This window comes from Pleurodeles waltl, chromosome 10 (genome assembly GCF_031143425.1).
Source record: "Pleurodeles waltl isolate 20211129_DDA chromosome 10, aPleWal1.hap1.20221129, whole genome shotgun sequence".
Classification (NCBI taxonomy): Eukaryota; Metazoa; Chordata; class Amphibia; order Caudata; family Salamandridae; genus Pleurodeles; species Pleurodeles waltl.
In genome coordinates, this window is record NC_090449.1 from 265,384,474 (window position 1) to 265,672,831 (window position 288,358).

Genomic DNA, 288,358 nt, shown 5'->3' on the forward strand with positions numbered 1-288,358 from the left:
CACAGGTTTGGTAGGTTTCCCTAGGTGGCGGCTGAGCTAGAGGCCAAAATCTACAGGTAGGCACTTTGCTAAAAACAGGTCTGTTTTCTGTGATGTGTCCACGTTGCGCTTTGGGGCGTTTCCTGTCGCGGGCGCTAGGCCTACCCACACAAGTGAGGTATCATTTTTATCGGGAGACGTGGGGGAACGCTGGGTGGAAGGACATTTGTGGCTCCTCTCAGATTCCAGCACTTTCTGCCACAGAAATGTGAGGAACATGTGTTTTTTTAGCCAATTTTTGAGCTTTGCAAAGGATTCTGGGTAACAGAACCTGGTCCGAGCCCCGCCAGTCACCCCTCCTTGGATTCCCCTAGGTCTCTAGTTTTCAGAAATGTACAGGTTTGGTAGGTTTCCCTAGGTGCCAGCTGAGCTAGAGGCCAAAATCTACAGGTAGTCACTTCGCAAAAAACACCTCTGTTTTCTTCCCAAATTTTGGTGGTGTCCACGTTGCGCTTTGGGGCGTTTCCTGTCGCGGGCGCTAGGCCTACCCACGCAAGTGAGGTATCATTTTTATCGGGAGACTTGGGGGAACACTGGGTGGAAGGAAATTTGTGGCTCCTCCCAGATTCCAGAACTTTCTGCCACAGAAATGTGAGGAACATGTGTTTTTTTAGCCAATTTTTGAGCTTTGCAAAGGATTCTGGGTAACAGAACCTGGTCCGAGCCCCGCCAGTCACCCCTCCTTGGATTCCCCTAGGTCTCTAGTTTTCAGAAATGTACAGGTTTGGTAGGTTTCCCTAGGTGCCGGCTGAGCTAGAGGCCAAAATCTACAGGTAGTCACTTCGCAAAAAACACCTCTGTTTTCTTCCAAAATTTTGGTGGTGTCCACGTTGCGCTTTGGGGCGTTTCCTGTCGCGGGCGCTAGGCCTACCCACGCAAGTGAGGTATCATTTTTATCGGGAGACTTGGGGGAACGCTGGGTGGAAGGAAATTTGTGGCTCCTCCCAGATTCCAGAACTTTCTGCCACAGAAATGTGAGGAACATGTGTTTTTTTAGCCAATTTTTGAGCTTTGCAAAGGATTCTGGGTAACAGAACCTGGTCCGAGCCCCGCCAGTCACCCCTCCTTGGATTCCCCTAGGTCTCTAGTTTTCAGAAATGCACAGGTTTGGTAGGTTTCCCTAGGTGGCGGCTGAGCTAGAGGCCAAAATCTACAGGTAGGCACTTTGCTAAAAACAGGTCTGTTTTCTGTGATGTGTCCACGTTGCGCTTTGGGGCGTTTCCTGTCGCGGGCGCTAGGCCTACCCACACAAGTGAGGTATCATTTTTATCGGGAGACGTGGGGGAACGCTGGGTGGAAGGACATTTGTGGCTCCTCTCAGATTCCAGCACTTTCTGCCACAGAAATGTGAGGAACATGTGTTTTTTTAGCCAATTTTTGAGCTTTGCAAAGGATTCTGGGTAACAGAACCTGGTCCGAGCCCCGCCAGTCACCCCTCCTTGGATTCCCCTAGGTCTCTAGTTTTCAGAAATGTACAGGTTTGGTAGGTTTCCCTAGGTGCCAGCTGAGCTAGAGGCCAAAATCTACAGGTAGTCACTTCGCAAAAAACACCTCTGTTTTCTTCCCAAATTTTGGTGGTGTCCACGTTGCGCTTTGGGGCGTTTCCTGTCGCGGGCGCTAGGCCTACCCACGCAAGTGAGGTATCATTTTTATCGGGAGACTTGGGGGAACACTGGGTGGAAGGAAATTTGTGGCTCCTCCCAGATTCCAGAACTTTCTGCCACAGAAATGTGAGGAACATGTGTTTTTTTAGCCAATTTTTGAGCTTTGCAAAGGATTCTGGGTAACAGAACCTGGTCCGAGCCCCGCCAGTCACCCCTCCTTGGATTCCCCTAGGTCTCTAGTTTTCAGAAATGCACAGGTTTGGTAGGTTTCCCTAGGTGGCGGCTGAGCTAGAGGCGAAAATCTACAGGTAGGCACTTTGCTAAAAACAGGTCTGTTTTCTGTGATGTGTCCACGTTGCGCTTTAGGGCGTTTCCTGTCGCGGGCGCTAGGCCTACCCACACAAGTGAGGTATCATTTTTATCGGGAGACGTGGGGGAACGCTGGGTGGAAGGACATTTGTGGCTCCTCTCAGATTCCAGCACTTTCTGCCACAGAAATGTGAGGAACATGTGTTTTTTTAGCCAATTTTTGAGCTTTGCAAAGGATTCTGGGTAACAGAACCTGGTCCGAGCCACACAAATCACCCCATCTTGGATTCCCCTAGGTCTCTAGTTTTCAGAAATGCACAGGTTTGGTAGGTTTCCCTAGGTGGCGGCTGAGCTAGAGGCCAAAATCTACAGGTAGGCACTTTGCTAAAAACAGGTCTGTTTTCTGTGATGTGTCCACATTGCGCTTTGGGGTGTTTCCTGTCGCGGGCGCTAGGCCTACCCACACAAGTGAGGTATCATTTTTATCGGGAGACGTGGGGGAACGCTGGGTGGAAGGAAATTTGTGGCTCCTCTCAGATTCCAGAACTTTCTGCCACAGAAATGTGAGGAACATGTGTTTTTTTAGCCAAATTTTGAGGTTTGCAAAGGATTCTGGGTAACAGAACCTGGTCCGAGCCACACAAATCACCCCATCTTGGATTCCCCTAGGTCTCTAGTTTTCAGAAATGCACAGGTTTGGTAGGTTTCCCTAGGTGGCGCCTGAGCTAGAGGCCAAAATCTACAGGTAGGCACTTTGCTAAAAACAGGTCTGTTTTCTGTGATGTGTCCACGTTGCGCTTTGGGGCGTTTCCTGTCGCGGGCGCTAGGCCTACCCACACAAGTGAGGTATCATTTTTATCGGGAGACTTGGGGGAACATAGAATAGCAAAACAAGTGTTATTGCCCCTTGTCTTTCTCTACATTTTTCCCTTCCAAATGTAAGACAGTGTGTAAAAAAGACGTCTATTTGAGAAATGCCCTGTAATTCACATGCTAGTATGGGCACCCCGGAATTCAGAGATGTGCAAATAACCACTGCTTCTCCACACCTTATCTTGTGCCCATTTTGGAAATACAAAGGTTTTCTTGATAGCTATTTTTTACTCTTTATATTTCAGCAAATGAATTGCTGTATACCCGGCATAGAATGAAAACCCACTGCAGGGTGCAGGTCATTTATTGGCTCTGGGTACCTAGAGTTCTTGATGAACCTACAAGCCCTATATATCCCCGCAACCAGAAGAGTCCAGCAGACGTAACGGTATATTGCTTTCGAAAATCTGACATTGCAGGAAAAAGTTACAGAGTAAAACTTAGAGAAAAATTGATGTTTTTTTCACCTCAATTTCAATATTTTTCTTTTTCAGTTGCTATTTTCTGTAGGAAACCCTTGTAGGATCTACACAAATTACCCCTTGCTGAATTCAGAATTTTGTCTACTTTTCAGAAATGTTGCGGTTTATGGGATCCAGCGTTGGTTTCATGCCCATTTCTGTCACTGACTGGAAGGAGGCTGAAAGCACAAAAAATCGTAAAAATGGGGTATGTCCCAGTAAAATGCCAAAATTGGGTTGAAAAATTGGATTTTCTGATTCAAGTCTGCCTGTTCCTGAAAGCTGGGAAGCTGGTGATTTTATCACCGCAAACCCTTTGTTGATGCCCTTTTCAGGGAAAAAACCACAAGCCTTCTTCTGCAGCTCATTTTTCCAAATTTTTTAAAAAAAATGAAATTTTCACTGTTTTTTGGCTAATTTCTTGGCCTCCTTCTGGGGAACCCACAAAGTCTGGGTACCTCTAGAATCCCTAGGATGTTGGAAAAAAAGGACGCAAATTTGGCATGGGTAGCTTATGTGAACAAAAAGTTATGAGGGCCTAAGCGCGAACTGCTCCAAATAGCCAAAAAAAGGCTCGGCACAGGAGGGGGAAAAGGCCTGGCAGCGAAAATACAGATGGGGCGATGTAGTGTCTTGCATGATTTACAGTGGAACCTTTCTGGCTCCCCAATGATTCTGTATCAGTGTGACATAATAGCTAGAATAGAATGCATGAGAGCTTGTTTTAGAATGTTGGAGTTCACAGGTACACCAGCGGAATAAATATGTGTCAATTACAGCTCTGTATAGCCTAGTTAATCAGTGGGTACCAGGTTGGGGAAGACGCTACAGTTCAGGGTTTAAATCAGCTTGCTCACAACAACATAGTACTCGGAAAGTGGTCAAATCCAGCCCGCTCACAACATAGTACTGTCTTCCTAAAGAAGCAGAACTACACTAGTAGTTAGAAGCATAAGTATACCAAATGTATTGACTGCGGAGACAAGCATGGATGGTACAGATCGAGGTGCCGTCAAAGCTCCAATACTAGGTCATCTTACACATTACAAGCCCACCCCCAAACAATTTGAAAAAAGTGTCCAGAAATTGGATTGGTTGTCACACAACCCGGAAGTATTGAAATAACAGATAACTCGAGTCCTTAAAAAAAGATCGATCGCGGATATTTGGCTGAATTTATAGATGCTCCTTTTTCCTTTAGTGGGTATCCGCTTCACTCCCTACGCGCGCCGGGGCTGGTTAAGGTAAACGAAGATTGCGCTTGGCCCCTTTAAAGAGTACAAGTGCTGGTACTGTGACCCTACTTGCTGACGATAGCCATCCGGTCCATACTTCAATCACGAATACGTCAGTTCTTGCGGTCCACCCACATCTGTCCTCCGCACACGAGTCTCATGAGCACCACGGTTATTACACTACATAGTTCTGCCTGAGGTTCGCTACCTGGCTGCAACACCGACCGTGCTTTGTATACTCAGGGCTCCTGTCAACCTCCGTGGAGCCTCCGCCATTGCTTGTCTCTTATTCGCGCATTGTTCATCGAGGACTGAAGCTGTTACCCGGGAAGGACGGTGCACACCTGTCAATTTTTTAAAAAAGAGAGAGAATACTTTTACTCCTGCAACATTGGTGGCCAGTGAGGTGTGTGTTTGGGTGGCCTTTGGAACTCACGGAAAATGTCACAGCTGAGGCGCATGAGCTAGCGAGGTGCGTTTCACTGGGTTTATGTCTTTTGTGAGAGGGAAATATTTGATTATTTTATTATGTTGTTGGCCGTTGACTTGGGGGACTCCTGCTGAGGCAGTATCTGTCCTGATTTGCGTGCTTTACATTGTGTTGTCTAGCAGTGCCCTTTTAAATACCTAAATACGAGTGCTTTGATTGAGAAGATAGTGAATTGGGGGAGTTAGTGTATTGGGAATGTTGTGCCAAATGGTACTTTTTGAAGCACTATGGACTGGTAACTTTAGGTAGCTCTTGGTGTAGCTTAAAAAGCTTATTGGTGGTTGCCGGGAGGTAGTTCAATATATGTCCCCCCACCCCCCTCTATGCACACACACACACACACACACTTTACGAAAGTGTCCTGCTGATGTGTGGTGGCGCCATTCTTCTTGCAAAGACTTCTGATATCCTTGGATCAATTTTTGAGGGGCATCTAAGATGAATTGCCAACCGAGGTCCAAGCTCAGTGACACTTGGCTTCAGCTAACGCGATGTTATATCTTCTACTGGTAATAAACACCTTGAAAAGATATTGTTACCTTTTGATCACGTTCTTTGCGCCCTCTCCCTGGACAAAGCAAATGCAGAATGTTTGTTTTGAACTCCATCAGGCTGCTTTAGTAGTTTTGCGTTTCAGCTGGTGATCTGTTTGAGAGGTCGGACTTAGTGGCTGCTCTCTCGTTTCAAGCAGTTTCTATGAGTACCACAGAATCGGCTATTAAAGCACAAATTCACATTTTATCTCTGAAGAACATTTGGGTGTGAAACAACTTAGTATCGGGTTAAGTAGTGGAGTAAAGTACATCAAGGTTTTACGTAGCCGTACCGTTTAACTCTTGATATACAGAGTTTATTGTACTGCGCACATTATTATATCTCATAATAACCATGCAAGCTACAATTTTTAGCTTCCTGTGAGCAGGTCCTCTTGAGTTCATGTGAGAGACAGGGCAGGTAAAGTGATCTTTCAGAAAACACGAGTTAATTGCTTTTGTGGAGCCAGTAGCCATTATTTACGCAGCATAATTCGCCCCAGGGTTTGCATATTACTGTCTTGATCAGCATGGTTTAAGTGTTTGGAACAGTTAGGGAAGCAGCACTTTCCCTTCGTTGTATGAGCAACCCAATTCACAGTGTTTGGCTGGGGCTTTACAATCTGTTGATTTGCTGTTGTACTTTGTTCTGTACATCACAAGATATTTCTGTTGTATATTCTCATTGATTTTAAAGTCAGATTTCCAATACTGCTGTCAGCGCAAGGACCCATTACTTCTGTTTTCTTTGACTGTTGCTATCTAGATCTAATGCTAGCTTTTATTGCTCTATGTACTTTGATGCACCAGGTTGTTTCTATTCTCTTGGAAGCAATCACCTTTTCGCTTGATAAAGACAAAATAAGGGCAGATCTCTTGGTTGACAGAGGTTGATTGTTATTTCTTCGAAGGCAAATTCAAATGTAAATTCAAAGGATGTCAATAAAAGCAACCTGAAGTAAACTTCAGTATCTCAGAAGAAAAAGGGTATACCAGAAAAAATCTTCTGAGTTGTCAGCCAGACTTAGCAGCAGTTATCAACCAGGGACACAGGCAGCAACCGAAAAAACAAGAGAAGACAACCAACTTTAGAGGAGTTAGCAACAAGCTGGAAATCGAGCAACATTGCAACTTGTCTTGCTTACTCAGTTAGCTCCTTGTATGGTGTAGGAAGTCATATCTCACCTTCATTTTTTAAGAGCTTATAAGAAGTAATACTCTTCCATTATTCTTAAGTAACTCTGAACCAACAACACTGAATTTTGCATTCAACACAAAAGAAAAAACATGCTTTTTATTCAGGGCTTACAAAGCAAAAGGATCTGCAGTCATTGAACAAAGTTTGCCAGAAGAATTCAAAAATGGCGTCTCCAAACACTGAGGTGCTCATTACGAGTCTGGGACCGACAGACTTGCGGTGGTGGCCAGACCACCGCCAAAGCAGCGGTCCGGCCTCCACATTATGACCCTGGCAGAGCCACCACAGTCTGACCACCAGCAACGCCAGGCAGTGCTGCCCTGGGGATTATGACTCCCCTTTCCGCCGGCCTTTGCAGAGATGGGATGCCCCATGGTGGCCCCTGCACTGCCCATGTACACGGCATGGGCAGTGCAGGGACCCCCATGGATAGCCCCGTCACGCTTTTCACTGCCCGAATTACGAGCAGTGAAAAGCACGACGGGTACTGTTGCACCTGACGCACCGCAATATTGCCGCCGGCTCGATTACGATCTGATGTCAATGTTGTGGTGAGGTTCCCGCTTGGCCAGCGGGTGGAAACACTGTTTCCACCCTCTGGGTCAGCGGGAAACTCACAATAGGGCCAGCTGTTGGAAAACCGGAGTGGCGGTTTTCCAACCCAAAGAGGTTGGCGGGCAGCCTCTGCCGCCCACCAAACTCTTAATAAGGGTCTGAGCCTTCCAGGTAACGCTAACTTGATCTTCAGCAACGTCCTAGCACCACAAACTGACTACCAAAACTGAGGATCCAGAAAATGCTGGCTCAAGCTACCTTGAGTGCAAAGCAGCTGCCAGACATTCCGGACCTAGACAACTCTGGTGGGGCCCGTAATCCTTCTTGGGCTTGCTCCGCTTTCATCTTTGGAAGTGATTTTGTGCTGTGTTTTTTTTTTTGCATTAGGTGCCCTGATTCCAGTACAGTCGGCTCAATCTGCCCCCCACCACCTTGACATGGGCATAGTGGATGGCAACGTAGTAAACTAGCTTTCTTTGTGGCTGGTGTCCTTAGTCTGTCTCTGTTTCCTCCACCGCCCGGGAAGATGATGGGGGGGGGGACCCAGGGGCAAAAATTAAGCATGGGGAGACAGCCCCTCTCTCCAAAAAGGGTAATTTAGCTAATCTGTGCCGATCTTGGTGCTCTGCTCCTGCTGTTGTGGGTGTCTTTCATAGTCCCTTAGCAACCAACCTGCAGAGCAACCTTTGGCCCAGACTCTCCAAGCCTCTTAGTCTCCTGCCTGTCTGGAAGAGAACGTTGGGGGGCATTGGAGTCCATATATTCTCCCAACTGGACCTCATGGGGGCCAATACCACTAGCCCTGGAGAAACTCATTGTATGGTATGGCATGGCCCGTCATTGTATGGTATGGCATGGCCTGTCGTTGTGTAGAATAGTATGGTTTGGCTAGTCTTTGTATGGTAGGGTATAAGCCTTTATTTGTATGGTATGGTATGGTATGGCATGGCCTGTATTTGTATGGTATGGTGTGTGTATATATAGCCTGGCTTTGAATACTGTGGTACTAAGGTATGGCCTGTCTGTCTGGTATGGTATGGCCTGTCTTTGTCTGGTATGGTATGGCCCTTCTTTGTATTGTACAGTGTGGCCTGTATTTGTATGGTATGGTGTGGCATGGCCTGTCATTTGTATTGTATGGCCTGTCATTGTATGGTATGGTGTGGCCTGTCATTATATAGTGTAGGATTGTATTGCCTTTCATCGTGTAGTTGGGTATAGCTTTTCTTTTCATAGTATGGTATGGCCTGTTGTACACTATAGTTTTGTATGGCCAGTCATTGTATAGGATGGTCTGTCTTTGTATAGTATGGATTGTTATGTCTTTGTACGGTTTTGTATTGGCCCATCTCTGTATGATATGGTTTGGGCTGTCTTTGTATTGTATGAGAATGACCTGCCTTAGTATAGTATGGTATGGCTTGTCTTTTTATAGTATGATGTGGTATGGCCTGCCTTTGTGTAGTATGTTATGGTACGGCCTTGTATTGTATAGCCTGTCACTGTGCAGTATAGTATGTTATGTGAATTGTATAATATGGCCTTTCATTGTATGGTATGACATATTATAGAATAATATGGTATGGCCTGTGTAGGAAAGTACCATCTTGCCTGGCATGTTACCCCCATTTTTTTACTGTATGTATGTTTGTTTTTGCCTGTGTCACTGGGATCCTGCTAGCCAGGACCCCAGTGCTCATAAAGTATGCCCTGTATGTGTTCCCTGTGTGGTGCCTAACTGTATCACTGAGGCTCTGCTAATCGGAACCTCAGTGTTTATGCTCTCCCTGTTTTTAAAATTGTCACTGCAGGTTAGTGACTAATTTTACCAATTCTTATTGGTACACTGGGACACCTGTATAATTCCCTAGTATATGGTACCTAGGTACCCAGGGTATTGGGGTTCCGGTAGATCCCTATGGGCTGCAGCATTTCTTTTGCCACCTATAGGGAGCTCAGACAATTCTTACATAGGACTGCCACTGCAGCCTGAGTGAAATAACGTCCACGTAATTTCACAGCCATTTTACACTGCACTTAAGTAACTTATAAGTCACCTATATGTCTAACCCTCACTTAGTGAAGGTTATGTGCAAAGTTACTTAGTGTGTGGGCACCCTGGCACTAGCCAAGGTGCCCCCACATTGTTCAGGCAAATTCCCCGGACTGTGTGAGTGCGGGGACACCATTACACGTGTGCACTACATATAGGTCAATACCTATATGTAGCGTCACAATGGTAACTCCGAACATGACCATGTAACATGTCTAGGATCATGGAATTGTCCCCCCAGTACCATTCTGGTATTGGAGGGACAATTCCATGCATCCCCGGGTCTCCAGCATAGAGCCCAGGTACTGCCAAACTAACTTTACGGGGTTCTCTCTGCAGCTACTGCTGCTGCCAACCCTCAGACAGGTTTCTGCCCCCCTGGGGCCTGGGCAGCCCAGTCCCAGGAAGGCAGAACAAAGGATTTCCTCTGAGAGAGGGTGTTACATCCTCTCCCTTTTGGAAATGGGTGTGAAGGGCCTGGGAGGAGTAGCCTTTCCTGGCCTCTGGAAATGCTTTGAAGGGCACAGATGGTGCCCTCTTTGCATTAGCCAGTCTACACCGGTTCAGGGATCCCCCCAGCCCTGCTCTGGCGCGAAACTGGACAAAGGAAAGGGGAGCGACCACTCCCCTGACCAGCACCTCCCAGGGGAGGTGCCCAGAGCTCCTCCAGTGTGTCCCAGACCTCTGCCATCTTGGATGCAGAGGTGTGAGGGCACAATGGACAGCTCTGAGTGGCCAGTGCCAGCAGGTGACATCAGAGACCCCTCCTGATAGGTGCTTACCTTTCTCTGTAGCCAGTCCTCCTCTGAGGGCTATTAGGGTCTCTCCTGTGGGTATCTCACCAGATAACGAATGCAAGAGCTCACCAGAGTTCCTCTGCACTTCCCTCTTCGACTTCTGCCAAGGATCGACCGCTGACTGCTCCAAGACGCCTGCAAAACCGCAACAAAGTAGCAACATTGTAGCGCCTCATCCTGCTGGCTTTCTCGACTGTTTCCTGGTGGTGCATGCTCTGAGGTCTGTCTGCCTTCACCCTGCACTGGAAGCCACGAAAAAAATCTCCCGTGGGTTGACGGAATCTTCCCCCTGCTAACGCAGGCACCAAACTTCTGCATCACCGGCCCTCTGGGTCCCCTCTCATCCTGACGAGCGTGGTCCCTAGAACACAGGAGCTGGGTCCAAGTGTCCCCGACAGTCCAGTGGCCCTTCTGTCCAAATCTGGTGCAGGTAAGTCCTTGCCTCCCCACGCCAGACAGTAATCATGTGTACTGCGTGAACTGCAGCTGCTCGGGCTTCTGTGCACTTCTGCAAGACTTCCTGCATGCACAACCTTCCCCAGGTCCCCAGCACTCTGTTCTGCATTGCCCAACTCGCTGAGTTGGACTCCGACTTCGTGGGACCCTCTTTTGTTGTGCTGAGTCGACCGTCGTGCTCAGATTTTCTGAACACCTGTTCAGGTACTTCTGCAGGTGCTGACTGCTTCCTTCAACCGCGAATCTTGCAGCTAGCAAGGCTTGTTTGCATTCTTTCTGCGTGGAAACAACTCTGAATCCTCCAGCACGCCGTGGGACATCTTCAGACCAAAGGAGAAGTTCCTGGCACCTTCCGTTGTTGCAGAATCTTTGGCTTCTTCCACCCGGAGGCAGTCTTTTTGCATCTTCATCCGGGGTTTAGTGGGCTCCTGCCCCCCCTGGACACGTGCATGACTCTTGGACTTGGTCCCCTTCCTTTACAGGTCCTCAGGTCCAGGAATCCGTCTTCAGTGCTTTGCAGTCAGTTGTTGTCCTTGCAGAATCCCCTCTCTCGACTTTACTGTCTTTCTGGGGTAGTAGGATAACTTTACTCCTACTTTTCAGGGTCTTGGGATGGGGTACCTTGGGCACCCTTAGTGTTTTCTTACACTCCCAGCGACCCTCTACACACTACACTAGGCCTGGGGTCCATTTGTGGTTTGCATTCCACTTTTGGAGTATATGGTTTGTGTTGCCCCTAGGCCTATTTTTCCCTATTGCATTCTATTGTGTTCTACAGTGTTTGCACTACTTTTCTAACTGTTTACTTACCTGATTTGGTTTGTGTGTGAATATTTTGTGTATATTACTTACCTCCTAAGGGAATATATCCTCTGAGATACTTTTGGCATATTGTCACTAAAATAAAGTACCTTTATTTTTAGTAACACTGAGTATTGTGTTTTCTTTTGATATAGGCCCGTCTTTGTAAAGTATGTTATGGTATGGCCTGTCATAGTATGTATGGTATGGCCTGTCACAGTACAGTATGGAATCGTCTGTCATAATATGGTATGTTATGGTCTGTTATGTGTAGAATGATATGGTATGGCTCATTATTGTATGGTATTGTCATCTTTGTTACAGTGTACATACTAAGCTACTGGAAGAAGGAATAAGAGTGGCCAAACAAGCAAAAAAAAAAAACACTTTACAATTTAATGTTATTTTCACGCTATTAAGTTCCGTCCACCCCGTAATCGTGCAAAAATTTTAAACATACCCAAGACATCCTATAAATCATGGCACATGTACCAAAAAAATTACTTGTTACAAACTAAACGAGAAATTACTTAATAGCAATAGTGAAAAACCATTAATGTATTTTGAAATATTGTTAAATGCCACACCAATGACCTGTGGGCTGCTGGCGGTGTTATGCTGCACCAAAGGGTAGATTGGGTGGAGGATGAAATGCAAAAGGGAGCAAACATGGAAATGGAGTGGGTGGAAGCAACAGCACGAAGCAAAATCAGGAGCGAAGCTACCTAAAAACACACTCTTACAACGTGCTGCTGCAAGATGAAGGAAAAAATAGGCCAACCCAGGAAGCAAAAGAAGCCGAGGGACAGCCCCCACCCCCCCCCAAAAAAAGGGGAACTGTACTTAGTCCATCTCTAGGGATGTGGTAAACACACAAGCAAAAAGTTAACCTAGCACCCGCTAACCAACCAGTAGCCAGTAAATACAATGAGTAGTAAATAACAGACATGCTCCAAGCCCCCTTTATGCTAACAAAATGTCTTGCAAGCAACAGCATATGCGCTGTCTCAGACGAGACCTAATAAGCAAAGTTATAGCACTTGGGACTGCAAAAGCAACATCCATCTCTATTTGATCTTAACCACAGTTCTGCCGAACTTCGCTGATGGTAGGTGGGCAATACCAGGTCAGCATTTAGGTGAATTGAGTGGAAATCTGCATAACGTATGAGAAGTAAATTTCAAGTCTATGCTTCATACAAGAATTTAAAAGTAAGTTAGCCGTTTTTCTATTAAAGAAGCTACTATGGTTAGCATCAAATGATTTTTGTTTTATCACCTTTTTGAGTATCTGTTTGAATAAGCCATAGGACAACTCTATATCCCTTTGCTGCAATGTGTATGTGCATATGTAGTTCTTTTGATGCTCTAATCAAACATATGATCCCTATATTGCCTTGTTATTGATGGCTGCAAAGGTCTTTCCAGAGAATAGCTTTTTAGGTGCTGCAGCAAGCGATTTGGTTCCTGTGCCAGCAACTAATTATTGAAGGCTTAGCTGCCCAATGCTGGTTGATAAACTTCACTTTCCGTATTTGAGCTGAAGATAACGCATGAGGGTGATCAAACAGTCTGCTAAACCCACTTAATCGTGCTAAGTCAACTAGTAGCTGGATTTCCCTACTACCTTCCTTCCATTATTAAGAGCTGGTAGAAATTTTGCTTGTATGACCACTATTAATTGTTCAATTGAGGGCCAACGATGTCCCTGGCCAAATGGAACAGTGGAAATGATAAAAAGCCCTAGATTTCAAGTCGGCTAAATTAACCCGGTGGTCTCCTCGTTCGTGTATCCAAGATCCTAAATATTTTTATGCCAACACCCTACTGATGAACTCTTCTTTAATAGCCACAACCACATTTATTTAATTAATTAATTTACCAAATATTAGCACATTTGACTTTGCAATACCTGTGTTACAATTGGTGTACAGGTCTGTCAACATGCATTATAAAACGGTACATGCTATGTTTAGTAAGATGACTTCATCTGTTTAGTAAAGGATTGGGATTAGGTGGAAAATCTTTCAATAGCCAGGCTTTTGGACATGTCTTCTGCCTGTCAGAGGGGCAGGCACATACCATGCTTGAGGCCTCTGAAAGAAAGAAATTATCTTAAAGATAGACATGGTCCCAAGATTTATCCAAACCTAAATATATTGATGCAGCAGTTGTATGACTCAGAAAGTATGGGCAAAATACCCACTGTTTTAGATGTAGTCAAAAGCTTCAGGCGACTCTTCTAATAACAGGGCAGCATCATACACGGCTTCTACTTTAACTTGGGCTACCATTATATAACTCTTGGAATATTCCGGACCCCCTTTCTTTTTTTCTTTTTTTTTATTACTTTTTAATGTCCATGGGATAGAATTTTGCCAGGTCATGAGTATTACAGCTGACCTAAATTAGCTGTTGTATAGTGAGCTCAATCACGGTACCCTGGGAGCAGTATCCTATTTGAAAAGTGCAGATGGGAGACCGTTTGGCTCTGGAGCTCCCGGAGTTTTTTTTTCTTAAATATATTTTTTCTATGCCCTCTTACTTCCGCTTATCCATTTTAGTGGAAAATCATTATATATATATATCGACATTTTAGAGTGGTCAAAAGAGGAATTATCAATAACTGTGATTAATATTTCAGCCAAGCAGCAGGCAAGGTCAGCTGAGACTTTTTTTTTTTTTTTTTTTTTTTTCTTTCTTTCTTTTTTTTAAAATCCTTGTGTGGACTATGGATTTAGCACCGGTTTACACTGAATTATAGTTGTGCTGCGTACACAAATGTGCCACTTAACGTGCTTTGGATTAAGGCAATATACAGAACACTTTTAATTATCTTAAAATAAAGCACCACCCCCTCATGACATTGAAAATAAATGAGGCCCAATAACAAGAGTTACTTGGAACAAGAGTGCTAATAAATTCAGCTTCACATATTTATTATTGTGGTGCAAATGTTATATCCCATGTTATTCCCACAACACAACCTAGCAGACATAAAAGAAAATATGCTTATTGTCTCGAAGATTGCATTCTCGACTCGGTGTACACAGTCAACTTGTATTACCTAGTTATCTTGTTTATGACGATATTGTAGAAAAATAAACCGGAGAGATTTTCGAAAACAACAGCTGCAGCATGTTTCCAATTGATCTAGACTCTTCACAGGTACGAACGCCTGTCTTCTTTACCAGCAAAGCAGCTCGGCTATTGTTTTGCAAAAACTTGCTTCAGTTAAGATTTAAAATATAACTTTTCAACTATACTTTTAAATGTTCACTGAAAAAATATTTCGCCTTTATAATTGAGATAAATTTTATACATTTGATTATTGACCAGTCCTGTGAAAACGCAATGAGAATGTCTAGAGTTGTGAAATGCGTGTTGGCAAATTCCAAATAATAATTTTTGGCTTTTGTGTGAATTAAATTTCATTTTTCTAAAGCAGACTAAAAAGTATTATGACTATAGTAGGAGAAATAATTATTAACCTTCTTCACTCTTCATGTTTCAAATATATTTGCTGCAGGGTTTGGGTTGGGACCATGCAAATTTTTATTTTGAAGGGGGTGGCTAGAAACTAGAGCTACTCCTCTTTTTACTATGGGCGTCTATGTGCCCTCCTGTCCTTAAAATCGGCTAGGAACCCCTGGTGCCACACCAGCGCAGGGAACGTAACAAGCAGTGCTCAGTGAATTGTTTTTATCACTTTCCATTTGTTCAGTGGTGTTTTCAAGCTTTCCTAGGGATCTTACAGCTATCCGAACCCACATCAGCCTGTCAACCTCCTGACAGGCTACTGACATGATGCAACTATGGTACATGGCAGGGTGGGAGAGCACCAGGCTTTCTGGTTTTACCTGCTCAAAATAGTCAGCGGGAAGTGGACAGCACCACAGGTCTTCCGCTTGTTGGTGTGGCACTGAGCCTTGCAGAAGTCTCTTGGCAGGTGAATCAGCTGCTCGTTGCCCAGCCCGAGCATAGCTGACCGAGTCAGGGATGTCTCCTGAATGCTAGATTGCACTGGAATTTGTTGGCCTCTACAATGGAAGCAGGCACTTTAGACCAGCAAATTAAGTACAGATGCTGTTCTTTAGTAATTTGTGTGTCATGTATGTAGGTAGTGGTGTGTATTTAAAGTGATTGCAAGAAAAACCGAGTTCAGTTTCTGACCCAGCAGTGCATATTTGCCAAGATAACTCTAACAGTTTTTGAAGAGTAAAAGACAGTTGGTTCAAAGAATATATAAAATAACTGACATGCTTTCTATTTTATCTTTACAAGAAACTATCTGAATCTCGTGGGTTTAATATTAATAAGGGAAATCGGGCAGTAGAATCCACACAGTTCCGGGGTATGCCATGTTTATGTATAGGTCATTTTTGCAAACTATAAGTGAATCCGTCAATTTCTGATGGTTAATAATTCCTTTAGCATGGTTTTCAACCAGGTCAGAGCTTTTTGTGAGATAGGTTGAAAGAAATCTACCAGGAGTCCATTTGGTCCCGGCATCTTTCCTCTCTGGAGATGGCTTAGAGCTGCTAAGATCTCCTTGCGATTAATGTCTTCCTCCAAGGATTCCCACAAGAGGTGTTGCATCTGTAGGTCCCAATAAAGCCACGCAACACTCCTTGGTTTGGGAGGTCCTCCTGATGTGTACAATGACTGATAGTAGTTCTCAACAACTTTGGCAGTGGCTTCACAAGGCTGCACCACCCGGCTGCCGAAGTAGAGTACAAGACCAATTTGCCTATTTGTTTCATCCTGTCTGTGCTTTACCTTCCTTTTTCTCCCTCTGATAAACTCTGATGTACTCAGGGTTGTGATGCAAGCAGGTCACTGCCCCATCCCCCAAACAAGGTTTGTTTCAGTGCTGTTTTGTTGTGTTTGAGGATCCAAAGTATTTCTGGTTAGCGGGAAATTAGATACCTGGTCTCCAGCTCCAAAAGGACAAATCCAGTCGCCACACATTCTCCTGGTGGTATCTGTTATGCCCAGCTGCATAATTCATGACTACCTTTGCTGAAGGCCTTAAGGGCCAACCATAGCGTAGTCTGAAATGTCACTGAATCCTGACTCTGCATGAAATCTATATCAGCTGTTGTCGGAATGTACTTTTCAAAAAGCTGCTTCAGTTAGGTGCAAGGTGACTCGGTAGAACTAGTCACAACATCACTTCACATCCCTGTTTATCTACTAACCTGCACTTCGAAAAAATGAAGTAACTGGCAGTTAGAAGCCTATACTTGGTCAGAACAATCTGTAATACCATGGCGTCCTTAGTAACATACCGTCAAAGAAAAACCCTGAACATTTTGCAACACAGGCATGCGTCATAATCAAGTGAGAGAGAAAGATTTATGCGGGATTGATGAGATGTAAAGACTGAAGAAAGGGTGAGGCATATGGTTTCAAGAGAGTCCCTACCCCAGCGTCTGAAGGCCCTTAGCAGAATGTGGTCATGCTTGTGTTTGAGCACGTGGCTGTCTTGTGTATCTAGGTCATACAATAACTGACTTGGGAGAATGTCAGTTTACCCTAGGACACCTAACTAATGAGTGAAGATTCATGTTCAGTGTTACTCCCTTGCTCCTTGGTTGGCAAATCAGCCCTGGAAAGTTTGAGTCTTGCTTGTGGATGTAGCAGTTAGACATGGCACTGGGATTATGGGTTCTTCTTTTAAGTACAACCAGGAAGAGTCCGCGCTATCTGTGGTACACAAACTGCCAGGTTCAGGCAAGGAAGAGTACTTTTCTAGGGTAGAATTATTGTGGACTGAGCCTAGCTTTGAGTTGCAGTGTGGCCGTTCAATCTTTTTGCCTTCCCTGGACCTTTGTCGCCCTTGATGTCTAGGGCTTCTTCTCTTCTGGCTTGACTTCTGTTGCGTCAGTTCGACCTGCAAGATTATGCCCTGGTCTGTGGCCTTTCTTCAACACTTTTCATTCTGCCACTCAATCACAGATCGCCTCCTATATGTTGAAGAAGTACTTCTTGTGATGTAGAAGAACTTCTAGTTTTGCAGAGTAGGGGACTCTGTATTCAAGCTGCATGACCCCTTCCCCACACACACACACACACACACACACTTTTATTAACGTCTTTAAATGTTTCTCTGCTGCACAGGGGAAGTGTAATCTAGGAAGATGATTATCCTGGATGAATCATAGTGGACAGTATTTATCTTGCACACAGCCTAAAGGATAGAGTCACAGTCTTTATAGTTGGTGTCAATGATTTGTCAGAGAGCGGCTCTTAGTTTGAGGTGATGAACTCTTTATTGTGAAGCAAGAGGTACCCAGGGTCTGAATCGTATCCCGAAAGCCCACCACCTGAAGGTTATGATGTGATTTCCCCTCACCATCTTCTACTCACTCCGAGAGGAAAGTAGTTAAGGCTGACCGCTTGACCCCATCAGTCTTTAGACTCTGGACTATATCTTCCAGTCCTGGGATTTGTGTCTATGCTTCCATGACCCTGTGTACAGCATTTCTTTGGGCTTGCCTAAGGAGAAATCATCTGATCCAACCTGTCAGATTCTAGTTACTAAAGTCTGGCAGGTGATCTCGATGGCCATCAATATTACTGCAGAAAGAGCAGCGCCAACAGGCAGCGATACAGAGCTGCCTGAGTAACAACAGCATGAAGCAGAATTGGTGTGAAGAAGAAACGAGCAGCTATGCAGGATGCAGTTGTTCCTTCCTGCCCCCATCCTTGTGAAAGCAAGTGGATGAAACAGCAAGCCTTAGACGTACAGAGATTAACTGAGGGTCTTCTGGAGCTCATGAAGCTATCCAAACCTTCACGGCAGGGGTCTGAGATGCCTTTCCAGGTCAGCAGGGTAGCTAACAGATCATTGCCTTGATGGAGGAAATGATTTGAAAAACTTCTGCCCTGCAGCCTATCTACCCCCTCACTCCTGAGGAGCTGCCTTCCGCAAAAGAAGACGACTGTCTGCATGCAGAGAAGATGTGGTACTTTATTATTTTTTGTATTTCTTTATTAGGTTTTTACAATTTTATGATAACAGTGCCAGTATATTCTACCCTTGACCCACCCCCATTGACCGATCAGTGCCTCCTCTTGCTGACTCCCAAACATTGAGGCTGGCACATAACGTCAGGAAGTGGAGGAGTCACTGGGGCCTATGCATCTCTTGGAGACTGACGAACACAGGACAGAAGGAATAAATCTTTTACTCCCTGGTTTACAATCTCACGTCTGCTTGGACAAGCTGGTGTGCTACCTAGAGGTCAGTGCACAGGCCGCACATATAGAACACCTGGGACGCACAATACTGGATCACAACCCATTACTCATGGGTAATTGGTGGGGCTGACATGCATCCCCCATTCACATCTGGTGACTTCCAATAAATCACATACACAAACTTACACTCAGAGAATCTTTAGCAGATATGATTGCGGAATACATCCATACTAATCAACATACAACATCAAATACCAATATTGAGTGGGATGCTGTTAAAGTAGTGATATGAGGCTACTGCGTCAATCATGGGGAGTTCGGAAACCACTTAGCATCAACATATCCATACTGGAAAATAACATCAGTAGACTGGAGAAGGATATCCTGGGTAACCATGACTGCAGGAGGACAAGGGAAATGGGCAGCTACCCTGGAGCGACTACACATCATGAACAGGTGTGAATACTTGACCTCTGCACACACGGAAAGGGTCTGAGTGAGAAGATTATTCTCTTGGCTGGTACCGCCTGATGATAGAGGGCGCCCAGTTACTTAGATCGCTAACCCTACTGGGGCGATGGTTTACACCCAACAAGAGATCCATGAGGTATTTTCTCACCGTTATAGGGATTTATTTGAGGAACACGGCCCAATCCCTGAAGAGTTCGTAAACAAAGTGATGCTACTGTGGTCCTAATGAGGACAAAGATACATTGGGTGCACCTTTTTCCAAGCCCAAAATTAGAAAGGCCCCTTGGGAACTCGTGAAGGGTAAAACACTCGGCAGAGATAGCTTACCAATAGAATTTTATCAGACCAATGTGTTGGAAGCCTTAATAGTCTCAATCCTCAAACTCTCTGGCGATGTAGCAGACGTAGCTACCTACCAACCTCTTTCCATGTTAAATTTGGCCTATGAAATCCTCAGTAAGATAGTAGCCAAGAGGCTGCAGCCCCTCTTACATACCCTAACATGTGAGTACCAAAATGATATTCCTCACAGAAATAATCCCTATAACATTCATCACCAATACCATGTCCTGTATGAGACCCTCCGTGTCTCGCTACCCAGATGCAGTGGTCTTGTCGATTGATATACAAAAGGCATTTGTCCCCTTGTAGTGGGAATAGGATGTTGTTGGGCGAAGGATGGAAACAATGGGTCACTGCTATGAGCACATGCGAAGGCACGAGTCTGCACAAGTCAGTGCATATTAGACCCATTTGTGATCTATCGAAGGACTAGGCAGGGCTGCCCGCTGTCGCTGATACTGTTCACAATGACGATTGAACCATTTGCAAGTATCCTCAGAACTGAGGGGGGCATGATAGGAGGATATAGCTGCATCACAGAGAGCATAAGGTAGAGTGACCAGATTTTGAGGAGCAAAAACCGGGACAGGTCAGACATAAGAGGGACTAACGACTTTACACTCATTTTTATATCTGGCCTGTCCCGTTTTTTTGCGTAGCTTTGTGAATGTGTGTCTATACATGTGTGTGTTTATATATACACACACACACACACATTTACAAGACTACACATATAAAATTAGCTATGGCTTGACCTCCCACCCTGCACCCCCCCAACCCGCCCCCACCCACCTCTCTCTGCTCCCCACTCCATCTCTCTGCTGGGAGCAGACAGGGAACTGTGTTGCCTGACAGTAACAGATAAATTAATTATTGCATACTTTGTTAAGGAGAGCATAGCTTTAATTAAGGCGTCCCTAGGTAATCTGACCTTTGTTCCAAAAACCGGGACATTTGTTTAAAATTTAAGAGAAGCGTCGGGACACTGGGACTGTCCGGGGAAATCCGGGACGTCTGGTCACCCTAGCATACGGTCTGTCGAGCATGCTGACTCACAACTCCGAACTGCGTGTACAGAAAGGGCGTGGCCGGAGTCCTCGTCAGCGACTGAGGCGGCACCTGCTGTGTGTAAGGGAAGTGATGTCCTCCAGGCAGCTGCTTGCTGTTCTAGTCTTTTCGGTTGCAGCTGCCACTTCCTTGTTGCGCTCGGGCACTTACCAGTACTCCCTCTGGCATTTTGGCGTTACTGTCAGTGATTTGTTTTGTTCCGGAGGCACGTTTATCTTCTATTGGGCCTATCGTATTCCTCAGTGGCAACTTGCTATCTGAGCAGACACTTTATTCATACCCTGGCACTCTGTGTTCGCGTCAGAATCTCCAGTGTTAATTGCTTAAAGAGTCATTCCTCTTCGGCATTAGAACTGTCTCTCCAGGAATCTACTACCAACTAAGGATCAAACACAAGTATCAAGGCTTGCTTAAAAATTACTGGTAACGCGCTTGCCCTAAAGACTCAATTATCTGATCAGAGCAATATTTGTCTGCCTCCCTGAACTCTGGGGATTACTCCAAGCACTGCAAACGTATTCTGTGATTTGTAACCTGTAAAAAGACAAAAGGTTAAATAAGGGATGTTATGAAAGAGCATTTATAAATGTGTAGAAGAGTAGGACAGTAACATGAGCATGGATAATAACTTCAATTAATATTTCGTTCCTAGCACATCTCGCTGTGCCATTTCCTACTAACTCCACAGTCAGGAAAAGGGGAACCTTACGGTACCTCTTATACTTGTGCTTATCGGAAAGGGGGGAATATAAAGGGAAACGTTTACATGGTTGAATAGGTAACACTATCTTAGATTTACTGCAGGGAGAACAGCACGTAGACTTACCCCAGGCTGAAGTACAGTACTCTGCTCCATGGACGTGAGGGTTCTCGGGTTTCCTTCCCCTTTTCCCTGTTAGTCGAATTGTGGCTTTGACATTGTTGGGCCCTTTCGACTGATAGGGAGGTAGGGCTCACTCTTCGTGCCTCTTCTCTTCACTCCTGTGAAATATTCTCTAGGTGAGAACCTGACATAGTCTCACTATAATCAGATGACATTACTCGATCACAGAAAACTGGCTTTTCTTGTTGTGCGCCCTCCAATAGGATCTTGGAAATGTGCCTGGGCTGTGTACCAGTTGGAGGAAGGCTTGTGCTTTCGCTGCGTCTTTGGATCTGTGGGACATTCCGAAGCCAATACAACATTTGGGAATCCAATTAGAACCTATTGTGTTTTAGTACCAGGGAGTCAAAAGTTTACCATTCTCATATGGGTAGAAGCGAGGGTATTTTTGGATGCACCCTGCGAAACTTAAAGGACAATGTAACTTTTGGGGGGAAGCTGAGATCCCCCCCCCCCCCCCACCCCACCCCCCCTTCCTGGCTAGAATGGCTGTGGAAAAAAACATTATACTGCCCCATGTCCTTCATTATTTTGCGAACTTTGAGTTTGCTTTCCATGTGGCTGTCTCCGACTCTTGAATATGCTGCTCTGGCAATTGGTGTGGGATGGGAAATACAATTGTGTCTCTTTTGGCACACTTTGGCGGCCTGCGTGCAGCAGATGCCTTGAAATCCCCAACTATGAATTGTTGTACTTTGTGGTTCAGCTTCAGTGGCCTACTCAGAGGATGACTGGGGCTGACCTTGCAGGACGGGTGCAATTTAGAGAACCCCCATAGGGAAGGAGCCCTGCTTGCACTTTTCTTAGGGGCAGAATTGGACCATGCTCGGAACCAAATCTCCCCACTATACCCCTCCAGTTTTCGGAGGGAGCACTCAAACAAATGGGGCTCAACACCTAATATGCCAACATGGTACCCCTGGCGGTGCTACCCACCCCAAAGGGGGTATTCTTCGTACCCTTAGGATGAGAGAATGTATGTCTGCGGAGATGGTAACCTTAGGGACCTGTTGCTCATCGGGCTCCTTTAGGAGCCTAGTGATTCTCATTGAAAGGGACAGCCTCATAGACACCCAGTTCTTAGCATATGGGGCGTTGGAGGTGTGTCAGCTCATGGGGAATAAAGAACCAGAATCTCAAACACATGACCTTTTGCAGGTTCTGGTGACCTCTGGCCAAGGCCCTCTCTTGATCTCTGGACTTTACAAGTCAATGATTGCCATGTTCTCTGACAGTTTGTCAGCCTTGCACACCAGATCGAGGAACATCATAGGCAGAGAATTCCATTGTAAGGAGTGGGAGCAGACCCTAGAATCCACATACACCATCTCTCAAAATGCATGCTTCTGTTTCACGCAGTTCAGCTAGCTTCATACCACCTATTTTACGCTTCACAGATTGAACACCATACAATACTGCCAACTTGAGCTGCCCCAGATGAGCTCTTTGTTGATAAAGCATTCACCCATATGGTATGGAATTGCCTAGTGATAAACCTCTTTTGCATCAAAGTCACATCAGATCTGGAGAGAACTGAGAATAAGCAAATGCTCTACAATGTGGAGATTTGCTTGTTCATCCATACGTAACAGACAATCCACGAGGAAAGCTGGCAATAGGTTCTTAGATTTGGCCCTGGACATAGCTAATAGGGACCTTGTACTACATTGGAAATCTCTGGTTGGCCCACCACCTATGAGGTGAAAGGCAGATGTTGGGAGCTGGGGGATTGGAAGAAGGAGCTGCACTGCGCTTGGAGGAAAATAGAGGCATTCACAATGTAGTGAATCCTAGTTTGTTTTTAATGGGATAACAGGAGTTAGCTTAGCCTTTGGCTTGCAGACTCATGCCCCAGTCACGTGGTGACTTTTAACCTACTTACCTTGCTCTGTCTTAGCCCATTTAATTATTGAATTCTTCTAAGATGGCTGCCTTGTTTATAGTTAGGCCACTTGTTATGAGTTACATTATTAGCGTCACCTCGCTAAGGCGTCAAGATCAAGCAGCAAAGACAAACAAACAGTAGGTGTTCACACTGAGGGATTTTCCCTCTCTATACTTTCGAGGGATTGTTTATATTAATTGCCATCCCAAGCATGTCTGTTATCTATTGTTTGGGAACACACCTACATCAGGGGTCCTTGTAGATCTGCATAAATGCATTGCACTTTAGACAGATAATCAGAGGGATTCCGACCAGAGGGCATCGCCACCATCGCTGATATTGATGCTGCAGTCGTCTTGACGCTGACCCAGTCTTCGTGTCCTTGCAGAGTCTGAGATAGAGACCTCATTCCAAGGTAACAAGGGTTGGGGGCTCCTCTCATGGACATGGCATTGGCAGATTAGGTTTAGCAAACCCAGCTCTCCTTTAGGTAGGAGGTTAGGCCTTTCACATTAAGGTATTAGGGCATATTACATCTCGTATGTCTTTTCTATGCATTGAAGGTGGTGGGGGTCTTTGTAATAATGACTCTTGTCTCCGCAATTCTGTTCCTTGCATTATTCATTATCCTAATCATTGCAGCCCATGCAACTTATCGCAAATTGCAGTTATGTTAAATAAAAACTATTGAAACTTTACTGCATCTTTGTCATTGCCTGTGTTTGTATGAGACATGATATATCTGTGAGAAAGGGGTAATCTCCGTTTAACCACGACACTCACTGAGATGTCTTATTCTCGAGTCCATGCGTAAAGGCTGCCACAAATCACCTTTTACTATTGTGTTTCTGGTGAGGTGCTGCTAATGAGCCGGTAAGGTTGGGACAACAGTTGCGACTTGTAGGAAAGGCGTAGTCGCCTACAAGCAAAAGTACTGTCATCCTTTAACCAGCAGTCTTGCCCAGAGCAAGAGTCCAAACTACGACAACAAGAAACGCTTGGCTGAGCAGTGGATGAAAGTAGTAGGTAGCTTTACTGAAGAAGAGACGCAATAGCCCGGCGGGCGGTCCACAGTAGCAATATTGACAGTCTTCCCCATTTACCAAGGGTGCGCTGGAGATAAGCATACGCTCGATAGATACTGCACAATACGGCAGTACTCAATGGCACACAATTGGGTAGTGGATTTTTAATTTCTTTTCCCCACATGTAAGGAGAAAAAGCCACTGCTTCTTAGATATCCCCCATCTTTAATCATGATTAACTAGTGTCAGCTTTGTGTTCTTAAATCTTTTCCAAGTTTTCATATTATTTATTTTAACTAAATCAATGCCTCTCGCTTCAGTGAAACAGAGAGGGAGAGAGAGACTGACTGACTGACTGACTGACTGACTGACTGACCGACCGACACTGAATGTGCATATGCCTGCGGGTGACTGCTGAAGCACAGCTACCGGAAGTGAACGCACACATGGTGTGCTGGTATGCCTACCAGAAGTGGACGGCCACCCAGCAAGCCTTATGCACTGAAGATAATGGAGCAGGTTGGTTGTAAAATTATGACTGTTGAAGCACAGCTACCGGAATTGAAGGATTACTGGGTGTGCCTCACTGAACGAAGCAGAGCTACTAGAAGTGGACAGCCCCCAGGCATGCTTGAGAAACTGAAGGTGTATGAATTTGTTGGTGTGTAGCCTATGACCACAGTCTCGTTTGTCATGAATGATTAAGCATGACTATCGTATGGTCACATCTCCACGGTCACCTGGTATGCCTAATTGAATGGAGCATTGGGTTACACTGGTCAGCTGGTAGAGAAGGGAGTGCCCGGCAAGGAACTTTCATGGGATGTAAATATTGCAAAGCTATCTTCTACTTAAATGCAAAAAAAATGAATTGAAAAGATGGCTTGTAGGTGAAAGCAGCCATTAAACTGCAGCATTTACTCTTCCAAGCAAGCAAATGTGGTGTACTTTTATATTGGGATGTGCATATGCCTCTGCCTTAAGGGGACCACTGCTAAGCGATGGTGTTCTTAAAGCCTGCACCCTCCAGTTAAGCCTAAGCTCTGTTACCTGACTAATGACTTTATCTGCTGGTGCTCACTTTTTCTCAGTTTATTTTCTGTATCTTTGTCCTTCCAGAGTACCTCTTCCACTGGACTTCTCTGCTGTAGTTGACAGCTAAGAAATCTGATGGTGTTGGCAAATTTCCCGTTGTAATCTATGTTTCCCCAGAGGGTGGAGATACAGTGTAATACAGAAGTTGTAAAGCTGCATGCTGTACATAGGCAAAAAGAGGCCTTATTCAAATGTGATCTAGCAGTGTGCTGTGGCAGGAACCCACTCAGTTATTTCTTTGTGAATAATCCTATTCCTGGGAAGCTAGAAGCGGCATGTCTTATTAACCAAGCATTTTTGCAGTTTATTGAACCCACTGTTGCCTTTTGAGCTAATGTGTTAACGTTGATGTCCAGGTTTTCATAATCTGGCCTCCCTGCCAGCGCCCTACCTTACTTGACTTTTAGGCTGACCTCAGTATACACCTCTAGCCAAACCTCAGCTGAGCAACACCTTTGGCAGAAGACCACCTCCCACCATTGCTTGCAGTTAACTGCAACGCAGTGGGAAAGGCTGGTCCTGCATCTTCCTGACTTTGTGGAGGTAGAAGTGGCTGGTGCCTCACATCTTCAATTGCCGCTCTTGTTGAAAAAGCTACATTTTCTGGCGCTCACTTGCATAGGCAAATGACACTTGCAAATTGTAGGTGACTTTACATATCTTTGGTGGGATCACCACTTGATGCTTTCCAGTTCGCTGCTGTCCCCCATGACCACCTGAATAAATCATGCAGAGCTCGATGGAGGTGGTCCTGGGCTCTCACCTGGCACCACAATTCTTGGCTGCTCCTCCTCGTCTTCCACATTTACCACAGCTCAGAGGTGGGCTTGTATGCCTACACAGTAGGGCAAACGTACTCTGTTTTGAACCTCCATGTTCCTATAATAGCCAATCCAAATGTATTGGAAAATATTTGCACCTTGATTCATTAATAAAATGTACCCTTTTAATTCGCCCTACGGAACTATTAGCCTAGGAGGAAACGTTCCACTGGATATTTTTCACTTTTACATAATGGAATGTGTTTCGTGCCTCTAGAAATGTTTGTTTCCCATAAATTGTCCATCTAAAATACCAATGTCCGTTATTTTAGTCCCCGTTGTTTCCTCATGTGATGCCGTACTGTGTGGTATGTTAGAGTTTTGAATAAATGTTAAAATTTAATAATATAATTTCAGATGATCTTTTCTGTGATTCAGTAAGTGCATGTTTTCTGTTTACTGGTATCTGAGTTGTTGAGGTGCAGATGACTAGAGGGAGGCCCTTTGCACAGTTTCTTGTTCCGTTTCCGGCGCCCTTCCCTCAATCCTCAATAGGAAGTTTTTAGTAGTGCTAGGGATTGTTCCTAAATGAAACTGTGCACAGCGAGGCGCATTGTCCCACACAGAACTATTTGTATTGTTGTCCTTCTACCCTCCGTGTGACATTTTGAAAGTAACAGGATTATTTGCAGTACCAGGCAGGCATTTTCCAAAGCAACAACCCCTTGCCACGCTCCCCTCAGATTTTGTAGGTGTGAAAATAGTAAACTTCTCCGAGTTGCTTCAACTAATTAAAATTACACATCCCTAATTTTAATCCAGTTCACGAACCACAAATGGAATTGTCAGATTGGACCTGCATTTCATTGCTAAACTAGTGGGTGTACACAGTTGTGAAGCCAAAATGGTAGCACTGTCCAGCTTGTGAGCATGTTGTCTGAGAATGTGTTACAAGGGAGCTTATAGAAGTGACGGTAAATACCCCGATCCAGACACTAGACTGATTACTCCTTACTGCTTCAAACTTTTGAACTGCTGTATTGTATCCCAACAGGTACATGTTATCCCACCCACGCAGGCGACCACGCGCACACCAGCACTCTTATCTTTCTGAAAGACTACCCAAGAGACGAACACCACCTTCGTCAGCTGAGAGCAGCAACAAATTGTAGTGCCCTTTTGACTGCCTATAAGTGATCAAATGCCGCTCCACAAATTCCCTCCTGCCACATGGGAAGCTCTAAAGCTGAAAGATGGCATTCATTCCCGCCTGCCGCCCCATTATTTGAAATCACTAACGGAGTCCAGGAAACCCACCCCAGTTCATTGGGTACCGCATGGAGCCAAGTACAAAATGAATCCGAAGACTGGGCAGCGGGAGCGAGTCCAGGACGTTCCTATCCTGCCCTATTTCCCTCCGGAAGCTGACAAAGGACTTTGGGGAGGCGAGGGCTGGATTTCAGGATTCAGATACGCAAACAATGATAAGGTAAGAAAAATACAGTGTTTTCTCCATAAAACTACAAGTAGCAGATTCATTGATACAGAAGCAGTCCTTCCAAAAACATGAAACGTTATTCAACTGTTTTTGGTTTTAGCTTGGTAACGTTGGTGAACACTTTAAAATAGGAACAGAATCCATACCAAAGTCATGGTAACGGCCACGTTGAAAAAATAATTAAAATATATTGTCATCTTTTCTCCTTGTGTTTTTTGGTCACTAGCTTTATTTATTTATGTTTTTTTTTTTTTTTTTTTTTTTTATGACCAATTTTATACTGTTTATTACTGTTAGGCAGAAAACAGAATGATCAGCTAAATATAGATTAACAAAAACAAAAGTACCTTGTTTCTCCCCTGGATCTCCCCCAACAACACCTCCCATTGTGGACACATTTCTGTAACACAGTAAGTAAAGCATGCACAGACCGAGCCATCCTTATATGTACCTAAAGATTCTGTCACAGGAATTGCATGATCTGTAGCTGTCCCTGGGTATTGGCACCAGTGTGAACAAATCTTAAAATGTGATTATAGGCAACTGTTGGGCTTCTCCTTACTCACATTTTATTCAGATCCCTGCTTCCATTCCTGCATTGCGGCATGGTGCTATACTTCCATCGATTAGCTATATACCTTTTTGTTACCATCAAATTGAGCCACAGCAATGCCATTTTCTATCTCTTAGCATTGAAGATTACCCTTATGTGCAGGATGGATAATTTAGGGTGCCTAAGCAATGACTATCACAAAACAGAGCCTAGGATGGAAAAGACTCCCTCACAGAATGTGGCAAGCACCCCACACTCGAATACTGTGTGTGTGTGTGTGTGTCAAATCCCCTGCCTGAAGAACACCTGATGTTTCTTAGAGAAGCCACTAGTCCCATCCTTCACAGTCTAGAATGGGTGAAATATACCCTATGCAGGTATTTGAGTTGGACAATTCGGAATTATATCCTTGCTTCTCGTGGAGATATTCTAATCACTTTAATTCTTCGCCTCAGAGTGTGCCTAGCTCTCAGGTCCATGCCTGGTGTGTCACCCAAAAGGAATTGACAACATTTGTCACTAAAGATCGGTAGGTCTGTGATATTTAATGATGTCCCAGTTCCGCCAACAGTAGTTTAGCCTCCAAGGGGTTCAAATCGGTTAATTCTTCCACGTCTGAGATGTATGTGCTTAGCGCCTGTCTCATTTGTACGTAACAAAAGACTTTGCTATGGTGGAGGGTGTATTCCATCTGTAAGACTTTAGAGGATTTCAAGACATTTCGTGTCATCTCATCCCCCGAATTGAAGATCGCATTTAAGATCCATTGTTTGAAGCCTTTCAGCGTTGTGTCCTTGCCCACAGTTGCATCAACTAGCTTTATATTTAATACACCAGTAAACATAATGATCCTCCGTGAGCATAAACTGTGAATATCCAAGAACTTTCCACTGTATATTACCTCATACTCGAAACACCATAAAAGAAGATACCCATCAAAACAAAAAGGATGGCATAACAAAGAGATGCTAGGCTTCACCTTTGATTAAATCACCAAATATCACAGTAGGTATATATAAATTATTTTTAGAGACATGTTAATATTAGCCAGCATCCACATAGATCCATCCCAGAGCAAGAATTGGAACACAAAGGTTGTAAGCTTAATTTTTGTTGTATGATTTGCAAAGGAAAATAGAACAAAATCAATAATTTACCATCCCTTTAGAATGGGCTCTTGTTTTAGTAAAGTTCACCACTCTGTGCTTGTTGACACAAAAAATAGTTTTTGAGGAAGGTGGCTTGTTAGAAAACCTCAGAACAGGAACATGTTTAACTTTCCATTGTCAGACTTTTCCATTTTATATTAACTAATTTAAAACCTCCGATTAAAATTGCCAGCCATTTGTGTCTGTCATGTTACAGTTTACCTCCCTAAGCACACAACTTTGGCTTATTCTTTCCCTATTCTGGTAGTTTCCTTCAGCTTTTCTAGACATGCCATCCCCATGCAATAAACTCCTCTTAGCTTAATAGCTTCTCTTCTCTTTCAGGGTCAACCAACAAATACCCCTTTGCATTGAGGATCTTTGGGAGCTGAGCCCGCATCACTTTCATAATCACATACCCTTGTGCACTGAAGCTTGGTCAGCTGATGCTCTCCCACCTTCATCTTCATGACTAGAAAATGCTTCTTAAAAGCATCCAACCTCATCGTCTTCACCGTTTCTGGTGCCATCATTGGCAAACCTAGGCTTTTTGTACTGCTTCTTCTTGGCAGCACCAAGAATGCTATGTGCCTCAAGGCCAGTAACCCGACTATCCTTGTTTTACACCTTTGTATCCCTTGATCACTGGTCCTATGTTGGTCTTATTTTTATATTTTTAATAATCTCTTGTTTCATTTAATAACCTACAGACTGTGCTGATAGAAGTCTTTGTTGAGGTGATGTTTAGTGTTTGAAGTTGCAGCATGTGGAAATTTTATGATCTCCTCAAAAACACGTAGTAAATACAAACTTGGCCACAAGGGGGAAGTGTATGCCTTGACTTCCACAGCAAATCTAAGTTCTAGAAAAGAAAACGTTTTTATCTTTAAGTAGTGTATACTTAAATTAGTTCATATTTTTGATTTCTTTGAAACCATTTAATCTTTTTCATTCAGAACAGATTCATCTATTAATAAAAACCGAAACATTTTTTAATTTATAGGTGCACCTAAAGTGACGGCGCAGTGAAAGAGAATAATGTGATAATTAAAGTGCCAAAGTGTTATAAATAGTATGTACATAATGTAGTTAAAACACAGAAAAACAGTGATCTTTAAAAGGACCCCTTTATTCCAGGTGTCTTGAAGTCACCTTATATTTTTACATTAATCCACATCTAATTTTGTCGACGCTTCGACCCTATATAAAGAAACAAATCAGTAACGGGTCATCTTCAGGACTGAAAAGTTCTTTAAGCCGGTAGCCTATTGATTCCAAGATTTTAAACATTGATCTCCACAAGTTTTTGTAAGTAGTTATCAAATACACTTCTGGTCGTTTTTATGAATCTCAAATTGTTAGACAAATGAACCATCTATTTAGTTTCAAACTTCGGCTTTCGCAAAGATAAAAAACACCATGACTCCGTTTCATATAACTTTGTTTGAATTACTCTGTTCAGACGCTTAGGAGGACGCCAGATTGCATCTCAAAAACACAACATTAAACCACCATCCACTATCCTCTGCTTGAATACAAGGTTTCTTGTAGCTTTCATTTTTGTTTACCTAGGTAGTTCCATGTTGACTCCACAACCCCTACTTAACCTCCCATTTTTGGACAAAAACAAATTGCATGGCTTTGAAAACCTCTGCTACTCTTAATTTGTTATGAACTTGCTTTGTTTCCCTCAGTACACCGGTTAATCTGTATGAGCATTAGGGGTGCTCCTCCTATTATCAAGAGATGTTCAGTGGCAGAATACAGACAACCTGAAAGAAGAAACGTCCAAAGTGTAACCTCAGTGGTAGTGATACAGCCTCTTCCCCCCCCCAACCCAGGCTGTGAGGCGACTTACAGTGGTAAAATCTATTCAAACTGACAGAAAAATGTATGCGCTCCCCTAGGGGAGGCTGCCTGTTAACTATTCTATGAAATGTTCCAGTCAGTCAATCATAACTTGATTATTGCCCTTACACATGTAAGATTACACTAAATGGTGGTTTTCATGCAAGCTTGTCTCTGCCATGTTGGGCTAAGCACCCTGAAAGTCCCTTTGTCTGGGACCACCTCCCTGAAAGTAAAACTGTTTTTATTGGCTGGGGAAACTCATCACCTCCCTTGTAAAACAGGCTTACCCTCTTTGATTAAACCTACCTTTACCCCATTTCCTGTTTTGCTGGATGTTTCCTTAAAGAAACCCATGGCTGGTTCTGAGATCTCACCACCGGTCTTTGGAATACCCTTAAATAGGACACAGCCCAAGATGCCACTCCGTTCAATTGGAGGAAGAATTCAAATGTTGATGAAGTGAACTCTTTAGTTGGCCCTGTCTCTTGCCAGTGGCCCCCACAAAGTAGGATAGCTACTACCTACCCTTGATCCAGTAACCTGCGGTTCACCTTTGGGCAGGGAATAAGGTAGGGTTGGTGCACTTCCGTGCTGAGCAAATGCTTGGCACAATAAACTCTGCTTTTGCTGCTTTCCTTGAGGCCTGTGAACAGTCAATGGATTCTGAAGCGCCTTGCTAGACTGACCTGACAAGGAAAGGGGGAGCTGTGCTTCCAGCAAAGGGAATGCCTGACTTCCTGGAAGCCCCAACTGATGGAAGGTAATTTTGATGGGCGGAACCATGCAGCAGCCACAAAATTGCTACAGTGCAACTGGCCACAGAACTCACAAAAGAAAGTCAGGCATAGCCATGGATAGAGGACCTGGAGATCTGTTCTCCATAGCAATATCTCTTGTGACTTTCTTGGTATTCTGGGGTGATTGTGTTTACCTCACCCGAGAGCATGAATTCCCTGCTGCCCATCTGGCCCAGAAGCAAGTCTGTGGCTGAGTCCTCATTATTGTCTATTTCATGAAGCAACAGAAATGTTTCCGCATTGTCACTTGTTCCCTTGCACTGCCCCAAACCCAGTCCTCACATTTAGAGTTCCTTTACCTGCGGTCCCAGTAAGACCTAGAGGTTTTGTACCTTAGACCTATGGCAAGGTGTCTGGTAATGAAGCAGGAATCATCAGTTTTATTTCCAGAACTGTTTCTACCATCTGTCTTGAGGAGATACTGTCATTTTAAATGTTGGTTGGACTCTCATCCTTACGCGAATTTCACGGTTTTATCTGCTGAAGCCTCCTGGTTGGTGCCCCTAGATCCATGGGAGCCTATACAACAAAATTTGAACTGCAGCCGGCTATTTTCAAGATGCCTCCTCTTAAGATTGAACACCAGTGGGGGTGTAATGGTATTGTATTGTAAAAGTATTTATATAGCGCTTACTACCCCTGACAAGGCCTCGAAGCCCTTTTCGGCGAGTAGCACGCTACTCCGGAACCCAACAAGAATTAGTGATGGATTGTAGATGCTGACTAGTAAATACATCAGCGTCATTTAGGAACATTTAGACTGTTCAGTAACAAGATACTGGTTTTAAAGAACATGATATTTGTCATGTTTGAGCATCGGTTATCAGAGTTTGATTGGTATTTACTCTTTGCTGTATCTGCGTTCTTCACCCCGTCGCTTTCTAGTGTAAGCCATTGCTACTTAACTTCACTATGGAAAGTACATTTTACAACATTGGAGGGAACAGCATTGCGGTAAATTACTACAGGAACCATAAGAAAAGGCCTCAGCTGTATCATGTAAACATAGGGCAAACTGTGTGCATTACTGGGACACTTAAAACAGGGAAGTGTTTTTACATATAGCATGGTGCTAACTAAACATACGCATCAGGTTGTGCTTGTGTATTGCTTTCACTTAAACTAAAGGGCACAATGCCAAAAGAATGCAGCACTCTTAGTCTGAATAATGAATTTATTAAGACACTTCCCAAATATCAAAGAAAGGTCATACAAATATATGAGAATCAGCATACTACTCAAGTGCAGCAGAACATGTGTATATACAAAGCTAAATCTATATATCAAGTAGTCAAGACCTAAAGAAATTTGCAAGGCATCAACAGAGCATGTATACATGAGCTAAATAATCAAGATTTAAAATACTTCACCAATTGAGTTGAAGTCATCATCCTCACTAGCGTGACTGAGGGAACCCTCAGATCAGTCAGACAGGACACCCGTTCGGGAGCACAAATCAGATCCTGAGCAATGTGTCTGTTCCACAGGTGAGCTCCTGTATGAGTGCCAAATCTCCCCATCTTCTATACCTTAAAGCACCTCAAGAAGAAGGTTCTAGAACCCTCCCTTCCCTCTGTTATGAAATTAAACACTGGCTGTACTTTGAAAACACCAATAGAATGCCGGCCAGGCTCCCAATGTTTGTTCTGAGACAGATTTTTACATTCCTCTGAGGAAAAAAAAGTCTCAGCCTTGTGAACTCTTATCAAGTCCGCATCCCACATATGTTCCAGCATTGGCCGACCCTGTTCTTGTGGAGAGAAAAATAACTTCTCAGAGGGTAAAACACCTGCCCGGCTCTGCCCTGCCACTGCAGCAGGGTACAAAATTGAGTCATTCACACAAAATGGAGTCAATGGTTAATTCCACATAGCATCACAGCATGGTATTCAGAAATCTGCATTTCTACAGAACTATGGAAACTGTGAAATATTTGTACCTGGTGTGCTCTAGAACTTGGCCAAATAAGTAATTTACTGCAGTGTTTTGAGAATCGGTACAGTGTACCTTGATGCAGTTTTAAGAAAATTCCAAAATGCATATATAACTTTCATAGTGTTAGTGTGGAAACTGACCCTTTGTGCCCCCCACTAACTGTCAAGGATCCCCCTACCTGCGGTCAGAGTGTCTGTGAGCCGGGGTCCTCCTGCTGGGACACGAAGTACTGTTGTAGGGTGGCGGCGGAGACCACTAAACCCAGCCTGCACCCATCCCAGCCTTAGGTCCCCATGGAGGAGTGGTGCCTCCCTTGGCATTGCGGCCCCATCCTGCCTAATGAGACAACCGGAGCTGAAGGCTGGGGTGTGATCTGAAGAGCGAAGAGCTGGGTTGCCAGAACAAAGATCTGCAAAGTCAGGGGAGGCTCTGCCGCTGGGCTGTAGTGAAGGGTGCAGACAGCTCTGTCCAAGAGGGCTGGCAGCCCTCCTTCTGTCTTCGGCTTTTGTTCAGCCACTGAAGGCGGTGAAAGTGCTTTGGGGCGAGACCCCTGAGGAACACTCCGCTCCTGCCCTAGAGGCTGCTGTCCCCTTGGAGTGGAGGGGGCCCTACGGCGAGTGACCTGCCACGTGGCCTTGTCTGGGGTGAAGATTGCAGAGGTGAGAGTGGCCCCATTAGGGCCTAGATAGCTGCTTTTTGCTCCTCGTGCTGTTGGCCAATGCTCTGGGGCCATTGTGGGGAGACCTGCGCAAGAACCCGTGCGAGGGTCCCTAGGATTCGGCAAGCTTTAGTGAGTGCGGTGAGCTGCATAACGGGGTACACATTTGTCTCTCTACCACCCACTTGCATACCACCTTTTGTTTTTCCTGTGGGTGATGCTTGGGGAAGGGAGGATGGCTTTGGACTTCCATGGTTACTGCAGTGCTCCAGCATACCTTGTACTGGCTGGTTCATTCTGCGATGGCACTTGCGTAACATACTCATGTAGGTGTCCTCATCTTCGGACCCTATGTGCCACCACAGCTTTGGGCACCTAGCCCCTTGCCTGTGACACTGGTGGGGGGTGTAGGGCACTGATGGTGCCGAAAGTGTCCGAAGGACCGCCTTACTGCCCAGGAATCCAGGGACATCTTGAAATGGGGCAGCATGAGGGAAGCTGCTGGCCTGTAGGGATTAAGCAACCCGACTATGTGATGTCGCCCTGATGGTGAGTGGGAGGAGACGCTGCGGTGGGTGCTGTGGTCAGTGGGAGGGGACTTGGCAGTCTTCATTGGTTCCTGTATGGGAGGTGTGGGACTCTCAGTGGGTGAACTCCGATTTTGAGCCCCGGGAACAGATGGTGTGTGCCTGTACTTCTTCCTTTTCACTCTGTCACTCTTGGCTCATCCCACTAGAGGCTTCAGAAAGGACTTTGGCTCTAGAGACACAAACTGCTTGCTTATTGGCTTGTTTGGGATATTATGGTACAATGCCTGTTAGCATCCAATCCAGGGAAGTGGGGGTTGTTGATCTGCTACTGTTTTTTCTTTGTGTTCAGATGAGCCTGGGTGGTGCTATTGAGGGGGATGGTGAGATTTTGGGGAGGGTTGTGCGGAGGCTTCTCGGCTTATGCTATCAGGTTGTCCTTGCTTTCCCATGGCTACCACATTTAATATACTGACTTGGAACATCCTGTGAGTGGCGACTCCTGTGAGGCGACAGAATATTTGCATACCTCAGGGATAGAAACATTCATATTGCATACCTCCAAGAAATGCATCTTACCTCTGCAGAACTCGAAAAGGTCTCAGGGCACTGACTGGGTACTCTACATATGCTCGGGTGGGGGGCTGTGTTTGATCTGGGTTGCCCCAGGGGTACTCTTTGCAGAGTAGAGTATGGATAGATACTGATGACTGTTACGTGATGTTAGAAGGTGACCTGGATGGTTGTCCCCTTTTGATTGTAACCCTCTATGTATCAAATACACACTAGACCGAGTTCCTCAGTACTCTGTCTCCGACTAAGCTTGCGGACCCTCAGGCTCCTGGGATCTGTGATGAAGAATTTAGTTGTATTCCCCATCCAGCCCTCTCCCCCGGGCACTCAGGGTATCCACTCCATTCATTAGGCAGTGGACAGAGACAACACACTTAGATATATATAATACCTATATTTGGAGGTTGGGTTACCCAAGAGAGGCAGAATATTCCTATTATACCATTGGACGGACACCAGGTACACACCAGACTGGACTACATTGTCTGTAATGCAGCGTTCTAGCCTAAAGTACACAACTCTGAATATTTAGACCGGATCTCTTGGACCACAGTCCACTTAAGGATATGTTCAACTTAGTGGTGGTGGGGTGGGGGGTACTTGTGGAGGGAGGCCCTGCTTGACACAGCATACAAGGACACCATTAGTGCATACTTGCTTCATTATTTTGCCGAGAACAAAGGCTCAGTGGGTTTCAGTAGTTTAGAAAGGGATGCTATGAAGGTGGCTATGGGGGGCAATTGTATTAAAACGCCTTGAGGAGTGAGGTCTTCCCTGCTCTGCAGTGTTACAGTACTAGAGGTGTGCTTGAGGAGCACTGAAATTGAAGCAGCAACAGTGGTTGAGGCCAAGGGGCGTCTGACTAAGTTTCTCCACCAATATTGGGACAAGAGGTGACGACTGAACAACATGTTCTATAAAGCTGCACTGTTTCGCCAGCATGTGGATGGTGAAAAGCCAGGGTTCACCTTAGCGTGGCTTCTGCGGTCGGCAGTCCCTCGAAGTCTCATAGGAGCGATCCGTTTTCTGGCTGGCAATAGTGTTAATTACCCAAGCAGCAATTAAATGAGGACTTTGTCCAGTAGTATGAGAAGTTGTACTCTCCCCCTCCAGGATCTCGTCTGGAGTACATCAGAGACTATATCCGTGCAGCCACCCTACCTCGCCTGACACCTCACCAATTACTGGAATTGGAGCAACCACTGCAAGTAGAGGAGATACAGGCAGCGATTCATCAACTGGCCCAGAACAAGGCACCAGGAATGGATGGGTTCCCCGTGGAATATTATGTTGTGTTCAGGGAATCTCTTGCCTCAGAATCACTTGAGGTCTACTGGGAGGCACATCATCGGGGTTTATTGCCTGATTCTCCATGAGAGGCCGTCATATTCGGGTTACCTAAGCCTGGCAGGGATCCCCTCAAAGTGAGCTCCTATCGCCAGTTGTCATTGTTAAACATTGATTATAAAACTTTAAGCAAGGTACTCTCCAGTAGGTTGCTACCTTTGCTTGTTGACCCCGACCAATGTGGGTTTATTCCCCAACGAGCGCCTTTTGACAATACAAGTCGGTTGTGTCACATTATGGGCACTCTAGAGGAGAACGCGGATGTCCTAGTTGTGGTCTCCTTAGATTTTGAGAAGGTGTTTGAAACCCTTTGGTGTTCCTTTTTGATGCTGGTATTGGAGGCCCTGGGGATGGGTCCTGAGTTTCTTGGGTCGAATAAACTGCTTTACACGGCGCCGCGAGCTAGTGTGCCGACGGGACACCAAATATTGTGCCAGTTTGCAGTAGGGAGAGGTACCTGTCAGGGATGCTCCCTGTTGCCCATAATTTTTGTGTTTGCTTTGAAACCCATTGTTGCAAGCCAGGTGCCCTGAATGGAGCATACTAGTGGGCACAGACTGGCATACTTTCTTTCTCTACGCAGATGATGTCCATAGGTCGAGCCTCTATAGCTAAGATGACTATCTCCTATACTTTTTTGAAGCAATACCCGTGATGGCGACGAGAAGAAGTTACTGTCTGACTTAATATGTGGAGGCGTCTGCAAAATGGTGGCTATTCACATGCTTCAGGGTCTCCTGCTGGAGGGTGGATTGGGGGTACCTGACCTAGAGCTTTATTTCTCAGCGACATAGCTGCTGTGGCCCATGTAGTGTCTGGCTGGTGACATTATAGGGGAGAGTAGGACAATCTGGGAGAAGCTAAGCACCGGTGGTGGTTGGATTGGTTGCTGACACCTGGGGTACCGTCTAGGGGTGCTGACGGTTAAGCAGTGGGGAATGGTGCTGAAACAAGTGAAGCGTTTATCTCCAAATGTCTGCCTGAAGTTTACCCAGTTCTATTATCTGCACCAAACCTTTCTCACGCCGCACCAGCTCCCCAGGATGTTTTTGGATGTGGCCCAGTGCACCTGCGTGGCAGCCACGACAATGCTACCTTTTTACATACGGTGTGGCACAGTGCACAAGTGTGGATACAGGTCATGGAGCACATCTCCGCAGTTGTTGATGTGCACCTGGCCCCTGGTCCTCTACTGTGCTTACTGGAAGTTGCCAAATGGACAAAACGCTCTACACACTCATGATACTGGTGGACCTGGCCATGACCCTATTTAAGCACCTAATTACAATGTCTTCGAAGGAAGCGCAACCTCCCTTTCTTGTTAGTTGGCTCCCTGCGGTCCATAACTGGGCGGTGGCCAATCTGTGGCTGTGTCTCAAGACGGACGACTGCGGGGAAGTGCAGGAGCTGCCACTCTTTGGGGCATATATGCCCTTAAACTTACAAGTTAGATCTCCCAGCCCAATAATTTGTTCTGATTGCTGACTTTGGGCTGTTGCCGGACTCCGTTGTAGCCCCATGGTGTGTCGGTACTGAGCTGGCATCCGAACTCTTCCACCCTGTAGATGCTAAATTGAGATCATGATTCTCGTTCCCAGCAATTGGCTGCAGTGTGCTTACTTTCTGGGGACTTTGGATTGGACGTGTGTAATCAGGATGATTATATTGTCTTTACCTTGGAGGAAACACTCGCCGCAATTAATTCCCTTAAACCTTCTAAAGCCCCAGGCCCAGTTAAGATACCGGGTGATTTATATAAGTCTGAGCCAATGATCTGGCCCAGTTATATAAACATGATATCTAATGCAATAGCAGCTGGAGGCCCAATACCCGGCACCTGGAAAGAGGCTGAAGTAATCCCTATATACAAAAAGGGAGTGATGAGTTCCCCTGCTAATTACAGACCTATTAGCCTCATTGCCAACCTCCAAAAATCTTTTGCCAAACAACTTTTGACTAGGCTCCTAGATTGGGTTGATACCCACCCTGTGATTTCCTCACTTCAGGTGGGTTTTTGCCCTAAAACTAGTACCATGGACCAGGTTTTTAGGCTGGCATTGTTCTATTGGAAATATGTAACACTTGCGAAACAAAATTTGTATGTTGCCTTTGTGGACATTATGGGATGTCTTATATAAAATTGGTACCCCACAGAATATAATCCATCTCCTACAGCGGTTACACTAGGGCACCTATGCTCAGGTGAGGTGGGGTAACCAGGAAGAATTGACAGACGATATCGCCATCCATCGGGGGGTTCATCAGGGATGTGTTCTGGCACCAACCTTATTTACTTTATATATTAATGAGGTGGTACAAGCTGTATCTTCTTGTCAAAATGATGCCCCCTCCCTAAATGCACACAAGATTCCCATTCTGCTTTTTGGGGATGATTCTTTCCTCATTTCCAAGACCCCAATGGGCCTTCAGGCTCTTGTGGATACGTTTTATAACTTTTTGTTCTGATTATGGCCTGGAATTGAATGCCAGTAAAACTAAATTGATGGTGTTCAGCCCAAGACCAATTTAGCCGGGGCTCCTTTGGGGAAAGTTAGTTCAATAGATTATTTGGGGGTGAGAATTTCCAACAAACTGCACTGGGAAGAACAGATTAACAGATTGTCTCTTCTTCGGCATAGATCTGGGGCTATTTTGCGTTTCTATAAAAGTATCGTTACGAAGGCCGTTTCTCCGACAATAAAAAAATTAGCTAAAGCACAAAATGCTGCTACCTACGGTGCGGAGGTATGTGGCTTTTGTAAAACCACTAAATTGTCTGTGGGCGAGAACAACTTTGCCAGAGCGATACTTGCGTGCCCAGGTGGTACCCCCCTGATCCCCATTTTTCTGGACCTTGGTTTTAACCATATCTCTGATACGATAGCTTTAAGACCGCTACTTTTCTGGGTAAGAATTTGGACGACTCCCCAGCTTGTAATTTATAGGGACTCTCTTCTTGATCTTTTGAAAAGATCCATTCCATGGTTTAAGCATGTGTCAAGTTGGTTTTGCATTCCGGGACTTGGGAATTACTGGGAGAATCCACAGGATTTAGGGAAGGCTCATAAACTGTCTTTGAAAATAACTTATTGGTCTTGTGTTAGGAACAACAATCTTCAGGGTACAATACATGGACGATTGACCAATGCATTTCTTGATTTCAAATGGTATCCTCAGTATGAGCCCTATTTAGATCTTATCCCTGATTCTTTGGGAAAGAGCTTGTATCCGTTATGGGTGTCTACTGCTATTGTCTTTTACTGGTAGTTTGGGGACACCGTCTGTGTCCAACTTATGTCCATGTTGCAATTCTGCTCTGTAAATAATTGAACATTTTATGTTCTTCTGTCCAGTGTATGTCGCCCCCGACGTAAGTTGATCGGTCCAGCATGTCAGATGTTGGGTTTTAAACAATTTGCTATTTTAAAGAGTGACACTTCTGTTATTTTGATCCATGCAGTTAGCAAGTCCCTTGTGGCTGCATGGTATATACGGACTTGTCATTTAAAAGCATTGTAATTTGACTGTCACAGGGTATGCACTGAGAGATCTCTTATTGCTTTTATTTTTTAATAATGGAAAGTATTCTTCTTTTATATTTTATTATACCTTGTTTATTTTTAAACTTTCTATTTTGTAATTTGTATTTATAAGGAGTATTCTTCTGCTTTGATGTTTTTCATGACCGAATAAAGCTTATTGTATTGAGATCATTTTCATGCGCCTCAGCTGCCAGCTGTGAAGCTCTAGTCAAATGTAAGTAGGTGTTTGTAAAGAAATGGCTCCCTGTTGCAGTTACCCCCCACTTTTTGCCTGATACTGATGCTGACTTGACTGAGAAGTGTGCTGGGACCCTGCTAACCAGGCCCCAGCACCAGTGTTCCTTCACCTAAAATGTACCATTGTATCCACAATTGGCACACCCTGGCATTCAGATAAGTCCCTTGTAACTGGTACCTCTGGTACCAAGGGCCCTGATGCCAGGGAAGGTCTCTAAGGGCTGCAGCATGCATTATGCCACCCTAGAGACCCCTCACTCAGCACAGCCACACTGCTTACAAGCCTGTGTGTGCTAGTGAGAACAAAATGAGTAAGTCGACATGGCACTCCCCTCAGGGTGCCATGCCAGCCTCTCACTGCCTATGCAGTATTGATAAGACACCCCTCTAGCAGGCCTTACAGCCCTAAGGCAGGGTGCACTATACCATAGGTGAGGGTACCAGTGCATGAGCACTGTGCCCCTACAGTGTCTAAGCAAAACCTTAGACATTGTAAGTGCAGGGTAGCCATAAGAGTATATGGTCTGGGAGTCTGTTTTACACGAACTACACAGCACCATAATGGCTACACTGAAAACTGGGAAGTTTGGTATCAAACTTCTCAGCACAATAAATGCACACTGATGCCAGTGTACATTTTATTGTAAAATACACCACAGAGGGCACCTTAGAGGTGCCCCCTGAAACTTAACCAACTATCTGTGTAGGCTGACTGGTTCCAGCAGCCTGCCACACTAGAGACATGTTGCTGGCCCCATGGGGAGAGTGCCTTTGTCACTCTGAGGCCAGTAACAAAGCCTGCACTGGGTGGAGATGCTAACACCTCCCCCAGGCAGGAGCTGTAACACCTGGCGGTGAGCCTCAAAGGCTCACCCCTTTGTCACAGCCCAGCAGGGCACTCCAGCTTAGTGGAGTTGCCCGCCCCCTCCGGCCACGGCCCCCACTTTTGGCGGCAAGGCTGGAGGGAACAAAGAAAGCAACAAGGAGGAGTCACTGGCCAGTCAGGACAGCCCCTAAGGTGTCCTGAGCTGAGGTGACTCTAACTTTTAGAAATCCTCCATCTTGCAGATGGAGGATTCCCCCAATAGGGTTAGGATTGTGACCCCCTCCCCTTGGGAGGGGGCACAAAGAGGGTGTACCCACCCTCAGGGCTAGTAGCCATTGGCTACTAACCCCCCAGACCTAAACACGCCCTTAAATTTAGTATTTAAGGGCTACCCTGAACCCTAGAACATTAGATTCCTGTAACTACAAGAAGAAGGACTGCCCAGCTGAAAACCCCTGCAGCGGAAGACCAGAAGACGACAACTGCCTTGGCTCCAGAAACTCACCGGCCTGTCTCCTGCCTTCCAAAGATCCTGCTCCAGCGACGCCTTCCAAAGGGACCAGCGACCTCGACATCCTCTGAGGACTGCCCCTGCTTCGAAAAGACAAGAAACTCCCGAGGACAGCGGACCTGCTCCAAGAAAAGCTGCAACTTTGTTTCCAGCAACTTTAAAGAACCCTGCAAGCTCCCCGCAAGAAGCGTGAGACTTGCAACACTGCACCCGGCGACCCCGACTCGGCTGGTGGCGATCCAACACCTCAGGAGGGACCCCAGGACTACTCTGATACTGTGAGTACCAAAACCTGTCCCCCCTGAGCCCCCACAGCGCCGCCTGCAGAGGGAATCCCGAGGCTTCCCCTGACCGCGACTCTTTGAACCTAAAGTCCCGACGCCTGGGAGAGACCCTGCACCCGCAGCCCCCAGGACCTGAAGGACCGGACTTTCACTGGAGAAGTGACCCCCAGGAGTCCCTCTCCCTTGCCCAAGTGGAGGTTTCCCCGAGGAATCCCCCCCTTGCCTGCCTGCAGCGCTGAAGAGATCCCGAGATCTCTCATAGACTAACATTGCGAACCCGACGCTTGTTTCTACACTGCACCCGGCCGCCCCCGCGCTGCTGAGGGTGAAATTTCTGTGTGGACTTGTGTCCCCCCCGGTGCCCTACAAAACCCCCCTGGTCTGCCCTCCGAAGACGCGGGTACTTACCTGCAAGCAGACCGGAACCGGGGCACCCCCTTCTCTCCATTCTAGCCTATGCGTTTTGGGCACCACTTTGAACTCTGCACCTGACCGGCCCTGAGCTGCTGGTGTGGTGACTTTGGGGTTGCTCTGAACCCCCAACGGTGGGCTACCTTGGACCAAGAACTAAGCCCTGTAAGTGTCTTACTTACCTGGTTAACTTAACAAATACTTACCTCCCCTAGGAACTGTGAAAATTGCACTAAGTGTCCACTTTTAAAACAGCTATTTGTGAATAACTTGAAAAGTATACATGCAATTTTGATGCTTGGAAGTTCCTAAAGTACCTACCTGCAATACCTTTCGAATGAGATATTACATGTAGAATTTGAACCTGTGGTTCTTAAAATAAACTAAGAAAAGATATTTTTCTATATAAAAACCTATTGGCTGGATTTGTCTCTGAGTGTGTGTACCTCATTTATTGTCTATGTGTATGTACAACAAATGCTTAACACTACTCCTTGGATAAGCCTACTGCTCGACCACACTACCACAAAATAGAGCATTAGTATTATCTCTTTTTACCACTATTTTACCTCTAAGGGGAACCCTTGGACTCTGTGCATGCTATTCCTTACTTTGAAATAGCACATACAGAGCCAACTTCCTACATTGGTGGATCAGCGGTGGGGTACAAGACTTTGCATTTGCTGGACTACTCAGCCAATACCTGATCACACGACAAATTCCAAAATTGTCATTAGAAATTGATTTTTGCAATTTGAAAAGTTTTCTAAATTCTTAAAAGACCTGCTAGGGCCTTGTGTTAGATCCTGTTTAGCATTTCTTTTAGAGTTTAAAAGTTGTTAAAAGTTTGAATTAGATTCTAGAACCAGTTTTAGTTTCTTAAAAAGTATTCCAACTTTTAGAAGCATAATGTCTAGCACAGATGTGAATGTGGTGGAACTCGACACCACACCTTACCTCCATCTTAAGATGAGGGAGCTAAGGTCACTCTGTAAAATAAAGAAAATAACAATGGGCCCCAAACCTACCAAAATACAGCTCCAGGAGCTTTTGGCAGAGTTTGAAAAGGCCAACCCCTCTGAGGGTGGCAACTCAGAGGAAGAGGATAGTGACTTGGAGGAAAATTCCCCCCTACCAGTCCTATCTAGGGAGAACAGGGTCCCTCAAACCCTGACTCCAAAAATAATAGTCAGAGATGCTGGTTCCCTCACAGGAGAGACCAACACCTCTGAAATCACTGAGGATAACTCCAGTGAAGATGACCCCCTGTTAGCCAGGATGGTCAAAAGATTGGCTTTGGAAAAGCAGCTCCTAGCCATAGAAAGGGAAAGAAAAGAGATGGGCCTAGGTCCCATCAATGGTGGCAGCAACTTAAATAGGGTCAGAGATTCTCCTGACATCCTAAAAATCCCCAAAGGGATTGTAACAAAATATGAAGATGGTGATGACATCACCAAATGGTTCACAGCTTTTGAGAGGGCTTGTGTAACCAGAAAAGTGAACAGATCTCACTGGGGTGCTCTCCTTTGGGAAATGTTCACTGGAAAGTGTAGGGATAGACTCCTCACACTCTCTGGAAAAGATGCAGAATCTTATGACCTCATGAAGGGTACCCTGATTGAGGGCTTTGGATTCTCCACTGAGGAGTATAGAATTAGATTCAGGGGGGCTCAAAAATCCTCGAGCCAGACCTGGGTTGATTTTGTAGACTACTCAGTAAAAACACTGGATGGATGGTTAACTGGAAATGAAGTGTGTGACTATGTTGGGCTTTATAATTTGTTTATGAAAGAACACATTTTAAGTAACTGCTTCAATGAAAAGTTGCATCAGTATCTGGTAGACCTAGGTCCAATTTCTCCCCAAGAATTGGGAAAGAAGGCAGACCACTGGGTCAAGACTAGGGTAACCAAAACTTCCACTGGGGGTGACCAAAAGAAAGGGGTTACAAAAACTCCCCAGGAGAAAGTGGGTGACCCTAGAAACAAAGAAAAAGAGTCCTCTGTAGGCCCCCAAAAACCAGAACAGGTGGGTGGGCCCCACGACACAACCCAAAACAAAGGTGGGTACCAGGGTAAGAACTGGGATGCCACTAAGGCCTGGTGCCACAACTGTAAACAGTCTGGGCACCACACCAAGGACACTTCTTGTCCCAAAAACAAACCCCAGAATAAAATTCCAGGGGTAACCAGTGTAGCCATGGGAGATGACTCCTCAGATGAGGAGGTCTTCCTAGCCTTCAACTGGAAACAGGGCCCAACAGGTGAGTTGGAGATTCCAGAGGGAAGTAGACACTTCCACCACCTACTGGTGAATGGAATCCCAACCACTGCCCTGAGAGACACTTGTGCCAGTCACACTATTGTGCATGACAGGCTGGTGCTCTCAAACCAGTACATCCCAGGTGAGACTGCCAGGGTAAGAGTTAGCCTAGACAGGGTCACTAAGAGGCCTGTGGCTTTAGTACCCATAGAAGTGGGTGGCACTCTTAGCTGGAGAAGGGTAGTAGTCAGTACAGACCTCCCCCTTGATTGTCTCCTTGGAAATGACTACCCAGAGGTTAGTCAGAGCCCAAGAGAGGAACTGGTCCAGTGCCAGTCCTCTCCCAAGGATTCTGGAAGTCCTGCCTCTGCAGTAAATGCAAGCAGGCCCCAGAAGAAGAAGAAAAGAAAACAGAGTAGGAAGGGTGGACAACCTTTAGCCAAGGTTACAGCAAGCCAAGGAGATTCTGCTCCAGTAGGGGAGAACTCCAAAAATGGCCCTGATAAAGTCCAACCTGACCCACAAGAAGTCCTGGCTAGTCAGGCAACTGTTAAACCTGAGTGGGTGGCTCCTCAGCTAACAGAAGAAAGAGTGGAAGAAGGGTGTTTACTACAAGATGTGGTAACCCCCCACTCCAATACAGCAGACAGGCAACCTGAACCCAAAGAAGCCTGTAACTTAGCCCCTTCCCTTTTAGGTGAAGAGCTAAAGGTGTGGTTCTGGGCACTGACAGCTGTCAGTGGCCTCTGCTGGGTGTTAGCCTTTATGGCTGCACTATCCTTAGCATGGTGGTCTGACCCCATGCCAAATAGCAAGTTAGGCCCCCTGACCCTATTGGTCATGGTGGGGTTACTCCAGCTCTGGGTAACCTCTCTGGGTAAGCTAGGGGTAACCCTGGCCAAGATAAGGTTAGCAGAGGTGGATACCTCTAAGACCAAAATAGAAAGAATGGGTGGAGACATTGAAGAGGCAGACAAGAGGCAATTCAGACTAGGTCCTATCACTGTGGAAGTAGGTCAGTTCCCCAAAGGGAATGACCTGAACAGAAGGATGTAAGGCAGAGTAGGCCCTGCAACAAACCAGCCATTTCCTCTACTCTTCCTCGCCTGACAGACTAGGAAGACTCTTCCAGCGTTGGCTGAGTCTCCTGGCCTGTGGGCTGGGGGGGGCTTGTGTAAAGAAATGGCTCCCTGTTGCAGTTACCCCCCACTTTTTGCCTGATACTGATGCTGACTTGACTGAGAAGTGTGCTGGGACCCTGCTAACCAGGCCCCAGCACCAGTGTTCCTTCACCTAAAATGTACCATTGTATCCACAATTGGCACACCCTGGCATTCAGATAAGTCCCTTGTAACTGGTACCTCTGGTACCAAGGGCCCTGATGCCAGGGAAGGTCTCTAAGGGCTGCAGCATGCATTATGCCACCCTAGAGACCCCTCACTCAGCACAGCCACACTGCTTACAAGCCTGTGTGTGCTAGTGAGAACAAAATGAGTAAGTCGACATGGCACTCCCCTCAGGGTGCCATGCCAGCCTCTCACTGCCTATGCAGTATTGATAAGACACCCCTCTAGCAGGCCTTACAGCCCTAAGGCAGGGTGCACTATACCATAGGTGAGGGTACCAGTGCATGAGCACTGTGCCCCTACAGTGTCTAAGCAAAACCTTAGACATTGTAAGTGCAGGGTAGCCATAAGAGTATATGGTCTGGGAGTCTGTTTTACACGAACTACACAGCATCATAATGGCTACACTGAAAACTGGGAAGTTTGGTATCAAACTTCTCAGCACAATAAATGCACACTGATGCCAGTGTACATTTTATTGTAAAATACACCACAGAGGGCACCTTAGAGGTGCCCCCTGAAACTTAACCAACTATCTGTGTAGGCTGACTGGTTCCAGCAGCCTGCCACACTAGAGACATGTTGCTGGCCCCATGGGGAGAGTGCCTTTGTCACTCTGAGGCCAGTAACAAAGCCTGCACTGGGTGGAGATGCTAACACCTCCCCCAGGCAGGAGCTGTAACACCTGGCGGTGAGCCTCAAAGGCTCACCCCTTTGTCACAGCCCAGCAGGGCACTCCAGCTTAGTGGAGTTGCCCGCCCCCTCCGGCCACGGCCCCCACTTTTGGCGGCAAGGCTGGAGGGAACAAAGAAAGCAACAAGGAGGAGTCACTGGCCAGTCAGGACAGCCCCTAAGGTGTCCTGAGCTGAGGTGACTCTAACTTTTAGAAATCCTCCATCTTGCAGATGGAGGATTCCCCCAATAGGGTTAGGATTGTGACCCCCTCCCCTTGGGAGGGGGCACAAAGAGGGTGTACCCACCCTCAGGGCTAGTAGCCATTGGCTACTAACCCCCCAGACCTAAACACGCCCTTAAATTTAGTATTTAAGGGCTACCCTGAACCCTAGAACATTAGATTCCTGTAACTACAAGAAGAAGGACTGCCCAGCTGAAAACCCCTGCAGCGGAAGACCAGAAGACGACAACTGCCTTGGCTCCAGAAACTCACCGGCCTGTCTCCTGCCTTCCAAAGATCCTGCTCCAGCGACGCCTTCCAAAGGGACCAGCGACCTCGACATCCTCTGAGGACTGCCCCTGCTTCGAAAAGACAAGAAACTCCCGAGGACAGCGGACCTGCTCCAAGAAAAGCTGCAACTTTGTTTCCAGCAACTTTAAAGAACCCTGCAAGCTCCCCGCAAGAAGCGTGAGACTTGCAACACTGCACCCGGCGACCCCGACTCGGCTGGTGGCGATCCAACACCTCAGGAGGGACCCCAGGACTACTCTGATACTGTGAGTACCAAAACCTGTCCCCCCTGAGCCCCCACAGCGCCGCCTGCAGAGGGAATCCCGAGGCTTCCCCTGACCGCGACTCTTTGAACCTAAAGTCCCGACGCCTGGGAGAGACCCTGCACCCGCAGCCCCCAGGACCTGAAGGACCGGACTTTCACTGGAGAAGTGACCCCCAGGAGTCCCTCTCCCTTGCCCAAGTGGAGGTTTCCCCGAGGAATCCCCCCCTTGCCTGCCTGCAGCGCTGAAGAGATCCCGAGATCTCTCATAGACTAACATTGCGAACCCGACGCTTGTTTCTACACTGCACCCGGCCGCCCCCGCGCTGCTGAGGGTGAAATTTCTGTGTGGACTTGTGTCCCCCCCGGTGCCCTACAAAACCCCCCTGGTCTGCCCTCCGAAGACGCGGGTACTTACCTGCAAGCAGACCGGAACCGGGGCACCCCCTTCTCTCCATTCTAGCCTATGCGTTTTGGGCACCACTTTGAACTCTGCACCTGACCGGCCCTGAGCTGCTGGTGTGGTGACTTTGGGGTTGCTCTGAACCCCCAACGGTGGGCTACCTTGGACCAAGAACTAAGCCCTGTAAGTGTCTTACTTACCTGGTTAACTTAACAAATACTTACCTCCCCTAGGAACTGTGAAAATTGCACTAAGTGTCCACTTTTAAAACAGCTATTTGTGAATAACTTGAAAAGTATACATGCAATTTTGATGCTTGGAAGTTCCTAAAGTACCTACCTGCAATACCTTTCGAATGAGATATTACATGTAGAATTTGAACCTGTGGTTCTTAAAATAAACTAAGAAAAGATATTTTTCTATATAAAAACCTATTGGCTGGATTTGTCTCTGAGTGTGTGTACCTCATTTATTGTCTATGTGTATGTACAACAAATGCTTAACACTACTCCTTGGATAAGCCTACTGCTCGACCACACTACCACAAAATAGAGCATTAGTATTATCTCTTTTTACCACTATTTTACCTCTAAGGGGAACCCTTGGACTCTGTGCATGCTATTCCTTACTTTGAAATAGCACATACAGAGCCAACTTCCTACAGTGTTCTTTTTTGTTGTTATTCTTTTAGCATCTGTATACTCGTGTCACCATATATAATGAATGCATTGACATGGTATCCACAGTTTCTTGTTTCATTGGAACAACACACAGTCGAGAACGCTGCCATAGTTTTTCGGTCAGACAGCTGTTGTCATGGTTCTGGTATAGTCATCACCGTAAATTTCAGTGCTAACAACATACTATAACTGTCTTGTATGAGACCTGATGTTATCTGTAAAATTGTCAATAATTAAATATTTACAAAACAAAAATCGGGTTTTGTCCTAGGTCACGCCACTTCACATAATTAGAAACACTTGGTGCATGCGAGGTTGCATCCAAATTGGAGTTAGGCACCTGACAGGGTTACTCATTGTCACTGTTACTGTTTGCTGTTGTAGCAAAGCCATTTGGCATGCATGTTCTATGCTGAATGGAGCACTGGGGAATACAAATAGGTACCCCTGTATATGTAGTGTCCTAGTATGTAGACAATACCTTGGTGTATGTATGGGGTCTGATCAGTCTGTTCTAGAACTTCTGAATATAGTAGACTACTGAACAGTATCTGCAATACGCACACACTAAACCAAGCCTAAAATCTTTTCACCTTGGGGCATAAACACAAAATGGGGGGAGTATATTGTGCAACGTGAGTCTGTAATAGCAGATTATAGCATTGAAATACCTAGATATAAACGTAACACAGGATAGAGAAACTTACATGAGACTGAATTTTGGACATGTTTCAGATACGGTGCAAGCTCGAAAGAATTCTGATCTCAATTGCCCCTAAACATGACAAGTGATAATAGCATTAATTAAAATGGTAGTACTACAGAGATGTCTGTATTTGTTCCATAGCATGTTCTGCATGACACCTCAGAGAATAATTTGGGAACAGAGATAGCCTACTGACCACACTTATATGGACCATAGCACTCCTTAAGGTAAAGCTGGAAACCATGATATGTCCATACGAGAAATGAGAGTTGGGCGTACCTGACAAGGAATGTTGCTACTCAGCAGCCTAGTTCCAGTTTCTCCCAGATTGGCTGGCAGAGACCGACTTTTGAAGGTTCAAGGTAGCATGAAACTCGAATACCCATTCCAGGACAGACTGAATGAAAACAAAGGGTTTCATTTTTTTATATAAGTACTTCTTGATAGGGCATATAAAGATTTCTGGACATATACTGGGTAGCTCGAAGGATCAACCGCATAAGAGAATGAGGTGAGATACATATGATAGGGAGGAATTATTTACATTTCTCATCACAAGGGAACAAATGGAACCCAAGAACAGAGAGTTGTTGCTATATTCAAGACTATCTGAGGCAACCCATAACATTCGGGAGGAATTTCTGGGTGGATCTACAGAGTCAGGCACACAGGTTCAACTCCTGACCCTGTCGTGGGGAAGGAGACCAGCATTTGCCTTTTTATAAGGCATTATCTGATGATGAACCGAGTAGAGAATCAGTAGTCCGCGACAAATGAGAAAAGGATAAGGAAATTCAGCTGTCGTTTGGCAATTCAGCTGTCAGATGGCACAGGGAGGAAGATGATGAAATATACAAAACAAGTGCGGCACTACCAGGTTTTAGATGTGTACAGTTCAAATACTTAAGTCAAGCTTATCTTACACATACAATGCTATACAGTGGTTCCCAACCTTATGATTTCTAAGGACCCCCACTTTAACATTAATGGAACCTAGGGACCCCCACTGAATCATAATGGGAATCCGGGGACCCCACCTGAGTCATTACTGGAAGCTGGGGACCAAATTTGTCAATATTTGTTCATATTTTTAAATTTTCTAGGCTCTCGCGGACCCCCTGAGAAGGCTTCGTGGACCCCCAGGGGTCCCCGGACCACAGGTTGGGAACCACTGCTATATAAGATATACCACACGACACCAAGTGAATGTCCCAGATATTGGGTTGGAACAGCAGAGGGATATATATGATAGGGATTACAAGGGTGGTAAAAATATACGGGAACACCTTATGAAAAGCAGGAGGGAACCTGGTCCAAGTGAATGCTAAACCTTGCATTATGGGATTACACCCAAGCCAGAATGAAATATGGTTGCAATATTGTTTGGTAGGCTTAGGTCTGATTCTAGCCAAACTGTGAATAGCCATAAACTGGAGCCAGGCAAGAGGGACCGCTCGTGTTCGTAATATAAATGTAAGAAACCATATGGAAAGGTTTTAGAGCTACCCTTCAGGTTAATGATTCTGAAGCTTTCCACAGCTCAAACAAAAATATATATATGTAGTTACTGGGAACCCTTATTTCTTTGTTTTTTTGTTTTCTACATCTTTTAAAGATTTTTATGCGTGTGTGTGTCTGTGTATAGATACATAATGAAAGTTTCAACTAGTTTCTTAAAGTCCGATTTTACCTCCTTGATCTTCTGAGATCACCATAAGATCCTTGGGGCAAAAGGAAGTAGAACAGCCACTTGTCTAAAACCACATTCAGCAGTACAATATTACACTAGAATAACATGCTTCTTCAAGTGTATTATAAGGTATACTTGTTACCATATTTTTACTTAGCTGTTTAAAATGTGTTCTTGGTAGTTGTTTGCTGACTGCGTTTGTTGTTTTCAAGCTTTCAGCAAGAGTGAAGAAGACTTGGAAGCCACAACTCTTTGACCGCGAGTTGTACAGCGAGATTCTAGATAAAAAATTCAACATCACCGTTACAATAAGAACTTTGGATCTTATTGATGCAGCTTATGGATTTGATTTCTACATACTAAAGGCAAGTATTCATTTTCATGTATTTATTGTATTAACATTTTTCCTTTTAGGAAATATGCTCCACATACAACAGGACATTATATAAAGAGTACCTGTATTGGAGTTCTGAATGTTGGAGTGGATTAAGTGCTGAAATAAAATAGAGGTTTATGCAGGGGAAAAAGGTGATGCTTAAGTTTGACAAAGAGGAGGCCTGTCTGTGAAACACTGATATTATGAGGCCATTCATTACACTGGAAAGAGGCAAGAAGAAAGAATGATCGGAATCAAGAAATAGTCTGAGAAGATGTGAAGTGACTGCGGTGTTGGGAAGAGCAAGAATGAGGTCTAGGGGAAAGAAGTCATTTGAACAGAATCTATTGTTCTTTATGAAGTTGTTAAAGTAGAGACAAAGAAACAAGCCTTGCCTTAGTAACATATGATGTGGAGTTGATGGCAATCTGTAATGGATCATACTAAGGACAATGGGAGCACTTGCTTGGAGACACCTGTTGACCTCGGTGGATCTGTTCTAGTCACTAGCACTAGGCCCAGCCACAGAAGTGAGGCAGAGTTTTTATCGGAATAGGTGGGGCAATGCTGGGTGGTAGAAATTTTCTGGATTCCTGTGGATTCCGGAAGTTTACATCACATAAATGTATGGAAAATGTGTGACTTCAGGCAAAGTTGGAGGTTTGCAGGGCATTGTGGGTAAGAAAACATCATAGGATTTACACAAAGCACACCTCCCTGGAATGCCCTGGTTGTCTACTTATCAAAAATGTCTGTGGTTGGTAGGTTGCCAAGGGTGGCAGCCAAGCATGGCCCCAAATCCCAGAGCTGCCCCTGTTGCTCTCTCCATGTAGCACTTTAGAGCCTTTTGTGTCTAGGTTTCTTGGCCCACCCACACAAGTGAGGTACCATTTTTATCAGAAGACTTGAGGAATGATGTGTGGTAGGACATTTGTGGCTCCTCACTGATTCTAGACGTTTTTGTCCTAGACACTCAAGGCAAAAATGTATTTTATCCATCTTTTGAAGTTAGCGCATTGTGGGTAAGAAAATGGTGTGGAGTGCATGTGAAGCACACCACCCTAGACTCCCCCAGATGTCTAGTTTTCAAAAGTGTCTGGGAGATTTTTCCAGGTGGCAGCCTACCCAAGCCCATAAAGTGCAGCCGTTCACTTTTGCAAGTGGGATATTGGGAGTAATCCAAGCTCTCCTGGCCCATATGTAAAATCAACACCCAAAAGAATCAAATGTCCTCTTGCTTCCCATTGGGATGATATGCTATAGTCTGCAGGGGAGCAAAAAGACTGTTGTCCCCTTAAGTTGGGGTGAGGCATAACCATGCCCATGGTTGTGGGAAGCCCTCACCCCTTTATCTAAAAAAAAAAATAAAAAAAAAAAAATAAATACTCCCTGCCATCTAGTGGGATTTCTGCTACCTGGGTGGAGGGGGGGTTTTGGGGCGCCGGGGAGGAACAGAAAGACTGTGCCCATTTATGGGGAGGTGGGGGTATTGCCATTCCCATTATGGGCACATCCTCCCAGACCTTTCTGAAAAAAAAAAAAAACCTTGTGCCTAGTAAGCTTTCTGCTCTGGGGCTAATGCCTCATCTGCCCCTGGGGGTGGAGCAGTGGGTGGGGGTGGGGGAGGGGGCAGAAAGTATTTGGTCCCCATTTATTTGGGGTGGGGACATGGCCATGGCCATAGTGGGCTGCCCCATCCCTCTTTGAAAAAAAAATACAAATCTTCTCTGGTGTCTAGTGGGCTTTCTGCCCCTCCCCCTTTTTTAAGGGACAGAAAGACAGTGCCTATTTTTATGGGGTGAGCACATTCCCATGCCATTTGTGGGCAGTCCCCACCCCTACACTAACAACAAAAGTAGTCACTGGTGACTGGTGGGCTATCAGCCCCTCCGGGGGGGGGACTAATCAGGTGCTGTTGCCCTATCTGCCTTCTGGGGAGGGCAGAAAGAATGAATGTAACAAAAGAACGAACCCAGAGGCAGCAAAAGCCCTTGCCAAGGGCCTGTTGCACCCCTCCCTGGTGGCTAGTGGTGGATTCCTGCTAGGGGATTGCCCTTCTGCGCGGATCACCAAGCAGTGATCCACTAAGGAAAGGTACCATTGGAAAAGGAAGATTCTCCACTTTCCAGTGATACCTCTCTCTTGTGCATCGGACCTCTGGGCGCTGAGATAGCCCAGCGAGCACTGATAAAGTGAAAAGAGCCAATTGGCTCATTTCACTTTCATTTTCATTTAAATGACACCAGTGTGCCATGTTTGTCGATCATAGTGTGAGGAGGGGCATCATGCCTTGCATGAGGCTTTGCCCTTTGTGAATCATGGCCCTTCCATACACTCAACAATGTTAATAAGTGACACATTCTACTCAGCATACTTGATATAGATATATTTGCATATTTTATATTGTCCAGTGACAGTCTCTCCGACTAGTAATAGTTAGGACCACCTTTTCGTAGGAAAATCATTTCTTTGGTTTAATAACTTCCCCATTCATTTTGTCAATAGGAAAGTTGTATAGCGATACTGCAAAAACTGCTGAACTAAATTACACCAAATTTGGCAGATAGATTTTGGTCTAGAAAGTGTACATTTCGTGACTTGGTGTAAATCTGTTGACTATTTTTTGAGAAATAAAGGCTAAAACAAGAGAGATAAATAACGCTGAAAAGGATCTGCGGATCCAACAGATCTTGAGATGAGATCTGATTGGCTCCCACCACTTCAATAAAGATGTGATGGCAGGCATTGTAGAACCCTGGAATTCAGTCCCCTGTTCTAAAAAATAAGTGTAAAAAAAAAAAAAGGGGCCATGTAAATACCCTGTCCTCCTAGGCGTGGTGTGTAGCCTCCATGGGACAAAAAATATTTTTCAGCTTCGCCTCTGAGTCAGCATCTGAGCACGTGTTTCTCATTGATCATGTCAAATGCCTACTGAGTGTGAGTCTGCATCTTTGAGTGCATGAGTGTGTTTCTGAATCAGTGGGAGAGTGTGCAAATACGTATCTGGTCTGTGCCTGTGCGCAAGACTTAGATCGTGAGTGTCTGAAGCAGTGGTGGTTTATGAATGCATTTCTTCTGGAATGTGTTGGAGCCAGTTGTGTACAAATGTCTGTGTATGTGTGTGAACGTGCAATGACCATGTGCATATGTGTCCCTCTGTGAATCTGTACCTGAGCACGACTGCGTCTGAGTCAGTGGTGGTTTGCAGATATGTGAGCCTCAGTGTGTGATTCTGAGTACATGAGTGTGTCTCACTTAGTGGCTGTACACAAATCTGTATCGCTCTGTTAGCCTTCGTCAAGGAGTGCAGGATATATGTGTGTGTGTGTGTGTGTGTGTTTTTTGAAGCAGAGAATTGTAACTGAGTTGCGATTTTTCAAGATAGCGAATAACAATTCTAAAGAGCCCTCCTCCCCTGCTTGGTGTGTCATTTTGCATTACTATTACATTTGACAGGAGTTGTGAAACCCTGAATAAATTACTTTAAACAATAGAGCTATACAAAAATGTTAACCTTCCAAGCCCGTCCAGCACATTCTTTCTATGCTTATATCTCAAAAACTACTGAATGGATTTACACCAAACCAATACAAGCACACTTTCATAGTAAAGTTCTACAGTCATGTCAAGTTCGGCATGAATCTGCTCAGCAGGGCTTTTTTTATTGCTGTGCTGTAGAAAAGTTTCTTTTGAATGATAAAATGGGACAACACAACATATGTGACCCTCAACCCTTCCGTTATTTTCCTCTGCATGAAAGTGCACACAATTGGGCATGCCAGCCTGTAGCTGACTAAATTTTTTTGATTGTTTTCCAGCTTTCTTACAGATCCAGCACAGTTAAAAGCAAATAGAAAAATACATTCTCAGTGGAAAGTGCAGCTGAACTATAGCTAGTCATTTTTTAGAAGATTATAGAGTAGTCAGTGAAGAAGAGCGGTATGTTTCTGAGATCAATCTATAATGTTCAATTGGTAAAAAATAATCAAGTTGTGTAATTTGGTAGTAGTGTTAGTTTTGCCAACTGATGCGTAAACACCTGTTGGCTTTCCCTTTTTTTGTCTTTAACAAACATAGAATCTGAAAAGTATGTAACCTCTTCACTGACTATCCTACATCATTCTCAAAAATTATTTGGTCTTTGTGGGATTAGGGGTCTAACCAACATATAGGGGAAAGTCAGTCACAAATAAAATTGTAGCCTGTCAGAGGCATAGGACCCTGGTTGTCAACCCTCTTGCTCACCTACCCATAACTACACAGTTGTGAGTCCCACTTTGTGTACCCCTATCAAAGGTTATAGAGACTTTGTAAGTGACCAAGGTTTTCTGTTCCATGAGCATGTATAGGAACAAGGCTAAAAACCAAATTACTTGATAAAGGCACAAAACTCCAAAGTGATGCTAGTAGATAATTTATTCCTTATAGTACACGGTTGTTCTGTTCACCTTCCCCCAAACAGTTGTTGGTCTGGCTTAGCGCCCCAGCTGTCTGTGTGACCTATTGTCGCCAGTTCTTCAAAATATTTATAAAGTGGGCTTTGGCTCCACCAAGAGAAGTATTTCATACCTAGTGCTGTTGCCAGTTTGGTGTATCATTCCACTTCCTATGGAGTGCATGCTTTGCAGTGCGTGAAGGACTTTGTTACATCTACAGATTACACTAAATCATCATACACTAAATTCCCCGTTTCAGAGATACATTCTGTACAGAAAACAGTCTTTGCCAATGCTTTCTCTTTAGTTCTTCCTTATTGAAGAGATTCTATTGTTTCAGATAAATAAAAGTAAAATATATGTGTTCAAAATGCATACAGCGGGAGCGTGGCCAAGATGGCGAATATGTTGGAGCATTCCCTCACAGCTCCGCTGCCAGTTTCCTTCAAACTGTGCACCTGGGCCCTGATCCTCATCTGAACCCTGGAGGCTGGTGGAGGAGAGTATCTCAATCACATCACAGCGTGCAGCACCGCCTGATCCCCTTGAACCATCAGGAGAGGTCCAGGCTGGGAGCGTGACCTGCGGCTGGTCTCAAAATGGCATCTGCCTCGGAGGCAATGCACTGAGGTGGCCCTCCACCCAGGCACATCACAGTGCCTCCCACATACAGGGACTTATGGGAGGCCGAATTACCAGCCATGGTCACCAGCAGGTGTCGCTTGAACACAGACGGTGCTGGAGCCCAACCACAACACAGCAGCAGCCCACCACAAGCTCACAGTGGCGGCCTCTGCTGCAGGACCAGCGCAGAGAAGCACTGGCCCAGCGATGCCTCGCGCACCCCTCCATGCGCCACTGCTGGAAGCAGATAGGCCCGTACAAAGCCTTGAGCCCATCGCACGCCGGGGGCTACAATGCAGATGATGCCCCTCAGAAACCAGCATGAGAGGGTCGGCCTTCTGCCAGCACTGAGAACACAGTGCGCCCAGCTACCAGTCCATACCTATCCAGCCACCCACCGCTTCCCCTTCACTGAAGCTTCCTCACAGCATTACTTCCTTAGGCATAATGGCGACACAAAGAGCTAGGAAGGAATCTACACTTTAGGACGTACTGAATATTTTTTGCATGTTTCCTGTAAGAAAATGTATTTAAGCCATTCATGGCATGAAAACAGCCATTCTGTAGATGTATGATGCCCAGGGTACTGAAATAGGGTGTGGACTTTATGTGAACATGTGTGCAGGACTGTTACCTTCTACTGTCACCTTGGCTTCTGTGTGAATATATATCTGGGCAAGGTGTTTGGCAAATAGAATAGAGCTTGTACAAACAGTCTTTGCATAGATGAATTACTGTGTGGGTGCAAAGGCTGCAGTGGGGGACTTGGGGACAAGGCTAGAAGAACCCAAAGGGGGCTTGAGTTGTGGGAACCCCCTAGGCCAAGGGTATGCAGTCAGAAGTCGTGGACCTGGCCTGGGGGACTTAAGTGCAGAGGGTCTTGGCTGGCTAGCCACTTAACTTTTGAGGTTGTGGTTGTCACGGTCCGTCGGTCAATCTGCAGGGGGGGGGGGGATCAAAACAGCAGGGCTACTCTTGTTGTGGGTCTCGGTTGTCCTGATGTTGCTTGATGTGCAGGAAGTCTTCTAAAGCGATCGGGTCCGGGCTGGAGGGGAAACAAGCCTTGGTTGATGCAAGTACCCTGGTATTCAGGGTATTGGTTCAGGGGGGCTTCTGGAGGATCTAATGTTTCAAAACTAGGCAGAAAGATGGGGTTGAACTCCTGAAGCCAAGAAATAATCCTCTTGAAGTGGTGCTCCCTTGGTGGGCCTGATGGCCAGCAACACTGTGAACTGGGCAAATGTGGTTGGGTGCCTCCAGATGCAGGGGGATGGTGCCTCCATCCCATTGGAGATGATAGCTGGTTGTCGAAGTGCTGGACAGTCCTCCGAGTGTTGAGGGGGATGCACAGCTGCAGGATGAGTCCGGTCTTTGCCATTTTTAGAGCACAAGCAGCAAAGCAGGGCTTGGTGCCAGTTTCTGTGCAGGTCTCGTGTTTTCGAGGTGTTGTTTCTTCTTTGTCCTTCAGTTCCCAGAAAGTCAAATATGTGGGCCTGGTGTGAGGGGGGACACCTGAATAGACAATTTAGGGGAGTGTGGAGTATTAGCCAATAGGCTACCTACCACTCTGGAGACTACACCCCCTAAGTGACTACTCCCTGGGGTGTGTGGGCATAACCCTGACAAAACAACAAAAGTGCCTTTTTTTTCTTCACATCCTCCCGATGAACTGTCACAACTTAAATGACCCATTTAACAGATGAGGTGGAGCTGGAGTGCACCTGGAAAACATGGGGCTCCGGGCAGTTTGTAAGAGCCCGAGTGGACTAAGAGGGCCTGAAGAACAAACTGGAGAATCGGTCAAAAGCATGGGACCAGTCAGCCAGGGGACATCTGTGCGCACTGCCTCCAGACTGGGGATAAGCCAGTACCGCACATGGGGTGTCGTCACCTAGATGCATTGGAAACCCAGTCGTGGAAGGGGCCTGCAGATTCCAGTATTCAAGGGGCACGATATAGGAAACTTGACAGGCCACAGGGAGGTATCTCCTCTTAGAACGCTTCTTGACTGGCAGCGGTGAGTACCTCTGCTTGCCATTCCACAACGATGTAAACACTACTCTGCAAGTAAGATGACTGGAGGCTGAGGTGACCGAGCTTACCTCCAAACTTTGAAGATTTGCATACCCCAAGATGGGGTAATTGGGTCGACGATGGAATATGCGCTAGGAGGTCTATGACACAGCCCTAGCTCGATAAAGGGACCCTTACGCTCAATGACATTATGGTGGCAATACAGGGAGTCCAGGGATTTCTAGGGACAAAAATTGACACAATTTCCACAGAGGTCGCACTGGTCCAGGTGGACCTATGTATCCTGCGTACCTGCCTGAAGGAAGCAGAAGGCTCCCTTACGACCCTCAAGACTGAAACTGCAATCTTGCAGAAACAAGGTGAGGAACTGCACATTACCACTGAGGCCTTGAAGCAAAACTTGAAGATTTTGCAGGGATGCTTGAGGAGGAACAACATTTGTGTAGTAGGGGTCTGTAGGATACTGATACTTGTTGCAGTGACCCCCCCCTCCCACACACACGTTTTGCCTGATAATTATGCTGACTTGACTGAGAGTGTGCTGGGATCTGCTAACCATGCCCCAGCACCAGTGTTCTTTCCCTAAATATTTACCATTGTTTCCACAATTGGCACACCTCTGGCACACAGATAAGTCCCTTGTAAAAGGTACCAGTGGTACCAAGGGGCCTGTGATCAGGGAGGGTCCCTAAGGGCTGCAGCATGTGCTGTGCCACCCTAAGGGACCTCTCACCTAACAAATGCACACTGCCATTGCAGATTGTGTGTGTTGGTGGGGAGAAAAAGGCAAAGTCGACATGGCATCCCCCTCAGGGTGCCATGCCCAAAAACACTACCTGTGGCATAGATAAGTCACCCCTCTAGCAAGCCTTGCAACCCTAAGACAGGGTGAACTATACCACAGGTGAGGGCATAACTGCATTAGCAATATGCCCCTTCAGTGTCTAAGGGCCAGATGTAGCAAAGGTTTTTACCCATTCTGTGTCTATGGGGAAAAAGTGTTTGTACATATGGCCCTAAGTCCATTCTTAGATCTTGTGAGTGCAGTGTGGCCATATTAAGTATATGGTCTGTGATTTTTTCATTACGAACTCCACAGTTCCATAATGGCTTCACTGAATACTGGGAAATTATGGTATCAAAAGTCTCAGCACAATAAACCCCCACTGATGCTAGTGTGGTGGGATTTATTAAAAAAATGCACACAGAGGGCATTTAAGAGATGCCCCCTGTATTTTTCCCAATCCTCTAGTGTACGACTGACTGGTCTGTGCCAGCCTGCCACTAGCAGATGAGTTTCTGATCCCATGGGGTGAGGGCCTTTGTGCTCTCTGAGGCCAGAAACAAAGCCTGCTCTGGGTGGAGGTGCTTCACACCTCCCCTCTGCAGGATCTGTAACACCTGGCGGTGAGCCTCCAAGCCTCGGGCCTCATGTTACAGTGCCCCAGGGCACTCCAGCTAGTGGAGATGTCCGCACCCCGGACAAAGCCCACACTTTTGGCAGCCAGTTCGGTGGGAAACTTAAGAAAAACAAGGAGGAGTGACCACTTCAGCTGGGACAACCCCTAAGGTGTCCAGAGCTGAAGTGACCCCCTCCCTACAGAATCCTCCATCTTTGTTTGGAGGACAGGGACCATTAGGGATAGGAATGTGCCACCCTCCCCAAAGGGAGTGGACACAAGGAGGGTGTAGCCACCCTCATGGACAGTAGCCATTGACTACTGCCCTCTGACCCCTAAAACCCCCCGAAATCTAGGATTTAAGGGCCTCCCTGAACCCAGATCATCAGATTCCTGGCGACCTACAAGAAGGACTGCTAAGCTGAAACCCCTGAGAACAAGGAAGACAACAACTGCTTTGGCCCCAGCCCTACCGACCTGTCTCCTACTTCAAAGAACCAGCAAAAAGAACCGTGACGCCTTCAGCAGGACCAGCGACCTCCGCCCAACTCCAGAGGACTGCCCTGCACCCAAAAGGACCAGGAACTCCAGAGGACAGCGGCTCTGTCTAAAGAAACCTACAACCAAGGACTCCCACCTCACTCTGGATGCGTAAGTCTAGACCCCTGTGCACCAGGTGGTCCACCCAGCAGGAGAGGGTCCCCAAGCGATTGCAAGCCAGTGCCCACCCTGGGCTGAAATCTCCACCCCTCCACGACGACACCTGCAGAGGGAATCCCAAGGACCACCCTCCTGACCTCGAAGCTCCAGACAAAGAAATCAGACACCTAAGGACACTGTGCATCCGCAGCCCCCAGGTCTTGGAGAAACCGTCCCCCAGAGCCTCAACGTTCAACAGGCGTCCCTCCTCCCTGTCCGACTGGTGGTGTGCCGAGACACCCCCCTGGACCTCGCCTGCAGCCTCTGAGTGACCCCTTGGGTCTCCTTATAGACCAGCATTGAAAACCTGACATCCTGTTTGCACCCTGACGTCCCTTTGCGACTGCGGGTGTGTGTTTGGCGCCTACTTGTGGCCCCTTCAGTGCTCTTCTAATGCCCCTAGTCTGCCCTCCGAGCCACTGGTACTTACCTGCAGGCAGGCCTGATTCCGAGTACCCCCTGTCTCCATATGAGCCCATGTTAAATTTCCTCAACTTTAACCTCTGCACACGGCCGGCCCCGTGTTGCTGGTGGTGGGTATTTGGGGTTAACTTGAATCCCAACCGGTGTTGATACCTGGGTGAAATACGAAACATTTAAGGTACTTACCTGCAACTAGGATCTTGTGGTTCTTAAAATAAATTAACAAAATAAATTTTTGCAATATAAAAACCATTGGCTTGGAGTTAAGTCATTGAGTGGTGCTTCTTCTTTTGTTTGTGTGTGTGTACAACAAATGCTTTGCACTACCCTCTGATAAGCCTAACTGCTCGACCACACTACCACAGAGGAGAGCATTAGTATTATCTACTTTAGCCTCTGTTAAGCCTCTGGGGAACCCCTCGACTCAGTGCACACTATATCTAATTTTGATATAGTATACAGAGCCAGCTTCCTACAGGGTCCCAGAGAAGAGTGAGGCCCCAGCTGTACACATCTTTGTGGAAGACCTCTTCATTAAACTTCTTCAGCCTCAAGGACTCTCAAAGTACTTTTCGGTTGAGATGGCAAACAGAATCCCGGGTGCTATGCCCAAACCACGTGCACCACCCCTCACCAGATTCACCTGACTTGTTAATTTTATAGACCGCGATGTCATTCTTCAAACAGCTCGAAATACCCTGCCAGTCAAATATGAAAATGTAGTTATCAGCTTTTTCCCGGACTTCACGCTGCGTGTGCAGAGACTGTGCCTTTGCTTCGTGGAAGTGAAACAAGCCCTGAGGGACGATGGCTTGACATATTCCATGATGTTCCCAGCACAACTGCAGGTAGTGGTGGAGGAGAAGACCTGGCATTTCACAACCCCAGAGGCAGCATGGGAATGGCTTGACAGATGGAGACCGGCCAGAGGATCAAGGTCAGGAAATCGGCCCTACTAGCAATAACAAATCTCTGGTACCACAGAACACTGAGAGGACACTGGAGATGAGCGAGATGGCCGGCATTCGCCTCAACAACTAAATGAGAGACAGTCGACACAATGGGGCATGTGCAGCGACTGGTTCGACAGAGTGTGATGAGTACAGTGGCCGAACATACCCTGTCCTGATGCAGACTCCTAAAGGGAAGAGCCAGACGATTAATGCTGCGATGGACATTTCATTTATTGGTGAAAACAGATGACTCTTGGTACCACATGAGCAATGCAAAAAGGGAGGTGGGTGGGGGGACAGTTCTTGCCATTGTTAGTGGTTGTCACTGTCACCTCCTGTTTCAGTATTAGTTTGGGGTGACAGGCACTCTGCAATGTTTGGGGGGTATTTTTTTCAGTCCGCAGTGCAGGGAGGGGGTGTGGTTCTGTGGTTTAATTACTTTTTGTTGTGCATTTTGGACAGTTATTTTATACATAGTACTGACACTACAAATAAGTTACCCATTCTTGTACTCTTCCACGAGCCCTAAAGTGGGGCTGGAGAGGTCTCTGGCTTTAACCCACAAATATGTGACTCCACAAACTAATCAAAGATATAAATTCTATCCTGGAATGTAAACGGCCTAGGGGATAAAATCAGAAGAGTGGTTGTGATACAATATATCTACGTCAGGTCCCTGATATTGTTCTCCTCGAGGAGACACATGTAAGGCACCACATATCGAGCACTTAATAGATGGGGGGATACACTATGGCAGTACACGTGGTTACACTACACAATCTAGAGGAGTTGTTATTCTCATAAAGCAAATTGCTCCCATTTACCCTTCAAGATACTTGGTCAGACACACATTGGAGATATGCGGCCCTTAACGGAAGCTGGGAGGGAGTAACAGTAAATATTTGCTCAGTCTATGCCCTACCACGCCTCCATGACCCTGCACTGCCTGACCTGAGTGCCCTCTTGCTACAGTTACCAGAAGGCAGATTGTTACTGTGGGGGGAGTTCAATTTGGTGCTGTGTGAGGAGCCTGATAGCTGGCCTCTTTAATCAGCGGGATCATCCAGTTGCCATTTATGTGACTTCCTTTCAGCCCTGGGTCTAGCTGATATCTGGCGCTCCCATAATCCCGGGCTCCAACATTATACTTTCCACTCTGGGACACTGGGCAGTCTCTCTAGCATTGATCACTTTTTCACTCTCACACATCAGCTTCACTATTACTCAGATGTCTAACACCTAGTCAGAGGAATTACAGGCATTCCCTCCTCTGGGTGGCCTTTGGTCTCCATGAGGAACCTGAACACCCTGAGATATCGATCAGTCCCTGATACTGCAAAGTGCCACGTATTAGAGAGGACATCAAAGAGGCCACAAATTATTTCACTGAGAACGAGGCCTCTGTTACCTCCTCTCAGATCCTATGGGAGGCGCACAAAACCGTAATCAAAGGGCATGCCCGCTCCCCCACTGCTGGCCATAGAAGGGATAAGAGGGCCAAACTAGAAACTCTTGAAAGTGAGATATTGGAATTAGAGCAGCATCATGTCACATGACATACCACTGATGCACACCATACTGTGAAACGAAAGCATAAGAAATACAAAGATGAGGCCACAGATGCTGCCAGTGTAAGTTAAAGGTCCACGCCACACTCCCTTTATGAAGTAGGCAACAAGGAGGGCGAACTCTTGCACAGGCTAGATAGGCGGGAACAGGCTAGCCATTTGGTGATGGAGGTACAGACAGAGTAAGGAACACTGGTGAGGGATAAACAAAGCATAGCTGATGCCTTTGCGACCTACTAGTTGCACCTACACACCCCGGTTGTTACAGCTATGGCAGAGGACTCCAGGTAACTCTTGTCTGACATTTGTCTTCCAACACTTGAGGAATCTGATCGTGACCTCCTAGAGGAACAGCTCTCGGAAGCTGAAATAGTACAAGCAATACGCGATCTCAATGCAGGTAAAGCCACCGGATCAAATGGAGTGCCGATTGAACGGTACAAGCTTATGACCCCAAAGCTAGCTGCATACTTGCTGTGTATGGTTAAGGAGAGTCTGAAGCAAGGGTTGCTGCTGAAGGACCAGCGCCTGGCCACCTTTGTAGTTATTCATAAGAAAGGTAAACTACTTGATGATTGTGCCTCATACTGGCCAATTTCACTCCTTAATGCTGAAGTCAAAATGCTTACGAAGGTGTTGGCCTCTCGCCTGCTCAAGGCTATCACAACCTTAATTCACCCAAACCAGTCGGGTTTTATGCCTGGCTGCAGCACCAGTCTGAATCTCAGTTGTCTTCATGGTGTGTTGTCAAGTAAACAATCTTCAAGAAGATACCCTTAGACGCCAGATTCGCATTTGACACAGTAGAATGGGCCTATATGTTCGGAGACCTAGCCAAGCTGAGCTTCGCCCTATGTTTCATCAACTGGGTGAGACTACTCTCCTCAGACCCGTTTGCACACGTGAAAGTCAACAGGGAACACTCCTGTGTGTCTGAACTTCGGCGAGACACACACCAGGGTTGTCCCTTATCACTGCTCATTTCTGCCCTGGTACTTGAGTCCCTGGCGTGCTGGGTCTGACAGGACCCTTTGCTATGACGCTGTAGTGGAATGACCATTGGGTAGGACATAATCTCACTATGTGCCGACAATATTCTGCTCTATGTAATGGACCCAGTTATTACACTAGATAGGTTTATGCAGATCATTACTAACTTTGGCCACTATTCTGGTAAACTTTTAACTGGAAAAAATTCTCTAATCTATCTCCTGAAGGGCTGGGAACCACGACTGCCCCGTGAGTGCGAGGCTACCAAAGCAATAGATGGGTTTCAGTGCCTGGGTATATTCATTACTACCAATCCAGACTTGTTCTTCTGTAACAATCTCTCACCTCCATTAGACAGGCTGAGACGGGAGGTTTGACACTGGAGGTCTTTGCCCCTGTCGATCCTTAGATGATGTCTCTGCCCCTTTCTTATACTCCTTACAAAACACACCTTACCCATTGCAGGCTTGCTGCTTCAAAGCCACTGAGTGGAAAATTAGAACACTGCTCTGGGACGGGGGCTCAGTGAGGACTGCGCTACAAAAACTCACTAGGGGGGTGGTACGATGAGGGATAGCCCTTTCTGATATTTAGAAATACTACTGGGCTGCACAACTCACCACCATCAATAACTGGGTCTTTTTACCCTCAGACCAACCCTCGATTCGAATGGATAGGTTGATAATGCATCTGTGAGGATACCTCTGGGCGCTCAGTGGCACAGCTAGCAACACAGCTCTCTACGGGCCAACCGCAACCGTGATTGCTCTCTGGCACACAGGCACGTGGGCCCTAGGCTGGATAGATAAACTTTCGCAAGCTACACCCTTATGGGACACAGCTCGGTTAGGTACCCTGGGAGAGCAGCCTGGGTTTGACAAATGGGACTTAATTGGCCTTTCCCGAGTGGAGGACCTCTGGCGGATGTTCACCCATGGGTAGATTTACAGCATGAATATGAACTAACCCCCCACCAAGATTTAATGCTGTCTTTAAGTGTGACACGCACTCAGGATGTTATTGCCGAAAGGAACAGAGCTCCCTGAGTCGTCGCCCCTAGAAGACGGGCTGTTGGATTAATACATGCCATGGAAAGCCACGTCCCTGACATGCAAAAAGTTAATTAATAATTTGCCTGATAACTTGCAATATCTGAGATATGAATGGGCTCAAGCTGTAGAAGAGCTGAAAGATGATGAATGGGCGGAAGCTTTGGCGTCCCGAAGGAAGTGGCCATACAGGCGGATTTCTGCCTAATCTAACTAAAAATCCTGCATCGGTCCTATTATGCCCAGACAACCCTGGTTAAAATGGGTAGTGCACCGACCGAGTTGTCGGCATAGATGTGAGTGAGTCGGTACATATTATCACATTCTCTGGGACTGCCCAGCACTACAAGGTTTCTGGGCAGCAGTAGTGGCCTGTATGAATGAGGTGCATGAGTGTGCTATGACCACTTATGCAAAATGGTGTCTCCTCAACACCTGGAGTGCAACAGACCTGTACCGCATGGAACAGATTTGGTGGACCCCGAAACTGTCGGTAGCGAAACTTAATATATCAAGATTATTGGGGGGGGGGCACCACAGTTCGGAGGCAGGAAGCAAGATACGGCTGAGCGGGTGGTGTATTAAGGTCAGGACTGCCCAAAGAAATGGGTAAGGTGTGGGAGAAACTGAATATATACAGAGGAAACATCTGTAATGATTTTGCCTCCACTGGCCAGGTGGAATAGCGACCGGGTCCAACAGTATCCCTCATCACTGTCGGTTCATTTAAGTAGTAGGGAGTAAGCATTGCCTGGAAAGCTGGGTATTGCAATGTTCATGTACTCACAACAATGACAGTGCGCAATTATGTTTTGTATTTGGTTATGTTTATTGTACTGTCAAAAAGACATCAAAAATAATTATCATTGAAATGAATACAATTTGGTTAGATTAGTTTTTGACTGAATGTGTTAAAGGCCTCTCAGTTGCCCTCGTTGTTTTGCCACATGTTAAGCAAAACTTGGAAACTTCACAGAACACTGTGATTGCACAGATGTGATCAGAATGAGACACTACTTCTAGTAAAGGTCTCCTCACAAGAACACTTGGGGTAGAAAGGTTAGTGTTACAGTTACAATTGAGAAAGACGGCAGCACTGTTCTATTTGTTCAAGCTTTATTTAATATTTTGCTGTATTAAGGTGTCTGTGTACAGTAGCAGCACTTGAGTATTACATTTGTCCATTGCTACTAGTACTTCGAAATGCGAACCAAATGAACCATTGGATCCCTGAAAAACTAAGTTTTTTTTCAGACAATCTGCATTTGTTTTTGAAGAGGCTAGACCATTTTCGAGTTCTGGGCAAGAGTAAAAAGATTATTGGGTGAGTCTTTGCACTGGGAAAACTGGCAACTTTTGCTGAACTGTTATCATTAAGGGAAATAAAACACTGATGGGCGAATTGTTTGAATTAATCTCAGCCAGTGGTTTAGTATTCTCAGCCCCATTCTAGTGGTTTTTTTTTTGCCCACGATGCCACCTCAGAAAAGGAACCAGCCATGGTCCATCCCAAGATTCAGTCTTTCTCTCTGATCAGAAACACGAGCAACCCTAAACCAGCGTCAGTCTGATTTGGCCTTGTCACAAAGGGGTGACTTGTGTCCTATGGTATATGGAGCACAGGACCTATGTCTGGGCATACCTGTAACATTAAGAAAAACAAAAACGTGGACACTAGATTACCTGAATAATCGCAACTGCAATCCAGTCCATAGTTTTTCCCCCACCATGCCACCTCTAGGATGAACCAGCCGAATGTCAAATCATCCTTGGTCCTGATCTAATAAGAGCAGTCCATCCCGAATGGTCAGGCTTTTTTGTTTTCCTATGATTTCATTGTGGCGAGTGTTATAGATGATGGTAACATTTTAAATCTGATGTCTCCTTAGAAAGTAGCTGGCTCACGTATTCCTGGTGCATTTTCTTGTACGCCGAAAAGTTCTAGCGATAATTGGAGTGACTTCTTGTGATTTTAATTGAATTATTTTAAAGGGCAGTGTGGAAAAAGTAACCAAATGTTTAGCATTTACCTATAAGCAGCCTAGAACAGTGGTTCCCAACCTGTGGTCCGGGGACCCCTGGGGGTCCGCGAAGCCTCCTCAGGGGGTCCGCGACTGCTTAAAAAACTAAATAATATTAACAGATTAGGTCCCAGGCTTCCAGTAATGACTGTATGGGGGTCCCCGGATTCCAATAAAAACTCAGTAGGGGTCCCCGGGCTCCAGTAATGATAAAGTGGGGGTCCACAGAAGTCAAAAGGTTGGGAACCACTGGCCTAGAAGAAGTTAATTGGGGATTATGCTTGTAAAAGTCATGACCAGAAAAGTGAATTTTAAAGTTTTTGTTGACATTGTCAGTGCTGGAATGTAGGGGAATCCTGTCGGATCCCAGTAGTAGAAGCCATTTCTGGCCTGGGTCTGGCCAAGGAAAAAGTGCTGAATTAGTCCTGATGTCATTTTCTGACACCAGGATGTAATTTTGTTGCGCTTTTGCACATTGTCTGCATTCTGTTTGGAGCAGCAACCTGCAGGCAGTGAGGTGGCTTTCTTATTTTCACTTCCAGCTTGACCCAAAACAAAGGCCTGATTTAAAGGGAAGTTAGGTGTCAGCTAGGAGCCATCTGGAGCCTAACATCTTGATGCCAATGCGCTGGAAGGAAACAAAGGCACAGAGCCTACCACTTCACAAGTACTTTAGAGAAACTATGACTCATTGGCAGGTTTTTGACTTTGTTCAAATCCCTGTGTGAGAGACATGCATACACTATAAGAATAATGAGCTAAATACACTTAGTGATTTTGTGTTTTTTTTTATTTATTTTTTTATTTTGTTTTTATAGCGCTACTCATCTCGCTGTGGGTGTCAGAGTGGGTTACATCAGACAGAGACAGTAAATCATATAAGTGTGTAACTCAATGTACAGAAAATGTTACCTAAGACAATGAGAGCTATGAGAGGGTTATAAGGTGTAGGAATCGCATATCATCCATACTTGTAGACTTTATATGTTAAGAATGTACGGTCAGGAGAAACAGAAAGTCAGGCTATAAAATGTAACACAGTGATTGTGCTTGTCTATACCAAGAAGGTTATATTGGTTCCCAAAGTAATCCTTCCTTTCAAATTTAGAATAACAACTGATTGAGTTAGAAAACAATAAGGATCTGAACCCATGACTTACAATTTGTGTGCCGCTCCTTGATGCCGGCAAATAATTCACTGTGCCATGTTAAAAGGATTGCAACTTATGAACTGGAAGTAACAAAGTAATCTCAGTGTCATAGCCGTTAGCCATTTACCTACCCACATAAAACACAAATCTGTGATCTGCATGAGCTGTGCAGCAGGCGCACTTTAACCCTCTATGCTACTATGAGGCAAAACTGGGACTGAACAAAACACAGAACTCTCTCAGAATGGTGTTAACCACTAGAATTATCTCACCACTATTATAATTATCTCAATATAGCTATTGCTGGGCACACATATCTGTGCAACAGGTGTCTTAACACTACAAGATGTTTTAAATTGCAGCCCTTTAGTGACCAATTAGGACAGAACAGCTTTACTCTCACACTTGTCCTCATTGATAGTTTCTTTGCAGCAGATGTTCTTTAAATAAATGTATAGGTTCTGCTTTTCAAGCTCCGTTAATTGTGATTCCACCCACTTTCCTTTACCATACCTTGACTCCCAATCACAGAGTCATTTTTTTCCCAATTACAGCACTGTGCATTGAAGCCAGTTGCTGTTGTTGTGATTCTGGTTAGTTTTGTGGTGCACAGGGGAATGTAAAATCACAGGCACAGCAGCTGAGGTATGGAAATCTAGAAATATTCAATGGAAATTTAGAAATATTCAAATCAACTTTTTGGAAGTTGCGTGTGAAGAACTGTTTTGCCAGATTAAGTATCTGATGAACTTGATAGGAAGGTGGATAATTTGGTTGGATGTTGAATAGTCGTTAGTGACTTGTCTGATTATTTTTAACATTTTTTACTGGTTTGCAGCTACACCCTCAGCTATGGTTCTTTTTCTTTTTTTAGCATTTCAAAAGATGTGCTGACTTCATCTTTAATAAGTAGTCTCTTTCCATTTCTCTGTTTGAATACGAGGTTAATGTTTTTAATATTTTTGGCTTGCTACAGCCCAATGAGAGGCTAAGTGAGCTCATTCGATTAATTGTTTTATAGTAATGTGGTTAGGAGTAGAAGAGTTTTACCCTTAGTAGGACATAGATGAAATGGATGACGTTGGAGTTGGATTGGTATTCAGGGTTAGTCTAACATGGTTGAAATCAACCAGAAGTGAATATTGGAGAGTGATTATAAAATTTGCGCAGTCATGACATCTATGTATTTATTCAAGCTTTTGAAGAAAGGTTGTAGAACGGCAATCAGAAGCTGAAATTTGCCGTCAGTAGAAAGAAAGCTAGAATCATTTCATGACATCTAAAGCTGTTCAATGATTGCAAAAGTTGAGGTTTTCTTCAACTCAAATTTAAGGTTTGTAAATGGTGGAACTGGTGGCTTGAGATTCATGGACTAATTAAATGTGTATTACAATATTGTTTAAAAAATCCTTTTTCACATTTTAGACTCCAAAAGAAGATTTAAATTCAAAGCTTGGGATGGATTTGAAAAGGGCAATGCTTCTACGACTAGCAAAAAGAGACTCTAATCTGCACCCAGATGACCCAGCAAAAAGAGAACAAATTTACGACCGATACAAGGTGAATGCATTTTCTTCTTCTTAAATGTATATTCTTTGCAAAATAATTTACCCTAGGCGTTTATGCTCAAGAAATTGTTCGATCGTTTGCGCAAACCAGTGATTAGACATTGGCTTCAGCAGTATGCCTGTAGTTGTTGTTTTATTTGCCTCTGTTAGGTATCCCAAGAACCCATTTTCTTCAGCCCACCTCAGTTAGTCAACAGGATAACGTATAGAGAAAATAGGTCATGATCCTCCACTGCTGAGAATACTAGTGATCGGCCCCTTCAAATTCTATTTTTAAATTATGAATTTTCTATTGTTTCTTCATATTTCACAAACATTATACACCAATTACATTGTTTGCAAGATCATAATACTTGCACTGCATCTAGACAGAAGCCCAGGTCAGACAGAGACCAGGTCAGATGAAGAAACAGCATCCCAGAAAATGCACCAAGGGCAGGCACTGAACACCTGCAGATATATCTTGCTAAGTTTCACTGGTGTTAAGTAAGTATGTTTGAGGCATGTAATGAAAATGTATTATTTTAAAACGGGCATTATTAGACCCATCTTGTACCTGGGGTTCATGTTACCTTCCGTTCCCCCTCCATCATTGGGTGTCTAGGTCTGCGCCCTGATACCTTTCACAAGTGTTGTCCCAATTCCAGCAATGCTGTCAGGGTAGCCAACATGTCACCCCATCCCTAACCAAATTTCCCTAGCAGTTCTTACCAATTCTGCATATTGTAAGAACTGGACAGCCCTGACTCAAAATGTCTTCTGTGCCTCCTCAAACGTATGGTTTTCTTGCCAGGGGGGCAGGTCTCCCAAAGTGTGGCATCCTCCTTCCTCCCACTTGCCATTCACAAATCCGTGGAAATATCAGTAAATGGGTGCAGCCACCGTATCTATAAGTCTCTTGCAAAGGGGACAGGTTACTGGACTCTTTGTGTACCACTGTTTCCAATATACTTGCCATTTGGAGTATTACATGCAGCACTCGTCTTGTACTCTACTCACCTCTCATATGGAGTGTCAGTATGACCCCATCCCCTAGCGTTCCTCTGAGGAATCTTTTCTCCCTATTTGTCTCTTCTCTCCATTTTGAAGAGTGTTGCAACTCAGTTGCCAGGTAGTACAGTTCTAGGTCTGGTAAGATCAGGCACCCCCTCTTTTCTCCCTTTTGAGCGATTCCATTCACTCTCTGGTTCTTATCCAAGCCCAGACCAACGAGATCAGGAACCTGCCTAATTGTTTTAATACAGAGTGAGGTATAGCACAAAGTGTACAAGCATCTGGGTAGCATGGCCATTTTGCCTCTGGAATTCTGCCCATAGTGGATACCTGAAGGATTTTTCCAAAACTGTACGGAGCCTTTGAGCCCTTCCACAACTCTACACATATTATAATGATACTGTTTTTTGGGGTTATGTGCCATTTAGACTACCAAATACTAAAATGTTTCAGTCCCCCTTTCTAGTCTAAGCTGGTGGAACTCCCCTGATGTTTTCCCCGAAAGGGAGGACAAGGGAAACAGCACTGTTTTATTCTTCTTGAACTTCAATCTACATCTGTCTGCAAATCTATATAACACCATGACTGAATTATTGTTGGCTTATAATGAAACCGTGTTTATAACCTCACCAGTCACTATACCCCTGTCATACTACACTTCAGACAATCTGGTTGCCAAAGGTTCAACCGCCAGGCCGAACAGCATTGAAGAGAGGGGACAAGCCTGTCTAGTGCCCTTCTCAATGTTCCGCTGTGCAGATAAAATACCACGGACCTCACCCACTGGATCACTGTACAGCAGCCTAATCCACTTCCTGAAAATCTGCCCTATTCCCATATGCTGTAGGGCAGTCTCACAACTGTAAGCTTCCGCTTGAGACAGCCCTGTATGACCCCATCAAATTATTTGGAAAGAAGGATATATTATAGGCTTTTCACCAGACAGTAGTACGATTTCAAGTTTAAAATATGCTTTTCAGTGTATTACCCTAACAGTTTACTTTTGTGATAACATGTTTATTTTGATCTTCAATACTCCAGAAAAGTAATATACTTTACTGTTACCTGAGAGCTTAATAGACGTCACCCCACCATTATTGAGGCTTCTATACAGCCCGGGTTCACCTCTGTCATTTGTTTCTTTTGACAACTAGGAAGAAAGCACAGAAAAGGTCAGCAGCGCTATGGTTCCGATCCTTCTTCCCGGAGTGATTCAATGTGTCAACCTTTCTTTGTACTTTTTATGTTGTTTTCATATAAGATCTAACCTATTGCTGCTGCAGACATGTCTTCCATGCTCTCGACATAGCTACTATTTCTTCTTGAACTCAACCTCTGGAATTCTCTTTGTGTTTGGAGCCAAGGTGAGCACTGTGTGCTGGAGACCATGGGCTTACTCAGTATGTATGGGTCCAAATAATACTTGGCTAAAAATGTGACTGTGTGTTGAGAATTATTACACCGTTATGCTGAAAAACCCTGGGAAACAACATTGTTTATTATGCTGGATTGGCCATAGACTTGCAGTGTTCCACCTTTTCTTCAATTTATTTTAAAGGTCTCTGGGTGACTTTTGCCGGCAAGTCACCTATTCGGAGTTATAGATCCATTGATAGATGGAACCAAAGAAAGCATCAAATTGTTGATCCATATGTAGGACATATCAAAGGGAGCATTATTTAACTGCATTATGAACCAATTTACTTGCAGCCAGAACCTTAATTTAGCAAACATGTTTCGCTTTGTACTGTGAGAATATATGATCCCTTCTACTCAGACTAGATTCATGAACTTTATATATCCTGCCTGCCTTCAGAGTGATCAAGATTGCACCTATACTGGACGCAAATGTAAAGCTCTCTGGGAACTAGTCTGTGGGTGCGTAAAGATTTGCAAGATCTGTAATGGCGAGAAATGATAGGGCTGTCCAGGTTGGTGAATTGCTTGGGTAAATCCAGTTTTAAACTTTTGGGGGAACTTAAGAAGGCTAGGTTATGTTCCTTATAAAATTGTTTAAATACCCACATCTCTGTCATCAACTTTGGCAATATGTTGACATTAGTAAGGGATTTCTAGGTTCACCTATCCAGAAGAAACTGCAGTCTGATCCATTGTTCACAAATGTTGTATCTCTTACTACAGAGTGCTGATAAATCCCTCAACACACTGGAGAGCATTAGGCCACAGTGAGAGCAGATGTCAGGCCCACCTAAGGAATCCTAATGGAAGAGAATTTTAAATCACCCAAGACGAATAAGAGCAGGTATATCTAGTTGAATAATACTAGAGTATACATGCTGTGGTTGGGAGTACCAGCACAAAGGCGTGCATGAGAGGGTGTACACATGAATGTGATTTTATTGTATCATTTGGGCGTGTCCAAACATCAAGCCTTTTAAGGGAAAAATCAAGTGTTTTTCAATTTGGTAGTTGAATTTGAATATATCGATCTGCAGAGCAAGTTGTTCCTGGTTGGAATATTGAAGTGGGAGGGTCTGGGAATGCTGCATCTGTGTATAATTAATTATTGGCTTATCTGCCCCTAGTGGTGGAACTTATAGATGTTAAAAACTTAAACTTGGCACTTGTATAGTGCACTACTCACCCGTTAGGGTATCAAGGCGCTGTACGCATACCGCTGCGGAACCCCTCCTGGCTTTTCCCTGTGAGACACCCACTCCTGGGCAACCCACAGGTTGAAGCCAGGCATCCAAGCGCTGTCAGGGCCGTTGTGGAGATTAAGCAAGGTATTTCCCAGAGTTAGAGTGGGACCCATTAATTAGATTAAGCACTGAGGCGAGAATTATCTGGTCCAAGGGAATTAAGCCCAAGACCCACCGAGGCGGGAATCGAACCCTGGTAACGGGCCAGATCTCTGCATCAGGGTCTGCTGCTCTAACCATTGTGCCACACTTCACCTCTGAAATGTTGCATTTCACTGAGCAGGCTGCAACATCCGTGAATCAAAGCTGATGTAGAAACTTGACTGGTAAATGGCGATGGAAAGGTACTCTATAGTGACATGGTCTGCCCCAACTGTGAAAATATCTGAGGGCTTTAGAGTCATCTTTTGTCCTTGACTGCTGCTCATTTGTTTTATGAGTAAGGAAATGGGAATCCGAGAGGCATTCGGAATGTGTCTGTGTTTTTCATGTGGAAAGTTGGGAGTTAGTTGGTTGAATCGGAAGTGCCCAATTAGAAGCGTGTGTTATGGAGAAATGGGAGGATACCATGGTTTCAGAGACCGGTTAGGGATGCAGCGCTTGTTAATTCTATAGTGAATATTAACAAGTGACAGTTGTTTAAAACATAGTGCCCCCAAACAATATCTCCTTGCAGATTTGTTATCCCACTAGTCTATAATTAGACGATAAGCAGCTAAACACATTTTGATGTCTGTTTGAAATAGCAAACTAGTGCTTCGGTGATTAAACAAAATAGCACCCAATTTCTGAGATAGCGTTTAATTAATAAAAAAAAACAAGTCTAGTAGTGCTTGTAGTTTATATTTCTGACAACCACACCTTGCTGTGTGATCTACATTTTACAAACGTTTGTTAAATAGCTTTTAGAAACTGGTAAGCTGTAATTCTTGACCTAAACGTTTTATACATCTGGCTTCATTTTGGAGCAGTAACTAACATTTCCATCTGTTACTTGGCAATTTTTGGAAACACAATTGCAAAGTAGCTGGGCTATATCTTTGCAGTTGTGGTAAAGCTCCAGTTGAAGTTCAGTTAGCTTTTTTGAATGAGTTAAGAAATAATGTTTGTGCTGCAGAAAAGTGTGAACATTAGTCATAAGATTGTTCAGGAAATTATTATGCCCACTTTCATTTCAGGATTTCAACCCTACTATTTCTTCTAAGGACGAGGCTTTGGGGACGCTGAAATCCCCTTTGGTGGAAAATGATCTACCAGACAGCCCCGCCGGTCTGGTGCATACAGACAAGACACACAAGGTTTGTCCTCAAATGCCCATCCCTTCCCAAAAATACATTCTTTTTCTTCTGTCTTGCAACTGCGTTTGTGATTATGCTGACAGAAGATTTTGATTATCCTGGTATGATCATCATCTGTTCTTAAATAATGCTGAACCTTTGCCTGGCAAAGGCTGTTGCCATTTTGTTTTGGCTCTTAAGTGAGTACTGTAATTCATGTGAAATTAGTTTTTATTCCAGTTTTTTTTTTTTCCTTTTTCGGAACAAAACTCAGACTGAGATTGCACTTACAATTCGATACTTCTGTTGTTAACAATGATTTATAACCTTAGCACCTCTAAGATTAACAAGACGATTCAAACATTGTACATATTGCTTCTTAAATTACATCATAAAAGGAGGAGGGATGTGAATAGTATTGTGATTGACATCCATACAGTTGCACTTCCCAGTTGTAGCTAGTCCTTCTGTTGATATACTTAGTCACAGAAACTTATCTGACTAGGTGCAATTTCAGAAGCAGTAACAGTACATAGAGCTTCCTCTAAAGTTGCTGTAAAAGAAGGCACATGTAGAATTAAGGTGCATTTGGGCTTATTCAACTCTACTAATTCCAGCTGTCCCCACCATAACCCCAGAGACCTTTCACTATCTTAGGTCTCTACGTTCGCCCTTTTAGAACATGATGCATCAACAATTCAAACAATACACATCTACCTCTTTTACAACAAACAAAACTTTACATATGAATAATAATAATAGACCGTGAAAAGACCAGCAAAATTCTGTTCACATCATTCAATATAATCTTTCAAGTAAGAGGTTGCTTATCTAAAGCTTTTATTCTACTCCTTCTGATAGAGACTTTTAGCTGCAGATTCCTTACCTTTGAATTTCCCAGGCGTTAGGTTGGATCCGAAAACTTGCTTAAGCAGTACCCTTGCGTGCGCCTTCAGGTGGCTCCGTTCGGTTCTGTGTGGTGCCTTTGGCACCGATGTGACATTGCTGTCACCTATATAGGCACCGCCCAGGCGAGTGGACATCAGTTCTTTTCTTTCCATGTCAGCGCAGATCCGGAGAAAGCTACCCCTGTGTCATTATTTTGACAGGCTTTTTTTGACATTTTGTTGAGTATTTTTTGTAAAGTGTGTCAAGATGACATTTAGGATGGTAGGATCCAAGCCGTGTGGGACCTGTGAATGCAACATGTCGGTTACGGACTCTGGCCTTTTCTGCCTATGGTGTCCTTAGCACAACCACTACTGAAAGTCATGCTCAGACTGCCATGGCGCCGAAGGCTTTGAGGGAGTGGTTCTTAAAGCTACTCGTGGCCCTTCAGTCAAACCCATCCGGCGCAACTCCTAGGAGGTCCCGGTCACGGAGAAGGTTGCTGGACCGCTCTGGAAGCTCCAAGTCCTCTTCTTCTCACTCAAGGTCCTCGGGGCATTCTGAAAAGAGGCATAAGAAGAAGAAGTCTAAGCGACAAGTTTGGAACATTAGAGTTAAAGACTCGGTTTCACAGAATCAATGCCAGGTCCGACGCCATGCCTCCCTCCATTTCCAAGAGACGGAGTGACCCCCGCTGAGGTGAAAGACTTTTATGAGGCCATGCGTCATGTATTTAAGCAGGGCGACCCCTTTGGAGCGCCTTGGAACCCTGCAGGGTCGGCGGAGGCCCCCATCAGGTTCCGCTCCGGCACCTTCGACCTCGGCTCCAGTGGCGTCTCACGGATCTGAATCGGAACCGGTGCTGGTCATACACACGCAACCTTCTCCGGCACCCGTCACAACGCCAGTCCGATTCTGATTCCAGACGATCCAGAGCCGGACTGGCGTCGCACGATGCAGATTCCAGCGTCAAAACAGCACCCAAAGGTGCCAGATAGTTGCGTGAGACTTATTTTCAGCAGCCAAGCATGGAAGATTTGGAGGGGTCACTGGACCCTTTGGAATTCCAGTTAGAGATCTATGGACTGTTAAGAGAACCTAGGAGAGGCCAGTGGTCTGGACACCTCTCCAGGTATTGGCTTGCTCTCTCCCCCCACTGTGGCTACGGAGGAGGGAGCTTCCTATGAAATGGTGGTGCATAGGGCAGCGGAGATCATTGACCTCGAGCTGGCCTCAGTGGCTGTCGAGACAAACGTTTTGACTGAAATGCTTCAACCTGGGGCATCCACTTCCAAACCTCTTCTGCCCTTTAATGAAGCACTTACTGACGTCCTACTTTGAACTTGGTCCAAGCCCAGTACTGGGGCTCCTGTAAATTGGACGATTGTCAGCCGCCTTCGCCCTGCACCAGGTGACCCTAGTTTCCTCAGCCAACGCCCCACCCCTAAGAGCTTGGTAGTCCAAGCCTTACCTTCCCAGGATGCATTCCCTTTGGCCCCCCTGGACAGAAAATCCAAAAAGTTGGACCAGCTTGAGAAGATTGTTTTCTTCCACTAGTCTGGCATAGAGGTCGGTGAACACCTCATGCTTTCTCGCACACCTTATAGGGTACGCTTGCACAAGTGCTGCATCAGGTCCTGGAGGAGCCCCGGGCCATCCTCTCCCAAGCAGTGGAATTTGGGAGGGACACAGCGAAGTTTACCATTCGGTGTGGCCTGGATACGACTGACTCACTGGGCCTTAAGGCGCCATGCCTGGCTGAGAACATTTGGCTTTTTGGAGGATGTCCTTTTGGACATCCTTCGACGGGTTCGATTGTTTGTGAAAAGGAAGACTTGGCGCTGGAGGGCTTTAAAGACTCTCAGGCTACGGCCAAGTCTTTGGGCCTGTCAGTGACCCCTCGTCCACAGTCTGCCCTTCACCCCTTTTGTGGGCACAGAAGGGGTGTACCACCCCACCAGCCCTATGCTAGCCACCATGTTGCACAAGCTACCCAAGGACATGGGCGTGATGTCTTCAGACCTAGAGGGTCTGGAAGCCAGATGTCATCTGCCAGCCAGCTCCTGGCAGCCTCAAAGCCCTCTTAGTTTGGTTCTGCAGGGCCATGCTTACCCAGTTGGAGGGAGAATTGAACATCATCTCCTCCAGTGGAAGTCCATTACATCGGACGCATGGGTGCTGCTGATCATTCGGAAGGGCTATGCCATGCCTTTCCAATCTTTTCCTCCCCCGATACTGCCAACATTACAGTGGCTTGCAGAGGATCATTTGTCCCACTCCAAAAGGAAGATATGGATCTCTTCACCAAGGGAGTCATAGAAAGGCTCTTGATATCAGAAGTAGGCAATGGTTGTTATTCAAGCTACTTTCTGATACCCAAAAGGTCTTCATCCTATTCTAGACCTAAGGACCATCAATCTCTTCCTCAAGAAGGAGAAGTGCAAGATGCTCACTTTGGCTCAGGTCTTGCCTGCCCTAGACCAAGAAGACTGACTAGTAGCGCTGGACTTACAGAATGCGTATTTTCACATTCCCAACCTGCCTGCTCACAGGCGTTCGCTGTGGTTCAGGGTAGTCCACGAGCACTTGCAGTTCACCATGCTACCATTTGCCTTATTAGCATGTTTGGCGGTTTAAGGCAGACTCAACCAGGCTGTTGTTTCCCACCTGCAGACTACGGCGAACCTTCTGCATTCGCTGGGGTTCACTATAAAAGTGCCAAAGTCTCATCTGACTTTTTCTCAGACTCCCTCTTTCATAGGTGGTGTTCTGGACACAGTGCAGTTTCAGGATTATCCTCCTGAGCATTGAGTCCTGGATATTTAGGTTATGATAACGATGTTTCGGCCTCTATCCTTGGTTTTGGTGAGGCTGACTCTGAGGCTGCTGGGCCCCATGGTCTCATGCATCCTGCTGGTAAATCATGCCATATGGCATTTGCAGGCTCTGCAGTGGGACCTGAATTACATCTAACAGTGAACCTCCTTCTCATAGAAAATATCTGACTTTCTAAATTCACCATCTTACAGCCAGCCTCTTCTTCTCTATAACAGAGTAATTGTCCTCTGCACCTTTTAACATCCTTGAAGCACATGTGGTGATTCTCTTTTTACCACCCATCTTTCTGCAATTAAATATGCTTTGAACCCAAGAACTTTGTTACAAAGTAAGCAGTTTTTAAATTACAAAATACCTTAGTGTTTCAAAAATCGTCACTTAGTGCAATTTTCAGAGTCTTCAGTGTTAACCTGTGGAAGGAAAACAAGAATGCAGTTTTTCAGGTAAGCCCAGTCTTCCGGGTTTAAGCTAACAGCGGGCAAGGTTCAGGTGGATGCCAAGAGTGCACCCAGAGCAGCACGGGGGCGGCTGTGTGCTAAGGTCGAAGCGGGAGTTGGTGCCCAGTGGTAGTCAATGGAGATTGAGGACATGCTGCTCCCAGGTAAGTACAGCTGGTGTCAGAGATTGGTCAGTGGTGGTAGAAGCAAGCACCGGAGGGGTGGGGTGGGGGTGGCGGTTGTGTAGCACACAGCAGCATCAAACTTAACACCTTCAGTGGCACAGGAGCGGCTGGGTGCAGTGTGCCAACACAGTACCGGGTGCCAAATGCTTTCCAGTGAAGACAGAGGGCATCCCCTGCAGCACTTCTTACAGGTGAGTAGAGTAGGGTCAGGGGTGGATGTTCTGTGGTTGAGACAAAGACAAGGGAGGACACAAGGCAGCACCAAACTTACACCCTCAGCGGCCCCCGGGCGTCTGGGTGCAGAGTGGCAACAAAGCGTTGGGCTCCCAATGTTAGTCAATGCAGGACATCACCTTGAGCAGTGGGCTGAAGGCTCTGGCCGGGAGAGGTTAACCCCCAGCTGCCCAGGTAAGTTATGATGCCAGGGGTTGAAGGAACACCAACTGTCTGGATCCCCAAGGCCCAGGGGTTCGGGGTGCAGGGGTGTCTTTTGGCATCAGAAACCGCTTACCGGGCAGGTCGTGGTCAGGAGGAGCCCTCAAATTTAGTCTGCAGGCGTTGCTGTGGAGTCCGGCAGGAGTCAGCCCACAATGGACTGTTGGTCAAAAGCACTGGGGAACCTTCTCTGGACTGGTGGGCATTTGCAAGCAGGCCGTGGGCATCGGGTGCAGAGGAGGTTCCAGGCGGTGGTTTCAAGGTTCCACAGGCAGACTTCTTCAATCTTTGGGGATGTTTCTTTTGGACAGGTCCACTGTCCATGGGAGTTCTTGTTCTTTATTGATGGCAGGCAGTTCTCCCAAGGCTTTGAAGACAGTTCTCTTCTGAGCGCAGGTTAGGTAGTGTGGGCGAGCAGCTCGGCTTATCAGGGAATCATGTTAAGCTTTTGTTGTACTCTGAGGCTATAAATGAGACATACTTTTCTAAATTGGTCTCTGATTTATTATTTGAGTGTAACAGTTGCTTTTTTGTATTGTTTGAACCCAAGAACATTGTTACAAGGTAAGCAATTTTTAAATTAAAAAATACTTTTTTGTTTAAAAAATCAACACTTACTCCAATTTTCAGAGACTTCAAGCTTAACAGATGGAGGGAAAACAAGAATGCAGTTTCTCAGGTAAGTACACAACTTACAATCCCAGTCTTCAGGGTTTCAGGCTAATATTGTGCAAGGTTCAAGTTGGGGCAGAGAGTGCACCCACAGCGACATGGGGCTGGCTGGGTGCCAAGGTCGGAGTCTGTGCCCAATGTTAGTCAGTGGAGACTGGGGAGACAGAGGATTTGCTTCTCCCAGTTAAGTACATGCAGTGTCAGAGGTTGGTCTCCGGGGGTTGGGGCAAGCAACGGGGTGGGGGTCACAAGGCATCACCAAACATACACCCTCAGCGGCACAGGGGCGGTCAGGTGCAGTGTGCCAACACAGCATTGGGAGCCCAATGCTATCCAATGGAGACAGGGGGTATCTGCTGCATCACTGCTTACAGGTGAGTAGAGTGTGGTCAGGGGTGGATCTCCTGGGGTTGAGCCAAGGACAAGGCAGCACCAACGTTACACCCTCAATGGCACAGGGTTGGCCGGGTGCAGAGTGCCAGCAAAGTGTTGGGCTCCCATTGTTAGTCAATGCAGGAGATCACTTTGAGCAGCGGGCTGCAGGCTTTGGCCAGGGGGCTTGGAGAGGTCAACCCACAGCTGACCAGGTAAGTTAAGATGGCAGGGGTCGTAGGGACAGCAACGTTCCAGATCCCCAAGGCACAGTTGCTCCAGATGCAGATGTGTCTTTTGGTTCCAGAAACCACTCACCAGGCAGATCACAGCAAGATTTAGCCTGCGGGCGTGCTGTGGTGTCTGGCAGGAGTCAGCCCACGATAGACTCTGGGTCAGAAGTGCTGGGGAACCTTCAATGGACTGGTGGGCCACTTGGACTCGGGCCATGGGCGTCAGGTGCAGATGTGTTTCTGGACAGCATTTTTGCAGTTCCTCAGGCAGACTTCTTTCTTCTTTGGGGATGTTTCTTTTGGACAAGTCCGCTGTCCACAGGAGTTCTTGTTCTTTATTGAAGGCAAGCAGTCCTCCCAAGGCTTTGGGTGTTGCTGGGCTGCAAGACAGTTATCTTCTGGGCACAGGTTTCTTTGAAGGTTGCAGACAGGCCTGTAGGGCTGGGGCCAAGTCTGTTGGTGTCTTCAAGTCTTCTCTGCTGGGCGACTTCTGTTTTGTCCGGCTCTTCTTAGGTCGACAGGAATCTGATACTAGGATTCAGGGGTGCCACCTAAATACTGAATTTAGGGGTGTTACAGGGAATGCCAGGTGGTAGCCAATGGGCTACTCACTTTTAGGTTGACTACACCCTTGCCATGACCACTTCCTTTGGGAGATGGCCATAGCCCCAAACCTATTGGCCTAATTCCTCCCACACAAGATGGTGAAATTTCAAAGGTAGTGTCCACTTCACCTCGTCCACCCTTGGGTTGGGACTGGCATGGAGTGGGCAATCCTCCTAATTTACCTAATTTTCCTGCTAGTCACCCGCCAAAACTGGGGTCAGGAACTTGGGGTCGGCCTCTTCCACCATTTGGGGAGGCCTGGGTTGCATTTCAAAGGCAGCAAGGCCTTTGACGCTCCCCACCCTGGAATGTCCATCCTACCTGGGAAAGGAGGTCAGACCTCTGCCCAGAGCAGGCCTTTGTTCTGAGCCCTCGAAAGCATTGCCTCTCACCTCATGGGGCCAGAACTCTGTCTAAAGTGGGTGTACTGGACCTGACCAGTCAGTGCCCACTCTAGGAGTTGGTAAGTTTTAAGGATGCACCGTTAAGGTGCCCTCTGAGTGTGTGTATTAATAAATCCATCGCTGGATTCAATGAGGGTTTATCAATACGAGATGTTTGATAACAAGCACCCCTATTGTCAATGAAACCATGATGTAGCTGGGGAACTTGCAATGACCCGTGTCCAGCACAGGTACTTAAAATGGCTGCACTGTTCACTTAGTATGTCTGAGAATGGACAGAGACATAGCAGGGGCATATTTGCACATGCAGGTATGCCCCCACATGTAATAAAACGCACCCTTCCTCTAGGGCCCGAAGGCCTGCCAGAGAGGTGACTTAAATATATTGCCTCCAACGTACAGGGGACAGAGCACACAGGTTGTGTGCCATGTCGTGTTTACATTTTAGGTCTGCACCAAGACACACAGCCTGCAAAGGTAGCACTGTGTGCAATTAATGAGAGGGTCCCTGAGGGTGGCACAATCTGTGCTGCAGTCCTCAGGGACCTTTCTTTAGTACCCCATGCCCTAGGCACCAGGGGTACCATTTACCAGGGACTTACAGGGGCAACTAAAGGTTTGTTAATTGGAAAAAACAACTGTGCAGTTTTGGGGGAAAGAGATGTGGCACTTAGGACCTGTTTAGCAGGGACCCAGTGCGCTTTCAGCCAAAATTGCAACACAAACCAGGCAAAAAGTGGGGGGGTTACAGCGTCAAAAGAGGCGTTTTCCTACAAGTATCAAAAGTGCAAGTTTCCATTCTGCACTTAGATTTGTTCCGCATATGTCTATGTAAGTCAAAACAAGTTGTTTTCACTTGTCTAACTTAATCCATGTTCACCAGGATAGGGCACGAGGAAAGATGGGGATGAAATATTCTGCATATGTACTGAGAGTACACAATCGCACAGATGTGAAATATATCAAATTCTGTTATTCCAGGTGTGCGTCACATTTACATTACTTTTGTGAAACCCACAAATAAGATGAATCACCAGTTCAGGGGGCTGAATACTTAACTGTAAAGAAATTTAATAAAGTGAAACGTTTTTCATAGACACTTTTGGAGTATGTTTTATAAATATACTGATCCCAGTGTACCTTGTATTAGGATGCAAAGCATAGGAATAATAGGTCTTGGCAATAGTAATCACCCACTGTATTCTTTTGGAGAGTGTTTCATAAAGGCCTCCTACTTCTTTAGGCTACACCCGTTCAAACAGTCAGTATGCACACGTGTACCACACAATCTGTAATTGAACAATGTCATAGTCCCCTTGTCTCTGCTGCACTCCATGTGTGATGCCTGACCTTTGTCGTGCTGGAGTCTGTTTGTGGAACGCACGCCATCATTCCCTGCTGTCAGTATTTTTGTGACACTGCAGCGGTGTGTCATCTTCCCTTGAAACACATCAGAGGTTGCATTCAAACTTCCCCACCACTCACTTAGATCACTTGGCTGGGACTTTAACTCGTGCATCGTTGCCTTCCCTTTTAAGTTAAATGCACAAGGTGTAGCGTTACACTGCCAATCAGTCAGCCAAACAAACACCACTCTTCTTGTTATAGCAGATTGCGGCATACGGTGTACACTGGTCTACACCACACTGCAATGTATTACTTTTTTTTTTTACTGTATATTATAGATTTTATTTTAATCCTATAACAAAACATTCAGTGCGGGCTGACAGAAGCACAATATTTCTTCTTTGGTATGTGTATATATATCAGTGACGGCTCCATACATAAATACCTACATAATGACATTTGATTGATTAGAACATGAATCAGAAGGAGTGGGTCTGTAAGGGAACCAAGACATTGAGCGGCATACCAATGAACGTATATCACAGTATCATGCCTGGTTGTCACATAGTTACTTATAACATCCACGCTGCATACAATCACTCTGCCGCATCTGAATTGTTCACAGCAGTCATATTTCCATCCCATTTAAAATATGCTAACAATTGTGCCCAGAGCTCTATCTCCTCAGCCACTCTGTCATTATATCGGGTCAGTCTCAGATGCTGTTCCTCTGACCCCCTCTCTAGCAAGTCCTCTAACCATCTATGGACTTGTGGGGTTCCCATTCCCATCCAGTGGATGGCCACCCAATGCTTGCCTAGAACAAGAGTTAGCTTAGCAGGCTTATATGGGAATTTCCTACTTCTGGGCTTGGACAGGGCTCCCAATAAACAAACAAAAGGTGTCAAAGGAATTGGTAGTCCCCTCAATATGCGGCACCACCTGGGACCAAAACCCCTGGATACTGACATATTCCTGTGCAAGGTGTAAGAAGGTAGTATCCTGTACCCCACATCATCTGCATTTAGCTCCCTTGGTGGCATCACTTCTGTTTAACCTGTAAGGTGTAATCTAAGTGTGATGTAGGAAGTGGAAATGGAGCAATTTAAACCTGTGGTTCCATGATACTGTGCGTACTAAGGCAGACGCACACATCCAGTAAGTGTCAGCTATGGGTTCCACCAATTCCCGTTTCCAGCAATATAATTTGTCACATATCTTCCCTTGGGGCCTTGTACAACAACATAATTAGGTGACACCTTTCCCCACATTGTATGATTACTTCCAGCACCTCCAAGGAAAGTGGAGTCGCAGGTAGTTCAGTCCATAGCTCTCTAGCCACACACTCTAATTTAGCATACTGGAGGAACTGACCGGAGCCCAACCCCAAAGAAGTACTGGGCGTCCTGAAAAGTGATAAAGGTCTAATGATACAGGTCCCCTACCACTTGACAGCCCCCTACCCTCCAACGGTCCATGGTTATAACCAAGTCTAAAACTTGAAAGGGTGCAGTGTTCCATATGTGCAAGTCCCTGCTGTAGGGAGGTCTGCAGAAAACCTTGTGGACCAAACGTTCCCAGATAGTGCCAGTGGTTGCCGCTAGGTATGGCACAGGATGTACCCACCTCGCATTAGTATCCATGCTAGGGTGTCACCCTCTGCCAGTGTTCCCAGCAACCGTTTATCGCCGTTGTCTAGCTCTGCCCACCAACAGACAGCGTGTTGTAGATGAACTGCATAGTATTGAAGCTGTATGTCAGGAATAGCTAACCCCTCCCCATCCACCATATCTATTTTAAGTACTGCTAGTGCCACTCTGCTGCGCCTGCCTGCCCACACTAAGGAAATCAACAGGCTATCCAGCTTTTTAAAGAACCTCGTCTCTAGGGGGAAGAGTGAGTTTTGGACGAGGTAGAGGCAATGCAGCAGGAAGACTGTTTTTGCAGTGGCTGTTCGACCCATCACTGAGAAAGGAAGACTATTCCAAAATGCAGTTGAGTTCTCCAGCCCATGTACTACCCTATCCACATTTCAAAGCTTGTGTCCTGCTTCGGCGTGTGTTACCCATATGCCCAAGTACTTGAAACTTCCAGACCCACAGCAGGCAGCATATCCAGGGGTTCCCAACAAGCTCCCCCAGGGAGAAAAAGAGTGCCTTACAAGTGTTTACTTTTAGTCCAGAGACATCTCCAAAGTCCTTCAGCAATTGCATTAGAAGCAGAACTGATTCGACTGGGGACCAGACATATACTAATGCAACGTCCGCATACAGAGACACTGTGTGTGATATTGCCCCTTGTGATTCCCCAGTGCTCCATTTCTCTGCGCAACAATAGTGCAAGAGGCCCGATTGTGATGGCAAAGAGGAGGAGTGCTAGGAGCAGCCCTGCTTGGTACCCCTACCAACCTGCATTGGCTCTGAGAGATCACATCCCACCCTGACACAAATAGAGGGCTTAGTGTATAATAGCCTCACCCAAGCACAGTATTGAGGCCCAAATCCCATGCCTTGTAAGACGGCCAGCAAGTAATTCCTCTCTTCCATATGTAATGCCTTTTCATTGGTCTTTATGTATTAAGTTTGGGATTGCCCCCTGCACCCGAGACGCCAGTAGTTTGCCTAATATCTTAAGGTCTGAGTTGAGCATAGTCGGGGGTCTATAGGAAGATGGGCCCACCCGATCATTGCCAGGCTTTAACATGAGGCAAACAGTGCCCTTTCATGGGGACCCTCGGAATAGTCACGTTTCTTTCGCCTCTGAAAAGCCCTCCAGTAGCGCTTCTCTCAAAAGAGTGCTATAGGTTTGATAAAATTCTACGGGGAAACTGTCCCCTCCTGTGCTTTGGATCTATTAAGGGCCTTAATAGCGGTACTTAGCTTCTCAATGGTAATGTTCACATCCAATTCTTGTACTTGACCTTGTCAGAGTCCTAAAGAGTCCTGCCAGGAACCTATCTATCGCCCCCTCAAGGCTTATCGGGCCCGCCTTATACACCACCTTGAAGTGGTCAAGGAAAGTGGCCCGGACAGCCTGCCTATTGGTCTGTAGCTCCCCATGTACATTGCGTATGCCCAGAATGGGAGGAATTTCCTCCTCACGCTGGAGAATCAGGACCAGTAACCTGCCAGATTTGTCACCTTTTCTGTGTAGAAGATGATGATCGGACTTAAGGGTGGTCTTATCCAGAGAGTCCTATAATTTGTGTATACCCCTTTGAACCTCCAGCAGGGCTGCACAAGCCTTAGCAGAGGTGACCTCATGTCTTCGGAGGTCTGCTAGTCTTTTCCCTTTTCACCAAAGACAAACAAACAGTAGGTGTTCACACTTAGGGATTTTCCCTCTCTATACTTTCGAGGGATTGTTGATATTAATTGCCGTCCCAAGCATGCCTGTTATCTATTGTTTTGGAATACACCTATGTCAGGGGACCTTGTAGATCTGTATAAATACATCACACTTTAGACAGATAATCAGAGGGATTCCGACCAGAGGGCATCGCCACCATCGCTGATACCGATGCTGCAGTCGTCAAGATGCTGACCCAGTCTTCGTGTCCCTACGGAGTCTGAGATAGAGACCTCATTCCAAGGTAACGAGGGTTGGGGGCTCCTCTCGTGGACACGACTTTGGCAGATTAGGTTTAGCAAACCCAGCTCTCCTTTAGGTAGGAGGTTAGGCCATTCACATTAGGGTAATAGGGCATATTCCATCTTAAATATCTCTTTCATGTATTGCAAAATGGTGGGGGTCTTCATAACAATGACTCTCTTCTTCACAATACTGTTACTTGCTATATTCATTATCCTAATCATTGCAGTCCATGCAACTTACCGCAAATTGCAGTTATGTTAAATAAAAAGCTATTATAACTATACTGCATCTGTGTCATTGCCTGTGTTTGTATGAGACATAATATATCTGTGAGAAAAGGGTAATTTCCGTTTAACCACGACAATCCCTGAGATATCTTATTTGTAAGTCCATGCGTAAACGGCTGCCATAAATCACCTTTTACTATTGGGTTTTTGGTGAGGTGCTGCTAGTGAGCCGGTAAGGTTGGGATGACAGTTGCGACTTGTTGTAGGAAAGACGCAGTCGCCTACAAACAAAAGTACTGCCATCCTTAAACCAGCAGTCTTGCTCAGAGCAAGAGTCCAAACTTCGACAGGCTACATGGACCCTGTGACGCCTATAGAGCTGAGTATAATTGCGAAGCCCCCCGGACATTCCAGGTAATGACATTTATCTGATCAACCATATGTACAGGACTTCTTCAGCTCCCTAGGTCCCTCCCACTTTGATTGCCACAGCTATAGCCGTACAAAATACTTTCCCATGTGTGTCCCGCCCACCAGCACTGAAGTAATAAACAATGGACTCCAAATCTCAGAGCCATAGCCCCCAACCAAAATACTTCAACTCTCCACCCCTGATGAGCAGTACCACAACATCAGTATAGTTCCATACCGCAGATCCATCATATCGCCTGTTATCAGGACCCACAGCGTAAATCCAGTTTCCCCAACCATGTCGTACCACATAACGTGGGGAGTAGTCCCGACCCCCACATAACATGTCACCATAACATACAAAATAACACTGTGAATAATGGACCACCTTCGAACGATGCTCCCCAGGGATCCCCTTCAACAGGAGGTGAAGCAGAAGGATCCGTCCAATATAGGAGAGAACGATGGTTAGACATTAAATATAGAAACAAATGACTAGAATGTGAATCAGCACTATGATAGTCATGTTTCATCCTCAGGGTCAGACCCACCGTCATCAGACAGTACTGACGGACCGGTAGAGATAGGCAGTGGGACCATCCTCCTGAAAAACTACTCTATAGGGTTTGTCACCTCAATGGAACGATCACTCCCATATGCTAGTATGTGCCTGACACTCCAGGAAGGGCCTTCTGCCTCTGAACATCTCTTAGAACCGGGAGTCTGGGGACCCAATCTGTCCCTGGGTACTTGGTCCCAGACCTAAAACCACCTCCACCCATTCTCAGGATTATCATAAAAATTAGATTTTCCTCTGTACGACATTCTCAACCTGGCAGAGTACAGCAACATATGATCGAGACCCAGAGAGGTTTTGCGTGCCCCTTGCACTTTGGTGGTGTTATCAGGATAAATAGAAACCCTCTGGTTCTTGAACCTTTCAGTTTCCGTATCCTGGCAGGGCGGAGGATACAATCTTTATCCTTATAATTCAAAATGTGGGCAGTTATGGCCTGTGGCAGTGGCACCGGGCACTATGCGCCCTCTCCACTCTGAACATGGGGGACAGATGGCAGGGCTGTAGGATCCCTCAAATCCATTGTCCACAAAGTGTTCGACAGCTCCCTACCCCACCCTTTCCCCTCAAACCACCCCCTCACGTTCTGGGAAACCCAGGAGGCGAATATTGTTGCAGCTTGATCTTCCCTCGGAGTCCTCCAGCCGTGCTTCCAGGGTCTTGTATTTAGATGTGGCAGAGGCCACTTGCTCCATCTGCCACTTCATGGTAGCCATCTCAGTCTGGAGCTTTGCTATTGAACCCTCTTCTACCTGGACCTTATTAGACACTTTGCGCAGATCCGCATGCAGCAGGTTGACCTCCAGGGCCACAGTATCAGTTTTTTGCACTAGTGCAACCCTGGAACCCCATATAGCCACGAGGAGTTCAACTCTAGAAGGTTCCACCATGGAGAGATCCCCTTCTTGGTCCGTCTCCCCAGAGGTCCGGCATATGCGCCTCTTTGTTGTAGTGGAGGGTGTGGTATACTGTTCTGTAGTGTTCCCTGAGGGGGACCCATCTGCTTATTCCTTTCCATAGTTCAGTCACAGCTGACCGTATTTGCCAGGACCTCCTGTGGGTGCAACCAGGTCCTCCAAGCACCTGTGCCCCCGCTTAGTAGCCTCTGACTAGCGGTGTAAGTTAACAGGAAGAAAGGGCACCGTGGTGGCTCCCAGCATAAGTTAATAGCCCCTTATCCACCAGGGGCGAGCAGTGATCTGTCACTACTTCACCAAGGCCAGGGAACAGGCCACCCCAGGCAAGGGAGGGTCTCGGTGGGACAGAGGTTACAGCAAAGGCAGTTTGTCAAGTGTCAGAAGGGTTCACAACATTGGGCACAGGAAGGATCTCCTACCGCAGCGAGGGTGGCCCACAGTCCGCCACAAAGCCTAGGGGGGCCCCCAACAAGACCCACAGCATCCTATTCCCAGATACAGGAATCATTAAGCGACCCAGGAGCCAACGGGTAGTGCCCACAAGGCCGACCCGTCAGATGATTGGCCGCCCCTTCTCACCTGTAGTAAACAGCAGCCGCCGGACTCAACAGAGTGGCTGTGACAGTGACCCTCCCAGGAGATGGCCACCGCACTCTATCAAGCAGTTCAAGGCCGAAGGCAAATCCCACTGCTAGGCTCAAGGAACGGGCCCTTCCCAAACACTGCAAGTCCGTTTGATGCTCGTCCTCAGGGTGGGGATGCCAGGAAGTAGAGACAGGGCTAGGGAGGGAGCGAGCGTATGGATCGCAACTGTGACCAACAGCTCCTCGCGGCAGCCCCGGAATCAGGACAAGCCCTCTCATAGTCCATGTCCGCAGCCTCCCAGTGGGCAGCGCCAGATGCCACAGGCTGGCCGACTACACTCTGCTGCGCCAAATCACTCAGGTCAGGCAACCCCTGATGCCCAAATGCGAGCAGAACCGGCAGCACCAAGCAATCCTCCATGGACAAAGAGCATGTGTCGGTTAGGCAGCTGCCCGCTTTGCCCCTGCTGGCTCCACTTCTCCGTGGGCCTCCGGGCCTGCCACAAGAGGCCTGCAAGGGTGTGAGCCAAGGAGCGTGTCCATCCCAACCAGACAATTCCTATGGGAGGAGAAACCAAACTGTAGCAATGCTCAGCTAAAAACTGGGGTCAACAGCAGGATTTAGGGCCAGGATACCGAAGGATTGTGCTGGAATGACCAGAGTTCTCAGGCACCCGTGCTTGCTGAGTTGTGTAGCGTGGGAATAACAGACAAGCTGCGCGTACATACACTGACACTTAGGTTGCGTATTCTAGTATGCGAAACAAACCGCCTCGCCCTTCGCTCTTTGTATTAACCAAAACCGCCACGTCATGGACATTACCATCTGTCTAGACGTGTGGGCCACCCCATCAATGTTCCCCTATCCCGATACGATACATGCAATGTTCCACCATTACATCACCCAACATAACATTCCTCCTTTACCCTGACAAAAAAACAAAATACTGAAATCAACATTACAAACATAGACCACTGGGGAGAACAAAATATCTGCATAGTCAACACCGGGACATGTGAACGTACTGAAAAACAAACTGAGCTGTTGAGTGATTAGCCCAGCACAAATCCTCGTAGTCATGTAGAAACCTCCGGTCTGGGTCTCAGATGGTATCGCTCTAAGCCTTGCCTCAGAGGCGGAGGAGTGCTCTGCACTGACTCGCTTCCTTCCTGAGATAGCTGGCCAGGGCGATCACTTATGGTCTCCTGTCTCTCCCCTTGATGGAGGTTGACCCTTCATGTCTCTGGTAGACAGACTAGGTGACTCCACAACCTCCACAGGTTGTTGAGCAGCTAGATCCTCGTAGGTTGCACCTAGGTCACTAGTGAGGGGGCTGCAAGCACACCTGATTTCCGAATCAGGCGCCTGGAACAGTTTACAAAAAGAAATGTTTCTTGTGATGCAATCATGGCCTTTCTGAGCTGTAATTGTGGTACCCTTGATAGCAGTCACACCACAGGGTTCCTTTTCAAAAGGCAGCAAGACTTTGCTACTATGTCTTTGATTTTTCACCAGAAGTAGATCACCAACATGGATTTGCCTTTGTCTGGCCCGCCTCTTCCTTGAAATGCAATCATGTAGGTTTTTTCTTCTGGATAAAGCCTCAGCTGCCTGATCAACAACCCTGCAAGATTCCCTCACATGAGGGATGGTATCCCACACCTTCTGGTTCATGCACAAAGTGATAGGAGGTATTCGGTGGTTGCATGAGGAATGAGACGGTACTCGCGGAGAAACGCATAGACCGTACAGTCTCTGCTCTTGTCATCGGCGACAGCAATACGTGACATTTTGTTCAGCGTTCTCATAAATATTTTGGCTTCGCCATTGGCCTGAGGCCATCTAGGAGTGATTTTTCTGCAAGCAACTCCTTGAGAAGCCAAGTATTCTGCGAACTCCTGACTGGAGAAGGGAGGCCCATCGTCAGTTTGTAGCTCACTAAGTAGTCTGTGAGTGGCCATCACTTTCTTCAGCCGAGGAATAGTCTGTGAGGCTGTAATGGAATCCAGAATTTCCACTTCCGGATATTTTGAGAAATCTTTGATCACAACAAGCATGTGGCGACTGTTGGGCAGACTTCCAAAATCAACACTGGCCCTGAACCAGGGTATGGAAGCGATTGTTTCATTGAGTATTGGTGGTGGAGGCTCAGCCGGACTAACTAATTGACACATTGAACAGTGGCACACTGCGCCGTTCAACCGGGTCATCCAAACCTGGGAACCACACCTTGCTCCGGAGCCGGGATTTTGTCTTAACCACCCCTTGATGTGATGAATGGCCCAGTTCTACTACTCACTGTTGTAAGGAGCTAGGAATCACCAACCATGGACCTCTCAAAAGACATCCCTCCAGAGATACAGCAAAATCATGTCTGACCTTCTGTAACGAAGTTGGCGTCCGACGAGCAACTGCAGTCTTTCTTGACACATTGTGGAGAAATTTATGCCAACTTTCAGAAGTCAGGGCAGATATTGTTAACTTAAGACACTCATCTTTTGCAGTTGCAGTTGCAGTTGCAGTCTTGATTTCCTCCAGAGAGATAAGAAGAGGTCGTGATCTCTCGACCACTGAGCGCACACAGTCCTCTGTATCATCGGCATCAAAAACCTCGCACAGGGTGGCTGGCCTAGCGTGTCTAGACAAATAGTCTGCTGGACTCTGGGATCCAGGCTGATTAATTACAGAGAAGCAGTAGTCTTGCAGTTGTAGGATCCACTCCTCGATCCTGGGAGATTGTTTCGAAGAGGAGCTGTTAAAAAGGGGTATTAGCGGCTTGTGGTCAGTGTGAATGATGAATGGCTGACCATAAAGATACAAATGGAAGTGGCGACAGCCCTAGTGAACAGCTATGACTTCCTTCTCGATGTGAGAATAACGTTCTTCAGTATCGGTGAGGGCCCATCTGGCGTAGGCCATGGCAGCCCACTCACCATCACTTTGTTTCTGAGACAGGACAGCCCCCAGTCCAGTGGGACTCACATCAACCAACAGTTCTGACTCGTCATTGGGGTCAAAATAGGCCAGCGTGGTGTGTTCAGACAGAGCTGCTTTGGTGGCTTGGAATGACGCTTCCTGATCAGGCCCCCACTCCCAAACACTATTGATTTCGCTAGTTCTCTCAGTGGGGCAGTCAATGCAGTGAGGTTCTTGATGAACCGGCCACAATAGGCGACCATTCCCAAATAGCTAAGGACACCAGTGACATTGATAGGGGATGACGCAGACTGAATATCCTGCACCTTAGCTGGATCAGGCATGACTCCCTCTCTTGAGAATTTATAGCCAAAGAATGCAATCTCCCTCTGCAGGAAGGCACGTTTTTCTTGATGTAGAGTGAGATCACTCTCTTGGAGTCGCTTAAGTGTGGCTCTCAGACAGTCAATGTGTAATTCAATGGTTGGTGCGTGCACCAGTATGTCATCACTGACATTGATGACTCCTGGCAGTCCAGCAAGCACTCCCCTGATGGTGTCCTGTAAAAACCTCTGCCACACTCGATATCGCAAAGCTGAGGAGCTTATACCGCCATAGGCCTACATGAGTCAGGAAAGTTGTGATAGCCCGGGACTCTGGAATTAACAGCAGTTGATGGTACCCAGCTTGTAGATCCATTTTGGAGAACCATTTTGATCCACTTACCTCTGTGACCGTGTCATCTACTGTGGGTGTTAAATGCTGCTCTCTCTTGATGGCCAAATTGGCCAGGCGCATATCTACACAGATCCTGACTTCCCCTAGTTGTTATGGTTTACGAGCGATGACAATCAGGTACCCCCAGGGTGTGAGGCCCTCCACTTGTTCAATAATGTCTGCCTGCTCCAACTTCCTCAGCTCGGCCTCAACTTTCAGGCACAGATGGAATGCTACTCAATGATGCTTCAGTGCCACTGGCTGGACAGAGTTGTCAATGTGTAACTGTTTCGGGCGATCCCTCAAACAGCTGATCCCTTCAAACAGCTGTGCAAACTCGGCCAGGATGTCATTGACGTCCCCAAGATGCATACTGAAGGCAAACGAGAGAAGGTTGGGTTGTTCTGCCGTCCTACAGCTCCACAGCATCCCGGACCCTGTTCTAGTCACGTATACTTTGGTGCGTGTAGACCGCCCCTCATGTGAGGTGTTCTGTCGTGAAAACCCCAGCCAGGGGTAAAGGTGTAGAGGACCCAAAGGCATACACTTGTGTGGTGGTGGATCGTAAGATTGGCTGGATGGGAACGGTGTCCAATGCAGATTGCACCAGTATGTCAATGGAGGCTCCTGTGTCAATTAGGGCGAAAACTTGGTGACCTGAGAGAAGTACGGTACACTACGGGATGCATCTGTGGGGATACCCTCCTGGTTTCATGGTTTGCACAAAATGGACTGTCCCTTCATCCTCATCATCATTCATGTCCTCCTCCACTTCCCTTGCCACAAGGGATTGCACTAGATTGACAGGTTTGGGTCATGGTTGCTTTTGATATGCAGATGACTGACACACCTTGGCAAAATGCTTCATTTGACCACAGTTAGAGCAATTCTTGCCTTGGGCTGGACACGGCCCTCGATGAGGGTACAGCCCCCACACAGATAGCACGTTTCGGGCTTGTGACTGGTTTTTGACAAGTCTTTTTCTTGTCCGTTGCTGTAGAGGTTACTGCATTGACAGGTTCTGCCTCGACTGGGTGCTGTAGCAATGCCTCCATGTGTACGGCGTGCACCTTTGACAACTCTTTCGATCGGCCTATTGTGAGTATGTTGGCCATGGACATCCCATTCACCTGCAGTATGTTCTCCCGTAGCTTAACTGAAGCACAGCCCTGTATGAACTGTGCACAGATTTCATCATTCACATCCGGGAGTGTACAGGTACTTGCGAGTTTCCTAAGCCTTGCATAGAATGTGTTGACAGATTCATCCGGGAGTTGCCTGGCCTGGCGCAGTAGGAATCGCTCGTAATCTGGGTTCGCCAGGGGTTTGAAATGTTCAATGAGGGCCCTTTTTAGGGATTGATAAGTGTAGGGTGGGCCTTCTTCGACCGCCCAGTTTGTGAATTGGGGCACCATCTAAATGTAGGAGCAGGGGACGATGTCTGTCATTATCCACCGATACCGCTGCAAAGTAGTTCTCAAGTCTTTCGACCCAGTCTTTCCAGCGGGCTGAAGGAGGGCCCTCGACAATGAAAGGCTCAAGAGCTGGTATGGACACCATTTTGTGGGCAGGACGGTGACATCTTGGCTGGGGAAGTGTGTCAGCTTGGAGCTGTGACCTTCAAAGTGATGGGGTGGGCTATCTCTTCTCACCTGCTTGTGCCAGTGTGTTAGGCTACACTCTGTGAGTCACTGTGCACAAGTCTTTGTTTGTCTTTTATTATTTCCTTTTTCCCTTCCATTTTTTTTTTTTTTAATTAACACTGGTGTGGCCCCAGTGTCTGCTCACACTACTCTTTCCTGGCTGAGAGAATAGATATCCTGAAGCAGAGGCTCAGTAGTGTACAGTTGCTGGGCTTCAGGAGCTCCCTGTTCAGACGTGGAAAATGTCTTTAATGTGCCTGGTTAGGCTGAGCGCATAGTGGTTACTCCGTGAGGGGGAAAGGGGTGCGGGTTAGGACAGCCCTTATCCATGTGCCGAGGAGGAGGGCGGGGCCCTAGTTTCCATCCAACTCACACATACCGGCACAGAAGTACACGGAGCTGGGAGTCCTCCGCGATGTTGCTGCTCACGTGCTGGCGCTGCATGGTGCATCGCCTCACCACAGGGACAGCCGTAGCAGGCAGTCTGCCCGACACCAAGAGCAGTGTGTATTATGATGTGCCCCCTAGAGAAAGGCATATCGTTAAGAGCAAGCAGCGTTGTGCCTTAAGCGCGTGGGGATGCACTTCCACTACGCTCGTCGCCAATTTGAGTTGCGCAGTGTAGGAATAATTCGCAAGCTGCATGTATATACACTCTCTGACACTTAGGTTGCATATTCTGGTACGCGAGGCAAACTGTCTCGCCCTTATTATTAACCAAAACCCCCATGTCACGGACATTACCATCATGTCCAGACGCGCAGGGCACACCATCAATATTCCCCTATCGCAAAACAATAGGTGGAATGTTCAACCATTACGTCACCCAAAATAACAGTCCAGCCGGCCATCTTGCGTGGCCACGCCCCGCCCTATAGTACTGTTGAGGTGTACCAATTTCCCACAGCTCTTCACTAGAATAAAAGTACTGAAAACCAAGGTTCATGCAGGATTAAGGTGAATATGGGAATATTTACCCCAGCCACCAACTCCAACTGTTCCAACCCTCCCCTCAAAGAACTCACTGCTTAAGTGAATGACGTTTCTCTTTTCTAAAACATAACACAGCAGCAATACAAATACTACAAACCCATTAACACAGATGCATTAAAAAAGTACAACATCAAACTACACAATGAAATTAATACTTTTGTTGCTGTGTTATTTAAGTGGGACAGAATCTCTCAATTTTCAATGCATTTGCAAAGCGTGTCGCTGACGTTAAATTGTACAGGTGAATACAATTTCTCTCTCTGACTTTCTCTGATAAATGTATATTTTGCTCTCTTTGTTTCAGGACTGACGAAGAATAAGATCATTCCACATTCACTCTTTCTCAGAGCTCTCCATTAACTATATCTTTCTGGGACGTCTTAATTTCTTACTTGGTTAGGACAGTTCTGAGATTATCTTCTCTAAGACTTTGTCCTTTTTTGTCCGTCTTGGCTTTTCTAACGTGTAGCTTTTACATGCACAGGTTTTTGCATGGGCTGCAAGCCTCATGTTTTTAAGCTTGTATACCATACCCTCACCAGTGGCTGAGTAATTGACCCCAAATTTGCAGTGTTGGTATTCTGAATAATTCTTCCATGCCCCTTCTAGTTGTCATGTTGCCCTTCTTGGTCTTGTATTGAGTCCTTTCAGTGCCTCGCATTTTCACCTCTTTGTAATCATCCTTGATTTTCAGAGACTTCAACTTGTTTTCTTAAGTGTTGTTCCCATAACTGTACGTTTTTGTGAATTGCCCTTCCGGGATTCAGCTTATTTTCTTTATTTTTAAGCCTCTCCTTGCTTGCAGGGAGGGTTCTACTCTTTCAAACATTTTTATTTTGTATTAAAAAATCGCTTTAGTTTTCAACGAGTTGTTTGATGTTAATTTAAGTTTATCAGTATTAAGGTGTGAAAGTAGGGAAATTTGGGAACATTCAGACTTCTTTTTGGATTTGAATGCTGAGTTTGCCACTGTCCCTGCCCTCCACCTCAAGTAAGAGTAACGTTTGGGTTCATCCTGTCCAGTGAAATTTTGCCAGTGCACAAATCATTCATTGTACCTACCTCACACCAGTTCAGCTGAGAGCACCCCTTCATTTAACCTGGGCTTCTTCCGTTCCTTCAATTTTTAGCAGCCTTTCCAGAAACTGCTCAATAAATTGAATTAAGAGCCATCTGGAAAGGGCTCACTTCTGACATCAAAGAATATACTTCATTTTCACATATTCATAGAACCTCCTCACAGACAGACTACTTTAGTAGTAGGCTAGTACCTTTATTTGAATCAGCTAGCCTTCATCCCATTGCAGACCACACACCAATATTTTATTTCTTTATACATCGATCAACATTGAGGTCAACTTCCTGGGGGTGGGCACATCTCCACACTTGAGCTTTAAAGGACCTATTAGTGAAAAGGAGATAGATGACCAGATTTCAGATTACTTGGAATGCAGTGATGATACGGTGTCTCCCCTGTTGGCGTGAGATGCTTTCATGGTAGTACTTAAAGGCAAACTGTTAGCTGCCATGGTGGAACTCCATCGACTTATGACAATAGAAACAAAATGTTTAAAAAAGGACTTCGGTGAAGCCAAACACAGATATGCTGAAACACCGTTTATTATCCACATTAGATAACAGGCTTACATAAGACAAGGCATTCACAAAGAGTGGAGCTTACACTTCCTCACCTGAAGACGCTCCTGCCTATGTAGCAGTCAGGTGGGGATGAGACTAGTGCAACAGCTCTATAAGAAAGTTGGGCATTCTAGTTTTAGAAAATAAAAAGTTGCGAGAGCTCTTACTGGTCTATAAGATGGTTTGCACATCAGACAATAGTAACAGGAAGTTATTGAGAGTTAATTTCTAGAGCAGTTACGTAAAAGCTGTGAAAGGACAACAAATGCTTCATGCCGGAGCTCTAAGGAAGCGGTCAGTCAGTCTGTATCTTCACTCTGTCTGCTTAGAGCCCCAGGATCAGATGGTTACTTGGGTGGGACCTGTAAACTGTTTGCTCCTCAAATAGTGCCTAAGTTGACAAAAGATTTTAGTCATATAGATGGCTTAGGAATTACATTTTCCTCCATAAATAGGGTACTAATCTTGATCATCCTAAGGCTGGGTAGAGTACATAAATACTGAACCTCTTGTAGACCAATAGCTCTTTTTAATACTGATGCTATAATTGACTAAACAAATACTGGACTCCAGAGAGCTTGGTCCTTGAAATAAGAACTCTGCATCATAGGATCTTTATTGAGAGTTATGAATGTAGGATATTCGTTTCTGTGTGTGAGAATCTCGGAACACTTCAGATCTATACAAAGAATGTATAAGTAATAGAAGCAAGATCTGCCGTTATTTTCAAATGTAGTAACAATCGCAATGCCTATGTAGTCAAAATTTTATTGTAGAAAAATTAAACAGACAAAACTGAATTGCAGCACAGCGCCTTGGGACCCTACCGGTGATAAGCCACGCTTTAAAAATCACTGATTGATTGATTGATCTTGAAGTCCTTACACAAACAAGTCCTAAGGTCAAAGGTGTAACATTAAAACAAGGGGGGAAAAGTAGCCCAAAAGGCAAAATAAAAGAAACTGTAAAGAACATGCACTGCCTACTAAAGAGTCAGCACCCTCCATCTCCCAGCTTGCCTTGCGCTGGTAGTTGCTTGAGAGCCTCAGTTCTTTTTTTTTTTTTTTTCTTTTTTTTTCTGGTTTATGATGCAAGGATTTGGGAAGACTTGAGGATTTTTCAGAATTCAGATAATGTTTGCTTCACTTAGCCTTTAAAGCATCTGAAGCATTTCATCCCTTGTTTAACATCTTTTGAAGGGGAATTTTACCCCAGTGCCCTTGTTTTATGACATGCCCCTCATGTGGGACTACGAAGAAGGTATATTTGTGTTTTTTTTTGTTTTTGTTTTTTAATGTTTTTGTTGATTTTAACCACAGATTCCACTAAGAGTGGTACAAGATGAGAAGATATAGAAAAAACATGACAGTATACATCATTGAAAGAATTCCAGGTCATGACATATGCTACCCGAACACTCAGAGCAACTCCGTAGCTCTGCCCCAGAGGCTCATCCCTCCTCATTGCAGTCTTATTCCACCCCGTACGATGGCACATACCCATCCAAGAACCAGGGTGTAGCTGGGCAAGGTTCTAGCGTTATCCCCCCGTGACTGGCCCACTCCTTCCTTATCTTATGATTTTTCTGGGGGCAACCTCTCACCAAATAGATCGGGCGCTCCAAACCCATGTAATATTCCATACCCTTGGCCCATCTACTGGCAGATGGGACCTCCGAGTTCTTCCAAGCCTTTACTATGTCACGGTTGGCAGCAATCAGGCCCAGCCAGAACAACACCTTCTGGTACCTATTCCCCTCTGTAGTACGTAAAAAAAAATCATTTTGGGTCTCTAAATGTATCCCACCCCAGTATTGCCTCCAGGGTACCCAGCACCCTCCTCCAGAAAGGCGAAAGAACAGGGCAGTGCCAAAATGTGTGTGCTAAATTACTTTGAGGGTTGTCACACCATAGGCAACTTCTCGCAGTAATCATTCCCATTTTGTGCAGGCGTGCCCTAGTGTATTATGTATGATGCAGCAATATTAGTTGAATTATTTGGAACCGGAAGGCTATCTCCCCCTCCCTGGACGTGCCCACTGCCTTGATCAGGACCTCGTTTTCTAGTGATCCTAGGTCCCTCTCCACAAGTTCCTCAATCCTGCCAGCGAGTCAGACTGATGATGCAATAGCATCTGAAAGCTGGCAAATAGTTTTCTGCAAAGATTTTTATCTTCCAGAGGGGACAGTTTAGAAATGGTTTCAATGGACTGTAAATGGAATGTAACAGCATGTCAGAGCTGGAGAACCGAAAAAAGTGAATATGGTGCATTTGGTATTCCATTTGTAAGTCTTGAAAGGACTTCATGGACCCGTGGTGAAGCACATCGCCCAACACTAAGAGGCCTATGTTACCTCAGGCCGAGAAACCCTGGAGGGCAGAGACCTGCGGGAACCTGTTCCTCCTTCATAGCAGAGTCCCCAAGGTAAGCCTGCCCGCCCAGCCCATGGACTTCGTTGTCGACCCCCCCGTATCGTCAGCACCAATCTTGTGGCGATTGGTATGGAGGGCAGAATGTCTCCCCCCATAGAGCAGGTGGGGGAGGTTGCTGCGTCTCATGGTCCACCCTTCAGTCGCATAAGCCAGGTTGTCAAACCCCTCAAACTACCACTCATTCAGTATGAGAAGGTGTGCAGTGCTATAGTAGGTGTATGTTGGGTAGCTATGCTATCATCAAAGGCAGGACTACAGCATTTGTTGAGGAATATCCGAGAAACCCCTCCACCCCCATAGCAAGTTACAAGTCAGGGCATTAACTTTGACAAAGAAGGTGTGTCTCCCTGGGAATGGGTAATTCTAGAGCTGATAAAGAAGTCGTAGGCGGGAAACCATCTTGAAGAAGGGCGATCGACCCAGGAAGGTGGACCAAAACTTGAAATCTGTGGTGAGACGATCGAGTTGGGGGCTGGAGGTTGGATTCGTATACTCGAAGCCTATCTTCCATGAAGAAGACTCCCAGATACTTAAAGCCCAACAGGATCACGTGTAACTCAGGTGCCCATGGCATGATTGAAGAGCACTGGGCAATGGATTATATAGAGGATTTTGTCTTATTCAGGACATTGTCAGCATAGAGGGACATCCTACTGCTCACTTCCGATAACCATTGGAGACAACAAAACAGGGTGTCCACGAGCACCCATGCTGCCAGTGGCTCAATGGCCAAAGCGAATACCAAGGGTGACGAGGGCATCCCTGGCTGGTGCTCCTTTCAGTTGGGAACCAGTCTGACATAATTCCTCTGGCTCAAAGTCACGCTGTAAGATTAGTATAAAGAAGTCGCACAGAGTTGATGAATTTGGGTCCAGATCCAAAGAGAACCAGGAGGGTGTAATGATATTTGTGTTTTGACCACTAACTCCACGTTGCACTTAGCCTAGCAGTACACCGTCACATTAGTGACCACTAGCTTCATTTTGTCTATTGACTTTGTTTTGGCATTAGCCACCGCCACGTTAAAAGCTACAAGTATTTTTCCATGCCCCCGTTATACAATGTGCTTTTTGCTCATGGTTTTATTCTGCGTGTCTGTGTGTTCTTTCTCACCAAGAGCTTAGGCAGATAAGAGTGTGCTAGGAGGATGTTAATGGTACGGCAGGGAACGATTTTGTTTTGAGAGAGGGCACCTTGGGATTTTGGCCTATTCCAACATGTTCCTTTCAAAACTGACCTGAAGTAGCTAACATTTATGAATAACAAGGAGCTAGGGGGAGTTTCTAGAAATCTCCTCTCTGGCTTGTTTAAGGTATATAAGAGACCCAGGATTGATGGTGGGGAGTTTGAGACTTCCGTCAGGATTGAGGTGCCTGACATCCGGTGAGGGTAGATCTCTCTTTTCCTTCTAACAGCCGATCTTAGAGTCTGCAGCTTGAAGCTACTGAGAGAAAGATGAAGGAGCAACGGTGCCCCATGGTGATGAATTTTTACTGATTATTTGCTTTGCATTGTGTATGAAAATATATATATATATATATATATATATATATATATAAATATATGTTTGGTGGCATGTGTAGCTGCAGATACACATGCTGTGCATATCCCGCCATCTAGTGTTGGGCTCGGAGTGTTACAAGTTGTTTTTCTTCGAAGAAGTCTTTTCGAGTCACAAGATCGAGGGACTCCTCCCATTTCGGCTCCATTGCGCATGGGCGTCGACTCCATCTTAGATTGTTTTCTTTCCGCCATCGGGTTCGGACGTGTTACTCTTCGCTCTGTGTTTCGGTTCGGAAAGTTAGTTAAATCTCGGAAAAATTAGACGGTATTGTATGCGTTCGGTATCGGGTTAGTTAACGCAGATCGACACCGAATCAAGAAGAGCTCCGGTAGCCCTTCGGGGCTTCTATCCTCCGGCGGGGCCTGGTCGGCCCGAACGCGTGCGTCTTCAAGGCTAATGGAACGGACCCCATTCCGCTTCTGCCCGAATGCCATAACAAGTATCATTACACGGATCAACATCTGGTCTGTAATTTGTGTTTGTCCCCCTAACACAAAGAGGATAACTGCGAGGCCTGTCGGGCGTTTCGATGGAAGAAAACTCTACGGGACCGAAGAGCACGAAGGCTTCAAATGGCATCTACGCCGTCAGGACACCACGAGGTCGAGGAAGAGGAGACTTTCTCCATCGCTGACTCTGACTCGGACGAGCCCGAAACGGAGCAGACGCCGAAAACCGTGAGTAAACCAGCCCCGGCCAAAACTCACGCCAAAATCATGAAGGCCCAGGGGATGCCACCGCCGGCAGGCCATGGCTTAACCCGTAAAATCGGTGACCATCCATCGGCACCGAAAAAGGGCACACACGTGTCGAAGTCATCCGACTCCGGTCGAGATCCCGGCACAGAGCATACTCGACGCAGAGAACCTGGCTCCGACCAGACTCGACACAGAGATATCAGCACCGAGATAAGTCGGCACCGAGAGATCGGCACACCGAAACCGAAAAAAGTGTCTTCGGAGCCGAAAAAGACTGCAGAAAAAGTTTCGGTACCGAAACACCCATCTTCGGAGCCAAAAACAAGCTCCTACTCCGAAGAACAAGGCCTTTCACAACAACTACAAGGCCATAAATTTGGGCAAGAGCTAGAAGCAGCAGAGCCAGATTACACACAAAGAAGGCTCCATATTCAAAAGGAAACCGGGAAAATAAGAACTCTCCCTCCTATAACAATGAAAAGGAAACTTGCTTTCCAAGACAAAGAAAAACAACCACAAGCAAAAGTGGCAAAAGCAGTAACTCCAGCTCACTCTTCGCCACAACCATCACCACACCACTCACCGCAACTGTCACCAATTGCAACCCCCCCTATGATGCAATCACCAACACACACAGGGATCAGCCAGGATGACCCAGATGCATGGGATCTATATGATGCGCCGGTATCAGATAATAGTCCAGACTGCTACCCAGCAAGACCATCACCACCTGAAGACACTACTGCCTACACACAAGTGGTGTCCAGGGCAGCGGCTTTTCACAATGTGGCACTGCACGCAGAACCCATTGAGGATGACTTTTTATTTAATACTTTGTCGTCGACACACAGTCAGTACCAAAGTCTCCCAATGTTACCAGGGATGCTGAAACACGCAAAACAAGTATTTCAAGAACCCGTCAAAGGCAGAGCCATCACACCTAGGGTGGGGAAAAAGTACAAGCCTCCCCCTACAGACCCTGTGTACATCACACAACAACTGACACCTCACTCAGTTGTAGTAGGCGCAGCACGTAAAAGGGCAAATTCACACACCTCTGGAGATGCACCACCACCCGACAAAGAAAGTCGAAAGTTTGATGCAGCGGGGAAAAGAGTTGCAGCACAGGCGGCCAATCAAGGGCGCATTGCGAATTCCCAGGCTTTATTGTCAAGATATGACAGGGCTCGTTGGGATGAAATGCAGCACTTTATAGAACATCTGCCCAAGGAGTTCCAAAAGCGTGCACAAGTGGTGGAAGAGGGCCAAAGTATCTCTAACAACCAGATACGATCGGCAATGGATGCAGTGGACACAACCGCAAGAACTGTGAATACAGCGGTCACTATTCGGAGACACGCATGGCTACGCACCTCCGGTTTTAAACCCGAGATCCAACAGGCTGTGCTTAATATGCCTTTTAATGGACAGCAGTTGTTTGGGCCGGAAGTGGACACAGCTATAGAGAAGCTCAAAAAGGACACTGATACAGCCAAGGCCATGGGCGCGCTCTACTCCCCACAGAGCAGAGGCACATTTAGGAAGACACAATTTAGAGGGGGGTTTCGGGCCCACAGAACCCTCAACCTCACAAACCAAACCCACATACCAGGGCCAGTATCAAAGAGGAGGCTTTCGGGGACAATACAGAGGTAGACAGTTCCCTAAAACTGGGCTTTGGAACTTTCCTCTAAAGACCCCTCAAACTAAACAGTGACTTCAGTGTCACAAATCCCCAACACATAACACCAGTGGGGGGAAGACTCACAGATTTTTACCTAAACTGGGAGGAAATAACAACAGACTCCTGGGTACTAGCCATTATCCAACTTGGTTATTGCATAGAATTCCTGCAATTACCACCAAATGTGCCTCCAAGAACACACAACATGTCCAAACAGCACTTGGATCTATTACAACTAGAAGTCCAAGCGTTGTTACAAAAAGACGCAATAGAACTGGTACCCAACCATCAGAAAGGAACAGGTGTTTATTCCCTGTATTTTCTAATACCCGAAAAGGACAAAACTCTGAGACCCATCTTAGATCTCAGCACACTAAATCTTTACATCAAATCAGATCACTTTCACATGGTAACACTTCAAGACGTAATCCCATTGCTCAAACAACAAGACTACATGTCAACATTAGACCTCAAGGATGCTTACTTCCATATACCTATACATCCTTCCCACAGGAAATACTTAAGGTTTGTAATCCAAGGGGTACATTACCAATTCAAAGTGTTACCATTCGGGATAACAACAGCACCAAGGGTATTTACAAAATGCCTTGCAGTAGTAGCTGCACATATCAGAAGACAGCACATACACGTATTCCCGTATCTAGACGATTGGTTAATCAAAACCAGCACTCAGAAACAGTGTCTTCAACACACAAAATACGTCATAGAAACCCTTCACAAACTAGGGTTCTCACTAAACTACCAAAAATCACACTTACAGCCGTGTCAAATACAACAATACTTAGGAGCAACAATCAACACAAAAAAAGGGATTGCCACTCCAAGTCCACAAAGGGTACAAGCATTCCAAAACGTAATACAAAGCATGCACCCAAACCAAAAGTATCAGGTAAAATTAGTGATGAAACTACTAGGCATGATGTCCTCATGCGTAGCCATTGTCCCAAACGCAAGATTACACATGCGGCCCTTACAACAGTGCCTAGCAACACAATTGACACAAGAACAGGGTCAACTTCAAGATCTAGTGTTGATAGACCGCCAAACACACACCTCGCTTCAATGGTGGAAACCTGTAAATTTAAACCAAGGGCGGCCTTTCCAAGACCCAGTGCCTCAATACGTAATCACAACAGATGCTTCCATGGTAGGGTGGGGAGCACACCTCAACCAACACAGCATCCAGGGACAATGGGACACTCAGCAGAAACAACTTCATATAAATCAGCTAGAATTACTAGCAGTGTTTCTAGCGTTGAAAGCATTTCAACCACTAATAGCTCACAAACACATTCTTGTCAAAACAGACAACATGACAACAATGTATTACTTAAACAAACAGGGAGGGACACACTCATCACAACTGTGTCTCTTAGCACAGAAGATTTGGCATTGGGCGATTCACAATCACATTCGCCTAATAGCGCAATACATCCCAGGAATTCAAAACCAGTTGGCAGACAATCTGTCGAGATCACCAACAAACCCACGAATGGGAAATTCATCCTCAGATACTACAGACCTACTTCCAAAAATGGGGAACACCGCAAATAGACCTATTCGCAACAAAAGAAAACGCAAAATGCCAAAACTTCGCATCCAGGTACCCACAGCCTCACTCCAAGGGCAATGCGTTATGGATGAGTTGGTCAGGGATATTTGCCTACGCTTTTCCCCCTCTCCCACTCCTTCCATATCTAGTAAACAAATTGAGTCAAAACAAACTCAAACTAATACTAATAGCACCAACTTGGGCACGACAACCTTGGTACACAACACTACTAGACCTGTCAGTAGTGCCTCATATCAAACTACCAAACAGACCAGATCTGTTAACTCAACACAAACAACAGATCAGACACCCGAATCCAGCATCGCTCAATCTAGCAATCTGGCTCCTGAAGTCTTAGAATTCAGACATCTAGACCTTACACAAGAATGTATGGAGGTCATCAAACAGGCTAGAAAACCTACTACAATACATTGCTACGCAAATAAATGGAAACGATTTGTTTATTACTGTCATAATAATCAAATTCAACCATTACACGCGTCCGCCAAAAACATTGTAAGCTACTTACTACACTTACAAAAGTCTAAGTTAGCTTTTTCATCCATTAAAATAAATCTCACAGCAATTTCAGCCTATCTGCAAATTACACATTCAACTTCACTATTTAGAATCCCAGTCATAAAAGCATTTATGGAAGGGCTAAAAAGGATCATTCCACCAAGAACACTGCCAGTTCCTTCGTGGAACCTCAATATTGTATTAACACGACTCATGGGTCCACCATTCGAACCCATGCACTCTTGTGAAATGCAATACTTAACCTGGAAAGTAGCCGTCCTAATAGCTATCACATCTCTCAGAAGAGTAAGTGAAATACAAGCTTTTACCATACTGGAACCCTTTATACAAATACACAAGCATAAAGTGGTTTTACGCACAAATCCACATTTTTTGCCAAAAGTTATATCACCGTTCCACTTAAATCAAACAGTGGAACTCCCAGTGTTTTTTCCAGAACCAGACTCTGTAGCTGAAAGAGCATTACATACATTAGACATAAAAAGAGCACTAATGTATTACATTGATAGAACCAAACAATTTCGCAAGACAAAACAATTGTTTGTAGCTTTCCAAAAACCTCATACAGGAAACCCAATATCCAAACAAGGCATTGCTAGATGGATAGTTAAATGTATTCAAACTTGTTATGTTAAAGCAAAAAAGAGAACTGCCTATTACACCAAAGGCACACTCCACTAGAAAGAAAGGCGCTACAATGGCCTTTCTAGGAAATATACCAATGACAGAAATCTGTAAGGCAGCCACATGGTCTACGCCTCATACATTCACTAAACATTACTATGTGGATGTGTTAACAACACAACAAGCCACAGTAGGACAGGCAGTACTACGAACTTTATTTCAAACAACTTCAACTCCTACAGGCTAAACCACCGCTTTTGGGGAGATAACTGCTTACTAGGCTTTGCACAGCATGTGTATCTGCAGCTACACATGCCACCGAACGGAAAATGTCACTTACCCAGTGTACATCTGTTTGTGGCATGAGACGCTGCAGATTCCCCGGGAGCCTGTAGCTGTTATAAGTTGATAAAAATAAACTTGTACATTTAGAAATTTGTAAATATATCATTTTTTAATCACACTATGTACATATATACTTACTCCATTGCATGGGCACTATTACTATATACACAACTGCTACCTCACCCTCTGCGGGGAAAACAATCTAAGATGGAGTCGACGCCCATGCGCAATGGAGCCGAAATGGGAGGAGTCCCTCGATCTCTTGACTTGAAAAGACTTCTTCGAAGAAAAACAACTTGTAACATTCCGAGCCCAACCCTAGATGGCGGGATATGCACAGCATGTGAATCTGCAGCGTCTCATGCCACGAACAGATGTACACTGGGTAAGTGACATTTTCCATATATATATATATATATATATAGGTATCTGTATATATAGGTATCTGTATCGTTGTATGTATATTTTTGCTGTTTATAGATTGAAGATTATTAAATGTATTTCCTAGACTAAGAGTTGCATTCCAGAGATTATTTTCAATGTGTGTGTATTTCAGCTCGGTCGTTAGAGAGCAAAACAGAGGGTGAACAGATAATTCCAATCCACAGAGTCAAACGCCTTTCTGAAATCTTGTATTTTGTGTCACGTGGCTTACCATGACATAAAGCCAGCCTGGTTCGGGTGAAAAAGTTGGGTGATCACCCCGAGAATGTGGTAGCCAGCATCTTAGCCCATATTTTGACCCCTGAATTTAGTAAGGAAATTGTAGGAAGTCCTCGTAACGTGTGCCATCTAGGCCCAGTTTGTGATCTGTGATTGCGAGGTAGTTTGCCTTTCGTTAAGGCCTGGTTACGTTTTTAATAACAATGAAACCCACCTGGGGCCAGATCACGTGACGAAATTCCACCGGCTAGCCACAGGGTCCTAGCGCTTTGCCTGCATGAAGTTGCAGAAGGGCTGCTCATTTGCATGTGACTTCCACCTGTAAGGAGTCGAGATACATCAGAGAGAGGTACATCCGCTAGGAATTGATGAGGGTCCACCCGAGGGCCTTATCTGCAAAGGTCTTCATAGTAGTTTGCAGAAGTGTTCCCTTCGGCGTCCTCGCCTGTTATTCAAGTCCCAGAGACAGTCACTAGGAACGCGATGGGGGTGCTAGCGACCCTCGGAGTGCAGAGCCAGTGCAGTGTTTTACTGGCCTTATCTCCCCATCGGTAAATACAGCTGTGGATGGCTAGCCAAGCCTCGTGAGCGCCTGCCAAACCACGGTTTGTGTATAAAATGAGTCCTCAATTGTAGTGACATCATCACTTAAGGTCCAGCACTAACGCCTCGATCTTCTGCTGAGCGTGCACCCTCTGTCGCTTGCAAAAACTAATAATGTCCCCTCTAAGGGTGACCTTAAGGGTCTGCCAAAGGACTCCTGGGGATGAACCTGATTCCTGGTTCTCATGCAGTAAACGTTGGCACATGCCGTGGCAGGCCTCCCGGAACTCATCGCCCTGAAGGCACCAACTGTTCAGCCTCCATACCGCTCCAGATTCACCAGGCCCCTGGCAAGGTCCAACGCCACCAGACTGTCATCCGAAAGACACCTCACCAGGATGCAGACATCAATTACCCAGTGCCCATCCAGTTGCGGTGTGATAAAATGATCAAGAAGGGAAAAGGATCTATGGGCCTGGAGTAGAAGGTATTGTCAAGCAGTCAGGTAATGTACTCGCCACACATCTACCAGAGCCATATTGTGTATAACAGTAGAGAGTAGTGTTGGGCTATGGCCCATAGTTCTGGAGGCGAGAGAGCGGTCTAGACTAGGATTACTCACCCCATAATTCATGGTGCATTGGGAATCTCCCAAAGGAGTCGCCCAGCTTCCTCAGGAACTCTGAGGTAAGGGGTGAAGCGACGTAAACGCAGATCAAGGAGTGCAGGGACCCCGCAGGTTGCCCATTGACCGCCACATATCGGCCCAGAGCATCATGTCACGCCATGGACAACCACCATGGGGACATGCCGTTGGATCAGAAAGGCAAGACCTTGTGAGCCACAGTGGAAACCAGAGTAATATACCTGCAAGTACCCCCTGTGGGCCAAGAAGGGGCAATTATTGCCCGTTTGATGTGTTTCCTGTGCCATACGACGTCCACATTTGACCTATGTGCTGCTCTTAGGACTGCCCTGTGCTTGATTTTTGCCGAGCATGCCATTTAGCATTCCAGGAAAGGATTGTTAGTATGTCAGGGTAAAAATTTTGCGGAGCCTTATTTAAGTGTTCTGATGTGTCGTGCATGGAATGGAGTGTTATGTGATCTCAGTATGGATTTTGTGTATAACTGTCGGTGAACCAGTGTCTGATGTACCATCATTGGGATCAACCAATGTAAATCCCCACCCAGCAACTCCCTCCCTCAATACCGTCCCCATTCTCCGCAAATTGGAAGTACCTGTTGTGATGCAACTAGCGAAAGTAGCCAACTGGGCTAGTCCGAAATGTGAATCTCCCTTGCTGTGCAAACCATCACCCCAACTACCCCGAAAGAAGGCCCCACTACAAAACTAACCTCAACCCACTAAAGAAAGAAAAAGTAGTAGTAGGCTTGGTGTTGCTGCGCAGAAGCCTATTGTGTCCTCCCTACAGTAGAATAGATGCCTGTCCTGCTAGGGTTCCAAGTCATTCCACATGGCCCAGCACAGTTGGCGGTTTCTCCAGGGCACCTTCCTCTTTGCAACCGGAACGTCTTCTTTCCTGGGAGAGCTTTCCAGACCTAGGGAACAAGCTCTGTGGTCCTCATGACGCAGCTTCTTCTGCAAGGCAGTACACCACTCACCTGGAGGTCCCCTGCCCCTACTGTTATTCCCCCCTCCCTTTTGCTTGGAGGTCCCCCCGTTGTGCAAAGCGGGGCACTCCTCAATCCCATCCCAAGCCGCCTCAGGCAAATCAAAGAAAAAGGTCTTGTCCTGGAAGATGACCTTTAGGCGAGCTTGGAAGAGAAGCATCTACCTGATATCCATGGCTCTGAGTTTTTGCTTTACCTCTTGGAAGGAACGGTGTTGCTGCTGGACTTTTAAGAGTGTAGTCTAGGAAGATCATCATGGCGGAGGGTAAAAATGTCAGTGATCCCACTTTGTGTCGTGCAGACGATGGCATCTCCATCTGCATAGTTATGCACCTGTCAATGAAAGGGTGAGGCAAGACACCCAACGGGGGCCTCACGATCAATGCCTGGTATGCCCGCTCGACTATGAAGCAAGTGGAGACCTCCATCGAGAGTACCCAGCTCCTCAACCTGGCGGAGATGAAGGAGGATGACTTAGCCCCCTCCGCCTCCTCGGGGATGCCCACTATGTGTAGATTGTTGTACCCCTATTTGCCCTCAGCATCCTCAAATCAGGCTTCCAATTATCTCACCAGGTGTTGCGGGTTGTAAGGTGAGACTTGTGTGACTTAAACACATCTTCAGTCTCAGACCCTGCTCTCCACCTCCACCATTGTAACGTTAGGATCTTGGATCTCCTGTAGAATGGATGAAGTTTGGAGGTCCTTTGTTGGGGGGACGGGTCCTCCCGCCACACCGGCGTCATCTATTGGGGCTAACTGTTTAGTAAATTTGTCAATATTTTTTTTCTTTTTTTTCTGATGCATATCAAGAGGGTTTGTCTCATGCTATGTTGAACGAAAAGTGGGGTGCCACTGAAGGCCCCCCCCCCCCCCCCTGCCAGTCATAGGTCATGCACAATCAAATGCCTGCTCCCGTAGTGTCAGAAGGAGGTGTTTTTCCTTTCACGGAAGCAGCTCTACATCAGACCCAGTTGCCACTTTTAAGCAGTCCTGCATGCAGATATCAATGATATGTCCTCGTTGACAAGTTTGAAGATAGGGTTCCAGAGACACACACCTCCAGTTGGACCATCCAGCAAGGCCAAGCACCAAGCTGTCCAATCACACCGCCTAGTGTGGACTATCCTCTTATGGCTCTGCGGATGTCACAGCCCTAGCAAGGGGCTCCGTGGGCCTGGTTGTGCCTCTCTCAGTCAGTCCTGGCCCCAGCAGGAGAAGTGGGAATCCCAGGCAACAAGGCGGGAACAGGCCAGTCCAAGTGACAAGTAACCAGCAAGGGAGGCAAAGATGCCGAGGCTTCCCCGCAAGCCACTAGATTAATATGTCCCCAGAAAGCACACATGATGAAGGGTGTGAGGTACCAAAGAGCCACCAAGCCAGCAACTCAGCCTCCTCGCAGGCCATCGACCAGTCAGCTATAAGGCCCCTAAGTCGGCCCATTGTGGTGCCTTCTCCAGCTGCCCCAACATCTCACCTCAGGGCTAGGAAGGACAACAAGATGGTCCTGAGACCAGTTGCGAACAGAGAGGTACTCATTCACTGGGAGGCAGCCAAGGCCAGGCCGTGTCTTTAGTTCTCCTGCTGCTCAATCACCTTGGGCCGCCGATGCTGCCCAGCCGCAGGGTAATCGGCCACAGTGCTGGTCACCCAGCCTAGGCAGCAGTTGAGGAATCGTCCAGATGCGCACATAGACCCTCAGGTACGCAGCACTGTCTCATCGAGTTGGGCAGGCTCTGGGCCCAGGGCATGTCTGCCAGCCCAAGCATCTCCCCAAGCAATTCTCGGCCCCAGTGCAGCAGTCCAGGAAGGTTTTCAGGGGCCTCCCCTTCCAGCTCAATTTGCAGGGCCCCAGGGTGCCTCGTGCTCACCCCCTCAAGTCCACCTCTAGGCACAGCCGTGCCTCCTCCTCCTCCATGCAGCTCCAAATACCCTCAGTGGCAGTATCCTCTATGCCCGTCCTGGTCAGTTTACAGTGACCGGAGGGCACAGTGGCCCCCACTCAGGGTCGGTACATGTGCCATGAAGTCACCACCAGAATGTGCTTGACCCAACCGTAAGTGTTCTGGGGAGCAGGCGGTTGTGGACAGATGACTGGCGTGATGGGGTGAATCTCGCTAAAGAGCGACCGCTGTGTTTGGCTCCAAAATCACGCCCCAAGAAGGTAGATTTTGACTCACATAATCTGGGCAAGCTACAAGACCTTGGGCTGAAAAGGAATGGAAACACTTTAGAATGGCCAGGAAAGCTTCCCCTTCCATTGCAACAGTGTACTCTCTTCATAACGGCTCTCACAGAGTGACATCTAGAGAGGAAGAAAAGCCCACTAACACCATTTCCACTGTTAGTGCCACTCCTACTACTCTTGATTGACGGTGAAGGCCCTGCCATCGAAGCACAGTCCCATCCCAGTGTGTTTGCACTCAAGGACAGTCTCCAGTGTGAAGTCAGTGGCAAGTCCTAGGCACTTTGCATCAGTGACGACTCACTCCTCAGAGATGTTAAAAGAATACTGAGGCCTGCAGTAGAGACTTTCAAAGGTGAAACAGCACTCCAAGTTGAGGCACTTATTGTCAAAACACATGCTGTTGAAGCCCTCCTACAGAAAATCCTATGGAAGTAATTCCCCTCATTTCTTTCAAATAATATGTCATGGTCTGACACTATTATTTCTAATATTTCCATGTCGTAGACACCAGTGTTTCCAACCTATTGCCCACCAAGGTCACCACCAATAGATGAAATGACCATATTTCAGGCTGTTGTGGTTAGGGCAGCAAATAAACTTAACTTCCCTTTTGCAGTCAGGATCATCTGCTTCAGTGATTATGGAGACTGTCCAGCTGCGGGCTCATTTTGACCTTTATTACATTTCGTTCCTAGTATTTGCTGAGCTTGTAGAGGAAGTGTTTCTCCCCTCAGCAACTACAAAAGCTGCTACTCTGAATCTTCTTAAAAAGTATGTTACTGGAACATCTACCTTTGTTAGGAGTTGAAGCCAGATTTGCGAGTTGTTTCTGGAATTATAAGAAATCGCGCACCTGAAACATCAGTTCCTCATGATGGAGACTATAAGCGGATAAATGCGTCTGGCAGGAAGGTTTGTAGCACTTTGTAGCATTGTAGTCTACAGCCTTTAAAGCCACTAACAAAACAGCTCCACTTGGAAAATATGTAAGGGATATATGGGAATCTTTGTAAAACGTATCAGACAGTCTTCTCAAGGGAAGAATACCACAGTTTACAGTGCTACTTTCCAGTCAAATCATAAGTGTCTCAGTGGATTTAACAGACTTGGTTATCTCCAAATTCTGCCATGAAATCTCAGGAAGAAAGTCTTCCTGGTTATGCCTAACGTCTTTGATTCTTTGAAGCGAGAGGTTCAGCTTAGAAGTATACCTTTCTTTCACTTACCTAGTTTTGTTTGGTCACCATGCAGACAATGTACTCCTCTGTGTAAGGATGTCAGGAAATGACTCTGCAACTTATCTGTTACAATTACGCTGCTGAAAAAGTGAAACATGAGGAAGAATTGGTGAAATGTGTTGTCCTAGAGACAAAAAAATACATTTTTGATTGAAGTCCCAACGCTTCCTACAAAATGGCTGATACCACTCAAGGCAGAGCGTTCCTTTACCCCAGTGGTTATTTCAAACCCTGTCACGAGGTCAGGAGCAATAATCAACTTACCAAAGTAACTAACAGCGACTCCTCCTTTGACAAAACATCATTCCATGCTAGGCAATGACTGCCTCATCTACTCTCCTGTGTGGGAGAGAACTTTTCAAAATATTGCAAGGCCATCAACCATGTCAAATCTGTTTTTAACATCATCCAACAAGGCTACATGATTTATTAAAAATGAACACCACCATCCATCCCTCGAAAACCTGCACCTAAACCCAACTGTGCTTTTAAAGGACTTGGTCACGAAAGCAAACAATGTAGCTCATTCCGTCCTCTCAAAAAAGGCTTCTATTCAATATATTTTTGGTACGCAGGTGGTACCAAACAGGAATTCATATTGATTTTAGATCTGAGCTAGTCAACTGAAACCTTAAGAAGGAAGAGCTTTGGATGCTACTTCTTAAACATTTTTAAGGAGCTCAAAGGGGCTAGATGTGTTAATTTGATGGTTATTTCTAGACCATACTGTCAAGAAAACACAGAAAATTCATTAGGTTCGTAGTAGAATAGGCGCCTTATCAGTACACAGTTCTCCTCTTCAGTTTGACTAAGTTGGCAGCATTTCTCTGCAGGCATAGAATTTTTATATCTACCCCTACCTCAACGACTGGTTAAAGGCTTACTCTGCACAAAAAGCTATTTAAGATTTCAGCACAACAACATTTTATCTTCACTGCCTGGGCCTTCAGCCAAATGTTCAGAAATTTACATCAACGCTAGCCCAGAAGCTTACTTATCTAAGGCCAATCTTAGTCACAAACCAGGTAGAAGTGTCCCTTTCGGGGGAGAGAGTATCTTTCATCTTGCAGCATTGCTATTTTACTCATTTAGCCACATCTCTGACAGCCCATAAAATTGGGCAGACCACTGCTACTACATTTACATTGTATCAAATGCACGTCTGCATATGATAGAACTGTAAGAATGTCTAGAAGACCAATGGTCTCAATGAAAGAACAGTTGGGAAGGCAACCCATCCTAGTCTTCCTGCAAGACCATCTTTTCCATGGTGGTGCAAGAGGTCTAATCTATTGAAATGAGTTCCATTTAATAAGGACTTTCTAGCTCAGATGGTCGTGGTGGGTGCTGTATTGATGGGACCCAGAGCCAATATAGAATTTAACCGTCCAAGAAATATGGTGTAAGAGGGAACACATACCATTTCAGTGCCCCTAAATTCAGAGCAGCCTATCTAGCTGAAGGCATTCTTACCATCTGATGACAGACAGGATTCTCGCACAGGTGCCAACCTGACCAAATGCACTACCACAACAAACAAGGAGGCTCCAGATCCACAATTATCTCCCTAGAAGCCCAGGCAATCAAAAAGGGGCTTTCATCAAGGAATCTGTCAATTCGTGTTAAGCATACTTGGTCTGCAAAATGCGCAAGCACACTCGGCAATTGTTCGTAGAAAATCATTAGTGGGTCCTGAATGACAACATGTTCTTAAGCATCTTTCCAGACTAGGAATTTATGCAAATAGGCCTCTTTTCAACATCTAATAGCCTAAAATGCCCAGACTTAGCATCCAGAAGTGTATGAACAGAGTGGTTTAGATAATGCCTTTTTTTAATAACTTGTCTAGAAATGTATTTATGTCTTTCCGCCAGTTCCCTCTATTCCAGTAGCTCAAATAATTTTGTAACAGTTCAGAGCCAAGGTCTTAATAGCTCCAGTATAGACAAGACTGTGATTTCAGACCACCTTCATCCTTTAGTACGTCCACAAAGATGGCTTCTTTACAAACTGAACCACAGGATGGCATCTTAGAATTTTGCAGCATCATTTTTGAGGTCGTACAATTCAGACACATACCAGAAGCATGCATGGATGGAGTTTATAAGAAATGCCAAACATTTTTTACAAGAACTTTATACGCATTTTAAATGGAAAAGATTTGTTCTGTGTGACTAGTAGAACAAGAGAAACAATGATCCACACTCCAGTCAAGAAGCTGTGATTATTTCTGCCTCCTCCAACAGTGTATTTGTCAACTATTATAGCTTATGGGAAGGAATCATTGCAAAAATTATTCTTCACAGTCCATTTTATCAAAGGCTTTTTTTTAGAAATTTTTAAGAAAATGTATCCTCCTCGACTACTGCCTTCTCCTCCTTGGGAGCTAAATCTGGTTTCATCCAATTTGATGGTTCCTCTGTTTTAATGTGTACATAAAGCTTTGTCGAAGCATCTTTAAAATGTATTCTTAGTGGGGGTACCTAAGTCAGTGATCTTCAAGCTCTGTTGAGCAATAGACCCTTATACTGTATCCCATTCCAATAGAGAGGTAACTGGGACACATTTTTCTTTCCCAACAATAGTGATCTCTGATTTTCACTTGAATCAGTCTATATCCTTATAGGTTTTCTTTAATAACCATTCAAATCCCACAGAGACCGCTACACATTCAGATGTAAAGAGATTCTTGAAATTATACCTTGACCAAATGAAAGATTTGAGAAAGTTCAATCACCTTTTCATTAACTGCTGTCCTTTTCAAACAGGCTCTGCCACATCTAAACAATTAATTTCATAATGGGTGAACTTTTACATTTCCTTGTGTTACCAATCAGTCTACAGAAATGTATCTGGCAAACTTCACATACGCAACAAGTGGTAAAGCAGGGAAAGCTCCTTTGCTGAGAAATGTCTCTGTCAGACATTTGTAAGACACCAACTTGCAAATGTTTCCACACTTTATCCAAACACTGTTGTCTAGTCTCAGATCATTTGTTCCCCTACCCTTGTCACCGACATGCAACTACTCCAGGCAACAAAAGATAAAAGAAAATGAACACCAAATCATGTTCTAGGGTAATTTTACCTTGTTCTGTGTGTCTCTTGAGCACAGATCAACTTGCATAGGACTTAAAAGAACATGGTAAACCAGCATTGTCGGAGGCCTGTAAGTCTTGCATTTTTAATCTGTGGGCTTTGCCAGTGCTTCTTGCCAATGCTGTGCAGCATCGACAAGGTGAAATGCCTTTTGCTGATGCTGTACAATATCAGCAGATGAAAAAAAGAAAAGAAAATAGCTTGCCTAATGTAGGACGCATACTTGCGTTGCTTTGCTACGCATGTGCACACATATGCTTGATACAACCACCATTTTGTTTATTTATACTTGTAGTTTCAAGATGGAGGACGCCTCTTGTTTGGCAAATCCCAAAAATGAAAGGTGCGCAGAAGTGCTTGTGAAAAACATAGCGGTCAGGCAAAAATTGGAAAGCTGTCCTAGCCTCCAAAAGATGGCAGTGGATAAGCGAGCGGATATTAGATGTTGAGATGTTATTACAATGGGGAGGCAACAAAGAGTAGGCAAAGAATGCAGTGAACGATCTTCAGGCCGGGAGGGAGACTCAAATTTAAAAAATAAATAACACGCCGGTTTGACGAAGCAATGGATGACCTTTGGAGGAGGGAGCAACACAACATTAATGAGGTTGGGGTGGCAATTGTGAAGGAGAAAAAGGGCTGCAGCCACTGCAATCACTTGTGAGAGTACCTGCAAGGCCTAGGTAAGGCTGAAAGGGAACATGGGGAAGTAACACAAATAGCACCTTTCCCCACTCTCCAAGGCCAGCACCTGCTTGATGACACCTCTGAACACCCAGAGAATCAATTTCAGCATTGGGGTGCTGTCCTGAAAGTCGCTCTGGCATAGGATGAAAACTGAGTGAGGGAGCAGCCTCTTTTACCAATTTGTAAAAACCACCTATCTAACATTTTTTATCTCCAGCCCAGTAGGAAATGCTGTGTTCTTCCACCTATTCGCCTAGCATGGGACTGTGAAGACAGACTAAACTGGCTCGCCTCTGCCTGCAGCAAACAAGGAAGATGTGGAGGATTGCTGCCTCTGCTGATGCCATGCCCTTTGCTTCTAAGGGGCTGTGTCAGTTGCAGTAGTACAAGTTAGGGAGGCTGGCATTGTTTTTAAACTATAGCCTGGTCGTGTACCTAAAGTTCCTGTATTGGTGTGAAATTGCTTAACTAGTTATAGCTGCCTCAATTCGCCCTAAGGGCATCATTGAAAGGCAGTAATTGCTCAGATGAAGCTGTCCCTGTTTGAGCAAACCGTCTACACATTTGCCTTTGTCTCAGCACTGGGCAATTGCAGGTCTAAACCTTTGGCTGCTCTCTAGACTACCAGTGCAAATAAGACACTTTTTCCATCGGTGGTCCAAATGGTGGACCTAGCTCTGTTGCAATAGATACTGTCCCACTGGCGTTTCTAGTTCTAAATATAACATTATTAACATTATGAAGAGTTGTCAGAGATCGGCATCAGGGCCAAGCTTGAGTTGGTGCTGGCAAAGTCTGTGTTGTCACTGGTACAGAAGGACCCCGGTGTCAGGTCAGTGGCCAGGACTGGAATCTGTGCAAGCTGATTAGTGGTCCTAAGGGGGCAGATTGTATCAATGGCAGACCCGTCGGCAAAAGTCTGATTGGAAACTCTGGCAGCCACTTGGGACGCAGAGGAACACCAGAGGGAACTAGAATTGAACTGAAGATCTGCAGTATTGCCTCTGTGAAGTCTGATATCTGCTGTTGAGACGAAGTTGGCCTGGGAAATTCTGGGCACACCAAGACCAGTTGCAGGGAAAGGTCTGACTTACAGCTCACACACATCCAGTGTCACCTTCCTTGATGTCCTTGTCTCTTCTGTCTAGACTTCGAGTGGCGGTATAGGGTTGAGTTACTGTTTGGCCTTCTTGCGCCTATGTCTAGACTTAGACTTACTGGAAAACTTAAGCCAGGAAGTGGATTTTTCACAAGAGCAGTCTTGAGACCGGTGCTGCAACACTGCCTACGACTTGGAGCAGGATCTGCGCTTCGAATAGCGACCTCTTATGTTCAGCCTTATAGAGCTTTGCCTTCCAAATTGCTTTTAGGTGCATAAGTGCACAGGATTTAGAGTTGTGATGGAGCTCAGGCACCACAAACTTTGTGCGGATCCTTTACTGACATCTGCTTCCTGCGTTCTCCTTTGCATGACCTGAATCCTGTCATTTCAGTGGGGGCATTGTTCCCTAGCACACTGTTGTAAAAATGTGGACGTCGTCAGGATGCTGGCATAGTTGGGAACGTAGCTCTGGATCTGTGTCAAAAGATAAGGAAAGAAAGGGACTAACATCAGCATGCATGGGTGGTGCTCAGATGCAGCTCTACTCTGATACTTCCATGGCAGAACAGAGCTGCAGAACACCCTGGCGTCTAGGAGCACTGCTACAAAAATCTAAAACTCCTGTCTGTCACATGGGGATATTACTTAGGTGAGGAATCTGCGGTTAGAAGAATCCATCAGAAACTATGATTATATGTTTTAAATGGAGTGCTAATTTTAATATCAATTCCTGTGTGTTGCTAGTTTACTTCCCTGACTCCACTGTTTTCTATAAGAGTGTGTTTCAGTACCAATGGTTGGCCATGGGTGATGATTGGCTTACGTCACACCTGAACTGGAGTACTTATACTCCTGTTTTACACCACTACGGCTGAAGGAACTTTAGAATTGTATTTTCTGAGTTATAATGGTCTTGATCTTTTGTGAACGTTTATTTGTATTAGCTTGCACCTCTTACAGCCCTTCTTAGTTTTCCCTTAAACCCATTTTCCCACTGCTCCCTGGACACTTCCACATTCACTACAAAATAGTCTCCTTATGTGTGCAGAGCTCTCGGCTGCCGGAGTAGAGATCTCTGCATATAAAAGATGAGGCAGAGGTGGAGCTCCCCTCCTGTAGGTTTATGGATTGCATTTTGTAGTAAGAAGTAACACTGGAGTACTACTTTACGTACTACAAAATGCAGTTTGTGAGTCAGGCCCGCGAGGAGCAACGAAAGTCACTGAGTGTGAACCAAGCAAATAAGAGTGATAAGAAAGCCAATCACCGAGGGGGGAAATATGGGCTGGTTGTAAGCTCACTAAGTTTTTGTATGGTCTACATGAGGCCTTTTTACAAAACAGCAAAAGTCTGTTGGTGAGACACTGAAGAAGTGCAGCAATAACATTTACAAAACTAGCACTGATCAAAATCAGGTGTACTGGTTTCACCGCATACTGCCTGCATACTGAAATGTTGTTTCTTTTTATTAGCACACAGACCTATTAGCTTTGCCAGTACTGGCTTACCTTGAAGAAGTATTCTTACTGTTGATTCTCAGCGAGCGATACTGCCTTGGAGAAAAGGGAGAGATTGGCACCCGGATTCCTCTGCTGTTTTTGATACATGGAATAGAGCAGCAGTTCTTAACGTGTGGTCCGGAGGCACGAGGGGTCTGGGGGTCCGTGACTGCTTTGAAAATTATTAATCTCTTAATATTATTTGAAGTGTAGGTAAATAAAGAAGCAAAATCGAAAATTGAAAAATTTAAAATGTTAGATAAATGTGAAGAGATTTGAAAATGGAAGCAATTTAATATTTGTGAATTAAATAAAATCCTTCATAATTTGTGTATTCGATAAATGCCTGTTTCTGTATTTTTGTGTATTGTTTTGCAATTTAAATAATCGAAATTGCTTAGGCCATGGTCCCCGTTTCCAATAATGACTCTGTTGGGGGTCCCCAACGATTGCATTAATTATTCAGTGAGAGTCCCCGGATTCCAGTAATGATTAAGTGGGTGTCTACTGAGGTCATAAGTTTAAGAACCATTGAGACAGAGCATTCACTTCCACACTTTGACATTTTGATCCCTCAGTTTGGTTTCCCCAAAGGCTTGAGAGCGCACATAATTCAACAGACAGCCAGTGAGTGCTCGAGCAATACAGTACAGTATGGGATGTGCAAAATGTAAATGTTCCACAAAACGGATTTTGCTTTTTGTGTTTCATTGGCGGGACTGTCACACAGTGAAAAAAACAATAATGTACCGACTTGTAGGCTATGTGGTCTGGAATAGGTTCTTGTCAGTTTGTGCACTTAAATCCCCATGGAGTACAGTAGTATTGAATTGTGCATTCCAAACACCATTCCATGAAAAATGGAAACTGTCAGTGTCCGGGATGTTCACTTTGCATCTGCTGTAAGGTTAAACCTCTGCTTCAAAACGTTTGTCATCGTAGTCCAGTTATAATGGATGGTTGTTGAATAAAACTGTTGAGTCTTCCATCCAGTAGGATTAAAGGTGACAAACTGCATATAGTAATTATGGGGTGTGGGTTTAACAGTTTAATCCGTTGGTTGTACGGATTTTGATGATATTTGTTATTTAGAAGCCAAACTATTCTAGGCCCCAAAAGGATTGTCACTTCGACGGTTTTGGATTGTTAGACCAAACATGAAGCCGCAGAACAATACAGTGATGTATAACTACAGTTGGGAATATATGACTACAACAACAAACATAATTGTGAATTTGAAGCTCTTCAATATAAATTAACAGATTAAAAAGATGTGGTGTAATCTGTTTGGCGGCTGTACAAAATAGGAAAACAATATAAAAATCTGGATACTTACTGTATCTGTTTTGCTTGTATATTGTCGGTCTTGGTTCACATTTTGTATTACGCTAGACCGGACCCTGTGAGGAGAACTGAAGACCCAATGTCTTGTGCTTTCGGTTTGAACGTATTTGTTTACTGCAGTGATCTTCCGAATCAATCTTAGTTAGTTTTAAGCATTAGGAAAGGTTACGGCCATACAGAGAGATTTGACCACTAGTAGAGTTTGAACAGTGACACAAAAGATAAGCTTGCTCAAACGAATACTTCTATTTTTGTTTCATTGAGCAGGAATTTGTGATTCCCTATGAGGAGGCAGAGTGGGTTGGTCTGACTTTGGAAGAAGCAGTTGAAAAGCAGAGACTTCTAGAGAAAAAGGTTTGTATCACTTTATTTTTTGGAAAAGTTTCCCTTCTTTGTAATTTGTCCAGGTAATAATACTGTACTGTACTGTACTGTAGGAAAAAACTAGAGCATCACGCGGGTTTCGCATCCAAGAGCCATTTTTACTTTTATTTGAGGACAAAGCAGTTCTAAGGACAAACATTACTTTTACCTCGTTTTTCAGAAAAACATTTCATGAGAATTAACTGGTTCCATTCATTTTTCCCTGACATCTTTACTTCAACAGGAAGGTACCAGTTATTTTATTCATCAAAGAAAGCATTAGAGATTATTTGCAGAACATTGCCTCATTCTGAAAATATGATCTCTTCTTTGGCAGCCTGTATCCATACAAAGCATTAGCATGTTACATAATGGCTGCCAGACTAGGCATGCTGTATGTGATGTGTTGCAGCATTGGTCCTCTTACCTTTTTTTCGTGGACATTTGCCAGGTCAACGACATAGCAAATCTACTGCAACTCCTTTCATGAGTGCTATGTAGGTGGTCAAGTTTGAAACCAAATAAAGTGGGTAACGTGATGCTATAAAAACATTTCACTTTGTGACAACGTTCTGTTCAGAAATGGTAACTACTTGTTAGTCTTGATTCGGACATCGAAAAAAATTAGTCACCTGTAACTACAGTTTTTCAAAGTTTGTGTTTTTTCATATCTAGAAACAACACACTAGGGTAGTAAGGGTGAAAGATGCCGCACATCTAAGCAGTAAAACAATGATTTTGAGACAAGTATCCAAGTAAACATAGAGTCTGGTGCAACCTGGCCCAGTGCCTTACTACCCAGTAGGCACAAAATGGGTAACAGAATACCCAAGGACATATTTATCCAAGAAGGCCACTGCACACAGAATGTAAAGTTCAATAGTGTAGCAGGGATAGGTATCCCTGATAGTATGTTGTTGAAGTGAAAGAGTTGAAAAAAAAATCTGTGCTTTGATTACTATTTTGCAGCCTTGATGAAGTCACCTGTGTGACGAAACACGTGTTGGCTGTATCTCGATTCAACTCAGGTCTGGTTTGCAGAAGGTGTCTTTATTTGTAGAAGCTAGAAATCAAAGTGCCATCAACGAGATACAGCCAACACGTGTTTCGTCACACAGGTGACTTCATCAAGGCTGCAAAATAGTAATCAAAGCACAGATTTTTTTTTCAACTCTTTCACTTCAACAACATACTATCAGGGATACCTATCCCTGCTACACTATTGAACTTTACATTCTGTGTGCTGTGGCCTTCTTGTATAAATTTGTGTTTTTTCATATATTCACCTACTCCCTCAGGGTTTGCTGTGTCTTTTTCAGATTTTCATGTTGTGTACCCTTCCATCATCCTGTGATTAGACTCCAAAGCTTCTTTTAGTACACTTTTTTTTTGAGGGGATCATACACAAAACACCATTACCATTACTGCAGTGTGGGATTTTATAAGAAGTGGTAGATAATCCACGAGAAAAGGCCCTGTGCACTCCTCACTTAGTCAGTTATCCTTCTGACACGTTATGCAGAGAGTAAGGAGTCGTAGGGAGTCTGAATCTACGCAAAAAACAATAATACAGAAAAGTGTGTGTGTGTGTATATATATATATATATATATATATATATATATATATCAAACCAAAACCCTTTCAGGGATGGAGCGACGCATAAATTATGCAAAAAACAAAGGAGAACTCTGGGAAGTTCCCAATTTTAGGTGGAGAGCTGCTCTAGTAAGGAGCACCCTGCAACACCAGCGACACTCTAGATTTGCTCACCTCAAATGTCTGCTTATCTAGCAAAGTCTTTAAGCATAGGATTAGCACAGTGCTATCCTCGCCGAGCTAGATAGTGACAAAGTCTTTTGCCATTTGTACAGCAAAATCTTTAAGCATAGGATTGACATAGTGCCATCCTTGCCGAGCTGTAAAATGACAAAAGCCATTTACCACTCCAGGCACAGTATTACAGCTTTGGACTGGTCAAATACCATCCAAGCCAACCTGGAATGAGTAAAGCAACCCCTGACACGTGTTTCGCTCTCATTAGAGCTCTTCAGAGGAGTATAGCTTTGTCCAGACACAAGGGAGCACCCAGTGTAAGTCAAACCAAAACCCTTTCAGGGATGGAGCGACGCATAAATTATGCAAAAAACAAAGGAGAACTCTGGGAAGTTCCCAATTTTAGGTGGAGAGCTGCTCTAGTAAGGAGCACCCTGCAACACCAGCGACACTCTAGATTTGCTCACCTCAAATGTCTGCTTATCTAGCAAAGTCTTTAAGCATAGGATTAGCACAGTGCTATCCTCGCCGAGCTAGATAGTGACAAAGTCTTTTGCCATTTGTACAGCAAAATCTTTAAGCATAGGATTGACATAGTGCCATCCTTGCCGAGCTGTAAAATGACAAAAGCCATTTGAGGTGAGCAAATCTAGAGTGTCGCTGGTGTTGCAGGGTGCTCCTTGCTAGAGCAGCTCTCCACCTAAAATTGGGAAACTTCCCAGAGTTCTCCTTTGTTTTTTGCATAATTTATGCGTCGCTCCATTCCTGAAAGGGTTTTGGTTTGACTTATACTGGGTGCTCCCTTGTGTCTGGACAAAGCTATACTCCTCTGAAGAGCTCTAATGAGAGCGAAACACGTGTCAGGGGTTGCTTTACTCATTCCAGGTTGGCTTGGATGGTATTTGACCAGTCCAAAGCTGTAATACTGTGCCTGGAGTGGTAAATGGCTTTTGTCATTTTACAGCTCGGCAAGGATGGCACTATGTCAATCCTATGCTTAAAGATTTTGCTGTACAAATGGCAAAAGACTTTGTCACTATCTAGCTCGGCGAGTATAGCACTGTGCTAATCCTATGCTTAAAGACTTTGCTAGATAAGCAGACATTTGAGGTGAGCAAATCTAGAGTGTCGCTGGTGTTGCAGGGTGCTCCTTGCTAGAGCAGCTCTCCACCTAAAATTGGGAACTTCCCAGAGTTCTCCTTTGTTTTTTGCATAATTTATGCGTCGCTCCATTCCTGAAAGGGTTTTGGTTTGACTTATACTGGGTGCTCCCTTGTGTCTGGACAAAGCTATACTCCTCTGAAGAGCTCTAATGAGAGCGAAACACGTGTCAGGGGTTGCTTTACTCATTCCAGGTTGGCTTGGATGGTATTTGACCAGTCCAAAGCTGTAATACTGTGCCTGGAGTGGTAAATGGCTTTTGTCATTTTACAGCTCGGCAAGGATGGCACTATGTCAATCCTATGCTTAAAGATTTTGCTGTACAAATGGCAAAAGACTTTGTCACTATCTAGCTCGGCGAGTATAGCACTGTGCTAATCCTATGCTTAAAGACTTTGCTAGATAAGCAGACATTTGAGGTGAGCAAATCTAGAGTGTCGCTGGTGTTGCAGGGTGCTCCTTACTAGAGCAGCTCTCCACCTAAAATTGGGAACTTCCCAGAGTTCTCCTTTGTTTTTTGCATATATATATATATATATATATATATATATATATATATATATATATATATATATATATATATATATATATATATATGTGTTCAATGGCATGTGTAGCTGCAGATACACATGCTATGCATATCCATTCCGACATCTAGTGTTGGGCTCTGAGTGCTACAAGTTGTTTTTCTTCGAAGAAGTCTTTTCGGAGTCACAGGATCAAGTGATTCCTCCTCTTGGTTCCATTGCGCATGGGCATCGACTCCATTGTTAGATTGTTTTCTTTCTGCCGTTGGGTTCAGACGTGTTTCCTCTCGCTCTGAGAGTTCGATTCGGAAAACTTTAGAAAACCTTCCTTTTTGTCATTATTGTCTTGATCGCGTTCTCCATCTAGCATCGAACCGGTAGTACTGTTGGAAAATCACTTTGTTCGCCCTTCGGGGCATGAGCGCCCAACTCGGGCCTATTGGGGCCTACAGCGTGGAGAGCCTGATGGATCGGACTCTATTCCAATTCTGCCCTCGGTGCCACGCCAAGTACCCATATACAGAACAGCATTTGGTTTGCAACTTGTGCCTTTCTCCAGACTATCGGGAGGGCAACTATGAGGCCTGTCGATCGTTTTGATCAAAAAAGACTCGTAGAGATCGAAGGCTTGAAATGGCGTCGAAGAGCAGTGAATATCTCAACGTCACTGAAGAAGAGCAGGCGCAGACAGCAGTCTCTATCCGAGACACAGACTCCGAACAGGAATCCGAAGATGACAGACCCGTCACAGCTGGCCAGCATGTGAGTACTTCTGCCCCTGCACCCCCACACAAGAAACATCCTAAGGCCTTGGGTACCTCACTGCCGGAAGGCCATGTTTCGGCCTGAAAAAAGGCTGTTGGCAACCGACCTCCGGGTTCGGCACTGAAAAAGGCCACTCCTCCGACTTCTTCAGAGTCTAGTAAAACTATAAAGGGCTCCAGTTTAGACTCCAGCAGGAAACACCAAGTTTCTGAGTCGAAAATTCGAAAGGTAGCTTCGGAGCCGAGACCTTCCACAACATTTCCGGTACCGAAAAAACAACTGACTTTGGAACCGAAAAAGACATCATACACAGAGGAGCAAGGACTTTCCAAGAAATTAAAAGAAAGCCATCAAACCTCTGAGAAAGAGTCGGACATTGAGTCCATTCTACAAATTATGGATGTGAGACAATCTAGAATACACATCCATAAAGAGACAGGGAGAATTATTACAGCACCTCCTCTAAAAACAAAAAAAAAGCTGGCATTCCAAGAAGAACTGGACACTGCACAGCCACCAGCAAAAGTGCAAAAGCAAAAAGAGAAGCCACTACCTCCTCAATCTTCTCCTCCTCATTCTCCACAGCTATCTGTCTCTTCTCACACCAGCCCTCCACCAATGCCTTCTCCAACACACTCTTTTTATTCGCAAGAAGACATAGTAGATCCATGGGACCTTTATGATCCTGATCCCATCCCAGATAATGACCCAGATACCTACCCATTCAAACAATCTCCACCTGAGGATATTGCGGTATACAACCAGGTCATAGCCAGGGCTGCAGCTTATCATGGGATAACAATGCACACTAAACCACTGGAAGAAGAATTTTTGTTTAATACATTATCTTCAACATATTCTAGGTACCAATGCCTCCCAGTGTTACCAAGCATGGTAAAACACGCAGGCCAAATCTTTAATAAGCCTGTGAAATCCAGGATCATCACACCTAGAATAGAAAAGAAATATAAGCCTGCACCTTCTGACCCAGATTATATTACTCATCAGGTGCCTCCAGATTCAGTGGTGGTTAGTGCAGCACGAAAGAGGGCAAATAGCCAGTCTTCAGGAGATGCACCCCCTCCTGATAAAGAGAGCAGGAAATGTTACGCTGCAGGGAAAATAGTTCGGTCCCAAGCAGCAAATCAATGGAGAATAGCTAATTCTCAAGCACTATTAGCCCGCTATGATAAAGCTCATTGGGATGAGATGCAGGATATCATACAGCATCTCCCAAAAGAACACCAAAAGCGGGCACAACAAGTAGTAGAGGAAGGGCAAGCCATCAGTAACAATCAAATAAGATCTGCCCTTGATGCTGCTGATACAGCTGCAAGGAGCGTTAACACAGCCATTACCATCAGAATACATGCATGGCTACGCTCCTCTGGTTTTAAACCAGAAATCCAATACGCTTGTTAAACATGCCTTTTGATAAAAAACACCTCTTTGGCCCAGAAGTGGACACTACAATAGAGAAATTACGAAAAGACTCTGATACAGCAAAGGCAATGGGTGTTCTGTACACTACCCCACATAGGGGGTCATTTCGTAAGCCTCAGTTTCGAGGCGGTTTTAGAGCACAATCCTCTGAGGCTTCTGCCTCACAAACAAAGCAACCATATCAAACCCAGTACCAACGAGGTGGGTTTAGAGAAACATACAGCGGCCAATACTCTAGAAATAGAGGTAAATTCCAAACCTCTAAACAACCAACAACACAACCAAAGCAGTGACTTCCTTCCCTCCTTTCCACTCCACACATCTCTTGTGGGGGGAAGACTACAGCAGTACCACTCTCATTGCCAAAATATCACCACAGACAACTGCGTATTATCAATTATCCACAATGGCTAATGCCTAGAATTGATAAACACCCCTCCAAATATTCCACCAAGAAATCACAAGTTAACCCCAGAACATACAGTTCTGTTACAACAAGAGGTTCAATCTCTACTACTCAAACAAGCAATAGAATTAGTTCCACAGTCTCAATAGGGAACAGGAGTATACTCAATATACTTTCTAATTCCCAAAAAAGATGGCACCCTCAGGCCAATATTAGACCTCAGGCCCCTCAATGTCTACATCTTATCAGAACATTTTCATATGGTAACTCTGCAAGATGTTATGCCACTGCTACAAAAACAAGATTTTATGATGGCCCTAGACCTCAAAGATGCGTATTTCCACATACCCATCCACCCAGCTCACAGAAAATACCTCAGGTTTGTCATACAAGGAAAACACTACCAATTCAAAGTGTTGCCTTTTGGCATAACAACAGCTCCAAGTGTGTTCACAAAGTGTCTAGCTGTAGTAGCAGCATACTTAAGAAGATAACACATCCATGTCTTTCCATATCTAGGCGATTGGCTAATAAAATCAAACAATCGTACACAATGCCAAAAACATACATGTTACGTGATAGAAACTCTGCACACACTAGGATTTTCTATAAACTACCAAAAGTCACACCTTCAACCAGCACAAGTACAACTGTATTTAGGTTCTATCCTAAATACTCAACTAGCTCTAGCGTTTCCAAATACACAAAGGATACAAGCATTCCAAAATCTAATTCCATTTATACAGCCAAATCAACAACACACTGTAATATATATCATGAAGATCTTAGGAATGATGGCATCTTCCATAGCAATAGTCCCACATGCAAGATTAAACATGAGGCCCTTACAACAGTGCCTTGCACAACAATGGTCACAGGCACACGGTCACCTTCAAGATCTAGTGTTGATTTACTGCCAAACACATATGTCCCTTCAATGGTGGAATTGCAGCAATTTAATGAAGGGGCAATCGTTTCAAGACCCTGTGCCTCAGTCCATGACCTCAACAGATGCATCAATGATTGGTTTGGGAGCTCACCTAAACAATTGCACCATTCAAGGGCAATGCAATGTCAAACAGAAACAGCTCCACATAAACCACTTAGAATTATTAGCTGTATTCCTTGCCCTAAAAGCATTTCAACCTCTTCTCAAACAGAAGAATGTTCTTATAAAGACAGACAACATGACAACCATGTATTATCTCAACAAACAGGACACATTCATCTCAACTGTCCCTTCTAGCCCAAACAATTTAGAAATGGGCAATTCACAATCAAATTCACCTATTAGCACGTTACATTCCAGGGATAGACAATCAGTTAGCATATGTCCTCAGCAGAAATCACCAACAAACACACAAATGGGAGATTCACCCCCAAGTACTTCAAAAGTACTTTCAAAGGTGGGGAACACCAGACATAGATCTATTCGCAACAAGCAAAAACACAAAATGCCAAAACTTTAGATCCAGACACCCACATCCCCTATCAAGGGGCAATGTTCTATGGATCAATTGGTCAGGGATTTTTGCTTACGCTTTTCCCTCTCTCCCACTCCTTCCATTTCTGGTCAACAAATTGCATCAAACGTCACTCAACATGATACTCATAGCACCAATATGGGCATGTCAGCCTTGGTACACAACACTACTAGACCTATCTGTAGTATTTCACTCCAAACTCCCAAACAGACCAAATTTGTTTACACAAAACAAAGGTCAAATCAGGCATCCAAACTCCAGTGCTCTCAGTCTAGCGATTTGGCTCCTGAAGTCATGGAATTTGGATACTTAAAACTTCCATCTGAATGTATGGAAGTCAATAAACAAGCACGAAAACCCACTACTAGACAGTGCTACGCAAACAAGTTGAAACGATTTGTCTACTATTTTCAATCTAAAACCATAGATCCACTAACAACATTTATACAAGATATTCTATGTTACTTACTTCATTTACAAAAAATCAGATTTGGGTTTTTCCTCCATAAAAATACATCTTACTGCAATATCTGCATACTTACAAATTATTCAACATACTTCTTTATTCAGATTTCCTGTTATTGAAGCCTTCGTGGAAGGATTAAAATGAATCATTCCACCCAGAACACCATCAGTTCCATGATGGAATTTAAATATTGTACTTACAAGACTTATGGGACCACCTTTTGAACCCATGCACTCTTGCCAAATTCAATTTCTAACATGGAAGGTAGCCTTCCTTGTGGCTATTACTTATTTAACAAGAGTTAGTGAAATACAAGCATTCACTCTTAAAGAACCTTTTTTCCAAGTACACAAACATAAGGTTGTACTAAGAACAAATCCAACATTTATACCAAAAGTAGTATCTCCTTTTCACATCAATCAAACAGTAGAATTCCCAGTCTTCTTTCCACAGTTGGATTCTGTGGCAGAAAGAGCTCTTCATACCCTGGATCTCAAAAGAGCTCTTATGTACTACATAGACAGAACTAAACAGTTTAGGAAAGCAAAACAACTTTTTGTTGCTGTAGGAAAGTACCATCTTGCCTGGCATGTTACCCCCATATTTCACTGTATATATGTTGTTTTAGTCTGTGTCACTGGGACCCTGCCAGGCAGGGCCCCAGTGCTCATAACTATGTGCCCTGTATGTGTTCCCTGTGTGATGCCTAACTGTCTCACTGAGGCTCTGCTAACCAGAACCTCAGTGGTTATGCTCTCTCTGCTTTCCAAATTTTTTCACTAACAGGCTAGTGACTAAATTTACTAATTCACATTGGCATACTGGTACACCCATATGGTTCCCTTCTATATGGTACTGAGGTACCCAGGGTATTGGGGTTCCAGGAGGAGATCCCTATGGGCTGCAGCATTTCTTTTGCCACCCATAGGGAGCTCTGACAATTCTTACACAGGCCTGCCACTGCAGCCTGCGTGAATTAACGTCCACGTTATTTCACAGCCATTTACCACTGCACATAAGTAACTTATAAGTCACCTATATGTCTAACCTTCACCTGGTGAAGGTTGGGTGCCAAGTTACTTAGTGTGTGGGCACCCTGGCACTAGCCAAGGTGCCCCCACATCGTTCAGGGCAAATTCCCCGGACTTTGTGAGTGCGGGGACACCATTACACGCGTGCACTATGCATAGGTCACTACCTATGTGTAGCGTCACAATGGTAACTCTGAACATGGCCATTTAACATGTCTAAGATCATGGAATTGTCACCCCAATACCATTTTGGTATTGGGGGGACAATTCCATGATCCCCCGGGTCTCTAGCACAGAACCCGGGTACTGCCAAACTGCCTTTCCAGGGTTTCCACTGCAGCCGCTGCTGCTGCCAACCCCTCAGACAGGGTTCTGCCCTCCTGGGGTCCAGACAGCCCTGGCCCAGGAAGGCAGAACAAAGGATTTCCTCTGAGAGAGGGTGTTACACCCTCTCCCTTTGGAAATAGGTGTGAAGGGCTGGGGAGGAGTAGCCTCCCCCAGCCTCTGGAAATGCTTTGATGGGCACACTGGTGCCCATCTCTGCATAAGCCAGTCTACACCGGTTCAGGGATCCCCCAGCCCTGCTCTGGCGCGAAACTGGACAAAGGAAAGGAGAGTGACCACTCCCCTGACTAGTACCTCCCAGGGGAGGTGCCCAGAGCTCCTCCAGTGTGTCTCAGACCTCTGCCATCTTGGAAACAGAGGTGTTGGGGGCACACTGGACTGCTCTGAGTGGCCAGTGCCAGCAGGTGACGTCAGAGGCTCCTTCTGATAGGCTCTTACCTCTCTTGGTAGCCAATCCTCCTCCCTTGGTAGCCAACCTCCTTTTCTGGATATTTTGGGTCTCTGCTTTGGGGAATTCTTGAGATAACGAATGCAAGAGCCACCAGAATTCCTCTGCATCTCCCTCTTCACCTTCTACTAAGGATCGACCGCTGACTGCTCCAGGATGCCTGCAAAACCGCAACAAAGTAGCAAGACGACTACCAGCAACATTGTAGCGCCTAATCCTGCCGGCTTTCTCGACTGTTTCCTGGTGGTGCATGCCCTGGGGGTAGCCTGCCTTCACCCTGCACCAGAAGCTCCGAAGAAATCTCCTGTGGGTCAACGGAATCTTCCCCCTGCTAACGAAGGCACCAAAAGACTGCAACACCGGTCCTCTGGGTCCCCTCTCATCCTGACGAGCGTGGTCCCTGGAACACAGCAACTCTGTCGAAGTGACTCCCACAGTCCAGTGACTCTTCAGTCCAAGTTTGGTGGAGGTAAGCCCTTGCCTCCCCACGCCAGACTGCAAAGCTGTGTACTGCGTGATTTGCAGCTGCTCCGGCTACTGTGCACTCTTCCAGGATTTCCTTCGTGCACAGCCTAGCTTGGGTCCCCAGCACTCCGTCCTGCAGTGCACAACCTTCTGAGTTGTCCTCCGACGTCGTGGGACCCCCTTTTGTAACTTTGCATGGACTCCGGTTCACTCTTCTTCTAAGTGCCTGTTGGGGTACTTTTGCTGGTGCTGCCTGCTTCTGTGAGGGCTCTCGGAGTTGCTGAGTGCCCCCTCTGTCTCCTCCTCCAAAAGGCGACATCCTGGTCCTTCCTGGTCCTCAGCAGCACCCAAAAACCTCTACCGAGACCCTTGCAGGTAGCAAGGCTTGTTTGCGGTCTTTCTGCGTGGGAGCACCTCTGCAAGCTTCATCGTGATGTGGGACATCCGTCTTCCAAAGGAGAAGTCCCTAGTCCTCTTCTTTCTTGCAGAACTCCAAGCTTCTTCCAACCGGAGGCAGCTTCCTTGCACCTTCATCCGGGGTTTCCTGGGCTCCTACCCCCCCTGGACACTGTCACGACTATTGGACTTGGTCCCCTTGCCTTGCAGGTCCTCAGGTCCAGAAATCCGTTGTCAGTGCACTGCTGGTGTTTGTTCTTCCTGCAGAATCCCCCTCTCACAACTATTGTGCTCTTTGGGGGTAGTAGGTTCACTTTACTCCTACTTTTCAGGGTCTTGGGGTGGGGTATTTTTCTAACCCTCCCTGTTTTCTTACAGTCCCAGCGACCCTCTACAAGCTCACATAGGTCTGGGGTCCATTCGTGGTTCGCATTCCACTTTGGAGTATATGGTTTGTGTTGCCCCTATACCTATGTTCTCCTATTGCAACCTATTGTAATTCTACACTGTTTGCATTACTTTTCTTGTTCTTACTTACCTAATTTTGGTTTGTGTACATATAACTTGTGTATATTACATACCTTCTTACTGAGGGTACTCACTGAGATACTTTTGGTATATTGTCATAAAAATAAAGTACCTTTATTTTGAGTTACCCTGTGTATTGTGTTTTCTTATGATATTGTGCATATGATATAAGTGGTATAGTAGGAGCTTTGCATGTCTCCTAGTTCAGCCTAAGCTGCTTTGCTGTAGCTACCTTCGATCAGTCTAAGCTGCTAGAAACACCTCTTCTCTACTAATAAGGGATAACTGGACCTGGCACAAGGTGTAAGTACCTTTGGTACCCACTACAAGCCTGGCCAGCCTCCTACAGTTGCCTTCCAACAACAACCACATACAGGCAATCCTATAGCAAAACAAGGTTTAGCAAGATGGATTGTTAAATGTATACAAACATGTTATGTCAAAGCAAAAAGACAACTTGTAATCACTCCTAAAGCACATTCTACAAGAAAGAAAGGTCCAACAATGTTTTTTTTTTAGGAAACATACCGATGGTTGATATATGTAAAGCAGCTACATGGTCAACCCCTCACACATTTACTAAACACTACTGTAGGACAAGCTGTCCTAAGAACATTATTTCAAACGACTTCAACTCCTACAGGCTAGCCACCGCTTTTTGGGAGGACTAACTGCTTTGTAATCTATGCATAGCATGTGTATCTGCAGCTACACATGCCATTGAACGGAAAATGTCACTTACCCAGTGTACATCTGTACGTGGTATGTAGTGCTGCAGATTCACATGCACCCTCCCTCTTCCCAGAGACCTGTAGTCGTTTAAGTTAATAGCATTTGTACATACGTATATACATTTACATTTGCATGGACATCTCTTTCCTCTTATATGCTCTATCACTCCTTTCTTCACCCTCTGCGGGAAAACAATCTAACAATGGAGATGATGCCCATGCGCAATGGAACCAAGAGGAGGAGTCACTCGATCTCATGAGTCCGAAAAGACTTCTTCGAAGAAAAACAACTTGTAACACTCCGAGCCCAACACTAGATGTCTCAATGGATATGCATAGCATGTGAATCTGCAGCACCACATGCCACCACATGCCACCACATGCCACGAACAGATGTACACTGGGTGACATTTTCCATATATATATATATATATATATATATATATATATATATATATATATATATATACACAGGGAGTGCAGAATTATTAGGCAAGTTGTATTTTTGAGGATTAATTTTATTATTGAACAACAACCATGTTCTCAATGAACCCAAAAAACTCATTAATATCAAAGCTGAATATTTTTGGAAGTAGTTTTTAGTTTGTTTTTAGTTTTAGCTATGTTAGGGGGATATCTGTGTGTGCAGGTGACTATTACTGTGCATAATTATTAGGCAACTCAACAAAAAAAAATATATACCCATTTCAATTATTTATTATTACCAGTGAAACCAATATAACATCTCAACATTCACAAATATACATTTCTGACATTCAAAAACAAAACAAAAAAAAATCAGTGACCAATATAGCCACCTTTCTTTGCAAGGACACTCAAAAGCCTGCCATCCATGGATTCTGTCAGTGTTTTGATCTGTTCACCATCAACATTGCGTGCAGCAGCAACCACAGCCTCCCAGACACTGTTCAGAGAGGTGTACTCCTTGTAAATCTCACATTTGATGATGGACCACAGGTTCTCAATGGGGTTCAGATCAGGTGAACAAGGAGGCCATGTCATTAGATTTCCTTCTTTTATACCCTTTCTTGCCAGCCACGCTGTGGAGTACTTGGACGCGTGTGATGGAGCATTGTCCTGCATGAAAATCATGTTTTTCTTGAAGGATGCAGACTTCTTCCTGTACCACTGCTTGAAGAAGGTGTCTTCCAGGAACTGGCAGTAGGACTGGGAGTTGAGCTTGACTCCATCCTCACCCCGAAAAGGCCCCACAAGCTCATCTTTGATGATACCAGCCCAAACCAGTACTCCACCTCCACCTTGCTGGCGTCTGAGTCGGACTGGAGCTCTCTGCCCTTTACCAATCCAGCCACGGGCCCATCCATCTGGCCCATCAAGACTCACTCTCATTTCATCAGTCCATAAAACCTTAGAAAAATCAGTCTTGAGATATTTATTGGCCCAGTCTTGACGTTTCAGCTTGTGTGTCTTGTTCAGTGGTGGTCGTCTTTCAGCCTTTGTGCTTTTGGGCACTCCAGTGATGTTGCAGCTCTGAAATATGGCCAAACTGGTGGCAAGTGGCATCGTGGCAGCTGCACGCTTGACTTTTCTCAGTTCATGGGCAGTTATTTTGCGCCTTGGTTTTTCCACACGCTTCTTGCGACCCTGTTGACTATTTTGAATGAAACGCTTGATTGTTCGATGATCACGCTTCAGAAGCTTTGCAATTTTAAGAGTGCTGCATCCCTCTGCAAGATATCTCACTATTTTTGACTTTTCTGAGCCTGTCATGTCCTTCTTTTGACCCATTTTGCCAAAGGAAAGGAAGTTGCCTAATAATTATGCACACCTGATATAGGGTGTTGATGTCATTAGACCACACCCCTTCTCATTACAGAGATGCACATCACCTAATATGCTTAATTGGTAGTAGGCTTTCGAGCCTATACAGCTTGGAGTAAGACAAGATGCATTAAGAGGATGATGTGGTCAAAATACTCATTTGCCTAATAATTCTGCACTCCCTGTATATATGTTCGATGGCATGTGTAGCTGCAGATTCACATGTTCCGACCCCCCGTCCTCCCCGGGACGTTCTAGGTAGGTTCTGAATTTACTTGCACAAAACCAGAGAAATTCAGCAGTTATAGTTAGTTATTTCAAGTAACTATAACTCGCAGCCTAAGGCAACTATAACTCACTCCCCCGCCATGCACAGTTTTTACTTCAATAATTTGACTTCTAATGTTTCATTGATATTTTTATCGATGTTATAAAAGTTGGCATGAGTGATGTGATATCCAGGGTCATTAGCAGTGCATGACGAGGGCGCAAGTTGTAGGTACATTAGGAAGCGAGTTATAGTAACTTTAAATAACTCTAACTGTTACTGTTGAATTTCTAAGTTTTTGTGCAAGTAAGTTCAGAACCTAAATATAACGGCTCTGTAACCTTTGGTTTTTTAAGTAAATTTCCTTTTTTTTTTTTTACTTCTATTTCCTATCTATAACGTCCCTGTAACCTTTGTTTTTTTTTCAGTGAATTTCTATGTTTTTAACGGAAAATAATTTTCATTACTATATGTTAATCCAACCACCACCCCACACGTTCTTTGGACGTGCTTAGAGGGAGTTGGCCGCAGGGCCTGGTCTGCGGCTAGTCCTTGCGGCCAACCCCTCTAACCGCCCAACCCGTGCAGCAGGAGTTGCCCGGAGGGCCTGTCTCTCTGGGTGTGAGAATAGGTGTGAGAGGGTGTCTCTGGGTGTGTGAGTGGCTGAGAGTGTCTGGGTGTGAGAGGGTCTATGTGGGTGTGGGAGTGTCTGATTGCGTTCCAATAGATAAAAGATGCATTCACCTCCACAAAGGATTTCAGATCATTTTTTTTATATGGAATCGTGAAGTAAACTCACTTGCTTTGCCTTCGCCAAGACCAGGAGTTAGGGTCATTTGTCCTTTCCAGAAATGGAGCTTCAACTGGGGCACCAGCTATGTTTATATTTGTAAGTGCTTCCTGTTGAGGTTTAATTTCTGTGAAATGAGCATCATGGCCAGAATGGAAGCAACACCTGCTTGTTTATCCACCAAGAGTTCACAGTTTTGCACAGAAGGTATATCCAAACTGGAGTACTTTCTACTGGTTAGTTTTTAAGTGCTACCTCATTGGGTGAATGGCCAGTGTGCAGGAGGGGGGTCACATAGCCCTCGGGCCCACCACTATTAAACTGGGGCAAGAGGGGCCGCACCACCCCGCAGCGCCCACTGCAATTCAGTTGGCAGGGGGTTGACCTCTGCCCTGGCGACCCCATCCCCTGGGGCCCGGCCTTATATAATATTTTTATGCGGGCAGGGGGCCACACCCCCCAACTCCTCTTGGGGTGATTTCTGCCTCCGGGACCGCCATCCCCTAAGGTCTGGCCATGTCACTTGGGTGCCCCCCAGGGTACTCAGTTACTAACTTTGGGGACCGCGGGGGAGCCTGGATGTCACCACGGTCCCAGCCGGCTCTCTGTCTCCTGCCGGAGCCAGCATTGCTGTCATAGGCAGGGAGCTGCTAAACATGCAGCTCCCTGTCTGTGAGAGCAATAGTTTGACTGCTTTCATTTGCGGGGAGCAGAGTTGTATTTGCTTTCACTTGGCGGGAGGCTGTCAGAGCAAACAGCTATGTCCTTGGGGTGGGCACCCCAGGACATAGCAGGAGCTGGCCCTGGGGGGTAGTGGTCACTATGCCCATTTTTGGCTCCTCAAGGGGGGGCCCCGTGGCCCCCTCCAACCATTAACTTTGCCCCAGGGAGGGGAGGGCTGGGGGTCCGCAACAGACCCTTTCAGCCCCAGCGAGGTGGCGGTCCCTGGGGCTGCAGGGGAGGGGCATGCCCCCCTGTACACATTTACAATTTAGGCCCTGGGGAGGTGGTGGTCCCCATGGCTAATAGAAACCCTAGGAAGGGGGCTCCTCTCCTTTATCAGTGTCTCAGCGACCTGGCCAACCCTGGGGACTGCTTTTTTTTTTTTTAAATATCGGAAAAATCTGCGGATCCAAATCTGTAGATTTTCCAAGATGGCTGCCAACACTTCCTTCTTGAAGTGTTGGAAGCCAGTCAGGATGTTTACATTTGGATCTGTGTGCCTAGATAACTATATGTTCGATGGCATCTGTCGCTGTAGATACGCATGTTTTGCATAGCTCGCCATCTGGTGTTGGGCCAGAGTGTTACAAGTTGTTTTTCTTCGAAGAAGTCTTTCGAGTCACGGGACCGAGTGACTCCTCCTTTTGTCGCCATTGCGCATGGGCGTCGACTCCATCTTCGATTGTTTTTTTTCCGCCATCGGGTTCGGACGTGTTCCTGTCGCTCCGAGTTTCGGAACGGAAAGATAGCTAATTTCGGAAGATTTTCGTCGGTATTGTTGCGTTCGGAATCAGCGTAGTTAGATTCAACACCGCATCGAAGAGCTCCGGTGCCCTTCGGGGTAGTTTTTCGATCCCCCGTCGGGGCCTGGTCGGCCCGACCGCGTGCAGAAGAACGCCGATGGAACGGATCCCGTTCCGTTTCTGTCCCAAATGCCACAATAAATACCCCTATACAGACCAACACTTGGTCTGTAACCTGTGCTTGTCACCTGAGCACAGTGAAGACACTTGCGAGGCTGTCGTGCGTTCCGGTCCCGAAAAACACTCCGAGACCGTCGAGCCAGAAGACTTCAGATGGCGTCCGCGCCGACAGCCCACCGGGAGTTCGAGGAACAAGAAGAGGAGGGAACCTTTTCGATCCAAGAATCGGACTCCGAAGGATTCGACGATACACAAACCGTGAGTAAGATGTCGAAAGCCACTCAGAAGAAGATTTACAAGGCCCAGGGGACGCCACTGCCACCAGGCCATGGCTCGACCCATAAATTCGGTGACCGACCGTCGGCACCGAAAAAGGCCCAAACAGTGCCGAGATCGTCCGACTCCGGTCGAGACACCGGCACGCAGCCTTCTCGGGACCGAGAAAGTGCTGGAGACAAGCATCGACACCGAGATACCGGTGTACACACGGCTCGACGCCGAGACAGCGGCACCGAAGAAGTTCGACGCCGAGAGGTTTCGGCCCCGAAAAAGAAAAAAGTCACCTCGGAGCCGAAAAAAGATGCAGACAGGGTTTCGGTGCCAAAACAAACTGCAACCGACCCAGTTTCAGGCTCTTATACAGAAGAGCACTCGCTAACCTCCCAAATGCAAAAGCATAGGTTTGAGGAAGAGCTACACTCAACTGATGTAGACCATACGCAAAAGCGTATTTTCATACAGCAGGGGACAGGAAAAATAAGCACCCTTCCCCCTATTAGAAGAAAGAGAAGATTGGAGTTCCAAACTGAACAGACACCACAAACAAAAGTGGTGAAAAAAGTTACCCCACCACCCTCTCCTCCACCTGTGATTAACGTCTCACCAGCACAAACTCCATCACATTCCCCAGCTCACACCACCATGAGCCAGGGTGACCAAGATCAAGACGCATGGGACTTATACGACGCCCCAGTGTCAGATAACAGTCCGGAGGCATACCCTACGAAGCCATCTCCACCAGAGGACAGCACTGCGTATTCTCAAGTGGTGGCTAGAGCAGCACAATTTCACAATGTAAGCCTCCACTCAGAACAGGTCGAGGATGACTTTTTATTCAACACACTCTCCTCCACCCACAGCTCCTACCAAAGCCTGCCTATGCTCCATGGTATGCTCCGGCACGCAAAAGAAATCTTTAAGGAGCCGGTCAAAAGCAGGGCAATCACACCAAGAGTGGAAAAAAAGTATAAGGCGCCTCCTACAGACCCGGCTTTCATCACTACACAGCTGCCACCAGACTCTGTCGTTGTAGGAGCAGCTAGGAAAAGGGCCAACTCCCACACATCTGGAGATGCACCACCCCCAGATAAAGAAAGCCGCAAGTTCGATGCAGCTGGTAAGAGAGTCGCAGCACAAGCTGCAAACCAGTGGCGCATCGCTAACTCCCAGGCACTACTTGCGCGCTATGACGGAGCCCATTGGGATGAGATGCAACATCTCATTGACCATCTGCCCAAGGACCTACAAAATAGGGCAAAACAAGTGGTTGAGGAGGGACAGACCATTTCCAACAACCAAATCCGCTCCTCCATGGACGCTGCAGATACAGCTGCACGGACAATTAATACATCTGTAACTATCAGAAGGCATGCATGGCTCCGAACGTCTGGATTTAAACCAGAGATTCAGCAAGCAGTTCTCAATATGCCTTTTAACGAAAAAGAACTGTTCGGTCCAGAAGTGGACACAGCAATTGAGAAGCTCAAAAAAGACACGGACACTGCTAAAGCCATGGGCGCACTCTACTCCCCGCAGAGCAGAGGGAATTACAGCACATTCCGTAAAACACCCTTTAGAGGGGGGTTTCGGGGTCAGAGCACACAAGCCAGCACCTCACAGGCAACACCGTCCAGTTACCAGGGACAGTACAGAGGAGGTTTTCTGGGACAATATAGAGGAGGGCAATTCCCTAGGAATAGAGGAAAATTTCAAAGCCCCAAAACCCCTACTACTAAGCAGTGACTCACATGTCACTCATCCCCTCCACACAACACCAGTGGGGGGAAGAATAAGTCATTATTACAAAGCATGGGAGGAAATCACTACAGACACTTGGGTTCTAGCAATTATCCAACATGGTTATTGCATAGAATTTCTACAATTCCCTCCAAACATACCACCAAAAGCACAAAATTTGACAAAACATCATTCCAATCTCCTGGAGATAGAAGTGCAGGCACTATTGCAAAAGAATGCAATCGAATTAGTGCCAAACACACAAATAAACACAGGGGTTTACTCACTGTACTTTCTGATACCAAAGAAGGACAAAACGCTGAGACCAATCCTAGACCTCAGAATAGTGAACACATTCATCAAATCAGACCATTTTCACATGGTCACACTACAAGAAGTATTACCATTGCTAAAACTACATGACTACATGTCAACTTTAGATCTCAAGGACGCGTATTTCCATATACCAATACACCCATCGCACAGGAAATACCTAAGGTTTGTATTCAAAGGAATACATTACCAATTTAAGGTACTGCCTTTCGGATTAACAACCGCAACAAGAGTCTTTACCAAATGTCTAGCGGTAGTCGCTGCACACATCAGAAGGCAGCAAATACATGTGTTCCCATATCTAGACGACTGGCTAATCAAGGCCCATTCGTTAATAGAGTGCTCAAATCACACAAATCAGATCATACAAACCCTCTTCAAACTAGGGTTCACCGTCAACTTCACAAAATCCAACATTCTGCCGTGCAAGGTACAACAATACCTAAGAGCCATAATAGACACAACAAAAGGAGTAGCCACTCCAAATCCCCAAAGAATTCAAAATTTCAACACCATCATACAACGCATGTATCCAACACAAAAGATACAAGCAAAGATGGTATTACAACTCCTAGGCATGATGTCTTCATGCATAGCCATTGTCCCAAACGCAAGACTGCACATGAGGCCCTTACAACAGTGCCTAGCATCACAGTGGTCTCAAGCACAGGGTCATCTTCTAGATCTGGTGTTAATAGACCGCCAAACTTACCTCTCGCTTCTGTGGTGGAACAACATAAATTTAAACAAAGGGCGGCCTTTCCAAGACCCAGTGCCACAATACGTAATAACAACAGATGCTTCCATGACAGGGTGGGGAGCACACCTCGATCACCACAGCATACAAGGACAATGGAACGTACATCAAACAAGACTGCATATAAATCACCTAGAACTTCTAGCAGTTTTTCAAGCACTAAAAGCTTTCCAACCAATAATAGTTCACAAATACATTCTCGTCAAGACAGACAACATGACAACAATGTATTATCTAAACAAGCAAGGGGGGACGCACTCCACGCAGTTAAGCCTGCTAGCACAAAAAATTTGGCGTTGGGCAATTCACAACCAAATTCGCCTAATAGCACAATTTATACCAGGGATCCAAAATCAACTCGCAGACAATCTCTCTCGAGATCACCAACAGGTCCACGAATGGGAAATTCACCCCCAAATTCTGAACACCTATTTCAAACTCTGGGGAACACCTCAAATAGACTTGTTTGCGACGAAGGAGAACGCAAAATGCCAAAACTTCGCATCCAGATACCCACACAAACAGTCCCAAGGCAATGCCCTATGGATGAACTGGTCAGGGATATTTGCTTACGCTTTTCCTCCTCTCCCTCTCCTTCCTTACCTGGTAAACAAACTCAGTCAAAACAAACTCAAACTCATATTAATAGCACCAACTTGGGCAAGGCAACCCTGGTACACAACGCTGCTAGACCTATCAGTAGTACCCCACATCAAATTGCCCAACAGGCCAGATCTGTTGACACAACACCACCAAAAGATCAGACACCCAGATCCAGCATCGCTGAATCTAGCAATCTGGCTCCTGAAATCCTAGAATTCGGGCACTTACAACTTACCCAAGAATGTATGGAAGTCATAAAGCAAGCCAGAAGGCCATCCACCAGGCACTGCTATGCAAGTAAATGGAAGAGGTTTGTTTGCTACTGCCATATTAATCAAATACAACCATTACACACAACTCCAGAACATGTAGTGGGTTACTTGCTTCACTTACAAAAATCTAACCTGGCTTTCTCTTCCATTAAAATACACCTCGCAGCAATATCTGCATACCTGCAGACTACCTATTCAACTTCCCTATATAAGATACCAGTCATTAAAGCATTCATGGAGGGCCTTAGGAGAATTATACCACCAAGAACACCACCTGTTCCTTCATGGAACCTAAATGTTGTCCTAACTAGACTTATGGGTCCACCTTTTGAACCCATGCACTCCTGCGAAATACAGTTCCTAACCTGGAAGGTTGCATTTCTCATCGCCATTACTTCCCTAAGAAGAGTAAGTGAGATTCAGGCGTTTACAATACAAGAACCTTTTATACAACTACACAAGAATAAGGTTGTCCTAAGGACTAATCCTAAATTTTTGCCAAAGGTTATTTCACCGTTCCATCTAAATCAAACAGTGGAACTTCCAGTGTTCTTTCCACAGCCAGATACCGTAGCTGAAAGGGCACTACATACATTAGATGTCAAAAGAGCATTGATGTATTACATTGACAGAACAAAGAACATCAGAAAGACTAAACAACTATTTATTGCATTTCAAAAACCTCATGCAGGAAACCCAATATCAAAACAAGGTATAGCCAGATGGATAGTTAAATGCATCCAAATCTGCTACCTTAAAGCTAAACGACAGCTGCCCATTACACCAAGGGCACACTCAACCAGAAAGAAAGGTGCTACCATGGCCTTTCTAGGAAACATCCCAATGCAAGAAATATGTAAGGCAGCCACATGGTCTACGCCTCACACATTCACCAAGCACTACTGTGTAGACGTGTTATCCGCACAACAAGCCACAGTAGGTCAAGCCGTATTAAGAACATTATTTCAAACTACTTCCACTCCTACAGGCTGAGCCACCGCTTTTGGGGAGATAACTGCTTACTAGTCTATGCAAAACATGCGTATCTACAGCGACAGATGCCATCGAACTGAAAATGTCACTTACCCAGTGTACATCTGTTCGTGGCATCAGTCGCTGTAGATTCGCATGTGCCCACCCGCCTCCCCGGGAGCCTGTAGCAGTTCGGAAGTTACCTTCAACTATTTGTATATATATAATCTCAACCTTAAATAGGTACATACTTAGTCAATCCATTGCATGGGCACTATTACTACAATTCAACTCCTACCTCACCCTCTGCGGGGAAAAACAATCGAAGATGGAGTCGACGCCCATGCGCAATGGAGACAAAAGGAGGAGTCACTCGGTCCCGTGACTCGAAAGACTTCTTCGAAGAAAAACAACTTGTAACACTCCGGCCCAACACCAGATGGCGAGCTATGCAAAACATGCGAATCTACAGCGACTGATGCCACGAACAGATGTACACTGGGTAAGTGACATTTTCATTTTTAATCTGTTATTACTCCAAAACTACTTAACAGATTTACACCAAATCACAAAAAGCACGCTTTCTGGACCAGGAGCTAGCTTTCTGCCAAATTTGGTGTAATTCCATCCAGCGATTCAGAGTATAGTCGTGTTCAAAATCCCTTTGGGGAAATGCATGGGGAAAATGTGTTTTGGGGCACACACACCCGTTTTTTTTCTCAGCCCCAGCTTGATGAATCACCAGAAACTTTCAAGACAGCAGCTCAACCAAGCAATCAATCAAACAATATTTCTATAGCAGGGCTAATCATTTGTGGGGTCTCAAGGCGCTGTTTGCGGGCGTGCTGCTCAATCGAAAAGCCAGGTCTTGAGGACCTCGCTGAACAGCTACAGTGATGCTGTCTGTCTGAGTTTGAGAGGTAGCATGTTCTATGTCTGGGCTGTGAGGTAGGAGAAGGATTCTCCTCCTGCTGTGCTTTTTCAGATTTCGGGAAAGGTTGTGAGGGCGGCTAGGAAGAACATAGTTGTCTATTGGGTATTTAGAATGTGAGGTGGTGGTTGAGGTAGTCATGTCCGATGTTGTGTAGTGCCTTCTAGGTGTGAATCAGAAGTTTGTATGTAATGCGCTTGTTGCCTGGGAGCCAGTGCAGGTCTCTGAGGTGAGAGGAGATGTGGCTGTGTTTGGGGATGTCCAGGGTGAGCCTGGCTGCTGCACTCTGGATTCTTTGTAGTCTTGATTGCAGTTTCTTGGTGATGCCGGCATAGAGTGCGTTGCCATAGTCCAGTTTGCTACTGACGAGTGTGTGGGTGACTGTCCTCCTCGTGTTGGTGGGGATCCACTTCAAGATCTTTTGAAGGAGTTGAAGGGTGTGGAAACATGACGACGAGACAGCTTTGACTTGGTGGGTCATGGACAGAGGGGAGTCCAGGATGATGCGTGGTCAGTGGGAGAGGGGGCGTTTCCCAGTACGGCAGGCCACCGGAAGTCGTTCCAGGCATATGGGGTGGAGCCAATTACGAGGATCTCTGTCTTGTCCAAGTTGAGTTTGAGGCAGCTGGCTTCCATCCAGGAGGCTCTCATCCCATTGTTGAAATTTTTCTTGGCCTTCACAGGCTCGTCGGACAGGGAGAGGATCAGTTGGATGTTGAAGAGCGACGGGCTGAGTGATGATCCTTCGGGCACTCCGCTGCATGTTTCTTTGGGTTCTGATGTGAACTGCGGTAGTCTGACACTCTGTGCTCTTCCGGTGAGGAAGGATCTGATCCATTGCAGTGATTCCTTGCGGATACCGGTGTCATGGAGTCTGGCGCTTAGGGTGCAGTGGGAGACGGTGTCAAATGCAGCAGAATAGTCGAGGAGGATAAGTGCGGCCGTGTCTTCCTGGTCTAGTATGTCGTCGGTGGCTCCTTGGAGTGCTGTTTCTGTGCTGTGGTTGCTCCTGAATCTGGATTGGGATGGGTCTAGGATCTGGTGTGTCTTGAGGAATTTGGTCAGTTGCTGGTTGATGTCCTTTTCCATTTCTTTGGCTGCAAAAGGGAGCAGAGAGATGTGTCTGTAGTTTTTCAGCTCCCTTGGGTCCACAGTGGGTTTCTTGAGTAGCAGGTTTATCTCGGCGTGCTTCCAGTTGATGGGAAGGTGGCAGTCTCGAAGGATTGGTTGATAGTCTGGCAGAGCTCAGGTGCTATGGTGGCACTGACCAGGTTGAGGATGTGATGATGGCAATGCTCTGAGGATGCTCCCGAGTGGATGGAGTTCATGAGTCTTTGGGTATCCTCTGTGGTGGTGGGGGTAGCAGAGTTCAGGGTCTGGTGTGGTGTGGGGTCCGTGGTGGTACTTGTTGTTGGTTTTGGTTCTTGAATCCTTCGTATATGTCCTGTATTTTCTGGTGGAAGACGGTGCCGAGGTCGTTGCAGAGGTCTTGGGAGGGAGGGATGGAGGAGGTGTCTGTCCTGAGGTTCGTGAACTCTTTGACCATGATGAAGAGTTCCTTGCTGTTGTGAGAGCTGGTGCTGAGGTGTTCTTGAATGGAGGCCTTTTTGGCTGCTCTGATATTCTGGTGGTGCGTGGTGACTGCCTTCTTGGAAGCTATGCGGTCTTTGGTGGTTGATTTTCTGCTCCTCCATTTCCATTCCAGTCTCCTGCAGGAGCATATGGATTCTTGTAGGTCTGTCGTGAACCATTTAGGTGTTTTGCTTTGTCTGTTACCTGCAGGTTTCCTGAGGGGGGGCTACGCAGTTAGCGCATTCCGATATCCAGTGGTGTAGATTACGTGCAGATTCATTTGTGTTTGCTGCGTCGGTGGGCGGGGTGGCTGAGTGCGTTAGTGAGTTATGCTTCTGTGACTTTGCCCCAGCGTCTACCTGGGGGTGGGGGGGGAGTTTTGGGCATAGTGGCGTGCAGTGTTCGTCTTGAAGGTGAAGTGGACGCACTTGTGGTCGGTCCAGTGGTGTTCGGAGGTGTGAGAGATGGTGATGTTGTTCCCTTCTGAGAAGATTGGGTCTAGGGTGTGTCCGGCTGTATGGGTGGAAACCTTGACAAATTGTTTGAGGCCGAGTGTTGCGAGGTTGTCCAAGAGGTTTGTGGTTTTGGGGTCATCGTGGATATCAAGGTGGAAGTTGAGGTCACCAAGTAGGATGTAGTCGGTGGAGGCGAGCGCTTAGGGGGTGACGAGGCCGGTGAAGGCTTCGCTGAATTGTGGTCGGGGTCCAGTTGGCCTGTAGATGAGTGTGCCACGGTAGGAGGAGTTGGGGTTGGTCTGGATCTAGAAATGTAGGTGTTCATGGATTGGCTGAATCTTTGACTCTGTGGTTGTCAGGCAGAGGGTGTTTGTAGGAATCTGGCCTGATGTGTGGTGAGTACCTATGGTGTTATCACCCTATACCCGGTCCAGGTATCCCCTATTAGTGAGGTGTAGTCATTGTCTAGGAAGCCAGGCTCTCTAAAGGTAGCTGTGGATGAGCAGCCAAGGCTTTTCTAGGAGATAGGCAAAGCTCATGCAATATCACTGATAATCACACAGCACTTATACACATGAAAAAAACACATAATGTTACAAAAATAAAGGTACTTTATTTTAGTGACACAAATACTAAAATACTATGTAGGCAATACTCTATTAGCAGGTGAGTAAACACACTATTATTTACACTTTAATAATCAGGAATGGGCATTGAAAGCAGTAGGAAACCGGGAAATAACAGTAAACAATATAGACCCTAGGGGGAGACTAAACCATATACTGAAAAAATGGAATACAAAAGTCAGACCCCCACCCAGGTAAGTGAAGTCTGTAGAGGGGAGCTGGAGGAACTGGGAACCCTAAAAGGTAAGTACCAGAGTGCCCCCAAGCAACCAGGAGAGAAGATGTAAGTACCTGTTTTTTTTCCAAACCCACAGAGAAACTTTGTAAAAGGACCGTGCAAGACTCATGAAAGACTGGAAGAAACATAAGATGGATCCAGACAGAAGAGGACCTGCAAATGAAGGGGACCAATTCCAGTTCCAGTTGTAGTGTGCGGTTGGGACAGGAACCACTACCCACCCTTCTGGAGATGCAGGACCAAGTGGATGGTGAAGACCAGGAATCAGCTATGCAGCACAGGAGCAGAGGAAGGGTTCCAGAAGTGATGCAGTTTAAGTCCCACATCGGAAGAAGAGTTGCAGTCTGTCAGTGGTGTGGAAAAACCACCAACAAGCCTTGGCAAAGGCAAGAGTCACAGAAGAGAAGTTGCAGAACTGCTGGGGACAAGTAAGGTCCGAGGGGACTCCACCCACAGAGGGGAGTGCCAGGCAACCCTAAGCAGTGAGGAGAGCCAGAAGTCAAGGATGCAGCCCCCCAGGCAACTCACAGCAACAGGCACAGGAATCGCAGTGAGGCCCACTCATACACCTCGAAGGGAATCCCACATTGCTGGTGCAGCAGGCAGGAGACTACACCCTGCAGAGAAGAGTGCTGGAGGTCGGGGCTACACGGAGCCTGAAGATCCCTTGAAAGAAGAGCCAACAGGCATTGGTAGATGGAAGAGTTGCGTTGCACAGGGGTACTGTCCTGCAAGGAGAGGCAAAAACTCATCACCTTTAAAGTTGGAGGGCTGGTAGGGGGGACAAAGGGGACCACTCAAGTCTAGCACCTATGTTGCAGGATCCACGCAGAGTTACAGGAGGGAGGACCCACGCAGCCCATCGTAGTTGCAGTTGGTACTTGCGGATGCAGGGGAGTGGCTCCTCCACTCCAAGGGAGAGTGCTTCTTGCTTTTTGGTGCAGACTGACTTGCTGCCCTCACAGGATGCCCAGCTGGGGAAATGTTCCAGTTGCTGGAAGGAGCTGGAGAAACAATGTTGCAGAGCGAAGTCGTCGCTGGAGCTGCAGATTGAAGGCTCCTGTGCAGTCCAGTTGCAGTTCCAGTGGCCAGAAGTCGAAGCACACGTTGCAGAGGAGTCCTTCTGGAATCTTGCACGTCGAATCTGAGGACCCACTCAAGAGGGAGACCCTAAATAGTCCAGGAAGAAGGATTGGTCACCTAGCAGGGTGACCACCTATCAGGAGGGGGATGTGATGTCACCTGCCTGACCTGGCCACTCAGATGCTCAAAGGGGCCTCTGCCCACCTTGGATTCAAGGTGGCAGAATAAAGTGGCTACCTGGAGGAGCTCTGGGCACCACCCCTGGGTTGGTAATGGACGGGGAGTGGTTTCGTGTCAGAGTAGGGACCGGGGGTCCCTGGACTGGTGCAAACCGGTTTATGCAAGGAGGGTACCAAATGTGCCCTTCCAAGCATACCCTCCCCAAAGCCATGTAACAACTATTTCCAAAGGGAGAGGGTGTTGCCTCCCTCTCCCAAAGGAAATCCTTTGTTCTTCTTTCCCGGGCTTGAGCTGTTCAAGCAGCAGGAGGGCAGAAACCCGTCTGTAGGATGGCAGCAGCACGTGCTGCACTGTAAATTCCTGCAAACTGGTAGGAGAAAAGCTCAAAGGAGCCCCCAGAGTGCATGGCATCATACAACCAATACTGGAAACAGTATTGGGGTATGATTCCGACATGTTTGATACCAAACATGCCTAGGTTCGGAGTTACCATTATGTAGCTAGCCGTAAGTAGTGACCTATGTCCAGTACATGGCTAAAATGGCTTCCCCACACTCACAAAGTCCATGAAAATGGAGCTGGAGTTTGTGGGGGCACCTCTGCTCCGTGCAGGGGTGACCTCTCACACACAGGTACTTGCACCCTGCCCTCTGGGTTAGGAGGGCATGCCATAGGGGTGACTTACAGTGGCCTGGTGCAGTGACCTGTTGTGAAAGGGTCCATGCATCTTTTCATGCAGGCTGCAATGACCGGTCTGCAGACGCAGTTTGCATGGGCTCCCAGGGGTGGCATAATACATGCTGCAGCCCATGAGGAACCTCTGGTGCCCCAGTACCCTCAGTACCTAGGTACCATACCCTAGGGACCTACATAGGGGCACCAGTATGCCAATTGTGGGGTGTACTAAGTCCGGGACAACCAAATTTAGAGGGCGAGCACAGTCACTGGAGTCCTGGTTAGCAGGATCCTAGTGGACACAGTCGAAACACACTGACAGCAGGCAAAAAGTGAGGGTAACCATGCCAGAAAGAGGGTACTTTCCTACAGTGTTCTTGTAGACTATGGCGATGCCTCCTCCTGGATAGTTGGCTCTGTCCTTGTGGATGATTTTGTACTAGTCTGGGATGGTCGTGGCGATGTCCAGGGCCGAAGTGCGGGTGATCATGTCTCCGTGAGGAAGGTGATGTCCGGGGCTGTCAAATCAAAGAGTTCCCAGACTTCTACTGCATGCTTGACCAGGTAGGGTGTGTTGAATATGCACTTGAGGTGGTTGTCCGTGCTTGGTTCGAGATCATGTGGTGGAGTGTCTTCGCGGGTTGAGGGCGCGTAGTGTGTTGGAGTTGAACTGGCAGATGGAGCGAGGACCAGGGAACCATCGCACTGGGTGCAGTCCAGGTGCGGACGGGCTTGTCTTTGGCACGCCAGCGGCACGGTCATGCACCAGCCACCCTTAAGAAGGAGAGGGAGGTGTGAGGGTCTGGACAGCTGGGAGGCGGGAGAGCGGGAAAAGCACTTTGAGGGCAGGGCCACAGGGGCAGCAGCAGCCAGGAGGGGAGTGCGGGAAGGGTAAAGGCGCAAAAAGGCAAAAAGTTGCAGAAAATCGCAAAGAGAGAAAAACAGACAAAGGTGAACGCAAAAAATAGAAAAGAAAAGCAAAAAAAAAAACGAGAAATCAGAAAGACAAAAAGCAGACAGAGGAAGATGGCCACTCTACGAGGGAGGGAGCAGCAAACACTGACCAGAAAGGTCAGTGAAGAACTCACTGAAGTATAGGTTTTGAAAATTTTGTGAAGATTGGTCAAGCAACGCCAAAGTTGTTATGGAAACTAGGTCCTAGCTATATATATATGTTTATATATATATATAGATATAGATATATATATATTCGATGGCATGTGTAGCTGTGCATTATCCTGCCATCTAGTGTTGGGCTCGGAGTGTTACAAGTTGTTTTTCTTCGAAGAAGACTTTTCGAGTCACGAGACCGAGGGACTCCTCCCTTTCGGCTCCATTGCGCATGGGTGTCGACTCCATCTTAGATTGTTTTCTTTCCGCCATCGGGTTCGGACGTGTTCCTCTTCGCTCCGTATTTCGAATCGGGAAAGTTAGCTAAACATCTAAAATTCAACGGTATTGTTTGCGCTTGGTACCGGTTTAGTGCTAGTATATCGACACCGATAGAAGAAGTGCTCCGGCGGCCCTTCGGGGCTTCCATTCTTGAGCGGGGCCTGGTCGGCCCGACCGCGTCCATCGCCGAAGCTAATGGACCGGACCCCCTTCCGCTTCTGTCTGACGTGCCACGCGAAGTATCCTTATACAGACCAACACTTGGTCTGTAATCTGTGTCTATCACCGGAACACAGGGAGGATACTTGCGAGGGCATTTCGATCGAAAAAGACCCTACGCGATCGAAGAGCCAGAAGACTTCAAATGGCGTCGTCACCGAGAGAACAGATCGGCGTCGAAGAGGAGGAAAGAATCTCCATACAAGGAACGGACTCAGGCTCCAAAAGTGAGCTACCGACGACAACGCAGAAAACTGTGAGTAAAACTGCACCGTCCAAGACTCACTCCAAGATCATAAAGGCCAAGGGGATGCCACCGCCAGCAGGCCATGGCTTAACTCATCGAAAACACGGTGACCAACCATCGGCACCGAAAAAGGCCTCACAACTGCCGAAGACATCTGACTCCGGTCGAGATTCCGGCTCTGAACGATCTCGGCACCGAGAGTTCGAAACACCCAAGGTCAAAAAAGTTACCTCCGAACCGAAAAAGACTGTTTCGAAACCTTTGGTACCGAAAAAGGCAGCCTCGGAGCTGAAATTAGGCTCTTACACGGAAGAGCACGGACTTTCCAGCCAAATGCAAGAACATAGATTTGAGCAGGAAATAAGTATGGGGGAACCAGACCATACTCAAAGGAGGCTGCATATCCAGAAAGAGACTGGTAAAATACAAACTCTTCCTCCAATTAAAATCAAACGAAAGCTGGCATTTCAGGAGTCAGAAATGCAGCCAAAGGCAAAGGTGGCAAGAGATAAAACACCACCACCAAGGTTTTCACCACAGCCTTCTCCACTACATTCACCACAGCTGTCCCCGGTAACAACACCCCCAATGCAGTCACCGACACACACAGGGATGACACAGGATGACCTGGATGCATGGGACTTATATGATGCACCGGTCTCCGACAACAGTCCCGATTGTTACCCAGCAAGGCCGTCACCTCCAGAGGGCAGCACTGCATATATGCAGGTACTATCGAGGGCAGCTACTTTCCACAATGTAGCAATGCATGCGGAGCCAATAGAGGATGATTTCCTATTTAACACCTTGGCATCCACCCACAGCTCCTACCAAAGTCTGCCAATGCTCCCAGGCATTCTCAAGCACGAAAAACAGGTCTTCCAGGACCCATTGAAAGTCAGATCTATCACGCCTAGGGTGGAGAAAAAATACAAACCTCCCCCAACGGACCCTGTGTTTATAGCACAGCAACTGACACCAGATTCGGTGGTAGTGGGAGCAGCAAGAAAGAGGGCAAATTCCCAATCATCAGGAGACGCACCACCGCCTGACAAGGAAAGTCGGAAGTTCAATGCTGCGGGCAAACGAGTGGCAGCACAGGCAGCCAATCAGTGGCGGATTGCCAACTCGCAAGCTCTACTGGCTCGCTACAACATGGCACACTGGGACGAGATGCAACACATTATACAGCACTTGCCCAAGGAACACTAGAAACGTGCCCAACAGGTTGTTGAAGAAGGACAAGCAGTTTCCAACAAACAGATAAGGTCTGCATTGGACTCGGCAGACACGGAAAGTCAACACTGCGGTAACCATTCGCAGGCATGCATGGTTACGGAGCTCAGGTTTTAAACCGGAAATCCAGCAAGCTGTGTTAAATATGCCGTTTAACCAGGAACAATTGTTTGGGCCGGAGGTGGACACGGCAATTGAAAAACTAAAGAAGGACACAGACACGGCCAAAGCCATGGGCGCGCTCTACTCCCCACAAAGCAGAGGCACTTTTAGAAAGCCACAATTTAGAGGGGGATTTCGTACTCAAACACCAGAGCCTTCCACCTCAAACCAGACCCACCTATCAGGGGCAGTACCGGAGAGGAGGGTTTCGAGGCTCATAAAGGGGTGGACAATTCCCAAGAGCAAGGGGAAAATTCCAAAGCCCTAAAACAGGTCAAGCCAAACAGTGACTTCAATGTCACAAACCCCCAACACTTAACACCAGTGGGGACAAACTACGGACGCATGGGTCCTAGCCATTATCCTACATGGTTATTGCATAGAATTCATACATTTCCCACCAGATGTGCCCCCAAGAGCACACAATATGTCCAAACAACACTTAGACCTGTTACAACTAGAAGTCCAAGCATTGTTACAAAAACAAGCAATAGAATTAGTACCCAACCATCAAAAATCAACAGGTGTCTACTCCCTATATTTTCTAATTCCAAAGAAAGACAAAACGTTGAGACCCATATTAGACCTCAGAACGCTGAATCTCTACATCAAATCAGATCACTTCCACATGGTAACACTTCAAGACGTGATTCCCTTGCTCACAAAACAGGACTACATGTCAGCCTTCGATCTCAAGGATGCATATTTCCACATACCCATACATCCTTCGCACAGGAAATACTTAAGGGTTGTAATCCACGGCGTGCATTATCAATTCAAGGTGTTGCCGTTCGGGATAACAACAGCACCAAGGGTATTCACAAAATGCCTTGCAGTAGTAGCCGCTCATATAAGGAGACAGCACATGCACGTATTCCCATACTTAGATGATTGGTTAATAAAAACCAGCACTCAGAAACAGTGTCTTCTTCACACACAATACGTTATAGAAACTCTACACAAACTAGGGTTTTCTATAAATTACCAAAAATCACATCTGCAACCATCCCAGATACAACAATACTTGGGAGCAACACTCAACACACAAAAGGCGATTGCTACTCCAAGTCCGCAAAGAGTACTAGCGTTCCAAAATATAGCATTAAACATGCAGCCAAACCAACACTACCAAGTAAGGTTTGTAATGAAACTTCTAGGCATGATGTCTTCATGCATAGCCATTGTCCCAAACGCAAGATTACACATGCATCCCTTACAACTGTGCATAGCAAAACAATGGACACAAGCACAGGGTCAACTCCAAGATCTAGTGTTGTTAGACTGCCAGACACACTTCTCGCTTCAATGGTGGAACCCTATAAATTTAAACCAAGGGCGGCCATTCCAAGACCCAGTGCCTCATTACGTGATCACAACAGATGCTTCAATGATGGGGTGGGGAGCACACCTCAACCAGCACAGTATACAGGGACAATGGGACATTCAACAAAAACAACTGCACATAAATCATTTAGAACTGTTGGCAGTGTTTCTAGCATTGAAAGCATTTAAACCACTGATAGCCCACAAACATATTCTTGTCAAAACAGACAATATGACAACAATGTATTACCTCAACAAACAAGGAAGGACACACTCATCACAACTGTGTCTCTTAGCACAGAAAATTTGGCATTGGGCAATTCACAATCACATTCGCCTAATAGCACAATACATCCCAGGCATTCAAAACCAGTTAGCCGACAATCTCAGTCGAGATCACCAACAAACACACGAATGGGAAATTCATCCCCAGATCATACAAGATTACTTTCTACGCTGGGGAACACCAAAAATAGACCTATTCGCAACAAAGGAAAGCGCAAAATGCCAAAACTTAGCGTCCAGGTACCCACACCCTCAGTCCAAGGGCAATGCGTTATGGATCAGTTGGTCAGGGATATTTGCTTACGTTTTTCCCCCTCTCCCACTCATTCCTTATCTGGTAAACAAACTAAGTCAAAACAAACTCAAACTAATACTCATAGCACCAACCTGGGCTCACCAACCGTGGTACACAACACTGCTGGACCTATCAGTAGTACCTCACGTCAAATTACCAGGCCAGATCTGTTAACTCAACACAAACAACAGATCAGACACCCAAATCCAGCATTGCTCAATCTAGCAATCTGGCTCCTGAAGTCTTAAAATTTGGACACTTAGGCCTTACACAAGAATGTATGGAGGTCATTAAACAAGCTAGGAAACCTACTACAAGACATTGTTATGCAAACAAATGGAAAAGATTTGTTTACTACTGCCACAATAATCAAATTCTACCACTACATTCATACCTTTATACAAATACATAAACATAAAGTGGTTCTCCGTACAAATCCCAAATTCTTACCAAGGGTTATATCACCATTCCACCTAAACCAAACAGTGGAACTCCCAGTCTTCTTTCTACAACCAGACTCAGTAGCCGAAAGAGGCTTACATACATTAGACATAAAAAGAGCACTAATGTATTATATTGACAGAACAAAACAGTTTCGCAAAACAAAACAGTTGTTTGTAGCCTTCCAAAAACCTCATGCAGGAAATCCTTTATCCAAGCAAGGCATTGCCAGATGAATAGTAAAGTGTATTCAAACTTGCTATATTAAAGCAAAAAGAGATTTACCTATTACACCAAGAGCACATTCCACTAGGAAAAAAGGCGCCACAATGGCTTTTCTAGGGAATATACCTATGACAGAAATTTGTAAGGCAGCCACATGGTCTACGCCTCATACATTCACAAAACATTACTGTGTAGATGTGTTAACAACACAACAAGCCACAGTAGGACAGGCTGTATTACGAACATTATTTCAAACAACTTCAACTCCTACAGGCTAAGCCACCGCTTTTTGGGGAGATTACTGCTTATTAGTCTATGCACAGCATGTGTATCTGCAGCTACACATGCCATCGAAGGGAAAATGTCACTTACCCAGTGTACATCAGTTCGTGGCATGAGACGCTGCAGATTCACATGCGCCCTCCCACCTCCCCGGGAGCCTGTAGCCGTTATAAGTTGAATGAAAATTGTAAATTTTTAAATAAATACTTTTTTAATACACATTATGTACATACATACTTACTCCATTGCATGGGCACATTTAGTATATTCACAACTCCTACCTCACCCTCTGCGGGGAAAACAATCTAAGATGGAGTCGACGCCCATGCGCAATTGAGCCGAAAGGGAGGAGTCCCTCGGTCTTGAGACTCGAAAATACTTCTTCAAAGAAAAATAACTTGTAACACTCTGAGCCCAACACTAGATGGCAGGATAATGCACAGCTTGTGAATCTGCAGCGTCTCATGCCACGAACAGATGTACACTGGGTAAGTGACATTTTCCATATATAGATATATATAGGTCCTAACTATATAGATAGATAGATACACAAAAAAGAAGAGAGAACTCTGGGTAGTTCCCAAGTTCAGGTGGAGAGCAGATCAAGTAAGGAGGACCTGCTACACTCTGATTTGCTCACTTCAAATGTCTGTTTATCTAGCAAAGTTTCCTTCATTATATCTTGGCCTTTCTATTAAGGTTACATCATATTTATTTTAGTTAGTACTCAGATTAACTTGGCATGTTTTTTATTGATATGTTTATACCTTGCAAATAACAAAGTATAATTATTGCATATATATTTTCAGCCCTGCAGAAGTGGATTCAGTCTGCAAAACACGTGGTTGGCAACTTTAGGCAACTTCAGTGTTGGTGCGATTTAAATGCTCATGCACTTATTATTTCACTATATATATATATATATATATATATATATATATATATATATATATATACACAAATTTGCATTGTATTCATCTACACAACAGATATGTATTGTACCTGCCCACCATATGTCTACTTCCATAAACAATATCATTATAATACAGAAAATCAGACTTTGCTGTCCTTAGGCAGGTCCTTCCCTTGACTTGAGCCATGTTTGACTCCTAAGGGGAATCTGAACCCACTTAGCAAGTGCAGTTTAGCTCCCATAAACCGAAAGTAAACTTTTCCTTCTCTTCACCTTCCCAGTAAGAAGGTGACTGTGCAGACGTAAACAGATTTAGGCTTAGTCTTGAGGAAGTGTAGAAATCAAGCAGAGTTTTATGATGAGGATTAATGCATCTACAACAATAAACAAATTACTCACAGAGGGGCCTACTCTGGTGGTCTAGACAAGCTGGCTGCCAGAACTTTAGGAAGCTAGCTCTCTATATGGTGCATTAGAAAGAAGTACACTGTGCAGAGAGTCCAATGGATCCCCAGTTTGTTTGCAGAGGCAAACGTAGATAGGACTTATGCTCTATTTTGTGGTAGAGTAGATAAGCAACTAGGCTTATCAGAGGGTGGTGCTAAGCATATGTTGTTGTCACAGAGGCAATAAATGAGACACGCACTCAAAGAATAAAACCAATTTAGAAAAATAACACTTCTTTTTATCTATACTTTGTATACTTTTTATGTATACATTGAACCCCAGTACCTTTTAGTTTCAGGAATCGACACATTGCCATTTCAGAGTTGTGCTATTTCAGAGTTGTTCATTGTGAACCTATGGGATGAAAACACAGTGAGCAAACAAGCACTTATTGACGACTCACTGGACTAATCTGTATATTTAAGGTAAGTACTGGGCAGGGTCAGGACCACATCAACAGGTCACTCTGGGCAGCAAAGGAGTGGCCGGGTGCAGAGGTGCAATACTTTTTGGGTGCCCAGTGTATTTGAATGGAGATTGTTCTCTGTGGATTTGCGCAGCAGGCTTCGGCTGGGGTGCCAGTCGGGCACAACCAACAGGTAAGTTACAAACGTGGGGTGCTCAAGTATGTAGGTGCACCTTTGTTCTCTTCTCGAAGGCCCAGGGGCAGCGGATGCAGGAGTGTCTTTTGGCATCGGCTTTCCATGTCATGGAGCACCCGCCATTGGGGGGACCTGTGGTCTGAGGCTGCAGGCGTCTTTGGGGAGCCCAAGAGGGGTGAAACCACAGTGGACTTCAGCTCAGGGGAGTGGGGGGACGTCCCTGACACCAGGGATACACTTCAACTTGGGCCAGCAGCGATGAGTGCAGTGGATGCTTTAGGTGTCTGGTTCTCGTACTGTAGTAGCTGCAGGAGATGGGGGTCTGTGTTCGAAGGCTGCAGGCGACTTCTGGGAATGCAGGAGGGGTGAAACCAGGATGGAATCGGACTCTGGACAGCTGGGGGACCTTGCTGGCACCAGAGGTCCACTCCCACTAGGGTCGGTGACAGCGGGTACAGAATCACTTCAGGTGTCAGGGTTCTTTGTGGTTCTGGAGGCTGCAGAGTCCTTTCTTTGGAGTTGGTTGAAGAGCAGGTCTGCTGCTTATGGGAGACTTGAGTCTTTTTCGAAGGCAGGCAGTCGTCCCAGGTTTCTGAAGGTTCACCTGCAGAACGCGGTCTTTTGGTGCAGAGTCAGTCAGAGTGCAGCCAGGCGGGCGGGGCTGATGCCAAGTTAGCTGGTCCTTTTCCTCTTCTGCTGGTGCGTCTCTTCTTTGTCCTTTTCTTTTCAGGTCATCAGGATCTTAGTTGTAGGGTTCGGGGTGCCACCTAAATACTCCATTTAGGGGGTTTACAGGGAGTGCCTGGTGGTAGCCAATGGGCTGACCACCTTTAGGGTGGCTACACCCTTTCTATGACCACTTACGCTGGGAAGTGAGCATAGCCCTAATCCTAGTGGCCTAATTCTTACCAAACAAAGATGCAGGAATTTAAAAAGTGGTGTCCACTTCATGTTGTCCATCTCAGGGGTGGGACTGGCATGAAGTGGGCACACCTCCTAATCTGCCTAATTTTCCCACCTGTTCTGCCGCCAAAAGGGAAGTCAGGACTGGGGTTGATCATCTCTGTCATTTGGAGAGACAGTCTCAATCTGAAATCTACATCTGGTATTTGTAAAGCACGGCTTGTCACCCGTGCGGGTATCCAGGTGCTCGGAGATGGTCTTCACTCAAAGATCCAAGTCTTGAGCTCTTTCCTGAATTCGGTCAGAGTAGGGAAGGTCCAGAGGTGGGAGGGGTGAGGGGGGCGTTCCAGGCCTAGTGGCGAGGTCGGAGAAGGAGCGGCCTCCTGCGTAGCAGCGGCGAGTGTGAGAGATCTGTGTGAGGGCCAGGTGTGCGGAGCGGAGGTTCTTGCGGTGGTGGTGGAAATGCAGATGTTGGTTCAGGTAGGTGGGTCCCTGGTCTTGGAGGGCTTTGTAGGCATGGGTGAGGAGCTTGAAGTGGCATCTCTTCTGGACAGGGAGCCAGTAGAGGTCTTTCAGGTGATGGGAGATGTGGACTTCCTTGGGCAGGTCGAGAATCAGTTTGGCAGCCACTTTCTGTATTCATTGGACCCTTTGCATGAGTTGGGTGGTGGTACCTGCATACTGTGTTGCCATAGTCGAGACGGCTGGTGATGTGGGCATGAGTGACTGTCTTTCTTGTATTGATGGGGAGCCACATGAACATTTTCTGGAGTATGTGAAACGTGTGGAAGCAGGTTAAGACAACAGAGTTGACCTGACGTCTCATGGAGAGCTCGCTGTCTAGGATGATGTCAAGATTGCAGTCCTGATCTTTTGGCGTGGCGGTGGGGCTGAGGTCTGACAGTCACCAGGAGTCGATCCAGAGGGCGGTGGGAGCTGGATCAGAGAGACCTGGGTGGCTTTACTAAGGCGGCCAGGCATTTGAAGCTTCCCGTCCTGGAATGTCCATCCTGTCTGGTGATGTCAACGCCCCCGCCCAGTGCAGGCTTTTGTCTCTGGACCCCAAGAGCGCTGCCTTTCACCTTGTGGGGCAGAAACGAGGCTGAACTGGTCAGGACCAGTCATTTAACACACTACTAGATGGTAAACTTTCAGGGGGCACCTCAAAGGTGCCCTATGGGTGCATGTATTGGTAAATCCAACACTAGCATCAGTGTGGATTCACCAGTACGAGACATTTGATACCAAACATCCCCGTCTTCATTGAAGCCATCATGTAGCTCGGGAAGTCGAAGTGGCCGTTGTGCAGCACATGTTCTTAAAATGGCTTCACTGTTCACTGACTATGTCTGAGAATCGATGGAGACATAGCAGGGACATATCGACTTGTGCGGATATGCCCTCACATTAAATATAATGCACCCTGCCTTTGGGCTGTAACCTTGCTAGTGGGATGCCTTACATGAAATTATTTGCAGTGTTAGGGGACATGGCACACAGGCTGTGTGCCATGTTGTGTCTTCACTTTTATTTGCACCAAGGCACGCAGCCTGCAATGGCAGCCTGTCATGTGCTTGGTGAGAGGTCTCTTAGGGGTGGCACAATTTGTGCTGCATCCCTTAGGGACCCTCCTTCATACTCCAGGTCCTATGTACAAGGGGTACTACTTACTAGGGACTTAAAGAGGGTGCTTAAAGTTTTGCCAATTGTGGAAACAATTTTGCAGTTTTAGGGGAAAGAGCTCTGGCACTGGGTGTAGTAAGCTGGGTTCTGGTTGTAGTACCCCCACTTTTTTGCCTGTTGTCAGTATGTTTTAGACTGTAGTGCAGTGGGGTCCTGCTAACCAGGAGCCTAGTGCCAGTGCCCTCGCCCCTAAATTTGTAAAATGGTATTTTTGCAACAAAAAATTGGCATACTGGTGCTCGCATGTAGGTCCCTAGTGTATGGCACTTAGGTACCCAGGGCTGCAACATGTATTGTGCCACACATGGGAGCCTATGCAAACTGTGTCGGCAGGCCTGCCATTGCAGCCTGCGTGGAATGATGCATGCACCCTGTCCCCACCGATATAAGGTTAACCTTAAATTACGGTCACTGTACTTAAGCAATGTAAGTCACCCCTCTGGTAGGCCCTTGAACCCACGGGCAGGGTGCGTGTCCCTAAGTGTGAGGGTACTCCTGCATGAGCAGGGTACCCCTACAAACCCCAGACTCCATTCTCTGGGCTTTGTAAGTGCGGGGAAGCCATCTTAAGGTATGTAGTGGACACTGGGCAACACAAGTGGTCCAACTACATAATGGCTTCTCCGAAACTAGGCATATTTGGTATCAAACTTGTCGGAATCATGCAACTTCACAGATTCCAGTGCTAGTTGCATGATCCCCTGTACTCTGAGGGTTCCTTAGAGGATCCCCCAGTTCTGCCTGTGCAGCCTTACAGGGTCTGGCTGCCAATCCTTGCTGCTGCTGACCCCAGACACTGTTCTGCCCTCGTGCTGATGAACTTAGCTCAAGCAGAGGAAGGCAGAACAAAGGATTTCCTGCAAGAGAGGGGTGTGCCCACCTCTCCCTTTGAAATCGGTGTCTCTGGGCTAGAATTGGGTGGATTCTGAGCACCACCAGAGTGCTTTGAAGGGCACATTTGGTGCCCTCCTTGCATAATCAGGTTTGCACTAGTTCAGGAACCCCCGGTTCCTGCTCTGACGCAAAACCACACAAAGGACAGGGGAGTGACCACCCCCCTTTCCAGCTCCTCCTGTAGGGAGGTGCACAGGGCTCTGCCAGGTGACCACTTAATTCTGTCATCTTGAAAATAAGATGTGCAGAGGCTCCTGGGAGCATCTGACTGGTTAGGCCAGGTAGATGACGACCCTGACCCCCTCTGATAGGTGGGGGTCGCATAAGAGAGTGACCAACCCCCTTTTAGGGTTGCTTAAGGTTTCCCCCGTGGGTGGGACCTCGGATTCATCGAGCAAGGCTCTCCAAGGACCTCTGCAAGACATCTGCTCCTGACCTGCGGAACCGCTGCTGGTCTGCTTTTGTATCTGAAACAAGACTATATCCCGTTGGAGGGCTTCCACTGCAACATTGTTTCTCCTGCTCCTTCTGGATTTCTGCAACATCTGTGACTGTGCACCCTCCAGGGTCACAAGGACTCTGCCTGCTTCCAAGGAGCAAGAAGGAATCTTCCTTGGAGTGAAGGAGTCACTCCCCTGCATCTGCAGGCACCTCAAGTCAACAATGACCGGCTGGTGTATCCTGCTGTCCCATGAACAATGTGAAGGCTCTGCTTGCAGGTGGTAATTCTGTGTCCCTCTTTGGGTCCATCCTGTCTTCTGATCCACTTGGGAGACTGTGGGACCCTGCTGCAGCCACTTGAACAGCACCCCTGTGCACTGCTACTGTTGCTGTTGCCAAGGCGTGTTTGCTCTTACGCTAAGGAGATTTTCAGGCTGCAAGAAGCCTTACTTCTGGTGTTTTCGTCCTTCCCCAGCCCCTGGCAAACTACCACACTTACCTTGATTGGGTTCACTATTTCGCATTCCACTTTCTTAGCATTTGTTTTTCTCCCTCTAGAGCTCCATGTATCTCTATGATATTTCTGGTTGTTTCTAACTGTATATTTTGTGTATAGATATCTCCAAGTGGAGATATACCAATGTTAGTTTAGCCTGTAGTGTTGGAATAAAGAAACCTTTATTTTTGCAACAACTGGTGTGGTTCTGTCTTGTGTTGGGCTACTGACTGACTACTGTGGTATTGCAAGTGCTTTACACTCCTCCTAGATAAGTTTCCCACAGCTCCCCCTAGAGAGCTTTTGCTATCTGGACACCTAAACACTACTACTAAGAGTTGCCTGGACTCAGTATAGGGTGCTACGCGATAGGTGTACACCGTAAACTGAGCCAGCCTCCTACACTGGGGGCCTGGTTAGCAGGATTCCAGTGCACGTTCAGTCGAAATGACATCAGATATCAGGCAAAAAGTGGTGGCTAACCATGCCAAAAAAGGTGCTTTCCTACAAGAACGAACAAGAGGTCTTGGCTCATTTAAGAGTGTGAAGTCTCCTCTAATCCCAAATGAGTTTCCTTGTGGATAACTTGGCAGACATTGTGGACGGCCCAGGCCAGAACACTTCCAACTGGCTCAGGAGCAATGTGTATTTTGTGCTTTCTGGAGGCTTGCAGTGCTTCTTTTGCCAAAGGAGAGGGCCGCCGCATAGTAACTAAGTGATTGGTCAATCTGATAGAGACTTCTAGTTGCAGATTGTTTACCTTTGAATTTGCCACAGGCGTCAGACTGGATATGGAGAATTTTCTGAGCAGTACCCCTGCGCGCTGTTAGGTGGTGTTGATCGGCTCTGCGTCCATCATCGGTGTCGTCCGTGCCAGATATAAGTTTGCGGGTCCTATATAGGCGTCACCGTGGCGCGCTGACGTCAGTTCTCTTCTTTCCGTGCAAGCTAGTGCTGATCTCAATAGAGCTACCACTCATTTTTTGACTGTCCTTTTTTTCAAATATTTTTTGAGTATTCAACTCCTGGTGTGTTGAGGATGAAAGGGTTGAAGCCCTGCGGTTACTTTCATCGGGCCATGTCCGTGACAGATCTGCACCTTGTGTGTCTTTGGTGCCTGGAGTATGGCCACAACCCAAAGTTGTTCTTGTGTCGGGCCATGCATCCGAAGGCTTTGAGGGAGCGGTCCCTAAAGCTGATGGTGGTCTGACACCGACTCCGCAATCGAGGTCCCGGTCGAGAGGAAGGTCCCGGGAGCTGTCGCAGAGTTCTCTATCATCGTCATTCCACTTCAACTTCCTTGGGACAATTGGGTAAGTCGAGGCACAAGAAGAAAAGTAAGAAGTTAAAACATTCTTCGACTTCTCCTTGCCCATCGGCCAATTAGATGAGGGCGCATCGGTGCTCTAGGCCTCATTTGGAGAAACCTGTGCCTGGACCAACTCTGCCCCTATCTGAGTTTCCAGCAGCCATTGCGACCCCTGCCCAGCTGCAAGAGTTTCATGAGGTCATGCACCTCTTTTTTTGGGCAGCCACCTACGTTGGAGCGCCTTCGGGTTCCTCGCCTGCAGCTTCGGCCTCGGCACAGAGGGGCACCCATGGATCCGGTCCTGGATCCAGGCCGGCATCGGTCCTACCACCTCGACTTCCTCCAATGCTCCCAATGCTGCCCACGTGTCACGCCATCCCCATTCTCATTGCTGACTCCAACACAAAGCCGGATGGGAGTTGTATGATTGTATGATGCCGACTCAGACGCCAGCAGGAGCCTTGCCTCCTGTGTCGGATCCTGAGCCTCTTTCATATAGGTTAGATTACGGTGAGGATTGAAATGGGTCGCTGGACCTTTTAGAATACCAGCTCCAAGACTCTATCGACTGGCAGCCAGCGGACTGGATACTTCTCCAGATACTGGCATGCTTTCTCCTCCCACCATGGCTACAGAGAAGGGAGCTTCCTATTCAATGGTCGTAAGAAGAGCTTCTGAGGTATTGGACCTTGAGTTGCCTTCCGTAGCAGTCAGGACTCACCCCCAGAAAGAGGTGCTTCAGCCTAGGGTTTCCTCTCCAGAACCCAGGCTCCCCTTTAATGAAGCCCTTATGGATGTTCTGCTGGGTACCTGGTTCAAACCCAGCACGGGGGCTTCTGTGAATAAGACAATTGCCCACCGCCATCACCCTGTTCCAGGGGAGCCAAGCTTTCTGATGCACCACCCCACCCCTGAGAGCTTGGCCATCCAAGCTTCCATTTCCTAGGGCGCGTTCCCTTCTGCACCCTGGATAGGGAATCCAAAATGTTGGATACGTTTGTGAAGAAGAATCTTTTCTTCCTCCAGCCTAGCATTGCAGTCTCTAAACACAGCATGCCTTTTGGGCTGTTATTCCCACACGCTGTGGGAGACTTTTACGCAAATTTTGCCACAGGTCCCAGAGGAGGCCTGGACTGTACTCGCTAAGCAGTTGCATATGGTAGAGACGCAGCAAAGTTCACTATCCATTGTGGACTGGACACATCCGACTCACTAGGCAGAGCGATTTCGTCGACAGTGGCCCTGAGGCGCCACACCTGTTTGAGGACATCTAGCTTTTCAGGAGCTGTCCAGGCTACTTTGATGGACAGGCCCTTTGATGGCATCCCTCTCTTCGGAGACAAGGCAGACTCCGTGCTCAAAAGCTTTAAGGACTCTCATGCTACGGTCAGGACTTTGGGCCTCGTGGCAGCCCGTCATCCCCCCCAAGTCTGCTTTTTGTCCCTTTTGTGGCTACAGGGGGGGGGGGGGAGCCATAGAGAGGGTTTCCTTGACAGAAGTAAATTGTGGTTGCTATTCTGTCTACTTCTTGTGCCCAAAAAGAATAAGAGCCTCTGCCCTATCCTAGACTTTCAATCCTTCAATCTCTTCCTCAAGAAGGAGAAGTTCAAAATGCTCACTCTGACTCAGGTTTTATCTGCCTTGGACCAGTAGACTAGATGGTAGCGTTGGTCTTGCAGGACGCTTATTTTCATATTCCCACCCTGCCTGCCCACAGATGTTAATTGTAGTTCATGGTAGGCCACGAGCATTTTCAGTTTACCGTGCCCCCTTTGGCCTTACCAGTGCCCCTTGGGTGTTCAACAAGGTGATGCCGGTGGTCGCAGCTCATTTGCGCAGATCAGGGGTTTCAGTCTTCCCCCTATGTCGATGACTGGCTGTTGAAGGAAGGCTCATTCAGGCTTTTACCTCCTATTTCCAGTCTACGGTGGACCTCCTGCATTCACTGGGATTCACAATAAACATGTTGAAGTCACACCTGACTCCCTCTCAGACGCTCCCTTTCATTGAAACTGTTCTGGACGCAGTGTAATTTTGAGCTTCCTCTCCTGAGCGGCGAGTCCAGGATATTCAAACTGTGATACCAATGTTTCAACCTCTATCTTGGAATTCAGTGAGAATGACTGAGGCTGCTTGGCCTCATAGCCCCCCTGCACCCTGTTGATGACACTTGCCAGATAGCATATGCAGATTCTGCAGTGGGACCTGAAGTTCCAGTGAGCGCAATATCGGAGGAATCTCTGCGACAAGGTCCAGATCTTGGAAGGAACTGTTCAAAATCTGCAGTGATGGTTAACGAACTACAATTGGGTGAGCGGCATATCCCTCTCCCTTTCCCAGTCGAATCTGACCGTAGTGACAGACAGGTCACACCTGGGATCAGGTGGCCATCTGGGAGGGATGGATATCAGAGGCATCTGGGCATTCTTCCCTCTGTCAAGTGGAAGATTGTGCAGGTGTTCACGAACAAGACCACCACCATGTGGTACTGCAACAAGCAGGGTGGAGTCGTGGACCCTTTGTCTCTGCTCCTCTGGATGTGGCTGGAGCAGCAGGGCATATCCCTGGTGGTTCAACATCCGGCAGGCTCTCTGAACGCCAGAGCAGACAAACTCAGCCAAATCTGTCTACCGCATCACAAATGTCATCTCCACCCGGAGGTGGCGCATGGTCTCTTTTAGCAGTCGGGAGGGCCTTGGTTAGGTCTGTTCGTCTCCGCAGAGAATGTGAAATGTCAGCCCTTTTGCACGTTAGAGTTTCCAAGTCAAAAATTGGCTTGGAGGCGCATTTCATCTCTAGTGCAACTCAGGCCTCCTGTATGACTTTCCGCCCATACCACTTCTGCATAGAATTCTCTAGAAGATCAAGAACGACCGGGCCCAAGTAGTCCTTGTGGCTCTGGTCTGGGCACGGAGAGTCTGGTATCCCACGCAGTTGAGCATGTCCATCAGTCCTTCGATCAGACTGCCCCTTCGGGAGGATCTTCTGTCACAGAGCAGGGGAGGGTTCTACACCAGAACCTGTCAACCTTCCGCCTTCTTGCGTGGAGTTTGAGCTGCAACAGTAGACAGCTTTTGACCTTCTGCTTGAAGTCTGTAATGTAATCTTGGCAGCCATGCATCCCTCCACCAGAATAGTATACGTCTGTAGTTGTAGGGAAATTTGTGGCATGGTGCACAGACAAGTCTGTTGACTCCCCCTCCCCCTTTTCTGCCCCTTTCTCTGAGATCCTGTTGGTTATCCTTTCTCTGGCCCAGCAAGGTTCTGCTGTGTGCACTCTCAAAGGTTATTTGTCTGGTACTTCTGCTTTTTTGAGGTTGCCTGATGAACTTTCTTTGTTTAAGTCCCCTATTATACATAGGTTCCTTATAAGTCTTACATATATGTGTCCTCCATCCCCATTCATTCTAACCCATTAGGATTTGAATTTGGTTTTGACATTTCTGATGTGTGCTCCTTTTGAACCTCTCCACAATTGTCTTCTCACTTTGAAAACAGCCTTCCTTGTGGCTATTACATCTGCCGGCAAGGTGAGTGAGCTGCAGTTATCATCTAAGCTGCTCTACCTTTCTATCTTCCCTGACAAAGTGGTGCTTTGCACTAGGCCTCCTGTCTGTCAAGAGTGTTCATGACCTTTCATGTAGGCCAATCCATCACCTTGCCTACTTTTTACACAACCCTAAATCCTGCTAAGGAAAAGGAGAGGCTCAACCGCCTGAACCCAAAAAGAGTGTTGGTGTTCTACCTTGATCGTACAAAAGAGTTCCGGGAGGATGATCAACTCTTTGTCGGTTATGTGGGTGCGAAGAAAGGTCGGGCAGTGCAGAAGTGGACCATCTCCACATTAAGTACTGCTGCGCACTGACCAAAATCAACTACCTGAAGGTTTGTGTGCTCATTGTACCCGAACTACAGCCCGACCAGTGCATTAGCACATGGAGTTCCAGCTCTTGACATCTGTCAGGCAGCAACATGGGCTTCTCTGCACACATTTGTGCAGGCAGTAGTGTTTGGTAGCCAGGTCTGAAGGGACAATTACTTTGCCCTTTCGGTCCTGCAGGAATTGTTAGTATGATCTTGGTTCGCAGACCAACCTCCAGGGATGGTGTAGCATGGGTATCTATTCAAAGGTAAGGAATCTGCAACCAAAAGTCTCATCAGATTACCAGATAAGGCATTTCCAAATGGTAAGTATCTTGTTCGAGACATATTCTAGTTGTAGATTCTTTACTGACCCACCCATCCTTACCGGTCTGTGAACTGATTTCTGGGGACAGGGACCCCCCTTTCAGTGCCTTAGTTTTGACACACCAATAGTCCTTTTTCTTCATGGCTCTGTGCTTCTGAGGTGGAAAATCGTGAAAAAAAAACTGTTAGCACTCAGGGTGGCTCTTATATAAGGCCCGCAGCGTCCTATCCGGCGCAGATGCCAACGGATACAAAGCCGATTGACACCACCGGTGGGCGTGCAGGGATACTGCTCAGAAAATTATTCGGATCCAGTCTGATGCCAGGGAGAAAATCAAAGCTAAGGATTCTGCAACTAGAATATGTGTCTACCAGATAAGGCGTTACCAAAGGTAAGTAACTTGTTTGTTTCACCAGGGCAGGGGACATCAAAATTGTGTTGAGACAAAGGTTATGGACTATAATGTTCCAGTATGCACTAGCTAAACCTTTCTTTTTTTGTATTTCTTTTTTTTTAGTTAGGGGGGTAGTATAGCTAAAGTATATCTGTGCAGAATGGCATGTTTGAGACAGACCTTCAATGCTTAACATGTGGGGAACCACCATTTTTGGGCAGCAAGCACACCTGGGTTCCACAGAACACCAGCAATCTAACACTCCATTCTTAAATTGCACATCCACATGCAACAGGCACCTTCATACGTGGCAAAGACACGATGAAGCCAAAGCACCCATTATTGGAACTGATTTGAACTTTTGCTATGGAGAACCTGTGTCTGAAGTCTGTAACCCTGTAATAAACTCACTCTGCCATCATCACTGGTAACCATATAGCCTGGGTTTAGATGGCAATACTCACTCAGTCAGAATTATGGTATACTTTGCATATATCGCCTACATTTGAGTGCAGCGCTAGTCTCGGCAAAAAATATATAATAATGTACATCTGCCAAGGGCTTGCACAATTGGCTGTCATACCGGAGAAACAAAAACGAACACTGAAGCAGCAGATCCCTATTGTTGGTGTATTTTGGGGCTGGTAGATAGTCTTTCTGATGACATTAGAGTAATTGTCTCAAGGGAAATTGGCCAATATTTATCCCAATTTTGCCCAATCAAGATATAAGCTTTCTTTGAAATTTGAAAACTCCTTCATTGGTACTTGCATGATGGAGGCAAAACTAACAGCCATGTCACTGATTTGAATGTGAGGGCATACACATCCCTGGCCTTTGGCATGCATAACAGTGACAATCCCTGGCATACAGCTACCCTCTGAATATTTTGTGCAATCCAGGCACTTGTGGGCTGAAAACGAGGGAGGGGAGTGTAAGACTGGACCATGGGCCTTAGTGGGGGGACACCCCTAAGGAGCAGTACTAGACTGGTCGTAGGTAAGTAAGGGGTTAAAAGGAAGGCAAGGACGTTACCGGTCGGGGAGTGAGACACTGGGTCCAGCCCAGTTGTAAATTTACGTATAGGAAAGTGGCCTGTACCGCAGACACCTGGCACAGGACCATCTTTCTCTCTTCAGAGGACACCCACCCACCCTCAGAAGGCAAGAAGCAGAGGAGTACACCTGGAGATAACTGTCGCAGAGGCATAGTGGACATACAGGAGGTCCTTTTGGGGCAGAGGTAAAGAGTAAATGGCATGTGACCTCAGGGAAGCAGGTCACAAACAGATGACAGTCAGGACTCAGGGGGGTACTGGAAGGCTTCTGCAATGGCCTCATGGGTTGAACTGGAAGGCAACAATCAAGGGCCGGGCATGTGGCCCGGAAGAAGTTGGTGTAGAGGTGACTGGGTCTACTGGCAAGGAGAGGTTGAGAGGTTCACCCAGGGTATCGAGTCATTCTGGGGCTGGAAGCAGACGCTTGTCCTGAATTAAATGAATGGTGATACCAGAAGTGAATGGTCACCTGGTGGGCTGGAAGCAGATGCTTGCCCAAAGGTTTGGATGCGCTGGAAGTGAAAGGTCATCCAGCTGGGTTGGAAGCATATACTTACCAGGAAGTGATTGAGTGGTTGCACTGGAAGTGAAAGGTCACCTGGTTGGAGCTGGAAGCAGACGCTTGTCCGGAATGCGAATAAATAGTTACCCCCCAAGGTGATAGCTCATCTTGGGGAGACTGGCCAGCACTGAATGTAGGGCATAGTGTTGTGGCCTATGTCAAGGAGGGCATCAGGCTCTTTGAATAAATAAAGAACTGGGTGTTGAAAGATTACTTTTAAGTTGAAAAATTGCCTAATAAACTAAAAGTGAAATTGATTTGGTCTGAGTGTTTGGGATCCAGGTGGGGGATGCCTTTGCTAAGGCTTATGGATAAATCTCTCTGTCTCCCCTCAGGAGCAAAATAAGAACTACCACAGAGGAAGAAGGAAACTCAGGCTTCTGTCTGTCTTATCAGCAGCGTACTGAGCAGCGGGTACTCAGACCAAAATCAAATATATACATTGCCAGCACAGTAGCCCACTGTTAACGTAGGTTAAGTGCAGAGGTGGATGAACCTTGAGAGAATTGTATGGCAATAGTAGTTTGGTTGGGTAGCATGTTGGCAATCACACTTGCATTGACAACAGGCTAAACAGATAGGACACTTTGGTTTATAGCATAACAAGTATGCAGTAAATACTCTGCAACATATGGGTTCTGTCATATTTCCTGTGCACTATAAAACAGGGTGAGGTAAATGTTTGGATTTCAGTGGTGCTTTCACACAAGTGCATGACATGACACTGTGCTTATCTAGTCGATGTTGATTTTTGCATGATAGTAGTGCTTGTCATACCCAAGCAGTGTGTGTGATGCATAGCAGGGGCATTTTACTTAACGGACAATGTAGAAAACGCCATGCTAAATATTGGGTTTTCATTTGTAGTCCGTGTGTTCAAGTAATTCATTTAACCTAACATTCAAACCCTGAACTTGTATAATCAGCAATTTACACGAGCCCTAAAACTTTGAACGGTATTCAAATGTCAGTGGGCTGCAGGTGGAATAGCTCTTTGACACATTGAATTGCACAGCATGGAGATTTCCATACACCAGTGATCACCCATGACAGGCTCTCCTTTTGATATGTCTTATGTCATTCATAAGACTACCCTGCAGGCTGGCATATTTAATATAATACAATGTTCGATGGCATCTGTCGCTGTAGATACGCATGTTCTGCAATAGCTCGCCATCTGGTGTTGGGCCGGAGTGTTACAAGTTGTTTTTCTTCGAAGAAGTCTTTCGAGTCACGGGACCGAGTGACTCCTCCTTTTGTCTCCATTGCGCATGGGCGTCGACTCCATCCTCGATTGTTTTTTTTCCGCCATCGGGTTCGGACGTGTTCCTGTCGCTCCGAGTTTCGGAACGGAAAAAATAGTTAATTTCGGAAGATTTTCGTCGGTATTGTTGCGTTCGGGATCGGCGTACTTAGATTCAACACCGCATCGAAGATCGAAGAGCTCCGGTGCCCTTCGGGGTAGTTTTTCGATCCTCCGTCGGGGCCTGGTCGGCCCGACCGCGTGCTGAGGAACGCCGATGGAACGGACCCCGTTCCGTTTCTGCCCCAAATGCCACAATAAATACCCCTACACAGACCAACACTTGGTCTGCAACCTGTGCCTGTCACCTGAGCACAGCGAAGACACCTGCGAGGCCTGTCGTGCGTTCCGGTCCCGAAAAACACTCCGAGACCGTCGAGCCAGAAGACTTCAAATGGCGTCCGCACCGACAGCCCAACGGGAGTTCGAGGAACAGGAAGAGGAAGGTACCTTCTCGATCCAAGACTCAGACTCCGAAGGATTCGACGATACACAATCCGTGAGTAAGACGTCGAAAACCACACAAAGAAACATTTACAAGGCCCAGGGGACGCCACTGCCACCAGGCCATGGCTCAACCCATAAAATCGGTGACCGACCGTCGGCACCGAAAAAGGCCCAAACAGTGCCGAGATCGTCCGACTCCGGTCGAGACACCGGCACGCAGCCTTCTCGGGACCGAGAAAGTGCTGGAGACAAGCCTCGACACCGAGATGCCGGTGTGGACACGGCTCGACGCCGAGACAGCGGCACCGAACCAGATCGACGCCGAGAGGTTTCGGCACCGAAAAGGAAAAAAGTCACCTCGGAGCCGAAAAAACACGCAGACACAGTTTCGACGCCGAAACAAACTGCAAGCGACCCAGCTTCAGGCTCTTATACAGAAGAGCACTCGCTAACCTCCCAAATGCAGAAGCATAGGTTTGAGGAAGAGCTACAAGCAACTGATGCGGACCATACGCAAAAGCGTATCTTCATTCAGCAGGGGACAGGAAAAATAAGCACCCTTCCCCCCATTAGGAGAAAGAGAAGGTTGGAGTTCCAGGCGGAACAAGTACCACAACCAAAAGTGGTGAAAAGAGTTACACCACCACCCTCTCCTCCGCCCGTGATTAACGTTTCACCAGCACAAACGCCATCACACTCCCCAGCTCACACCACCATGAGCCAGGGTGACCAAGACCAGGACGCATGGGACCTATACGACGCCCCAGTGTCAGATAACAGCCCAGAGGCATACCCTACAAAACCATCTCCACCAGAAGACAGCACCGCGTACTCTCAGGTGGTGGCTAGAGCAGCACAATTTCACAACGTAAGCCTCCACTCAGAACAGGTCGAGGATGATTTCCTGTTCAACACACTCTCCTCCACCCACCGCTCCTACCAAAGCCTGCCTATGCTCCCTGGTATGCTCCGGCACGCAAAAGACATATTTAAGGACCCGGTCAAAAGTAGGGCAATCACACCAAGGGTGGAAAAAAAGTATAAGCCGCCTCCTACAGACCCGGCTTTCATCACAACACAGCTGCCACCAGACTCTGTTGTTGTAGGAGCAGCTAGGAAAAGGGCCAACTCTCACACATCTGGAGATGCACCACCCCCAGATAAAGAAAGCCGCAAGTTTGATGCAGCTGGTAAAAGAGTCGCAGCACAAGCTGCAAACCAGTGGCGCATCGCGAACTCCCAGGCACTACTTGCGCGCTATGACAGAGCCCACTGGGACGAGATGCAACATCTCATTGAACATCTGCCCAAAGACTTCCAAAATAGGGCAAAACAAGTGGTTGAGGAGGGACAGGCCATCTCCAACAACCAGATCCGCTCCTCCATGGACGCTGCAGATACAGCTGCACGGACAATTAATACATCTGTAACTATCAGAAGGCATGCATGGCTCCGAACGTCTGGATTTAAACCAGAGATTCAACAAGCAGTTCTCAATATGCCTTTTAATGAAAAAGAACTGTTCGGTCCAGAAGTGGACACAGCGATTGAGAAACTCAAAAAAGATACGGACACTGCCAAAGCCATGGGCGCACTCTACTCCCCGCAGAGCAGAGGGAATTACAGCTCATTCCGTAAAACGCCCTTTCGAGGGGGGTTTCGGGGTCAAAGCACACAAGCCAGCACCTCACAAGCCACACCGTCCAGTTACCAAGGACAGTATAGAGGAGGTTTTCGGGGACAATATAGAGGAGGGCAATTCCCTAGAAATAGAGGAAGATTCCAAAGCCCCAAAACCCCTACTACTAAACAGTGACTCACATGTCACTCACCCCCTCCACACAACACCAGTGGGGGGACGAATAGGTCATTATTACAGAGCATGGGAGAAAATCACTACAGACACTTGGGTTCTAGCAATTATCCAACATGGTTACTGCATAGAATTTCTACAGTTCCCTCCAAACATACCACCAAAAGCACAAAATTTAACAACACACCATTCCAATCTCCTAGAGATAGAAGTGCAGGCACTATTGCAAAAGAATGCAATCGAATTAGTGCCAAACACACAAATAAACACAGGAGTTTACTCACTGTACTTTCTGATACCAAAGAAGGACAAAACACTGAGACCAATCCTAGACCTCAGAGTAGTCAACACTTTCATCAAATCAGACCACTTCCACATGGTCACACTACAAGAAGTATTGCCATTGCTAAAGCTGCACGACTACATGGCAACTTTAGACCTCAAGGATGCTTATTTCCATATACCAATTCACCCATCGCACAGGAAATACCTAAGGTTTGTATTCAAAGGAATACATTACCAATTCAAGGTACTGCCTTTCGGATTAACAACCGCACCAAGAGTCTTTACCAAATGTCTAGCGGTAGTCGCTGCACACATCAGAAGGCAGCAAATACATGTGTTCCCATATCTAGACGACTGGCTAATCAAGGCCCATTCGTTAATAGAGTGCTCAAATCACACAAATCATATCATACAAACCCTCTTCAAACTAGGGTTCACCGTCAATTTCACAAAATCCAAGATTCGGCCACGCAAGGTACAACAATACCTGGGAGCCATAATAGACACATCAAAAGGAGTAGCCACTCCAAGTCCACAAAGAATTCAAAATTTCAACACCATCATACAACGCATGTATCCAACACAAAAGATACAAGCAAGGATGGTATTACAACTCCTAGGCATGATGTCATCATGCATAGCCATTGTCCCAAACGCAAGACTGCACATGAGGCCCTTACAACAATGCCTAGCATCACAGTGGTCTCAAGCACAGGGTCACCTTCTAGATCTGGTGTTAATAGACCGCCAAACTTACCTCTCGCTTCTGTGGTGGAACAACATAAATTTAAACAAGGGGCGGCCTTTCCAAGACCCAGTGCCACAATACGTAATAACAACAGATGCTTCCATGACAGGGTGGGGAGCACACCTCGATCAACACAGCATACAAGGACAATGGAACGTACATCAAACAAAACTGCATATCAATCACCTAGAACTTCTTGCAGTTTTTCAAGCACTAAAAGCTTTCCAACCAATAATAGTTCACAAATACATTCTCGTCAAAACAGACAACATGACAACAATGTATTATCTAAACAAGCAGGGAGGGACGCACTCCACGCAGTTAAGCATGTTAGCACAAAAAATTTGGCATTGGGCAATTCACAACCAAATTCGCCTAATTGCACAGTTTATACCAGGGATACAAAATCAACTCGCAGACAATCTCTCTCGAGATCACCAACAGGTCCACGAATGGGAAATTCACCCCCAAATACTGAACACTTATTTCAAACTCTGGGGAACACCTCAGATAGACTTGTTTGCGACAAGGGAGAACGCAAAATGCCAAAACTTCGCATCCAGATACCCACACAAACAATCCCAAGGCAATGCCCTATGGATGAACTGGTCAGGGATATTTGCTTACGCTTTTCCTCCTCTCCCTCTCCTTCCTTACCTGGTAAACAAACTCAGTCAAAGCAAACTCAAACTCATATTGATAGCACCAACTTGGGCAAGGCAACCCTGGTACACAACGCTGCTAGACCTATCAGTGGTACCCTGCATCAAATTGCCCAACAGGCCAGATCTGTTGACACAGCACAACCAAAAGATCAGACACCCAGATCCAGCATCGCTGAATCTAGCAATCTGGCTCCTGAAATCCTAGAATTCGGGCACTTACAACTTACCCAAGAATGTATGGAAGTCATAAAACAAGCAAGAAGGCCATCCACCAGGCACTGCTATGCAAGTAAATGGAAGAGGTTTGTTTGCTACTGCCATATTAATCAAATACAACCATTACACACAACTCCAGAACATGTAGTGGGTTACTTGCTTCACTTACAAAAATCTAACCTAGCTTTCTCTTCCATTAAGATTCACCTTGCAGCAATATCTGCATACCTGCAGACTACCTATTCAACTTCCCTATATAAAATACCAGTCATTAAAGCATTCATGGAGGGCCTTAGGAGAATTATACCACCAAGAACACTACCTGTTCCTTCATGGAACCTAAATGTTGTCCTAACTAGACTTATGGGTCCACCTTTTGAACCCATGCACTCCTGCGACATACAGTTCCTAACCTGGAAGGTGGCATTTCTCATCGCCATTACTTCCCTGAGAAGAGTAAGCGAGATTCAGGCGTTTACTATACAGGAACCTTTTATACAACTACACAAAAATAAAGTCGTCCTAAGGACCAATCCTAAATTTTTGCCAAAGGTTATTTCACCGTTCCATCTAAATCAAACAGTGGAACTTCCGGTGTTCTTTCCACAGCCAGATACCGTAGCTGAAAGGGCACTACATACATTAGATGTCAAAAGAGCATTAATGTATTACATTGACAGAACAAAGAACATCAGAAAGACTAAACAACTCTTTATTGCATTTCAAAAACCTCATGCAGGAAACCCAATTTCAAAACAAGGTATAGCCAGATGGATAGTTAAATGCATCCAAATCTGCTACCTTAAAGCTAAACGACAGCTGCCCATTACACCAAGGGCACACTCAACCAGAAAGAAAGGTGCTACCATGGCCTTTCTAGGAAACATCCCAATGCAAGAAATATGTAAGGCAGCCACATGGTCTACGCCTCACACATTCACCAAGCACTACTGTGTAGACGTGTTATCCGCACAACAAGCCACAGTAGGTCAAGCTGTATTAAGGACATTATTTCAGACTACTTCCACTCCTACAGGCTGATCCACCGCTTTTGGGGAAATAACTGCTTACTAGTCTATTGCAGAACATGCGTATCTACAGCGACAGATGCCATCGAACTGAAAATGTCACTTACCCAGTGTACATCTGTTCGTGGCATCAGTCGCAGTAGATTCGCATGTGCCCACCCGCCTCCCCGGGAGCCTGTAGCAGTTTGGAAGTTACCTTCAATTATTTATATATGTATCATCTCAACCTTAAATAAGTGCATACTTAGTCACTCCATTGCATGGGCACTATTACTACAATTCAACTCCTACCTCACCCTCTGCGGGGAAAAACAATCGAGGATGGAGTCGACGCCCATGCGCAATGGAGACAAAAGGAGGAGTCACTCGGTCCCGTGACTCGAAAGACTTCTTCGAAGAAAAACAACTTGTAACACTCCGGCCCAACACCAGATGGCGAGCTATTGCAGAACATGCGAATCTACTGCGACTGATGCCACGAACAGATGTACACTGGGTAAGTGACATTTTCATAATAGCACAAAGGTTTTGTGGCTGTTAATGGTTATGTTCCCACTGAATGCCAGTCACTTGGATTCACCCTGGACTCCAACTTCAGTAAACACATTGTCAAAAATTCAAAGCAGTCCTAGTACCACCTATCTTTTTTTTTTTTTACAGAAAGTGAAACTGTTTCTTCCAGAAAGCAACTTCAGAACTGCTGTTCAACCCCTCACACTTTGGAATATGGATAATGGTTATGTCCTGCTCTGATCTCCATATTGCTCTCCTCGCCTCCTTAAGGACATCGTACATGCCACAGGACGACTCATATAGGATTTGAAGAAATATGATCACAATAACCCCATCTTGAAGGAATTCCATTGTGTTCCCCTTTTCGGCCCCACCATCTTCAAAACTTGCTGCATAATTTACAAAGCCACTGTGACCACTACTCCCACTTAGATTGCAAATAACCTCACCATCTCTGTATGGCTCTCTGCACACCCACAGCCAGGATGCCACCAGACTGGAGACTAAGGGGGTCATTCTGACCTCGGCGGTAAAAGCCGCTTACCGCCGGTCAGAAGACCGCCACAATACCACCGCGGCCGGTCATTCTGACCCACAACTGCCAAACCTCCAAAAATCCGACCTCCATTGCAGTCCGCCACATCAGCGGCCCGCGATAAACTGGAGATGACCAAACCTCCACCGCCACGCCAACAGAAATACACCCATGCCATTACGATCCACAAATCCACGCGGCGGTCTTTCAAACGCGGTAGTCTATTGGTGGTACACACCGCCGCGGTCAAAATACCCACACCTTTACAAAACACTACCACATTGGACAATTTGAAATACACACACCTGATACACATACAAACAACACTCCCACACATCCAATACAATATAAAACACACACCCACATCACCCACAACCCCTACGACCAAAAATCAGAGACGAAGGAGAGAGAGACACATCAGAGAATAGAGAGCCAGACACACAGAGGCACACTACAACATCACACACACCACATAGTAGCACAAAGCACCACACACCAACACACTCATCACCACATACACCACCCCACACCTCATCCACACCACCCCATGGCACCACAAAGACACCCACGCTTTACGGACCAAGAACTCAGGGTGATGGTGGAGGAAATCCTAAGAGTGGAACCCCAGCTCTTCGGCTCACAGGTGCAGCACACCACCATAGCAAGGAAGGCAGAGCTATGGCAGCGGATCGTTGACAGGGTCAACGCGGTGGGACAGCATCCCAGAAATAGGGACGACATCCGCAAACGATGGAACGACCTACGGGGGAAGGTGCGCTCGATGGTGTCGCGACACAACATCGCGGTGCAGAAGACTGGCGGAGGACCCCCACCCACCCCACCAGAATTCACAGCATGGGAGCAAGAAGTATTAAACATCCTGCATCCTGAGGGCCTCGCTGGAGTACCCGGAGGAATGGACTCTGGTAAGTCCTATCTCATATACTTCATCCCCCCCACCCCACCAGCATGCCAACCCACACCCCCACCCTCACCCCCAACCCACCATCACACATCATCCCTGAGAATGTATCCCTAGCACAACCCACCCAACCCCTCACCAACCCTTGCATGCCACCACAAACATTGGACACCCATTACCTAAGCATGCCCACTGCACATACCCATCCCCCCCACAAACCACCCTCACAACACCACCCACAAGGGAATGCCTGCACTGGGGGACAAGGGCACCCATAATTCGCACGCTTTTTCACACACAGAAACAATAACCATACTCTCTCACCCCATGCAGGACCTGAATGCCAACACACCGGTCAGGAGGGTCCTCAAATGTCCATCCCACCCCCAGAACAGGCCCCCAGTGAGGACAGCAGCTCTGGCGACCTGGAACCTGATGACCAGCCCGGACCATCGGGGACCTCTGGGCAGTGGGTTCCCCAAACACAGACACAGGCCACAGCAGACCCAAACCCCCCTGGGAACAACAGCACAGCTCCCACCCAGCGGGCCCATGCCTCTGTCTCTAGGACAGGTCAAGCAGCGGTGTGTCTGCCACTACAGGGCACCCAGGCTAACCCCAACAACAACAGGGACCTGGGGGCAGTGGTAGTGGGCACACCGTCCAGGGGACAGAGGCCCAGGCAAACAGGGCAACTCGGAGGGGTGCCGTGCGACGGGGGGGGAGGAGAGGCCCAGGGAACCCACTCTCAAAGAGGCCCTCACTACCATCATGGGAGCATACCACCACTCCCAAGAGACGATGGCGACGGTACTGGCCAGGTTCACCGAGATCCAGGCACAGCAGGAAGAACGCTACATGGGGTTCAGCAACCAACTCACCACCATCGCTACCGCCATGGGGAGCATGGTCCAGGCCCTCAACAGGATAGAAGACACGTTGCGGGACCATGTGGCACCACACAGGGCCACTGTCACTAGCCAGGAACAGCCTACCACCTCCGCCGGCGCTAGTGGACAGGAGGCCCACACACAACGACAGGCCACAAGAACCCCACCTCCTGCTGAAGAACAACCACCCCGCAAGAGGAGCCTAAGACCCAAAAAAAAACCAGAGTAGCATGCCAAGACCACCGCCAGCATGAGATACCCCCAGAAGTCATCCCACTGTCCCACATTGCCACCCTGTCCAAACTCAAACAGCCCCTGCTCCATCCTTCCACAGGCATATGGACAATAGACCTGTCAGACTGAGAACTGGACTCTGCCATGGACATCACTCCACCCCCCCCCCCCACCCCCCCTATCACCGTCATCATATAATGTACCATTATCTAAGCACACAAAATAAAACAATTATTGCACAGAAAACCGTTTGGAGTCATGCTGTATTCTCAAAAAATCGTACAACACAGAACAGTTCACAATATGTGATGTCAGTTAGTGATGACAACATACCAATGTCAATACGCTGTAGTACATGGCCAAACCAAGCAGAAGTCGGGCTATGAGTCATTAAGCACTGAGAAGGGAAGGGAAAAAGAAAATGTTATTTAAAAGAGCTGGGGGGAAATACATAAAGTTGAGATGCATGAGGCTCTAAGTAACTGGGAAATGGCGTGGCTGAATCTTACCTGTGTGCTACTGAAAATACTGTTGTATGACAGCTTCCCTGTTGTCTGTTTCCTCACCGTCGTCTTCCTCCTCTTCATTCCCCACAGGCTCCACGGCTTCTATGACACCACCATCTGGACCATCCTCCTGCAGGAAAGGCACCTGGCGTCGCAAAGCCAGGTTGTGAAGCATACAGCAGGCCACGATGATGTGGCACACCTTCTTTGGTGAGTACATTAGGGATCCACCTGTCATATGCAGGCACCTAAACCTGGCCTTCAGGAGGCCGAAGGTCCTTTCAATGACCCTCCTAGTACGCCCATGGGCCTCATTGTACCGTTCCTCAGCCCTGGTCCTGGGATTCCTCACCTGGGTCAATAGCCACGGCAGGTTGGGGTAACCAGAGTCACCGATTAGCCACACACGCTGTCTCTGTAGCTGTTCCATCACATAGGGGATGCTGCTATTACGCATAACATACGCGTCATGCACTGACCCAGGGAACTTGGCATTTACATGGGAGATGTACTGGTTTGCCAAACAGACAACCTGCACATTCATAGAATGGTAATTTTTTCTATTTCTGTACACCTGTTCATCGTCATTTGGGGGTACTAATGCCACATGGGTCCCATCAATGGCACCAATGATGTTGGGGATATGTCCAAGGGCATAGAAATCACCCTTCACTGTGGCCAAATCACCCTCTTCTGGGAATATGATGTAGCTCCTCATGAGTTTCATCAGGGCAGACAACACTCTGGACAGAATCTTTGAAAACATAGGCTGAGACATTCCAGATGACATGGCCACTGTTGTCTGGAATGAGCCACTTGCAAAGAAATGGAGGACTGATAGAACCTGCACTAGAGGGGGAATTCCTGTGGGTTGGCGGATGGGTGACATCAGGTCTGGCTCCAGCTGGGCACACAGTTCATGTATAGTGGCTCGGTCAAGTCGGTATCGGAGTATTATATGGCGTTCTTCCATTGTCGACAGGTCAACCCTGCGGACGGTGCCTAGGAAGGACAACATGGAGCACTGAGTCAATCAACTCACAGGTACGTACAACACAGCTTGCACAGTACACGAAAATGTTTTGACTGCTATGTTTGTATGTGTGCAAATGCAAGGCCTAGGCCTGTGTGACGCAGTAGAATTTAAGCCATGTGGGCCCTTGAAATGGCGGCTGCCTGACCTCTAAACTGGGACAATGGGATGTGAGGTCAATGCGCTGGCGTGGCACACCGTGGCGGTAGTCGGTCGAAGACCGCTGTACGAAGTCGCATTGGTTAACATTGAACCCTATGGGATTCAGGAGCCAATGACGATGTGCGCCGGCGGTCGCAGTACGCACCGCCGCGGCCGTGACCGCCATTTTCTAACTGCTTAATCACTCGAGACCTGATCATCCACAGGAGAGGACCTATACTGCAAGTGCTGCTGTGAACTCGGTCTGGAAGTGACAATGGCTGCTGCGACTGGGGAAAGGGCCCCTGCCTTCACGTCTGAAGAGTTGGAGAAACTCGTGGACGGGGTCCTCCCCCAGTATGCGCTACTCTACAGGTGAGTACACTGAGTGCACATTGAATGGGTAATGCCTGTGTGGAGTGGGGTGGCTGTCAGTTGGTGGGGTGGGGAGAAAATGAGGAATGCAACGCACGACTGATGAGAGTATGGGCCACATGGCAAGGGTGGGGAGGGGGGGCATGTACTCCAAACATGCAGAAATGTGACACTTTCTCTTTCCCACCCTGTACATGTCAAACAGGTGAGCGCCCATCAGAAAATCGATATTTGGCGTGCCATCGCCAAGGAAGTCCGGGCCCTGGGGGTCTACACCAGACGGGGCACCCACTGTCGGAAGAGGTGGGAGGACATCCGCCGCGGAACCCGAAAGACCGCCGAGTCACTGCTGGGGATGGCCTCCCGACCTAGGAGGGGTGCCAGTCGTACCCTGACCCCCCTGATGTCCCGGATCCTGGCGGTGGCCTACCCTGATTTGGATGGGCACTTGAGGACATCACAGCAGACACAAGGGGGTGAGTATCAGCACATTCTCCTATCTATACGCGCAGTGGAGGCGTCTGGGTGGGGGAGGAGGGCTGTGGGTGACAGTAGGCCAGGGCGCTTTCTGTAGTGTAGTCCCCTCCCTTAGACATGGCCCTGTGCCCCCGCCCACCACCTCTGTAGGGTGCCAAGTGCAGCTATCCATGGTCCAACATCACCCATGAGCGCGTCTGTTGTCCCTCGACCTGTTGGCCTAGTCAGAAGTACAGAGTAGTGTACCCCAAGTTCACGGCTTAGTGCATGAGGCACCTGTGTCTGTCCTCTCCGCCAAGGCTATTGACAAGGCATGCACTCAACTTTGTTTTCTTTCTCCCCCCCACCCTTATTCTTTGTTTCTTGTGCATTAGCATCATCAGGCGGAGGAGAATTGGCGTCGGAGCACGAGGGAGCTGCAGGTCACCAGGCCCCGGTGGGCACAGACACCGAGGGCACCAGTGATCCGGAGGGCGAGGGGAGCACCACAACGGGGGCCGGTGGAGACACCAGCGACACGGACACGTCCTCGTTTGGGAGCTCCCTAGCGGGGGCGGCAACATCTGTGCCCCCAGCAACAACAGGTACAGCCGCCACCCAGCGCACCAGCACCGCCCTCTCAGCAGCCCCTCAGTCTTCGCTCCGTGCCCGTTCGCCCAGGAAGGCGCGCGTCTCCTTCGCCCCAGGCACCTCAGCCCCTGCCTCTGTTACCCCTGCTGCCCTCAGTGCGGAGCTCATTGACCTCGTGAGGACGCTCATTGTTGGGCAGACTACCCTTTTGAATGCCATCCAGGGGGTGCAAAGGGAGGTGCAACAGAGCAATACCTACCTGGAGGGCATTCATTCGGGTCAGGCTGCCCATCAACGAGCTTTCACTTCTCTGGCCTCAGCACTGACGGCCCTGTCTCCAGTCTCCCTCTTCTAACTGCCTCCAGCCTTTCTCTGTCTCCTGTTCCTCAGCCTATCCCATCCACACCATCTGACCAGCCTGCACACACCTCAACACCCAAGGCCAGCTCATCCAAACATAAGCACCACAGAACACACAAGCATTCACCCAAGCAACACCCAGTTGCAGACATACCAACAGTCACTACCACCTCTGTGTCCCCCTCCTCCTCGTCTCCCTCCTCCCTCCCTGTGACGTCTACACTCACACCTGCATGCACACCAACATCAGCCAGTTCTTCCATCACCAGCACACCCTCCACTACAGTCCTCACACGTGCAGTCACCACCCCCACTGCCATGTACACGTCCCCTGTGTGCTCTCCCACGGTGTCTGTCACCCCCTCTTCCAAGACACATAAACGCAGGCAGACACCCAAACAACAGCCAACCACCTCACGACAGCCTACGTCTCAGTCACCTGCACCCAAGGACAGCACACCTGACTCTCCTACAACCACATCCTCTTCCTCCACTTCTATCTCCACTACTCCTACCCTTTACCCTGGCCCAAAGAAATATTACCTCACAAATGTTGACCTCTTTCCCTCCCCTGACCCACCCCCTCCATCTGGGAAAAGTCCCAAAGGCACCTCAGCCACCACCAGCCCAGCTTCCAAGGTACAAGTGGTGCATGGAATATGGAATCCACCCTTTGGCGGCAGTGACACTTCACTGAGCAGCAAGGGGACTGGCAGCCCCCCCCCAGGCAAGAGGACCCGGAAAGTGAAGGTCCGCCGTGAGCGGACTGAGACGGCTGCCCCCAAGGAGGTGACTCAGGCCACTTCACCTGCCACAACAGCCAGGGGAGGCAAGGGCCCGAGAGCCCCATCTAAGGAGCGGAAGGGCAGCAGGGCGGAGAGGCCAGCCAGCAGGAGCGCGGAGCAGGAGGGTCCCACACGCCCCATCCCGGCTGCAAGGGACGACCCCAAAGGGCCCAGGACTCAGTCTCCGAAGGGGCCTGACACTGCACGTTCGGAGGGCGAGTGAGCAGATTGTCCAGGCCAGGTCTGACTCCCTACACTGACTGGAAGAGCACCGCTGAACAGGGCCCCGCCGTGAAGACAAGCACCGCTGAACAGGGCCCCGCCGTGCAGAAGAGCACCGCTGAACAGGGCCCCGCCGTGCAGAAGAGCACCGCTGAACAGGGCCCCGCCGTGCAGAAGAGCACCGCTGAACAGGGCCCCGCCGTGAAGACAAGCACCGCTGAACAGGGCCCCGCCGTGCAGAAGAGCACCGCTGAAGAGGGCCCCGCCGTGCAGAAGAGCACCGCTGAAGAGGGCCCCGCCGTGCAGAAGAGCACCGCTGAAGAGGGCCCCGCCGTGCAGAAGAGCACCGCTGAAGAGGGCCCCGCCGTGCAGAAGAGCACCGCTGAAGAGGGCCCCGCCGTGCAGAAGAGCACCGCTGAAGAGGGCCCCGCCGTGCAGAAGAGCACCGCTGAAGCGGGCCCCGCCGTGCAGAAGAGCACCGCTGAAGAGGGCCCCGCCGTGCAGAAGAGCACCGCTGAAGAGGGCCCCGCCGTGCAGAAGAGCACCGCTGAAGAGGGCCCCGCCGTGCAGAAGAGCACCGCTGAAGAGGGCCCCGCCGTGCAGAAGAGCACCGCTGAAGAGGGCCCCGCCGTGCAGAAGAGCACCGCTGAAGAGGGCCCCGCCGTGCAGAAGAGCACCGCTGAACAGGGCCCCGCCGTGCAGAAGAGCACCGCTGAACAGGGCCCCGCCGTGCAGAAGAGCACCGCTGAACAGGGCCCCGCCGTGCAGAAGAGCACCGCTGAAGAGGGCCCCGCCGTGAAGACAAGCAACACTGAACAGGGCCCCGCCGTCTCAAGCACCGCTCCGCTGGGCCCTTCCTGTCAAGCACCGCTCCGCTGGGCCCCGCCGTCTCAAGCACCGCTCTGCTGGGCCCCGCCGTCTCAAGCACCGCTCTGCTGGGCCCTTCCTGTCAAGCACCGCTCCGCTGGGCCCCGCCGTCTCAAGCACCGCTCCGCTGGGCCCCGCCGTCTCAAGCACCGCTCCGCTGGGCCCCGCCGTCTCAAGCACCGCTCCGCTGGGCCCCGCCGTCTCAAGCACCGCTCCGCTGGGCCCCGCCGTCTCAAGCACCGCTCCGCTGGGCCCCGCCGTCTCAAGCACCGCTCCGCTGGGCCCCGCCGTCTCAAGCACCGCTCCGCTGGGCCCCGCCGTCTCAAGCACCGCTCCGCTGGGCCCTTCCTGTCAAGCACCGCTCCGCTGGGCCCTTCCTGTCAAGCACCGCTCCGCTGGGCCCTTCCTGTCAAGCACCGCTCCGCTGGGCCCTTCCTGTCAAGCACCGCTCCGCTGGGCCCCGGCGTCTCAAGCACTGCTCCGCTGGGCCCCGGCGTCTCAAGCACTGCTCCGCTGGGCCCCGGCGTCTCAAGCACTGCTCCGCTGGGCCCCGCCGTCTCAAGCACCGCTCCGCTGGGCCCCGCCGTCTCAAGCACCGCTCCGCTGGGCCCTTCCTGTCAAGCACCGCTCCGCTGGGCCCTTCCTATCAAGCACCGCTCCGCTGGGCCCTTCCTGTCAAGCACCGCTCCGCTGGGCCCCGCCGTCTCAAGCTCCGCTGGGCCCCGCCGTCTCAAGCTCCGCTGGGCCCCGCCGTCTCAAGCACCGCTGGGCCCTTCCTGTCAGGCACTGTTCAGGGTTCACTGTGCCCAACATGCATCCTCCTTGTCCAGTGGGGACATTTATCCACCTGATGGACTGTGGCTTTGCACACCCCAGGATGGCACAGTGGGCAAGCCGCCCACTGTAGAGACTTGAGAGACTGTGGCTTTGCACTCCCCAGGATGGCACAGTGGGCAACCCACCCACTGTAGAGACTTGAGAGACTGTGGCTTTGCACTCCCCAGGATGGCACAGTGGGCATTGTGGGCCCATCGTGGATCTGGCGTCGTGGACTCATGTGGCTGTGGTGCCCCCCCCCCCTTCCCTTCCCCCTGAGGTGCCTGTAGTTTTGTCACCAGATGCCCCTGCAGTGTTCTCTCCAAAGGACTCAGGTCTCCTGTGTGGGCTTTGCCCTTGTTTCGCTACACTTTGGCCCACGGACATGATGGATTTGTAAGATGTGCAGGACTACTTGCTTCAGTTATCCACTGCTGTGTAAATAATTTGTTTATCAGAAGAAAGTTTTGATGGTTGATAATACTTTTCTGAGACTATTTTGTTCATAAATATTTATTCTCAATTTGGTTATGTGATTGTATTTTTTACGGGTGCTTGGGTGGTGTCACTGTGAGTTGTTGCTCTGCATTGGTGTGTACATCTTGGGGGGGGGGGGGGGGGAGTGCGGGTCGCATATGTGTGTGCCCGTAACCTTTCCTCCTCCCCCCCTCCCGTGTGTCGTAGGTGCAGGACTCACCGTTGACGTCTGCGGCGGAGTTCGTACTCGTGGTAGATGAGCAGGTAGACGAGAGCAGGTATGATGTTCAATAAGGGTTCCATGCTGTCCTCCGTCCTCGTGGAGTGCGTAGAGGTGAGCGTTTTCCCGTTCGTAGTCTGTTTCCGCCGTGTTTTTATCGGCGGTGCTCCCGCCCCGGAAAAGGTGGCGGATTGGTGAGTTGTGATAGGGTGGGCGGTACATTGTCTGCCGCCTGCCTGTTGGCGGTGACCGCCGCGCTGTTTGTTTGTCCCGCCGTGGCGGTCGGAGTGTTAAGTTGGCGGTCTCTGTTGGCGGTTCCCGCCAGGGTCAGAATTCCATTTTTCGGACCGCCAGCCTGTTGGCGGGTTGGCCACCGCTTTATCACCGACCGCCAGGGTCAGAATGACCCCCTAAGTGTGAAAAACGAAAAAACAAGTCAGCAAGCCTTTTCCATCTCTATACCCAGGATCTAGAAACACAGCTCTGTGCCCGTTAGGGTTGTGATAATGTTCCTCTAAAATAGGAGAGCGGTTAGGATGCACCTTTTCAAGGTGTGCAAGCGCTCTTGCGCTTTTTAAACAACACCCACCGCACGCCCATCAATTTCGTTGATGTGTGGACTTGCCTTTGAAAAATATCTTGCTTTCATTTGTGGAAGGCATACATAGGTCATGCCTTTTCCAGTGTTTAGCCTTCCTTGAGGGCACCGACCAATTACTGAAAATATACAAGGCTCCATGTTTTCCGTATGGCTTTTTTGTCTGTGTCGGCCACTGTAGCGCAAATATTTGCCTATATAGCACAAATATTTGCCTCTATATACATGTAATTATTTGTATCTGGCCTATTTCCTGATAGGTGCATATGTTTCTGGTTGGGGGAATAGTTACCTCTAAGTAGTTGTGTAGGAAATTATGTTTTGTAAAAGGTTATTGATTTGCTTTCATAAATGGCTGTGAAATATGAAAATGTTCTTCAAACTACAAAACGAGATACACAAGATTATACCTACCATAATTGTATCCTTTTCTAGGTACAACTTGAGCCCTGACATATTTTGGGCATCCTTTTCATAATGGTGTCCAGCCTTGGCATGTTAATAGTTATTAGTAGCATAAAGGGGACTCTGGTATAAAGTGGCTAACCTTGGAATTCTGTGGCCTTCTCTGGCATAGTGATGGCCATTCCTGGCTTAGTAATAGGCATGCCCTAACATATAGAGGGCATTCCTGGCATTTGCTGATGATGTGCATAAGTCAGAATATGTTCTTGTGGGGCATCTGTGCATCTGGCATTATTTCAGGTGGATATTTGATAAAAATGACAAGGTAATGTTTGCGTATCAAACTTGTAATAACTTAAAATTAAATCAGGTGTTTCTATTTTAAAATAATTATGTACAGTCAATGGCATCCTCTTTTGAGGTCGGGGGGGTGATTGAGCTACCAAAATTTGGTGTTTTGGAACAAAGTATTTTTAAAAAAAACAATTTTATTCATTTTAAAAGTACTGGAAAGGACAGTACAGGGTAAGACTCACGGAATGATAAAGAGAAGAGGATTTGTTGCAGGAAGATAATCGTACACATTAGGAAGTGATCCAACAAAGCATAATACAGAATCAATCCACACCAGCCAACCCCTAGTCTCTTGCGTCCCTGGAATTTCGTGGTAGGAGACCCAGCCATTTTCCCCCACACCTTTATGTATTTGCGTGGGCATCCTCTGGCCTCATAGGTTGACCTTTCTTGACTAGCGCACCAGTCAACCCCGTGCCTCCACTTCAGAGGGGACGGTATAGTGGGGGAGTTCCAGTGAACTGCAATGTCTTGTTTTGCTATCATCAGCGCAGTACCCACAAAAGTTTTCTCTGCCCTCGAGCACCCCACTCTCTCCATCACACCCAACAAAACCAGTGCCGGAGACAGCTGCAGCCCCCATTCCACCACTGCATGCAGCTCTCGAAAAAGCCTTTGCCAGTAGAGCGCAATTTGGGGGCATCCCCATACAATGTGAAAAAGTCTGCAGGTCCTCCCATGCACCTTGTACAATGGGAGGAAGATCCGAGCCTGGCCCGATGCAGTCACGCTGGAGAGAGGTATGGCCCATACAGGAAGTATAATTGTATCAATATCAATCTGGACAATATAGTTATCAACCTGGGTGCCATCAATGCATCTTGCCAGTCTGCCTCCTCCAGGGGACCCAGCCAGCCCTCCCAGTGGGCCCGAAGATGGCCCAAGTCACCCGGAGTATTGTTGATTAGCATTCTAAAGAGCTGGGAAACACCCCCTTTCCCTAGAGCCCCCATCAGCACCTTAGCTTCTAGCGGGCTATGTTCTGGTATTGTGTCAACACGTGGTAAGTGTGTGTGAAGGGGATGTCGGAGCTGGAGGTATTTATAAAACTGTGTGGGCAAGTTGTTGGTCAGCCTGTAGGTCTTGAAAGGTTCCCATAGCACATCCCCCAACAGGGACAGGCCCAGCAGGTCCCACCTCCCAAACCCATGCAAGGTCACTGATTCCTTCAGCCAAGTACCATGCCACAAGGGGGTCTGCTGGGTAACTACATTCTCCCAACGCGTATGCCGCAAAGCTGCCCGGCAGGTGAGGAAGACTACCCTGGTCACTGGTTCAAGGTTGCGAGGAGTGGTGATCCGTAAAGAAGAGCTAGTATCTGAAGAAAACTTACAGCCGTCAGTTCAAGCTGATAAGCTAGGTCCGCCCAGTCCCCATTGAACCAGTTGTGAATGATGAGCAATTGTGTTGCCAAATAATACAGTTGTAGGTTGACCATGCCCATCCCACCTTCGTAAGAACCTCTTTTACAGTACTGTAACGCAATGCGGTGTCTCGTTCCGTGCCAATGAAAGGAGGCTACCGCTCGGTCTAGGGCCCGGAACCACAAGCCATGGACTGGAAGCAGAAAGTTCTGAAGAGCACATAAGAACCGCAGCAAGATCATCATTTTACATAAGGCCACACGACCCTTCGCCAAGTCTGCCTTTGCCCGAGATGCCAGTGGGGTCATGTTCAGGGCCCATGTCAGCTCAGGGAGGAGAGTCACCCAGACGCCAAGGTATTTAAAGCTCAGTCGGCTGATAGGAACCTGATCTTGCCAATCATAGCAGTCAGGGGAGGGGGCTAGTGGCACAAGCACTGACTTAGCCGGATTAATTCGCAAGCCTGACGCCTCCTCAAAGCAACGCAGCAATTGAAGGCTCTGTGGGCCAGTTTCACTAGAGTTTGCTGTATATAATAGGGCGTCATCGGCATACAATGCCACGGAATCCTCGTGTGATCCCAGCTCCACCTGCGGTATATTGGATCCATCCTAACCAAGCGACCTAAGGGTTCGATTGCCAGAGCAAACAGAAGTGGGGATAAAGGACAACCCTGATGCGTCCCTCGACCAATGGAAAAGGCAAAGGATAGCCTGTTGTTCACCTGAACCCGGGGTACAGGATTGATGTATAGAGCTTGGACCAACCGGCAAAATCATGGCCCCAAGCCTGCCTGGATTAGCACCAAACGCAAGTATTCCCATTCCACCGCATCTGAGGCTTTTTCGAAATCAATAAAAAGGAGTGCTAGATCAGAGGGAATGTGGTGACGTCGAGCCAACACTACATGGAAATGACGTATACAATGAGGCGTACCCCAGTTGGTCAATAGACCGCATTGGTCGGGGTGAATCAGAAGTGGCAGGACCCTCTTGAGGCGGGTCGCATGAATTTTGGCATAGATTTTTATTTCGTTATTAATAAGTGAAATTGGTCTGTAGTCCGCGCAAGGCCTGGTCGGCGGCTGTGTCTTAGGGAGTACCAATGTAGTTGCTGTGTCCATTCTGTCTGGAAAGGAACCAACCTGGGCCACTTCGACATAGAAGGCCTGAAGTTGCGGCGTTAAAACTTCTTTAAACATTGTGTAGTATTCCAGTGGAAACCCAGTGGGTCCAGGAGTTTTCCCTGCCCCTAGTGACACGATTGCCTCAATTATTTCTTCCCCCGTTATAGGTTCATCAAGGATGTCCGTTTGTGACAATTCCGGGAGGGGAACATCATGCAAAAATTGTCAGGCATTTTCTGGGATAATCGTTGAGGAGGCTTTGTAGAAGTTGCTGTAGTAAGAGGTGAAAGTGTCTGCTACCTCTTGAAGCTTGGTAGCCCCCCTCCCCTCCTGTGTTTCTAATTTCGCTGATAAATCTAGATGAGTAATGATGTGATACCAACCAATAAAGTAGTGTCCTATATTTGTAACCCCACCCATTTACATGGGCGGTGGAGGCATGCCATAAGTGTCTTGCTGCCTCCAGGGAGAGGTTGCGTATCTCCTCCCGTATGAGTATGAGTTGCCAATTCAGGGCCTCAGCAGGTTGTGTGGATTGTTTAGCTTCCAGACGGAGGGCTCGGGCTTCCAAACTAGAGATGTGAAGCCTCTGGGATCGCTTCCAGGTGCAGACCAGTCCCTTCACAGCCCCCCTTACCACTGCTTTACCCACTCCCAACAAGGTACCTGCCGAGGGGACTGAGTTCGTGTTTAGGGAACAGTATTCCTGAATAACTGCCTGCAATTGTTGGGCAAAGGGTTTGTTTTGTAAGTACCATGTGTTCAGCTGGCACATGGGGCAGGCAACTGCCAAAGCTGACCCTAGCACTAGCTGCAGCAGAGCATGATCAGAGATACCTTGGGGAAGTATCTCAATGTACTTGAGTTGGCTGCAGTCTGTAGGCGGCAATAAAATGAGGTCTATCCTAGATTGCATTCGGTGTGCTGCTGCGGTGTGTGTAAACCGAGTTTGTTGTGGATGCCAGATTCTCCATGCATCGCATAGCCCCAGGGATGCCTTCCAGTTCGTCAGGCTGTAGGCCGCCTCCTGCCTGTGGTGTAGAGGTCCCAAAACGTCCTGCAAGGGGTCTGGGACCGCGTTAAAGTCTCCACCTATCAGGGTAGTCCCCTGAGGCAGATTTCAGGAGTATTTTTTTAAGGTCGTTTAGAACGGTGCATAGGGGCGCAGGAGGGCGTATACCCATATAACGTTAAGTGTATGCCCCTGGATACGCCCCGACAGGACCAAGAAGTGCCCTTGGGGATCCCGCTGTACTTTGGTGACCATCTTTGGAAAAAATCGTGCAGCATCACCGCTACCCAGCTTGACCCACAAACAAACCCGGCGTGGTAAACCCTGTCAAAGCCTCTACGCGGTAGGAAAGGACAATGATCCCGAGTAGGTGGGTTTCTTGAAGCAGGAGCAAATCAGGTTGGTGGCGTTGGGCATTTGTGAGGACGGCTGTGTGCTTAAGCTTATCCAAACGTCTGTTGACGTTCGAAGAGAGAACTTGTATTGGTCCTACCATTTATGTGTATAAAGGTTGATGGAACATTACGGTCGGGGGTTATATCACCTGTTCCGTGAAGTAGGCGAATGGGACCGTCGTCTCCACGTCCGCCAGTGCAACCCAGTAAGCAAGGTGTAAGTCTAAAAACCCTGTGTGTCTGAAGTAAGAGAAAAGCAAATAACAACTCCCAACAACAACACAAGCTGCCCAGTGGCAGAAATACCTTTGAATCCCCAAACTCCTACCCTACCCCATACTCCCACCCCCAAAGCATCTGTCACACTCATGAAACATTAAACTCTAGAAGACCCTAACCCGAACTTAAGCTAATCAGCCGTGGTGACCCCTCTATAAAGCCGGATGTGTGGATCAAAATTAAGTAGATAGTTACATAACAAGAAATAAACGAGTATTGAATTTGACTCGCCCTTCCCCGTTCCTCCCGGTAACTCAAAGCGTTGGACTCCGGGACAAATCGGTGTCATTGGATGGGTCAGTGGGGCCAGGGGGCAACCCCACTGTTGATATCCCTGCTAATGCCCCTTGAGTCTCACTTGTGTCCTTCTCTCCATGGGGGGCTGGACCGGCAGATGCCTCCTGCAGCAGCAATAGGGGAGAGCCCGGTCAGGACCCACGCTGTCCTCTGCGCCTCCCAGACCGGGTACAACGTCGCTGGCTCTTCAGTCGTGAAGACAGGTGATCCAGGCCCGGAGCCGGCCACCCCAGCCCAGGGGCTGACTTCAGATGTCACCGGACTCTCCTCAGTCAGCCGTGTCCAGGCCGCCACAAGAGAATTGAAAAAATGGGTTTCATTGGCATGTACCACTCTGAGGCGAGCCAGGAAAAGGAGGCGGTAAGGTATTTCCATTGCCCACAATTTCCCTGTGTTTATAGTTGAAAAATTAAAGTTTTACTAGTCTTGGCGCGGATTCTGGGGGGGTATGCCTGGCCTGCAGAGCTCTGTGAGCTCTTTCTATGGCAAACCAAGGCATGAGGCAATTCGGTGGCACCCAGGATTTGAACCAGTCCTCCAGATAGGAGGCAAGGGAGGAAGTCTCTGTATTTTCAGGGATGCCAATTATGCAAATGTTGTTGTGTCATAAGTGATTTTCGGCATCCTTCTCTTCGATGTGACTCGGATGTCCATACAAGAAGCTGGGCGACCTGCGTTTTTAGGGCATTCATTTCGTCTTCCACGCTGGACAATCTGGATTCCGTCTCCGTGATCCCTGCTGTAGCACCAGGGCCACGTCCACTCTGACCTCCCCGATTTTTTTTGCCTCCACTGCAGCTTGGGAGGAATGTATGGCCTGAAGGATGGTGGTCACATCTCCTGGGGACAGGGACTTTCCTCCTGTCCCCCTCCCACCTGCAGGGGTCGAGCCCGCGCCAGTGGCCAACTGGTCTGTGTGTGTTTGCGCTGATGTTGACCGGGCCCGGCTTGTCCTTGGCCATTGTAGCTCCAGCTAGTTTCTCTGCCCGTTCTAGCCAATGCAAGTGATTTGGGGGCTGCAACGTCCGTCGCTCCAGGGCCCAGCTCAAGTTCATTTGGGGCTCCATGACTAAGTGTCCCCCCTCCGCGGCTCGCGTGGGTAGCTCCCCTTCCTCAAAAACTTGGAGTCACTGCCCAGATCACCGGGGCCCTCTCCTACATCCACAGGATCCCATTGGGTCCGCACCCCTTCATGATTGTGCCACTGCCCATCCTATGCAAATCCAAGCCGCAAGCTGCTCCGGACCCTTCTCCCGGGTGCCACTGCTTCCCAATGCGGGCCTCCTTACTATTGGTGGGAGCCCCCCCCGGCAGCTCCAGCCGGTTCACTCTGAGTGGGGGCCACCATAGTTTTTCATTCGGGGAGGGGGGAGGGAGGACACCACGCAGTCCAATCCCCCCGGTCCAAAGTCACCCCTACCTCCACTGCCAGAGAAGGCTGCGGGTCCCCTGGGCCCAGTCCTCGAGCGCTGCTGCGCTCCTCTGCAGTGTCTGCGGCGACGCGGACACAACCAATGGCCTGCTGCAGTGCACCAGTCGGGTCGGCTGTCCTGCTCTGCTTCTCCATTGGGCCGCCTGGCAGTTGGATAGAGGACCCCTCTCCTCCCTGAGGCCGCTACTCCTTTCCAGTCTCTTCGGGCCATGGTGCACCCATCAGCCGCTGCCTCCTGCAGCCACGGCCGCAGCAGTACCAATCATCCGGGGCCCCGTTCAGACCCCCAGGTCTCTCCTCAGGCGGCCGGGTTGCAGCCGCCCCCTCACCCCGCCACTATCACAGTGATGGCAGCGCTTCTCTGCTTGCGCAGTCCCTCACTGGGCCGCACCTCAGCCCCCGAAGCAGATGGGGGGGGGGTCACAGGCCACCTCACCTGGCCACCCCAACACGCCGCTCTTGTCCCTCTCCTCACACCGGGGCGGCGCTGGCTCAGCAGCTCCCAGCATCGACAGTCAGCACCTCAACGCGCTGGTCGGATGGCGGCGCCATTTTGCGCGAGGGCCTTGCTCTTCAGGTTTCACCTCGTGGGGCAAGCCACTCGTCAGTGGGACTCTGCTATTAGTTCCCCCGATTGCCCCAGGCACCCGAGGCACCAGAATCAGCCAGAAGGATGAGGGATTGTAGGGCTTAGGCAAGGACAGATGACTGAGGGATCAGGAGCACTTCTAAAGTGCAACCGCCATCTTGACGCCTCAGCCACACCTGAAAGAACAGAAAGTATTTAAATTCAGGAAATATCAAGCCAGTGATGAAAAGCTAGTTCATATAGCAAAAACTGAAATGCAAACAATTGAGGCTGATAGGGTGATTATGAGAAAATGTCAAGCAGACTGATGAAAGAATGATTGATTACCTTTGCATTAGGTATAATGTTGATGCTTGAGTGAAGATTCCTGCTGAGTTGGGAACATGCATTGATTATGCTATTTCCTAGATGTCAGGTGCTGCTTGCAGCTGTGGCTGGGTTTCTTCATGACTCTTGTGGTCAACTTTGTTGGCTTTCCATTAAATTATTTATTTGCTGTACTGCTGTTAAAAGCCAAAGAGTTTTGCTGTCTGAACATTTATGGTCACTGTGGCTTAATGTTTTACTTCTTCTGTGTAAGCCTGTGAGATATGAACAGCCAGATCTGTAGCTGTTCTGACTGTGAACTCCGAAATTGAGATCCTCTTAATCCTCATAATTGTTTAATTTATGTGCTTAGAAGAGATACTATGACCATCAAGAAAGGAAGCAGAAATTAGAAGTGAAAAATGATTGGGGTGGGATATATATTATGCTTCGCAGGCAGAGTTGGTGGAATTTTGGCCACTCTGCGCTACGCTTGTGGCACCGAGTTCTGGCCAAATTCCACAAAACCGGCATGTGGTGGAGTTTTGTCTCATGCACAGCTCGCCAACTGTAAGTCAATGAGTGCAAGCGAGACTTGGTGCTCCCCCAGCTCAATTTTTGGTTACAAGGAGGCACTCTGTGAGATTTCCTAAATGCTGGCAGTCTGACCATTCACAGTCAGAAAGCTGCAGTTCGAGTAGAAAATGTACTCAATCAGCAGCAAAATCAACTTGAGCAGCAGCGTCCTCTGGCCGCCGCATGGTGCTGTTAGCACTGATTTTACTGCACAGAACAAGCTCCCAGCAAAAAAAATCAGCACGAGCAGCACTACACGTCTATGTCTGTTGACGGGACTGCGGAATCTTGCAGAGTTTTGATGTAACTGCACGAGTTGCGCCCACCACTAAAAAATAAAAGGCCATGAGTATTTGATGTGCCTGTAAAATTTAAAGAGGTTTCAATCAATAGTAAGGAAAACTGTACAGTAAAAATGTTGTTCACCAGGTTTTCTGTTTGTAGGAGTCTGAGGGATGAGCCAACACCAAAATATTTATTTTTAGCAAACTTACTTGAAATTCGTTTTTTAAAATGTACCTTTTGGTCCTGGTTTTTTAGAACTTTTTTGGTGGACTCTGGAGAACCCCCCTTCCCTGGGCGAAGCTAGGTTTGTTTGTTGATGCAAGGGCATGAGTACTTACTTTGTTATGATACTAATAAATTATTTTGCCATGAAAGAAAATAATAGAATTTTCTAATTTCTAATAGTTTGTTACCACTCTGTGATTCATCGATTACCATTTTTGTACCATTGGCCGCGTGAAATGTCAAGCAGGATAGGGTTTCTGTAGTTGTATAAAGTTGCACAAGTAACATTTTATCACACCTTCTATGTTGTTCTCCTATTTGGCATTTTTTTTTTTTTTTTTTGCAGGATCCAGTTCCTCTTTTCAAAGTCTACGCAGAAGAACTTGCTCAGCAACTACAATCTCAGGAACTTACTGAGCCACTGGTAGTAGAGCAGAAGCACTGAGTGCCAATGAGGATCATTTATTAAGAACAGACTAATTTAGGGAGTGCCGTAGATACTTGAGTTTTCCTTATAAGGATCGGTTACACCAACTCTGACTACATGCAAAACAAATACCTTTCTCTGAGGCTTTGTTCTGTAATGTGACTCTTGCCATTTCAGTGCTAGACCATCTTCTTGGATATATTGATTCTGTTTTCACTGAATTCTCATACCGCAAGTTCATGATTGATGGCTAGTACAGAAGAGAGAGGTATTCATTTGGTAGATCATTTTTGAGGTGCTGCTGAAGTGCAGATGGTTTGGTGTGAAATTTAAAATGTATATTCTTAATACCAATTAAAGGAAATGTAATTGTTCTTTTCTCACCATTGAGTCCAACACTGTTTTGCAACATTTTGAAAGACTAGTCCAGTGTCTCAGGTAAACTGTTGCTACTGGGAAGTGCTGATTCCCAGTAGCTATTAGGAGGCACAGAAGTAGGTGAGGTAAGTTTAATATTCATGAGTAAGCAAATATATTCAGAGATGAACAGCATAACCTAGTGTGCAACTTGATAAACGTTGTATGCTTGAGCAAATATTCCCTTTCAATCATACCTTATGCTTTTTGATACTGTTGCAGTAGCGGCCAGGTTTTCAGTATACATATGACATTTCTGTTTGTATGTGTTTTCTGAATGCATGTGTGACATTCCTTTGTTTGCATAGTACCTGTGACATTTGCATGCCTCGCATGACACTTAATAGGTTCTAAAAACATCAACACAAACACTGAACTGATACAGTGATCGCCAGCCTTGTGTTTTTTCTTCCTGTAATTTTGTATCTGTGATGAGAATAGAAAACACACATGTTCCACAAAGCAATGGAATAATTTAAATCGTGGGATCTACACTCATGTAGAAGGCTGGCTCAGTATATGGGGTACACATGTAGGTGAGGCGCCCTGTACTGAGTCCAGGTAACCCCTAGTGATAGTGTAGGAGGTTCTAGATAACCAGAGCTCTGAGGGATAGCTGTGGAGATAAGCTAAGGCTTAACCAGGAGGTGTAAAGCAGTTGCAAAGACTGACACGTCAGTCAGTGATGTACAAACAGGAGAGAACCACACCAGTGTTGGAAAGAAATAGTCTATATTTATTGTACCACTCACACTGGAACTAACTATGGTATATCTCCTAACCGGAGATATGAGCATACAAAAATATACGTAGAAAAAGATATGTACAGGCATATAATGTGCTTTTATGGGGGATGGGGGCAAACCATATACTAAGTAAATGGAATGCGTGAATCACTTTGAACCCAAGCTACCACCCAGGGACCCATAGGACTGGGGAAGCACAGGAACACCCAAGGTAAGTAGCTAGGATTCCCCAAGCACCTGTGTGCAGAGTTGTAGCTCCGGGTCAGTGTCTACAAGATAAAATGGGGAAGTTGTGGTTGGAACTTTCGGGTTCTAGGACTCTTCAAAGAAGACACGGAGGTAGCCCATTGGGACATGGGAGGTTAGATAATGTCCCCACCCGTGGATACCCAGAACAGTGGAGGACCTACACCAGGGAGCTCAGGTGCATAGAGGTGACGTTGTGTCAGAACCTCCCAATGAAGCCAATAGAGTCCTCGGTTGTCCAGCTGCTGTCGTGACCTTATGGACCTGGTCGGTGGAGCTGGAGAGTGATGGAGGCCGGGGCTTCTTGGAGCTAGGAGGTCTTCTGACTGAAGAGCCAACAAGTCTTGGCATGATAAACAGACACTGTGCACAGGGGTCCCAGCTAAGCAGCTCCAGTGAGGGACCATGAGCTTCCCAGTTGCACGAAAGATAGGTCTGATCTATGGAGAGCCACAGAACCACCACGTGTGTTGTAGAGCCTTGAAGAGTTCGTGGGACAGCAGGATCCACAAACCCGGTGTCGTCGTTGAGGTGCCTGCTTATGCAGGGAAATGAATCCTTCACTCCAAGGGAGATTCCTTCTTGCTTTCCTAAGTGCAGGCAGAGTCCTTGTGACTCTGGAGGATACATGGCCGCGGGAGTTGCAGACGTCTTGCAGAACTTTGAAACAAAGTTGCAGCAGGAGCCCTCCTACTGGTTCCAGACTTGCTCTTAGTTCCATCGAAGAAAAGCAGCAGTTCTGGTGTCCAGGTTGCAGAAGTTTCTTGAAGAGGAGACTTGCAGACGGTTGCTGAAGTCCTGCAGACAGATCTAGGGTACCACCCTCAGAGGAGCCCATAAGTAACTGAGGAAGGGGGTTGGGCACTAACTGCAGTGACCCACCTATCGCGTGGGAGTGGGTCTAGGGACATCACCCAGCTGGACTAACCAGTCAGATGCTCCCAGAGGCCTCTGCTCATCTTGATTCCAAGACGGCAGAATCAAGTGGCCACCTGGCAGAGTTCTGTGCAACTCCCTATGGGAGTAGTTGGACAGAGGGGTGGTCACTTCACTGTCCTTTGTGGTTTCGTGCTAGAGCGGAGGCTCCTGCACTGGAGTAAACTGGTTTATGCAAGGAGGGCACCAAATGTGCCCTTCAAATCAGTCTGATGGTGCTCATCGGCACTCTCATCCCAGCCCAGTGACACCTATTTCTAAAGGAGAGGTGGTCGCACCTCTCTTCTACAGGAACTCCTCTGTTTTGCCTTTCCCTGCCCGAGTTAAACTCAGCAGCAGGAAGGCAGAACAGTGTCTAGGGTCGGCAGCAGCATGGGCAAATATGGGGGATCCCCTAGGGAACTCCCAGAGTACCTGGTATCATGTAACTGGTACTGGAATCGGTGTAGTTGCATGATGCCAACGTGTTTGATGCCAAACATGCCTAGTTTTGGTGAAGCCATTATGTAGTTGGACATCTCATGTTGACCAGTGTCCACAACATACCTTAAGATGGCTTCCCCATCACTTACAAAGTCCAGAGAATGGAGTCGGGTTTGTAGGGGCACCTCTACTCATGCAGGGGTGCCCTCACATTGAGTACCATGCACCCTGCGATTGGGCTGAAGGGCCTATCTCAGTAATGCTTATAGGGTCCAAGTGAATTGACCATGATATAAGGCAAGCCTTATATCTGGGGTGAAAGCTGCATGCACCATGTCACACAGGCTGCAGTGTCAGGCCTGTAGTCATAGTTAGCATGGGTGGCATAATACATGCTGCTCGCCATGGGGGACCCCTGGTTTACCAGTGCCCTGGGTACCTAAGTAGTATATACTAGGGTCTTACATGGGTGCACCAGTATGCCAATTGTGGGTTGTAAAAGTTGCATACCAACTCAATTTAGGGGAGAGAGCACTGACACTGGAGTCCTGTTTAGCAGAATCCCAGTGTACTACACTCTAGACACAGTGGCACCAGGCAAAAAGTGGGGGTAACTATGTCAGAAAGGTGTTACTTTACTACTTCATGCACTAATTTGTTTACATTTCTTTATTGGTTTTACAAATATTGAGCCTACATGTTAAGGTATTGGACTACAAATACAGAACGTGTACTGACATGAATGCAACATTGTGGCTCACTGGTTTCAATACAGAGCTCAATTGACAGGTAGTTTTCTGTGTTGCCATCTCTCATTGAATTAAGAACAATAAACATGCAGTATAAGCAGTAGCAGAAAAAGGTTGCTTCGTGGTAGTTGCCATGTGATGGATACATTAAGTGGGTAGAGCAGTATCTTAACTCCCTCTAGCAGTGTGATGGACAGAAAGATGTAGGAGTCAAGGCAGGGTAGAGAGGGGAGGGTCAGGGTGAATCGGGAGCTCACAGTGATAAAGGTGCATGTCTACAGCAAATTGGTGCCTTAGCCTGTACCAGTCTAAGAGTCACAGTCCAAAAAACATTGGCCACTACTTCCATCCACAGGTCTGCAAGCAGGCACCTGCATATACCCCTATACTCTTCAGCATGTAATGTAGTACCTTCATCCAAAGCCAAGGTCTCCACCTCTTTTCGCCATCTGCTGTAGGGGGAGAACATGAGGGGGACTCTGTGGCATGCACTGTCTCTGCGAGCTATCCCCAGGGACAGGTCGAGGAATCTATTGCCTACTTTTTCTCCGGCCACCTCTGTAGCCCAGGAAGGCATATTTTGGCTGTGTGGAGCTGGTGGCGGACTAAATTATGTTCCAGGTACATCGTGATTGCAACCAGAAGAATACAATGATTGGCAGCTCCACAATATATGGAGACAGACTTCATCAACCATAGTGCATCTGGGGCAGCCCAAGTCAGTGGTGTGGAGCATAACATTCAGACTGTGTGATGTAAGATACGTACAGTGCAACCAATTCAGTTGCCTGAATTTAAACCTTGTGTTACGGGTGAACATATAAGAGAATTCTTGTGTTTGTTACCCTCTTCCCATGAAAGGCTTACCAACCAGGGTCCTTCTTTTGTCCTGCAAGGTTGGAAAGCCATGGATCTTCATAGAAAGTGTGATTTTATGTAGACAGGATATCAGGTGCTCCCCACCCGACCAGAGGTCAGCAGGGTCTGTATCAGATCATGAATAGGGGTTTCCGGTTCTCGATCTGTACGCCTGCCGTACTGCCAGTGTTGGTGCCCTGTATGTCAGTTCTCAGTCTCCAGATCTTCCATAGCACAAAGGAAGCCCTCAGAGTAACAGTTTTCAAGCATCTCCATGCCTGCCTCTGTCCAGGTAGTCAGCCTTGGGATTTTAAAATGACCTCTTCCAGCTGTTGGGAACCCCACCAACGTTATAGAGTAGAGCTGGCCCCACAGTGCCAGAGAGCTAATCAGAGAATCAGCAAGACGGAGTCAGCATGACGCCCAACAGCGTGGCCAGTAATGCCCCAGCTGCCCAGAGACTTAAATTCCCCCAGTTCAGCCAGATTAAGCCCTGCTAGCCAATGAGCAACCCACTGCAACTAGTAGAGCTCGAAATCAGCAACCCCACGACCACCTCTGGAGGTTTGGCTCAGGAGCGAGCATAGGGACACCAGGGTGCACTGGCCATCACAAATCAGCTCCTGAATCAAGCTGTTGATGGATCTAAACCACACCTTCGGTATCCAGATTGGGAAATTTATAAAATAGTAAAGAACCATGGGCAGCATGACCAATATAGTCATTGCTATGTGGGCTACGATAAGGAGTTTGAGTTGTCCAAAATGCTACAGCACTTCAGAGGGCACATAGCACTGCTAGGTTGCCCTCTCTGATATCATTGTCGGTATGGTATATTCTGTCCCTGAAGTACTTTTGGTTCCCAGTGGAGTCCAAGACCTAGCACCTCCTCTGGAGGCTCTACAAACCCAGGGGATATGGGGACAGTGCACAATTCCTGCCAGTTTGCCTGTAGGCCAGACACTCATCCGAATTCTGAAAAAAAGAAAAAAAGAAAAGGCACATAAAGATGAGCATATCTGCATATAGTGATACTATGTGTTCCCTGTCGTGTAATGGGATCCCCTGAACCCTCCGCCCACAGTAAGCAAGCAGCCCTCCGACCGCAACAAGCATGCAAATGGTTCAACTGCAGCACAAACAGCAAGGGCGAGAGAGGGCAACATTGTCACATGCCTTTATGGATCCTAAATGTTTACATGATGCACCTGCCTGTGCGTGTGTATACACATGCCTGTGCATCCGCGTAGAGTAGTGGGACCCATCTGTCCGTGCCTCCAACAGGGCCATCCTGCTTTTGACTGCCTACAGCAAGTTCCACTGCAATTTGTTAGACTTTCTGTATGTCAATGGAGAACACCAATGCCACCGTGAACTGTACCTCAGCCGTTTTGTTGAGAAAGCAGTACAGGCCTCTTATGTTGTGTAAGGTGCTGCGCTTAGCTGTGAACCAGTTTGGTCCTCATGCACCAAGGCTGCAAGATTGGGCTGAAGCTGGTTTGCCAGGACCTTGCTAAGGGGCTTATAATCTAGATTGAGCATCAGTAGGAGCCAAAAGGCCATTGTGTCTAGTACATTTGGGTTGGTTGGGGTGTCACCCCCGTATAGATCCCTATGGTGGTCCGTGAATACAGCATGGATCTCTGTTTTGGAATAGACTCTCTCTCTTGTTTGGCCAGTTATTTCTATGACATGACTCCCTCTGTCCCCTGGTTGGGTGAACCATGCCAGCAGCCAACTGGATCCTCCTCCCTTCACATGCGCATTGTTAAGGTAAACCTGCTATTGTAGGGAGTGGAGTTTGCCCTTCATCTCTGAGTACTTCTCTTGCTCCTCCCTCAGGGGTTTTAAGGCCTGTCTCAGTGGGCCTCTGCCAGCATAGACAATTCTGCCCGAAGCAAGCATTCCAATCCCACCGACTGACAGAGGCAATGCCCAGGGACAAGTTTTAAAGTCATCTCAGTCAATATTGGTGTGGGAGACCGTACACACATTTGTGGCGAAGTAGTCCACAGTTGCATCAGCTGGGGGGAGGGGGGTCCCTGAAAGTTGGAGGTTTGTAGAGGTGGCTAGGGATGTCTCAAAGTAGCTCCACCTGCCAGGGATTATGGTCAGACAATATTCATTTTAAGTACTCAGCATGGTCAACCTGCACTGCAAATCCTGCAGAGCACAATACGGTATCTAATTGCACATGCAAGTCATGCAGTGAGAGTAAAAAGAATACTCCATCAACCCTGGTTTACGGTCTCACTATACATGTCTAGTTGACTTTTTTGGATGCTTTGTGCCAATCTCACCACAAGAAAATCAGTCAGAGAAAGTAGATCTCTTGAGCATCATATCTGCAACACAATTGTAGTCACCCCCTAGCAGCATTGGTGCAGGGACCTGGGAAAGGACTCATGATAGTGTGGCAAAATACTGCACCTGGCCCACATTCAGTGCATCAGTGCTGCCAATCAGAATCAGGAGCCCTTTGACCACTGTCACATAGCGGCAGTTCGTACCGATATTAGTCCGCATGACCTCTAAAGGGCTTCCTGATGTGACCCACATTAATTCCCCAAAAACAAAGAAGAGGAACTTGTTGCATAAATCTGTCCCCTCCACTGTCTTTTTAGCTTGAGTATTTCATTCCCCTTCAGGTGGGGAACTCTGGAGAAGGGCCAGGTCAACACTTCTGCTTTTTGGGACGGATAGGATTTTATATTGTTTGCTGGAAGAGCCCATACACTGGACATTCCATGTAGGGAAGGCATAACATATTGTCCTTTCAGCTATAGTGGATCTAAGTACCTATGTCCTTTCTCCCCACCATTTCCTTCGGAAGATAACACTACAGCCATTCGTGAACACTGAGCAAAAATAGTAAACCCTTTCCCAATTTCCCACCACCCTGGTCAGAGTTGCAACGGCTCTCTGGCCAAAACTAGGAATGAAACAGTTGTAGAACCCAAGCTCCTAATACCAGAAAGCCATATGGGGGTTTTCAGTGATGGGTGGTTGCCATAGTACTCTTAATGGGAGGCTTCTCCATCTCCGACCTACGCCCCCCCAGCCCCATATGTAGGTATGATGTAAGATCATATGCATCCGGAGCCGGTCTGCACCAGTGGTTTTAGGATTAAGCCTCCTAGCAGTCGTTCAAGGTGAAGCAATGAGTAGCATCCCACCATGGGGCTCCCCTATATGAGGGACCTCTCCCATGAAAGCCGAAGAAGGTTGTAAGAAATGATGCATGGGAAGGCGGTGGGACCCATGTTACATGTCATCCGCCATTCTAGAGGTTAGTTGAGGCCCATTAGTAAGCTCTTTCGGCAAAGTATCAGAATCTAGATGTTCAGAGGAAGTCATAGCACAATCATTCTCTGGGGACTCTCTCAGCAAAGTTCTCAAAGAGGATGCTGCATCAAGCACCACTGCCCTCTCCTTCTCAGCCGGTCTCCGATCCAGGCACAAGCCCCCTGGCCTCCACCCGGCGTCCATGGCGGCAGTGCTTTGGTTTTGTGGTTCCATGCCTTTCCCACTATCGAGTCCAGCCTTGGAAGATTCCAGCCTTTCCCACGCCGCAATAGGGTCATTAAAGAACTGTTTCTTATCTCCAGCCATGGCCTTAAAGCAGGCAGAGAATAAAAGAATATATTGAACTCCGGACTCTCATCTCATTTTTCACAGCAAGGAACAAAGCAAGTTATTGCTAGTCCATCATAGTGTAGTATGGGGAAAACAGCCACTAAGGTCTGTGCAATCTGAAAGTGCCCTGCTCCCCGAGCTTTCTGCAGTATCCAATTAGAGGGAGTCATTTCCCTAGTAAGGGGTTTGGGGTGGGTGGTAGCACTCACCACCTTGCCTGCCAGCATACAAGAGGCAGCAATGTCATGTTTTCCCTGGTCTGCCATTGGTGACTTCCACACCGCTATGCTGGCATCCACTCACCAGGCAGAATCTCTCTTGGGCTCACACCTACCTAGCGAGGGGTTTTCTGAAACCTCCACAGCTACAGCAGTCATTCAATCAGGAGAGTTCAAGTGCACAGCCAGTCCTATGGCGCCCCCACACTCACACAGGCCTGTAGACAGTCCTCTTCATTCAGCGATATACAGCGTGATCCTCCAAGGTGCCCAGCTACTCCGGGGTCAGTTCAGAGCTGGTTAGGGCTGCCCATGTTGAAATGCAAGGGTGACTAGCCTGCCAGGGGCCCCTGGATCCATCAGTCATCACTGTCATTGCTGCGCTGTCCCCCGGGGAAGCCAGCCTTGTCAGACATACCTCACCTTCAAATCCCTGGGCCACTCGAGTCATCTGCGCAGTGGGCCAGAGTTTTAGCCTGCCAGGCACATAGACATCAAGTGTTGGCGGGCCGCTGGTTGCCACCTTGGGAGCCACACCACACCTGAAGTGAAGCCCTCCACACGGACCTCATCGCCTTCCTTCACCCTGTAGGCTGATGTGCCAAGGAGAAGCTGTGAGTCTGCTAGTGTTCAGGGTAGCTCTAGGTTCTGGAAAATTACAGAGGGCAGATGCGGGAGCCTCTATAATGCGCTGCCATCTTTGCTCATGGCAAGCCACGCCCCTCTACACTTATGCCCTCATGCATTAACAATGCCCCAAGGACCCTTGAATGGCTACATATTGGTCTTTAACAGTACTGTTCATAGCCAAAGTACCAGCCTGTCATAGGACATGAGATACGGATGACAGAACCAAGAACTGCCTCAGGAGACCCGGAAGTGCCTCACAGCAGCACTGACACCCGGGTGGGCGAAGCGAGCCGCGCACCCATACGCGAGCGTGCTGCTCCATTGCCCCCTCGCCCCATCGCATCTCGCTCAGGGCAGCAAGGGCAGCAGGCTTGAGGGGGCATGCCGGCAGCCGAGCCAGAGAAGACAGGACAAGCCAGGTCAAAGCAGAGCTAGTGCGGCAGCCATAGGAGGCTACCGCCGAGTGTATGTCTCGGTTTCCCAAAGTAGTGGCCCAGCTGGGACTGGGTGCGGCTTGTGGGGGCTTTGGGTGAGACCCGCTCACCACCAGTCCCATTTTCATACAACAGTGGCACTTCTCGGGCGCTCTTTTAAAATGGGCAAAAACACCTCTGACAGGGTGGCGAGGCCCCATTCGCCCCAGCAGGCCATCAGCATGTCTTGAGGGGTGCGCCGTCAGACAAGGCAGTACAAAAACCAGGAATCGGGTACCTTGTGCTGCACTGCGCTACACCAGATAAACAGCCAGCATCAGTGTTGAGAGTGCACCACGGTCCCCCACAGAAGTGATCCAGCTGTATCAGGGTGCGGCTTGTGGGGCTTCCAGTGAGACCCGCTCACCACTGGCTACTTTTTGTTTTGCTAAAAAAACAGCAGTAGTCGGTAGCCAGGCACATAGCCTAAACAGCAGCACCAGCAAGCCATGGGTAGAGGGGCAGACAACGGCCAACAACAGCACGGATCCTGTAACTGCAAGGGGAGGGCAGGTTTGAGTCAAAGGGCTGCAATTGCTTTCCCCACCTGGGTAATCTCCTGTTCCACTGCGCAACACTAGCCAAACGCTTGCTGAGACAGTACACCCACCACATGCAGTGGTGCATAAATAGAGTGATCATTAGGAAGAAGCTGCCACTGGAATAAGGTCTCGGAGTGGATAAACACCATAGCAAGATGCAACCAAAGATAGAAGCCACCGTCAGTAGCTGTCAACCGTTCTCGTCAACGAGTGTGGAGCAAGGATTTATCTACAGGCACTCTTCGGGTGAGCGAAGTTGCGCGAAGCCGTGCACATAGTAGTGTGCGGGGGAAAGCGAGAGAATATGAGAACCTGCAGTTCCCTCCGTCTGATGGCCCACAACAGGGTGCAGTACCTAATGAGAAAAGGGAGGGCAACCCCAAACATGGGGAGGGGGTGGCGCATGAAAGGGGGAAAGGTAAAGCATTCCCAGAGGCGTCGAACCACAACAGAAGCAGCGCCTCAGGAGATAAAGGAGGCAAAGAGTCAAAGGAGCTTATCTGCAGAGAACATAAACCGACACAAGTGGGAGGCCAAATGTAAGTACAGGGGGGGCATCAAAGAGTACTTCACGCCACTGGGGAAAAATGTCAGCCGCAAAACTCTCCTTGGAGGGTCAGTTTCAAGATCACAGCCCAAACTGGAGATCTTTCAGTGACAGTGCAATCACACTGGGCACTTCCTGGGAGGACACTCCACCAAGTAAAACAGAACAAGAATCCATACTGGAACTGTCCGCACCAAGGAGACTATCTGGTCAAATAGCCCAGTGTAATCGAATTGAGCACGCTACCCAACCGCAGAAGTGGCAAGTCCCCTTATCTCCAATCATAGATATGAGGTCTTCGAGTGTCATGCCTCTACCTTTTATCACTAAGTGCCATTGCATAGAAGGAAGCCTGGACAAGTTGGCCCTAAAATCACCAATCTCTGCAAAGAATTCAACCACCCCCAAATGGGAGGTGTCTCTCACACAGGAAGAATTAGAGTAGGTCTTCAACAAAGAAGAAGAGCAGCATGCAGCGGAAGGGGGTGCTCACCCAGGGCCTGCAGAAAAGAGCGGAATTCAGTCCCTTACTGATAGGTTGCAGGCACTCGAAAGAGCCCAAAACCACAGACTCACTGACACAAAGAACACCCAGCTCCTGACAGGATGGGATGCCTTAAACAACACACTAACAGCCATAACAAATGTGACAATCTTCAATACAGACAAATTGGACATTCAGTCCTGCAAAGTTTTGCAACCACCACTATGGCAATAGACAACATGTTGGACAGGTTAAATACGCTCATTCGAGGAGCTCAAGCCCACATGGAGGTCAACAGGGGCCTGGTAAACTAGACATACCATAGTCACTGCAGCCCAATTTTGGACAAACTTCTAGATGTGCCATCAGTTATGTCCATAATATTGACAGATCTAAAACAGGAGTTAGAACAGTGGAGAGATGGCAGGCTGCTTCCCCAGTGTACGCAAGGCCCAAACAGCCTGCACGAAGGAATGCCTAACATACTGCACAGAAAGAAGGAAGCCCAGCACGGGCTTTAGGAAAAATAGTGGAAGGCTCAAACAAGGAGCACAAAATAGTGGAAGGACCCTTCATTCCCGTCCTGTCCAGGAAAACAAAAAATGCCTAAGGAAAATGCATAATAAAACAGGTATGGGTCCGGAAAAGAAAGACCCACACCTTCCCAGTCACGGCAATTACAGCACATCGAGAGGGAAACCAATGGTAAAATACATGCAAATAGCAGACAAGATAGAGTGCACACCTCCTACTCAACTGGCAGACTGAAAGACTCAGTCCACAACAGGTCAGTTGCCATCCTCATAGCGTGGAAATAATCTTATAAGGCAGTAGGAAGAGGGAGGAACAGCCTTAACTGGATGTAATATCCCAGGAGCCCTTGGTTCATAAACCTCAATAGGAGAGCTGAATGAATCACGACTAAATTGCTGAAGGCCTGAAGTCCAGCTACAGTCAGTACCCCCTGAAACTACCACGCAGATACCAACCTCGAATACTCGGGACGGAACAGGAATAGACCAAAGAACCAACCTTAATTTGAAGGCACAACCTAAAAGAACAATAGAGTGGGAGTCTTGCAAAAACGGGTTCCAACTGTACCAATACAAGACCTCTAGTCAGGCAGCCTGTCTCAGAGGGCCCCCGAGGGCACATGCGAGCAATCTGGTGACCCCACCTTTGAGGATCTCCAAATTGGGCCCCAAGACCAATGTGGCCCTACACAAACCCTCCAGCTCGTCAACTATTTACGTATATCACGAACCAAGCGCCCAACGTGGCAGAGCAAAAGGCAATGACAGACACAGCAATTACATCAGCCCTTCACATCACTAAAGGCGAAGTAAGAATTTAATGCCCTCAAAAGACAGGGATGCTCACCCCCTAATTTTCTGCCTTACCTATAAATCTCAGGGCACTTGGGATATCCTCAACCGAGGCAACCTCAAGAGAATCTGCAATGCTATTCAAGGTTTGGAACTAATAAGCAGTAAAGACCTAGAGTATGTTTCCTTCTTAGCACCCGGAAAGGGCGACATAAGCGAGTTCACTGAAGTTTGCTTCAGCAGCAGAGATAGCACAGTTAGTGTTGTCTAAATCAGAAGTACTCGTAGACTGGGGCATAGAGCTAAATGAAGTCAACAGAGTAAAATATCCAACCTTTCTCATCCCTCAAAGAGAAAACAAAAAAAGTGACTGCATCTTGACAACAAACTCCCGGGCAGGCAACAAGAAATCAGTTCTGCAACACACTAAGGGTGCATCCCCCACCTTCACTATGGGGCCAAGAGAGTTCACAATCTCTATCGTCCAGTTCCACCCACAGACAAGCCATTGTCAGGAAGGTGCCCTGCAAAACAAGGAAGCCAGCAAGAACGCACTCACCTTTCGATCCTGACAAAATCTTGCATTACAAGGACAAATCTGGAACCTGCTTTGCCAAAATAATCCCAACCACACAAGCTCTTCCAAAAACAAGCTGGGTAACACAAACATCCTGGAATATTGCAGGGGCCAGTAAAATCGCTCACAATCCTAATTTGGAATCCTTTTTGAGGGACTTCGACATCATTTACCTACAGGAAACCTGGAAAGAAGCTGAAAATCCGTTAGTAGGGTTTCAAGAATTCTTAAGCCCGGCTGCAAAAGCAAAGCCTGAAGAGAACCCTAAAGGAGGCCTCTCAACCTACAAAACCACAAGCAAATCCTTTAACGTAAGGAACATTGACCTGCAACCAGCCCACATGTTGGCTATCATTGTTGGCTGGTTGCTGGAACAGACATCCATGCCCGTCTTAATAATAAACATTTACATCAACCCAAACGCGGCACATAAACAGCACCTGCTAGATATAATGGAAAACAAATTGTTATCTTTAAGAGCCTTACGCGAAAATGTCTCCTGGATCATCACAGGCAACTTTAACCTAAACATGGCCAACCCCGGGAAATGATGTTTCAGAGAAGGTGCTTTCGATCAGTCTGGGTATCCCACCACAAGTATTGCTTTTCCGGGACATGGACAAATGTGGCCACCTTCTTTTAAGAATCCTTGAAGCACTGGGCCGAGGGCCCTAAACAGTAGATTCCCCAAAGACTGCCCAATGAAGCCGAGTCACACATCAAAGAAATTGGCATCTACCCTAGACTACACTTTTACTTCAATGGCCAAGTACTTCCAAGACTTTAGTATAGAGGTGACATGCGAAATCGACCACCATCCACAATTATGAAAATAGCAAATAGCAATTATCATGCGCGCTGTTACAGAAGATAGGTGAACAGGACCCTGGAAGCCACTTATATAGCATAAGATGGTCCAATATGTACATGCAAAAATCCGAGGCATGGAAAGCTAACTTATCATCCGATCAAGTGGCCCAGGTGGACATAATCACTAAGTGGGAGGCAATGTTGACATCACTAAGGAACCAGCTAGATCCCAATTAATGATCAAGGGCTTGCCCTCCACCAAGCAAAAAATGATGGTTCAGGCAGGCCTTAAGGCAACAAAGACAACAGCTTAGCAAAACAGCCAGAATCCTAAAGAGGCAACCGCTGGGCAACAGCCATCTGTGCACTTTTCATGAACTAAGAAAGAAATACAAGAAGGCAGTATGGGAAGCAAAGCAGGCCTACATAGACCTGGAATGGATTAAAATTGTGGAGTTTCGTAAAGAACAGAACAGCTGGCCCCTGTGGTCCATTATCAATCAACTGGAGCGTGGGGCCACTGGGATCCAAAGGAACACGGTGCCCGAGGGAAAGTGGATCGAGCATATCTCGAATCTCTACTGCAGTCTAGATGCAGCAGAACCAATTCCTACCTCAAGTTGCGATTCAAGCCCATTGTCCTTTGAAGTAAAAAAGATTGAGGGACAACTTCAATGTTGCAGAGTAGGGAGTGGGGCTCCTGGTCCAAACAGCCTCCCCGCAGGCATACTAAAACATGATCCTGTTGTTTGGTCTCGTCTGCTCTGCAATCTGTTTAACGCCAGCATCCTGGAAAACAAAATTCCAGATTCCTAGAAAGGGGCAATCTACAATCTACAAGATGGGCCCCCAGGACCCCTGACAGCTATTGACTGATCGCACTGCTATACATTGACGCAAAAATACTAGCGGGTCTCCTGCTAGAGGAACTGAAAGAGTGGGCAACCCAGCTTAATCTAATACCCCTGAATCAAACTGGCTTCCGTCCTTCGGCAAGCACTTCTGACAACTTGATAGCACTATCCATGTTGTTGGTAAAATATACAAACAAGAAAATGGCCTTATACACCTGCTTTGTGGACTTATCCAAAGCTTTTGACTCATTGGATCAGCACAGGTTGTGGAGGAAGCCAGTGAACCTCGATATCCTGTCAGAACTGCTAAAGGGAATACAGCTTCTATATTCAGATAACTGGGAAAGGGTGAAAGTAGGTGGTAATGGAAGAGTGTATGCTAAAATTTAGATAGACAGAAGTGTCAAGCAAGGTTGTGTGCTAGCCTCGATGCTTTTCAACCTTTACCTGGCAGACTTGTGCATAGAACTGAACACCACTAGCTCCCATCCTCCCAAACTGGGTAATTATCCTCTAACAGCTTTATTATATGCAGACAATATTGTCCTATTGAATCTCTCAGGTACAGGACTTCAAAAAGTGATAAACATCTTCAATCAGTATTGTAAGACAAATGAGCTATTGCTAAACCTGGAAAAAAACAAGGAAGTCATCTTTGGCATAGCAAGCTGGCTCTGTATATACTATATCAATATGAGACATAGGGCCTGATTCTAACTTTGGAGGACGGTGTTAAACCGTCCCAAAAGTGGCGGATATACCACCTACCGTATTACGAGTCCATTATATCCTATGGAACTCGTAATACGGTAGGTGGTATATCCGCCACTTTTGGGACGGTTTAACACCGTCCTCCAAAGTTAGAATCAGGCCCATAGTGTGCACACAGTCCTGGGGTTCCCTAGAGGCTTAACAGAGGCTAAAGTAGATAATACTAATGCTCTCTTTTGCGGTAGTGTGGTCGAGCAGTTAGGCTTATCAGAGGGTAGTGCAAAGCACTTATTGTGCACACACAGGCAATAAAGTGAAGCACACGCTTGATGCCTAACTCCAGGCCAATGGTTTTTATACAGCAAAAATATGTTTTGTTACTTTATTTCTAGAACCACAAGATTCAAGTTGCAGGTAAGTACATTAGCAAGTAAGTATCCAACATAGGTAACAATACCACTTTGTTTCAATTTAGCAATTTAAATAGTTTTCAGGTAAATAGCAATAATCTGTTTTAAGAGTTGACACTGCAATTTTCAGAAACAGTTCTGGGGGGAAGAAAAGTTAGTACGATTTTGAGGTAAGTATGAGACTTACAGTTCCAGTCTCCAGGGGTTAGGCTATCTACAGGTTGGGGTTCAAGTTAACCCCAAACACCCACCGCCAGCAACACAGGGCTGGATGGGTGCAGAGGTCAAAGTTGAGATCGATTTAACAGGGGCTCCTATGGAGACTGGGGCACTCAGAACCAGGCCGGCTTGTAGGTAAGTACCCGTGTCTTCGGAGGGCAACCCTGGGGGTTTAGAGGAGCACAGGGAGGGGGCACAGGTCAGCACCAAACACACACCCTCAGTGGTGCAGGGGCAACCACAGCGTCAGGCTCCCAAAGCTTTCCTATTGGGGAACACCCACCAGTGGCCACAAAGATGCTGCAGCTGAAGTCAAGGGGTCCGGTTCCAGGAAGCCAAAGGCTGGACAAGGAGGGAGGGCCACCTGCTGGATGTTGCTGCAGTGAAGGTCGGATACCCCAAGGCCAGGGGGCTGTGGGTGCAGGGGTACCTTTTGGCATCGGGAAGCTTCATCTGGTTCTGTCGTGGTCGAGGGGGGGGTCCTCCAACTTCAGGCTGGAGGCGTCATCGTGGTGGACAGGAGGGGTCAACCCCAGGTGGGCACTTGCTCAGAATCGCATGGGGACAAGCTCTAGTCGGTTGGGCCACCTGGACACGGACTGTGGGCCTAAGGTGCAGAGTGGACAGGACTCGTGGATCTGGAGAGGTTCTGGAGACCTTCGATGGAGTTCCTTTTTGGACAGGGCCACTGTCCACAGGAGCTCGTGGTCCTCTGCGGTGCCAGCAGTTCTAGAGGCTTTTTGGATGTCGCTGGTTCTGCAGGATGTGTTGCTTCTTTATGAAGGGCTTTTGAAGCTGGAGACAGGCCAATACGGCTGGGGCCAAGTCAGTTTACGTCTTCAGTATTCTCTACTAGGGGTCAGCTTAGCAGTCTTTCTTCTTTCTTCTTGCGCCCCTGGACTTATGAGAACCTTGAGGTGTCCTCCCGCATGAACTTGATGAGACCTAGAAGTACTTCAGTATGATCCGGTCCCCAGACCATCGTAGCTGACATGCATCATTCTGGTGGGGGAGTTAGGCATGATCTGCCAGCTCACAAGAGGAAAAAGAAGAGACCCTAATCTAAAGAAAGTCCTTGTCCCATTGCAGTTGGCCCCTCGGTCGGGGGCTGAGGTAGGAACCCCTATTAGACCTGTTGCAAGTACTTGGGGTTCTGTAGACTTTAATATTATTGATAGTAATATGTTGGACACTTTTATGAATCCGTTCTATCTATACTAGTTTCAAACTACTTCTAAAGAACTCTTTGATTCTATTTTTAGTAGATTGTAGCAGATAGGAAGAAACATTGCTGACTTACCCAGAGTTGGCTCCCCTTGCTGTTCTAACAGCGTCCAAGGTATTACTCAGCCTTTGCCATTAAGATTAGGTCCTAATCAAACATCTGTGGTAAAAGGTGATGAAGGGCTGCATGCTGCAGAGAGAGGTTTATCAACTCATTTTCATGACTCCGAAGGTTTTAGAGTTAAATTCTATTGCTCATTTTTTCTGAGTAACCTGTACACTCTTTTTTTTTCCCCATGTGTCAAATTTCCTTTGTCCTGGCTGTTTGTGGCACTCACAGAGACAGAAACCTTTTAAAAGAGGGGGCACGGTCTAATTCAAGCAGCTCAAGATTACAGTTACACCCCAAGTTACTATCCCTGCCATCTGAAGCCACCCCCTGTGTTGCTGTAATGGCAAAAGTCCTTCACTTTGAATCGGGTTGCACAGAAAGTACTGAACAGCTTAAAAAATATGGTTGTTTACTGGTATAGTGCAGTGGGAGTGGACCTTCTCTATTCAACCGCTTAATTATGGTCAGGCAGGTTGACTGGGTGAGGATGTGCCCGTAAGACCATTGATGGAGACTGTGTGGTCATAAATTTCAATCAGCCTAGTACTGCGGAAAAGTTCATTGCAATGCCTCACCATTTGGGCTGCCAGTCATCCTGGATTCAGCTTTGTCCATTTGTTTTTTTTCTATCCCCCACTGTACCTCGTTTGGTTGTTTAATGGCAGCATGGAGGAAGCAGGAGGGGCTTAGTAATTTGCATATGGAACACACTTTCCAAGGTGACATTCTTAATTGGCCTTTATGTGAATTTAACCTGGCCGTCTGCTGGCTGGACCCCGAGTTATATGCTTCATGCGAAAGTAACTATACATTTATTGGGAGAGGGGCTTCTACTGTTATAGATTACATCTTTGTCTCAGCCTTGCTTTCCATGCTAATTAGTTTCTACAAGTTTATTAGTCAAGGTCATAGAAATCATAATCCCGGTCCATCTCTTGCTAAATTGGGATATGCTTATGGGCTTTCTCTAAGTCACCTTAGTTTATGCCAGAGAGGGATCCCAAAGGATAAAGGTCGTAGGCCATAGTGGAATAAAGTAAGCCCAGCGGTATTCTGCCCCATACTTATTGCTAACACGATTCAAGATTTTGAGATCTGTCTGGCTGAGAACAGTTCAAATAGTGCAGTAGTGACATTTTTTTCTATTATCTGTGAAAAGATTAAGGGGGGGGGGTGGTGGTAATTCAACCATGCTTGTCCAACTGTGATCGCTCTTGTAGATGATTCAACAGTATCTGCTCTGGGGCGCATAGAGAGCTGCAGACGGCTTTGAGGCCCACTCCTGGGGAAAGGGTGTGGTTCTAGCCTGTCACCAGCAATAAATGAGAGAAAAGCCCAGTTAAGAGAGGAAGCATTGGGGCAGTTATTAGAAGCCAGCAGTCATATAGACAGTTCTATATTCTGTGAGATAGTTACTCATGAAATTTTTGCTGGAGATAATGAAAATATAGTGTGCACCCATATCCCTCAGAAAAAAATGATTAATCACTTCAAGGGAATTTATGATATATCCGCTAGTAGTGATAAGGGTTCTTTATTAATGACTACCTATGGCGTTTCTCCTCTCTTTTTCATAATTGAAGAGGTGGCTAATACTATTGTTTCTCTGATCGATTCGACTGTTAAGGTTCTTGGATTTGTTGTCCTTACCCGATTTACTGACTGGGCAGAGGAAAAATCATATAATTTCAGATGTTAAGTATGGTTTCAGGCCAGGCCCAGCACTGTGGATCAGTATCGGAATTTATATCTTATAATATACAAGTATACAGTAGCCAAGCAAGGAAGTCTTCATGCAGACTTTATGGACCTTAATGTCCACCTTTGAGCGGATAAACTGAGAAATTATAGTTTTGTTAACCTCCTTGGTGGTCGATAAGGACTTAGGGCCATATTTATACTGTTTGACGCAAAGCTGCGCCGACACAGTTTTGCATCAAAAAGTTTAACGCCGGCTAACACCATTTCATTGCGCCATGCGGGCGTCAAATTTATACTTTGATGCTCCGTGGCGCAAACCACAGGTTAGAGTCTTTTTTTTTTTTTACTCAAACCATTGCGCCACATCGTAAAGAAAAACTACGTTAACGCAGTGAAAATTACTTTTATCCGGTTTACGAAGTCCCAAACCGGATGCGTTTCTTTTTTTCACTGCAATAGCGTCAAAAAGCGGCGCAAACACAGCAAAATGTGCAAAGGAGCCCCAAAATGGATCCCAGAAGCCATGAGAAACCCCAGGAAGACTACAACCTACCAGGAACCAGCCAGGAGGACCCAGACTAGACCCAGGAGAGGGAGAAGAAGTTGGAAAGGCAAAGCCAGTCCAGGAGGGTAGGGTACAACATAAAACTGGCCTGCTGGTATTGTCACAACATGAACTAGGGCTCAATTTCCAGTCTCAGGCCATATCCGCAAGTGGTATTTACCATTGACAACAGTTGCCACTACCACTTGTGCTGTGTGTGCAAGTCAAGTAGCGAATGACAGTTACCTTCCCATGGATCAAACCCACCCAAAATAGAGGATTCAGGATGACGACGTTATCAATCCCCTGTAATTCTTAACAAAGTGCAAATCGTGTCAAATGCTCATGTCTATAGGCGCAATAAACATCAGGTATTGTTATAAACATTATGTAGTACACAGCAGTAATGCCATACCCATGCTGTACATTTCAGGGTCTACCCTGTGCCAGTGTTACAATAGCTGCAATGCCACCTTGCAACATCCCAACTGTCATACTGCTAAGAGGGGGAGGACATATGTGTCTAGCTTGTGGAACACACCTGCACAGTCATAAGAGGAAATGGAACACTGTCAGGACCATCAGTGCAATCCAATGTAGCACACATTCCCCAATATCAGCATTACACCCTACCAATGCTGACACCTGTATCGTGCCATGCCAATGCTATACATAGTATATGTTAGGTCTCAGCAACATAAAGGTGGATGTGAAATATCAGAGACTGGGTCAGTACCAGGTTGTTAAGTGTGTGCAAGTGCCATCAGAACACCCACAGCCAGTGCAAGGCCTCACTACGATAATGGAAGTAGACGGAGGGTTGAGTAGGACAAGAAGGTGGCAACATACAATTTGGACAGAACCTACACCTAGGATGTGACGCAGACAATTCCCCAAACTGCCCACACTACATGTGACATGCAGGTGGGCATAGGCCTGTGAGAATGCTAATATTAATGACAAGAACAATGAACAGGAACCAAAATTACAAGGTTCCACTAATAGGAAGTCAGTAATGTCACATTACAAATGCCACAATACAGACACACTAATTGTACAATATCTAATTGCAGAGGACGATGGCTCTCCTGGGAATGTGCCTGTCCTGGACTTCCCTGATGACATGGATGACGAGCTGACAAACACTAGCCAGCAGACCCTCCAAGATGTCCTTGGAACCCTCCAGACCCTACATTCAGTCGCAAGGAGGAGCACAGAAGTAGCAGCCATCACAGAGGACCCACCCACCACCCCAATAGTACGACCTGCCAGCTCCAAACCAGCTGAGGGCTCTGAGGACACTGGTACCACCTTTGAGAGGACTGTAGTTGGAGTACAGCAGGAGCCAGCCAAGGAGGTGTGGGTGGGGATGCAAAATATGGCAGCAAGCCTTGAGGGGATGCGTACGTGCATGCTGTCATCTGCAGAACAGGCAGCAGCCCTGCAAGCGCTAACATCCATCCTGCAAGGACTACAACAAAGTGTAAGGGAAATCACCACAGCAGTAAGGGAGTTGCCACAACACCTGGCATCCCAAACCTATCACTGCGTGCACGAATGCAATCATAACCCCCTCAGGGCCGACCTGGCTGCCTACCACAGCAATGTAGCTGCTATACTCAAGAAGCAGCAGCTCCTCCTTGCTGCAGTAATGCCCTTAATTGCCCCACAGGTGGCAGCTACCGGGAATTCTGATTCCACGTCTTCAAACACTAAAGTGTGTGTTGCTCCTTCAAACTCACCACCATCAAGGGCAGCGGAGACGACACACACATCAGAAGATGAAGGCGTGGAACAGATCACCTTCAACCATAGAAGTACCGGGTAGCACCAGTCCATGCCACATGGGCACTGATATCCTAGGTCCTGTGCTTGTTAACATGCCAGTCTTGCTACAGTTGGTCACATGCACTGTTCCCCAGCATATTGTTTACCTTGACACTATGCACTGTAATTGTCTCTCACTACCTCATTGGCAAATCATGTTCCTCTGCACTGTGTGACACTTCACCCCAGCATGTCCAATGACATGTCCCATTGCACTTGTGTTACATCACAATAGAAGGTGTCACACTAATTGACTCACAATCCTGGACTATGTAATTATTGCACTACAGCACTTTAAAATAAATAGCACTTAGACAACGACTCTGTGTAATGTGACACATCAACTGTGTAGGAGATAAGTGATGTATGTCACATGTCAATGGCCATAGAATGTCAATACAACTGCGTTGAAAGATTGTGGGCTAATAACTATGCACTGGGGTCTGGATTGTATCATCATCTGCACTTCCTTAGGCTTATTTCTGAAGTAAATTGAAAACAAACAGTATAATTCTGTGTTGGACTGAAAAAGTTTGCTTCAAGGTACGTATAAGCTGAAAATCAATGTGGCCAACATTCCCTTCAAGACAATCTTTATGTATGTGACATCTGACTATAAACTTTCATCACACACACCATATGGCAGGAATGGATGTGTACGAGTATATGGACAAATATGTAACCTGGGAGTACAATGTAAGAAATGATAGGTGTGATTTATGTATACAATACAACATAAGATCATAACATCACTCAGCTTATCAGGGTTCACATGAACATCAGGCTGCAGGCAGACGTACCACAGTGCCCAAGATTCCACATCAGGACTCAAACGATGACAGATTTAATAACACATCCAAACTTCACAACACATTTGGAACCATAGTAACCTTGAGTGGTGGGTGCAATGGATGGCAGATGCATAGAGAAGTAGCTTTGGTGTAGCTGTCAATGCCAATGTGCCAATGTGACTGCACTTTAGGAATTGTGAATAACAATGTCAATAATGGGATTCGGATGGAGGATGGAATACAAATACAAATACTAAATTGCCACTGTTCACCCATGCCAAGGCCCTGATCCCCAAGCATATGACACATACTGTAAACGAGTACCTAAAACTTTATTTAAAAGTAATAAAGGAAACTAAAACTAGGGGAAACACCTTAACTAACCTAACCTATCCTAGCTACACATTACCCACAACTGGGCCTAACTACCCTTATCTAAACTTACCTATCACATTTAACTAAACACTCTAAACATCACTCCCCCCACCCCCTTATTAGATGGGACACATGTAGGACAACATATACTAACCGAAACACATACTGTCTTATCCTAAACAAATATATATATATATTTTTATACACATAAACCTCAACATCATATCCCACCCACCCACAAAAAAACATGTAATATTTTAACCCCCTCCACCCCCCAACCCACGTATACTAACTAAACTGACAGCCTACTCTAACCTAACAATAAGCCCCCTAAACCCACTAAAGATAAGAACCAGGCTAGAGGAGGGAGGGGAGGGAATTATGGTTGAGGATCCAAAAGTCATAAATTGGCCCTCTGCAGGATCTTCTTAATACCCCGCAGTCTCCTGCTATTGCAGGACACGTCCTGCTGCAGCCTGTCCATCCTGCGCAACATCAGTTGCATGTCACGTCTCATGGACTGAAAATCTGCATTGTCTATCACAGCAGCTGGGGTTGTCTGTGTTCCACTAGTTGATGGCACTGCTGATTCCGGTGCCCTGCTTGGAGGGGGAGGTGCAGGAGCTGCTGTCTGTGGGCCTGGAGCAGATGAGGTTGACGGACCTGCAACAGGGGCTATCATCCTTTGGGTGACTGTGGTCTGAGCTGTAGTGCTGGTGGTGGTGGCTGTTGTGGGCAAGGCTGGCCCCCCTTGGGCAAATGCCCTCCAGACCCCTGTGGCTCTCTCTTGGCGATAACGCAATGCCATATTGCGGAACCCAGACTCCACATCTAGTATGTGGCGGTAACGCATTGCCCGCCTCTGGAATTTCCTGATCTCATGGGCATTCATGTTGGCAGCTGTAAAAATAGAGAAAGCCAAACATTAGTGACATCATTGTGTGATACATCTACAGATGATATTCTAACACTTCCTCAAAAATAGCACATACAGTCCAAATCACAGTACAGATCATAGAATGACCCTGAGGAATGACATGCCAACGCAGCCTACACATCTATCTAACAGCACAGCAATGCACACCAAGGTGTGTACCTACTTAAATGATCTTTGTACTGCTATTAGTCACATAAAAATTGTTGCAAGTACTCCACAAGTGACCGGCCAACTAATGATTATCTTCTGGATGATAATCAAGGACCACAAGACCTGTGATTTGTAAATGGAATTGCCTGGACGGAATGCATTTGCTAATTATGAGGGGTATCCTAGGTTGGAACAAATGAATGTTGGAATTACATGTCTGTCTTCTACACTGGGATCCTCACAGCTAGGTACACATATTTCATAACCCTAACCCTGTGCCTCAGGGGGTGATGGACATGCAACACATACTTTCAAACATCAAGGACAGCCAGGAAGCTTTGGACAGCTGTCCATGGGTTTAGTCAGTCCACCACAGGTAAGGAGGGCTGCCAACTAGGATTGACTCTACATTGGACAATCACATCCACATTTATGTTCCTAATTGCGGACAATTGTCAACATCCTTAGATCTCACTGATACCTTTACAAAAACATGCACATAGATGCAAGCACCCATCTGTGCTTGAGCTGCATGCACACCAATGACATTCTACTCAAGTGCCACATAAATGGAGCACAACATGTGGCGCTAGATGCTGCTAGGAAGTCAAACATACAGTCCTACATGTTCATTAGTTAACAGGGATGCTCAAGTCTGTGGGTAATACTTCGGCATCACTGGTCTGTCTGAATCAGGGTATGACTTGCTGACTAAATCATGAAACTGGCCACCTCCAAATTAATCATTGGCATACATGTAGCAACAGATATCATCCTGTTCACCTGCCCATGCCTATAGCTCTCTGAATATGATTCCTAGGGATGCATAAAAATTACCCAGATCATGATTGAGTGATGAAGGTAGGTGTTTAATGACATATGATAACCAAGTGGTGATGGTGACTATAGTTAGAAGAAGTTTTGTACAATGTGTTGTCTCCGAAGCAATCCTGCTGCAGTGTTTGGATGGTCCCCCCTCATTTTCAAGGATAGCATCCTCCCCTTCCTCCTCTTCAGGCATTTGTGGGTCTGGTTCATAGAGGGGAATGTTCCTCCTTACACAAATGTTGTGCAGGATCTTGTAGACCATTTCAGGTGAATATAGGAGGCTGCCTCCGGTGATGTCGAGGCACCTGAATCTGGACTTCAGGATGCCAAAAGTCCTCTCAACTATGGTGCGTGTCCTACGATGTGCCTCATTATAGGCATGCTCTGCTGCTGTGCTTGGGCTGGCAAACGTGGTCATGATCCATGGCTGGATCCCGTAACCCTGACCAGCTGAAAGAGAAAATGAGGGTAAATATTTTGGTTGTTGGTTGTACCTTGATTATCACTTTGCATGGCAGTTGTTATCTTGTGTCGTCTGTGACTCATCTGTGTTTGTGTTATTGTGTGGGATCCTAGGCTTCTAGGATGTTCTGTCTGCATTGGGTTGTTTAACTATCAAAACTGGTGTTTGGCTGATTGACCTGATATCAGCGGTATATTTGTAAACTTGCAGTTCATTGTGTATCTCCCATGCATTATGTCATGTGAAAGAAGTGTCTGTGTGCCTTCACTGGAGGTGACATGATACTTCCACACACACAATTGATTCCGCTGTGGTGGCAACACGGTTGCACTATATGGCCTGAACATCCCATCCAATTAGACATATGTAATTGCATGTGAAATACAACAGTGAGACCCTATGATTTGGCTAGGTGACAATGTACAACACATCTCCATAAGTTGGCAGCACTGAAGTGTTCACAATTGACCATGCACAAATATCCCATGTGTGACAAGTTCTATGCAAACCTGTTTTTGTGCCCTCACTGAGTTGGCTCATGTGCAAACATGTACCTACAGTACTGAACCTGCTCCATGTAAGCTGTCTAACTTGGTTGTGGGGGTGAAGGTTTAAGTGTCAGAAGATCCATGTGCCTGTACATCTGTTATGTATATGTGTAATTGTCTCAATCTGTATGTGTAGCAGTGTGCACTTTGCATCAGTGTCACATCAATATGTGTTCATAGCACAGTCCACTTCCTTATTGCTAGTGGGCAATGTCACCCTAGGAGTGATGTGAGAGGTTGGTACTGCCGCAATGATTTCATGTCACCTTCATTAGAGTCAGCATCATCATGCTATGTGTCTCATGGTGTTTGACCTGCAGCGAAACACATTACACACCCCTTACAGAGTACGTATTGGTTGGAAGGGTGTGTGATTGAGTGTTATTGACGTGATATTGGAAGATTCATCTTACAATTTGTACTGCCAGTTAAGGCCATGTCATTGTCACTGTGTGGTTTTAAATTGGTCCCTTGTGGCTTTGGAGTGGCATCTCTTGTTATTTGCATCTGTCATTTGTCCATAGGTGTGTATCCCATTGGGTCAGGATATCAAACATGACTACCAGTGTCACAACCTCAGTGTCTTCCTGGCCACATGTCAATGTAGTGGTGTATGTGTTAAGTGTCCTTCAGGGTTGCTGTGCTGTGTGTATATAACTAGGTTTCTGTACTTACCAACAAGTAGGCCATTGCCATATCGTCCATCCTGGAAGTGTTGATTGATGGTGCTTGTGAAGAAGATTAATGAATCATGTACAATCCCAGGATACTTTGCCACGATGTTGGTGATCGATCCCTGGTGATCCACAATGGCCTGCACATTGATGGAGTGTGTGTGCTTCCTGTTGTGGTATAGATGCTCCGTTGCAGCAGGTGGCACAATCCGTCAATGTGTGCAGTCAATGACACCAAGCATGTGTGGGAAGCCATTGATTTGATAGAAGCCCTGTTTGGTCTCCTGCTGCTTCTGCTGTGTGTTGGGGAAGCTGATGTGGCGGGGTGTGAGGGAGATGATGGCGTCCAGTACCTTGGGAAGGAAGGCGGAGAATGAGGGCTGTGAAATCCCGGCAACCAGGGCACCAGTGGTTTGAAAAGAGACACTTTCCAACATGTGAAGGACAGCTAGCAGCTTGGTCTCTGGTGGAATGATGTGGGGTATCTGCAAGCTGGGTGCCAACTGTGGCTCAATGTGGCGCAGCAGCTGCTGTATTGCTTGCCAGTTTAGTCTGTACCTCTGGATGATGTCATGTTCCCTGAGGCCCTGAAGGGTTGTCCTGGTACGGAATATCCTCTCCTGTCTTGTCTTTGGCGTTGCCTTTGGGGTCCCTATTAGTGTGGTGGAAGCTGCTGCTGTTGCTCCTGTGCTCTGCGTCTTCGTGCATGCTGGATGAATAGCACCTCCATGTCTTCCTTTTGGAGCTCTGATGTTGCTTTTGTGGGTTTTCCTTACGTACTGGTGTGTTTGCCCCATTTTGACGCCTGCAGTGACCCAGGTGTTCATTTTTGGCACAAATCAGGATTTGCGCCATTTTCCAGCTCCACCTCCCAGCCGTGCGGGATTTTTGCACAGTTGGATAAATATGGCGCAGAGGTGTTTAAGTAATTTTTTTGACGGGGACGCCTACCTTGCATCTCATTAACGCAGGCGGTTTCACGCATCCAGAAAATGACGCACACTGGGATATTTTGATGTTAGACGGGTCTAGCGTCAAAGTATAAATATGGTGTTAGCTTTACGCTGAGTTTGCGTAAAAACAAAATGTCGCAAATCCGGCGCAAGCATAGTGTAAATATGCCCCTTAATGTACTATCTTGCTGATCTCCATAGAAGCATGACTGCCAGTGTCAGTTATAGCACAGATGGGTCTTGACGGAGAGGTTTGAGCTTAAGAAAAGCGTTAAAACGGGAATGTTTTCTAGCCCCTTCCTTTTTTTGATGTACGTAAATCATTTGGAGCCCAACTGCGTAGAGAAGCCACGGACATGCCACGTGTGGGCAATCGTTTTGTCCTATACTTCTTTACGCAGATGATGTACTTCTAGCAAGAACAGCCTTGGGACTTAAACAGCTCCTTGGCTCCTTTATTGGTTTCATAGAATCCTTCGACCTTTCCACCAATTATTTATTGCAAGTCGGATGTTCTTGTGATGGGCTGAGGTCTACAAAGACCAGGCAGCACCAGATATTAGACAATGAGATTAGTAGGGTAAAGTTCTTCTCATACTTGAGAATTTAGTTTGATGATAAAGGGACATGGTTACCATTTATGACTGGCAAAAACATTCCCTCCTCATGTTTGTGTTGCCTCTGTTTTTGATTTTCAATGCGCTTGGAGAGTAAGCCTATTCAAAGTATGTTAAAGATCTATAAGGCCAAATGTTTTGCAACTGTAACATACAACTGATGTTTAGTGCTATATGGATACAAGAAAAATATAGACTGGAGAATACCTTCCTGGGACCCCTTTTATTGTCAATGAGGAGCTAGGCATGGGTTTCTTATCTGATGCCGTTGCTCTATGCTCCTTGCAAAGGTGGCTTTTATTCTGGTTTAACACTGAGATTAATAGATTTTATGCGATTGTCAACTATTAGAAGTGGCAGAGAGGATCCCCTAGTTACATTATGTTATGAGCAGATTTAGAAGCCTGAGGCGCCCAGAATTGTTTAGTCATCCTGAGTGTAAGAAGAAGTCAGGTTTCTAATGGGCAAAAAGGAGTATTTTTGGTCATTAGCAGTTTACTAGAGCATCATTAGAATTGGGTAAATCCACTGCATGTGCACATTTTACTTACCACGTTATCGATTGCGCCTTTTCTTATCATCGTCACTAGCACGAATGACCGATTCCTCCTTACCAGGTTTTGATTAAACTTATTACATTGCTTTTTGGCATTCCAGACAGGGTGGAATCGGTTTAGTAATTTGGGACTGTGTGGATTTGCCATGTTTTCGGATCAAGATACATTGCACTTTACCCTGTTTTGTGATGTATTTCTTTTATGCTGCTGTTCGAGCTAAGTTGGTTGTACCTTGTTAAGAAATATGAATTTACACAGGCCAGCCCGGCCCTGACCTTTTTACAAATGTTATCTTCTGAGCAGAACTGTTATATTAGTGCTTGTTTGTTATCCGGCGCTGTGAGAAACAGGTATTTAATGGACGTTTAACACTTTTATTTGTGGGCTATGATTAGATCGAAATAAAGTTATTTTGATGATGACTGGCTAGCATAGGATTGTTCAAAGACTGTTTCCAAAGATCCTGTGGAGATGCCATGGTGACAATACATGAAAAAAATTGTCCATGACCTGTGTGTTCCAGGCTTTGTTTCATCTTGTACCTAGTGATTGTGGGGCTGCATATTTCATCCCATTTGACATATGTGCTCATCATGAACGTCTATGAGATCTGATGCCTTTTTAGAATATATCGAGTCTAATCTCGCTCAACCATACACTGATTACTAGATGTCTTCAAGTACAAGTTGGAGGCCATTTAAGAAAGTATCAATCTATCTATCTAGCGCAAGATGACCCTGAGAGAAAACTTTGAAGATATTTTCATTTGTAAGCACCATGCGGAATTTGATGTCTTTGGCCAATTGTGCCATCTTTAAACTAGATCCACAATATACAATTTTCATAGAGTCCTACACAAATACAGATTTTGTCAGATAAATGACCTGCCAGGTAATTTCTATTAATTGGTGAACTGTTTGTGCTGTAGGCATCTACAATTTTGCTACTAAGAGCCTTGCATTAACATTCTATGTGCATGTTGAGTTTGTGTAAATGTCAAGGACAGCAGAACATATATGAATGGAGGACTTTGTGTGTTGTGCGAGACTTAAGTACTGGGGCCAGCAGGATCCATTTTTGATATCCTGGTTATCCTAGCACAAGAAACCAGAGGCAAGCTTCCACAGACAGTGGAAGTGTAATGCCTGCATTCGTGAGGCTGGAGGGTGGGGCCGAGACTCTGAAAATGTAGCCAGTGGATCCTCATCCCATGTCTGAAAGATGTGTATAAAAGTGGGATCCAAACAATCCTGCACTCCCACGCTGCTGGGTCTGTGTCCCTTTTGCATCCTACTGAAACCTGGAGGAGACCGCTGCTCTGAAATCTCCCGAAGTCTTCATGTTCTCTCCGAAACTGTAGCCCTTCCAACTTCAACACTGCCATTTCTGCACCCTATAGGCCTCCAGCTGTACAAAGCAGGGAACCACAGGGTATAAGGATGGAGTGTAAGTTAGACAGAGAACTGTGCTGAAGACTTCTGCACAAACTAAGACTTTCAATAAGAATATTTCTGAACCAGAAAAGCAAAGTGAACTGTTGGGTTATTGAATAACGGCACCAGAGCCTAGCCAGTGCCATGTCCCCAGTTAGACATTAGACACTGGGCAACTCTGCTAGTCGAGAATGGGCACTGAAGGGTGGCACCTAGAATCACAAGCAGGATTTCAACCATGTATTGCATTACACCATTTGTGCTGTGCAGCGTTTAGTACTGCTTTGTTTATTAGAGTATTTTATTTTACTCAAAGCACTAGCACTGGGTTGGACACTAGTTTTTGTGTGTTGATAGATTGTTGCATTTTTAGCTCTTACCCCCAAGACTATCTCCTAGAGATATCTGTGACCGCTGACCCCTGCTACCCTGAAAGTATTAAGACAGACCCTAGGACACTATTGGCAAACTACCTCAATGACCACGTTTGGGACCCAGTAGCCTGCCTCTCCCCCTACCGTCCTTATGTGTATATTTTTTTCCTCTGGACTCTGCCCAGTCACGTGTTCCTTAGGTCTCCCATCATTGCCCTGTTATGATCTCTGGCTTGATGGCAAAGCTGGGAACAGGAATGCCAGCTCGGCTGCTCTTGTGATGCAGCTTCAGAACTTACAAGACTTCAAATTTACAGTGATCATGAACTGCAAAAAGCCATAAATGGCAAATACTGATGTGACTGGATAGAGTTCTGTGCAAAGCCTGTAGGTCTGGTGTGTATATTGCCAGGATTGTATTTTTGTCTGCTGCATTTCTTTTGACCTGTACATAATTTCCAGATTACCCTTGGCATCCAAACCTTAGAAATAAGTGATGTCATTGGTATCCCCCAGATTCCCTCAATAGGTATTTTTAAATCATAAAGACCTTTGCTCCTAGCCATGCAGCAGCTACAAAGCACTCTATATCACTTACCATCAGTCTTCAATTCAGTCTGCTTCATGAGGGGCTGGATAATATGCTGGTAAAGGACATTGTGCCTACATTCGACCAACACCCTTAAATATTTAAAGGTACATAGTCCAAGGCATGGTATTACTTTTTATGATTTTAAACAGGTGGTTTTGTATCCTCACACTGTCCAAAAACGCCAGTGCTCCTGAAAGGTCATGTAGTTAGAACTGTGCGTTTAAAAATATAGCATCAAACGGGGTCTCTCTGTTTTGCCACCTATAGAGAATACTCTCCATTGTGTTGTGATTTTTTATGGTATTTGTTTCATTTGTGAGGCCCAAACATTTTGGGGACAAGGTGTACCCTGTTGTTCATACCCAGATGTTATATGCTGTGCTTCAGTAGTTGCTTTGTAGTGAACAAAAGTTTGATTTTTGTTTCTTAGTTGACCTGGAGAGTTGAACTGAATGCAAATTTCTCTAGCACCAGTGTAATGAAATTACAGTTACTGCTCTCAATACCTTTTTGTTATTTAAAAATGTCTTTAAAGTCCATTACCCTCTAACCTTATCAAAGTTCTCCCTGCCCTAATGTACCCTTTCTGGTGTCAGTCAATTAATGATGGAAGCACATTTTCCAATATAATCACCAGAACTTTGGAATATATTTTGACATCTTGGAAGGGTGATTGGCATGTGAGGCACATCCTCTTGGTCTCCTACTTTTCCAGCTGACAGCAGTTTGCTCACATGGGCATCTCCAGGTCACAAAGGATCCCTGTCACCTGTGAAGGCCCCAAGGTTTCTATTTTGTATCCAGTCATCTTCATCCTTCACATGGATCCGCTTGGTGATCTGTTCACGGATAACAGGATCTAGCTTCACCAATATGTTGATGCTACACAACGTTATTTGAAGGTCGCAACCGCTTCAGACATCCAACGTCTCAAACACTGCTTGAACATCAGGATGTGGATGTCCAGCTCCTACTTAAAGCTCAACCTAGATAAGGCAATTACTGTTATTTGCCATTGACAACAAACAAAATATAATAAAACCCTGACTCTATGACATGAACATTGACAGCTTTGAACCCCAACTTTCATCTAATGCTAAGTCACTTGAATTCCCACCTGACACCACCTTTAAAGCCAGCATCCTGCTTACCTTTCAGATAAGCTACCCATATCTGGTGGCTCTAGGCATACCATCAGCCAGAACAGCAACAGACTGCAGGCAAATAAATATTTAAAAACAGAAAGAAAAAGCCAGTATGCCTTTTTCATCCATGCAACCAGGATCTGGAACAACATCCCTGTACCCATCAGGGCTGCCTGAACGCTGCTCCAATTTAGGAATGCATTGAATACTCACCTCTTTAAAAAACACTACATCACACTGCATTAAAAGTCTACCACCCGGTCGTTGTGGCCAAGTGAGCCATCATGGTGGCCGCATTTTGAAGGAGCTCCTGGTGCTCGGATTAGGCAAGCGATCCTGCCCGACAGCAGAACATCCCTGCCAGGCCAAACTGACAGGGGAGACAGCCGTTGTTGGGGAATCCACCATGGCCGCTGGAGAGAGAGGAGGGTCAATCACAGGGGAGCTGCGGGTGAGGCGCACGCTGTGCAAGCCTGGTGAGGCCTCTGCCTGACAGATCAGAGGCAACTGGGGTCGGAAGGAGGGCGCAGCTCGGCAGCAGGCCGGCCGCCTTGCTGGTGAAGAAGGCGGCCGCATTGTGGCCTGGCCCACGGCTGTGAGTGGCCCCCGACTCTGGTTGAAAGGCCAGGAGGTGGAGCGCGCCCGCTTTGGTGATTGAGAGAGCCTGCTGCGGCGAGGCACATCAAGGCCTGAAGACCTCAGTGGGCTGAGGCCCCTGGCCCTAAAATGCAGGTGGTGCTGGGCTGGGAGGGAGGGGAGGAGGAGATCGGGTGCTGACGAGTGCAAGGTGATGGAGGGCATCGCACTCATGGCCCCCGGCGGCTCGCTGGCTCCCTGATTCTCCCCCCACCACCCCAGTTGAAAGTGATGGGCAGAGCTGCACCACGGACTTCGCACGCTGGGGGCCGCCCGCTTTGTCTACGATGCCACAGTGCAGCTGGAGGGACAATGAAGGGCGTCTAGCTGGCTGGCTCATGACAGGACAGCTGACTCCTGATTCTCTGGAGTAAAAGTTGGGCCAGAAATACACCTTGGATCTAATGGGATGCAGCTTGCTTTCTTTGAGTCCTGCTAGTGACATTTCCTAACAAACTGCACCTTGGTTCTGGAGGAGCATTTGTGGATCACCTAGGCATATCATGGATGGGAAATATCATGGCTAAGTACAAATCCGGAGGACTGATGGAAAGTAATTAGTGTCAAGAACTTTGGTGTCTTCCACGCAGTTCCCTGGAAATTTATTCCAATAAAGTCAAGCGGGCGGAGGACGGTGCACCATGTGAGGGGCTGTGAAGGAGGCGTGGTGCTGTGGGGCTCCCCAGTACGGGGGGGGAGGGGGAGGGGGCGTGGTCACGCTTCCTCCCTGGTGAGAGGTGACTGGTCATCAGGGCGGAAGCGGGCCCTGGGTCATCGGGCTCTTAGTGTGCCTGCCCATACAACTTGAAGGTGCGGTGGGACTGTGGCACTCCCCCCCTGGGGTGCATTTGCCCGTCTGAGCTTCCCTGGGGATATGGGGCACGACATGCCCCCTTTTACTAAGGCGACACAGATGAAAATGGACCAGTACACTGCATCCAGGGTGACAGGTGCAGGCCCGGCGCCTGGTCTGGCGCAAGAGGCGATGGGGATGTCCCTCCCACCGGCCATGGTGATGCTCCTGAAGGCAATCCAGGACTCAAGGGAGGCTGTAGAGTCCAAGGTTGACGGCGTCCGTGCAGACCTCTCCCTGGTCCGTCAAGACCTTAGGCGAGTGGCTGAGAGAGTGACGGAGACTGAGAATAGAATATCTACAACCAAGGATGCGGTGACCGCCCTCCAGACACAAATTTCCCAGCTTATCTCGAAGGTGTCTGGTCTGGAAGAAAGGGCAGAGGATGCAGAGAACCGTTCGCACAGAAATAATCTTCGCCTGGTGGGCTTGCTGGAGGAAATAGCATGGAGGAATGGAGGAACTCATGGAAACCTGGTCCGCTGTTGGGTTCCTGAAGATAAGTTGTCATTATGCTTTGTTGTGGAGCAGGTGCATCGAGTGCTGCTCCTCCCCGCCTGTGGTGATCCGACTCCTCAGCTATAGGGACCAAGACACTATTCTACGTGAGGCCTATTCCCAGGCAGAGGTACAGTACTCAAGCATAAAAATCCTGATCTTTCCGGACTATACTCGAGCTGTTCAACAACGTAGATGCTTATACGAAGAAGTTAAACAGAAACTGCGTACTCTGAATATGCGTTACATGCTTCTTTTCCCTGCCAAGCTAAAGGTCATCTATAGCGCATCCACCCTTTTCTTTGAAACACTGCAGAAGGCATGGGAATGGCCGATGGAACAGCGGCAATTGCATCCTTGGAGTGGACCGGCAGTGGACCCCATGGAGGGACCCGGGGTTCACCCGCTGCGGCCTGCAAAGGAGGCCAGTGAGTGCCACCGGGGGTCCAGGAGAAGTCTCCCCTTGAATGGAGGCAGAGGGGGGGGTCTCAACGAGCCCGACTCCAGCGGTTAAGCAGTCGCAGGCGGAGACCCAGGAATCCTCTCTGTCTGATACACCGGCCCTCTTTCACTCAGACGGGGGTCCCCCCTGATCGTGGCCCTGAACAACCTGGGTCCAAGAATCTAGCGCTGTAACTGTAATGTGCACTGATATGTGACTGGCTATGATTGTTTGTTGTCATGGGTCACTCTAATCCTGGGACGATCCGGGGAGAGGAGGTACTAACATTCTAGGGTACTGGGTAGTCACCCCCCTCCCATTCTTCCATCTGTCAAATCAAATGTAGCTGTCAGACAAAGCATCCGTACCTGGGTGGGAGATATCCAAATGCAGTTTGCTGAGCATCTCTTGTTTTGCTTTTCACTAATGATCGAGCTGACAAAAATCTCTGGAATGCATTTCTTAGTCCAAAGAAGACATTTATTATTTCACTACGCAAGGTTCCTAAAAGGAGATTCGCATGTTGAAAGCACACATTTAAAAATAGTCACAGCAATGAAATGAAAACATGCCAAAATGATTCTCCACTGCAATATACACAGCAAATATATGTATCCATATTATAATGGAAAGCAAATAATGAATTAAAAATGCATCACTGTAGGGCCTGTCAGGTGCTTCATCTTTCTCCTGTCGGCAAGCTGATGACTCCGTTCGACTGCGAAAAAGAAAGCGAGATCTCTACCCTCACGGAAAATCTATATCAGGCATCCGACGTCTGAATCCTGACTGAGGTCACTGAATCCCTCACTGTCGCACTGGGTCACTTAAAAAACCAAAGAAGGACCTTTATGGAAAAACCCCTCCTGTTGCGCAAGAAGTATTCAAACATGCTGGCTAGTTTAGGTATGATATGAAAATAACACGTTGTGGGTTTGGCCACAATTCCAAGATGTCAAGTCAAAGCAAGCCGTCTGAGTACATTCTTATCAACCAAAGCCCTTGGTGAGAAAAACCACGAAAACAGACAGACAATGTGGAAAATCAATGGCAGCCTTTGACATGGCAGTGTCTAATGCTACGATAAAGTCAATAGACAGAATAAAGCTATGGCTAAATTTAATACAAAATGGAGTCTGTAACTTGTGTCCACTAAAGTGACGGTGGACAGCTAAGCCAAGTGCAAAGTGGTGCAACACGAAGTCAGTGGTCAAAACACACATTTCACTACACCTCCACGAGTTAACACAGTTCTATAATGGTTATAAGGATGGCAGATGCTTCTAGGGAGGAAGTGTGGGGGGGTTTGGGGGAGGAGTATTGTTTTTTTAATTAAGGTTGTACAGATAGGTATCTTCAAGTTCACACGAAGAATACTGTATGTGTACCACTGATGCTCACTACACACATGTTCAGGTGCACCGAGGCTGATACTGTGTTGTTCTAAAGGGCCTTGCCCTAATGGTCCACTGCCCCCGTGGGTCACGCTATGTCCATTGGGGAGCCTCACGGGCTGCACACATCAATCCCTGTACTTACAATGATTTCTGTAATCTCGTGGAACTTTAATGGGCTGCTGGACCGCATCAAACGGATTGCAGTCCTCCATTACATAAAGAGGCACTCCCCAGGGGTGGTCCTACTGCAGGAGACGCATCTAATTGGGACCCGGTGCTGTTTTCTAGGGTGCTTTGGCTATGACAGGTTTTATCACTCAGGCTTTGCGCGGGGGTCCAGGGGAGTAGTTCTAATGCTTGCGAAATTGCTTCCGCTGACAGTGACAAAGGTTCATGGGGGCGGTATATTGGTGCAGAGGTCAGATAGAGGCCAAACAATACAAACTGATGTCCTGCTATACTTCCCTAAAACTTCTGCTGCCCACATGAGGCAATTGGATTGCTCTTGGCGTCACTCCCCGCTGGATTCACTCTGGTGGGGGTAGACTTCAACGCAGTTCCGGATCCTATCTGGGATGTCTCAGCAAGGCACAGTCCCAGCTGACGCCTCCGGCCTGTGTGCCTAAAAACCTGGGCAGACTCATAGGGTCTCTGTGATGCGTGGCGGGTTGGCACCCGGAGGTATGTGCCTACACCCACCGATATGCTATTCATCATACTGAGGCCCGAATAGACCTCATATGGGTGTTGGCAAGGGGCGTGATGAGTCTGCAATCTGCTCTGATCCTTCCTAGGGGCACATCGGACCATATGCTGAATTTAGCAGATTGGGGTATGGTGGCGCCAGGTCAGCGGCCAACTTGGAGACTTAATGCATGCTACTTGAAGTCCCCTGAATGGCCCAGTTTTGTAGAGGGGGAACTTAAGGCTTTCTTCTGCTGCAATGAGGACTCCGTAAACTCAAGGGCAACGCTTTGGGCTGCATGCAACCCTACAATGCTGGGAATACTCAAAAGCTACATCTGCAGGTGGGAGCGGCAACAGAGGAAGCAATGTATACAGCTCGAAAAGCGGATACTAGAGTTTGAGGGGCAGGCCCGGCAATTAGAAACAGAGGCATGTGTGCGCCTTACATGTCTTTAAAAAAAATATTGGGGTGCAGGAGAGGGGGCCTTAGGCCCCCAGCACCCTGGGTTTTGGATTTACCAAATTTGCGAATTCCAGTTAGGAATTCACAATTTGGGAAATGCAAAAAAATCGCAAATATGGGCCTATAGGCCCATAGGTGCGAATTGGGCTGGTATTGCAATTTGCGATTCGGTAATAACATTTGCGATTTTTAAGATACATAGCATTTTGCGATTCGGAAATAGCAATTTCTTAAAAATCGCTATTACCGAATCACAAAAGGCTTTTTTGATACATCTGGCCCATAGTTCCCTAAAAGCAAGTAGTGTAAGCCTAGAAGCCAGTCAAATAAAGAGATGGAAAAGAGGATATATTCCATGGGAGTGTCAAACACAAGATTGAGAAAGAAAGCATCAAATAAGAAGTAGCCAATGGAGAGTGACAGGACAGCCAACCAGTGGTAAGCAGTGGTGGGCTCCAAGCCCCAGCATGTTCTTGGTAAGTCCACAATTGCTTTAGCAACCAGAGCACTTGCACTGTCTGGTAGGCTCAACCTGAAAATGGGGGGTCTGGAGATGGTGGTTTGTAATAAACTAGACTTTTTAAATGTTGACTACATTAAAGTTGAGTTTACATTTTTGAGGCAATGATGTTGCGTCCTTCATGATTACCCATGATATTTCCAAAAATGTTGAATTTTAAATATCATTTTTATCATTGCATGCATTCTTTAATTTATCTAACTGTACCCTAATACCCCTTAATGCTTCTCATCCATGAATCATAAAATTCCAAATTACCCTTAATGCTACCTTTCCCTAAGGCCTAAAACAACCTTAGTACCTGTAAAATGCATCTAACTACCCCTTAAAGCTACCAAAACCGGAACCCTACCACCCCCTTAACGCTGCCCTTTATTGAACTCTTGGGAAAAAAACTTCTTATCTAGTACCACTACAGTTTCCTGAATCCTAAAACCTCCTTACCAGCCCCCCCTGCCCCACCTCGCTCTAAATGCTTCTCTCTACTTTAGCAGGAGGATACCTCTTGCACCTACTCTCAGTACACTTAACCTTTGCCCTATAAGACACAAACGTTTTGTGCTACAATTTGTTCTTTTTCTTCTATTTTTTCAGTAGCTACAATGTTGACACAACTTTTTTTTATAGTGCATTTTTTATTCCACAATATTTGTATTGCAATCAATGGAGACAGTATTTGCCAGAGCAAGCTTCAAGAAAAAGAATTTGAAAGCAGACAATTGTCCACAAGTGCAGTGCTAAATGTTAAACGGCACTGAGTAGCACAAAACCTTGATAAAATATGCAAAGTGGCTGCAATGACATGGGCACAGTGCTGACACCAGTAAGACTCCATGCAAAACCAAATCACTAGAAGTCACAAAATGTTTTGTGATCCGGCTTTGCATTGAATGATGACATCCAGTGAAGCCAAAATACATTGTGTGATATTGATGACTACTAAGAGTAAAAATAACACATCATGATGTTGACCCTTGGGCAGTCTGTGCAAAGAAGTTTTACTGGAAGGTGTGACTGGAGCACAAATGTTGCTTGTTTTTATGCAATGATGCAGCTCTATATCTTGCTTAGAATCAAACACAGCAGTATCAGCATTTGCTTGATCAATTACTTACATCATGGGCGCTCAACACCTAAACAGAATGCATCGCACATTTTTGTCTTTAACACTACAATGTAAAGAATCCTAGAAAACCATTTACATTCATGAGAGCTGTGTGTATAATATGTCCCTCATTAAAAGTGTCTCCAAAGGTCCTGAAGTGGAAAGTCTTTACCATCTGCCCAGTGATGAAGATGTTCTCACCATAAGTACTCATTTTATATTGTTATTAACATACATGAGCCTTTACCAAGATGCTAGTTTAATCCACACTTTCCTGTGCTGCAATGAAGAGCAAAGTGTTGATAAAGTATTTACTTTCAGTGTTAATCTTTTTTCTGCGCTAGAATGCAGCCCTTAAAGTATTGGAAATAGCAGTTTCCACTACTTTGTGTCATGGGGGTATTCTGTTGGTGGTACAAGGGCTTGTCCACGCTACCACCAATTATTTCTGATGCAGATTCCTATCCAATGTATAGACATGGCTTTGCGCCAAATAATAACGCCTCCTTAAGGTTACTCTAAGCTTAGCACAAAATGTATGCTAGACACAACGTACACACATTTACACTACGGTGCTAAGATGTGTGTATGGTGCCAACAGCCTGTCTGTGCTCCAGCCCCTTGGAAGAGAGCAAGAGCGCCATATCTTAGTAGATGGGGCTCTGTAGTGCTCTCGCTCTCCCCACCCCACCCCACTCCAGCGCTGCAACCTGAGTCACTGCACTATTTATTTTCAGAAATTTGCCCGGTAGGCTAACAGCTGGCTACCTCTGCTATCTGTTTCAGTGAGCCAGCCAGGAGAAGTTGGAAAAGCCTGGTGATCTTGTAAAAAAATTGGTATTGATGAGTAGACTCCACCAAGCTGGGCTCATTCTCTCTAAGGGTCTAGGATTTTAGAGGACTGCAGTTTTACTTTTGCGTATTGCATTTGTAATATTTGTTTGGGCTCTTGATTTTTGATTTAATCTTCAACCTCTGAAATGTTCCCTTGAACTTGTGTTTGATAACCGACGAGCAAAGTAGAAGGGTCTTTATGGAGGTCATGTTATACAATGGTAACTGAGCACTCAGGCTTTTTGGGGCAGTATGGTTATTTGACATGTGTATGCATTCTAGAGTGAATGTTCTGGTACCTCAACCAGCTAATTGGTGTCAGGATACCGATTTACAACTTAGGCTAATGAGCTAATATATAATGAAGACTAAGTAGCCACTCACTGGAGTTGCAACTCATGGACTCCAATTCAAGAAGAGTTATATTAAGAGCTCTGCTCCAGGAGCTTAGTTTTGAGGTTTCAAGCACAACTTCCATTAAAGAATCACAGTGCTGAAAGTCCTATATGGTCTCCTTATTTCATAGTATTTGGGCACCATCCCCTTCACTCCCAAAGTGTTTGCACACTCCTGTGCCAGGTGCCAAACCTTTTATTTTTTTTTCAAACAAAACTGGCATTATGTTGTTAGACTACTACTTTCCTTTTTTTATTGCCAGGGAGCTGTAACTCTCCGCCGGAGCAGAGAGCCACCTGCCTCCCGAAGCCTTCCCAGCCGACCCGGTGTTATCTTCATTTCATAAAGGCCAATCTGTCATCTATACTATATTTCTTTCTTTCCTCCTCATTATCTAACCAAGGATAAGAGCATAAGGCATGGTTGCGAAGACTAGACCACAGACCTGCGCTGTAGAATCACATTGACCAAACGGACTGGACAGAGTGGATGATTATCCGTTTGTAGGCTAAACTTAAAAGGGGAATATGGTGACCGAATGCGCCATTTCATGTTAAGTCATCTTGTGTAAATGTGGCGATGTTTGGTCGGGGACACATATACGGTCCTTCCAAGAACTTCAGACTGCTTTTGCCCTTGCTAAGACACAATTTTACAACTATCTTCAACTGAGACATGCCCTTCATTTCAATGTCCACCAGTCCAGTTCCCTCCATGAATTCAGCCTGCTGTAAACTAAACTCCTCATGGGTGCAATGGGCAAAGGTGGGGGTCTCCAAAATCTATTGTACATTGATCATCAATTCCCTGGACACCTTAGAGCTCGATGGGAGAACTGGATAGGCCCCCTTGAGGACAGGGACTGAAGAGATGCCCTTATGACACCTAGGACTATCACTGTATATTCTACATTACATATAATACATATATACTACTTATATAGCGCTTACTTTTCCCCAGCTGGACTACACTGGACAGGCAGTCCAAAGTGGGTGGTAAACTCAATCTAAGGCTAAATACAGGCAGGAGACTGAGTACAAGTACCTTAAGGGAAAGTTGGAAAGAACTTTGAAGAGAGTGTTCAAGAGGGCGTGAAACTGTTGAGAGGTAAACGGGTAAAGTCCATGCAGTCCGCCAAGAGGATTCAACATGGCGTGAAGGTCGGTCACCCGGGATGGCAGATCCCCTCTGCTGGACCATCACCCAGGCACACCTGGCCCTTGCAGGGAACATTTCCTCCATGGTGGTGCGCTGCAACAGGCTCCAGGTTGGCTGCTGAATGCATGCTGGGATGACCAGGATTAGCTGAGCGTGATTCTCACACCTTCCACATGACCTTAGACAAAAGCAGATTCGGTGAAAATGCACATAGCAGTCCAGTCCTTGTTACCAGTTGAAACCATTCATATGGCATTCTATAGCACAAAGCTCTGTGCACTTTCTGTTCTGGCTGTGGTGAAGAGATTCAAAAGTGAAAAACCAGTCTTAAAAAGATCAACTCTGTTACTTTAGGGTGTACTTTCCATCTGTGGTTTTTCACTGCAAGGTGACAGCATCTGCCTTCACATTAAGGGACGTGGGAGATGAGGTGCTAGCGTGAAGATTCCCAGTCACTGCACCCAGTGCCACAGGCAACTCGCCTCCCAACATAGGCCACGACCCTTCAGTACCCTGTCTGTCAATATAATGGATGACTGTGGTGTTCAGCAAAATATGAATGTTGCTTTCTGAGACAGAAGGGAGAAGGTTGTATGAAAAATATTCCGAGCACAAATATTGATAACACAAATATTGTGTTAAAAATATGTTTTTACCAAAATATTGTTTCTCTATGTTCGATGGCATGTGTGGCTGCAGATACACATACTCTGCATACTCCTGCCATCTAGTGCTGGGTTCAGAGTATTGCAAGTTGTTTTTCTTTGAAGAAGTATTTTTCCAAGTCACAGGATCGAGTGACTCCTCCTTCTGGGTGATACTGCGCATTAGCATTGACTCCTTTGTTAGATTGTTTTCTCTCTGCTGCTGGGTTCAGATGTGTGTATCTTTGTTCCATCTTTCGACTCGCTCCGTTTCAAAACTCCCTTCCGCCTTTCCTTTCTCGACGGCATTGTTTATCTAGTATTTCCATCTTCGCGTTCGACTCCACTCGTCGGACTGGGCACAAACCGCATGCCATCTGGGGTGACCTCGCCGGATTGGGACGGCCTCAAACATGTGGCACCGAAGAATATGCTGAGCTGATGGAACAGATGCCGTTTCTTTTCATGGTGCCACTCAAAATTCCCCCACACTGACCAACATCTAGTGTGTAACCTGTGCCTCTCCCCCGATCACCAGGAAGCTTCCTGCGACACCTTCAAATCCTTCCGGTCAAAGAAGACCCTTCGGAACCGAAGAACTCGTCGGTTGGAAATGGCGCACAAGACTCTGGCCAACACCCCGGACTTCTTTAGAGAGGAGCCAGGACAAGAGGAGGCCTTCTCCATCCAGGACTCGGACGTCCAGTTGGATATCGAAAGCCACAAGGTGACATCAGTGCAACCTGTGAGTACCATGGCCTCTCTTGCCCACCCTAAAACTGTTAAAAGGCCCCTTCCAGAGGTTACAGAGGTTGCCACCAGGGCATGATCTGATCTGAAAAACTGTATCAGCTGCCCCGCTGTCTGGCTCTCCTTCGAAAATAGCCAAGACACCGTCTTCGATATCGACCTCTGGCTCCTTGGTCCGAGCCATTTCGATCTGGACTTCGGCACCGAGTACTTCAACACCAAGCCAACCAGTTTCCACTTCTGTGCCGATAAAGGGACACCAACCGAAACCGTTGGTGCTGAAAAAAACATGGTTACTGGCTGGAGCTCATTACCACCCTTCCAAATATTCCCCCTCGATCTCACAAACACCACACCCTTCTCAAACAAGAGGTGCAATCCCTTCTTCTCAAAGGGGCCATAGAGCCTGTTCCTCATCCCCAAAAAGGATGGCTCCCTCAGGCCTATTCTAGATCTCAAACCCTTAAATCACTACATTCTATCATAACACTTTCACATGTTCCCTCTTCAAGATATTATTCCCCTACTGCAACTGGGTGACTTTATGACGCCCACAGATCTAAAGAATGCCTACTTCTATATTCCCATCCACCCTGCACACCGAAAATGCCTACTTTTTGTGGTGGCAGACATACATTACCAGTTCCAAGTCCTGCCTTTCGGAGTCACAACTGCTCCTAGAGTCTTCATAAAGTGCTCAGTGGTAACTGCACACCTCAGAAGACAGAACATGCATGTGTTCCCTTACTTAGACAACTGGCATATCAAAGCCAGCGCGCTACCACAATGTCAACGTCACACTCGAATGATAGTGGACCTGCTTCACCCACTGGAACTCACGATCAACTTTGTCAAATCCCATCTTCAACCTCTTCAGATACAGTCCTATCTAGGATCTATTCTCAATGCAGAGTTGGGGCCAGCATACCCCCAATCGTGCTCGGGTTCACACTTTTCAGTCTCTTCTCCCCCAGTTTTAGGAGAATCGAACATACACAGTCAGGACTATCATGTGCCTGTTCGGGATGATGGCTCCCAACATTGTCATTGTTCCCAATGCCAGACCCCATATGTGTCCTTTACAGCAGTGTCTGCCTGGTCAGTGGTCTCATTCACAGGGTCACCTGGAAGATCTAGGGCCTGATTCTAACTTTGGAGGACGGTGTTAAACCGTCCCAAAAGTGGCGGATATACCACCTACCGTATTACGAGTTCCATAGGATATAATGGACTCGTAATACGGTAGGTGGTATATCCGCCACTTTTGGGACGGTTTAACACCGTCCTCCAAAGTTAGAATCAGGCCCCTAGTGTTGTTAGACTGCCATACCCACCGCTCTCTGCAATGGTGGAACACCTCCAACCTGTTGAAAGGGCAGCCTTTTCTAAACCCTATGCTTCAGGCCGTTTTGACCGCAGACGCATCACTGACGGTTTGGGGTGCTCACCTTCAAGACCTCACTGTACAGGGCCTTTGGGATCTCAGTCACCAATCCCTACATATCAATTACCTCAAGCTTCAGGTAGTATTTCTAGCCCTGAAAGCACTTCTTCATCACCTGCCCCACAAAGTTGCCTTAGTCTACACTGACAACATGACTGCATGTATTACTGACAGAAACAATGGGGGACACGTTGTCCCAATTGTCACAACTCTCTCAGACAATCTGGAAGTGGGCTCTCCGCCATCACATTCACCTGGTGTCAGAGTATCTCCCGGGTATGGACAACTTTGCAGACCTGCTCAGCAGGATGCAGCAACAAGTTCACGAATTGGAACTCCATCCACAAGTCTTTCAAAAACCCTTCCTGAAGTGGGGAACTCCTCAGATAGACCTTTTCACCACAGCAGAGAATACAAAATGCCCAAGCTTCGCCTCCAGGTACCCACACTCTCTATCCAAGGGCAAAAGTCTAATGATGAATGTTGGAAATGGCCCTTTTTGCAGGGTTATCGCCAACATTTTTGCCTTCTTCCTCCTATTTTTTTCAGATCTGTTTTTGCTGATTTATTGTCTCTGCACACTGCTGATCAGTGCTAAAGTGCAAGTGCTCCCTATGTAAATTGTATTTGTGATTGGTTTATCCATGATTTGTATATTTGATTTACTAGTAAGTCCCTCGGCCTAGGGCCTGTCAATCAAATGCTACTAGTGGGCCTGCAGCAGTGAGTGTGCCACCCACATAAGTAGCCCTGTAAACATGGCTCAGACCTGCCACTTCATTGTCTTTGTGTGCAGTTTCAAACCGCCAATTCGGCCTAGAAAGTGTACCCACTTGCCAGACCCAAACCTTCCCTTTTAGTACATGTAAGGCACCCCTAGTGTAGGCCCTAGGTAGCCCCAAGGGCAGGGTGCAGTGTATGTTAAAGGTGGGACATGTTGTGGTGTGTTTTACATGTCCTAACAGTGAAACACTGCTAAATTTGGTTTTCACTGTTGCAAGGCTTGTCTCTCTCATAGGTTAACATGGGGGCTGCCTTTAATTATCCTTAAAGTGAAGTGTCCCCTTGACAGCAGATAGAGATATGGAGTTTGGGGTCTCTGAACTCACAATTTAAAAATACATATTTTGGTAAAGTTGGTTTTTAAATTGTTTGTTTGAAAATGCCACTTTTAGAAAGTGGGCATTTTCTTGCTCAAACCATTGTGTGCCTCTGCCTGCTTGTGTATTCCACATCTGGGTCAGACTGACAGTTGGGCTGTTGTGAATTCCCTCTTGACAGTGACACAAAGGGAGCTGGGATTTAGCCTGCATATCATGATGGGCCATCTGAGCTAGAGTGGAGGGAGGAGTGGTCACTTACACCTGAAAGGGCTGTGCCTGCCCTCACATAATGCAGTCTCCGACCCCCTGGAGTGTCTGGGGCCAGGCCTGTCATGGCAGGATCTTGTGAACAACAGACTTTCCTTTGAAGTTTGCCTATTTCAAAGGCAGAAAGAGGTATATGTAGTGGACCCAAAAACCCAGACTTTTGAAATCTTTCTGGATCAAGAGGAACCTCTGCCAAGGAGAAGAGCTGGAGGAGGAGTACAGCCCCTTTGCTGTATTGCTTTGCTGGGTTGGCCTGCAGTTGCTGCTTGCCAGCACCATCGACTCCAGTTTCGTCACCAGTCGTCCCAGTCTGCACCTCATCCCATGGATGCTGCAAGGAGCCCGTCCCGCATGGCACCGCCAACTTGGGCCTACTGACGACAGTGCTTCAGCAATGACGACGACCCTGCCTGCACCATGACCTGGTGACCGCACGTCGCACCGCCCCGCTTCACACCGTAGCCCTGGTCTCACCGACACCACTGGACACCCTCACCAAGCCACTGCCTGCACCGTGACCTGTGGGCACCGCACGTCGCATCGTCCCACTGCAGCCCGACACCATCATTGCCAGTGCTCCTGACTTCAACAGCCCAGAGTTCAATCCGCAACACGTGTGACTTCAAGGGCCAGATGACCCCCGCACCGATCTCTGGAACCGTTGCCTGTGATGCCACCCCCCCGGATCTCATCGCGAGGATCACGATACCCTGCATTTCCAAAGTACTGTTTGCAGGTCTTCCCAAAACTGTAGCTGGCCCGCGATGCCGCAGCAAGTCTGAACTGTTGGATTTGTTGTTCACAATGCCGTGATAGCCCCAGACTGAGCTATCGACTTCAAGGAACTGTATTTTTAAGTTAATTCTTGCAAAATTCATATCTTTATTACTGTGTGTTGGATTTTTCTCATTTTTGGTCTTATTTTACATAGATAAATACTGTCTATTTTTCTAAAACTGGTGTGGTGTCCATTTGTAGTGGTTTCATGTATTACTGTATGTTATGTGCAAATGCTTAACACATTGCTTCTGAGATAAGCCTGACTGCTCGAGCCAAGCTGCCAAAGGGGTGAGCAGGGGTTATCTGAGCGGATTCCTCCCTTATCCTGACTAGAATGAGGGCCCCTACTTGGACAGGGTGCAAACCGACTACCAACTAGAGACACCATTTCTAACAATGAACTGGTCAGAGATATTTGATTACTCTTTTCCACCTCTCCCTCTCATTCCATTTCTGGTTCAGGAAATCAGGCAGACATCTCTCACCATGACCCTTGTGGCTCCCACTTGGCCGCGTGAACCATGTTTCATCAAACTTCTGGACCTCTCAGTAGTTCCCACAAAAACTCCCCAACAGGCTGGTCCTTCTCACTCAAAATCAAGGACAGATCAGACATTCAGGCCTCAAGTCACTCAACCTTGTAATATAGCTTCTGAGGTCATAGCGTGTGGTTACTTGGGCTTGCCTGAGGAATATATGGACATCCTCAAGGAAGCTTCTAGACCTACAACTAGAGCATTTTATGCTTTAAAATGGAAATGTGTTGTATGCTGCCAACCCAAACGTGTTAATCTCATTAAAGCTACTGTCCAAGACCTTGTTTGTTACTTGCTTCACTTGCAGAAAACAAATCTAGTGTACACTTCCATTCATTTACATCTTGCAGCTATAGCTGCATATTTACAGAACAGACAACATACATCCTTGTTCAGAATTCCAGTTATCAAAGCTTTCATGGGAGGCCTTAAAAGGGTTATACCACCAAGAGTGCCTCCTGCACCATCCTGGAACCCGAATATTGTGCTTACCAGGCTCATTGGCCCTCCTTTTGAGCCACTTCACTCATGCCCTCTTCAGTATCTTTCTTGGAAAATGGAATTTTTAGTTGCTGTCACATCACTCAGACGTGTTAGGGAGCTCCAGGCCCTAACCTTGGAAAAAACTTTCTTCAGGATCCATAGAGACAAGGTGCTCCTTTGCACAAACCTGAAGTGTAGGAGGCTGGCTCAGTTTATGGTATACACCTATGGTGTGGCAGCATATACTGAGTGCAGGCAACCCTTAGTGATAGTGTTTTGGTGCCTAGACAACCAAAGCTTTCTAGGGGTAGCTGTGTAGAGCAGCTCAGGCTTAATAAGGAGTATAAAGCACTTACAATACCACAGTAGTCAGTCAGTGAACGTCACACAAGAAAGAATCACACAGTGTTACAAAAATAAAGTATTCTTTGTTATAACACTACTACTATACTAATGTTGGTATATCTCCGCTCTATCTACACCCAAAATATATACTTAGCAACAAGCAGGAAAAGCATAGGAATTCATGGGACCCTATTGGGGAGGGGGGGGGCAAACCATATACTACAAAAGTGGTATAAGAATGGAGGTGCCCAACTAAGGTAAGTGTGTTAGAATCTCAAGGGCTGGGGGATGAAGGAATTACCATAGATAAGTATCAGAAATCCCAATGGCACCTGGGTGCAGAGTTATGGTGCCGGTGTCCCACATGCTAACATAGGACCATTGTGGTTGGAATTTTTAGGATTCAGGACCCTTCCCATAGGACACCGAGGACACCAATTGGCACAAAGAAGGTTGAATAGGTCCTCCACCCGTGGATCTCCCGAAGATTGGAGTACCTACACAGGGGGGCCCGGGTGCATAGGGGTAAAGTGATGGAAAACTTTGAAGTTACTGGGAGACTCGGCTGTCCCGCCCCGTGGATCAGGTTGGTGGAACCCAACGGTGGATTTCGGATGTGAAGAACCTGAAAAAGAAGGGGACAGTTTCCAGACCACTCTGAGATGTCCAATCGGTGCAGGCAGGCAATGCCCACCCTCCTAAAAGTGAAGTGCCTTCAGGTCGGAGAAGAATGAAGTTCAGCTGCGGAGTCCAGGGGATGCAGGAAGATCCTTAGAGTCACCCATGAGCTGTCCCATGTCAGACGCCGGATTGCAGGAGGGTCAGTGGCCAACAGGACCGCCAACAAACACTGGAAAATGCTAAAGTCGTTACAGAGATGATTGCAGGTTTTTGGGGCTCTGCAAGGTCCACGCGTCTCAACCTGTGGAGGGTAGACAGTGCTGGCCCTCAGCAGGAAGGAAAGCCTGCGGGAATCGTTGGAGCCCCCACGAGTGACACACTGGCAGGAGGCACAAGGAGTCACATGGAGGCCTCAGCAGCACAACAAAATAGTCCCACACCACAGGAGCTGCAGAGTGGAAGCTGGAGTTGGAGTTGCAGAGTGCTGGAGGCTGGGGCTTCTTGGAGCTTGAAGGATTTTTTTGAGGAACAGCCAACAAGCCTTGGCATGAACAACAGTTGCGGTGAGCAGGGGGTTCCATTCCAGTGGCTGTAGCAAAGGCCCACTGTCTCCTAAGTTGGTCAGAAGACAAGTAGGACCTGAAGAAGACCACAGAACCACAAACTGCGTTGCAGAGTCTTTCGATGTCCATAGGACAGCAGGATCCACCAGCTTATCATTGCCGTCTTGAGATGCCTGCAGATGCAGGGGAGTGAGTCCTTCACTCCAAGGGAGATTCCTTCTTGCTTCTTAGATGCAAACAGAGTCCTTGTGACCCTGGAGGATGCACAGCCATGGATACTGCAGAAATCTTGCAGGAGCTGGAGAAACAATGTAGCAATGGGAGCCCTCCCAGCTGGATAGAGTCTTGTTTTATTTCCTAAGGCAGACCAGCAGTGGTTCTAGAGGTCAGGAGCAGAAGAGTCTTGCAGAGAATTTCTTTGTAGGGTCTTCCTTGACAAATCTGAGGACCCACCCTCAGGGTAGCCCTTAAGTAACCCTAAAGGGTGGTGATCACTATCTGCAGTGACCCAACTATCAGAGGTGGTCAGGGATGTCATCTACTTGGCCTAACCAGTCAGATGCTCCCAGGTGCCTCTGCACATCTTGTTTCCAAGATGGCAGAATCAACCAGCCACCTGGCAGAACTCAGTACACCTCCCTAGGGGAGGAGCGGGACAGGGGGGTGGTCACTCCCCTGTCCTGTGTTTGGTTTCGGGCAGAGCGGGAACCGGGGATTTCTGTACTTATGCAAACCGGTTTATGCAAGGAGGGCACCAAATGTATGGTGGTGCTCAGAGGCCACCCCACCCCATCCTAGAGGTATCCATTTCAAAGGGAGAGGTGGCACACCGTTCTTTTACAAGAAATCCTTTGTTTTGCCTTCCCTTGCTTGAGTTAAGGCTCATCGGCAGGAGGGCAGAACAGTGTTTAGCATCAACAGTAGCGCCTGCTGGAATGCAGACCCTGCAAGGCTGTACAGGCAGAATTGGAGGATCCTGTAAGGAACCACCAGAGTACATGGTATGATGCAACCAACACTGGAATCTTTGAAGTTGCACAATTCCAACATGTTTGATACCAAACATGGCTAGGTTTGGGGAAGCCATTATTAAACTGGACCACTTGTGTTGACCAGTGTCTACTACATACCTTAAGATGGTTTCCTTGCATGTACAAAGCCCAGGGAATGGAGTCTGGGATTTGTAGGGACACCATGCTCATGCAGGGGTATCCTCACACTTGGGGACATGCACCCTGCCCTTGGGCTGAAGGGCCTACCAGATGGGTGACTTACAGTGTCCAAGTGCAGTGACCGTGATATAAGGCAAGCCTTATATCTAAAGTGAAAGGTGCATGCACCATTTCACGCATGCTGCCAAGCAGGCCTGCAGACACAGTTTGAATGGGCTCCCATGGTTGGCACAATACATGACGCAGCCCATGGAAGGCCCTTGGTCCACCAATGCCCTGGGTACCTAAGTACCATATACTAGGGACTCACATGGGGGCACCAGTATGCCAATTGTGGGGTGTAAAGTTTACCAACAACCAAATTTAGAGGAGAGAGCACAGACACTGGGGTCCTGATTAGCAAGATCCCAGTGTACTAAAGTCTATAGACACTGACACCAGGCAAAAAGAGGGGGTAGTTATGTCAGAAAGATGCTACTTTCCTACACGAAGTTCCTTCCTAAAGTGGTTTCCCAATTCCATACCAACCAATCCATTGAACTACCAGTTTTCTTTCCGCAGACTGACTCAATTGCAGAAAGAGCCCTCCACACTTTAGGTGTTAAGCGTGCATTGATGTTTTACACTGACAGAACTAAAGACTTTAGGAAAACCAAACAGCTCTTTGTAGCTTTTTCATTACCTCACAAAGGCTATCCAGTATCCAAAAACTGCATAGCTAGATAGATAGTGAAATGTATACAAACTTGTTATGCCAATGCATACCTATAGCTGACATATGTAAGGCGGCTACATGGTCTACACCACACATATTTAGAAAACATTATATAGATATACTTGCAGGCCAGCAAGCCAGTGTAGGCCAAGAAGTACTAAGAACACTTTTCCAGTCAACTGCAAATCCCACAGGTTAGCCACTGCTTTCATGGAGGGACTGCTTTAGATCCTCTGCAGAGCATGTGTATCTATAGCCACACATGCCATTGAACAGAAAATGTTAGTTACCCAGTAAGCATCAGTTTGTGGCATGGACATCTCTTTCTCTATGCTTCTTTTACACTCCTTCTCTCACCTGCCTGCGGGGAAACAATTTAACAAAAGAGACGATGCCCATGCGTAGTATGGCCGAGGAGTCATCACTCAATCCTGTGACTCAGAAAAATACTTCTTTGAAGAGAAACAACTTGCAACACTCCAAACCCAACACTAGATGGCAGGAGTATGCAGAGCATGTGAATCTACAGCACTACATGCCACAAACAGATGCTTACTGGGTAAGGAACATTTTCCTTTTAATAGAAATGACAAACAAAATCAGGTCAGAAATATCATGGAAGAGAATATTGCCCAAGAAAAAGTAAGAATATTGTTTCTTAATAATTATTGATTTTAAAGTAATTTATTTAAAATAGTTCATTAGTTAAAAATAACGTTAAATAATGTTCATCATGTATTTATTGTGTCTATATATATATATATATATATATATATATATATATATATATATATATGCATATATACATATATATATATATATTGTGTATGGGTGTGGGGCAATACACATATGTACTTTAAAAATAACAACTAGTCCATTTTTAAACATAGCTAATTTTAAGCACTAACAGAAAAATAAAGTGAAAATTAGCAAACCTATATGCAACCAACAAATTTGTAATCTAATTTGAATATTCAAATAAACATACAAAATAGTTTTTAATCGCTTACACTAAATATCCAGATATATACGTTTAAAAAAATGTATTTTAACAAATTAAAATATTTACAGAAATAAAAAATAATTTATAAAGTATATATAAAAATATAAAATAATACAAAAAAATTATTCTAAAAACAAAGTTTCCAAAAGCAAAATATGAAAACATAAAAGCAAATACAATGAAAGAATCAACATTAGGGAAAGTATTGGACTTCTGAGGGGTTAGATTTACAAATGCCATTCCAATATATGCTGTGCCACATGAAGTAAGTAGCTAATAAGCTTTCATTTGGCGTGGGTCATAGCTGCTAGGACCAGGGGTTGAATGCCTAGTATAACGGTGAGATATCAGAAGGGATTTGGGTAACCTATAACACCCTTTCTGTGGTCCATGATCTCCTTCCAATAAGTGGTAATAAGACCACTGGACCACAAAATATGGCAAAAATCCCGACCTATCTCTTTGCAAGGAGGGGAAGTATCAGGGTAGATGATGGAAAGGCGAGCCAGTGTGTAGTACACTGAAACAACAATTTATATGCTGTCTTCCTGCGTGAGATACTGCGTTAGGTTTAGTGTATGTCCTGCCACAATATCTCCCATTGTTCGTATGTGATGTTATCTCGAGTAGTGGCGTGCCATGCAGATTGATAGGTGTGGCTTTAAGTGGAAGTGGAGTGTTGAAGCGTGTGGTAAGTGTGAGATTTAAGACCCCGTGTGCCATCAAATTCCCAGACTTGCTTCTCAAAAGGACTGTAAGTGTGGATAGCGTTAGGGTATATCGAGGAATGTAGGACCCAGTGCCGCAATTGCAAGTATTGGACTCTGGCTGCTTCTGGAAACTGGTATTCTGCCTTACATTGTTCAAAAAGACTTCATGGCATTCCCTACGAAGAGATCACAAATTGGCCTACAATCGCCAGTGTTCCAATTATGGAAAAGAGAAGGGCTAATAGCGTTGGTATAAAGTCCAGTTTTTGAATGATAGGAGTGTTCGGGGAGGGGAAGGTGGTATGGTCTTCTTTACCACCACCTTGTTCCAGATGTCTAGAACGGTCTCGGTGGGAGTTGCAATGTACGTATTGCATGGCTGGGCATGTTTGGGGAGCCAGGGCAGGTCCCACGGTGGCCGACAAGCTACTGCTCAATCCATGTGGAACCAGTGTTTCTCGCTCTCTCGGACCACTCACTCAGAAATGCAGTGCAGGTGGGCTGCCCAGTAATATTCAAGGAGATTGGGGGAGTCTTGGCAGCCCCTGTCCTGCGGCTGCATTAGTAAGGTGTTGGATATCTGCTGTTGCTTTCGATTCCAGATAAAAGCGCAGATGTCCCTCTGCAGGTGCAATATGTCATCTTGTGGGACTGGGGAGGTCTCTGGTTGGCAGTCAGTTTACACTCTGTCCAAGTAGGGATCCTCACTCTAGTCAGGGTAAAGGGAAAACACACCTAGTTAAGGAATGCACAACAAAGTCCAGTCTTTGTCCCCTTTCACAGGCAGAAGCAGCAACTGCAGGATAGCCCAACAAAGCACGATCACAGGCAGGGGCAGCACTTCTCCTCAGCTCTTCTCCTTGGCAGAGGTTCTTCTTGAATCCTTGAAGAAATCTAATTTTCAGGGGGTTTGGGTTCAATACTTATACCCCTCTCTGCCTTTGAAGTACACATACTTCAAAGAAAAGTCTCTGTTGTTCACAAGATTCTGCCTTGGCCAGGCCAGGCTCCAGACTCACAACAGGGGGTTGGAGATTGCATTGAATGAGGGCAGGCACATCCCATTCAGATGTAAGTGACCCCTCCTCCCTACACTCTAGCACAGATGGCCCATCAGGATATGAAGGCTACTCCCCAACTCCCTTTGTCTCACTGTCTAGAGGGAATTCACAAACAGCGCAACTGTCAAATTGACCCAGACAGGGAATCCACAAACAGGCAGAGTCACAGAGTGGTTTAAGCAATAACATGTCTACTTTCTAGAAGTGGCATTTTCAAATTACCAATCTAAAAACCAACTTTACTAAAAAATGTATTTTTAAATTGTGAGTTCAGAGACACCAAACTCCAAATTTCTAACTGCTCCCAATGGGAATCCGCACTTTAAAGTTATTTAAAGGCAGCCCCCATGTTAACTTATGAGAGAGATAGGCCTTGCAACAGTGAAAAACAAATTTAGCAGTATTTCACTGTTACGACATGTAAAACACACCAGAACATGTTCCCCCCCCCCCCCCCCCCCCCTTAACGTACACTGCACCCTGCCCATGGGGCTACCTAGGGCCTACCTTAGGGGAGCCTTACATGTATAAAAAGGGATGGTTTGGACCTGGCAAATGGTTGCACTTTAAAACTGCACACACAGACAGTGCAGTGGCAGGTCTGAGACATGGTTACAGTGCTACTCACGCAGATGGCACAACCGGTGCTGCAGGCCCACTAACTGTATTTGATTTACAGGCCCTGGGCACCTCTAGTACACTTTATTAGGGACTTACTAGTAAATCAAATATGCCAATCATGGAACACCGAATAACCAATACAATTTACTCAGAGAGCATATGCACTTTAGCACTGGTTAGCAGTGGTAAAGTGCCCAGAGTCATAGAGCCAACAAAAACAGGTGTGAAAAAATAGTAGGAAGGAGGCAAAAAGTTTAAGGATGACCCTGCTAAAAGGGCCAGTTCCAACAGGAGGGCAACGTTTGGAATAGCTAGAGAACCCGCAGAAGTACATTCATTTATATAATGTTCGTACGCACCAACCAGGAGAAATGAAGATGATTCCACTGTTGGAAATCCGCTAGAATGGAGCAGCGAAGGTCTGGCCAGTTCACCTGGGTCCAGGATGCGAGACAAGGAGTGATATGAAGGCGCAGATGTTTGATAGTGTCTTGCGACCATTGGAAGGGCACTAAGCATTGCACAGCTGGTAGGTCCTGTTTGGGAGTAATCAAATTAAGTGCGGACGATTTGGACATATTGATTTTAAAACTAGATACTGCCTCATAAGCATGTTGGAAAGAAATCTCAGGCTTAGAAAGTGTGAGCTGCAGGTCATCAGCAAACATGCTCATTTTGTGAGTTTGGCCCCAAAAGGGATACACGTCAAAGTTGTGCGGCACATAGTAAAAGCAAGGTGTTTGTCTGCTAGGTGAAAGTGGACATCCCTGTTGTGTGTCCCTTGAGATGGCGACAGGATCTTTAGTTTGTCTGTTCACCCGAATAGTGCCAGTGGGCACTACATATGAAGCCATGATCTTAGAAGTTATTCCTGGACCCAGTCCTACTTTACGTAACACCACCCTGAGGAAAGACTAGTTGACTTTCAGAGGCCTTCTCTGCATCAAGAGAGAGAAGGCTTGTGGGGATCTCATATTGGTGTGCTTTTTCGACCAGGTGCAATATGTAGTGAACACTATCCGCTCCCTGCCTATGGTGGATAAAGCCCATCTGGTCTGGGTCTATGAGACCCAGGAGGTAGTGTTCCAATCTTGTAGCTAATATTTTGGTGAAAACCTTAGCATCTGTGTTAAGAAGCACTATGGGGTGATAAGAGGAGCAACAGGTTGGATCCTTGCCAGGCTTCGGTAAAAGAGATTTTTGCTGATTCTATAATGGGTGTAAGACCTGTATCCTGTGTGAAGGAATTAAACAACTATGCAGCAGATGATCCTTTAGTTGGGGCAGAAGGAGCCTATAAAAGCTAACGAGTAGGCTGTCAGGCCCTGGCATATTGCCCAGTGGGAGGCTCTGGACCGCAGATTGCAGTTCCTCAGTGGTAATCGGTTAATGTAGGAGATATGTGTGCTGGGGGCTCAGTGGTTCCCATTCGCAGGCATCTAAGTAGGTGTTAATCAGGTCAGGAGGGTCCTCCTGGCCATATAATGCCTGGTAGATTTCCTGGAATGCCTTGAGTTTGTCCCTCTCTGTGATTTCTCGCTCAAAATCTCCCTTCCTTAGATTCACATTGTGTGCTTTGACTTGTACCTGACGCAGTCTGAGGGAAAAGAGTGTGCCCACCTTCTTGCCTCCTTCATAGTATTGTTGCTGCAATGATGGGAGTACGCAGTCTGCCTTGCTTGTTCATTGTGCATACAGTTGCCTGTGCGGGATACCTAGTTGCTCATTGTTGCGGCAAGAGGGAGTCGCTTTGTCTGCCTGCTCTAGCTTTTTAATGTGTGCTGTCAAGTTAGTTTCTAACAGCCTGGGTTTTCTGCCCTGTGCTATGGCAATCAAAGGGATTAGTCACAAGGCAGTAGCTTTGAACCTGTCCCAAAGTGTATGGAGGGGTGTTTCTGGTATGGCATTGAGTGTGAGATAATCAGTGATCCCTTTGCAGATCTCTGCCACGGGTCACAGAGAACACGTGGGGGCAAATGCCAGCATAGGGGGCTCTGTGGATTATTGTTGCACCAGACCAGGACATTTTTAGAAGGGCATGATCAGAGATGAAAATATCTGAGATTTCCACTGTATCTAGGTGGCGAAGGAGAGAACGGGTGAACAGAGTGTAATTGATGCAGGACTATGACGTGTGGACATGAGAGTAGAATGAGTAATCTCGTGCTTCAAGGTGTTTATATCTCCATGCATCCATCAAGCCTAAGTCTTCAATATCTTGTTTGAGGCGAGATGACATGGCTCCTGCAATTTGAAAAGTGGCCGTACTTCTGTCTAAGGTTGGGTCCCATACTAGGTTAAAAAACCCACATACAGTGATATCACCCTCTACCCCCACTAACTGCTCTTTCAGAATACGACCGAGGTAGGTGACCTTTGAGGTGTTTGGAGCACAGATGTTGAGAAGTGTAAGCTTTTGTCAACACTTTCAGAGATGTAGAGTCAGATATCGACCCTCCCTGTCTCATGTTTCCTTTGTTATGGAAGTGTTAAACCCTGCTTTGTACAAAATGCACACCCTTAGGCCCTGAATTATACTTTTTTTGTGCCACATTACCATCATTTATTGACACAAAAGCGGCACAAACTTACAAAACTCAAAAAATGACTGTAATGCGGTGCAAAAAAAGTATAAATCAGAGCTTTAGTGTCTTTCGGGAAACATCCTGAACAACTAGGTCTAAACCACTACTTGCCTGAACCACTACTGCTAAACAACTAAAAAGTCTCTACAACTAGGCAATTGTTATTCAGGCACAATAGTTGTTCAGACAGTAGTTGTTCAGTACTTAGTTGTAGAGACTTTTTAGTTGTTTAGCAGTAGTGGTTTAGGCTATAGTTGTTTAGGACCTAGTTGTTCTGTCACATATTCGTGTCTTTCCATCAGTGTATGTCCAGTGTATGGCCTGGTACTGTGGGTGGGACATAAGGTGTTGGTTCGTTCCCATGAGATGAGTCTCCTGTAGAAGGACAATATTGGGGATGCACTTTCAGTATGTAGCACCATACCTATTTGCGTTTGTTGGAAGAGTTAAAGGCCCCTCACGTTCAAAGGTATCAATTTAGTGTTCCCCAGTATGATGATGTGTAATAGGGGTAAGGATTGACTGTGTCATAGATGTATATTATCCCTCATAGGGGTAGGTGGTGCATTAGCAAGAAGCAGGTGGCATCTCTCCTGTCACCTTCCAGCCCCAAGGTGTCCCAACCGGAGAGGAAGGTGGGTAGAATCGAGAATTACGGGACATCTAGAGGTCCATCAGTGGGGGCAGACATTACATAAAATCCGTACCCGCATCCCTTGGAGCATTGAATGTTATGTGTGAAGACCAGTGGCACCTAACATGCATGTGGGATGACCTGAAAGAAGGAAACAATTTAGCATAAACAATTACAATGAACCAAACTGGGTACAACAACGACTTCCATGTCCTGGAAACACATCAACGTGCTCTAGTCCCGCCAGAGGAGTCACTCTCCTGGGGTGTGAATCAATGGGGGAGGGTAATCAGGTGGAGTTCAGGGCCAGGAGTCCCCCTGCAGCCCAGCACCACTGTCGGTGGGAGAGGAGGCCTATCCTGCAAATGCCCTTGCATACGAGCAATCATTTCCGGGTGAGGTGCAACCTCAGCGGTTACCGTCAGGCTGCTGTGAAAGGCGTTGGGGCAGCGTCTTTACCCAGATTGCAGAGGGGATGGATAATGTCACCTTCAGTGTCCTGGGTAGATGCTGACGTTTGGCGTCTATCAAGACGGTGCAGCACCACCTTGGTCCAGATGGGCTATAGGCCCTCTCTATTGGATCCTCTGGAGGGAGAGGCCTCCTGGTCTTCAGAGTGGTCTGCGAGGCCCAGTAGAAGTTTTGCTTCAATGAGTGAGCGTGTCATTTACCCTCCCACGTGAACAGAAAAGCAAATGATGGCCTCATTGGTAACGTATTTTCAGCTCTCGCAGCCTGTTGGTGACAGGCTTGAAGTCTCATAGGTTTCACAGAGTGATTGGTGAGAGGTCCTGGTAGAGTTGAATGGCATTCCCTTGGTATGTCAAATCCGCTTTGCCCTGGGTGGTCTTAAGGATGGCCTCCATTTCCGTGAAGAAGTGTGCTCTTGTGAGTATGTCTGGCACTGCGTCCGGTGTGGCCCAGGGCAGAGGTCACTCTGTGGGCCTTATCAAGTGCCAAGGGGGGGGAAGTGTCATCATGTCCTCGGAGGGCTTGAATAAGTACCACTGTAAAGGCCATGATATTGCTGCCCTCTGCACGTCGAGGCACCCCTATAATGCGGATGTTGTTGCGGCGGCTTCTATTTTCTAAGTCCTGTTTGCTTTGTAGCTTGAGTTGCTGTCCTTTGAGGACTGTCACTCGTCGCCACAGCATCTCTTGATCCTCAGACCGGTTGTCAACTGTACATTCAATGTCATTGACTCACTCCCCTATCTCTGAGACATCTCACCTTATGTCACGGACACAGGCTTTAAATTCTGCTTCGAGTGATCCAGTGTCAGAGTGGATTTCTTGCAGAAAGTTATCCATGTATTCCTGCGTGATGGACACCTCCAGGGGATTCTCTGATGTTGGTACCTGGGAGGGAGGCTGTATATTAGAGTCTGTAGCAAAGACCTTACTCCAGAGAGGTGTCACTGGGTTGTTTGTTGTTGATTTAGAACGCAGCACATTGATATTGCAAGGTCGATCCACTAAGGGGATAAGGTGTTTAGCTTTCCGCTCACTCCTATCAAGTGGACACTGCGATGTTCAGAGGAGCGATTGCTAGTGCAGTTCCAGAGGGGTGGAGTGTCAGGTGAAGGTGCTGCAAAGGGGAGAAGGCAGCGATCAGTATTGGGGGGGACAGTCAAGGAGTGCAAGGTTTCAACCGGTTTTTGAACCATTCAAAGTTAAATGTATTGAGGCAAGGATGGGAGGTCCAATTTTCGTTGTACCTTAGGAACACAGCTAAAGTCATAAGAGGCTACACTGCTTAGGGGTGCGTTTATCCAGCAGGCGAGGTATTAATGCCGACAGCTACTGTTGCCTGTATCGTAGAAATGGCCATAGGATGTCTTCAAGAAAGTGGAACCAAAGTGTAGTGGTGGTCACTCCCAGAGGCAGAGAAACCAGATGGGCCTTGGGCGATCCATGGTGTTTGCAAAGAGGGTGGCAGGCAATTCCCAGCACAACAGCGAGCTGCATATTATGTCCCCTGAGTGGTGCAATCAGGAAGGTGACGCTGCAGAGGGTGCCCCCTGTAGGTCTGCTATGGGGATTATTCTAGGAGCAGGCATGCAAGATCTGGCTTCAAGGATATGTCTTGTGGCAGTTCTATAGTGACAAGTGCTTGGGCCGCTGTAGGAGGCTGGCCTGGTTTGTAGTGGGTACCAGAGGTACTTACACCTTGTGCCAGGTCCAGTTATCCCTTATTAGTGTAGAAGAGGTGTTTCTAGCAGCTTAGGCTGATAGAAGGTAGCTATGGCAAAGCAGCTTAGGCTGAACTAGGAGACATGTAAAGCTCTTACTATACCACTGCTGCCATATGCACAATATCATCAGAAAACACAATACACAGAAGTACTAAAAATAAAGGTACTTTATTTTTATGACAATATGCCAAAAGTATCTCAGTGAGTACCCTCAGTATGAGGATAAGTTATATACACAAGCTATATGTACACAAACCAAACTTATGCAGATAATAGCAAAAGGAAGTAATGCAAGCAATGTAAAATTACAGTAGATTGCAATAGGAGCACATAGGTATAGGGGCAACACAAACCATATACTCCAAAAGTGGAATGCGAACCACAAATGGACCCCAAACCTATGTGAGCTTGTAGAGGGTCGCTGGGACTGTAAGAAAACAGTGAGGGTTAGAAAAATAGCCCACCCCAAGACCCTGTAAGGTAGGTGTAAAGTGCACCTACTATCCCCAGAGAGCACAGAAGTCGTGATAGGGGGATTCTGCAGGAAGAACAAACACCAGCAATGCAACAACAGTGGATTTCCGGACCTGAGTACCTGTAAGGCAAGGGGACCAAGTCCAATAGTCGCAACAGTGTCGAGAGTGGGCAGGAGCCCAGGAAATGCCAGCTGAGGTGCAAGGAAGCTGCCACCTGTTGGAAGAAGCTTGGAGTTCTGCAAGAAAGAAGAGGACTAGGAACTTTCCCTTTGGAGGATGGATGTCCCACATCGCGATGAAGCTTGCAGAGGTGTTCCCACGCAGAAAGACCGCAGACAAGCCTTGCTAGCTGCAAGGGTCGCGTTTAGGGTTTTTGGGCCTGCTGCTGTGGCCCAGGAGGGACCAGGATGTCGCCACTTGGAAAAGGAGACAGAGGGGGAGCCCAGCAACGTAGGGAGCCCTCACCGAAGCAGGCAGCACCCGCACAGGCCCTTAGAAGAAAAGTGAACCGGAGTCCACCCGAAGTCACAAAAGGGAGTCCCACGACGCCGGAGGACAACTGAGAAGGTTGTGCACTGCAGGTTAGAGTGTCGGGTTACCCAGGCTTGGCTGTGCACAAAGGAAATCCTGGAAGAGTGCACAGGAGCCGGAGCAGCTGCAAATCACGCGGTACCCAGCAATGTAGTCTAGCGTGGGGAGGCAAGGACTTACCTCCACCAAACTTGCACTGAAGAGTCACTGGACTGTGGGAGTCACTTAGACAGAGTTGCTGAGTTCCAGGGACCACGCTCGTCGTGCTGAGAGGGGACCCAGAGGACCGGTGTTGCAGTCTTTTGGTGCCTGCGTTAGCAGGGGGAAGTTTCCGTCGACCCACGGGAGATTTCTTCGGAGCTTCTGGTGAAGGGTGAAGGCAGGCTACCCCCAGGGCATGCACCACCAGGAAACAGTCGAGAAAGCCGGCAGGATTAGGCACTACAATGTTGCTGGCAGTCGTCTTGCTACTTTGTTGCGGTTTTGCTGGCATCCTGGAGCAGTCAGTGGTCGATCCTTGGTAGAAGGTGAAGAGGGAGATGCAAAGGAACTCTGGTGAGCACTTGCATTCGTTATCTCAAGAACTCCCCAAAGCAGAGACCCTAAATAGCCAGAAAAGGAGGTTTGGCTACCAAGAGAGGTAAGAGCCTATCAGAAGGAGCCTCTGAAGTCACCTGCTGGCACTGGCCACTCAGAGCAGTCCAGTGTGCCCCCAACCCCTCTGTTTCCAAGATGGCAGAGGTCTGGGACACACTGGAGGAGCTCTGGGCACCTCCCCTGGGAGGTGCAGGTCAGGGGAGTGGTCACTTCCCTTTCCTTTGTCCAGTTTCGCGCCAGAGCAGGGCTGGGGGATCCCTGAACCGGTGTAGACTGGCTTATGCAGAGATGGGCACCTATTTCCAAAGGGAGAGGATGTCACACTGTAGGAGGCTGGACTGGCTTGTAGTGAGTACCAAGGGGTACTTGCACCTTGCACCAGGCCCAGTTATCCCTTATTAGTGTATAGGGTGTCTAGCAGCTTAGGCTGATAGATAATGGTAGCTTAGCAGAGCAGCTCAGGCTGAACTAGGAGACGTGTGAAGCTACTACAGTACCACAAGTGTCACTTGCACAATATCATAAGAAAACATAATACACAGTTATACTAAAAATAAAGGTACTTTATTTTTATGACAATATGCCAAAGTATCTTAGAGTGTACCCTCAGTGAGAGGATAGGAAATATACACAAGATATATATACACAATAGCAAAAATATGCAGTATAGTCTTAGAAAACAGTGCAAACAATGTATAGTTACAATAGGATGCAATGGGGAAACATAGGGATAGGGGCAACACAAACCATATACTCCAAAAGTGGAATGCGAACCACGAATGGACCCCAAACCTATGTGACCTTGTAGAGGGTCGCTGGGACTATTAGAAAATAGTGAGAGTTAGAAAAATAACCCTCCCCAAGACCCTGAAAAGTGAGTGCAAAGTGCACTAAAGTTCCCCTAAGGACAAAGAAGTTGTGTTAGAGGAATAATGCAGGAAAGACACAAACCAACAATGCAACAACTGTGGATTTCCAATCTAGGGTACCTGTGGAACAAGGGGACCAAGTCCAAAAGTCACAAGCAAGTCGGAGATGGGCAGATGCCCAGGAAATGCCAGCTGCGGGTGCAAAGAAGCTTCTACTGGACAGAAGAAGCTGAGGTTTCTGCAGGAACGAAAAGGGCTAGAGACTTCCCCTTTGGTGGACGGATCCCTCTCGCCGTGGAGAGTCGTGCAGAAGTGTTTTCCTGCCGAAAGAACGCCAACAAGCCTTGCTAGCTGCAAATCGTGCGGTTAGCGTTTTTGGACGCTGCTGTGGCCCTGGAGGGACCAGGAGGTCGCAAATTGGACCAGGAGAGAGAGGGGACGTCGAGCAAGACAAGGAGCCCTCTCAGCAGCAGGTAGCACCCGGAGAAGTGCCAGAAACAGGCACTACGAGGATGCGTGAAATGGTGCTCACCCGAAGTCGCACAAAGAAGTCCCACGTCGCCGGAGACCAACTTAGAACGTCGTGCAATGCAGGTTAGAGTGCCGTGGACCCAGGCTTGGCTGTGCACAAAGGATTTCCGCCGGAAGTGCACAGGGGCCGGAGTAGCTGCAAAAGTCGCGGTTCCCAGCAATGCAGCCCAGCGAGGTGAGGCAAGGACTTACCTCCACCAAACTTGGACTGAAGAGTCACTGGACTGTGGGGGTCACTTGGACAGAGTTGCTGGATTCGAGGGACCTCGCTCGTCGTGCTGAGAGGAGACCCAAGGGACCGGTAATGCAGTTTTTTGGTGCCTGCGGTTGCAGGGGGAAGATTCCGTCGACCCACGGGAGATTTCTTCGGAGCTTCTGGTGCAGAGAGGAGGCAGACTACCCCCACAGCATGCACAAGCAGGAAAACAGTCGAGAAGGCGGCAGGATCAGCGTTACAGGGTTGCAGTAGTCATCTTAGCTACTTTGTTGCAGTTTTGCAGGCTTCCAGCGCGGTCAGCAGTCGATTCCTTATCAGAAGGTGAAGAGAGAGATGCAGAGGAACTCGGATGAGCTCTTGCATTCGTTATCTAAAGTTTCCCCAGAGACAGAGACCCTAAATAGCCAGAAAAGAGGGTTTGGCTACCTAGGAGAGAGGATAGGCTAGCAACACCTGAAGGAGTCTCTGACGTCACCTGGTGGCACTGGCCACTCAGAGCAGTCCAGTGTGCCAGCAGCACCTCTGTTTCCAAGATGGCAGAGGTCTGGAGCACACTGGAGGAGCTCTGGACACCTCCCAGGGGAGGTGCAGGTCAGGGGAGTGGTCACTCCCCTTTCCTTTGTCCAGTTTCGTGCCAGAGCAGGGATAAGGGGTCCCCTGAACCGGTGTAGACTGGCTTATGCAGAATTGGGCACATCTGTGCCCAAGAAAGCATTTCCAGAGGCTGGGGGAGGCTACTCCTCCCCTGCCTTCACACCATTTTCCAAAGAGAGAGGGTGTCACACCCTCTCTCAGAGGAAGTTCTTTGTTCTGCCATCCTGGGCCAGGCCTGGCTGGACCCCAGGAGGGCAGATGCCTGTCTGAGGGGTTGGCAGCAGCAGCAGCTGCAGTGAAACCCCAGGAAGGGCAGTTTGGCAGTACCAGGGTCTGTGCTACAGACCACTGGGATCATGGGATTGTGCCAACTATGCCAGGATGGCATAGAGGGGGCAATTCCATGATCATAGACATGTTACATGGCCATATTCGGAGTTACCATTGTGAAGCTACATATAGGTAGTGACCTATATGTAGTGCACGCGTGTAATGGTGTCCCCGCACTCACAAAGTTCAGGGAATTGGCTCTGAACAATGTGGGGGCACCTTGGCTAGTGCCAGGGTGCCCTCACACTAAGTAACTTTGCACCTAACCTTTACCAGGTAAAGGTTAGACATATAGGTGACTTATAAGTTACTTAAGTGCAGTGTAAAATGGCTGTGAAATAACGTGGACGTTATTTCACTCAGGCTGCAGTGGCAGGCCTGTGTAAGAATTGTCAGAGCTCCCTATGGGTGGCAAAAGAAATGCTGCAGCCCATAGGGATCTCCTGGAACCCCAATACCCTGGGTACCTCAGTACCATATACTAGGGAATTATAAGGGTGTTCCAGTAAGCCAATGTAAATTGGTAAAAATGGTCACTAGCCTGTTAGTGACAATTTGGAAAGAAATGAGAGAGCATAACCACTGAGGTTCTGGTTAGCAGAGCCTCAGTGAGACAGTTAGTCACTACACAGGTAACACATTCAGGCACACTTATGAGCACTGGGGCCCTGGGTTACCAGGGTCCCAGTGACACATACAACTAAAACAACATATATACAGTGAAAAATGGGGGTAACATGCCAGGCAAGATGGTACTTTCCTACACAACCCCCCCCCCAAACGAAGGACAATAAGACTAGCCATGACCTGATGAGTCTTCATTGTCTAAGTGGAAATATCTGGAGAGTCCATCTGCATTGGAGTGGCTACTCCCAGGTCTATGTTCCACTGTATAGTCCATTCCCTGTAGGGATATGGACCACCTCAACAATTTAGGATTTTCACCTTTCATTTGTTTTAGCCAAAGTAGAGGTTTGTGGTCTGTCTGAACAATGAAGTGAGTGCCAAACAGGTATGGCCTCAACTTCTTCAGAGCCCAGACCACAGCAAAGGCCTCCCTCTCAATGGCAGACCAACGCTTTTCTCTAGGGGTCAACCTCCTACTAATAAAAGCAACAGGTTGATCCTGGCCCTCAGAATTAAGTTGTGATAGGACTGCCCCTACTCCTAATTCAGATGCATCAGTTTGGACATAGAATTGTTTAGAGTAACAAGGGCTTTTCAGGACAGGTGCAGAGCACATGGCCTGCTTCAGCTCCTCAAAAGCTTTCTGACAGTTTGCTGTCCATAATACCTTTTTAGGCATTTTCTTGGATGTGAGGTCATTAAGAGGGGCTGCAATGGAGCCATAGTTCTTAATGAACCTCCTGTAATACCCAGTGAGGCCTAGGAAGGCTCTCACCTGAGTCTGAGTGGTAGGGGGAACATAATCAATAATTGTTTGGATTTTCCCCTGAAGTGGTGCAATCTGTTCCCCACCAACAAGGTGTCCCAGATAAACCACCTTCCCCTGCCCTATCTGGCACTTTGAAGCCTTGATAGTGAGGCCTGCCTTCTGCAGGGCCTCCAAAACTTTCCATAGGTGGACCAGGTGATCATCCCAGCTGGAGCTAAAGACAGCTATATCGTCCAAATATGCTGCACTGAAAGCTTCCAGCCCTTGCAGGACTGTGTTCACCAACCTTTGAAAAGTGGCAGGTGCATTTTTCAAACCAAAAGGCATTACAGTAAACTGGTAATGTCCTCCAATGGTTGAAAATGCAGTTTTAGGTTTAGCATCTTCTGACAATTTGATCTGCCAATACCCTGCAGTCAAATCAAAAGTGCTTAGATACTTGGCAGATGCCAGTGTATCTATGAGCTCATCTGCCCTGGGTATAGGGTGAGCATCAGTTTTGGTTACCAAGTTGAGACCTCTATAGTCTACACAAAACCGCATTTCCTTCTTTCCATCTTTGGAATGGGGTTTTGGTACAAGTACCACAGGAGAAGCCCATGGACTTTCAGAGTGCTCAACCACTCCTAGTTCTAACATTTTCTGGACCTCTTGCTTTATGCAGTCCCTGACATGGTCAGGCTGCCTATAGATCTTACTTTTGACAGGTAAACTGTCTCCAGTATCTATAGTGTGCTCACACCAAGAAGTGGTACCTGGCACAGTAGAGAAGAGTTCAGAGAATTGATCTAGGAGATTTATGCAATGGTCTTTCTGCTCAGCAGTAAGACAATCAGCCAAAACTACACCTTCCACAAGAGCATCTTGTTCTGTGGAAGAGAAGAGATCAGGTAGAGGATCACTGTCTTCTTCCTGTCCCTCATCAGTTGCCATGAGCAGGGTGAGATCAGCCCTGTCATAGTAGGGTTTCAGGCGGTTGACATGGAGCACCCTAAGGGGACTCCTGGCAGTGCCTAAGTCAACTAAATAGGTGACTTCTCCCTTCTTTTCAACAATTGTGTGGGGTCCACTCCATTTATCTTGGAGTGCTCTTGGGGCCACAGGCTCCAAGACCCACACTTTCTGCCCTGGTTGGTACTGAACCAAAACAGCCTTCTGATCATGCCATTGCTTCTGGAGCTCTTGGCTGGCCTGAAGGTTTTTGCTGGCCTTTTTCATGTACTTAGCCATCCTTGATCTGAGGCCAAGTACATAATCCACAATATCCTGTTTAGGAGCTTTTAAAGGTTGTTCCCAACCCTCCTTTACAAGTGTGAGTGGACCCCTAACAGGGTGTCCAAAAAGAAGTTCAAAGGGGCTGAAGCCCACTCCTTTCTGGGGTACCTCCCTGTAGGCAAAAAGGAGGCATGGTAGAAGGATATCCCATCTCCTGCGGAGTTTTTCAGGGAGACCCATAATCATGCCTTTGAGAGTTTTATTAAATCTCTCCACCAGTCCATCTGTTTGTGGATGATAGGGTGTTGTGAACTTGTAAGTTACACCACACTCCTTCCACATGGCCTTTAAGTATGCAGACATGAAATTGCTTCCCCTGTCTGATACTACTTCCTTTGGGAAGCCCACCCTAGAAAATATTCCCAGGAGGGCCTTTGCCACTGCAGGTGCTGTAGTGGTCCTTAAAGGAATTGCTTCAGGGTATCTTGTGGCATGGTCCACTACCACCAAGATAAACCTATTGCCTGAAGCAGTAGGAGGGTCAAGGGGGCCAACTATGTCAACCCCTACCCTTTCAAAGGGCACCCCAACCACAGGCAGTGGAATAAGGGGTGCCTTTGGAGTTCCACCTGTCTTGCCACTGGCTTGACAGGTTTCACAGGACTTACAAAATTCTTTTGTGTCCTCAGACATCCTAGGCCAATGAAACAGGGGAACAAGCCTGTCCCAAGTTTTCATTTGTCCTAGATGCCCAGCTAGGGGAATGTCATGTGCCAGGGTTAGGAAGAACTTTCTGTACTCCTGAGGAATCACTAGTCTCCTGGCAGCTCCAGGTTTAGGATCCCTATGCTCAGTGTACAAGAGGTTGTCCTCCCAGTAAACTCTGTGAGAGTCACTGACATCCCCATTAGCCTGTTTGACAGCTTGCTGTCTGAGACCCTCTAATGTGGGACAGGTTTGCTGTGCCACACTCAGCTCCTCCCTGGCAGGCCCCCCTTCACCTAAAAGCTCAGCAGTGTCTGCTTCCAGCTCCTCTGGTGTAGGTTCTGCACAGGGAGGGAATTCTTCTTCCTCAGAAGTAGAATCCACTGTAGAGGGAGGGATAGTAGGAAGTGGTTTGCTTCTACTAGCCCTAGCTTTAGGGAGCACTTGGTCCATTGTTCCAGGATCCAAGCTTCCCTGTCCTTTTTGCTTTTTGGCCTGAGCCCTTGTCAAAGCAAAAATATGCCCTGGGATGCCCAGCATTGCTGCATGGGCCTCCAACTCCACATCTGACCAAGCTGATGTCTCCAAATCATTCCCTAATAGACAGTCTACAGGTAAATCTGAAGCTACCACAACTTTCTTTGGACCAGTAACCCCCCCCCCCCCCAGTTGAGATTTACAACAGCCATGGGGTGGCTAAGTGTGTTGTTGTGAGCATCGGTTACTTGGTACTGGTGACCAAGTAGGTGTTGTTCAGGGTGGACCAGTTTCTCTATGACCATAGTCACACTGGCTCCAGTGTCCCTGTAGGCCTGAACCTCAACACCATTTATTAGGGGTAGCTGCTTATACTTATCCATATTAAGGGGACAAGCAACTAAGGTGGCTAAATCAATAGCCCCCTCAGAGACTAACACAGCCTCTGTGGCCTCCCTAACAAGGCCAACCCCAACTAAGTTACCAATAGTGAGCCCAGCTACTCCCTTGGATTGGCTATTAGTAGGTTTGCTCCCACCACCACTGCTATTAGTAGGGACACTAGGTGTAGCAGTAGGGGTTGTAGTGGTAGGAGGCTTGGTGCCTTTCTTTGGACAACTGGGATCTGTTGTCCAATGGCCTTTTATTTTACATAAATAGCACCATGGTTTCTTTTCTTTGTTTTGATTAGAAGAGGATTTGGGCCCACCACCCCCACCAGAGTGTTTTTGTGGGCCTGATGAAGACTCATTTTTAGATTTGTCCCCACCCTTCTCAGAAGACTTACCATCCTTCTTCTTGTTGCCATCTTTGTCACCCCCTGTATGAACGTTTCTGTTCACCCTTGTTCTGACCCATTTGTCTGCCTTCTTTCCCAATACTTGGGGAGAGGTCAGATCAGAGTCCACCAAGTACTGGTGCAACAAATCAGACACACAATTATTAAGAATATGCTCTCTCAGGATTAAGTTATACAGGCTGTCATAATCAGTAACTTTACTGCCATGTAACCACCCCTCCAAGGCCTTCGCTGAATGGTCAATAAAATCAACCCAGTCTTGTGAAGACTCCTTTTTGGTCTCTCTGAACTTTATCCTGTATTGTTCAGTGGTTAAGCCATAACCATCCAGGAGTGCATTCTTAAGAACTTTGTAATCATTAGCTTCATTTTCTTTTACAGTAAGGAGCCTATCCCTACCTTTTCCACTAAATGATAGCCATAGGATAGCAGCCCACTGCCTTTGAGGGACATCCTGTACAGCACAGGCCCTCTCAAGTGCAGAAAACCACTTGTTAATGTCATCCCCCTCCTTATAAGGGCGAACTATCTTGTGCAGATTCCTGGAATCATGCTCTTTTGCAGGATGACTATGGGGAATACTGCTGCTGCCACCATGGGTTTCTAAACCCAGTTTCTGTCTCTCCTTCTCTACTTCTAAGTCTGTCTATTCAAATCCAGCTGTTGCTTCTTGAGCTTCAGTCTGGTTTGTTCCACTCTCAATCTATTGAGCTCCCTTTCTAACAATCTGTTATCAGGGTGGGTGGGAGGGACATGCCTTGAAACAGAAGTATGGTGAGAATGGACAGAAGGAGACCTGTCCCTTACAGAGGGCACCCTAACAGCTTGGCTAACAGAAACATCAGTACCACTGTGGTGAGAATAAATGCTTTTGCTATGATGTGAGACAACACTATTTGTATGGTGTGACTCCACATCATTACCAACTATGCTAGACTGTCTAGTAATGGGCAGGCTAGGAAGTTTCTTTCCTGAATCTTTTCCTGGGGAGTCCCTGGATCAGATTGGGAACCATTAGCTACTTTTTCAACAGATGGGGCACTTCTTGCCTTATCTTGTTCTCTAAGCATGTTAAGTAACAATTCCAAGGAAGGATTCTTCCCTACACTCAAACCTCTCTCTATGCAGAGACTCCTTGCTCCTTTCCAGCTAAGGTGATCATATGCTAGTTTGGACAGATCAACATTTTGGCCTGTGCCAGACATTTTTAGAGAGAGTTAAAGTGATAGAAAAAGATAAAAAAGTTTGTCAGAGCTTTTAGAAAGACAGAGAAAAAAAACTTTTTAAACTTTTTAGAACTTTTTTGAAAGTTAGAAGTACTTTTCAGCACTTAGAAAAGAGGAAATGCAAAACTTTTTGGCTATGTGTATATACACTGACCTTGTTTTGTATATTTTTCTCTTATGAAAAGTACAATGACAAGAGTGGTAAGTAGTCTCAAAGCACTTATCCCACCGCTGCACAACCAATGTAGGAGGCTGGACTGGCTTGTAGTGAGTACCAAGGGGTACTTGCACCTTGCACCAGGCCCAGTTATCCCTTATTAGTGTATAGGGTGTCTAGCAGCTTAGGCTGATAGATAATGGTAGCTTAGCAGAGCAGCTCAGGCTGAACTAGGAGACGTGTGAAGCTACTACAGTACCACAAGTGTCACTTGCACAATATCATAAGAAAACACAATACACAGTTATACTAAAAATAAAGGTACTTTATTTTTATGACAATATGCCAAAGTATCTTAGAGTGTACCCTCAGTGAGAGGATAGGAAATATACACAAGATATATATACACAATAGCAAAAATATGCAGTATAGTCTTAGAAAACAGTGCAAACAATGTATAGTTACAATAGGATGCAATGGGGAAACATAGGGATAGGGGCAACACAAACCATATACTCCAAAAGTGGAATGCGAACCACGAATGGACCCCAAACCTATGTGACCTTGTAGAGGGTCGCTGGGACTATTAGAAAATAGTGAGAGTTAGAAAAATAACCCTCCCCAAGACCCTGAAAAGTGAGTGCAAAGTGCACTAAAGTTCCCCTAAGGACAAAGAAGTTGTGTTAGAGGAATAATGCAGGAAAGACACAAACCAACAATGCAACAACTGTGGATTTCCAATCTAGGGTACCTGTGGAACAAGGGGACCAAGTCCAAAAGTCACAAGCAAGTCGGAGATGGGCAGATGCCCAGGAAATGCCAGCTGCGGGTGCAAAGAAGCTTCTACTGGACAGAAGAAGCTGAGGTTTCTGCAGGAACGAAAAGGGCTAGAGACTTCCCCTTTGGTGGACGGATCCCTCTCGCCGTGGAGAGTCGTGCAGAAGTGTTTTCCTGCCGAAAGAACGCCAACAAGCCTTGCTAGCTGCAAATCGTGCGGTTAGCGTTTTTGGACGCTGCTGTGGCCCTGGAGGGACCAGGAGGTCGCAAATTGGACCAGGAGAGAGAGGGGACGTCGAGCAAGACAAGGAGCCCTCTCAGCAGCAGGTAGCACCCGGAGAAGTGCCAGAAACAGGCACTACGAGGATGCGTGAAATGGTGCTCACCCGAAGTCGCACAAAGAAGTCCCACGTCGCCGGAGACCAACTTAGAACGTCGTGCAATGCAGGTTAGAGTGCCGTGGACCCAGGCTTGGCTGTGCACAAAGGATTTCCGCCGGAAGTGCACAGGGGCCGGAGTAGCTGCAAAAGTCGCGGTTCCCAGCAATGCAGCCCAGCGAGGTGAGGCAAGGACTTACCTCCACCAAACTTGGACTGAAGAGTCACTGGACTGTGGGGGTCACTTGGACAGAGTTGCTGGATTCGAGGGACCTCGCTCGTCGTGCTGAGAGGAGACCCAAGGGACCGGTAATGCAGTTTTTTGGTGCCTGCGGTTGCAGGGGGAAGATTCCGTCGACCCACGGGAGATTTCTTCGGAGCTTCTGGTGCAGAGAGGAGGCAGACTACCCCCACAGCATGCACAAGCAGGAAAACAGTCGAGAAGGCGGCAGGATCAGCGTTACAGGGTTGCAGTAGTCATCTTAGCTACTTTGTTGCAGTTTTGCAGGCTTCCAGCGCGGTCAGCAGTCGATTCCTTATCAGAAGGTGAAGAGAGAGATGCAGAGGAACTCGGATGAGCTCTTGCATTCGTTATCTAAAGTTTCCCCAGAGACAGAGACCCTAAATAGCCAGAAAAGAGGGTTTGGCTACCTAGGAGAGAGGATAGGCTAGCAACACCTGAAGGAGTCTCTGACGTCACCTGGTGGCACTGGCCACTCAGAGCAGTCCAGTGTGCCAGCAGCACCTCTGTTTCCAAGATGGCAGAGGTCTGGAGCACACTGGAGGAGCTCTGGACACCTCCCAGGGGAGGTGCAGGTCAGGGGAGTGGTCACTCCCCTTTCCTTTGTCCAGTTTCGTGCCAGAGCAGGGATAAGGGGTCCCCTGAACCGGTGTAGACTGGCTTATGCAGAATTGGGCACATCTGTGCCCAAGAAAGCATTTCCAGAGGCTGGGGGAGGCTACTCCTCCCCTGCCTTCACACCATTTTCCAAAGAGAGAGGGTGTCACACCCTCTCTCAGAGGAAGTTCTTTGTTCTGCCATCCTGGGCCAGGCCTGGCTGGACCCCAGGAGGGCAGATGCCTGTCTGAGGGGTTGGCAGCAGCAGCAGCTGCAGTGAAACCCCAGGAAGGGCAGTTTGGCAGTACCAGGGTCTGTGCTACAGACCACTGGGATCATGGGATTGTGCCAACTATGCCAGGATGGCATAGAGGGGGCAATTCCATGATCATAGACATGTTACATGGCCATATTCGGAGTTACCATTGTGAAGCTACATATAGGTAGTGACCTATATGTAGTGCACGCGTGTAATGGTGTCCCCGCACTCACAAAGTTCAGGGAATTGGCTCTGAACAATGTGGGGGCACCTTGGCTAGTGCCAGGGTGCCCTCACACTAAGTAACTTTGCACCTAACCTTTACCAGGTAAAGGTTAGACATATAGGTGACTTATAAGTTACTTAAGTGCAGTGTAAAATGGCTGTGAAATAACGTGGACGTTATTTCACTCAGGCTGCAGTGGCAGGCCTGTGTAAGAATTGTCAGAGCTCCCTATGGGTGGCAAAAGAAATGCTGCAGCCCATAGGGATCTCCTGGAACCCCAATACCCTGGGTACCTCAGTACCATATACTAGGGAATTATAAGGGTGTTCCAGTAAGCCAATGTAAATTGGTAAAAATGGTCACTAGCCTGTTAGTGACAATTTGGAAAGAAATGAGAGAGCATAACCACTGAGGTTCTGGTTAGCAGAGCCTCAGTGAGACAGTTAGTCACTACACAGGTAACACATTCAGGCACACTTATGAGCACTGGGGCCCTGGGTTACCAGGGTCCCAGTGACACATACAACTAAAACAACATATATACAGTGAAAAATGGGGGTAACATGCCAGGCAAGATGGTACTTTCCTACACAACCCCCCCCCCCAAACGAAGGACAATAAGACTAGCCATGACCTGATGAGTCTTCATTGTCTAAGTGGAAATATCTGGAGAGTCCATCTGCATTGGAGTGGCTACTCCCAGGTCTATGTTCCACTGTATAGTCCATTCCCTGTAGGGATATGGACCACCTCAACAATTTAGGATTTTCACCTTTCATTTGTTTTAGCCAAAGTAGAGGTTTGTGGTCTGTCTGAACAATGAAGTGAGTGCCAAACAGGTATGGCCTCAACTTCTTCAGAGCCCAGACCACAGCAAAGGCCTCCCTCTCAATGGCAGACCAACGCTTTTCTCTAGGGGTCAACCTCCTACTAATAAAAGCAACAGGTTGATCCTGGCCCTCAGAATTAAGTTGTGATAGGACTGCCCCTACTCCTAATTCAGATGCATCAGTTTGGACATAGAATTGTTTAGAGTAACAAGGGCTTTTCAGGACAGGTGCAGAGCACATGGCCTGCTTCAGCTCCTCAAAAGCTTTCTGACAGTTTGCTGTCCATAATACCTTTTTAGGCATTTTCTTGGATGTGAGGTCATTAAGAGGGGCTGCAATGGAGCCATAGTTCTTAATGAACCTCCTGTAATACCCAGTGAGGCCTAGGAAGGCTCTCACCTGAGTCTGAGTGGTAGGGGGAACCCAATCAATAATTGTTTGGATTTTCCCCTGAAGTGGTGCAATCTGTTCCCCACCAACAAGGTGTCCCAGATAAACCACCTTCCCCTGCCCTATCTGGCACTTTGAAGCCTTGATAGTGAGGCCTGCCTTCTGCAGGGCCTCCAAAACTTTCCATAGGTGGACCAGGTGATCATCCCAGCTGGAGCTAAAGACAGCTATATCGTCCAAATATGCTGCACTGAAAGCTTCCAGCCCTTGCAGGACTGTGTTCACCAACCTTTGAAAAGTGGCAGGTGCATTTTTCAAACCAAAAGGCATTACAGTAAACTGGTAATGTCCTCCAATGGTTGAAAATGCAGTTTTAGGTTTAGCATCTTCTGACAATTTGATCTGCCAATACCCTGCAGTCAAATCAAAAGTGCTTAGATACTTGGCAGATGCCAGTGTATCTATGAGCTCATCTGCCCTGGGTATAGGGTGAGCATCAGTTTTGGTTACCAAGTTGAGACCTCTATAGTCTACACAAAACCGCATTTCCTTCTTTCCATCTTTGGAATGGGGTTTTGGTACAAGTACCACAGGAGAAGCCCATGGACTTTCAGAGTGCTCAACCACTCCTAGTTCTAACATTTTCTGGACCTCTTGCTTTATGCAGTCCCTGACATGGTCAGGCTGCCTATAGATCTTACTTTTGACAGGTAAACTGTCTCCAGTATCTATAGTGTGCTCACACCAAGAAGTGGTACCTGGCACAGTAGAGAAGAGTTCAGAGAATTGATCTAGGAGATTTATGCAATGGTCTTTCTGCTCAGCAGTAAGACAATCAGCCAAAACTACACCTTCCACAAGAGCATCTTGTTCTGTGGAAGAGAAGAGATCAGGTAGAGGATCACTGTCTTCTTCCTGTCCCTCATCAGTTGCCATGAGCAGGGTGAGATCAGCCCTGTCATAGTAGGGTTTCAGGCGGTTGACATGGAGCACCCTAAGGGGACTCCTGGCAGTGCCTAAGTCAACTAAATAGGTGACTTCTCCCTTCTTTTCAACAATTGTGTGGGGTCCACTCCATTTATCTTGGAGTGCTCTTGGGGCCACAGGCTCCAAGACCCACACTTTCTGCCCTGGTTGGTACTGAACCAAAACAGCCTTCTGATCATGCCATTGCTTCTGGAGCTCTTGGCTGGCCTGAAGGTTTTTGCTGGCCTTTTTCATGTACTTAGCCATCCTTGATCTGAGGCCAAGTACATAATCCACAATATCCTGTTTAGGAGCTTTTAAAGGTTGTTCCCAACCCTCCTTTACAAGTGTGAGTGGACCCCTAACAGGGTGTCCAAAAAGAAGTTCAAAGGGGCTGAAGCCCACTCCTTTCTGGGGTACCTCCCTGTAGGCAAAAAGGAGGCATGGTAGAAGGATATCCCATCTCCTGCGGAGTTTTTCAGGGAGACCCATAATCATGCCTTTGAGAGTTTTATTAAATCTCTCCACCAGTCCATCTGTTTGTGGATGATAGGGTGTTGTGAACTTGTAAGTTACACCACACTCCTTCCACATGGCCTTTAAGTATGCAGACATGAAATTGCTTCCCCTGTCTGATACTACTTCCTTTGGGAAGCCCACCCTAGAAAATATTCCCAGGAGGGCCTTTGCCACTGCAGGTGCTGTAGTGGTCCTTAAAGGAATTGCTTCAGGGTATCTTGTGGCATGGTCCACTACCACCAAGATAAACCTATTGCCTGAAGCAGTAGGAGGGTCAAGGGGGCCAACTATGTCAACCCCTACCCTTTCAAAGGGCACCCCAACCACAGGCAGTGGAATAAGGGGTGCCTTTGGAGTTCCACCTGTCTTGCCACTGGCTTGACAGGTTTCACAGGACTTACAAAATTCTTTTGTGTCCTCAGACATCCTAGGCCAATGAAACAGGGGAACAAGCCTGTCCCAAGTTTTCATTTGTCCTAGATGCCCAGCTAGGGGAATGTCATGTGCCAGGGTTAGGAAGAACTTTCTGTACTCCTGAGGAATCACTAGTCTCCTGGCAGCTCCAGGTTTAGGATCCCTATGCTCAGTGTACAAGAGGTTGTCCTCCCAGTAAACTCTGTGAGAGTCACTGACATCCCCATTAGCCTGTTTGACAGCTTGCTGTCTGAGACCCTCTAATGTGGGACAGGTTTGCTGTGCCACACTCAGCTCCTCCCTGGCAGGCCCCCCTTCACCTAAAAGCTCAGCAGTGTCTGCTTCCAGCTCCTCTGGTGTAGGTTCTGCACAGGGAGGGAATTCTTCTTCCTCAGAAGTAGAATCCACTGTAGAGGGAGGGATAGTAGGAAGTGGTTTGCTTCTACTAGCCCTAGCTTTAGGGAGCACTTGGTCCATTGTTCCAGGATCCAAGCTTCCCTGTCCTTTTTGCTTTTTGGCCTGAGCCCTTGTCAAAGCAAAAATATGCCCTGGGATGCCCAGCATTGCTGCATGGGCCTCCAACTCCACATCTGACCAAGCTGATGTCTCCAAATCATTCCCTAATAGACAGTCTACAGGTAAATCTGAAGCTACCACAACTTTCTTTGGACCAGTAACCCCCCCCCCCCCCAGTTGAGATTTACAACAGCCATGGGGTGGCTAAGTGTGTTGTTGTGAGCATCGGTTACTTGGTACTGGTGACCAAGTAGGTGTTGTTCAGGGTGGACCAGTTTCTCTATGACCATAGTCACACTGGCTCCAGTGTCCCTGTAGGCCTGAACCTCAACACCATTTATTAGGGGTAGCTGCTTATACTTATCCATATTAAGGGGACAAGCAACTAAGGTGGCTAAATCAATAGCCCCCTCAGAGACTAACACAGCCTCTGTGGCCTCCCTAACAAGGCCAACCCCAACTAAGTTACCAATAGTGAGCCCAGCTACTCCCTTGGATTGGCTATTAGTAGGTTTGCTCCCACCACCACTGCTATTAGTAGGGACACTAGGTGTAGCAGTAGGGGTTGTAGTGGTAGGAGGCTTGGTGCCTTTCTTTGGACAACTGGGATCTGTTGTCCAATGGCCTTTTATTTTACATAAATAGCACCATGGTTTCTTTTCTTTGTTTTGATTAGAAGAGGATTTGGGCCCACCACCCCCACCAGAGTGTTTTTGTGGGCCTGATGAAGACTCATTTTTAGATTTGTCCCCACCCTTCTCAGAAGACTTACCATCCTTCTTCTTGTTGCCATCTTTGTCACCCCCTGTATGAACGTTTCTGTTCACCCTTGTTCTGACCCATTTGTCTGCCTTCTTTCCCAATACTTGGGGAGAGGTCAGATCAGAGTCCACCAAGTACTGGTGCAACAAATCAGACACACAATTATTAAGAATATGCTCTCTCAGGATTAAGTTATACAGGCTGTCATAATCAGTAACTTTACTGCCATGTAACCACCCCTCCAAGGCCTTCGCTGAATGGTCAATAAAATCAACCCAGTCTTGTGAAGACTCCTTTTTGGTCTCTCTGAACTTTATCCTGTATTGTTCAGTGGTTAAGCCATAACCATCCAGGAGTGCATTCTTAAGAACTTTGTAATCATTAGCTTCATTTTCTTTTACAGTAAGGAGCCTATCCCTACCTTTTCCACTAAATGATAGCCATAGGATAGCAGCCCACTGCCTTTGAGGGACATCCTGTACAGCACAGGCCCTCTCAAGTGCAGAAAACCACTTGTTAATGTCATCCCCCTCCTTATAAGGGCGAACTATCTTGTGCAGATTCCTGGAATCATGCTCTTTTGCAGGATGACTATGGGGAATACTGCTGCTGCCACCATGGGTTTCTAAACCCAGTTTCTGTCTCTCCTTCTCTACTTCTAAGTCTGTCTATTCAAATCCAGCTGTTGCTTCTTGAGCTTCAGTCTGGTTTGTTCCACTCTCAATCTATTGAGCTCCCTTTCTAACAATCTGTTATCAGGGTGGGTGGGAGGGACATGCCTTGAAACAGAAGTATGGTGAGAATGGACAGAAGGAGACCTGTCCCTTACAGAGGGCACCCTAACAGCTTGGCTAACAGAAACATCAGTACCACTGTGGTGAGAATAAATGCTTTTGCTATGATGTGAGACAACACTATTTGTATGGTGTGACTCCACATCATTACCAACTATGCTAGACTGTCTAGTAATGGGCAGGCTAGGAAGTTTCTTTCCTGAATCTTTTCCTGGGGAGTCCCTGGATCAGATTGGGAACCATTAGCTACTTTTTCAACAGATGGGGCACTTCTTGCCTTATCTTGTTCTCTAAGCATGTTAAGTAACAATTCCAAGGAAGGATTCTTCCCTACACTCAAACCTCTCTCTATGCAGAGACTCCTTGCTCCTTTCCAGCTAAGGTGATCATATGCTAGTTTGGACAGATCAACATTTTGGCCTGTGCCAGACATTTTTAGAGAGAGTTAAAGTGATAGAAAAAGATAAAAAAGTTTGTCAGAGCTTTTAGAAAGACAGAGAAAAAAAACTTTTTAAACTTTTTAGAACTTTTTTGAAAGTTAGAAGTACTTTTCAGCACTTAGAAAAGAGGAAATGCAAAACTTTTTGGCTATGTGTATATACACTGACCTTGTTTTGTATATTTTTCTCTTATGAAAAGTACAATGACAAGAGTGGTAAGTAGTCTCAAAGCACTTATCCCACCGCTGCACAACCAATGTAGGAGGCTGGACTGGCTTGTAGTGAGTACCAAGGGGTACTTGCACCTTGCACCAGGCCCAGTTATCCCTTATTAGTGTATAGGGTGTCTAGCAGCTTAGGCTGATAGATAATGGTAGCTTAGCAGAGCAGCTCAGGCTGAACTAGGAGACGTGTGAAGCTACTACAGTACCACAAGTGTCACTTGCACAATATCATAAGAAAACACAATACACAGTTATACTAAAAATAAAGGTACTTTATTTTTATGACAATATGCCAAAGTATCTTAGAGTGTACCCTCAGTGAGAGGATAGGAAATATACACAAGATATATATACACAATAGCAAAAATATGCAGTATAGTCTTAGAAAACAGTGCAAACAATGTATAGTTACAATAGGATGCAATGGGGAAACATAGGGATAGGGGCAACACAAACCATATACTCCAAAAGTGGAATGTGAACCACGAATGGACCCCAAACCTATGTGACCTTGTAGAGGGTCGCTGGGACTATTAGAAAATAGTGAGAGTTAGAAAAATAACCCTCCCCAAGACCATGAAAAGTGAGTGCAAAGTGCACTAAAGTTCCCCTAAGGACAAAGAAGTGGTGTTAGAGGAATAATGCAGGAAAGACACAAACCAACAATGCAACAACTGTGGATTTCCAATCTAGGGTACCTGTGGAACAAGGGGACCAAGTCCAAAAGTCACAAGCAAGTCGGAGATGGGCAGATGCCCAGGAAATGCCAGCTGCGGGTGCAAAGAAGCTTCTACTGGACAGAAGAAGCTGAGGTTTATGCAGGAACGAAAAGGGCTAGAGACTTCCCCTTTGGTGGACGGATCCCTCTCGCCGTGGAGAGTCGTGCAGAAGTGTTTTCCCGCCGAAAGAACGCCAACAAGCCTTGCTAGCTGCAAATCGTGCGGTTAGCATTTTTGGACGCTGCTGTGGCCCTGGAGGGACCAGGAGGTCGCAAATTGGACCAGGAGAGAGAGGGGACGTCGAGCAAGACAAGGAGCCCTCTCAGCAGCAGGTAGCACCCGGAGAAGTGCCAGAAACAGGCACTACGCTACACACCCTCTCTCAGAGGTAGTCCTTTGTTCTGCCTTCCTAGGCCAGGGCTGCCTGGACCCCAGGAGGGCAGAAACCTGTCTGAGGGGTTGGCAGCAGCAGCACCTGCAGTGGAGACCACGGAAAGGCAGTTTGGCAGTACCCGGGTTCTGTGCTAGAGACCCAGGGGATCATGGAATTGTCCCCCCCAATGCCAGAATGGCATTGGGGTGACAATTCCATGATCTTAGACATGTTACATGGCTATGTTCGGAGTTACCATTGTGACGCTGTACATAGGTAGTGACCTATGTACAGTGCATGCGTGTAATGGTGTCCCCGCACTCACAAAGTCCGGGGAATTTGCCCTGAACTATGTGGGGGCACCTTGGCTAGTGCCAAGGTGCCCACACACTAAGTAACTTTGCACCCAACCTTCACCAGGTGAAGGTTAGACATATAGGTGACTTATAAGTTACTTAAGTGCAGTGGTAAATGGCTGTGAAATAACGTGGACGTTATTTCACTCAGTCTGCACTGGCAGGCCTGTGTAAGAATTGTCAGAGCTCCCTATGGGTGGCAAAAGAAATGCTGCAGCCCATAGGGATCTCCTGGAACCCCAATACCCTGGGTACCTCAGTACCATATACTAGGGAATTATATGGGTGTACCAGTATGCCAATGTGAATTGGTAAATTTAGTCACTAGCCTGTTAGTGACAAATTTGGAAAGCAGAGAGAGCATAACCACTGAGGTTCTGGTTAGCAGAGCCTCAGTGAGACAGTTAGGCATCACACAGGGAACACATACAGGGCACATACTTATGAGCACTGGGGCCCTGCCTGGCAGGGTCCCAGTGACACATAGACTAAAACAACATATATACAGTGAAATATGGGGGTAACATGCCAGGCAAGATGGTACTTTCCTACAGCCGCCCTCTGTGGGAACTGGGTGTAGGATTTCAACAGTGTAGTCTCTGAGCCAGTAAAACCTCCTGGGGGACCCCTGTGTAGCCTAGTCTCTCAGCCAATAAAACCCCTGTACATCCCCAGTAAGTCTGGAGGAGTGCTGTTAAGCCCGATTGCATGCAGAACAAATTCAAAATGCCCACTCACTCAAACTAATTGATGCGTGGGAAGCTGCAGGGCCTGCTCATCTCGTTACCCGTGCCTTTTCTGGTGCATTCTTGTTGAGGGAGGTGTAGGCACTACAATTGAGGGCCCCTCAATCAGACGTAGATCAGGTAGTAGCTGGCAGGTCTGTGTCCTGCACTGGCCCTCTTGCAATGACCGGGCCACTCAGCTTCTGCAGTGCGCCTGTCACCCCTTCGGCCTGGAGTCCATGGTGGAAAGAGGCATGTACGTGGTTAGTCCAGGGCTGCAGGGCCGAGGCCACCAGGGCACCTCTGAATGGGAAGAACTCTCCCACACAGATGATCCAGTGTACAGGAGCTGCAGGTACACAGCATCGCTCTCGGGCTCAGGACTGGGTTACTGAGGGGCATATTTAAGAGCCTCTAGCACCACCGGGCTGTCACTTTTCGTGACGCTCCGGTGGCACTAAGCACTGCTCCATATTTACAAGGAGGTGTAATGCCACTTTTTGTGGCATTACGCCTCCTTGTAAACATGGGCCCTTTCGATGCAGTTTTCTGCATCAGAGGAGCGTGGAATAGGTGTTGCAGTGGGTGTTCCACCACAACACCCATTGCTTTTGATGCTGCCTCAGATTTACGAGTTGTTGTAAACCTGAGGCAGCACCACAAAGTGACTCCACCCCAGGGGTGGAGTTAGCATGGCTAAACGAGGAGGAATGCTTTTATTCTTCCTTTTTTGGGGCTTTTTTTTTGCTTTTTCTCAGCAAAATGCTATGGACGATTGTTTACGTGCAGGAAGGGACACATTCCTGCACATAAACAATCATTCAAAATGACACTTTGGTACTTCTATGTGTGCTGCATTTTGCAGCACACATAGAAGTGCCAAATCGCCATTATAGATTATTTATGTGCAGGAAGGGATACCTTCCTGCACATAAACTATCCCCTCACCACAGTAATATGGTGAAAGGATGCCTGCATTGGTGCTAGGAAGTTTAATCCAGCGCAGGGGAAAACCTAGGGGTGCCCTGTACTCATCTAAATACGGCGCACCTCTGCGTTTCTAAAGTGGTGCAGGGCGGCGCTGCTATTTTTGGTGCAGCTCCGACCTGCGCCACTTTAACATAAATCTGGGCTTGAATGCGCTGTTGGCTCAGTCCACCGCATTTTGCGCCTGCCCATGGCAGTGGCAGCGTGAAAGAAGCTGCTGCAGGGTGCTGCGCAGGCTGGGCAAAATGGTGGCAGGTATCGCTATCTGCCACGCCTGGCCTCCACAAAATTATTGCCTGAGTTGCGGGAACGGGAGTAAATAGTCACTTCCCCTGAACAGAGATCAGTAACACTTCGCCGTCTACAAAACAGCCTTCTCCGCTACTCCAGTGCTTTCGATGGTGCTAGAAGGCCTACAGGGAGCCAGAGACCAGGCAGTTCATGTCTTACTCCATTTCGTCTAGGCCACGCCTTCCATCGAGATTTTAAACAGTGCTAGACGGAGAGAACGTATTACTATTGCACGTTTTGTGCCTCTTATAGGAAGATATTTTTGGATATTGCTTCTGATGCGCGCGCGCACACACACACACACACACACACACACACACACACACCCCCCCCCCCCCCATTGTCCAAACCCATATACAACACAGAGATGTTATATGGGTCCGACTAGTAAATCTTTAAACAGTATCTAAGTCATAATTTAAACCCTGAAACTTTCGAAGGGGACATTTGTACTAGTCGCTTTAGGAGAACTGAGGAATTTCGTAGGTGAGGCACCCAGAGAGATCTCTGGACCCACAATGATGAGCCACAAAAAAGAACTAACAGCGCACTAGTTGGCTACTAAACTAATTTGGTGTAGCCATGTGTGGTGGCGAAGTCGTAGCTGAAGTCTCATGGCACCACCAGGCAGCACTTGAGAGAAATTGGCAGGTCAATTATATGCCTGGAAGGATGGTTCATCTGATGGGGAATCTGCAGAAAGATGTATCCATCAGAACATTTTGTGTTTTCCAAGGCATTTTGGTCTGCACAATCAATTGTGTATTATTGGCACAGATAAATAAATTGCATCCCGATCACAATGTCCATTTGAATACTTACATCATACCCACAGTATAAGAGACAAGGATCAAAAATATATACATTTTATAATTCCGAACAACCTATGAAATCTATCACTGCGTTCAGAAGTCCGTCTAAATGACACAGGCTTATTTTACTTCTGTTTTTGCGCAAGTCATTTTAAAACACTGTGACACTTCTGTTGTAATTAGTTCACCCAGAAACAGGTCAGTAACAGGTCAGAAACAGGTCAGTAGGAAAATAACTCCAAGTTGTTGTCTCATCGGTCACACGAGTGTGGGAGTTCCAGATGTGTGTGTGTTTTTAAGGGGTGTGAGGTGCCCAAAAACAAAACTGGCACAGTGCAGATGGGAATGTTCAAAAGCAACTGAAAACGAAATGTTGGATATGGGTACTTGGCTTTTGCAAGTAAGTGTCACCCCTGGACCTATGAAAACTTCTAGAGACATATATTTTCAAAATCTACACATCCTAAGGATTCTCCACTTGGCAATGGCTGGCTGGGAGACAAAGCTGAATTTGCTGTTTTTATACTTGTTTTGTGGCGCAAAGTGATTCAAGGCATTGCAGTGATGGTACTTACCATTAGCCTGGGGGTGCAGTGCCAAATTACGCAGCACCATTCTAGACCCTGTGCAGATAACTCCCAATGTGTATTTCTTTGGCTTACAGAGTTCAGATCTGTGCCACCCTAAGCCCCCTGTGTGTTGCTATGCTAGGCATACAGGTGGTCATTACAACCCTTGCAGTAAAACCGCCAACAGGCCAGCGGAAAACAAATTGGAATCACGACCGTGGCGGAAACCGCCAACATAGACAGCCACTTTAACACTCCGACCGCCAAGGCGGTACAAACAAACACCGCGGCGGTAACCGCCAACAGACAGGCGGAGGACAATGTACCGCCCACAGAATTACAACAGTCCAATCCGCCACCTTTTCCGGGGCGGATTCACTGCGAACAAAAACACGGCGGAAACAGGACTTGGAAGGGAAAACGCTCACCTCTACACACCCCTCGAGGAATCAGGACGCCATGGAACCCGAGCTCCAGATACTGCCAGCCTTTATCTTCCTGCTTCTCTACCAGGAACAACAAAGACGGCGGCGAAGACCACGGTGAGTACTGCACCTAAGACATGGAGGGGAGGGAAAAGAGAGTGACACACACACGCAACACCCCCACCCCCACCCTCACCCACGACAACACACACACTAATACATCATGATACATTACAGTTACACTCCCTAACCCCCCCGGAAGAATGCAAGGACAAAAGGAAATGAGTCCAATGATTGTAACATATTCAAATACATGAATCAAAAATATATACATATCCCCTTCTGTGCCCAGGACGTAATGGTTACGTCCTGAGGCACAGTGCTCGTGTGCCCAGGACATAACCATTATGTCCTGGGCACAGAGCCCAGAGGGAGCGCTAGCGCTCCCTCGGTGGGGTTCCCCCCCCACACCCCAAGGCAGGGATGGAAGGGGAAGACCTTCTCCTTCCACCCCGACCCCCTCACCCTCCCTGTGACGCCAGCGCACGATCGCACGCTGATTGTCACAGGAGGCCTCCTCCATTGCGCTGGACGCTCAGCTTCCAGCGCGATCGAAAGAGAAAAACAAAGCATTTCTCTTCCGATCACGTGGAGGAGGCCCGGAGAGGCTTCAAAGGGAAGGACATGTATTTCCTTCCCTTTGAAGTCTCTCTGAGCATTTCAGAAGCAGGATTGCAAAGCAATCCGGCTTTTGAAATGCCCACTAGACACCAGGGATATTTTTTTAGAAAAGGAAATTGGCATAAGGGAGCGACCCCTTGGGCAAGGGTCGCTCCCAGGGGGAGCATTTTTTTAAAGGCCTTTTCTGCCCCCCCTGGGGGCAGATCGGCCTATTATTAGGCCGATCTGCCCCTCGGGGGCACAGAAACCTCTAGGCACCAGGGAGTTTTTTTTTTCATGAATTTCACGCAAGGGGAGCGACCCCTTAGGCAGGGGTCGTTCCCCTGGGGGCGGGATTTATTTTAGGCCATTTCTGCCCCCTTGGGGGGCAGATCAGCCTATTTTAATTAGGCCGATCTGCCCCAAAGGGGGGCAGAAACCACTAGGCACCGGGAATTTTTTTTGTGTTGTTGTTTTACAGATGGGGAGCGACCCCTTAGGCAAGGGTCGGTCAATCTGCCCCCAAGGGGGGCAGAAACCACTAGGCACCAGGGATCTTTTTTTTTGCGCCGTCACGCAAGGGGAGTGACCCCGTAGGCAAGGGTTGCTCCCCGGTGTGGGGTGGGGGGGCAAATTTATTTTAGGCCATTTGTGCCCCCCTGGGGGCAGATCGGCCTATTGTTATTAGGCCGATCTGCCCCTAGGGGGGGGGCAGAACCCTCTAGGCACCAGGGCACATTTTTTTATGTTTTTTTTTTTCGTTTGTTTTTTTAGAGATGGGGAGCGACCCATTAGGTAAGGGTCGCTCCCCTGGGGGGCAAATTGTATTTAGACCATTTCTGCCCCCTTGGGGGCCGATCGGCGGATTTTAGGTCAATCTGCCCCCAAGGGGGGCAGAAACAACTAGGCACCGGGGACTTTTTTTTTGCACCAATGTCACTCAAGGGGAGCGACGCCGTAGGCAAGGGTCGCTCCCCGGGGTGCTTTGGGGGGGCAAATTTGTTTTAGCCCATTTCTGCCCCCAAGGGTGCAGAAACCTCTAGGCGCCAGGGCGAATGTATTTTTTGTGTTTTTTTTAATTTTGTTTTTTTTTTTATGGATGGGGAGCGACCCATTAGGCAAGGGTCGCTCCCCTGGGGGGGGAATTGTATTTAGACCATTTCTGCCCCCCTTGGGGGCAGATCGGCGGATTTTAGGTCAATCTGCCCCCTAGGGGGGCAGAAACAACTAGGCAACCAGGATTTTTTTTTTTGCGCCAATGTCATGCAAGGGGTGCGACCCCGTAGGCAAGGGTCTTTCCCCAGGGGAGGTTGGGTGGGGTGGGGGTCAAATTAGTTTTAGGCCATTTCTGCCCCCCAGGGGCCAGATCGGCCTCCGGGGGGCAGAAACCTCTAGGCACCAGGGCGAATATTTTTTGTGTGTTTTTTTTTTTTTTCTTTTTTAGAGATGGCGAGCGACCCATTAGGCAAGGGTCGCTCCCCTGGGGGGCAAATTATATATTTAGACCATTTCTGCCCCCCTTGGGGGCAGAACGGCAGATTTTAGGTCAATCTGCCACCAATCTGCCCACAACTAGGCACCGGGTATCTTTTTTTTTGCACCAATGTCGTGCAGGGGGACGACCCCGTAGGCAAGGGTTGCTCCCCGGAGGGGTTGGGGGGCAAATTTATTTTAGGGCTTTTCTGCCCCCCCTGGGGCCGGCTGAGCTAGAGGCCAAAATCCACAGGTAGGCACTTTGTAAAAAACACCTCTGCTTTCTGTGAAAAAATTTGATGTGTCCACGTTGTGTTTTGGGCCATTTCCTTTCTTGGGCGCTAGGCCTACCCACACAAGTGAGGTACCATTTTTATCGGGAGACTTGGTGGAATGCTGGGTGGAAGGAAATTTGTGGCTCCTCTCAGATTCCAGAACTTTCTGTCACCGAAATGAGAGGAAAAAGCATTTTGTGGGCCAAATCTTGAGGTTTGCAAAGGATTCTGGGTAACAGAACCTGGTCAGAGCCCCACAAGTCACCCCATCTTAGATTCCCCTAGGTGTCTAGTTTTAAAAAATGCGCTGGTTTGCTGGGTTTCCCCAGGTGCCGGCTGAGCTAGAGTCCAAAATCCACAGGTAGGCACTGTTTTCTGTGAAAAAATGTGATGTGTCCGCGTTGTGTTTTGGGCCATTTTCTTTCTTGGGCGCTAGGCCTACCCACATAAGTGAGGTACCATTTTTATCGGGAGATTTGGGGGAACGCTGGGTGGAAGGAAATTTGTGGCTCCTCTCAGATTCCAGAACTTTCTGTCACCGAAATGAGAGGAAAAAGTGTTTTTTTGGTCAAATTTTGAGGTTTGCTAAGGATTCTGGGTAACAGAACCTGGTCAGAGCCCCACAAGTCACCCCATCTTGGATTCCCCTAGATGTCTAGTTTTCACAAATGCACTGGTTTGCTAGGTTTCCCCAGGTTCCGGCTGAGCTAGAGGCCAAAATCCACAGGTAGGCACTTTGTAAAAAACACCTCTGTTTTCTGTGAAAAAATGTGATGTGTCCATGTTGTGTTTTGGGCCATTTCCTTTCATGGGCGCTAGGCCTACACACACAAGTGAGGTACCATTTTTATCAGGAGACTTGGGGGAACGCTGGGTGGAAAGAAATTTGTGGCTCCTCTCAGATTCCAGAACTTTCTGTCACCGAAATGAGAGGAAAAAGTGTTTTTTTGGTCAAATTTTGAGGTTTGCAAAGGATTCTGGGTAACAGAACCTGGTCAGATCCCCACAAGTCACCCCATCTTGGATTCCCCTAGGTGTCTATTTTTCAAAAATGCGCTGGTTTGCTGAGTTTCCCCAGGTTCCGGCTGAGATAGAGGTCAAAATCCACAGGTAGGCACTTTGTAAAAAACACCTCTGTTTTCTGTGAACAAATGTGATGTGTCCACGTTGTGTTTTGGGCCATTTCCTTTCGTGGGCGATAGGACTACCCACACAAGTGAGGTACCATTTTTATTGGGAGACTTGGAGGAACACTGGGTGGAAGGAAATTTGTGGCTCCTCTCAGATTCCAGAACTTTCTGTCACCGAAATGAGAGGAAAAAGTGTTTTTTTGGTCAAATTTTGAGGTTTGCAAAGGATTCTGGGTAACAGAACCTGGTCAGATCCCCACAAGTCACCCCATCTTGGATTCTCCTAGGTGTCTAGTTTTCAAAAATGCGCTGGTTTGCTGGGTTTCCCCAGGTGCCGGCTGAGCTAGAGGCCAAAATCCACAGGTAGGCACTTTGTAAAAAACACCTCTGTTTTCTGTGAAAAAATGTGATGTGTCTACGTTGTGTTTTGGGCCATTTCCTTTCGTGGGCGCTAGGCCTACCCACACAAGTGAGGTACCATTTTTATCGGGAGACTTGGGGGGAACGCTGGGTAGAAGGAAATTTGTGGCTCCTCTCAGATTCCAGAACTTTCTGTCACCGAAATGAGAGGAAAAGGTTTTTTTTTTGTTCAAATTTTGAGGTTTGCAAAGGATTCTGGGTAACCGAACCTGGTCAGATCCCCAAAAGTCACCCCATCTTGGATTCCCCTAGGTGTCTAGTTTTAAAAAATGTGATGGTTTGCTAGGTTTCCCCCGGTGCCGGCTGAGCTAGAGGACAAAATCCACAGGTAGGCACTTTGTAAAAAACACCTCTGTTTTCTGTGAAAAAATGTGATGTGTCCACGTTATGTTTTGGCCCATTTCCTTTCTTGGGCGCTAGGACTACCCACACAAGTGAGGTACCATTTTTATCGGGAGACTTTGGGGAATGGTGGGTGGAAGGAAATTTGTGGCTCCTCTCAGATTCCGGAACTTTCTGTCACCGAAATGAGAGGAAAAAGTGTTTTTTTGGTCAAATTTCGAGGTTTGCAAAGGATTCTGGGTAACAGAACCTGGTCAGATCCACACAAGTCACCCCATCTTGGATTCCCCTAGTTGTCTAGTTTTAAAAAATGTGATGGTTTGCTGGGTTTCCCCAGGTGCCGGCTGAGCTAGAGGCCAAAATCCACAGGTAGGCACTTTGTAAAAAACACCTCTGTTTTCTGTGAAAAAATGTGATGTGTCCACGTTGTGTTTTGGGCCATTTCCTTTCTTGGGCGCTAGGCCTACCCACACAAGTGAGGTACCATTTTTATCGGGAGACTTGGGGGAATGCTGGGTGGAAGGAAATTTGTGGCTCCTCTCAGATTCCAGAACTTTCTGTCACCGAAATGAGATTAAAAAGTGTTCTTTTGGTCAAATTTTGAGGTTTGCAAAGGATTCTGGGTAACAGAACCTGGTCAGAGCCCCACAAGTCACCCTATCTTGGATTCCCCTAGGTGTCTAGGTTTCACAAATGCGCTGGTTTGCTAGGTTTCCCCTGGTTCCGGCTGAGCTAGAGGCCAAAATCCACAGGTAGGCACTTTGTAAAAATATCTCTGTTTTCTGTGAAAAAATGTGATGTGTCCACGTTGTGTTTTGGGCCATTTCCTTTCGTGGGCGCTAGGCCTACCCACACAAGTGAGGTACCATTTTTATCGGGAGACTTGGGGGAACACTGGGTGGAAGGAAATTTGGGGCTCCTATCAGATTCCAGAACTTTCTGTCACCGAAATGAAAGGAAAAAGTGTTTTTTTGGTCAAATTTTGAGGTTTGCAAAGGATTCTAGGTAACAGAACCTGGTCAGATCCCCACAAGTCACCCCATCTTGGATTCCCCTAGGTGTCTAGTTTTCAAAAACGTGCTGGTTTGCTGGGTTTCCCCAGGTTCCGGCTGAGCTAGAGGCCAAAATCCACAGGTAGGCACTTTGTAAAAAACACCTCTGTTTTCTGTGAAAAAATGTGATGTGTCCACGTTGTGTTTTGAGCCATTTCCTTTCGTGGGCGCTAGGCCTACCCATACAAGTGAGGTACCACTTTTATCGGGAGACTTGGGGGAACACAGAATAGCAAAACAAGTGTTATTGCCCCTTGTCTTTCTCTACATTTTTTCCTTCCAAATGTAAGGCAGTGTGTAAAAAAGACGTCTATTTGAGAAATGCCCTGTAATTCACATGCTAGTATGGGCACCCCGGAATTCAGAGATGTACAAATAACCACTGCTTCTCAACACCTTATCTTGTGACCATTTTGGAAATACAAAGGTTTTCTTGTTACCTATTTTTCACTTTTTATATTTCAGCAAATGAATTGCTGTATACCCGGTATAGAATAAAAACCCATTTCAAGGTGCAGCTCATGTATTGGCTCTGGGTACCTAGATTTCTTGATGAACCTACAAGCCCTATATATCCCGCAACCAGAAGAGTCCAGCTGACGTAACGGTATATTGCTTTAAAAAATCTGACATCGCAGGAAAAAGTTACAGAGTAATATGTGGAGAAAAATGGCTGTTTTTTTAACTCAATTTCAATATTTTATTATTTCAGCTGTTATTTTCTGTAGGAAACACTTGTAGGATCTACACAAATGACCCCTTGCTGAATTCAGATTTTTTTTTTCTACATTTCAGAAATGTTTAGCTTTCTGGGATCCAGCATTGGTTTCTCACCCATTTTGGTCACTAACTGGAAGGAGGCGGAAAGCAAAAAAAATAGTAAAAATGGGGTATGTCCAAGTAAAATGTAAAAATTGTATTGAACAATTGGGTTTTCCAATTCAAGTCTGCCTATTCCTGAAAGCTGGGAAGATGGTGATCTTGCCACCGCAAACCCTTTGTTGGTGCCATTTTCAGGGAAAAAACCACGAGCTGCCTTCTGCAGCCCTTTTTTCCAATTTTTTTGAGAAAAAAAACAAAATTTTCACTGTATTTTGGCTAATTTCTTGGTCTCCTTCAGGGGAACCCACAAAGTCTGGGTACCTCTAGAATCCCTAGGATGTTGGAAAAAAAGGACGCAAATTTGGCGTGGGTAGCTTATGTGAACAGACAGTTATGAGGGCCTAAGCGCGAACTGCCCCAAATAGCCAAAAAAAGGCTCGGCACAGGAGGGGGAAAAGGCCTGGCAGCGAAGGGGATATATAAAGATATTCACACTATAAACAAATATATACACCAAGAATACAAGTCCAAGGGATTCCACCATCATAGTCCGTGGACCACTGGGCCCAAAATACATGGGCGAGGTCCACACTCAATACCCAAACAAGACGGAGAGAACACTGCTGGGGCATCAGATAGAAATAAAACAGGCACCTCGGGGGGAAGGAAAGGGGAGGCACCTCAGCCGGATGAGTGCACGACACCAGATCCACGAGGGGGCTCCATGCCCACTGCTTTATCCTGGGGAGTGCAAAGCCACAGTCTCTTAAGTCTCTCCAGTGGGTGGGTTGCCCACTGCTTTATCCTGGGGAGTGCCAAGCCACAGTATCTCAAGTCTCTACAGTGGGTGGGTTGCCAACTGCTTTATCCAGGGGAGTGCAAAGCCACAGTCTCTCAAGTCTCTACAGTGGGTGGGTTGCCCACTGCTGCATCCTGGGGAGTGCTATGCCACAGTCTCTCAAGTCTCTCCAGTGGGTGGGTTGCCCACTGCTTTATCCTGGGGAGTGCAAAGCCACAACAAGTGGATAACAGTCTCCACTGGTTCTGGAGGGGGCCTTGTGCCCAGAGTGGTTCATCCTGCCAAGGACTGAGGTAGTGGATGGATCTCTCCACTGGTTCTGGAGGGGGCTTTGTGCCCAGAGTGCTTCATCCTGCCAAGGACTGAGGTAGTGGATGGATCTCTCCACTGGTTCTGGAGGGGGCTTTGTGCCCAGAGTGCTTCATCCTGCTCGTGGCGGCCTCAGTAGCGTTGGAATCTTTGCGCTCACTGGCCTGCGGTGCTTGTTGCGGCGGTGTCCTGTTCAGCGGTGCTGGTGGCGGCGGTGTCCTTGGCAGCGGTGCTGGTGGCGGCGGTGTCCTGTTCAGAGGTGCTGGTTGCGGCGGTGTCCTGTTCAGCGGTGCTGGTGGTGGCGGTGTCCTGTTCAGCGGTGCTGGTGGCGGCGGTGTCCTTAGCAGCGGTGCTGGTAGCGGCGGTGTCCTTGGCAGCGGTGCTGGTGGCGGCGGTGTCCTTGGCAGTGGTGCTTGTTGCGGTCTTGTCCGCCGTGCAGGTTTTCCCAGACTTGCCGGTTTTACTGTGCCCCTTCCCCACCTTGGATGGTGGCGCAGCTGTCTCCACACTCCCAACTGTACCCCTAGGAGCGGCTTTGGTGGCAGATTTTTTTCCTCTCTCCCGCAGGGCACTGTCCAACTTTTTATGCTTTTGAGGTGGGGGACTGTCCGTACTCTGGTTCCTTGCCACACTGGCTGCCCTGCTGCCTGGCGCACTCCAGAAGCCGGTTACTACTGGCACCACTGTTCCCGCAGATGTTGTGGCTGAGGCGCTGGGTTGGGACCTGGAGAGGCAGGCCCTAGGAGACTGAAGGGGTGGGGGAGGTGGGGGAAAGAGGTCAAGGTTGGTCAGGAAAAGTTTTTTGGGCACACTGGGACAGGTAGATGGAGGGGGTTTGGGAGTGGAGGGAGAGGTAGTGGTTGTAGGAAGTATACGTTTGCTGACTTTGGGTGAAGGTGCATGGGCTGGAGGCTGTCTGTCATGAGGTGGATGGCTTTTGGGTGGGTGTGTGGCTGCGTTTATGTACCTTGGGAGGTGGGCTCACAGACACACTGGGAGAGGACACAGGGGATGTGTGAATGGTAGTGGGGGTGGTGAGTGCACGTGAGCGGGGTGTGGTGGTAGGTGTGCTGGTGATGGAGGTAGTGGCTGACGATGTACTGCATGCAGGTGTGAGTGGAAAAGAGACAGGGAGGGAGGAGGGGGACACAGTGGAGGCTGTGGATGTTGGTATGTCTGCATGTGTATGATGCTTGCGTGAGTGCCTGTAGGATGTGTGGTGCTTATGTTTGCCTGAGCTTCCCTTGTGTGTTGACGTGTGTGCATGCTGGTCTGATGGTGTGCTTGGGATAGGCTGAGGTACAGGGGTTTGGGTCTGGGTGGAGGAAGGTGGAGGGGGAGGCTAGAGACAGGGACAATTGCTGCCATCAGTGCTGAGGCCAGAATCTGAAAAGCTCGCTGTTGGGCTGCCTGACCAGAATGAATGCCCTCCAGGTATGCGTTGGTTTGTTGCAACTACCTCTCTACACCCTGGATGGCATTCAAAATGGTAGACTGCCCAAAAGTGAGGGATCTGAGGAAGTCAATGGCCTCCTCACTGAGGGCAGCAGGGGTGACAGGGGCAGGGCCTGAGGTGCCTGGGGCGAAGGAGATGCCCACCCTCCTGGGTGAGCGGCCACGGGGCAAACGCTGAGGGGCTGCTGGGAGGGCGGTGCTGGTAGGGGGGGTGGCGGCTGCACCTTTAGATGCGGGGGCACAGATGGGCCCACCACCGCAAGGGAGCTCCCAACAGAGGAGGAGTCCGTATCGCTGGTCTCAGCTCATGTCCCCGCCGTGGAGCACCCCTCGCCCTCTGTCCCACTAGTGAATTCAGACTCCGTTGTGTCGCACTCCAGGGCCATGTGGGATGCAGATCCCTTCTGTTCCAGTGCCACTGCTCCTCCGCCTGATGATGCTAATACACACAAGAACAGGGAGACCACAAAAAGTGGGGGGGGGGGACAGAAGAAAGACATGTTGAGTGCATGCAATACCGCTACCGTTGGCGGGCACTACAGACACAGAAGCCCCTTGCACTACGCAGTGCACTTGGAGTTCCGTAATCAATCACAGGGACATGGGTTACAAGGCTATGCCCGATTGCTGCACACATGGATGTCACAAGAGCCTGACTAGGTGTAGTTGGCTCTGTACACAGGTGGGGTGGGGTGCCACAGGGCCTGCCTTCAGAAGGGACCTTGCCTACTAAACTCGCCCTGCCCTAGGGGAACCCACAGCCCACCTCCCCCACCCAGACACCTACAATGCGCGCTGAATCAGCTGAATGAGAGTGTTATCACCCCCTTGTGGCTGCTGTGATGACCTCAAGCGCCCATCCAACTCCGGGTACGCCACCGCCAGGATCCAGAACATCAGGGGGGTTCATGGTGCGACGGGCACCCCTCCCACGTTGGGAAGCCCTCCCCAGCTGGGCCTCCAGTGGGTGCTCCGTCTGTTATAGACTCCCAGGGTCCGGACTTCCTTGTCGATGGCACGCCAAATATCCTTCTTCTGGTGGCTGCTGACCTACAGGAATAGTACAGGGGAAAAGGAGAAGATATAACCGCCCGCACTGTCACAGTCATTGGCCCGCATCCCTACCCTTGCCATGACGCACATGCACTCATCGTCATTTCATGGACGCCTCATTCTCCCCCCCCTATCTTTCATCCACACCACTCCAAACAGCCATTGCCCATACAGCATGCTCACAGTGTACTCACCTGTTTGTCTGAAGGACCGTAGAGTAGCGTGTACTGGCGGAGGACCCCATCCTCTAGTTTCTCCAACTCCTCTGAGCTGAAAGCAGGGGCCCTTTCTCCAGACACACAAGCCATTGTCTCTTCCAGACTGAGGTCACAGCAGCACTTGCAGTGTAGGTCCTGTCCTGTCGAAGATCAGGTATCAAGTGACTGAACAGACAGAAAATGGCGGTCACGTCTGCGGCGGTGCGTACCGTCACCACCGGCATACATTGTCATTGGCTCCTGGTACCCATAGGGTCCAATGTTAACCAATGCAGGATTGCGCTGCAGTCTTTGACCACCTACCGTGACGGTGTACAACGCCAGTGCAGTTACCTCATATCCCCTTGTCCCACTTTACAGGTCAGGCAGCTGCCATTTCAGGGGCCAACATGGCATTATTTTGGACT

General features: G+C 47.0%; 1 protein-coding gene across 3 annotated transcripts; it reads left to right on the forward strand.

Annotated features, from left to right (window-relative positions):
- Nucleotides 1-4,458: 4,458 nt before the first annotated feature.
- MRPL28 (mitochondrial ribosomal protein L28) lies at nucleotides 4,459-195,740 on the forward strand. Of its 3 annotated transcripts, none has more exons than XM_069210404.1 (7): nucleotides 4,459-4,993; nucleotides 27,194-27,628; nucleotides 51,585-51,737; nucleotides 70,522-70,656; nucleotides 75,499-75,618; nucleotides 121,957-122,043; nucleotides 195,277-195,740. In XM_069210404.1, exons 2-7 carry the CDS (start codon nucleotides 27,341-27,343, stop codon nucleotides 195,373-195,375), a joined length of 882 nt encoding a protein of 293 aa, XP_069066505.1. In that variant the 5' UTR covers nucleotides 4,459-4,993; nucleotides 27,194-27,340; the 3' UTR covers nucleotides 195,376-195,740. The 3 variants fall into 3 exon arrangements, with proteins under 3 accessions (XP_069066505.1, XP_069066506.1, XP_069066507.1); XM_069210405.1 differs by having other exon boundaries at nucleotides 4,640-4,927; XM_069210406.1 differs by lacking the exons at nucleotides 4,459-4,993; nucleotides 75,499-75,618 and having other exon boundaries at nucleotides 27,204-27,628; nucleotides 195,277-195,513.
- The last annotated feature ends 92,618 nt before the right edge of the window (nucleotides 195,741-288,358 follow it).

What these genes read in the sequence shown, in the direction of transcription:
- MRPL28 (XM_069210404.1), top strand. Translation starts at nt 27,341, where the DNA reads ATGCCGCTCCACAAATTCCCTCCTGCCACATGGGAAGCTCTAAAGCTG. An exon ending in AAATTTACGACCGATACAAG is followed by an intron (nt 70,657 to 75,498) that starts GTGAATGCATTT and finishes CTTTCATTTCAG; the next exon opens with GATTTCAACCCTACTATTTC. An exon ending in ATACAGACAAGACACACAAG is followed by an intron (nt 75,619 to 121,956) that starts GTTTGTCCTCAA and finishes TTCATTGAGCAG; the next exon opens with GAATTTGTGATTCCCTATGA.